At 56.8% G+C, this 216,054-nt stretch overlaps 7 protein-coding genes across 9 annotated transcripts in view; 5 read left to right on the top strand and 2 right to left on the bottom strand.

The window, feature by feature from the left end:
- SREBF1 (sterol regulatory element binding transcription factor 1) overlaps window positions 1-3,677 on the bottom strand; it is a gene marked incomplete at its 5' end in the record, with an annotated part of 6,758 nt that extends 3,081 nt beyond the window's left edge. Inside the window, 2 exon segments of the mRNA NM_001285755.1 lie at window positions 3,653-3,672; window positions 3,675-3,677. Coding sequence (NP_001272684.1) covers window positions 3,653-3,672; window positions 3,675-3,677 — 23 coding nt within the window.
- Window positions 78,296-94,345, top strand: DRC3 (dynein regulatory complex subunit 3). Its single transcript, XM_005693622.3, has 12 exons — window positions 78,296-78,452; window positions 79,223-79,339; window positions 80,791-80,957; window positions 83,870-84,016; window positions 85,451-85,570; window positions 86,096-86,208; window positions 87,283-87,457; window positions 89,546-89,677; window positions 91,767-91,837; window positions 92,984-93,107; window positions 93,957-94,088; window positions 94,193-94,345. The coding sequence occupies exons 1-12, from the start codon at window positions 78,296-78,298 to the stop codon at window positions 94,304-94,306; spliced, it is 1,569 nt and encodes a 522-aa protein (XP_005693679.1). The 3' UTR covers window positions 94,307-94,345.
- ATPAF2 (ATP synthase mitochondrial F1 complex assembly factor 2) lies at window positions 94,796-107,480 on the bottom strand. Of its 2 annotated transcripts, XM_018064784.1 has the most exons (8): window positions 107,182-107,480; window positions 100,882-100,926; window positions 100,497-100,642; window positions 99,685-99,782; window positions 98,286-98,366; window positions 96,479-96,591; window positions 95,984-96,099; window positions 94,796-95,265 (listed from the first exon to the last, which is right to left on the bottom strand). In XM_018064784.1, the coding sequence occupies exons 1-8, from the start codon at window positions 107,312-107,314 to the stop codon at window positions 95,128-95,130; spliced, it is 870 nt and encodes a 289-aa protein (XP_017920273.1). In that variant the 5' UTR covers window positions 107,315-107,480; the 3' UTR covers window positions 94,796-95,127. The 2 variants fall into 2 exon arrangements, with proteins under 2 accessions (XP_017920273.1, XP_017920274.1); XM_018064785.1 differs by lacking the exon at window positions 95,984-96,099 and having other exon boundaries at window positions 94,858-95,265.
- Window positions 107,665-121,968, top strand: GID4 (GID complex subunit 4 homolog). Its single transcript, XM_018064783.1, has 6 exons — window positions 107,665-108,096; window positions 112,556-112,615; window positions 116,246-116,353; window positions 116,429-116,530; window positions 117,179-117,309; window positions 119,226-121,968. Exons 1-6 carry the CDS (start codon window positions 107,908-107,910, stop codon window positions 119,287-119,289), a joined length of 654 nt encoding a protein of 217 aa, XP_017920272.1. The 5' UTR covers window positions 107,665-107,907; the 3' UTR covers window positions 119,290-121,968.
- Window positions 125,244-134,078, top strand: DRG2 (developmentally regulated GTP binding protein 2). The gene is made up of 13 exons (XM_018064782.1): window positions 125,244-125,423; window positions 126,141-126,301; window positions 127,860-127,949; window positions 128,452-128,512; window positions 128,782-128,872; window positions 129,386-129,458; window positions 129,575-129,665; window positions 129,797-129,894; window positions 130,145-130,221; window positions 131,192-131,280; window positions 131,864-131,922; window positions 132,981-133,034; window positions 133,319-134,078. Exons 1-13 carry the CDS (start codon window positions 125,360-125,362, stop codon window positions 133,403-133,405), a joined length of 1,095 nt encoding a protein of 364 aa, XP_017920271.1. The 5' UTR covers window positions 125,244-125,359; the 3' UTR covers window positions 133,406-134,078.
- Window positions 139,806-186,271, top strand: MYO15A (myosin XVA). The gene is made up of 65 exons (XM_018064781.1): window positions 139,806-143,505; window positions 145,441-145,523; window positions 146,063-146,126; window positions 146,717-146,826; window positions 147,151-147,225; window positions 147,353-147,443; window positions 149,309-149,314; window positions 149,485-149,588; window positions 149,674-149,737; window positions 150,642-150,755; window positions 151,260-151,421; window positions 152,414-152,527; window positions 153,056-153,114; window positions 153,188-153,311; window positions 154,170-154,265; window positions 154,689-154,820; window positions 155,330-155,455; window positions 156,152-156,229; window positions 156,694-156,842; window positions 156,935-156,980; window positions 157,135-157,259; window positions 157,738-157,855; window positions 158,155-158,330; window positions 158,781-158,865; window positions 159,693-159,746; window positions 159,844-159,925; window positions 160,001-160,131; window positions 160,530-160,625; window positions 162,005-162,240; window positions 163,513-163,676; window positions 163,915-163,987; window positions 164,142-164,330; window positions 164,500-164,612; window positions 164,762-164,856; window positions 165,038-165,152; window positions 165,344-165,411; window positions 165,498-165,575; window positions 165,731-165,911; window positions 165,996-166,128; window positions 166,429-166,534; window positions 166,637-166,709; window positions 167,737-167,858; window positions 167,967-168,026; window positions 168,449-168,524; window positions 168,805-168,920; window positions 169,021-169,139; window positions 170,473-170,614; window positions 171,077-171,188; window positions 171,277-171,351; window positions 171,753-171,931; window positions 172,461-172,576; window positions 172,811-172,883; window positions 173,185-173,257; window positions 173,478-173,551; window positions 173,772-173,854; window positions 175,491-175,621; window positions 176,618-176,712; window positions 176,854-176,931; window positions 177,242-177,338; window positions 178,926-179,086; window positions 180,057-180,190; window positions 181,899-182,032; window positions 182,316-182,449; window positions 183,589-183,729; window positions 185,701-186,271. Exons 1-65 carry the CDS (start codon window positions 139,978-139,980, stop codon window positions 185,800-185,802), a joined length of 10,443 nt encoding a protein of 3,480 aa, XP_017920270.1. The 5' UTR covers window positions 139,806-139,977; the 3' UTR covers window positions 185,803-186,271.
- ALKBH5 (alkB homolog 5, RNA demethylase) lies at window positions 190,539-209,060 on the top strand. 2 transcript variants are annotated; one of them, XM_018064780.1, is made up of 5 exons: window positions 190,539-192,584; window positions 199,995-200,075; window positions 206,541-206,696; window positions 206,842-206,920; window positions 207,439-209,060. In XM_018064780.1, exons 1-5 carry the CDS (start codon window positions 191,815-191,817, stop codon window positions 207,733-207,735), a joined length of 1,383 nt encoding a protein of 460 aa, XP_017920269.1. In that variant the 5' UTR covers window positions 190,539-191,814; the 3' UTR covers window positions 207,736-209,060. The 2 variants fall into 2 exon arrangements, with proteins under 2 accessions (XP_017920269.1, XP_013827586.2); XM_013972132.2 differs by lacking the exon at window positions 206,842-206,920.

The raw sequence follows: 216,054 nt of genomic DNA, 5'->3' as shown, positions 1-216,054 counted from the left end.
CTACTCTGAGACTGACTTGGGAGGTAGCACTGGGGCCAGGGAAGAGCCTCAGGAGCTCAGTGAGGGCTGGGGCTTACAGGAAGAGTGAGGCATCAACTGACACCACGTCCAAGTACACGCGGGTTCTGATTCTGAGTTCATTGTCAAGTGTACATTTCACTGAAGGCTGCATCCCTGGCTTTTCTTGAAAAATGGGAGTTGAGCAACAGCAGGCTACAGTGGCCTGTGAGCTTTTCTGGTCCCCTCTGTCCCTGGAATCCACCCAGGCAGGGCCCTGGAGGCATCGGGTTAACTGTGTTTGACCCTATTTCTCACATCACGGGACACCCTGCCTGCAGCTCCGAGCAGGGGTGGGGAGGGAATGGCTGGTCCCTAACCCTAACCCTGGTGCTGAGGGCCTGGAGCCCCTGCACAGACCCTCTGAAGCCACCCAGCAAGAGCTGGCAGGGGTTCCACTACAGCAAACGGCACTTCTGGGTGAGTCCTGCATGTTCAAGGCCTCTTATCTGCCCATGCCCAGCTCCTCAGGGCCCCAGAGACCTTTTCCTTGGAAAAGAGGGGGGCTGTAGAAGGATTTCTCCTCAGCTGTCTCAGTGGGGGACTAGTGGGCAGTGGGCCATGGGCCATGACCCATGAGCTGACCCACAGGGCTCCCCACACTGCCCCCTCTTCTGGCTGCTCCCCAAGACTTCCCCGCCCGCAGGCCCTGGAAGAAGGCTCCAGGGCTTCCTGGCTGCAGAGTGTCCTTAATTCTGAGAACTGGACTGGAGCTGCCCCTCCCCTCCTGGCCAATCTGGCATCCCACAGGCTCACCATGGGATCCTGGCACATCCACGGTGATGTCTCAGGGTCACCCCACTTTGCACCCCACTCAGGGACACAGGACAGTAACCTCTGATACGCAGATGACACCACCCTTATGGCAGAAAGCAAAGAACTAAAGACCTTCTTGATGAAAGTGAGAGTGAAAAAGTTGGCTTAAAACTCAACATTCAGAAAACTAAGATCATCGCATCCAGTCCCATCACTTTATGGGAAATAGATGGGGAAACAGTGGAAACAGTGACAGACTTTATTTTTGGGGCTCCAAAATCACTGCAGATGGTGACTGCAGCCATGAAATTAAAAGATGCTTGCTCCTTGGAAGAAAAGCTATGACCAACCTAGACAGCATATTAAAAAGCACAGACATTACTTTCCCAACAAAGGTCTGTCTAGTCAAAACTATAGCTTTTCCAGTAGTCATGTATGGATGTGAGAGTTGGACTATAAGGAAAGCTGAGTGCCAAAGAATTGCTGCTTTTGAACTGTGGTGTTGAAGATGCTTGAGAATTCCTTGGACTGTAAGGAGATCAAACCAGTCAATCCTAAAGGAAATCAGTCCTGAATATTCATTGGAAGGACTGATCCTGAAGCTGAAACTCCAACACTTTGGCCACCGGATGTGAAGAACTGACTCATTGGAAAAGACCCTGATGCTGGGAAAGACTGAAGGCAGGAGAAGGGGACGACAGAGGATGAGATGGTTGGATGGCATCACTGACTCGATGAACATGAGTTTGAGTAAGCTCCGGGAGTTGGTGATGGACAGGAAGGCCTGGTGTCCTGCAGTCCATGGGGTCACAAAGAGTCAGACACAACTGAGTGACTGAACTGAACCGAACAGAGACACAGAGCAGGCCTCTTTCAGGGCCCACAGCACCTTTCACAGGGGGACACGCCTTCCAGCCACAGAGCTTGGGGCCCCCACACTCTGGAAGCTGCTCCCAGACTCCCCTGGCATGGGGCCTTGGTCTCATTCCGACTGCCACCCCCGGGTAGAGTGAGCAGGGCAAGCTTTCCCGGCAGCACGGAGGCCCACGCTGCCTCTGCTTAGACAAAGCCGGAGGTCAGCTCTGGCAGGCCCGACAGAACAGAGATCGCACAGCAGCAGTCTGTTGGTTTGTTTATTGTGGAGTATTTTACATGCAAGATCCCAAACTAGACAGACGTATCTAGGAGAGCTCGTGGGTAGACAGACGCTCTGGTGTCACTGACTCACCCTCCAGTCCTGCTCTGCCGGCAGAGACAGACAGTGACAGACCGCTAGGCTGGGGGATGCCGACAACAAACCTGAGAACCCTCACAAATCAAGTGCAAACTCGAGGGAATAAATATTCACCCCCTTTCCTCCAGGAGCACCTGGAGAGATGCCATGAGCCTTCTGAGTTGACAGCTATTCTCAGGGCGCCCCAGGGACAGGAAGGGCTGAAGTTGGGCATGGGAGAGGCGAGAGGCGAGGGCCTTGGGCGTCTTCTGGGTGGTGAAGCTGGCTATGCCCACAATGGGGACAGGGAAGGGGGCCCGGGCCTGGGGACTGCCAATACAAAAGGCTCCACTGTCCTCCACAGGGTTTCTTCCTCACTGGTCCACAGCCCCTGATCCCTCCGGAAGGCTGGGTTGGACTGAGTTAGAAGCGTGCAGAGGTCAAGCGGGGCTGTGGTGGCAGGAAGGAACAGGAGGAGCTGGAGTCTGGGCACCTGCTGTCCCGGGTCCTCACTCGCCCCACCTCCCCAGGCTCCCTTCTCTGGACCTCAGTAAGGAGGGGAAGGGCAGGGCGCCGAGGTGGGATCCAGGGCCGACAGCACGGTTGATCACACTGAGGGGCTGACAGACAGATGGGAGGACAGATAGCAGACGGCCACCTTGCCCTCTGGCCTGGCCAAGTGAAGAGCCACTGCAGCTCTGAGGCCCTTGTCCTTATGCACACAGATAAGCCAGTCGGTCACATTCCCCCAGGGGTACCGGGCAGGGGCCGCTCTGGAGCAGGCTGGCCAAAGGCCCACCACTGCCTGGTCACATGAACTCAGTGCTGTTTGCTGCTGCCCACTGATCAGAGAGGCAGGAGGAAGGGGTTAGTTTTCACATCTCAGCACACAACACAGAAAAGGTTAAACACATCCCCAAGAAAATATTTTGACAAAATAAATATTTTAACCTATAATCAGGTATAATTAGTGCTTATAAGGAATCCCAGCAATAATTTAGTATAATTACATACTGGATCTGCGGTCTCTAACACTGGCGGAGGCTGGTGGCTCGGAGGGTCTCACTCTGCTGGGCAGAAGGCTCTGGCCAGGGTTCCCTCCTGGGAGAGCGGCCCGAGGGCTGAGCCTCCCAGACAGAAGGGAACCAGTGAGATGGGCCCGGGCACCTGGGGCCTCAGGACGGGAAGGGCGAGCAGCACCCGTCCTGGGCACCTGCTTCCTGGGCGTGGTGGGGGCAGGTGGGGCAGGCTGCTGTGACCTGATGGGCGAGCGGAGGGGTAGCTCCAGCCAGGACAGCTGATGAGGCCACCATCACTCACCACCCTAGTGGCTTGGCCTCTCTAGACAGGGCCTGGCTGAGCAGCTGGAGCTGGGGACGGCTTTGTGGGGTCTCCCCGGGACAGGCACGTGCTCCTGCCACACCATCCGCCCAGGGACCCCCGGTAGGCCGGCCCCTCCCTCAGCTGATGCTAGGCCCGGCTGCTGTGACTCCTGAAGGACTGACTGACCACCGGAGGCCCACTGTCCACCCTGGGCTGGCAAGGCAGGCTCCTCCCCACAGAGACACACCCCCAGGCTACACTAGAGGCCTGGGGATACCAGCTGGAGTGGCCAGGCACAAGCAGGCCACCTGCCCTGCAGCTCATCAGCTGGCTTCGGACGGTTCAGCATCCAAGGCTAACTGAAGGCGGGAATGGGCAGCGGGGAGGCGCAGTGTGGAGGCCCAGCCGGGCAGGGTGCAGCAGGCTGACCCAGATACACGAAGGGGCATCCTCTGAAGAGCTGGGGTGTGAGGTGCCAGCAGGACCCCAGGCCTCCCCTGTGGAGGGAGCTGGGAGGGGGCCAGGCCAGGTGTTCCCCCAAAGGCGCCTTGGTCTCCACCACACCTGCTCCTGCTGGAGCCCCACACAGCCCCCAACCCTGCCCTGAACGCTCCCAGAAGACCCCAGCTTTGCCCTAATGCTGGGGAGTGCCTGCTAGAGCTCTGGGCGGGACTAGGGCTCCCGGGCCAGTGAAAAGCTGCCTGTGTGCTCTTCTGGGCACCGGGCAGCTCAGGCTAGACCAGGCTGGGGCCAAGTGAGGACCCAGGATGGAGTGGGGCTCGCCACTGCCCGCCCCCCCTCGCTGAGGTAGCCTGCGGGGTCAGGCTTCAGGACAGTCTGTGGGGGAGGCTGAGGCCTCGCCCAGGAGCCTTGGTGCTGCGCTGGCCGCTGGGTCACTGGGATCTCACTCGGGGTCAAAACCGCTTGCTGCTGTGGGCCCTGAAGGTGGAGGCAGAGGCTACCCTGGGCCGGGCTGAAAAAAGCACATTCTGAAAGGCGCCTAGCTTTTCCAGGCCGGCCAGAGCCAGCCCTCACCGTGCAGGCCCCTCCACAGACAGGGTGGCATACAGAGTGGTGCATGGGGGCAGCGAGGCCACCGCCATGTTACCTCTGCAGGCTCTGCCCACACCGGAGCCATGGGCCCATGGCAGACCCCTTGGTCCCAGCTCGGCAGTGCGCCTGGGCTAGCAGTGGAAAGTGAAGAGGGTCAAGCAGGTGGTAGATGAGAGACGCCACCCGCGGGCACCACAGAGCCTACTGAAGTGCCAATGCTCGTCAGGGAGCAACAGTGGGGAGCGAGACCAAGCCCACGGCTGCAGACCTGCCCTTTCTGGGACCAAGGAGGGCACAGGAGGGCAGGAGAGGCCTGCTGAGCTGGGCATGGGGTTGGGGTCCGAGCCCCTTCTCTGTGGGTAAGTGACCAGAGGAACCCCAAAGGGCTGGCCTTGCCTGGGGCTGGGCCAGCCACCAGCTTTTCCTGGAGGAAATAGGCAGAGGGAGCAGGAGGGCAGAGGCTGAGGGTCTGCAGCTGCAGCGACATTGTCCCACCTCCCAAAGAAAAGGTGGCTAAAGCTGGGCCCAACGAGTGGGAGGCCTGGGAGCAAACACAGTGGTGTTTCCATGGAGACACAGCAGCGCAGGACCAAGTAGGGGCGGGGGATGGGAGAAGTGGCCAGAGCCTGGTGTGGACCGGGGGTGAGAGGTGACCTGCCATGGGGGGAGCCCAACCACAGGACAGCTCACAGGGCAAAGAGGGCATCCTCTGACCGCTCTGGCTTCTTCCGGCCTGAGGGATTCGAGGCTGGGGCTGGAGTGTCCGCTGGGGGAGAGGGGAGGCTGGGAACCATTTCAGCAGCTTTGGCCCTTTCTTCAAGGAATTTATCGAACTCTGCAACACAGAACAAGGCCCAGCAGGGATGGGTAGGGGCTCAGCTGCCACGCCTGATCCCACAGGGGAGGGCCCCTTTCTTCCTCTGACACAACCAGGGCAGGCGGGAAGCCCAGCCACAACCCAGGGGGCGTGAGGGAAGCGGGCAGCTATGACTCCTGCCCCACCACTGACTTGGTGCTTTTCCATCGTCCAGATCGGCATTGGTGGCAAGGCAGGAAGAGCTGGAGGGGCAATTTCCTCCTTGACCTTGGCAGGGACCCCAACCCTGGCAGGGCTCAGGGCCTACAGAGGGCCCCAGACCGGCACCCGCTGTGCTGACTGCATGGTGTGTGTTTTGTCTTGGCTGCAATGACCATCCGGAGGTAGGGGGCAAACCAGTCAGCAGTGCCACCGGTCTGGGGTCCCATGGACCTGGGATGGCCGATTGTGCCTGCTGGCACCTCCCACGTCAGCAGGTGACCTGGATAGAGCCCAGGAGCGGGGAGGTGCCAGGGCAGCAAGGAGGCTCTCAGAGCCTAGGAAGGGCACAGCCACAGTGGGTCGGAGGCAGGCCTACCTTCGCTCGTGACGCCCTCCTCCAAGTCATCACCCTTCTGTGGGAGAGCGGAGAGAGGGTGTTAGTGCTGTCCATGGCCGCTCTCGCCCGCAGCCCACCCCCCAGGGCAACACCTAGTGACACTTCCTACTTCCCATCCTGAGTTCTGCAAGAGCATAATACTGCTCTCATCTTATTGGAGAAACAGAAACTTTTGTTTTTAAAAAGTAAAAAAAAGCTGAGGAGGCTCTAGATCCTCCAGAAAGGTCAGAAAGAAAAAACTGAACTGTGCAGCTCCTTCCCTGCTAAAACTCAGGGCAGGACCACAAAAGAGCCGGGAGAGGCCGGGCTCCGGGTGCCCCTCCACTCCGCGGACACTCACGGGCAGCTGCATGGCACTGGGTGGTCAAGGCCACGCCAGCAGCTGGAACCGTGTGAGGCCTGGAGACATGGGGGCTTGACCCCAAGGCACCCCGGCAGGGGGTTGGCTGAGCCCCAGCCTCTTAGGAGCAGCGCCAGTCTCTTCCCGTGCCCTGATTCAGACACTGAGGACGCTCTGGGCGGTCAGTTCTGTTTGGGGGATGTGGGGGTCACTGGGCCCTGCACAGACAGTGATGGGTGGTGGACATGGCCCCAGCCTCCTTCCTGCTTCCACCCCTGATCTGCCCTCAAGTGCAGGTCCCCCTTGTGAGGTAGGGGGCCAGGTGTGCCCGCCTGCCCTGTGACAGCAGCTATTTCTCTTCAGGCGTTCTCTTGGGAAGGACCTAATGGGTGCCTCTTCCCTCCTGGCACGGCCCCCAGGCAGCAGCTCGCGGGGTAGAGAGTGCCTCTGGAAAGCCTGTCTTTGGGGTTGGGTGGGTGGTGTGCTGGCCCGGAGCGGCAGGAGATCCTCCTAAGGTCTACCGTCCTAGTTGGGGGCCTGACAGGAGGCGACAAGAAACAGGAGATGAGGTGTACCCAGTTCCGTCAGCCATGACGTGGGCAAGCACCCCTTTCCATGGTGCATTTCTCCAACAGCCCCCCAGGGGATAACAGTGCTTGGCAGGGGGCCAGCACAGGGGCGGGGCGGGGGGCGGGCCAAGGCAGCCTCCCCTCTCGGAACCTGCTGCCATGGGGAGATGCATGACGTCCTAACCTCCCTGCCCATCTCTGGAGGCAAAGACAGTGGCCTCTGGGGCCAGTAAAGCCAAGATGCCAGGCTACGCTGGGGAAGGGTGATGACAATGATGGAAAAATAAACACCCACTCACAACTGTGAAAATTTCACAATTAAAAGAAAAAAATGAAAACCAAAAAAATTAAAATTAAAAAACGCACAAAAACCAGAGGAATCCAAGAGCACACACCTGGAATCACAGAGTGACTGGGAAAAGTCAGGGTGCATCCTGGAGGCGCCTGCCCAGCCTCCCTCCTCCACTCCCCAGGGAGCAGCCCCTTGGGCCCCCAGGCCAGTCCCAAGGGGCCCCGGCCTGGGCCTCGCCACTCCCCATCAAGACAGAAACGTGGAGTCTCACCAGGTCGGTCCTGAGCCACACCTCAATGTCGTCCATGACCGAGGGCTGCACCACGGGGATCTGCGGAGGCAGCAGGCAGCGGCCAGGCAGCCCCCAGCCAGGCAGGGAGACAGAACAGCGGACACGTCAGTGCAGGCAGCCCAAGGCAACCAAAGGCGCACAGAGCGGGACACGCGGGGCAGGCGGGCAGCAGCCGAGGGAGGCGGCGGGGAGGAAAGCAGCGGCTCTAAGAAGCGGGGCAGCGGCCGGGTGGGAGCGGGGAGGAGGTGCAGTACGCGTTCTTCAGTGGATAACTTTTTGACTAGTGTGTCCACCCTTGGTCCAGGGGCCCCGGCAGGACAGGGAGGCTGCACAGCGGCCCATTGCCCAGGGTGGCGCAGGGCGCGGGGTTGGCACGGGTCTGGGCTCTGCTCACTGAAAGGATCCTAAAATTCGTCCCGGGGCATTTCCAAGTGGAGAGGGCACCCAGGCCTAGGGGTGGCCTGGCCCACAGCAGCCCAGCACATTCCTCCACCAGCAGACACAGGCAAAAGCAAGCACTCTGATGATCAGAGAGACTGTAGGCTGTGGTCATCTGTGTGTCTCTTTAGTGGGAAAACTGCGAAGCAGCCTGAATGCAGCAGCCTCCTCTCACTCCACCCTCCCCTCCCAGCCTTCAGCACTGCCTGTGGCCCCCTCCTCCCCCATCAAAGGGCACCTGAGAGCAGGGGAGGGGTGCGGGAGCAGGGGAGGGGGCCGGGGTCCTGAGAGAAGGAAGGCGTCCAACCATCGCCTAGGCCTTGCCCACGCCAGGGCTGCCTGTGCCAAGGGCCCGAAAATCTATTTGGCTGGAAACAGTGAAGCTGCTGGCAGATGTCATAAGATAGTAATGTGATAAGAAGTAAGAGTAACCTTTAGTCCCCCTGAAGTCACGCGAATGAAATGTTGGCTCCCTGCCTAGAGAAACGAGTGGACGGCCCTTGACTGAAGTGACCTGTGTCCTCACCTAGGCTGGCCCATGAAGTACCTCTTGGGACCCACTCGCAAGCCCACTGTTTCTAGAAAACTCTCCAGCACTGTGTCTGCAGCTGGGTTCACACCAGGGCCACACAGCCAGGCTGGCAGACCCCATATCTGGCCTCCACAGGCGTTTCAGAGACGTGCAGGCCAACCTCCACCAGATTATTTGTATTTATTTGACCTACTGGGACCTTATGAATGCTGGAATGAAAAACCACCCTGAAATGACGATGGGGCTGAGGGACACGTGGTCCTTGCTCTGCAGGGCAGGCCGCCATGGGCACTGGCAGCACCCAAGGCCCCTTCCCTCCCGAGCGAGCAGGAGCAGGGGCACCCTGGGCACGACCTGCCAGGTTCACGTTTGCCAGCAGGGTTTCCACCCAACACATTCTCATGACAGGAGATGCAAGTTTCATTACTGTGATTCTTCTAAGCCGGGATGCCGGCCTCAGGGAGGTCTCCTGCCACCTGCCACATTGCCAGAACCCAGCACGGAGAGTCAGCACGTCTCCAGGGAGAAACTGGCAACTCCAGCTGCTGGAGCAGGGGGTCCCTGACGCCCACCAGCCTCAGCCTGCCCAGGACGAGCAGAGAGACTCCTCAGGTTGCAAAGCTTGAAAAAAAGCCGCTAAAGGGGTCATTGGCTTTAAGCCCTCTTTACTGTTCAGAATTGATCCCCTGGGCTCAGGGATCATGCCCCGTTTTCCCCTCTGGACCGATCTTGAGAGCCAGCACGCTCAGAAGATAAACACTGACCTGTGAGAAGCTCCTCACCCCTCGAGCTGGCGGAAGCAGATCTCCCCTCCCCGGGGTGGACTTGCCCCTCTCCAGGAGCTCCCTGCCTGTGGGCCCCGGCCTCATCTGTGACATGGGGCGACGGCTTCCACCACTCACCACCCTGGAGCCCTTCACTTCTGGGCTGCTCGTTCTGTATCTAATTCAGAAACCCAGGGCTCGGAGCCCTGGGCCTGACCCCTGACTGAGAGGTGCGGAGTAGGTCGGGTGGGTGACAGGACAGCTCACATGACCTTGGCATGGGCCGCGCTGCCTGGCTGGACGCAGCGCCTGGGCTCACGAGCCACCTGCCACGTGGTCGATGTGGGAGCACTGCGCCAGGGCAAAGTTTCTGTGAAAACCAGGCGTGTCAGACACGCTGGATACTTGGCTGCCCTGTGAACAGTCCTGGCCGCGGGCGCATCCCCAGGCCCGAGGACTCTCAGTGTTCTCACCCTGAGCGACCTGGGCTCTGGCGTAGTCTGCGGGGAGCACCTCCTGGGCAAGGGGTCTGCGGAGTGTGAGGTGGAGGAAGGAGATGGAAAGGAGAGAGAAACAAAGGCGCCTCTCATGTGGGGACTCTAATGAGGATCTGCACCCAGACTCCCTCACCCAGGAGAGCTAGATGAGCTGTGTCCTCAGCCCTGATCTGCACTGGCTGCTGGCTGGCGGGCGGCTCGCTCACCGGCCCAGGAGGGAGGGGGCTGCCACCAGCTCAGCCACTGCCAGGCACCCTCGGCTGCATCTGGGGGCTGCGGGTTAGCACAGGGAGCCCCGCCCCGGCCCCAAACCTGGAGCAGACTCTCTGCTGACCTACTGCGGTTCCCGCTGTGCTTCCCTGGCTCCCCCCGCCCCTCCCTACCCCGTGTGCCCTCTGACCGGAGCCAGGAGAGGCAGGAAGACCCTGAAACCAGATGGGGCACCTACACTGCCCCCCTCCCCCCCAGGCAAGCTGCACCAGAAGGTTCTCAGGGCCTCTCCTCCCCACAGGGAAACCTACGCTGTTTCCAATGAGGCTGGAGCCAGTGGTGCGCTCAAGGGTGATATCCAGGGGCTGTGGACCCTCCTGACAGCCCGCCCTCCACCTCCTCACCACCATCTACAAACCCTTGGTCTCACTCAATAGTACAAAAAGTTTCCAAGCAAAGAATTTGTACTCAGGCAGTTTGGAAAGACTTGGGTTTCTACTCTATGGGAAATAAGGCAAAGCAATTAATATACATTGTTTTAAAAAAAAGAACAAACACACTGCAGTCAGACAGGTGAGATGCAAGGTTAGTTGTTAGCCTGGCTTATTTCTGAAGTCGGAGCCTGGAGCTCTAGGTGGGGCCAGGCAGGGGCGGCGCCACCACCGGCTGCCAAGCCACACCGCGCATTGTGGGCAGTATCCTTTTTTTGCAGGATTAACAGGTCCAAGGACACACGATGGATCCTCCCAATTTGGACAATGGAGGGAACATGCTCTAAGGAGTCCTGCTCTAAGGCCACTCACACGTATGGGTGGAGCCCCAGCCTGCCCCAAAGAAGCAGACGAGGGCCTGGCTGGCCTGTCTCTAAGGTTGGCCCTAGGCCTGGGGCAGCAAGCAGGGCTGTGGAGGAGTGGGCAATGACCCCGAATGTGGCTGGGCCCAGTCACCGGCTCCAAGCTGGACGGGCAGACACCCTGGTCTGGGCTGTAGTGGTCCTGCCACACCTGGCTCTGCCAGGAGACCTTGTGCCACTCACAGGCCCAGGCGTGCTGGCCCAGCCTGAACAGCCCTCCACTGGCCCATCCTGGCCCGGGCCCCAGGAGTCAGTCCCACTTCCTCCTGGAGTGTCCAGCGTTTTCTGCTCTGGCCCCATTGACACAAAGACCTCTGGTTTCCGCGGCAGAGACAGGTAGCCAGGTGGTGGCTCCGTGAGAGGTGAGCTGCTCTCTGCCTGGCAGGCAGGCTGGAGTGGGCAGCCTCTCTGTGCACAGACTCGGGCCACTTGATCACGAGGCAGGAGGGACCCTCCCAGGCTTTGGCTGCAGATGCCCTACTTCCCAGGGCTGACTGCCTGTGTGATCCCAGTGCCCCAGCCCCGGACTCCTCTCGTTCTGTTCCTGTTGTGTCTGTGTTTCTTCGGGGCTGCAGACCCTTCTGGGGGACACGGCGGGCACAGACCCCACTGGCTGAAGATGGCCACGTTCACAGCAGGGGGCCCCCCGCCCCCAGGCAGAGGCCACAGGACTCATGCTCATCCTGCAAAGTGAATACTGCCCAGAGCTCCAGGGACAGTGAAGGGGGAAGGGCCCTCCCCTCACTCCTGCAAACACCCAAGCTCAGCAGAAAACCAGAGCTGTGTTTCTGGGGCGGGAAGTCTGTGGCTTAAGGAGACAGACAGGAGGGGGAGACTGGGCACCCGCCGGGGTGGGGGGTGGCCCTGGACTGTCCGACTCACAGGGGCTCAGCAGGCGACAGAGGGAAGTGCTGGGGGGACAGGGGGTCAGCGCGGTTGATGACCGCTCACCATTCCTTGGGCTATGAGCCAGCTGTCTATGGGCTCCAGGGCAGAGTCCCCACCTTTACCTCTCTTCTGGGTCGAGGACAGAAACGTCCCAGAAAGGAAAGTCACAGCGAGACCCATGGTAAAGAAGGCAAGAGCCGGTGCCATAGAAACAGAGAAGCTAAGTCACCGAGGAGCTGGACCCAGCACCCCACCCCCTCCCAAACACCCCTTGACTCCTGCATAAAAGAAGGAGTTAAGTACAGGGCATCCCAACAGGGCAGGGCATGCTCAAGCCTTGTCCCCACCCCGGGAAACCTCTTGAGGCCAGCGGGGATGCCCTCCTGCCTGGGACTCTTGGGGTCACCAAGGGGTGACGTCACAGAAGCAGCTGTGACATAATCATTTCTATTTCTTCTCATTTCTGCTTTTTTCCTTCTTTTTCCCCTTTCAGTTACCTGTGTGCTCCTTTTCCAACTCTTGATGTGAATGCTGAATTTGGGGATATTGCCTTTTTACATAGTAAAAGTATTTAAAGTTAAGACTTCTGATTTGGATGTACTGTGGAGGTGCGGTTACACAATTTTTCCCCTTTTGTTGTGTTCTTAATTTTACCCTTGGCCCAGTTTTCATTTTCAGGTCAGCACTGTTTAGAATATGAACAACAAAACCTGAAGTACAGGCCTGAAGACGCATGTAAGTGTGTGTGTGCACGGACACACCCATGGACACAGACATACAGACACACACAGAGACAGGGATACCCACACACAGACACACAAACTCACAGACAGACATGGACATGCACAGACAGGCATATGCCCCCCCACAGCCGCGCGCACACACACGCACACACACTGCCCACGGGAACCCTGCTCCCATGCCCTCCATGGAGCAGCACACATGGGGAGCAGCCTGTCTCCCGCAGGTGAAGATGCTGACAAGACAGAGGCGGCCAAGCCAGGCACCCGCCTGCCTAGGGTGAAGGGTGAGAAGCTGGCCACGTTCCTGAGCTTGAACCTCGGGCACTGGCGTTGGGACACACCTGGGCTGGGGGGGCAGGGCTGAAGGCAGAAAGGGAAGCTGACCAGGCCAGCTTGGCTGGGGGGCCAGGGGAGGGGCCTCACCGGCTCCCTGGGCCCCTGAGTTAGGGGGAGGCGCCCTCAGCAACAGGAGACGCTGGACGGTGACCACTAGAGCACGCAGCAGAGCTAGCCTCAGGGGTCTGAGGGGGCAGGGCATTGAGAGCCACAGCTGAGCTGGCACTCTGGTGCCCCCTAGGGGCCAGTGAGTAGAGATGCATGACTCTCACCAAGCTGCCTAAACCAGAAGGGACCAGGGGAGCAGCTTTCCTGCAGACAGCAGGCCACAACACTGCTGCCTGCTCGGGCCACCTGGACAGGGGCTGCTGGAGGCCAGGGGCTGGCGCTGAGGAAGCGCTGCCCCTTGCCAGCCCAGGACAGGCGTGGGCAGCTGTTCTGGGGCTACGGTTCGCCCCACATGCATTCATTCACTCACAGCCACACGTTTCTCAGTTAGGCAGAAAGAGCCATCGCGTCATCTGGGGCCCCAACAACCCGACTTCCACCCTCAGCGCTGCCCATCCCCCTACAGCCCAGCTCCCCAGCCAGCCCAGAACTCCAACCCCCTTCTGATGGAACAGGTGGGTGGGCCTACGGGACCTCCTATCCCTTCCGTGAGGGTCTCACCTATCAGGGTGCTGTCCAGCCCAGGGCACTACAACCTCTGGGGACAGATCTTCCCTGACCACAGGAACCCTGAGAGCCCAGAGCCACCTCAGGGGGCACAGCGGGGCTCCCAGTCAGACCTCTTGGGGTGCAGCCTTGCCCACTGCCTGCTCTCAGGCTGCCCTCGAAGTCTCCCCGTCTCAGGGCCTGTCTCCTACTGGAAAACTGACACTGGGGTCTCCCACAAGGTGGAGGGACTCCATGAGCTGATGTGGCTCACCCAGGTCTGCCCCTCTGGCATGCTCCCACTGCCATCAGCTCTGGCTAACTCTCTAGCCACCTTCACCACCCACCCTACCCCCCGGCCTTCCCTCCAGGCAGAAAAGCAGGGTTCCACACCTACCACTTCGGAGCTCTGTTTCCGACCATCAGCTGCCACAGCAGGTATTCCAATAGCCTGGGGGTCCTCGTAGGTGGGCCTGGGACAAAGGAGCACAAACAGGGAAGTCATGGGGATGGATGGGGTGGACTGGTCATCCCCTCTGGCCACAGGACCTTCCTCACGAGTGCTCGGCAGCCTCGGCATTTAGGCCGGGGTCAGAAGGCAGCTGAAGCCAGGAGGTCCAGCTGCTCACTCCCTCTGCATCTCAGTGTCCCCCTTTCAAGTAACAATATGAGGCATCTCTAAGGCTCAAGGACAGGGTGCTGCAAGGGAGCAGCCATATGAAGCAGAGCAGCGACCTTGGGGGCATCTGACAAGTGAGGCGGTCTCCTGGTCTAGGGTCAGGGTCTATCACTCATTGTGAGGCTATCTCTTCTACTCCCCAACTACTTGTGCTGAAGCAGGGCCTGGGGCCCTGCTCAACCTGCTGAGCCCTGAGCACAGACACAGAGATCTGGATGCATCAAGATGCTGGGCCCTAGGAGGTGGGTCAAGGCTGAACAGAAGGGTCCCAGAAGCAGATGCAGAGGGCTGTGTGTTTTGGAATCAACTCCCACAATTCCACCTGGCTCACTGTGGTCAGAGTCGCTGTCAGGGAGGCTGCTCCCCACACCCCTGGAGCGAGAAACCAACTCTTTGCCTGCCTTGCCACATCCTCTTGCCCCCCTCGCACCCCCACCCCCACACACAGGCGGTTCCTGCAACCACAGTGCTGAGCAGGGGGAACAGAAGAGCCCAGACTTGGACAGACTGACATGGCCAGGATGCCGGCCTCACGCGGCATCAGTCTCTCCAGCCAGGTTCCAGTAGCCAGAGTGTGAAGTCCTGGCCCCGGCGAATTAAAGGCCCCGCTGTGCTGGCCATGAGGCCAGGCCAAGGTCAGCCCCCCAGTGTCCCCAGAGCCATCAGAAGGGCCCCCGCGTACGGGTTGCGCTGCTCAGCCGAGGCACTCCCTCTGGTCTGGGCGAACACATCGAAGCTATCCTGGGGCTGGCACTGCTGCAGCGAGCTCAGGGTGCCGCTGACACTCTCCGTACCCAGGTCTGCACACAGAACACAGCACAGGTGACCACACATGTGGGCCTGACCTCGGGAAGGACCCCCCCCCGCAGTGGGCTGCCCCTGGTGGGTGGAAGTCCTGGGGGGCAGAAGGGTAGAGAATAGCCACAGCCCCACAAGCTGCTCCCAGACAAGGGCAAGCAGTGAGTAGGCGGGCCCTGCAGGGCATGCCGGGAGCCAGTCACAGTGGCCATGGACCAGGGTCCTTTATGTGACAAATATTACATAGGTGCCCACATGCCACCAGTCAGCTGCCGACCCTTCCAGGCCTGGTGTGGCCTTAGCAGCCTTCGGGGCCACAGGTCCAGCACTTGAGGAGCTGACACCAGTCTGCCACCGTGGCCCGGCTGACACTGAGAAGGAGATCGCTCGGGCCACACAGGATGTCTGTGTGCGACACAGCAGCCACCTATCCTCAGGACCAAACAGCCTCTAGTTCCTTGGACTGCCACCCCCCAACTCCAGGTTTCCAACAGGTTCAAACTCTAAGCTTAGGGAGAAGCCTTGAGCTGAAGCTGGCACAGCAGGACCCAGCCCACACTGCCCCATGGACCCCCGCTCCCCAAGGCCAGGAGGTGGGGGGAGGCCAGGGACACTCACCCAAGCCGGCGAGCTGGGAGGAGAGGGAAGATGGGGGTGCTGTGCTCCCCACAGTCGGGCTCACCACGGCTGGAGACCCCGGGCCCAGGTCTATGAGGTTGTCCTCTGTCACTTCGCTCAGCACCTGCCAGGCAGGAGACGTGCTGACCCAGAAGGGAAAGCCCACAAGGTCCCGGGGTTTCCCTGCACCTACCCACCAGGGATGTTCCTCCAGCCTCCCCCTCAGAGTTTGCTCTCCCATCACCCTAATATTTCAACCACAGTTAGGAAAACAAGAGGTAAGTTCAAATCCAGGCCAGTCTCCTAGCCTGCAGGCAGGGGAGAAGGAACACTCACCCCATTAGTGGCATTTTGAGCAGATCGGCCTGACCTGTATCGTTCAAACCTAAGGGGGAAGGGAAAGCGGAGTAAGGAGGGTATGGGGAGGTGGAGCCATGGTGCTCGCGGGCCCGGAGGCCAGTAGAGACCCAGGCTCATTCGTGAGCCTGAGAGCAGACACCCCGTACACACACAACTTTGTCCTGCCTGCCTCTGTGTGGCGACTGGGGTGGGGGTCAGCCTTCCCATGGGCACTGCAGGAGAGGGAGGAGGTGCTGGCTGGCACGTCCAGGAGGCATCAAAGCACACCCTGGGTTCCTCTGGCTCAACTCTCATTCACTGAGCTCCTGTGGCCCCCCCAGACCTCAGGTGCCTCTGGGCCCTGAAGGGGCGCTGGGTCAGCCATCTTCCCTGGGGGCATCCCAGATCCAGATGAGAGCTGTCACCCTCCCTGTCGGGCAGCTCTGCTGGGGAGTGAGGAGCCGAGGTGATGGAGGAAAGGGTGGGGCCCATGGGCTGGCACTTGAAGGAGGAAGGCAGGCTCAGGCCCTAGCAGCTGCGTGGGGGTCAGTCACCAGTCACCAGAGAGAGGACCTAGCCTGACCAAGGACAGACTCTCCTCTCCTGCACTCAAAGCATTCTGTCCCAGGCAGGGACCAGCATGGCAGCCCAGACACTGTAGGCTAAGACCTCTTACAGCTGGGGCTCTGCTGGGGCTCCTGCCCCTCAGTGGTCCCCAACACATGCTGCAGTCACGCCTGGTGAGCAGGGATTCTGAGGACAAGCTGGGATGCAGTTTGTACCCAGTCTACACAGACAGGAATTTGAACCCGCCTGTAGCTTGTGTGCTAGAGCACCTCCCCCGTGCCCTCACTGACAGTCAGTCCTGTCAGAGACTCTCTGGCCAGGTCTGCCAGCTCTGTGTATTAGTGTTACCCTATTCCTGAGATACGTTTACCGGGTGAGACGCTCAGCCCATCGAGACTGAAGACACGGGAGACGCAGGGCAGGGCCCAGGGCTCTGCGGCTGGGAGTTGAGCTTCCCCCGACCCAGCTCTACTCCTGTGCCCGCTGGCACTTGGGGCCCCGGATGGCCCCACATTCCTACCCTGGTCAGCCTGTCACCCAACTGGAGGACACAGGGCCACTCCACTGCTGCCACCAGAGTCGAAGCAGAAACAAGGCCCAGAGTTGTGGCACCCACAGCAAAACCAGCCTGAGGCCCAGATGCCCATTGGTCACATGGACCTTCTGTGATGCCATGTCGTCCAGCCAGGGTCTGCAACCCGGAGGCCATCTCATCCTGACGGCAAAACACTGGCCTGGCCAAGGTGCTTCCTAGGGCTGTTGCTGCTGCTGCTAAGGCACTTCAGTCGTGTCCAACTCTGTGCAACCCCATAGACGGCAGGCCCACCAGGCTCCCCCGTCTCTGGGATTCTCCAGGCATGAACACTGGAGTGGGTTGCCATTTCCTTCTCCAACGCATGAGAGTGAAAAGTGAAAGTGAAGTCGCTCAGTCATGTCCAACTCTGCGACCCCATGGACTGCAGCCTACCAGGCTCCTCCATCCATGGGATTTTCCAGGCAAGAGTACTGGAGTGGGGTGCCATCGCTTTCTCCAGCTTCCTAGGGCAGCCCCCTCCAAATCTAGGATGGGAACACACTCACCATCACCTGCCTGCTTAACACTGCCTGGATCCCACACTTCTTCCAGAGGGAAGGCTCAGGGAAGGGAGAGAATATGCAGGTTTGCTACCTTGAACCCCAAACTGACTTGTCTGCAGGAGGAGAGAGACAGTGCCTGTGGCAGCAGTGACCGGTGGCATTCACACCCCTTGCCTCAGAGCCTCTAGACACTGACGTTGCAAAGGAGAGGACAGTCTCTCTTTCTAAATATGGGAAAGAGAAAATCTTCCCTGGTAGAGATTTCCCCCCTTAATTCTTTGCAGATTCACGGGCTCCTTGTCTTCCCTGGTAGAGATTTCCCCCCTTAATTCTTTGCAGATTCACGGGCTCCTCCAAGGAGCAGGTGCAGGAGCCAGGGGTTCCCGGCCTTTCTCCTTCCTGGGCCGGAGACACGGGACCAGCTTGAGGCTCACGGAGGGCAGCGCCTGCCTCCGCGCCCCCACCCCGCCCCCTGCCCTGGACTGCCCCGCCCCGGGCTCCGCCCCCGCCAACCCCCACCCCCCTCACCTCTCGTAACGCAGGAAGACGTTGTTGAGGTCGTCGTTGACGTGCAGCAGCTCCTCCGTGACCTCCTCGTTGCACACGCGGGAGATGAGCTCCACCACGCGCTGCTGCATGGCGCGGCAGGTCCGGTGCAGCTCCTGAGGACATACGGCCCGGCTACCACGGGCTCGCTTCAGAGCGGCTCGTGCCGACTCTAGAAGCCACTCCAGGGCCAGTGCTCTAGACGCCACCACAAGGCCGGGCCTGTGCCCGAGACCGGGAGGACCTCCCCCTCCACCCACGCCCCGGCCCCCGAGTAGATAAACAAGCGTCCTAATGTGCGCTCTGCTGTGCGCGGAGAACAACTTTACACAGACCGCTTGCAAAACCTGAGAACATGATTCCCTGCAGTTGCTTCCTCTCTTCAACAGAACATGCCAGACGTCACCCCATCACTTGGGACATGCTACCCCATCCTCTATCCCCACGCATCTCAACGCTTTCTGGGCACCCGCCAAGACTGCTTGTGCGCTGTGAACACGCCCCAACTCAGCGCCTCCAGCATGCCCCCAGCTCCTCCTCACCTCTAGTTAGCAAAGCCGGGCTCCCACCCACCCCAGCGGAGGCGCCACAAGCTCAAGGAGAACAAGCCCCTCCAAGGACTGCAGGCAGTGGCTCCAGCACCGGGCACAACTGCCTGAAGAAGGGACAGCACCTGCCTGAAGAAGGGACAGCACCTGCCTGGAGAAGGCAGGACTGCAGTCAGTCTCCCCTGGAGCCCAGCCCCTGCGGGGTGTCAGGGCTACAGCAAGCAGTCCTGACCCTCAGCTGTCTGGGACGGAAGGGGGTGGAAGAAGAGGTGAAGCTCTGCCCAGAGCCCTCCCACGCCCAAGGCGCTGCCCCCCACCCCCCACCCAGGGTTCTGGCCCCAGCCACAACAGCCAGGGTGCCTCATCTGCTTCCACCTGTTTAATATGCTAGGGGTCTCTGTAGAGTTTTACTCCTGGAGGAAGGGTTCCCTGACCCTACAGAGTATTTGGGAAGCACTAGATGATTTCTGAAGGAGGAGACCCAAAACTGTGCATTAGTGCCTGGCTCCTGTGGCCTTCAGCTGAAGCGGAGGGGGCGAGACAGCCCCCAACCCACTGGCAGGGCCTTGGATGCGCCACACCTGGGCCAGCACCCAGGGGCCCCTCATGGAGCTTCACCTACACATGGACCCAGATCAGGGGCCTCCTGGGGTCTCTGCAGAGAGAAAGTTTTACCTTCTCCTTGCTTCAAACTTTTAAGTTATTATCTTAAAAAATTACAAAGGAAAAGAAAGAGAGAGATTATATAAGTGAGAAAGACCAGAGCATAAAGATTTGTGCCACCACGGACACCTGCCGGCCACCCTCAGGGCCTCCAAGCGATCATCCACAGCCAGACGCAGCGGCTCCAGGCAGACCTTCCTGCCTCCCTCCAGCTCCATGCCACCCAGACAGGCACCTTCTGGTCCTGAGCTGAAACAAGGCGACCAGAGCCTGTCACCGGCCCCAGCTTAGACAGGAACATCCTCACCGCGGACAGTCTCTGTCTGGCCTCCTGGGTCTGGTTCGCAACAGTGGGGTGAGCAGCTGGTCACCGCTCTTGGTGCAAATGCCCTCCATCCATCAGAGCACCTGGCAAAATATCCTTTTCCTGTCTAATTAATCCCCACACCTTCATCTTTTCTTCAAGGGACACTCTCATTCCCACCTTGCAGAACAACCTTTTAATCATCTTGCTAGGTTCCCAGGAGCAGGGAATGGGGTCCTGCAGATCGGTGCTCTGCAGCTGCAGAGGAGACGGAGGGAGAGGAAGTCTTTGTTGATGACAAGAGGGGAATAATGAAGCTGAACACATAGTCAACTAGGTTTCTCTGGAGAAAACGGTCCCAGCCATCTTGGTTTCTATTGAAACAAGATGCAAGAAGCAAGGGGATAAACCATCTGCTATTTGAAGAGACAACGTTGGGCAGGGAGCCTTCCAGGAGCTGGGGGACAGCTGTGAAGGAGTGCTTGTTCTGGGTGCCACTGGATTAATTAAATGTTATCGCTAACTGCAGACAAAGCTGCAGAGGCTGGTGCGGGGGCAGCAGGGGCGTGGCTGTTGGCACCAGGATCCCAAGGATTCCAAAGGCTGGACTACCACGTGCGACTGAGGGCCGAGCTCCAGCAGACAGAGGCAGAGCCTCAGGTTTCAGGCCCAGCCCTGGAGCCCATAGGCAGCCAGGAGACATGGCTGGAGAGCTCTCAAGGGAGATGGAGGTTCCCCAGCACTGCCTCCTGCTGTGAAACACCAGCGAGGGAGGGCGGCCGACCACAGCAGTGAAGGACTTGCCCCACAGGAGATGAACTCATGATGCTAAGCTGGTGGGGCCGCAGGCAGGGGGTGGACGTGGATGAACAAGCGTGCACAGCCCCACTGGCTCTGACAAGCTGTGCCTGGCCCTATGCTGGTGACTTCTCAGCTGCCTCCCAGTCCTTTGCCAGGGCAGCGATTACTCCAGGCTCCAAGTCACCAGCTCCTGGAAAGGCACCCGGGAACCCCTCAGCTGCGGCTCTTCTGCTCTGTCGAGCTGCTTCCCAAAGGCTATACGAATCCTGTGTTTGGAGGAGGAGGTGCTTCCCAGGCCTGTCATTGAGGATGTTCAGGAATGAGGGTGCTAGGCAAGCTGCCATTGGGGGGCCAGCATAGGGAAGGGCTGGACCAGCTGCCAGCAGGTCTCTCCAGCCCAGAGAGAGGCCTCTGTGCTACTCCAGGCCCTGGCCTCACCATCCCGGGGGGAATCGGCCTCACCTCGCCCACGTTGCTCCAGTCCCTGCCACTCCACAGGTCCTTCGTGAAATGCAGGAAGCCACTGGTCTCCCTCCCAGATGCTGGTCGCTGCCGTGGTGTGCCTCGCTAACACCTTCTGCCTCCCTCTTCCCATGTCCTCCACCTCCTACCCAGCAATTTACACTCAAATCCGCAGCAGCTTCTGCTGGCGTGAACATTTGGGCTGATGACAAGCACATTTATTCCCATTGTGAGCTCTGGACAGCTCTGCCCTGAGCAGTCTGGCTGCCCTCCAGCCCGACCCTTTGCCAGCAGACTGTGGCACTTTCCCACGTGGAGCCTTGCTGTCCGGAGCAGCCTTGACCCCCGGGAGACCCCGCCTGGCTGGCTCCCAGCTGTGGGGGAGGAAAGGAGGGGGGCATCAGGGACAGCTTGAAAGGCACAGCCAGCAGCCAGCAGACCCGCTCATAGCGCTGCCAGCTTGTGAGTCTTTCGTGCCAAGAGGACAGCCTCCCACTGGCACCCAGGCCCATCCTTACTGTTTGGTTCATAAGACAGCAGCGAGTGGGCAGGCTTGGAGTCAGAGAACAGAGGGGAAGGAAACGTCATGGGAAGCAACCTATTTTTGAAAACTGTGAGCTGACGCCAAGAGATCAGGTTCTGTGTGTCTTGGCTGACAGGCTTGTTTGAACACACACACATACATGCACACACACACGCAGAGTGCATGCTGTCTGGTCGGCCCTGGCTCTCGTTTGAACACACACACATACACACTCACGCGCAGAGTGCATGCTGCCTACTCAGCCTTAGCCGTCTTGTCTGAACACACACACACACACGCAGCGTGCGTGCTCTCTACTTGGGGTTGGCTTTGTTCCACGGTGCCTGCTGCCAGGACCTCCGTTCTGCCCACTGCAGACCGGTCAGCAGGAACTTGTTCTGACCACAGAACAACGCTGCCTCAGGAGGCCCCTCAGTCCTGGAGCCTCGGTAACACCTGAAGGATCCCCTCAGGCCGCCGTGTGGCTGGCACGTGGGCGAGCTGGGAGGCCCTCCACTCCATGTCCAGAGCAGCCGGTGGGCCTAGGCCCAGAGAGATGGGTTGCCCACGGTTGAGTGCCTCCAGGGCAGGGACCACAGCCCAAACACCTCTAGGCTGGCTTCCCCACCCCCTCCTCGGGTGCTGGAAGGGGCACGACCTGCACCACTCAGGCCCAAACAACTGGTGCAAGCTGTGTGCCCTCCTGAAAGAGCAGCAGCGTGCCCACAGCAGGTGCAGTGTGGCCCTCAGGCACCAAGACCGGCCACCCTGAGTGGGAGGTGTGGGAGGTGCTCCCACGGGCCACGCTGTCAGCTCTGCCCTGTTGCCCAGGCATCTGCTCCTGCAGGAGACACTGCCTCACACCACGTTCTCCCCACCCCCAGAGGGGCTGCCCCTACGGGCTGAGCTGCCGCGACTTCCCAGACACCAGAGCCTCTGAGAGGTGTGGGGAGGGCCAGGTCCCAGCTCTGGGCTCGGTGGACATGGGAAAGGAGCACTGTGGGCTAGCCATACTCCTAGACCCCTTTCTGCCAGGCTCCTGGACCTGCAGGTGGCCAGTGGGCAAGGATATGAGCCACCCTGGCCCAAGGACCTCAGTATCACCCCAGATGTCTCACAAGGAGCCCCTAGGAACAGGAAGAGTTGATGGTCCCTGCACATTTGTGACAAAATTGAGTGAACAAAACAAAATGTAAAATTATACACGTACTATCACCTCATATGAAATAAACACAGAAAAATGTCTGAAAGAAAATTCACCAAAACCAACAGTGCTTATATGTGGATGCTGGGATTAAAGGAAATCATTTTCTCCTTTGTACTTCCTTTCTTTTTCGATGGGTATATAGCCTACAACTGGCATTTTGTAACCAGGAAAACAGGTTTTTAAGAAAGAAAAAAGCACCAGGGACTGGCCTCTGATGGCCCCAGGATGCATGGGGCCGATAACGGGCTTCCCCAACTCAGTCCCTCTCAAGGATGGGCCCAAACCCTGAGCCACCTCCTGTGACCCCGGCCCGAATGTCCTCACCTGCAGCAACTCCAGATCCGATGAGTCCTCCTGCCCAGGGACCATCTCAGTTAGCATCTCAGACATGACTTTTGTGTTTCCTCGAACAACATCCAGTTCACTCCGCAGCCTGGCAATCTGTGGGGCCGGGGAATGGTGGGGGAGCAGGGAGTGGTCAGCGAGCTGGATATGGCCTCTTTCGTCTGCCTGTGTGGGGGTGCCAGCAGCTGGGGTCCCCGGGGGCAGCACCTGGATGGGGCAAGGGGGCCAAGCAGGGCCTGCAGGGGACACGAGCCTCTCAGGCCTGTTTCTATTCCTTCACATGCTAGTGAACATGGCACCCAAGGTCCCTGCAGGGCTAGGGGCCTTGTCCAGGAACCTCACAGCTGCAGACTCTGGCCAGGGAATCAAGGTCTAACCACAGCAGCCAGCATGAGCCACACCTTCCCCACCAGCCCCCACCCAGGGAGGGGGCAGATCCCAGCTGCCAGCTCCCCAGCACAGCCAGCCAGTCAGGAGAGGGTCTCGGTGGCCATCCGCCTGCAAATGTGTCCACCTTCCCTTTTCCCAGGGCAGGGAGGCCATGTGCTGGCCATGGTCGGGTCCCTCCCACCTCTGCCTCCACAGCGGGCAGCCTTCTCACCGGGTAGATCTGAGCCTCTGCAGGCCACACAGGATCATGACTGTTCACAGCTCAGCTCCTGCCTGATTCCTGCCCACCCTGCCCTGGCCATGTGCTTCCACTCCCATCCCCCCTACCCCCTCCCACTTCCCCACCCCTGCCTCCAGCTCCATCCAGAGAGGCCTGGTCTGTTTCCTGGGAGGGAACCGCAGACAGCTGGCAGGTCACGCATGGCCCCAAGTGAGCAAATACCTGCTCAGAATTGGCAGTGATGGGGCCCGCAGTGCTCAGAGCCGGGGCCTGCGGGACCGAGTAGGAGCCACTGCTCGTCCTTGGCTGCGACTGGGACTTGGGTGTGGTCGTGGCGGGGTCCACCTCTGGGACGCTCTGGCAGGGCAACCACAAAGCCTTCTGTCAACCCAGGTCACCCATGCGCTGGCCTGGCACCGACCCCCAACACTGCCCCCACCCTGGGACTGCATGTCAGCCTGACCCCTTTGCCCCCCATCTCTCCTTCCCCCACTAACCTCTCAGGCACCCCACGCAACTCAGAGAGGCAGACCCCGCAGCCTGGGGGCTCTGGCTGCCCTCCCTTTGTCAGGACCACCACTGGGTCTGAGCAGAGGGCCCGCTGCTATGGAGGAGCCCCTCAGGAGCCCTTACATGGTACCAGAAGATGACTTTTTGGCCTTTGCAAGTAGACTAATGTAAACAGTAATCATGCAATTTACTGACTGTCCTCTGTAATTATATGAACAATACCGTTCTGTTATTACTCGAAAAATAAAACACGTCTGTGTACCCCACAAAGCACAGCCAGGGGCCTGGTGGATCCACGCGAGAAACGCTGGAAAGTCCAGGTCCCTGTGCTCCCTCCGAGCCCCTGATGGCCTCTTAACCTGGCCTGAAAAGCCTAAAAGCTCTTCTTTGCCCTGTGACCAGTGAGGCCATCAGCTCCTTGCCACCTGCAATGTGGAAGTGGAGCCAGAGGGGCTCGGGCCCCCAAGGAGATGCAGTCCCCACACCGGACACCCTGCTTGGAGAGCAGGCACCTGACCCTCCCAGGATGGAGCAGCCACCTCCTGACAGCATCCTCACTGAGGTCCCTGGGGTCACAGCCCTCATAATGGGGTGAAAACTGGGGGACACTGCTGCCACTGAGCCCCCACAGCCAGCTGTCTCCCTCTGGCGCTGCTTTACTGTCAACAAGAGATGCCCTGAAGCTCTAAGGAAGCTGCTGACAAGCTGAACAACCCAGAGAGTATCTGCAATGGGCTCCTGGGAAGCTCACCCGCTGCGGTGTGTGGATGGGAGACAGTGCATCCAGGTCGGCCATGGGGAACTCCACACCCTTCCTCTTCAGCTCCTCATAGGCGTGCACAACCCCCGTGAGGTCAGGGCTGCTCCGGAAGGCATCGGCCCACGCCTGGAGGGGAGGACGGACCTGTTAGTGGTACCGGACACTCAGGGCTGCAGCCCAGCCACTCTGCTCCTACTGCCAGCACTGCCAGGCTAAATGCAGAAACAAAGCACAAAACCGAGTCCAGCATGGGGCGCCTCTTAGAGCAGAGACAAGAAACCACTCCCCCCACCAGCCAAGTCCCGGGGCTGAGCCCAGGACCTGACCATGACCGGCTGCAAGCCATGGGGGACAGGAGTGTGGCCTCCTCACTCTGCACGGGGAGGTCCAGGCTGACCCCCGGCTTCCTCAGTAGGTCAGGGAGCCCAGAGCCCATGCTGTCCGCCACCCGTCTGATGGGCAGGTGCCTGCAGCCAGGGCAGGAAAGCAGGAGCTGCCCACAGCATCAGGGGACGTGTGCCCTCATGGGACAGTCCACAGGGAGGCTTAGCCACCAGGTTCTGTTAGATCAGACACAACCCAGAGAGGAAAGGACACACACGTCAATAGACTGCCACTCATCACTGGTTCATGGAACTGTTAAATTTTTTTTAAAAATTCTGTTCTTCAGAAGTTACAGAATATATCAAAAAGAGAGGTACCTCCAGAGGACACCTCCAAGAAACAAGCCCAGAGGAGGAGGCAGAGCCGCTCCGTTGCCAACTCTGTCACTGGCACAGGGCACAGCTGCCTCCCTGACTCCAGAAGGATTCCAGCCAACCCAAGGTCAGAGATCTGTCCCTCAACAGCTGACCACCAGAAGCAGCAAGGTCAGTTTCCAAAGAGACTCGCTCAACTTCAGCTACTACATCTCACGAACCACAGACCCTGCCAAGAGCCCGGCCTCCGAGGTCTGCTTGTCCTGTCTGCACCTGCAGGGACTTCATGCCCACGTCAGGACGGCCTGCAGTGGCCACTGGACGCTGGTGGGCGGCAGGGCCACAGAGGCAGCACCGGCAGGAGAGCAGGAGCACCTGGAGCCCCTGTCTCCACCAGCTGCCCCGGTTGCACCACCTGATTCAAACCCAGCTCAGTCCTGCGACTCCACCTTCAAAACGGGCCAGCTTTTGGTCTCAGACCTAAATTTTAGGATCTCAAAACATCCCACAGCCTCAATGGAGGTCGGGGAGAAACATGGGTGCGGTGGCTACTTCCGGCATGGCCTCCGCCGTTACTTCTGCAGGAGGGCTCCCCCCACAGAAGTGATGTTGAAGACCTCGACTATCCCTTCCAGTCGGTGACACTCCTCAGGGCACCTGCCCAACAGCCATCAACAGGCCCCTGAAGGCACTGGAGGGCAATGTGTGCCCAGCTGCTGGGTCAGGTCCTCTCTCCACAGAGCCTGGCCAGGCCCAGGGTGGGGCTGGGCTGCTCTCTGGGGAGACACAGGCCTTGGGAGATGGCCACGAGTCAGCGGGACCAGGAAGGAAGGCTAAGGACCCCATTAATTCTCTGTCTGCCACCTGCTCTCCTCCATGCGGGGTGGCTGTGAGCACAGGACAAAAGTTGTTCAGGGGAAACTGAGTCTGGAGGGAATCAGACTTCCCAAACAAGCCACTAGGACCACCTGCAAGTGCCCACACCTAAGGACCAGCTTACGGCTGAGCGGGTCACCCAACCAGCAGGGGTTTTCCAGAACTTGGTGGGGGTCTCAGACTGGCAGTAGGGAGGCAGGGACCAGGCGCCTTTACAGAGGGAGGTGGGAGAGGCCCAGGGCCACCGACCCACCTGGATGAGAGCAAGCACCTTGTCCTGCACAATGGTGGGGGGGCTGTTCTTGGGAGAGATGACCTTGACCAGGACGCTGTCAATGAAGTCCCGGTTGGCCACGAGCACGTGGAAGCGGTGGCCGCAGTTCTTCACACACGTCTCCAGCACCTGATGCAGGCAGGAAGAGAGATCACCACCAGGACTGAGGGGCAGCAGACAGCCACCTCCTGCCTGGACTGTCCTGCCAACCGGTTCCTCCAGAGGCAAACTCGAGGCACAGGTGCCCCTTGCTGGCCAGGGTCCCTGGGCTGCAGAGCAGTCAGAAGGCACCAGCTCTTGCACAAGAAGGATGCTGGGGTTTCAGTGGGGTCAATGACTGAGCATCCCCAGAAACGAGCCTCTGAGTGGACAGCAATGGCCGGTGAACACGAGCCCTCCTGGGAGAAGGCCGCTGGGACGGCCTGCAGCCTCCTCTGAGCTCCCATCTCCGCCTGCCCTGAGGCATGGGCCACCCTCCTCCAAGATCAGCGAGCTCCTCAGATGACAGGCAACCTCTGCCAGGGTCTTGTCCCCTCATCTGGTCCTTAAAGTGCCCTGGACAGAGGCAGTGGGGCCCCAGAGCCTAGCAGAGCAGGAGCTGCAGAAGGAAGGGGCCCTGGCTGGCACAGCCCACCGCAGGCTGCTCTGCCAAAGAAGTGAACCCCTCCCCCATGGCCTGAGGGCCCGAATCACATGGGAAGTTTCCAGAATGCGGCCAAGGCCCACGAGCAGGAAAAAAAAAAAAAAAAATTCAGCAAAGTAAAATCTGATAAGATGTTAATATCCAAAAGTATATAAGGAATTCACGCCACTCAACAGCAAAGAAACAAACCATCCTATTTAAAAACAGGCAAAGGACTTAAGTATTTCTCCAAAGAAGCGTACAGATGACCAACAGGCACCTGAAAAGAAGCTCCACATCACTGCTCATTAGGAAAACACAACGCAGAACCACAATGATGGAGAAGAAAATGACAACCCACTCCAGTATTCCTGCCTGGGACATGCCATGGACAGAGGAGCCGGGAGGGCCACAGTCCATGGGGTTGCAGAGTCGGACGTGACTTAGTGACTGAACAACAACAAATACACAGACAGATGGTGATCTGGGGAAATATCTCTTCATGAAAAGGTGGCATAAAATGGAGAGTGAAGTGATGGAGCAAGATGCAATGTAGAGTTTTGTAAGAAACTTGGGTACAGAATAAAAGCTGCAAATATTCAATAATAAAGTCCATGGCTAAAGAGGAAAAAAACACAATGAGCTATCACCTCACACCTCATCTGTTGCCTAATTAAAAATATATTTATTTATTTGACTGCACCGGGTCTTAGTTGTGGCAAGAGGGATCTACTTCCTCGACCAGGGATCGAACCCAGGGCCACCTGCACTGGGAGCGTGGAGTCTTAGCCACTGGACCACCAGCGAAGTCCCTATCTAATTTTTCAGGTTGTGAGTTAATTAAGTGGTTCTTAACATTGCATTTTTTGTTGTTGTTTGTTTTATTTGAAAAGAGTTTAAGAAAAATCTATATCCTATTGAAACATCTGAGGAATGTTGAGGACAAAAGAGGTACATGTTGGTGAGGGTGTGGAGAGAAGGGAACCCTTGCGCACTGCTAGCGGGAATGTAAACTGGCACCACCACTACAGGGAGCAGACAGGAGGTTCCTAGGAAACTAAAAACAGAGCTACCGTGATCAGCAATCCCGCTCCTGGGTGGACATCCAAAGGAAATGCTTTCAGGTTATCTGAGAGACACACGCACCCCGACGCTCACAGCTGCCTTGCTCACAACAGCCAAGACATGGAGACAACCTAAGTGTCCACTGATGGGTGAATGCACGAAGAAAATCAAACAGGATACAGACACACACACACACACACACACACACACACACAGGGAGATTATTCAGCCATAAACGGAAGGGAATCCTGCCCTTTGCAACAACAGGGATGATTCTCAAGGGTATCAGGCTAAGTGAAATAAATCAGACACAAATAATGTACAATATGACTTACAGGTGGAATCTAAAAACTCCAAACTCAGAGACAAAGAGTTAGGACAGTGGATGCCAGGGGCTGGGGGTGGAGGAGATGGGGTAAGGCTGGTGAAGGGTACATCTCAGTGGTAAGGTTGGGTGAGTCCTTGGGTCCACAGAACATGGTGACTATAACCTACAGTACTGCGGTACACACTCGGAAGCTATGCATGTATTTATTTTGGCTGCTCTGGGTCTCCATTGCTGTGCACAGGCTCTTTCTAGTTGCAGGGAGCAGGCTTCTCTTGCTGCAGAGCACCGGTTCTCGGTGCTCAGGCTTCAGCAGTTGCGGCTCATAGGCTCAGGAGTGGTGGCGCACGGGCTTAGCTGCCCCGTGGCATGTGGGATCTTCCAGGACCGGGGATCGAACCCATGTTCCCTGCATTGCTGCTGCTGCTGCTAAGGTGCTTCAGTCATGTCCGACCGTGCGACCCCATAGACAGCAGCCCACCAGGCTCCCCCATCCCTGGGATTCTCCAGGCAATAACACTGGAGTGGGTTGCCATTTCCTTCTCCAATGCATGACAGTGAAAAATGAAAGTGAAGTCGGTCAGTCGTGTCCGACTCTTCGCGACCCCGTGGACTGCAGCCTACCAGGCTCCTCCGTCCATGGGATTTTCCAAGCAAGAGTACTGGAGTGGGTTGCCATTGCCTTCTTCAATTCCCTGCATTGGCAGGCAGGTTTTTAACCACATTTGATAAAATGTTAGGTTTCAAGACAGAGATAACACCCAAAGCCATCCCTTTTAATTTTCTGACATCTTGTGTGCATGGCTAAGTTGCTTCAGTGGTATCTGACTCATTGCGACCCTATGGACTATAGCCCACCAGGCTCCTCTGTGCTTGGGATTCTCCAGGCACGAATACTGGAGTGGGTTGCCTTTTCCTTCTCCAGGGGATCTTCTTGATCCAGGAATCAAACCTGTGTCTCTTATGTCTCCTGCATTGGCAGTGGGGTTCTTTACCACTAGTGCCACCTGGGAAGCCCTCTGACATCTCAAAGACAGGCAAAAATCTGGTCTGTTCTTTCCTGAAAGGAGTGACTTGCTGATTTTCCCAAGACCCTCTGCAGTAATGTTCAGTTTTTACCCCTTAATTCAGTCGGCACCTCACTAGCTGTGACATCTGGGCAAACCTTGGGCCTCTCCGAGCCCGTTTCTTCACCCTTAAAAGCAGATGAGGAAACCTACTTGGGAAGGTTTCTGGAAGCAAGTGTATAACATCTGGGCAGGTGCTCAGGGGAGTCGGCACTCTCACAGGGAGGGAGCTGACCCCAGAGGAGCAGCTGGCCTCAGTGTCCCATGGCAGACTGGTGAACAACAGGGACCCATGCCCAGGCCTGGGGCTTCTCTGCTGGGGGCTTCTACTGGACAGCAATGTCCACGCCTCATCCCTGCTAGCACGTCATCAGACTTGGGCTCACGCATCTCAGAGGGCAAGACACTGGGGCAGCAGCAGGAGGTACTGCTGTCTGGGCCAAGGCTCCTGGCCATGCTCCCACCCTGGGAGAGGGACGGGGGCACTCACAGTTAGAGCCAGCATCACCTCCCGGTAGTTCCGGTTCCCGTTGAGCCGCTTCTTCAGGGCCCGAATGGCGTCCTTTGGCCTAGAGAAGAGACAAGTGCAGACCCTGCCAATCCTGCCTGGGCACCGCCCTGCAGAGTCAGGGCCATAGTGTCAACAGCATTTACATGACCTTATTTGCCAATGCCCATTTGTAAACGAGAAAGATTGTAGACAAATGAAATGCCCATCAGCGCGAATCAGGTTAAATTAAACCATGCTTCTCTACACAATGGAGTACCATGCAGCTGCACTGAAGAACACAGAAGCTCCTTACACCGGTCCAAAGATAAGGACCAGCATCGTTTGCAGAGCCGGGCAGAGGGGACGCTGCCACATGAGCTCGGAAGGACAAAGAGCACCCGGCACACATGTCCGACATCCACAGGGAGGGGACCCTGGAGGGATCTGCCCCTGGGAAGGGCATGGGGCTGAGGAGCAGGGACTGTTCCTAGGGTCACATGCAGGCTCCAGCCCCCTCAAATTCTGCATCACGTGCAAGCGTGGTCCTCCCAGAAGAATGACCAGCCGGCTGGCACATGGGCTCAAGAAGGGAACCTGGCCAAGTCCCTGTACAGGCCTGGATGTCGAGCCTCTGGCTCCGGGGAGCACCTTTCTCCCTGAGAAAACTGAAGTAAGTCTCCTCAAAAGTTCAGAAGTTGTGGGTTTGAGGCTCCAGATCTGACCAGGCTTCCTGGGGCAGAACTGCACGGCCTCCAGCTGACACGGCTGCATCACATGCTGACCGTCCAGGACACACTCTTCCTGACACCTTGGACATGGCCAGGAGAAGGGTCCCCAGCCTGCCCAGGAGGGCAAGTACTGGGTGCAGCCCTGTGTCTAACACATTGTGTCATTTACTCTCAGCCAGGATTCAGCAAAGCCGTGGTGCCAGGAGTGACCTGGGCACGAAATCCCCACCCCCAGCACAACATCACCTTCTCTCAGGAGCCCCTGCCCTCTGCTGTCAGAACTGGGCTTCCACCTGCAGGTCAGCATAATCTAGGTCTAAACTGGGGCCCTCCTATCTTGATAGTTCAGAAATATTTGTTACCTACTTGCCAAACAAAAATGTCCTTTTAAAGTGCGTGAGAAAGCTGGGGGAGGGGAGGGAGCAGCTCTGCCAATTAGCCCAGTTAGACAGAAAGCAGAGGCTTCCAGAAGGAACAACACATGCCAGCCTGGAATCAAGCTGCCCACAGGAGTCCACTGCTCCCAGGGAGGGGCCCTGTCGGAGGTGTGTGTGTGTTCTGTGTGTGCTCTTGTGTGCAGTGTCTGCACACAGTGCATGTGCCCTGTGTGTGTCCTTGTGTGTGTGTGTGCCCTTGTGTGTGTGTGTGCTGTGTGTGCCCTGTGTGTGCTCCCGTGTGTATGTGTTCCTGTGTGTGCAGTGTATGTGTATGTGTGTAGTGTGCACACACTGAGTGTGCGGTGTGTGCTCTTGTGTATGTGTGCCCTGTGCGGTGTGCTCTTGTGTGTGCTGTGTGTATGTGCTCTTGTGTGTATTGTGTGTGCATGTGTGGTCTTGTGTGTGTGTGTGCCCTGTGGGCGCTCTTGCACGTGTGTGCCCTTGTGTGTGCTGTGTGTGCTCTTGTGTGTGTGCAGTGTGTGTATGTGTGGTGTGTGCTCATGTGTGTGCTCTGTGTGCTACTGTGTGTGTGCCATGTGTGCTCCGTGTGTGCTCTGTGTGTGGTGTGTGCTCTTGTGTATGTGCAATGTGTGCCCTGTGTGTGCTCGTGTGTGTGTGTGTGTGCTGTGTATGTGTGTGCTGTGTGTGTGCTCCTGTGTGTGTGCAATGTGCCCTGTGTATGCTCGTATGTATGTGCTCTGTGTGCTGTGTATGTGCTCATGTGTGTGCAGTGTGTATGTGTGCAGTGTGTGTCTGTTTATTGTGTGTGTGTGCTCTGTCTGTGTGTGGCTGCAGCAGCACTGCCCTGGGGAGAGGCCCTGCTGGAGGTGTGTGCAATGTGGCAGCAGTTCCTACAAGGGGTGCTGATTTCTGCAAAAAGGGACTTGACAAGCTCTTGCTTTTGAGGACTTTGTGGACCTGAGCTGGTGGAGCTCCATGGCCACAGGCCAGGAGTGTGATTGATTTCTCCTGTCTCAAAGGCTCCATCAAGCAGTCTCATCCCCTCCCCTTGAACTTCCACGGAGCACTAAATGGGCAGAGCCACCCAGGGCTGTGCTCACGTGTGGCTCAGGGAGCACAGCACACAGGCTCCCAATGGGGGATGCATGGAGGGAAAGCAGAGATGATGTAGTTCCCAACTTAGAAAGAAGATGCTGCCTGAGAGGGAGCACAAAGGGAAGTATTATTTACCCTTCTCCCAGGGAGAAGCCTGGAGATAGGATCCAAGTCCTGTCGGGGGCCCCACACAGCTCCCTGCAGCAGCAGATCAGCCATGAGCCAGGAGCAGGGGAGCAGGGACCCAGAGGCTGAGAGCAGGAAGGGGATACCACACCTGGCAGCTTCTGGGGGAGAGATCGGGGCCACAGGAGCTGGCCTCCCCAGAGTCTCCGCAGACCTCAAACTCCTCTAGTCATTCTGAAGCCAAGCCATCTGGTCCTTCGGCACCAGGACTGCCACTTCTAAGCTGTTTCCTCCCTGTCTCCCAGGAGGACGAGGCTGCACCCCCTTCATACTCTGGATGCCCCCACTCCCTTCCTGCCACCCCTCCTAGCTGTTCCCTTGCTCCACTGCAGTTTTGGGGCTCCTCCAGCGTAGAGGCTGGGCACAAGGATTCTGTGAGCTGGGGAAGGTCCGAGATGGTCATAAAAACGACCATGATCCTCACCAGAGCCACCATTTGACTCTCCTGGGAGCGTTCATCAAACCCAGGTGCCTGCACCTGACTAGTAGTCCAGGGAGGCCTGGGAAACAGGATCTAAGACATCTGGTTGGGAGTTATGATTCTGCCAGGCACTGCTGCTTAGTGACCAAGGGCCCAGGGCACCAGAGGTGGCCACACAAGGCCCCAGGCTGGAGGTTACCTTAGGCTGGGCATCAGGGCAAGCCCAGCAAGGGACCTGTGGAAGAGCACATCTAACCTGTGCCCACCAGGACCCCAACCTGCCAGGTGAGCTCTGAATAAATGAAGGAAGCATATCCAGAGTTTCTGGGTTGGAACTGGTCAGCAGGGCTTGCGTCCTGCATCTGCCCTTCTGAACTGTGCTAACCTTGGGAGAGGGCCAACCAGGGCAAGCTTCAGCTTCCTCAACACTCAAAGGGGCTGGGCCCTGTCACACAGGCTGGCAGAACCAGGGCCAGACACAGGGTGGGGGCCCAGGGAAGGGGCAGCCCCTTGCCCCCATTGCCTCCCAGCCTCCTTGGTGACTGTGCAGAAGTGGTCATTGCCCTCTCCTCCCCAGCTCAGCTCTGCACAGTCGAGTCACCAGCTGACCAGGGTGTCTTGTTCACGGCCTGCCTCCCTGCTCTGGAATGTCAGTGCCGAGCGAGGGAGTCTGTTTGTCCCCTGGGGCTGAGTATGAGATGGTCACTCAGGAAATATTTGTTGAGTGAAATCAGGAGGCTGGTCCCCAGCCTCCACATGGCAAGGCCAGTAAGGACAGAGCTCAGGGCAAGGCTGGAGCTGCCCAGGTCTGGGGGTGGTTTATGAGAGTGCTACTAGCATAAATTCCTTTTTTATGGAGCAGGTAGAGAGTCAAAGACCGACAAATTTGGAAGATGTGCATGCAGAATGCAGCTGTGAAGATGATGCAGAAGAGGATGTAAACACAGCAGCAGACCAGACCAGGCGTTACAGGGGTGGAGGGTCCTGGGCCTCGCAAGTCTTCCCTGCTCCACCGCCCACTACACACCCTGAGGGCTCTCTCCTTCACGGGGCTCCGTCCAGTCCAGCAAAGCAGGGCAGAGAGCCCAGGGCTGCAGAGGGTTGGGGGAGGGAGGATCGGCTGCAGGGGACTCAGTAACCAGGCAACTTCATTTTCAATTGTGATTAAAAGCAGGTTATTAAAGAGGGGGTCACTGCTCTGACTCCAGCAGCGCCTTTGGGGGCACCGGCGGGAGGGTGGAGCATCCGAGCATTGCCAGGTCGGACACCATGGTCGATGGGCCACCTGCCCAGGGGGCAGAGGGGACACGCACCCTTCCTCCGTCTCATTGATGATGTCGCAGATCTCCATGTTCAATGTCCAGTCCTCACTCTGCAGGGAGCCATCTGTTGCCTTTTCTGCAAATTCAGAAAGAAAGCTGCTTTAACATTTCTCCTAGAATAAGGGGCCTGGCAGGAAAGAGTGGGACTGGATGCACCCCACTGCCCCCTCCCCAAGCAGATGGGCTGAGCTGACAGCAGCTCTAATGCTGTTCTTGAGAGAACACCTGGGACAGGGGGTCAAGGGGTGACCCCCAATACTGTCCTTCAGTCACTAAACTCCCAGGAGTTGGAATTCTTAGAAGAAAACGCAGGGGGAGGGCTTCACGATGTCGGTGTGTGGATGCTAAGCCACTTCAGTAATCTCTGACACTCTGCGATCCCATGGACTATATAGCCTGCCAGGCGCCCCTGTCCGTGGGATTCTCCAGGCAAGAATACTGGAATGGGTTGCCATGCCCTCTTCCAGGGGATCTTCCCGACCCAGGGATCAAACCCTCATCTCTTACATCACCTGAATTGGCAGGTGGGTTCTACACCACTTGGGAAGCCCTCATGATATTGTATGTGGCAATAATTCCATTCATGGATATGACACCAAAAGCACAGGCAACAGAAGAAAAAACAGACAAACTGGACTGCATAAAAACGTAAACATTTCTGTGCATTAAAGGACACAATCAACAGAGCAAAAACAGAGTAACCTATGTTCAGAATGCTAGAAAATATCTGCAAAGTTGATAAGGAGTTAATATTTTTTTAGGATAAACAAAGAACTCTTACAACTCAAACACAACAAAAACCCCAATTTAAAAATGGGCAAAGGCTCCCAGTCCCATCACTTCATGACAAATAGAAGGGGGAAAAGTGGAAGCAGTGACAGATTTTATTTTCTTAGGCTCCAAAATCACTGGGAATGGTGACTGCAGCCATGAAATTAAAAGATGCTTGCTCCTTGCAAGGAAAGCTATGACAAACCTAGACAATGTCTTAAAAAGCAGAGACATCACTTTGGTCTGTACAGTAAAAGCTACGGTTTTCCTGCTAGTCATGTATGAATGTGAGAGTTGGACCATAAAGAAGGCTGATGGCTGAAGAAGTGATGCTTTTGAACTGTGGTGTTGGAGAAGACTCCTCAGAGTCCCTTGGACAGCAAGGAGATCAAACCAGTCTATCCTAAAGGAAATCAGTCCCGAATATTCATTGGAAGGACTGATGCTGAAGCTCCAGTATTTTGGCCACCTGATGCGAAGAGCCGACTCACTGGAAAAGACTCTGATGTTGGGAAAGATTGAAGGCAAAAGGAGAAGAGGGCAGCAGACAGTGAGGTGGTTGGATGGCATCACCGACTCAATGGACATTAATTTGAACACACTCTGGGAGATAGTGAACAACAGAGAAGCCTGGTGGGCTGCAGTTCATAGGGTTGCAAGAATCGGACACAACTTAGTGACTGGACAACAACAACAACAAAAGGACCTGAATAGACATTTCTCAAAACAATAAAATAAAACAAAAACCTATATACGGGGACTTCCCTGGTGTTCCAGAGGTTAAGAATCTGCCTTGCAATTTAAGGGATGCAGATTGAATCCTTAGTCCAGGAACTAAGATTCCACATGCCTCAGAGCAACTAAGCCCACATGCCACAACAAAAGATTCCGAATGTCATGACTGAGTCCTGCCACAGCCAAGTTAATTAATTAATTTTTTAAAAAGATATACAAGTGGCCAACATGTCCCTGAAAAAAAAAAGCTATGTATCACTAATCATTGCTGCTGCTGCTGCTGCTGCTAAGTCGCTTCAGTCGTGCCCGACTCTGTGCAAATCGAACCCACAATGATGTATCACTTCACACTCTCTAGGATGACTGCTATCAAAAAAAAAAAAAGGAACATAAGCAATGCTGGTGAGAATGTGGAGAGACTGGAACCCTTGTGCACTGTTGGTGTGGATGGAAAATGACGAGCTGTCCCTGTGGGAAACACGGCAGGTTCTCAGAAAACTGAAAACAACTACCGTATGATCCAGCAACTCCACTTCAGGTCCACACCCAGCAGAGCTGAGAGCAGGACCTCAAAGAGATATGTCCGCACTTATGTTCACAACAGCTTTATTCCTAACAGCCAGGGAGTGACCCAGGTGTCCAGACACAGATGACAGCCAAACAGAATGTGCAGATTCACACAGAGGAATATTACTTAGCCTTAAAAACAAAGGAAATTCTGACACCGGCTCCAAGATAAGTGGACCTCCAGGGCATTATGCTGAGTGAAATAAGCCAGACACAAAAAGATAAATACTGCATGATTCCCCTTATGGGAGGTTCCTAAAGCAACCAAATTCATAGAGAGAAAGTAGAATGGTGGGTGCCAGGGGATAGGGGAGGGAGTGGGGAGTTACTACTGAACTGGGGACAGAGTTGATGATAAAGGTCCAGAGAGTGAGGTGCACGACCACGTGAATGCGTTCAATACTTAAGAGTGGTTAGAATGGCACATTTTGTTATACCTATTTTAATACTTTTTTAAAAATCCTAAGGCAGGCAGTATTCTCTCCCATATTTAGAGGAAGTGAGGCTCAGAGAGGTTGGGACGCTGGCCAGAATCACACAGCTGAATAGGCCCTGACATCTGGTCTTGGGTCTGTCTAATGCCTGGGCACTTGCTGATGTGGCCCCAGCTGTCAGCACCGTGAGTTTGGACCCAACACTGCCCTGTCCAAACTGTTTAGTTCTCCAGAGAGACAGTCAAGACAGTCACCGGCCTCTTTAACAAAAACTTCATACAACATGCATGTCCACTAACAGCGTGAACCCCACGACCTCTGTGCACACTGGAAGTGGCTGGTTCCACTAGACGCAGCTGCGGGGAAGGCACGCTTGTTCTGCACATGCAGCCCAGAGCTCACGCTCCATCGACAGCTGTCCTTCCTAGCGGTCACCACACTCCAGGAACCCGGCTGCGGCTCTGGACATCAGGGCGCCAGCCCGTGGTCTGTGTGGATGACCCTAACTGCTTCAGTCTTTACCAAAAAGCAAGTATCCTCAACCTCTTCACCCTCTTTACTCGTCAACCTTGACACCCAAAGACTCTCCACCCCACAAAAGGAGCAAGCCCACCCAGGGGTGAGAGTGGCTGGATGAGGCCCTGTGTGCGGGGCGCTGGGTGGGGGCCAGGGGCCCTTCAGTAGGGCCCATGGTGTCACCTGGCTGCAGCAGAGGCAGTATTTGATGAAACCCTCTCCTCTGGGGGGCTTTTCCTGGTGCCTCAGCAGTAAAGAACTTGCCTGCAATGCAGGAGAAACAGGAGACGTGGGTTCCAACCCTGGGTTGGGAAGATCCCCTCGAGGAAGGAAATGGCAACCCACCTCAGTATTCTTGCCTGGGAAATCCCACGGACAGAGGAGACTGATGGGCTACAGTTTGTGGGGTCACAGAGCGTCAGACACGACTGAGCACGCACACAGGCACCTCACTGGGGGAGGAAAGCATGGGGAGAGAGGAAGGGAGGAGGAGCCAGGGGCCTGTGAAGAGAGGCAAAGGTCAGGACGGAGGAGAGGCCATGCCACCCAGCCGCAGGCAGCACCGCTGGGCCCTCAGGGGACATCTTCATGGGGGTGGGGCTGGGGCAGGCACCCAGATGGAACGGTCAAAGCACCGTCCAGCCCAGAGCCGGGAAGACTGGACACAGAGGCTGTGTGAGGCAAGGGCAGCGTGAGGCAGCATCTGGAGGGTCCGCGACGAGACCCTTGCCCCCTGCTCACTCTGCCACTTGGATCTCTGAAGGGCCCACCCCCAGAGGAGGAGACCCCCCGACACCTGGGGTCACACACAGCAGGGCCTCTGCAGCCTCCTAGTAAAGCCGCTCACCTGCTACCCTTCGGAACCAGTGAGGGGACAGGTCAGCTGGCCAAAGGGCCACCGTCCGCCTGTGGTCTGTCCCGTCTCAGCATGGGTCACACACAGACTCAGGAAGACAGAACGGGGGACGCCAGCAGGGCCCAGGGGACACTGTCTTGGAGGCTTGACGGAGGAAACTTCCATCAGTGAACCTCCCCATCCCTCCTCCCACCACCAGGAAGGTGGTCAGAGGCGTGAGAACCTCTCCTCGGGGTTAGCACCCTCTATTCAATCACTGGGCTCTGAGTTCCAGCAAAAGATAGAGGCTCCTTTTGATTATAAAGAACTGACCCCATAAGAATGCCTCTTTATTTTCATTTTGCTAGAAATGCCACAGACATACAACTGTGGGTATTTGGCTCGGCTGAGACAGAAGAAGGAGGGAAGGCTGACAAAGGAGCTCAAATCGCTTCTCAGTTTCCTTTCCTCATAAAAGAATTCCCGCCATGGGACCAAGCTGGGTCTGATTGCCCTCCAACTGTGGCCACTCCCATTGGCTCCCTCCCCAGGCCAGAGGACGCCAAGTTCAGGCTCATTTCTGTTATCACGTAAATTGTCAAAACCGAAGATAAATAAATCCTGGTGCAACAGCAAAAACACAATGCTCCAGAGGTCAGGGAGCAAGTCATTCCCGCCAGCCAGCCCTCAGGATGGAGACAGATCAAAGAGCCAGTGACCCGGGCAGCAAAGGGCTGATCTTCCAGAGGTCTCCAGTGATATGCTAACGGCCAGGGGCAAGGCAGAGCTGGACAGGGTTGTGCAGGGCTGGGTGGAGCAGGGGCAGACACAGCGCCCATTAAAGCTTCAGAGCCTGTCATCCTGATGCTGTTGCCATGGCGTTTTCTCCATTCAGAAAAGGCTGCCCCCTGCCTGGTGTGAGCTGGGGGCCAGGGTGCCTTGAATGTCAACCCTGGGACTTCCCTGGTGGTGCAGTGGCTAAGGCTCTGAGCTTCCATCCTGGTCGGGGTGTACAGACCCTGATGGCAAGGTTCTTTTCCAGCAGCAGCCCATGCCCCACCACAATGTCCCTCCCACACGCTCTGAAGTTCAGGGCCGTGATGCTGGGAGGACACTCCAGTCCAGGGGCTTGGTTTCTTGGCTACTGATTTCTACACTTTGATGTGAAATACAGCAACGTCAGAAGCAGCCAAGAGGGCTGGGTTAGCATTTTTGCATTCAGCAGCAGCCTCTTGGTGAGCCTGGATGAGAAACAGCAGAATCTTCCACCTCCTCCACAATCAAGAGAATGAGAAGGAGCCCAGAGGGACTGGGCTGCTTCCTGTGGAGGGTGGAGAGGAGAAAAGGAGTCTGCAAGGGCGGGACTCATTCGACAACATGCCCCATCAACTTGAGATCAGCTTTCTGGGCTCTGGATGGGTTCAGGCCAGTGAGGCAGGTGAGGTGGACCAGACAGGTGGAAAGGAACTCAGTCCCAACACTGCACTCAGAGCTGTGGACGCCTCTGCTCTGGGTCCCTGACCTGGTGGATGTTAACTGCAGCTGCTCCCCTTTCATTAGAGACTCCCTCCGTTTCATGGGGTGTCCCCCTGTTTCATGGGGTGTCCCCCCATTTCATAGGTGTCCCCTGTTTCAAGGGTGTCCCCCGTTTCATGGGGTGTCCCCCATTTCAGGGGTGTCCCCCGTTTCATGGGGTGTTCCCCGTTTCAGGGGTATCCCCCATTTCATGGGGTGTCCCTCTGTTTCATGGGTGTCCCCCGTTTCATGGGGTGTTCCCCGTTTCAGGGGTGTCCCCCGTTTCGTGGGGTGTCCCTCTGTTTCGGGGTGTCCACCCATTTCATGGGGTGTCCTTTTCTACAACAGGGGGTCCCACTCCTCCCTCACCCTCTTAAAAGGCAGAGGAGGGGCCAGAAGAAGGTGCACAAAGTATAATTTGACCAGCCCACAGACTCCAGAGGCAGCTTCCTCTGTAACTTGGAGGCAAAATAAAACACGGTGGTCCCCAGGCCATGGATACAGATTGGCAGCCTGGGGACCCAATCTCCAGGAGCGCTGGTGCCATGGAGCCGGGCGGAAGTGAAAAAGACCTCCCTGGCCACACACACACACACACACACACACACAATGACAGACCACAGCAGGCCCCTGCAAGCAGGGCACACAGGACCAGACAAGCCAGGAAGAACCAGCCAGGGCTAATGTGAAGTCGTCAGGGACTGGGGCAGCCCCTGTCCCCACCCCACAGCTGGAGAGGGCAAGGGCAGGGGCCTGATGGAGATCGTGCTCTGGACCTTGGCTGCAGGTGAGGCAGCCCTGCCTGGTCCCACCCTGAGCCTTCCCATCAGAGCCTGGGAGCAGAAGGCAGGTGCAGACGTGCTCCCAGGGGTGGGGGTGGGGGGCCCTGGACAGGGCCATCCAGCTGATGACTGCCGAGGGTCGGGCACTGGGAGGCAGCGGGAGGCAGGCAGACCGCGTCCCTGCCCCACCACCCGCAGACTGGGCTCAGTCCCGCTTTGCCATGTCACCCCTGGGCCCTGGACCCAGCCTACTCTGCTTCTTCCTCTGAGCACTGTTTCTGTCAAATGAGGTAGGGGGTCTGGTGATCTCTGACCCCCTCAGTCCCCCACTCTGCTCTGACAGCACACTGGCCTATGGACACTTTTTCTTCCTTTCTTGGTGACTTTTTTTTTTTACTGTGGTAAAATATACATGGGCTTCTCTTATAACTCAGTTGGTAAAGAATCCGCCTGCAACACAGGAGATCCTTCTTCGATTCCTGGGTCAGGAAGACCCAGTGGAGAAGGGAAAGGCTACCCACTCCAGTCTTCTGGCCTGGAGAATTCCATGGGCTGTATAGTCCATGGGGTCGCAACGAGTCGGACAGAACTGAGCGACTTTCACTTTCACAATATATGCAACATAAAATGTACCACCATAACTGCTTCTCAGTGTACAGCTCAAGGCCACCAAGTGCAAGTACACGTACCCGTCCCCACCACCACCTCCAGAAATGATGCCTCTTCCCAAACTGAAGCTCAGCCCCCTGAAACCCTCACTCCTCACCCCTCCCCCAGCTGCTGACACCCACCCTTCTACTTTTTGTATCTCAACTTGATCCTCTAGGAACCTCACAGAAGTGGGTATTAATCCTTTATCAGATACGTGCTTTGCAAGTATCTTCTCCCACTCTGCACTGCTAAATCCAGGGTCATGAAGCTTTCTCTCTGTTTTCTCCTAAAACATTTATAGTTTTATTAATAGATCGTTGAGTTTTCTAGATGGTAGAAGGTGAGGTTCCAACTCCACTCTTGTGCGTGTGGACACCCAGTTTTCCCGGCTCCATCTGTTGGGAAGACTGTCTTTCTCCCACCGGCTGATCTTGGCCCGTGTGTCAGACATCAGCTGAGCATCCACGGTAAGATTTGCCTGCGGGCTCCCTGTTTCGTCCCGTGGTCTCCATCTCTCCCTGTGCCAGGGCCACGCTGCTCTGATGATGGTGAGTTCTGAAATCCGGAAGTGTCAGTCCTTCTACGCTATCCCTCTTTCTTTTAGTATGTTTATTTTTATTTTTGAAAGAAATATTTATTTGGCTGTATGCAGATCTTCAGTCTTTCAGTTGCGGCATGAGGGATCTAGTTACCTGACCAGAAATGGATCCCAGGCCCCCAGCATTGGGACTTGGAGTCTAAGCCGCTGGACCACCAGAGAAATCCCAACTTTGTCCTTCTTTGTCAAGGCTATTTGGAGTCCCTAGAGATGCCATTCTGGTTCCATCACTTCATGGGAAGTAGATGGGGAAACAGTGGAAACAGTGTCAGACTTTATTTTGGGGGGCTCCAAAATCACTGCAGATGGTGACTGCAGCCATGAAATTAAAAGACGCTTACTCCTTGGAAGGAAAGTTATGACCAACCTAGATAGCATATTCAAAAACAGAGACATTACTTTGCCGACTAAGGTCTGTCTAGTCAAGGCTATGGTTTTTCCAGTGGTCATGTATGGATGTGAGAGTCAGACTGTGAAGAAGGCTGAGCGCCGAAGAATTGATGCGTTTGAACTGTGGTGTTGGAGAAGACTCTTGAGAGTCCCTTGGACTGCGAGGAGATCCAACCAATCCATTCTGAAGGAGATCAGCCCTGGGATTTCTTTGGAAGGAATGATGCTAAAGCTGAAACTCCAGTACTTTGCCACCTCATGCAAAGAGTTGACTCATTGGAAAAGACTCTGATGCTGGGAGGGATTAGGGGCAGGAGGAGAAGGGGATGACAGAGGATGAGATGGCTGGATGGCATCACTGACTCAATGGACGTGAGTCTGAGTGAACTCCTGGAGTTGGTGATGGACAGGGAGGCCTGCCATGCTGCGATTCATGGGGTCGCCTAGAGTCGGACATGACTGAGCGACTGAACTGAACTGAGAGATGCCATATGAATTTTAGGATGGAGTTTTCTATTTCTGCAAAAAAAAAAAAAAAAACATGCTGATGGGATTTTGAGTGAGATTGCATTGAATCTGCAGACCACTTTGGGTTAGTACCGTCAGCTTCAAAGTATGAAGTCTTCAGTCCATGAATATGGGATGTCCTTCCATTCATCTATCTTCTCTCATTTCTTTTGGGCTTCCCAGGTGGCTTAGTCAGCCTGCCAATGCAGGAGATGCAAGAAATGCAGGTTCAATCCCTGGTTCGGGAAGATCCCCTGGAGGAGGACATGGCAACCCACTCCGGCATTCTTGCCTGGAAAATTCTGTGGACAGAGGAGCCTGGTGGGTTACAGTCCGTGAAGCCAGGAAGAGTCAGATACGATCGAGTGACTGAGCAACAACAAAAACATTTCTCCCAGCGATGCTTTGCAGTTCTCAGTGTACAAGTCTTTCACCTCCTGGCTAATTCCTAGGGATTTTATTCTTTTGGATGCTATTAATTTCCTTTTCGGATTGTTCGCTCTGTAGAGAAACAGCTGAGTGTTGACTCATATCCTGCAGCTTTGCTGAATCTATTTATTCATTCTAACAGGTTTTTTTTTTTTTCATGAAACCTTTAGGGTTTCCTACATACAAGGTCACATCATCTGTGAATAGAGATGGTTTTACTTCTTTCGTTCCCACTTGGATGCCCTTCCTTTCTTTTGTCCTATAACTACTCTGGTTAGGACTCCCAAGACTACGTTGAACAGAAGTGGTGAAGTCAGTGTCCCGGGCCTGATGTATGGCTTTACCAAACCTGACCATCGCCGGAGAGGAAACCCAGGGATAAGAGGACCTAGTGGAGCTGAGTTCTCACCTGAGGGGAAGGTAGATCACCTGCCTGAGGGTGAGCGCGGGAACCCCAGCAGGGGCTTGAGGACTCTGCCTGCCAAGGGGTCTCATATCTGCATCCAGCTCTGAGGAGGTCACTGGGACTTCTCTAGCCTGGAAAGCCATGCTCCACAAGCCTGCCCAAGGACAGAGTCACCCCATGGCTTCCCCGTGCCTCCTGCCATAGGATCTCGAGGGGCGCTTCTGACGGGCACCCGTACTTGATGGTATGGTCTACAGTCCACATGAGAGCCAAGTTCTCAAGGCCTTCCGATGCTGTTCTGGGAGCTTCTTCCCTTCTTACGGCCATTGGGGGGACCCTGGCTCTCCATCTAAACTTGTGGGTGAGCAAAGGGCCTGTGCTACTGAGCAGTGGTGACTGCACATCCTCTGGGGCCCTAGGCGGCCTGGGGAGAGGTGGAGCCAGGCTCCACCTCTCCCCAGCGTCTCCCTCTGGGCTCAGAAGCCAGAGAATCGGGTGTCACAGTGGAGTCTGAGCAGGGAGTTGAAACCCCGGCTTTGGCAGGTTCAAACTTCAGCCAATTACTGTGTGACCCCAGGAATGTGACCTCTTCGAGGCTTTCTATTGTCTATAAGATGTGATAATCACAGCAGTCTTCTCACAGGGCTGCTGGGAGGTGAACTCAACACGAAACAGGAAGCCCTGCGGAGCCCCCGACACAGCCACACAGAGGCTGGAACCCCCACCCCCACCCCCGCCTCCCCAGGGCGTCCCTCGCTTTCCCGTGTCACCACTGCCACCTACAGGTAAACAGAAGTCCACAAGCCACCCTGGTCACTCGATGCCCTGGGAACCTGCAAACACCCAGCTGTCTGATTCGAGGCTTCTGCACCACAAGGGTCTCCCTCAGAGGTAAGCCCCACAACAGCCTGGCCCACGTGCAGGGCAGAGGCACCGCTTCCTCAGGGATCCAAACGCTGAAGCTCCCAGGTCTCAGAGCCCAGCTGTAAGGTTCCCCACGAGTCACTCACAGTGGACGTCATGTTTCCCAACTCTGGACGTGGGCCCTGGGGTAGGGGGCCCAGAGCACTGCCTGCGCCCCACCGGCCACACCGCTGACCCCAAATCCCCCAGCCACTGAAGTCACTCCTCTCACACGAGGTCGAGAGAGCACACCGTGGCCTCTTCACAGACACCCTCTTATGCGCCACCCTGCTCCGAGGCAGCCCTTGTCAGAGGGGAGAAAAGGGAAGCGGAGGGGTGAACCGCCCAACTGCACACGGCCGGCAGGGAGCACCAACCAAGGTCATCCTGGCGCATGAGGTCTCGGACTCTGACACCCCGGGCAAGGCTGGGCCTTGAGCACACCTGGGCCCCCAGCCCCCGGACACAGCCGCGTCCCCCCAACCCCTGATCTCTCAGGTGAGCTCAGAAGGGCTGGCTGAGAAGCATGAGAGAACAGGGTGAGGGGTCAAGTGCAGTCAGCTGCTCCCCTTGTTTTTTTTTAATTCGTAAACTGTCAATACTGGAATAATTTCAGACTTACTGAGAAGCTGCCAAGATAGTACAAGGATCCCCAAGGGCTTGTCTCCCAGTTTCTGCTCATGTTAACATCCTTCAGGGCCACCGTTCATGTGTCAAAACTGAGATGCTAACAGCAGCTCAGGACTACTAACTCCTATTCAGAGTTTTCCATTTTTTCCACAGAGATGCCCTCTTCTGTCCAGGATCCAGTTCAGACCAGCATGCTGCATTTAGGTTTCTCCTCACTTTAAACGTCTACTTTCTTTAAAGACTGGCACATTCATAAAATCCTGAGCTCGCTCTCCCACCCGCACAGCTCAGTTCCGAAGGGCAGTGCCCTGCCAGCCGATCCCACACCCCATCCAGGCCGAATGAGGACACCTCGTCCTCCCAGGCCCTGACAAAAGAGCCCTTCAGGGCGGCCCAGCAGCAGAGAACAGAGGCTGGTCATCCATGCGGGCCTGGGCTGCTGGTCCAAGTTCTTTCTAACTGGAATTCTCCTGGAAGATGGGGCGGTTTTGGCGGGGGGGAGTCCATAGCTTTAAAAACATGTTCTCTAGAGGCAGAGCCTGGAAAATCCCATGGAGAGAGTAGCCTGGCAGGCTACAGTCCATGGGGTTGCAGAGAGGTGTACATGACTGAGCGACTTCACCTTTTTTCTTTTTTAGAGGCAGAGCTACCGGGGTCTGGATGGGGGATTTCCCCAGGTCTTATAAACAAAGGTGTGGAGGGGAGCTGGGGGAAACATGGGCCTAGGGCTGGGGGGCGGCAGAGGGCATGGGAGGAGACTGGGCGGGGGAGGGGGTCTCCGGCTGTTATCCGCTGGGCCAGTTGACAGGAAGAGGTCTCTCAGGGGCCAGGGCTCAGATAAGGGCTGTGCACCCTGAGGGCAGGGGCCAGGGGAGAGCGCCGGGCATCCAGTTCAACCCCAACCTGACTGCGAGGCGTCCTCCCACTGCGCACTGACACCAGCCAGACACAGACACAGACACACACAGACACAGACACACACAGACACACACAGACAGACAGACACACACGCAGGGGAAAGGCACAGACTGCTCCTCCCTGTGACCCAGCCAGACAAGCCCTGAGGAAATGCTGAGCGGGAGGGGAGCTGATTCGGCAAAGGTGCCTAACTGAGGAAACCTCTGCTGTTCCCGCAGACGAGAGGATGCTATTTGACGAGGTCTATCCACAAGGCCTTTTAAAAATGATAAATACCTCAGCCTCGCCACCAAGTGAAATCAGTGTAGGAATGCTAAGTGAACATCCAGAGCCAAAGTGTCCCATGCAGACTGATCTCCACCAGGCAGAGACACAAGCTCGTGGGTGAGAACACACAGCCGGTCCTCTCTGTGCTGAACTGACCCTGCTTCCCTCCCTCTCTGGTCCCCCCACAGCCCCGGGGCCATGTGGGGGCCCCTCTTGGAGCCCAGGGACTCCATGGCACAGATGTTCCCCAAGCAAAACAATCTAAACGGCCATAGTCCAGTCCAAGGTTCAGTCTGGTTTGTTCTGTGGAGCCATTCCCACCTGCAGGGACCATTTGGGAAAGGCGTCCAGCTTGGGAGGAGTGTGGACAGAACCAAACCACACTGGGCCAGGCGAAGCCGCGCTGCGCCCCTGCCAGCCGGCCCTGGGTCTCCGTGCCCATTTCCCAACGCCCATGCCCCAGGCACAGCCACCCGAGGACAAAGACCACCCTCCATGCCATGCCCCAGTGCTGACTCCGTGTCCCCCAAGGCCTGGGTGGCCCCTGCTGAGCAGCAGGCTTTGGGGGACATGCTTTGATACGGATATTCAAGAGAGAAGAGACTCAGAAAGAAACCCAGAGAAGGCCACTTTTCAGGGCAGTGGTTCTTGGCTCTTTCTGGATGGAATGTTAAAGAGTAATTCCCTGTGAGCATCTGGGAAGATCTTCCAGAAAAGTGCGCAGGTACTTAACTCAGCACACACTCTAGACGGGCTCCCCAAGAGCACCACCCGGGTTGGAAAGCACCCTGACCGGGAGCATCTCAAGCGCCTCGCTGCCCTGTTCATAAGAACACCTGCAAAGCTAAGCAGAACATGAATGTCCAGGGCAGCCAGGCAGCTGCAGCGCTCCCAGGAGGGCCCCTCTGGGCAGGCGGGCGGACTCTCCACTGGGGGTCTCAGCCGCTGGACCAGGCGCAGTGGGTCTATGGGACTGGGATGCTGACCTCACTGTGCTGTGGTCTCCCTGAGGGCTTCCTTAAGTGCCCCGGGAGCCAGGAGCTGCCCCCACACAGCCTTAGTCTGTTCTCCCAGGAAGAGCTGGTCCCAGGGTTCCAGGGAACGAGTGAGTCACCAATGACTGTGACGATGCCTCCCCCACACCCCTACATACTTGGAGACTCCAGGATTCCCAGAGACCTGCTCATCCACTCCTGGGACAGGACTCGCGGTCCTGGCAGCCTGTGGCCCCCAGTCCATCAATGCCCTGTCCTCCTGGCCCTTTGCGGCCACTCCCTGTGACTGTGCGAGGAAGTCAGTCCCAGTTTCTTCTCACTGAGTGTTGGAACGCACGTAAAGGCCTGCTTCCAAAAGGAACTTGGGGTCATTTTTATAATAATTTATACTCGAGGAAAATGAAATGAAGACTGGAAACCACGTGGAATAGAAGAGGAAACGAGTTATGACGACTCCTGGCACCCTAGGTAAAAGGGACAGACAAGGAGCCTTGGTCCTCACTGTCTGACTGAGGGCAGAGCAAGCCACACTCCACCAGGAGGGTGGCCATCTTTTCCTAATGTTGAGGACTTGGAGGTGAACGTACTGCCATCACTCCTGTACTGTGCAATAATGAGCAGGGTCATATGAAATGTCTTGAAGACAGCATCACATAAAACGCAAAACATTCTCCCTCCGCCTTCCTGGTATCCGTGCCCTCCCCGACTCACCCTCACCATCTCCCCAGCTCCTCCAGGCCCCCTCGTGATGGCACGGCTCCCCTCGGCCGGGCTCCTCCAAGTTCCCAGAACCACTTCGACCTTCCCCAGCTCCCCTGCACTTACTCTAGATCCTGCCTCTTCAAAGATCTCCCTGACTCCCAGTCCAGAGGCTTCCCCCAGCATACCCCCGCACCCCCACCTCTGCCCGTACCACGGAGGCAGGTCACACGGCCTCACGATGCCTGTGCTCAGGCCAAACTGAGCCCCAGTCTGACTCTTGTGGTTATTGGCTGTGTGACCTTCAGCAAGTAACTAAATTTCTCTGAGCCTCGGTGTCTACATCTATGGACTGGGAACAGCAACATCCACACCGTGCGAAGCTTCTGTGAGAACTAAGGCTGGCCCAGAGCAGCATGTGGAAGTAGGGCAGGCATGGCTGCGCCCGTGGTTGGCCTGTACTCCAGTTACTCAGTCGTGTCTGACTCTTTGTGACCTTGTGGACTGTAGCCCACCAGGCTCCTCTGTCCGTGGGATTCTCCGGCCAAGCATACTGGAGTGGGTTGCCATGCCTTCCTCCAGGGGATCTTCCCAACTCAGGGATAGAACCCAGGTCTCTTGCATTGCAGGCATATTCTTTACCATTGCCCACCTGGGAAGCCTAATACTGTGGAGACCCCCAGCAAAGGTGGTCCCTGAGGGCAACTAGAGGAGCATCTCCAGGATGCCCTGCACCATGGAGCTCAGGAACAGGGCTGCCTGAAAGTCTGACTGTGTAGAAGCAGAGACCTGACACACGGTGGACTCATGCAGGGCCTAGGTCTGGAACATGGAGCTCCTGACCCCAAGCCACGCTTGGTCCATGGGACACTATCAGAACTGCCCCAACCCCAGGGGCTCAAGGGCACTGACCTCCTGCTTCTCAAGGCAAAGACCCTCGTCCCCGCGAAAAGATCACTCTCATCACGCAGATCACACTATTACAACCTGGGCAACCACCTCGCCCGGAGAGCCCCTCTAGGGGACCGGGTGTGCACTTAATTGTTACGAATGTGCACTGCTGACCAGAGCCTCAGTGAACTGCAGATACAATCTATCAGCTCTCGATGGCTAATTTGGTAGAACATGAATCCTGTGAGTTCTAATAACTCACAGGAGACTCCTGGAGCACTTACACGCTATATGTCTTCCACACTCATAAAACAACCGTAATTACCTTTCATGGGTGAGATGGTCTAGTAATTCTTAGGTGATTTAACCCTGAGAAAGTCTACAGAAAAAACTAATTTCAAAGAATTTTGTCTCAAAAGAAGAGGACGAGACCAAGAACTGACGAGTCTGTTTTTTAACCCACCTGGCCTCATCCCCTGGGGACACATGCATTGCAGGGACTCAGCCCCGGACAGCCGTGCAAAATTGTGTCCAAAACAGTTCTGAATTTTCTGTTTTGGAAGTTCCTTTCAGAAGTCCTGTGACTGTGAGGGGAAGCCAGGACTTCCAGGGGCAGGCTGGGGCAGGGGGTGGGTGCTCTTTGGAACCAGACAGTCATGGATGCAAGTCTCACTTAAAAACACTGTGGAAATAACCTAAACGGGAGAATTTGAAAAAGAATCGATACACGTATATGCATAACTGAATCTCTTTGCTGTATACGTGAAAGTAACACAACATTGTTAATCAATTATGTGTGCTTAGTCGCTTAGTCGTGTCTGATGCTTTCTGACCCCGTGGACTGTAGCTTGGCAGGCTCCTCTGTTCATGGAACCCTCCAGGCATCAAAAGTGGGGAAAACAAACAAACAAACAGGAGGGACTATCCCTGATGGTCCAGTGGCTAAGACTCCACGCCTGCAATGCAGGGGGTCTGGGTTCAATCCCTAGCCAGGGAACTCGATCCACATGTTGCGACGAAGATCCTCTGTGCTACAACTAAGACCTGGTGCAGTCAAATTAAAAGAAAACACGGGTGAAACCGACTGGTATCATTTCCAGGGCTCAGAAGACCTCTGGGACCACAGTCCTTTATGTCTCAGTGCAGAGAATTCAGCAAGAGCTGAACGGAGGTAGATAAGAAGGGATATAATACTGGACTTCCCTGGTGCTCCAGTGGCTAAGACTCCATGCTCTCAGTGCAGGAGGCTGGAGTTTGATCCCTGGTCAGGTAACTAGATTCCACATGCTGCAACCAAGAAGCTGCATGCCACAACTAAAAAACCTGCATGCCACAATGAAGACCTGTTGTAGCCAAATATATAAATAAAAAAATTTTTAAGTAATCTATTAGAACAGGACGCTTGTGAGGTTTACTAGCAGGCAGGCAAGAAAGGCCATACCCTGAGAACTTAGAGAGCTACAATGTTCCAATCAAAGGCAAAGTGGGAAAGGGAGAAGAACCTCTTTGTTTTTCTTGAGTAGATATCATATTTCCATCACCAGTTCCTCCCCCAGTTAGGACAAGGAAGCTTACTTGTTGGTCAGGCCAGGACTGTTATTAACACTTTGGAAGAGTATTTTTCAGGTCTCAGTACAAAATGAGGGTCTTTCATTTTGAAAAGTCACCTTCCTGTAAATGATTGCTTTTTGTGTGCACAGAGCCTGTTTTGGGGGTCATTAACTTGATGACACCATGGGGCATTTCTCACCTGCCCTTATTTTCTACTACTGTTTTATTGTTTGGGGGGTGTTGTGCAAAGAACATGTCTTAGGGGCCAGAGAACATGTTTTGGGGGTGACTAACTCCCTGAGCTCACCGGGCAGGATATGGGCCTCATGCCTCAATTCTTTTGTTGTTGGGGGCATGCCGCCTGCTTCTGTTCTATTGTTTTGTTGCTAAGCAAACCTGCTTTCTTGAGTTATCATTAACTTACAAGGGTCTCCCATATTTTTCTATTTACAATCCCCTAGGGGGATTAACTACTTAATCACCTATTTTGTCCCTTCATTCTATCCCTACGACTGGGATGTTTTTTAACCTCCTTTCTCAGTGTTCTCCTATATAAAATGGGGACAATATTAATGAATATGGAAATGATTTACTGTACATCAGATCATTTGGGGAGTTTGTTAAAAATACAGATATGTGAGTCTCATCCCTAAAGATTCTGTTTCAGTGAGTCTGATGTGGGCCCGGAAATCTGTGGGGATTTAAATTATTTTTCATTTTTAATTACACAATATGTAAATACATTTCCCCCTTGTAAAATATTAAAACATTACCTTATCAGTTATGATTGCATTCAGCTGCAAGCAATTAAAAAAACTTAACAGTTGCTTAAGCAGATGGGGGTTACTTTTCTCATGGAGTAAGAACCTTGGAAGCAGGCAGTGCAGGCAGGAGCAGCACCACCAGGCCCCCAGGCAGGATGGGATCCATTTGTCTTCCTGCTCCACCAGCACTTCTGTCCCTGAACCCATGAGGTGGCCAATGCCCAAGCAGACAGAGTCCTTGAAACAGGCAGGAAGAAGGCACATGGGCCAGAGGGCTTTGCCATTTACTGCTGAAGAGGTGCTGTTCCTCTCAGAGGCCAGAATTGTGCCCTACGCCACGCGTAGCCATAAGGGAAACCAGGTGAGAGAATGTTCCAGCCGGGCCCAGAGTCCCGCCCCAGTCAGGAGGAAACGAGGAGTGTCCAGCACAGCCAAAGCGATGGCTGCATCCTCTGGCCCTTGTGCCCAGGCTTCGTCTGTCCCAGCCTCATGGGCATGTTTTTGCCAAGTCCCCTGGGGTCTGAGCATGGCCGCCGCGCTCACGAAGCTCTCGCCAGCTCAGAGCTGGGTGGCCGAACGCCCCAGGGGCCTAGGGACTGCGTCCTCACCTCTCCCCTCACCTGCAGGTCAGCCAGGAAGCCTGCTCTCCTCCACTGCAGCCACATCTCAGGTTCAGTAATATGAAGCATCTGAAGAATGTGACGGGGGCTCCAAACCTGGCTGAAGCCATGAGGCCCTGAGATGACGGAGTGTCCCCTGAGGGGACTGAGGCCTGAGGAGGCCAGGCTGCATTCCTGGACCCACGTGGCTGCTGGGCAGGTGGTGACCGTGCCCAGTGGGAGAAGGTCAAGGTAAAAATTGTACACACAGTTTTATGTTAACCACTGTGCCCACATGGAAGGAGAAAGGCCTGGAGTGTCAGCCCAGGTTGTAACCAGGTGGACACCACAGGGTGAGAGCAGCCACGTCCAAGACTGCTTTGATATTAAAAAAAGAAATTATTGGGTTTTGGCTGTGCTGGGTCTTTGGTGCTGTGCGGGCTCTTCTCTGGTTGTGGTGATCCAGGGCTACTCCCTAGCTCAGCGCACAGGCTTCTCTTATTGTGGAGCACGGGCTCTAGGGAGCACAAGCCCAGGCGCTCTGCAGCTTGTGGGATCTTCCCGGGTCAGGGATTGAACTGTGTCTTCGGCGCCGGCAGGCGCCTTCTTCATCACTGAGCCACCAGGGAGGCCCCTGCTTTGTTGCTCAGGGAAGAATTTTTCTATAAAAATGTGCACTTCCCTTGTAACCAGGTTTAGGTCATCAGGAATCATCAGGAATCTGAACAGTTTGGGGAGGGCTCTGGTGGGTCAGGCTTCCCGGGTCGCTCAGTGGTAAAGAATCCGTCTGCCAATGCAGCAGACACAAGAGACTGGGCTTCGGTCCCTGGGTCGGGAAGATCCCCTGAAGTAGGAAATGGCAACCCACTCCAGTATTCTTGCCTGGGAAATCCCACAGACAGAGGACCTGGTGGGCTATGGTCCATGGAGCTGCAAGGAGTGTGACACGACTGAGTGGCTGAGCACTGGTGGGTCAGCTCACCCAGTTCTGTTCTTCATGTAAAATTAAATGTCAAAGAGTGGGGACTCCGGCCTCGGCAAAGGCACAACCTAGACAGGGCCCGGCCATGATGGTGGCCTTGCAATCCCCTGACACTGTTCAGATTTCACAGGGAAAGGGCTCAAGGCCCCTGTGGTTCCCAGCCAGAAGCTGCAAAGACAGTGGGGGTCATTACTCTGCCACCACGCTGCCTGTACCCCAACTCAGCAACCCAGCTGCACATGGCCAGCCAGCTCCCTCAGGGGGCCAGGCAGTGCAGAAGACTTCGTGCCCAGAGGCAGCCAGCTAGGAAGTGGCGTTTTCCAAGAAGGGTATGTTCTTGACCAGCAGCCCCCATTTCCTCAGGAGGCTTCCAGGGCATCAGAAAAGCCTGCAATAAACCCATTCATAGACGAGGTCTATGGGCTGGATGCTGCTCACCTGCAGAGGCAGGCGGACGGTGAGCAGGGCTGAGAAGAAACCTTGTCCCCAAGGCCTGTTCTCACTCAGCTTCTCTGCTCCAGCCAGTGCACATGGCCTGCAGGCAAGACCAGCCTGGACGGGCTTTTCCTCAACAAAGCTGCCCCCGGCCACTGGGGACCCCTGACCCAGCTGAGTCTGGTGCATCCTGAACCCCTTCCTCAAATGTGATGGCAGAGAAGCGACCTCCATGGCCACTCATCCTGCTCTCTCGGTCAGCAGACCCTGAGTGTGCCCTGGTTATAGGGCAGCTCAAGAAGCGCCTGGGCCCCACCTCCCTCGCTGGGTCTCTCAGCTCCTATGCAAGGCTGAGCCATGAGTCTGGCCTCGCCACCCGCAATGTCCACAGTGACAAGCCTTTGGGACCCACTGAATCAAGTCACAAAATGATGAAACACAGTTGGAAAAATCAACATAAAAATATCCAACCTCAGCAGGAATTAAAGAAATGTGAATTCAAGTGAAAGGCACTATCTCCTGCCAACTTAGCCAAGTCTGTGAGGAACCCTCTAGTATAAGGGGCTTAACTGGCTCTGTCCTGTCCACCCTCCGCCTGGTGGCCAGGTGACCCAGCACACAGGCTCCTCAGTCACTGCCCTGCTTGGAGCCACTCCCTGGTTTCCCCTTCCATTTCAGCAAAGTCTAGGCTCTGTCCCCAGGCCTTAGTTGCTCCCCTCACCCCTGCCCCGTCCCCTCCCATCCCTTCACCCACCTCCTCTGGCCTCAGCTCCCCCAGGTCCACACCCAGCAGCAGCTCTGGTCTCCCCCACCCCCCATATGCCTCCACCCTCGGTCACTATCAGAGTGTGCCTTGTGAGCCCTGTCCCAGGAAGTCTTCCCAGCCCCATGCACACCTGAACCCACACTAGGTCCCCAAAATGCTGAAAAAAGAAAAGACAGTGAAGCTTTCAGGGAGCAAGACCCTCAGAAAGGAGCCACCTGTCTCACAGGGTGATTCCGGGGAACAGGGGTTCCCTATCACAACCGGAAATGCAGACAAAGACTGAAGCTCTCCCAGGGTTTGTTGCTGCATTAATTGTTACAGCCAGGAAAAAAAGGCAACAACCTGAATGCCCAGCACTAAGGTACAGTAAATCACAATACAGCCACATGACGGAACATGGCATCATCATTTAACGCCTGGCCAGGACCCCAAGGGAGATCCCCTGCGCCCCCGTCTGCACGCCTGGGGTGAGGCTCTGACCTGCAGGGCAGCAGGGATCAGCTCTGGCTTCTGAGCCCAAGAGGAGGTGGCACAATGCAGCTCCCAGGGTGGGGTGACAGCGATGCTGTGAAGGACCGAGACAGGCAGACTTCCTCTGAAGGACTTGTTTTCCCCAATAATCGTGGCTCTTCCAGCTGGTCTGACCTCTTCCGGGCTGCAGAGCGAGGCCAGCCTCTCCTGCCACACACTGCCCACAGTGGGCTCTCAGAGCTGAGAGGAGCTGGAGCTCTCACCCGGGGCCACCCGGCCACCCCAGCGCTCTTCCTGCCTGCCGCCTACCACCCTCCCATGCAGGGGTCTGAAGAAAAGCACACAAGGGCCAAGCCCAGGCCAGGGCCTCCAAGTCAAAGGGACCATGTCACCCTTCTCCTGGGGAGACCAGTGAGCAAGGACGTCAAGGAGAGGCCGGAGGGACATAGACTGGCACCAAGTCTTATGAAGCCTTTGGTGTGCCCTGCCCTGGGACAGGCCCTTGAGGGAATAGAACCCAGTTTGGAAACCATCTACAACCCATAAAGAAGCAGAGGATCCAGGCCCTGATCAGTAGTGGTTGTGAAAGTCACAGAGAGACAGCAGAGGCCCCTGCCTCCTTGGGAAATTCAACCTGAACTTGGTCAGTCGGAGGTTTACAGGAAACATGGGAACACGTGGCCACATTAGACGACACCATGAGATGCAATCAGCACAATCCAGGCCGTGGGAAACTCAATAGGGCCAGTGACCTGGTTTCTTCGACATACAAACTGCAGTGAAGTAAACAGGGAGGAGGAGCCTACAGACTAAGAGACAAAAGAGACACACCACCCCCCTGCAAGGCGGAGCTTATCAGAGCCTGTTCAAACAGACTTTAACACGTGTGACACGACCTCAGGAGACAACTAAAAACACGACCTGCCTGGTGGCTCAGATGGTAAAGAGTCCACCTGTAATGCAGGAGACCTGGGTTCAATCCCTGGATTGGGAAGATCCCCCAGAGGAGGGCATGGCCAGTATTCTTGCCTGGAGGATCCCCATGGACAGGGGAGCCTGGTGGGATACAATCCACAGGCTTGCAAAGTCAGACACAACTGAGCGACTAAGCACAGCACAGAAACGTGAATGCTGACTGAATAAGCAATATCGGGGAATTATTATTAATTCCTGAAGTACAACAATGGTATCATGGTTGTTTTTAAGAGTTCATTTTCTTTTAGAGATACACATTGAAATATATGGCCGAAATAATATGATTTGGGGGATTTACTTCAAAATAATACAGACCAGGAGAGTGAGGAGATGGGCATGTTGACAAAACAGGCCATGAGTTGATCACTGCTGAAGTTATAGAAAGGGTTGAATGGAGTTTCATTATACTATTCTCTCTTTTAAAAAATGTTTAAAACTCTGCGTAAGTCAAAGTTAAAAAGTAAACCCAGGTTTGAAGAAAAGATTACCATATTCAATGTTATCAGAGAAAAGTCAAAGTGAAAACTAGAGGGCAGGGGGAATTCTCTAGCAGTCCAGTGCTTAGGGCTCTGGGCCTCCACTGCAGGGGGCACGGGTTCAGTCCCTGGTTGGGGAGCTTAAGATTCTGCAAGCTGGGCAGTGTGGCCAAAAAACCAAAAACAACTAGAGGGCAGAAGATGGCAAATGTAACAGATGTTTCGGTGTGAGAGAGACTCAGACTCCATGAACATCCACTGAGTGCCTGCCTTGTGCCAGCCTCTACAGTAGGTGCCTTATTAACTAGCCGTGTGATCCCGGCCCCTCAGCCTCCTCACCTGTGAAGTGGGACGTTAAGGACTCCGCCTCACCTGCCAGTTACTAAGATGAGATGGAAATGTGCTTGCAGATATCAAACACTTAAGAGTAGTGCGTGGCCTGCAGCAACGGCGCTCAAGACCAGCTGTACCTAACTTCACGCGACAAACACTCAGGGCCTCATTTGGAGCCCAGGCTCCAGAAGCAGCCCCCAGCTCGCGAGGGTGGGGGACCAGGGCTGCTAGGAGCATGCGGAATGGTCGTCTGGGAAGAAGCTAGCTCTGACCCTGGATGGAGCCCGGGACTGAGACGAGGCTGGAAGAAGCCAGGAAGAAAAACACCGGAGGCCTCAGAATGCCACTCTGATGACGTTCAGGGCAAATTCTTCTCCTAATTGAAGACTGGCCTCCACAGCTGTCACTGGAGCGACCTCGCTAATTCAAATAAACAACCACAGGGTTTCAGAGGAACAGTTTTAACCCCACTTTCCCATAATAAGCATTCTGGATTTCAGCCCAAAGCTTTAGCTGGTTACGTGTGGGGGTCATTCTAACAAATTGTTTTTCTGGCTGGGTCCCAAGAGAGCCAGTCTGTCATTCCAGCAACGAGGTGACCGGTTTTGCTTTCCTATCCAAAGTGGGGGCTTCTCCATGGGGCTTTTGAGTCTTACCTGTAAGGTTTATAACCGCTTGGGCTCTCCACCTTCCCCTAAAACCTGTTCTGGGGCCTGGTTTGGGGAAACTACACTGGTGAAGGCGGCTATCCAGACGTGACACACCAGGACACATACCCCCAAAGAAGAGAACACTTCTCCAGGGAAAAGCCATCCTTGCCTATCCCCCCCAGGGTGGCCGAGCACCTGGGGAGGAACCCCCAGGCCTGGCGGTCCTGCTGCTCAGTGACGGAGGTCCAGAGGCCTTGGTGGGCATGCAGGAAGAGGACTGGATGTGGCCTAAATATGCCCTTCAAGTCCCTGCCTTGCCCTCCAAGGGTCTGCTCAGCTTCCTCATTTGGTAATGGAGAACCTTTCTGAACAGGTACACAGTCAGACAGGAAGCTGGGTCCTGGTCTGGCGATGCTGGCTCCCATTAAGCCAGACCCTCCAGAAAAGGGTTCCAGGTCAGTGGGTCCCCTTGCCTAATCTGGGGTGTTTGCGGGTCCAGACTAAGGCACCGGGGAGCAGTGGGACTGGACGAGCCTGGGTCTTATGTCCAGTTCGGCAACATCAACCTCACACGTTCCATTCCCAGCAACTTTACAGTTGGAACGTCCACCCCTCACTATTCTGACTGGAGAACAAGCCTCCACAGGTGACCAGTGACCCTCCTGAGCCTCAGAGCTTGCCTCTTCCCACTAAAACTGAGCAGGAAAGGGCTGCTACACCTGTGTTTGACCTGCCCGCCCAGTTTCTCTCCACAGCAGGGCTGAGTAGCACTACCCGCAGGAGGAGTGGGAAGCAGGTGGGGGATGCAGGCAGGGGTCTGCGGAGACCCCTATGTGGCTGTCAGCTTCCAGGAATCAGCACTGGCTGGAATGCCAGACAGAGGCAGGACCACGTGAACTTAGTCTGCTGACCCATAACCAGCCCCTTCTCTTCTCAAGGTCGCAAAGCTCGGTTCACTGATTAGCCACCATGAAGGAGGGGGCCGGGGGGTAGTCACACCTGGGCTCAGACCCCTGGCTCTGTAATTCATTTGCCCCAGGAGCTCAGGCATGCTACCTAACCTCGGTTTTAAACCTCTGTCATTTGATTTGTAAAATGGGGATAGTAGCTAATACCCTGCAGGATTCATTATTGAAAGGATGTTCATGATAAAAGCTACCGAGTGCTGAATGACTTACATACAGACACACATTGTCTAATCTAAATCTTAAAACCAGCCTATGAAGGAGATCTGCCCCCGTTTCTATTTTTGCTATTATTTAAAAAAATACTTATTTGGCTGTGCTGGGTTCTAGTTGTGGCCCATGTGGGATCTAGTTCCCTGACCAGGGATGGAACCTAGGGCACTTGCTTTGAGAGCTCAGAGTCATAACCATTAGACTACCAGAGAAGTCCCTGCCCCTGGTTTTATTTTTTCTGAGATAGGAAGAGATTTAAAGTTTAAATCTCTTTTTAAAGTTTAGGGCTGGGTGTGCGGCAGGTTGCAGAGGAGAGGGAGCTATGAGGTTCTGGTAAAGGCGTCTCTAAGAGGCCTGCTCGCAGCAGCCCTGGGCAGAGACCATCCTCACCCACCGGACTGGTGAGAGGGCTGGGGCTCATGGAACCCAACCGGAAGCCCTAACCTTCAGAGACGCGCACGTCACAGTCACGTGAGGCCTGGAACCAGCTTCCAAACCGTGAGGTGGGAAGCATCCAGGAGACAGGGTGGGACTGGCCAGCTGTTGAGAACTGCTGAAGCCCAGTCATGGAGCATAGAAGCTCTTTACACTGGTTCCCCTATTTATGTTTGAAATTCTCCACAGGAAAAACTAAAAACACTGCCTCCTCTCCTGGAGAATGTGTTAGGTAGAGGAGGGGCTGCCTGGCGAGCAGAAAGGTGAGGATGGTGGACATGGAGCAGAAGGCTCCCTGGGATCTGCTGGATGATGGCTATGAAGACTGGCCCCTCTCCTGCCCCGTACAGGGCCTAGCCCCCGGGGACTCGCATGAAGTCTGGAGCAAAGTCTCCACCGAGGGCCCTTGGTGCCAGGCAGCCCAGCCTGCTGTGGCCCCTGCCCCGGGGTGCCAGGAGGTGTCAGAAGGGAAGCAGACTGGGTTGGGTGCAGAGGCTCTGGGCAGCGGCGGGGATGAAGGAATGGGGTGGGGTGCTGAGAGCTGGAACGGGGCGGAGGCCCCCCTTGCCCCTCAGGATGGGATGCTGCTGCCCCTCTCTGGCAGGCCCCCCAACACACTCCTTCCCCTGAGATGCATAAGCACCACCCACACACACACATTTAAGACCGCCCAAGCTTCCCCCACCTTTTTAAAAATTTTATTGGATTTACAATGTTGTGTTAGTTTCAGGTGTACTGCAAAATGAATGAGTTATACACACGCATATACCTGCTCTTTTTTAGCTTCTTTTCCCATATAGGTCACTACAGAGCATTGAGTAGCGTTCTCTGTGCTATCCAGTAGGTCCTTGGCAGTTACCTAGCTTGTATATAGTAGTGTGTTCATGTCAGTCCAAATCTCTCAGTTTAACCCTCTCCTAACTTACCCCTGGTAACCATAAGTTTGCTTTCTACATCTGTGACTCTGCTTCTGCTTTGTACATAAGTTCATTTGCCAAGCTTCCCCCTTGACTCCAGACAAGGTTCAAGCCTGACTCCCAGGGTGACTATCCTCGCTGCCCTCCGCTCCAGGTCCCCACAAGACACCCAGAACTGTGTCCTCGCCCAGCCTGCCTTCTCCCTGTAAACCTCTGAGGGGTCCAGCTCCGAGCACCTCCTCACTGGGCCCACACAGCCTGCGCTGCTCTTGTTTCCAGCCGGGGCAGGGAGAGGCCCCCATCAGTACAATGAGCGATGGAGACCAGGTGACCATCATGACCTTTAGTGACTTTTAAGAATGCAGCCCCTGGGGAGGAGGTGGGGGTGGGCAGTGGGGCTGAGTCATGTGCCCAGCTGCTGGGAGGGGCTGCCTGGCGAGCAGAAAGGTGAGGACGGTGGGACATGGAGCAGAAGGCTCCCTGACCTCGGCTGAGGCTGCCAGGCTGCGGTGCCCTTCACGCATCCGTAAAGCCTGGGGCCGCAGCAGGCATGAGCAGCGCCTCAACTGCTGTAATGGTTTCCTTCCAAGGGTTCCAACAAATGGAAAATGATAGCGACAGCTTGCCGCTCTCATTACCTCCGTGCCTGCAAACCTAAAGAATATTTATGATCCGTGGGATCAGAGATTTGGTGTCTTAGCAGCAAAGAAAGGTCACGAAATGAACTGACGCAGGCCATCTGCTCTGAGTGGGGACAGAGACACACCTAGTGCACAGCACCTGCTTCTCCCACACCAGGCACCAACCAAAGGATGCTCTTTATTTAACTGAGAATAAAGCCGACGACCCCCACGAGGGGCAAACACTGAACAAAAACAAGCTGGTGCAAGGGCAGGGCAAGGCCCCGCAGGACGTGGCCCTGGTGCTCCTGCCCCCAGCCCCTGTACTAGATGCCCAGTGACAAGGCTTAACAGAGGAGAACAAACGCTCTCGGAGATGTCCCCGTGGCTGCGAGGCAGAGGCACTTCCTGCCTCCTGCATTTTTCATACGCCTGCTGCCCCTGCGTCCCAGCGCCCGCTCCTGACATTACAGCAGATGCCGTGGCCGCCGCAGTCATCCTTCATCCTCAGGGGCCAATGGGAACGTACACTTCCCCGTCCATCAGGGCCGCGAACGCCAGAACAGCTCATCTGACCTTTGCAAATACCAAAGGGTGGGTTTAAGGCAGAAAAAGTAACGCAAGAGTCTTTGGCTTTCCTTTTGAAAATGATTTTATGTCATTAGCCAAGAAATGGGGCCTACAGCAGGAACGCGGTTAAAAATTGGGTAGAAAAGAGTCAAATGGGAAGTGAGGTGACCGCCGACATTTTGGCACACACACGTTCCTTGATGAATTATTTAACATATATTAAAAATATATATGGCTCAGAAATCTCTGGGCGGGATTGAAAACAGCGTCAAGCTGGGAATGAACAGTTCTCAGAAAGGACATATGCACACGTGTGCGTGTGCGCGCGCGCGCACACACACACACACAAACACACACACACACACAAAAAAAAAAAAAAAAAAAAAAAAAAAAAAAACAAAAAAAAAAAAAAAAACACACACACACACACACACACACACACACAGAAACAAATGTGGATTCTGATGCCCAGCACCAGCTGGACTCCATCAGACAACAACAAGCTAATCCTGCTGCAAACCACGGATCTGTGTGGAGGTGGGACCAGGAGACAGCCCACGTCACAGTGGGGCAAGTTCATTATCAAGCTGCAGCACATATACACCCAGTTTCCTCTCTATTTTTAGCCTGCAAATCTTAGTCAATGTTGATATTTTAGGAGCGAAAGTGACCCCTTAATATTCCAGGGAGATTTTCTTTGCTTGGCTGTGACTCAGCACCGCACAAAACTAGATTCCAAGTAATCTGCATGACTCTGGGTTTTTCCACTTGAAAAAAAAAAAAAAGTAATTACAGAGGACAGAGAAGGAAAGCCACTCACACTGGCATGCCACCACCCCAGTTCAATGTTTTTATAATGGTTTTACGGAGACAGAACTCAGGTGCCATAAAGTTCACTCTTTGGAAGTTCAGAGGACTTCAGTACATTCCCAGACCACTGTAGCCACCACCACCAAACTCCAGGATACTTCCTCCACCCCAAAAGGACCCCTGGCCCCTGGCCCCCACACTCACTAACCTGCCCTCTCTGCGCACATGGTCTCTCCTGGACATGCATGGAAATGGAATCACACCACACGTGGCTTTCGGTGTCTGGCTTGTTTGTCACAGCATCATGTCTTCACCTAACTCAAGATTTTAAAATATTTTTAAAATTTTATTTTTATTATTTATTTGGCCACCCTGGGTCTTAGTTGCGACATGCAGGATCTTTTATCCTTGTTGCGGCAAACTCCTGGTGCAGCCTGTGGGATCTAGTTCCCCAACCAGGGATCGAACCTGGGTCCCCTGCAGTGGGAGTGCAGAGTCTTGGCCATTGGACCACCAGGAAAGTCCCTACCTAATTCAGTTTTCATTAGGGCTTTGCTAGTCTCCCTTCCCATCTGAATTCCTACATATTCAAAGTGTAATCCTTTGTTAACTTGGTAAGTTGAGTAACAATGCATTACTGACCTTCAGTTGGGACCAGGCTGAAGGGTTCGGTCTGGTCCTCTGAGTGTGAGCCTATCATGCTGGTTTAATTGTAACAGAAGGAACCTGGGGGTTAGAAGACTGCACAGCTTGCCAGCCACAGGACAACCAGCACCACATGCAGTCTGCCCAAGAACAGAACCCAGATACCCAAGCTGAACAGGGGGGTGAGCGGCCACCCATGGAGCACTGTGCAAATGTCAGGGGTCAACTGAATGCCCCTAAATTCATATACTGAGTGTGGCTGCACCTGGAGGAGGGCTCTTTGCAGAAGCAAAGAAGGTACAAGGAGGCCCTGAGGGAGCAGGTCCTGGTGCAACTGGCCCGGTGTCCTCCTAAGAGGAAGCTGGACACACAGGGAAACACCAGGGAAACCTGCACACAGACGAGATCAGGAGAGGGCACAGCAAGAAGGCGGCCTTCTGCATGTCAAGAGGAGGCCTCAAGAGAGACCAACCCTGCTGACACCTGGACCTTGGACATTCAGCCTCCAGTTTTTCCACACCCTAGCCTGCACTTGTTTTGCCCGCACTTGTTTTGCCCTGGGGTTTTGTCCATGGGGTCACTAAGAGTCTGACACAGCTGAGCGACTTCACTTTCACTTTTCACATTCATGCATTGGAGAAGGAAATGGCAACCCACTCCAGTGTTCTTGCCTGGAGAATGCCAGGGATGGTGGAGCCTGGTGGGCTGCCATCTCTGGGGTCGCACAGAGTCGGACACGACTGAAGCGACTTAGCAGCAGCAGCAGCATCCTTGAGGGTGTGAGGAGGCTGCACACTTTTGGGTGTGCCACTGAGTGCCACAGAGATTCAGGGCAGGACACGCACAGGGAGAAAGGCAGAGCTCCAGGAAGGGTCCCAGGCAGCGTGTGCATCTCTCAGTGGCTCCTGTTTGCTGACTGATGCCACATGGTTGGAGCTGTCACAGAATTGCTTTCTGGGACCCTCCCAGAAAGGATGGCCACTGTCTTTAGGGATTTCGGGGCAGTAATGAAACACAGGGACTTGGGGTGGCTTGCAGCTGAGTGACAGAGCAGCAACCACAGCCCTCAGTTGGGCAGGTGGGCAGCAGCATCCTAGGCCTTCACGAGCAGATATCCTCCTGGGTCGGAGGGCTCCCGACAGGTACCGGGGCCTGGCTGAGGAGGATAGGTAGGAGCTGGCCAGAAAGAGAGAAGGGAGTTGGCAGAAGGAGCCTTTCAGCTTGAACTTCATCAAATGCCCACATGAGGGACCATCCTGAGGGGTCTTCAGTTTCACACCTTCAGAAGCTTAGGGAGAAGGCGTGAATGGTACCCACCTCAAAGCCCCCGAGGATGGGACAGGGCAGGTCAAAGGGGGGCAGACTCTGGGGTCTGGCCTCCACGACGCCCTGGCAGCCCCACCTTGGTGGTCAGGGGTTTCCTCTGAGGGAGCAGCAGGGTCCTCCTGGTGCCCCATGTGTGGGGTTAGGGTCTACCCACAGCAGAGCTGCATCCACAGCCCTGCTCATGAGACAAGAGGTCGGTATAAAGTGAAATGACATGTATGCATCCTTGTTTAAAAATCAGACAGCATGGACACGACACAAGTCACCTTGTGTAAAGTGCGAGGTCCCCTGCCCCATGACCCCATCAGCTGCTGAGTGTGGGTCTTGCTCTGTGAAGCTCATGGTATAATGGGATCCAACCCCGGGACTCACTTTACACCCGCTTATGCACCTGGCTGTGTGCCCACCCCTGGGGGGCACACACTGTCCTCCTTGGGGAGATGGGGTTCCGTCCTCAGAAAACTGCTGTGGCTGCACATGCATCCACCTGACATTTCTGTGGATCAGGTCCCTAGAGGGCAAGCTTGGGTCAGGTTGTAGAGCATCTGAAACTTTGACAGTGATGTCAGTTCCCCTCCAGAAAGATGTTGTACTGGACGCCCTCTCCGGCTACTCTCCCATGAGCCGGCCCCGCAGGACCAGGATGGAGGGCCGGATGTGGGTGAGGGGAATGGCCCGGCCTTCAGGGCTCCCAGTGGAGTCTGGATGAAGAGCCCCTTCCCTCAGCTCAGAGGCCCCCTCCACACTCAGATCTGTGCCAGGACAGACACATGAAGACAGTCCCCGGGGAGTGACTGGGGCACCTGAGTGGCTTTGTGAGACGTGCACACACCATCTGGGATCCTGGTGCTCCACCTTCCTCCAGACACATGTCCTGCACTGAGTTCTGAACAGCACTGAGTCTCTGGGTCACACCCCAGAAGTGTGCACCCTCTCACACCCTTGAGGATGGCTCCATCAGAACACCAGGACATAAGAAATGCAGGCGAGGATGAGGAGAGACTGGAGCCCCTTGTGCACTGCTGGTGGGGGTGGAAAATGGCACAGCTACTCTGGAGACAGTATGGAGGCTCCTAAAAAAACACAGAAACAGAACTGCCACATGGCCACGCTACACAGCAAGGCTACTGCCGAGTATGCACTCCAAAGAACTGAAAGCACGGTCTCCAAGAGAAACCTGCACACCATGCTCACAGCAGCAGACAGTGCAGGCAAGCCATGTTCAAAAACGGATGGATGGATACACAACACGGCCTACACATTCAGTGGAGCGCTGTGCGTATTCAGTCGCTCCGTCGTGTCTCACCCTTTGTGACCCCATGGACTGTGGCCTGCCAGGCTCCTCTGTCCACGGGATTCTCCAAGCAAGAATACTGGAGTGGGGAGCCATTCCCAGTCACCAAAAGACATACTGTTTGATTCCACTGATATGAGGTCCCTGGAGTCGTCACATTCATAGAGACAAAATGTAGAAGGGTGGGTGTCAAGGGCTTGAGCAGGGGTGGGGGGGATAAGAGTTACTGTTTAATGGGACAGAGTTTCAGTTTTGCAAGAAGAAGGGTTCTAGATGTGGGTGTTCTTAATGCCCCTGAGATGTTCACTGAAAAATGATACAGATGGTGAGTTTTGTGTCATTTAATTTTTGCCCAATTTTTAAATTTTTTATTTAATTTTATTTATTTATTTGGCTGTGATGGGTCTTCGTTGTAGCACACGAGATCTTCAATCTTCATTGCGGCACATGTGGGATCCAGCTCCCTGAATAGAACCTGAACTACTGCATTGGGCACATAGAGTCTTAGTCACTGGACCACCAGGGGCAGTCCCAGCACTTTTTTTTTTTTTTTTTAAGTTCGCAGAGCATTGTTCAGTGCCCATGAAAGTGAATCATGGAGGCTAAAGTCTAAAGAAAAACTAAAAGCTCCTTTGATTCAGGTCTTAAGCTTCAGATGTAGAAATGAACTTGTTCAATTTGCCCTCGTTACAGGAGTAAACGGGCTGGGCATAGCCTTTCCAGAGTCACATGGCAAATCAGTGCAGGACTCCGGCCAGCCCCGGACTACCTGCGTCCTGCCTGGGGGCAGCCCCTCTGTTCTGGACAGAAGCCAGATAAAGCAGGTAAAACAGAATAGTAAAGGGGAGTTTATGAACTAACTTTTTCAACCAAACCTGGAACTAACCAGTCCCATGTGATTAGACTAAACATGATTCAAACAAAGCAAAAGTTAGCTTCTTTTTTTTTGGCCACGTCGATAAGAATGCAGAATCTTAGCTTCCTGACCAGGGATCAAACCCATTCACCCTGTAGTGGTGGAAGTAAGGAGCTTTAACCACTGGACCACCAGGAAAGGCCCAGAAAGTTCACCTTCATGAGTCAGAGTCCTTGATGACGTGATGGATGATGAACTCCCAACCTCCCTCACCCCACTGTGGACACAAACACCCAGGTGACTGGCAGGGCCCAAGGTCAGGAGAAGCCACCAGGCCCTTCCCCAGTGGCCCCAGGCCTCACTGGTCAAGGCCTCTCCTGGGACACAAGGAGACACACACATTTGACCTTTGGCCCGGTTCCCAGCCCATGGCTCCTGACACCCTCAGACTCTCCAGAGCAGACAGTACCCACTGGTGGCCAGCCCTGGGCAGCTGCATGGTGGAGCTGGATGCCAGAGAGACTGCCAGCAAAGGAAGGTGTTTCCTGTGTCTTGTGAGCCATGCTGGCAAATCCTCAAACCTGGGCAGGGGCTCACAGGAACCCCCATCTACAGCCAGTTGGTCAGAAGTGGTGGAATCAAGCGGGAGTGGTCAGTGAGGCCGAGCCCCTACGTGGTGGCCTATGACAACCAGGGGCAGGCAGGTCAGAGTACACTGAACTGGACTGGATTGAGGATACCAGCTGGTGTCAGAACTGACCGGTGTCCAGAAAAACCCACAGGTCTGGAGTCAGAAGTGTTGTCTGTGTAAGAATAGCACAGACCTGCCTCTTTGGGCTTCCGTTTCCTCCCCTATAAGGGCCAGGTGTTTGAGCTAAAGGCCACGAAGGCCTTTCCAGAGTTCGGTGACCCTCAGAACTGCTGGTTAAAGGGTTTCCAGAGTTAGCAGGAAGGAAACTCCCTCTCTGGAGGCTGACACCATGCTCTTCCCTCCCCAGGCTGCATCTCCTGCCTCAAGCTGGAGCTCATGCATGTCTCTCTTGGGAGTAGCAGAGACCTCCATGGTGTCGACCCCAGGCCCAGGTGTGTCCCAGCTCCCAGAGGCGTGAGCCCCAATCCCCTGAGATGAGGAACCAGCCTCCCTCCTTACTCTCCACTCTAAACCAAATCCTCAGACAGAATTCTGAATGCACCTCCCAGAAGACAAGGCCTGTGCTTCATTCCCAATTAAAGCAACAGCTGGTGAGCCTGGAAAGAAAGCTGGCTACATGGAGAACTTGTGTGTGTCCGCCTTTCTTCCTCCTCCCGACACTGCGGATCCAAAGCACATCCGAGGAGAATGGAACCCCAGGAAGACTTGGGTGTGTGGTGAGAAAGCACTGCTTCTCAACAAACTCCCCAGAAACTGGGAGGATGAGGACAAGCTGCCTAGACTCACCCTGGGACCAGGTGAACAGCAAGGGACACCCAGGTGGGTCTGAACTTGAGACGACCAGTTGCACACTTTGAGCTGCAAGCACATTCACTCAACTCCACAGACAACCCTGGTTTAGGGGTAGGGACTCACAGACTGGGCGCAAGTCCCTGCTCTGCCACTGGCCGTCACAGACCCCCTGGGAAGGAACTACCTGCTGAGCCATGGCCTCCTCTTCCATCACACGTGAGCAACAGTGCCACCTCCGGGGTTGCAGCCTGGGGGCTCTCAATCAGCACCTGGTAAGGAGTCAGGCTGACCAGCCCCACCAGCATCACCCTGCCTGTCCTCAGGGCATATGCCAGACCCTCTGAGAACACGGGCAGGAAACCAAAGGCACAGGCAGCCACAGAGAAACAGACACACCACGCTTCACCGAGAGACCTGAACAGCAGAGTAAAAAGGCAAATCTAGTATCCAGTAAGGGACTACTATCCAAAATATGGAGAGAATGCCTAAAACTCCTCAACGACAGAAGTAACCTGCTTTTTAAAATGTGCAAAGGTTCCGAATAGACATTTCTCCAAAGATTTACAAATGGACAATCACCACGTGAAAAGGTGCTTAATATCAACTGAAAACTATGGTGAGGGACTTCCCTGGTGGTCCAGTGGCTTAGACTCCATGCTCCTACTGCAAGGGGCCCGGTGTGATCCCTGGCCACAGGGAGAGATCCTGCATACCACCCGGCATAGTGAAAAAAAACAAATAAAAACAAAAAACTGCAGTGAGATACCACTTCACGCCCACTTGGATGGCTTCTATAAAAAAATAAATGACAACTGTTGGTGAGACAGTGGGGCAACTGGAACGCTACACATAGCTAGCAGAAGGGTAGAAACGTGCAGCCACAGTGAAGGGGCACCGGACAATCACCCCACCTCCGGGTTTGTATCCAGAACAACTGAAAGCAGGGACACAAACACAAACACGGGACATCTGCTCACCCGTATTCGCAGCAGCACTATTCACAACGGCCCAGAAGTGGAAGCAACCCAAGTGTCCACGGATGGACAAGTGAACACACAAAATGAGTTCTACACACACACCAGAGGAGTATTTGGTCTTAAAAAGGAAGGAGATTCTGAGACAGGCTCCTCCAACATGAGTGAAACTTGAAGTCACCCTGCGGAGTGAACAAGCCAGTTACAAGAGGACAGACCCTGCTGGATTCCTTCACAGGAGGTGCCTGGAGTGGTCAGGTTCAGAGAGAAAGTAGAAGGGTGGGAGCCAGGGCCTGGGGGGGAGCAGCGAGTTAGGGGTGGGGGACAGAGTGCAGTCTGGGAAGACCAGAAAGTTCTGAGGATGATGGTGGGGACAGCCGCCCAACAAGGTGCATGTACTTAATGCCACTGAACATCATAAAATAGAACAGTAAACGTGTGCCATGCATGTTTTTCTACAACTTTAAGAAGTAAATAAAAAACGAGTGCCATCATGGAGCATGCGTCTGAATGATGCCTGGCAAGAACGGTAAGGTGATGGCATATTTCACGAAGAAGTGGCAGGGCAGCCTGCTTGTCACACACATCCCTCCCCTGGATCCACTCAGTGGATCCACACACGGGCAGTCGCACACAGAGCTGAGACAGGACTGACTCTGACCCCAAACGCAAGGTGCCTGTGTCAGAAGAGAACAAGCAGGAGGCTCAAGAACACACAACGGGTCAGCGGAGGCCCCTTCTCGTCTACAGGGACTGGCCAGACTCACGGGCCACAGAGTGGCAGCACAGAGCTCTGGAGCCCTGCCCCGCCCGGGCAAGGCCCTCAGCCCCCCTAGGCCTCCAGACGCTGGACAGGACAGCACTGACTGACGGGAGCTCCTGAGGAAAAGCGTCGCGCGCGACACCGTGCGGATGGCACTTCGCAGGGCGTCCTACTTTCCCGTGCAGGGCCGGAAAACGATGGCCACTATTTTCAGCTTTGACAGATGCTGAAAACAAGCCTGAGAGAGAGGAACCTTTGGAGTGAGCAATGTACAGAGCAGACTCTACTGCGTGCTGTGAAGATCATGGGGAAACAGAAGGTATTCATCCTGCCCTGAGGAAGACAAGGCCATAAACAGGACGGGACTCGCAGCAAACAACAGGAAACAGCACGGCAGGAGGAAGCGGCAGCGTGCAAACTCTGCTGGGCACCCACTCACATTCCCTCCGCTGATCTTCAGGAACCCTGGAGGGCGAGGCCAAGTGCATGAGCCAGACAGCACACGCGGGCATTCAGAGGAGACACGGCACCACAGGCAGGGTGGTCTCAGAAGGCTGCTTGGAGGAGGTGGTGAGTGCTGACAAGCCAGAGGCTTAAGGGCTAAATGGAGGAGATCAGAGACTCTTCTAGGTCAGGGGCGTTCGGGGAAGCACTGAAATAGGCACTAAGGCCAAGGCTGGTTTTTAACAGGCCTCTCCTCAGGCCACAACGAGCAGGTCAGCACGCTATTTTCTATCCTTGCAGACTAGTAGGTTAACCTGAAAATTCTGAGTGAGTCCTAGGTCAAGAGCAACAATGCTTAACTGATGCCCCTCTGGGCATTTATATCCCCTCCCTTACTTGACACCCACTCGCCCCCAAAGCAGGCATATTACACAGAAATGACTTTCCTGGTGGCTCAGATGGTAAAGAGTTCACCTGCAATGTGGGAGACCTGGGCTCAATCCCTGGGTTGGGAAGATCCCCTGGAGGAGGAAATGGCAACCCACTCCAGTATTCTTGCCAACAGAATCCCATGGATAGAGGAGCCTGGCGGGCTACAGTCCACGGGTTGCAAGAGTCAGACATGACGGAACGACTGAGCACAGCACAGCATGTCATACAGAAATAGGCTAAGGGCACTCGCACAACGCTGCCTCTCCAGGGCCTGAGAAAACAGACTATGAAGTGCACGGCACTCTGCTTACTCCATTCACTCTGTGAGATGAGAATCGCAAAGGGTTTGTAAGAAAGCACATTATGGTGACTTTCTCCCCCCTTTCCATAAGTGTATGTTTTCAAGCTTTCTGCAGAGGTCAGCACTGTGTCTTTAAAGCACATTTCCATGGAACTGCTCATAGCCCCACCACAGCCTCTAAGCAGGGCAGCGACCTGGCCAAATCCTGGGAGCCTCTCAGCTCAGGTCTGAGTGTCCGAGCGTGGAAAGCAGGGGGGCGTGAGCAGGCTGGTTACCCTTACAACCATCCCAGCAGTTAAGGATGGGTGCTCTCAGAACCCCAGACTTCCACCCATGCTCTGCCCACCCACCTCAGCAGGTACCCTCTTATCTCTCTGGGGGCTCCCCGGAAGGGCCCTACCCCAGACCTCGGGGAACTAGCACTGCGTGCGCTGACTCCCTCGTCAGACCCCTGCTCTGCACAGTGGAGGTGTTCACAGTAAGACAGAGGTGGCCTTTCGGCAGCTGCCAAGGGGACCCTCCCTGCCTCTGTAATGACAGCCGGGCCGCTACCCTCCATAGAAATCATCCATGGCTCCTCAGTGCCGCCAACAGAAGGGTCTAAACCATGCGGCTGACACTGGAAGCCTCGTCAATCAGGCCCGACACTGTCTGCCTGGCCTCTCCCTGCTCTCCCAGCTGGTCTTACCCCCACCCCTCCACAACCAGCCTTTGCTCAGAGCGCCCTCCAAGCCTCCTTCTCCTCTCCAATAGGAGCCAAATCCCACCCCCTGAGCGCCAGGTTCCTCCAGCCCCTGGGATGCCCCTTCTCACCACTGCCATCCCCCAGGACAGCAGCTGCAGAGTCAGGTCGCGTCTGCAAAGCAGAGAGAGTAGCACACTCCCTGCAGTGTTGTAAGAACGAAAGCAGCACGAGACCCAGAGCGCACCCACTGTGGCCTCTGGCACACGGTAAGCCGGCCCCATCTCTAAAACAGCAAAACCGCTAACCATTACTACTGCTGCTGCAGAGGATCCCTCCTGTCCTCCATTTCCTTCGTTTCTCTCTCCAATATGCTGCCAACACTTGCCGTCTTATCTGATTTAGGTCCCTGTCTCAGCTCCCTTACTAGACCAAACATCCTAGCAAGTGTTTAGCGTGGTGCATACTGAGAGGTGACAGAACCACCAAATGCATGAATGATTCTAAATAATCAACCCTATAGTCTGTCCACAAGAAAACTCACATTTACTGTTTGAAGCAAGATTAAGAAGCGTTTACAGGAGCAGAACTTTTCGTCAAAAGCAACAGTTCTCAAAGTGTGGTCTCCAGACCCAGAGTGTCAGCATCCTCAGACCTTGACAGCCCACCCCAACGGACCCCGCCACCAGCTTCGACCAGCTCTCCAGGGATTCTGATGACCCTGACTCGTGGGGTCCACAGGGCAAGAAGCAACATGGCAGCCCAGAACGAAGCCCAGATCAGGACGGGATTCTCCGCCGGACTCTGGCCTTGACCTGGCAGGAGTCTCTTAACCTCCAGGAGCTCCAGTTTCTTAGAAGCGATACAGGGATGATCATCACACTCAGGATTCAGGGAGATCCCATGTGCAGTTCACACCAAGTAGGTGCTTAAAAACTGTAAGTTCCTTCCCGTTCCCATCCTGTCTATCTCACAGGGTTGGGAAGACTAAATAAAACCCTGAAGCCGCCCCCTCGCACTGGTAACTAACTCCTCTCAGAACAAACACTTTGGCTCGTCAAGCTCACAGCCATCTCAGGAGACGGGGAGGCTCCCGCAGCAGTCAAGACCCCACACCACCCAGGCCCCAGACACTGATCCTGCAGCGAGTAGAAGGGAGCTGGTCCTCCAACACTCGGGTCAGGATTAACTAACTCCTCACTGATCTCATCTAAATGAATCCAAACTTTACTCCTGGAAAAGGATGATCTGAAAACATTTTCCAGTCAACACAGGAGAGCTGTGAACCTGCCGAGCACCCTGGACCTGGCTTGTGGTTCCCGGACACAACAGCTGTTAACACAGGACCCCCTGAAACCCATTTCAGAAGAGAGCATCAGGCAGCACAAGGAAGCACTCAGTCTTCCTGGGTACTCCTCAGCCGTTTACACCACGGCGCATCCGGGCTCAAAGCCGTGGCCTCTACTCGGGAACCACCTCCCAGGACAACGGGCAGCATGGAGACCAGGAAGCCCCAGAAACCACGTCAGATGTCAGCTGGGGCATGGCTGCCAGCTCTCCATGTGTCTGACCCAACAGTGCCCGGGAAGCATGCGGCAGGCCAGCCCCAAGGCAGCGCAAACGGCCAATCCACCCACCCCCAGACAGTGAGCCCAAGGCTCTGCGGTTCAGGACACCTGGGCGGGTGCCTTACTGCTACAGAGGGCCCCTCGGAGCAGTGTTTTGACATCTCTATCCTGGGGCCTGGCACCCAGCACCCTCTCAACATGCCTGCTGAATTAGACGGATGGGGTGAGTTAGTTACAAGCCCCACAGTTGTTGAGGGAGGAAAACGAGGTCCAGAGAGACCGAGAGTTGAGCTCAATAAGGAATGTAGCCTTGATGTCACCCACCCAGGACAGGGCTCCATCCTGGGCCTAAACCCAACTTGCCCCCGTCCCCCGTAGCCACCCCTGCTCCGCTTGGACAGGGGACCACAGAGGGGGCCACACTGCCACTCGCCTCCTCCACCCATCCCCGGCACAAGGGTCTCTTCTCTGCGAGTGCGGTTCCTTCCCCTTCCTCACCATCGGCCCAGGCCCTGCACTCCACAGTGTGCCAGCCTCCTGACAGCTCTCCCGTCCCCACGGGGCGACTCGGCACTGGCTATGGCGGCCTTCCATTGGTCACCACTGTCCCCCAAGTCTCTGTTCCCGGTGGTGACCCCATCAACCCTTTGAGCGCTGGGACAGCTCTGTAGGCTGTCCTTCCACCCCACTAAGCCTCAGTTTCCTCATCTTAAGGTGAGAAGGATAATAAAACTCACCATGCAGAACAGCCTCAGGAGAAAGTCACGGTGGTCAAATTGCTTCGTGTGGGGTAAACCTGCTGCTCCTACTAGCCATCTTTGTTGCTGGGGCTTCATTCCTGCGTCTCCCTCCCTTCTACCAACCCCTGGCACATATACCTCTCAAGAACATGAACAGCACTAAACGTCGTGAGGGTCACTTTTACACTTTGTCCCAACAGCACAGAACACATGTCAGAACCTATTCTGACCTCTAATCACTTATCTGAACTGAGCTGTGAAATTCTCAAGGCCTCACCTGCAGGCTCATTGGCTGGCAATGAAGGGGCCCCATTCTCTTCATGGTCAAGCGTCCTAAGGGATGGTGGACTTGGGGCCTGGTCACAGATGGGCCTGCGGTCCCCCATCTCCTCTCCAAAGTGGAACTGAGCCAATCTCCCCACCCCAACCAGAGCACAAACTAAAAAGCTCAGGAGGGCTGCACCATTTTTCAGGGCCCCACAGCTGAAATGGGCAAAGCGACATTTACCCCAGGTCCTCCTGAGAGAAGTGTCATGCTCTTTTCATTGCTACCCACCCATACGTCCCTTATGTTTGCATATTTTAAAATAAATCTCCTTTTAACTTATACCCCTCATCAGCTACCTTGGTGTTTCAAAGGTAGTAACAGAGCCTCCTATTATAAAGGAGACAGAAAAGGGAAAAAAAAATCCCCCCAAGTTTACTGGCTCCCTCCCACAACTGCCTGGAATTCAATACCAGAAATGAGTTTCTGGAATACGGATGCGGTGAAAGAGCACCTGAGGAAGAAGAAAGGGAGGTGGGAACCTCCAGAAAGGCAGGAAAAGACCCTCCAGGGCCTAGTGTCCATCACCCCTTATCAGAGACCCTATACCAGGGAGCAAAGGCAGGCTCCCAGGTGCCAGTCAGCCAACGGGAGAGGCGTCAATAATTTCACAGGCCCACTAAAGGCTGAAAAGTAAGCTGGAAATTTACAAAGCAGGAAATAGGCAAATCACTCCAGCCTAATCCCGCCAGGCCCATAAGGACGCCAAAGGTCCCTGCTCATAGAAGGCGTTTTACCAGTCCTTCCACCAACAAGGAGGAACCCAGTTTTAAAAGAAACCAATTCACATTCTTGACGGATCACGCCTGGCGTGAGCTCCCGCCTTGGGTGAAAAGGCACGTTGCTCATCAGTCAGGAAATTCCACGGGGCGGGTCTCTGGTGGTCCTTCACCTTCACCTCGGGCTTCCTCACCGGGATGCTGGTCATCCCGGTGCCCGGAGCCCCCAGAGGGTTTGCACTGCCGAGTAACGCCCTCTCCACCTGCCCCCAGAAGGCCGGCGTTGGCAGACTTGAGGACGCTGGGAAGTGACAGCCACCAGGCAGACAGTGGCTCCAGGGACATGAGGACCGCCTCTGACAGACGGAACTTCAGACCTGACAGGGCAGCGACTCGCACAAGGTCACGGGGAGAGTCGGCAGCAAGGCTCCCCGGTCCGGGCTCCGGTCGTCAGCCGGCACGGCCGTCCTCCCCACCCCCCCGCCAGCCTTCCCAGGGCGCGCCGGCCTCCCCGCTCCCCGCCGCGGAGAGTGGCTCAGCCCGCCGGGCCCGGGGCAGGGAGCCCGCTGGGACCGCGGCGGCCGGGCTGGGGCACGGGGCTGGGCCCCGCCGCGCAGCAACGCGCGGAGCACCGCCCAGGCCTCGGGACGCCGCGGTGGGGGCCTTACCGAGGCACTGCCCCACCGGCGTGCTGAACGGGTTCCCCAGGAGGAACTCCATCTTGGGCGGACGGCTCGGCAGCAGCCCGCGCTCGTCAGCCGCCGAGTCTCCGCGTCCCCTGACGTGCTCCCGGCCTGACTGACACTTGCCCCCGCCCCACCCTCTGGAACGCCGGTGCCCGCCGCTGGCCCCGCCCCACCTGTCCCTATTGGGTGAGAACTGCCTTGCCCTCTTCCCATTGGTAACCACACCACCCTACGCGAGGTCCCGCCCACCCCGCGGCGTCCGATTGGGCGGGGTGGCTAGCTAAGTCATAGGAATTTCCGTCACCTCCCCTGGCCCGCCTCCCGACGAGAGACTGTGTATTTTGATTCATTTATGTACTGGTCAATCGAGTGAATCCTTACTGTTACTGGACAAAAATCAAATCATTCACTCAAAAAGCGGTCAGGGGAGGGCGGGGCTAGTAAGTTCCCCGCCCAGGGAGAGTGCTGATTGGACAAGCATTTGTTTTCTCTAAGGCTGGTTGGTGCTGGGTGACATTCCCCGCCCAGAAATATGATCACGTGGCCGTCAACTTTCACCCAGGATGTCTACTCCCTGACTTCCCCCTAGCAACGGAGTGCGGCGCTTGGTTCTCCTAGCAACCCAGCTCAGCTACCAGAAACAGGTGGCAGACTGTCCCAGAGAAGCTGAGAGCCCAGAGCCGAGAGGCTGCTGAAGGACTTGACCTTTTCACGAAGGAGCCTGCTGGCCGCCCCACGCCCGTCAGGGCCTTCAGGCCTCGTGGGGAGAGAAGCTCGGGAAGGGTTTCCTATGCGCGCAGGCCCCAACGAGACCTTTAAGGTCCCACCCCCGGCCTCCGGGCCAGAGAGAGGTACCCGGCCCACTGATCCCTCTTCAGGAGGACATCACTGACCGTCTGCCCGACCTCTCAACTGCCGCTACCTTGTTCCTCTTCCTTAGAGCTACCCTTAGTGAAGGGTTTTGGCCTGGAACGTGGATGCCCTGTCAGCAGCTCCCTTCCCGGGCCTCAGTTTCCCCGTCTGGACAGTCAGGGCAATAGGGCTCCCTTCTCTGCTGGCTCCCAGACCAGACCTGTAATTTGATCATGAACGTTACTCCAGAGCATGGTGAGCATTCAGAAGAGGGTGGTTTTCTCTTATCAATTCACGGCCAATAGGGGCTCCATTTTTCAGGTCCAGGTGATGCCAAGTCCTTGTTTTGCTGGATGATTCAGGATCTGGTTCTCTGTGAGGAGGTGTAAGGCTGTTGGCTGTTCTCCCCGCCCGCAACAACACTACTGTCAGGCAAGTCAACAGCAGCCCCAGCTGGGTGGGGAAGTACTGATAAACCCCCCGGGGGAGGACTGTCCTGGTTTGGGGCCAAACCTGGAACAGTTAGGAGAAACAGTGTGAACTGTGACAATGACCCACAGCATGCGGGTGCAGTTGAGTCTGATTAAGAGCCTGAGCTCTGCATGTCTGACCTCCTGCCTCTGCATGCACGGGATGTGTCTCTCAGCATAAGTGTCACTTGACTTGCTTAACCAGCTTCCATTTTCTTACCTGAAAACTGCAGAGTCAGTCCCTCACATAAACTACGTTTCTAGAGGTCTCTCAAACCCACTTCTTACCTGCACCCCAATCACCTCTCGACTCTTGACATTCTCAGTGCAACAAGCCAGAATGAGCTTCTTCAAATTAAACTCTGATCACGTCACGTCCTCATCACGCCTTGGAGCTTCCTAGGGATCCTGGGATGATCACAACACCCCTGGAGGCCTTGCCACTCTGGGCATCCCGGTGGAACCTGCCTCCTCCTCTCCCAGCTCAGGACCCTCACCCCAAAGACCCCTCCTCCTTCTCTCCAGGTCTCAGCCCAGGTCCCCACAAGTATGTTGTCATAGTTCCCTACACCCACAGACTTGTCACCATTTATAATTAAAGGTTTGTATGATCATCTGAGTTGGGTCTGAAACAGGGGTAAGGAGGTCTATGAATCACAATACTCCTAAACCCACTAACCAAGTCTTATCCACGCATGTAGTAGCTATTCATTGCACATTTGTGGACTAAATAAATGATCTTAAACAAATATTGGAGGGAGGAGTTACCTGTCTTTTACAGATAGGCGGTCGAAGGCTTGGAAAGCAAAGTCAGTTGCCCAAGGGTGTGAATCCAACTCTGGTATGTGTAACAAACACAGATGTTCCACACTGCCTGATGACTGTTGGGCCTGTCTGGAAGCAGGCTCGACCTGGCTCAGGGACCAGGCCCTTGTGTGACAGGAGTGATGAGAAGTCAGCCAAAGTTTTGAAATCAGAGTATGAATCATTTCCCAAAGCACAGCACTTGTCTGTAAAGGAAAAAAAGGGTGGGGGGAAAAGCACCAACACTTTCAAGTAGCATCTGCCAAATATGGCACATTAAAATTTCCCCAGAGAGAAGCTGGTGTCGAGTTATGGGAAATTTTAGAAAAATTGTCTCCAAAGAATGGGGAGATAGAGAGAGGTAGAGGACTAGAAATGTCTTTCAGGGGTTGAGTCAATCAGCTGAAGGACATGAGAGAATGTGGAGGGACCCAGGAAGAGGGGAGACTCAGAGAAGTGGGTGCAGGAAGAAGGAAGCTGTGCCTGCTCTGGGGCCACTGGGATGCACAGCTGCACAAGCTGCATGGCTGGGTAGGGTAGAGGCAGCCAGGCAGGGGGTCTCTGAGACCAGGTGCAGGATTGCCAGGCCCACCCCACTTTGCCCAACACCAGGAGTCTCCCCAGCAGCGCTCGCTGGAATAAAAAGGCAATTGCTGGGCTGCATCATCAGGGACCAGTGGGGCAGGGAGGCCGGGCGTGGGCATGCAAGGGCCAAGGTAGGAGGTGAAGCCAGCAGGCAGGTGAGAACAGAGTGGAGAGTAGGGGGAAGACTGAACGTCCAGAGCATTCTGAGGCAGAATCAGGGCGTTTCCAGTAGCATGTGCCCTCCCATGGGGTCCAGCCCTTCTGGGTGTGCTAGGACAGCTGGTAATGATGGACTGCGGTCAAACTGCCCAGGACCGAGGCTCTGTCCAACCAAGAACAGCAGTGTAGGTTCGTCTGTGACCCACCCCGCTGTGCCTCAGCCAAATCCCTTTGGACCAGTAGCAGCAGATACCTCCTGGGTTAGTTTAGGGAAATGAGGATTTAACTGGTGAACTCAGTGCCCTGTCTAGGGGCCTGGGGTCAGAGGTCCAGGGGCCTGAGGTTGGAGCAGGAGGAGCCAGGAAGCCAGCGAGGGGAAGGCAGCCTCTGTCTGTCCTTTTGTCTTTTTTCCTGGATCAAGTTCCCATCTTGCTTCTGTCTGTCCGTCTTCCGCAGGTCCTGTTACTCTCTCACTCACCATGTCCCTGACCAGCCCTTAGCTCCCAGTGCCTTCCCAGCTCAAGTAGCCAGCACTGACGGGTGCTTTGTCCTGAGGCTGCAGTTCACGTCTCTCTGGGGAGGGTCACAAACAGCCAGCTTGAGTCCGTGGCTACCAGTGGCTACACCCTGGGCACCTGTGGTTGAGGGTGCTTACAGATATGGCCACCTTCAGAGGGTGAGGTTCTCAGGGAAGGGGGGCCAGGCCTGGCGGGCCTGGCTGGGGCCACCAAGGACTGTGATCAGTGGTGGGTGCCGAGAAACCCAACAAGGGTGGGCACAGAAAGCCAGAGGCCCAAGATGGTGATCGATGGCTTTGCAGGCAGCTGAGCTCCAGAGGCTAAAGGGACCAGTATGGATATCGGGGTCACGGTTAGGGTCACAGCCTGGTTGTGGAGACAAGGGGTGCACCATTGTTGGTGGCACCAGGCCAGCGGGGGTCTGGGGAGGCCCAGGTTTAGTGGCCAAGAGTGGGAGGGGCCTGCCTTCAGAGCGTCATGGCTGCCACGCTCCCCCACGATGCAGTGACAGGATACTGGCCAGGCCCCGCCCTCAAAGGGAGGCAGGAGAGGCGGCCTCAGCCAGGGTGTTGGTGTTTTCCAGGAAGGATGAACCGGCTGTATGACATGGAGCCCAGAGTGATGGACGATGAGATGCTCAAGTTGGCCGTGGGGGAGCAGGGCCCACGGGAGGAGGCCGGGCAGCTGGCCAAGCAGGAGGGCATTCTCTTCAAGGACGTCCTGTCCCTGCAGTTGGACTTCCAGAGTACGTGTCCCGGGCGGGGCCGGGCAGGGTGGGCGCAGGCAGCCCCCAGTTCCACGCACGGTCCACAGTCTATGGTCCTTGGTCGCATTCGGGCCACCTGGGTTGAAAGGCACAAGACCAGCATGCGTGGTTTTTAGACTTGGTATCAGCTGAGGGTGGCACTCTTGGTGGCTGTGACAGAGGGTCTGCCTGCCTCAGGAGCAAGGGGGCAGTCAGCCGCATGACAGGGAGCTGGTCTTCAGAGGACTCGGGATCAGTAATGCGAGGAGCCCGCCTCTGTGTGGGCAGTTCTTCCCCTCATAGTATATGGACATTCGGGGGCCATTTCTCTGCCTCTTATGGGCCCCCATCTTTGGGCAGACACACAGCATGCAATTCTAGGTAGAGACATGCAGGGTCCTTGTGGCCAGAGCACCCCACAAAATGCTCAACTGGCCATCCCTGTAGCCTTGATTCCCTTTGTCACCCCGGGGGGCCCTGCTGCACCCTCTGACTGAGCCCAGGCATTTCAAGGGGGAGCCATGTGAGTCCCTGCCCTGGAGGGCCCACCTACCTTCACCTTGCAGTGTAGCCCGTGGTAGTCCCGGCACCAGCACTAACAGGGACTCTGAGTTCCGCGGAGCTGGGCGCACACCTCCAGGGTCCCCAGCACTCCAGGGAAGGAAACAGGGCTTCTGGGGCCCCTCCCACAGTCAGCATCCATCATGCAGCTCCCATGACACTGGTACTAAACCCTGACACCCACCTGGGTGCACCCTCCATTGTTTCAGACATCCTCCGCATCGACAACCTCTGGCAGTTTGAGAGCCTTCAGAAGCTGCAGCTGGACAACAACATCATTGAGAAGATCGAGGGCCTGGAGAACCTCACTCACCTGGTCTGGCTGGGTAGGGCCCCGCGCGGCCCCGCTTCCCTGCTGGCTCCCTCCAGCAGGTGCTCCATCTGCTGGAAGCAGGAAAGCCTCTGTCTAGTGATGGTCACCCAGGGATGCAGCCAGAGCTGGGAGGAGCTGGGCCCTGGGATGCAGGGGTGTGGGGTGAGGAGAGGGTGTTTGATGGTTCAGTGCACCCACAGCACTCCCTGAACCCATAGCCGCCCCCTACCTGCACCCATAGCCCCCTGCCTGCACCCATGGCCCCCTACCTACAACCACTGCCCCCCCCCGTACCCACGGCCACCCTGTACCCACTGCCCCTCTGTACCCATATCCCCCTATTGCACCCATGGCCCACCCCCGCCTGTACCCACGGCCCCCTGCCTGCACCCATGGCTCCTGCTTGTACCCACAGTGCCCCCTGCACCCACAGCCCTGCCCTGCACCCACAGCACCCCCCTCGCCTGTACCCACGGCCCCCTCCTGTACCCACAGCCCGCCCTGTACCCACAGCCCACCCTGTACCCACAGCCCAACCCCCCTCCACATGCATAGGCCCTGCTGGTGGCCAGTCAGCTGTCGCAGTGCTGAGGGTAAGCTGGGGCCGGCTAGTCCTGCTGCCCACGTCTTGTCCCAACTCTACACTCAGGGATGCCCTGTTGGTAGCCTGACATTGGCAGTAGGAGTATTTACACCACAGCAATCTGCAGCTGCTCAAATCCTAGCTGCCTCCCCCCAACCCCTTTGTTGAACATCTACCAGCTCAGTCTGCAAAGAACAGAGCCTGGCAGGAAAGGAAGTGGGGGAACCCAGTCAGGCCCCGCTCTGCAGAACTGCTAACGAATTCTGGATATGTGAGCTCAGCTCCCGCACCTCACTTTCCTTATGTGTTGTTGACCTTGGGCACCTGGCACCCTTGAATCTCGGCTCCCTCATCCCTAAGACATGGCGATGACAGCTCTGCTTGTGAGGGTGAAACAAGGGAAAGGCACGGGACGGTCCTGGCGTAGGGAAAGTGTCCCAGGACAGCCTCCTCTGAGGGGCCGGGGAGGCTAAATGACTTCTGGAGCCCCTTAAACATCAGGGCTTTAGCTGAAAGCTCATGAAAAGTTCCCACTTTGGGTCTTGGGGCCATCCGTGTTCCAGGACAATGTTGCAGCCCCGATCCCCTCAAACCCAATCCTGCAGTGGGAAAAAGCAGTTTGATTCCCAAAGATAAGAAACCTGGAGTAGAGGGGGTCCTCAGGTCAGCTGGGGTTGGGCCTGGAGTGTGGGGCAGCCTGGCCTCAAGGGTGTCCCCCTCCCCAAGATGTGCTGACCCCACCCCCCAGTGAGTTTCCATCCTGTATCTCCGGTCGCACAGATGGGAGCCTTTGCCCACCTCTGCTACCGGGAAGGAGACAGTAGAACCGAGGTGGGGGTTCAGCTCCAGGACGGTGCCCCTAAGCCAGGCCTGTCCTCCAGACCTGTCTTTCAACAACATCGAGGCCATCGAGGGGCTGGACACGCTGGTCAACCTAGAGGACCTGAGCCTGTTCAACAACCGCATCAGCAAGATTGACTCGCTGGACGCGCTGGTCAAGCTGCAGGTGTTGTCGCTGGGCAACAACCATATCGGGAACTTGATGAACGTGAGTGTGGGCACCAGCAGGGGCCAGGGGGACCATGGGGGTAGCTCCCCGCCACCCCCCACCCCATCCTAGAAAAGCCGGAAATCCGGATTCAAGGACATTTAGATACCAGCTTAGCCCGTGGGGGCCTGCATGTGGGTGCGTCTGTGCCCCACCCCCACCACTCAGCAGACATTGCTGAGGGGGGCCCTCTTGCCTGTGGGGCGTATGGCCTGTGCCCAGTGGGGACAGAGACCAACAGCAGCCCCAGGTCACTGGCAGGGTGGGCAGAGGGTACAGGGCAGTGCCCCAGGCAGAGCAGCTAGAGCAACGGACTGGTGAGGGGTGAGGCCCTGGGCCAGGAACTCAGCATCCAGGGCACAGTGCCCATCTGTTCCTGAGGACAAATAGCAGTCCACCCCACAGGCCGTCGTGAGGGTCAAGTCTGTCCATGTAGAGCAGCTGCGGCAGGACAGGGTGCAGAAGGGCTATGGAGGAAATGGTGCTTATTCAGGAATTTTCAGTTAAGGGTAAACCCCAAATAGCCCCAAATCATGCCTGTGGGAAACTTTCTGAGTGTTTAGAGCTGCTGCTGCATGGGTAGGTCCAGCACCTGGGAGCCTGTATGTGAGTGGACTGCCTCTGACTTGTCATCCTCAGACACTAGCCCTGGCCCTGAGCAGATCCAGGCCTGGGCAGGGAGGGGAAACCGACTCAGGCCATGCCCCACCCTGCTGTGAACACCCACTTCCCTCCCTGGCCTGGGCTGTTCTTTTGTCCCCATTTCCCCAGGGCGTGCTGGGTGCCAGGCACGCACCCCCCACCCCATGAAGACAGGAGAAGCAGGTGCAGCTGGTCCCCAGAGAGACAGGCAGGGGGCGCTGGCTTCATGGCCGACAAGCCCAGAGCATCTCTGGTTTCAGTCCTTACCTGCCCTGAGTTTCTTACATCTCATTATAGACTTTCCTGTTATATATTTATTAGGCTTGTTTTCATTTTGTTCATTGAATTAAAAGCAAGTGGCTGACTCAGCAGAACTCAGGGCACGCAGAGCAGAGCCCCTCGCCCTTGACCTCTGCCCCTGTGTCCCCTGCCAGAGGCCACAACTGCTCCTAAATCGCACATGTATCTTTCCGGGCATCTTACTGTCTAAATGTTTCACACGATTGTCACACCTGTCTGGCTACTCTCCAGAGCCTGTCTTGGGTCGTCGCCGCCCCCCCACCCCCCGCAAGTCATCGATGCCCTCTACACACCACAGGACATTCCATTGCCTAGATCCTGCAGGATGGAGTTCTCCAGCCCCCATGGGTGGACACTGAGGTGTCCTCCGACCTCATGCCGTCATACACAGGCTGTTGGGGATGTCTTTGATAGGGGCTGACTGTGCACCTGGATGAGCCCCTGTGGGAGATGAATTCCTCCAGGTGGAGTTGCTGGGTCCGAGGGCATTTTCTCATTGTGATGGGTCTTGCTGCGTGGCCATCTACAGAAGTGGAACCACCTACAGACCCAGCAGCAATGACAAGAAGTCCTGTCCCTCTAACCACCCACAGCACACTTTGCTCCCAGACCTTTCTTGCTTTGATGATCCCAAAGACAAAAACTGGAATCCCACTGGGAGAGCTCTTAAAATGAAATCAGGTCCTGACCCCCCGCCCCACCCCACATACCCTGAAAACTCCAACAGCTCCCATTTCCCTAAGACAGCTTTCAAACTCCTGACCGCCGCCCACCAGGTCTTAGATGAATCAGGGCTGGCCTTGTTCTCAGTATCTTCTCAGACCTCCTGGCCCCTCCCTGCTTCCTGGCACTGGTCATGCCGTTTCCCATGGCGTGGCCTTCATTTGTGCTGGCTTTGCTCCTGGGGGTACACTTGCCACTGCTCTTCCTGCTGCTTCCTCAGAGTTCAGAGGCTCAAATCCTAACGGAACCCCACCCCTATCATTGTCCCTAAGGCTCCCTCCCTACCTACCCCCTTGAGTTCTTCGAGCGCTTATGACCAACAGCAATGTCTCTGACTTTTAAAAAGCATTTATTTTTGGCTGTTCTGGGTCTTTACTGCTTTCCTCAGGCTTCCTCCAGTTGCGCAGATGGAGGAGGCGGGCCCGCTCTCCAGATGCGGCGTGCTGGCTTACTGTTGTGGCTTCTTTTGTTGCAGAGCACGGGATCTAGGCATGTGGGCCCAGTGACCTTGGTGCACGGGGGCTCCGCTGCTTGGTGGGATCTTCTGGGGCCAGGGATGGAACCTGTGTCCCCTGCATCGACAGGCGGATTCTTATCTGCGGTGCCCCTAGGGAAGTCCCTCTGCTGACTTTTGAAGCATTCCTGTCCCCTGCCCTTAGAGTGTCAGCTCCTGCTCTGAGGGCTCAGTTCCCACTGTGTCCCCAGGCTGGCAGATGCTCAGTGATGTTTGCTGAACGAATAAACAACTGACAAGGGAATTCCTTCAGGAAGGAAGAGAAGCAGGTTTCTCTTCTGTCTTTCGCACAGGGGAGGAGATGCAACAAATGAGGGGCTGGTGGTCTTGCTGAATGTCCCTCGTTACTAACAACAGGAAAAGTAAATGGTTGTTAGTGGTGGTCCCACCAGCTGCCGCCCAGTAGATCCAGGTTTTGCTGAATTTCAGGGCACAGGGCCTTTCAGAGCACTGACGGGTGGAAAGGGTGCCTGTGCTGAGAGTGGAGGGTGGAGGGACAGTGGGCGCTTGGGGAGCAGGTGCCAGCCCTCTTCTTGGCGCTCCTCGTGGCGTTGGGTCCTCTCAACACCTGCGTGTGACACCCCTGCGGCCCCTTCACAGATGGGGAGACTGGGTCCCCAGTGAGCGTGGGACCCCATCCACTGGCCCTGGCAAAGACCACGGCTCCTCATCCTTGTGGCTTCCCGATGTGGGCAGAGGGCAGAGAAAGGACACAGGCCCGCCTTCCCCTCAGGTCATCTACCTGCGGCGGTTCAAGGCCCTGCGCACGCTCAGCCTGTCCGGGAACCCGGTGGCCGAGGACGAGGACTACAAGATGTTCATCTGCGCCTACCTCCCCGACCTCGTGTACCTGGACTTCCGGCGCCTCGACGACCACATGGTAGTGTCTCCCTTCAACATGGGCTCTGCGGGTCAGCGTCCAGGCCCTGGGCATCTGGGGAGGGCCACGTCCACGGGTGGAGAGGAAAGCAGCCCCTCCTGGAGGCTCCTGACCCTAACGGCCCCTGTCACTGTGGTGCACGTTCTTGGCTGGGCCCTGTCCTGGGCCTCCTCCCACCTCCTTGCTGCCGTCCTGCTCTGTCTGCTTCTCTGTGAACAAGTCTGGGAGACTGAGTGAGAGTTGGCCCTCAGTGGGCTCAGCAGCTCAGGGAAGAGTCAGGACTCACCCCCACAACAGGCAACCCCAGGAGTGACACTGACAGGTCATGGTAGCACCCCAAAGTGCCAACCTCGCTGACCCCAGAGGGATGCCCCCAGGACCCCATGGCCAAGGTGGCCAGCGGAGAGCTGGGCTCAACTGCAGCAGAGCCAGGGTCTCTGGCCTGAGGGAGCCTCACCCCAGGAGGAAGGCCCTGCCCCTGTCCACTGCCTGGCCAGGCCACCCCCGCCTCTGTCCTACACCCCTGCCTCTGTCCTACACCCCTGCTGGGAGCTTTTTACCCTTTACCCTGTGACCAGTTTGTGGGTGCTTTGCCCCCGGGGAAAAAACCCCACCCGACAGGGAAGGCCTCTGGCAGCAGGACGGGATGAAAGCAGGGTATGAGGAGGTGGGGGACTTGCCACCCGCCAGTCAGAAGCTGCTGCCTTTCCTGGGAGGAAGGAGCCTGTGTCTGGGGTGGAGGGAGGCCCTAAGGTGACGTGGGGGCACCGGGAGAGCTGGCTGGTCCCCAGGTCTCCATGCTGACCCTGCTGGCCTGGCTGCTGCACCACCTTCCAAGTGTGGAGCCCTCTGCTCGCAGGAACCTTTCTGGGGGTGTCCACAGAGACCAGTGGGGATCCACAAAGATCCAGGGGGTCCACAGAGACTGGGGGTCCACAGATACCAAGGGGGTCAGAGAGTTGCCCCTCCTTCCCCAACCATGCCCTTCTCTTGTCCAGAAACAGGACAGGACTGTGAAATTTTGAATTTCAAGACTCTCAAGTCTTATTTTTTGCATTTAGGCAATACTTTGAAGGGCAACGGGGGCTCAAATGCTGAGAATAAGCCAAGAGCGTTGTGCCCAGGCCTGTGGCTCGCACCCCCCACTGCAGCTCTTCCTTGTGCACCCCTTAAAGAGGGCCAGAGCCCAGCCAGGGAAGGTGTGGGAACCAGCGGGACTGCGAGGGGGCCTCCACCCCAGGGACGGCCCACATCCTCACTCAGCCTGCCCTTGAGGCTCCCACGCTGATTTACCCGAGGCTCAGAATACTTGGGAAGGGTGGGGGAGGGAAGACAAGCCACTCCTGTCCAGGCCCTGCCCATGCTGGGGAGGCCAGCGTCTGTGAGGGACCCCTGGTCCCAGAGTAACGATGCCCCTTCCTGCTTCTCCGACAGAAAGAGCTGGCGGAGATGAAGCACCAGTACAGCATCGATGAGCTGAAGCACCGGGAGAACCTGGTGCAGGCACGGCTAGAAGACGAGCAGGCCCGGCGGGAGGAGCTGGAGGAGCACAAGGTTCAGGGCTGCCCGCGGGAGACCGCTGCCCCACCCACCATGCCCGCCCAGTCCCGCACCAGTCTCAGGCTGGTTTGTGAAGGTCGGCAGAGCCCAGGCCTCAGAAACCTGTCATTTGATTGAGAACAGCTGGTACCCAGGGTCTCTGGGCCGCTGGAGCCTCAGTCAGGACAGTCATGCTGACCTGTCACCCCCACCCCCGACTCTGTCCCACAGCCCCCAGCCCCGCTCTGGCCCCAGGGCCAGGGACTCTGTGCCCAGCCATTTTTCAGAGCAGTCCCTGGTCCTTAGGCCTGGTCCTGAGTCCCTGGTCTCAGTTCCCCGGGAATGCTCATTTCTCCCAGGGTGCCCCCACTCAACAGGACCAAGCTGAGGGCACCCTTCAGTTTTCTGCCTCTGTAGCTCTGGCCTCACCCAGCCCATCGCCTGCCCATCCCTGCCTGCCTTCCCAGGGGCTGGGCAAGCATGGCCCCAGTGCCCAGCACAGGGTCCTGCCCAGTGAGCCCACTGTGTCTCTGACCACAGGCAGCCTTCGTGGAGCAGCTAAACGGCACCTTCCTGTTCGACAGCATGTACACTGAGGACGTAGAGGGCAGCAAGCTCTCCCACCTGCCTGGCGTGGGCGAGCTCCTGGAGGCATATCCTTCCGGGTCATGGCCACCCCACAGGGCCTGGGCATGGGAGCCCAGGGGGAGTCCCCTTCCCCTCTGGGCCCCAGGACGGTGCACCCAGGGCAGCAAGGAACACATGGGGTGTTCCTCAGCACAGGGGAGGAACACATGGGGTGTCTGGTTAGCAGGGCCCAGGTTGCTGGGGATGCAGCCTAGCTGTTCACAGGTTCCTGCTGTGTGCTTTGCACTCAGTGTTTAAAACTGTGTCACCACCCACGGGGTCTCAGACCCCGGCTTGCATTTGGAGAGGTCGAGCTTGCAGAGGGAGACGTGTTGCACGGTTAGGGGCTACGGCCTGGGCCTGATCCCTTCCCCTAGAGGATGTGACTGATGGGCACTTGTCACCATAGTCACTTACCCAGGACCCTCCCTGAATTCTCAGGCTGAGGGTGGAGACACCCGATCATCACCTTATACTCCCCAGGCAGCCCACCCCCAGGCCGCCTACCCCCAGGCAGTCCAGCCCCCAGGCACCCAGGCAGCCCACCCCCAGGCCGCCTACCCCCAGGCAGTCCAGCCCCAGGCAGTCCAGCCCCAAGCAGTCTACCCCCAGGCAGTCCAGCCCCCAGGCACCCAGGCAGCCCACCCCCAGGCCGCCTACCCCCAGGCAGTCCAGCCCCCAGGCAGTCCAGCCCCAAGCAGTCTAGCCCCAGGCAGCCCACCCCCCAGGCAGCCCACCCCCCGGGCAGTCCACCCCCAGGCAGTCTAGCCCCAGGCAGTCCACCCCCCAGACAGTCCAGCCCCAGGCAGTCCAGCCCCAGGTAGCCCACCCCCAGGCAGCCCACCCCCAGGCAGCGCAGCCCACCCCCCAGGCAGTCCACCCCCAGGCAGTCTAGCCCCAGGCAGTCCACCCCCCAGGCAGTCCAGCCCCAGGCAGCCCACCCCCAGGCCGCCTACCCCCAGACAGTCCAGCCCCAGGTAGCCCACCCCCAGGCAGCCCACCCCCAGGCAGCCCACCCCAGGCAGCCCACCCCCCAGACAGTCCACCCCCAGGCAGTCCACCCTCCAGGGCAGCTGCAGGCTTCCTTAACAGTCGTTCACCTACAAGGATAAGTTTGTCATCATCTGTCTGAACATCTTTGAGTACGGCTTGAAGCAGCAGGAGAAGCGAAAGGCAGAGCTAGACAACTTCATGGAGTGTGTGCAGGAGGCCATCCAGGAAAACCAGGAGCAGGGCAAGCTCAAGATTGCCAAGTTTGAGGAGAAGCATTTGGTGGTGGGTCCCGTCCCCATCTCCCGCTGCAGGTGCCCACCTGCCAGAGGCCCAGCCCCTCCCCTCTGACGACCCAAGCCCCTCAATCATTGTCCCTGTTCACCAGTTCACCAACTCAGGCTGCCCCACCCACTCTGGCTCCTCCACTATCCCAGGCTCATGGTGGGGTCGCCACAACTTTTTGCCTTGGTGGTGCCATTACCCCGGTGGTCACAACAAAGAGGGTGACCACTGCACGTGAGTGCCAGCCTGGGAAGCCACCCCCAGCCAGGCCCCCTCCTCTCCTAGGGGTCAGCGCTGCTCCGGGCACCTCTCCTGGGGCTGCATACAGCAGGGTGAGCCGCAGGCTGTGCAGAGGGGCCGCACTGCAAGCAGGGCCGTGTATACTCGGCAGAGCGGTTTCAGTTAACCTTGCTTTTGCAGACAGGATTACTGACCTGCTCCAAAGCTATGGACTTTCCTTTCGTCCAGAAACCACTGGCACAGCAAGCCCGTGAGTGCACACGGCATCCAGGTTAGAGGAGCGAGAAGCTGGTTGAGGACTTAGTTTAAAGAGGAGGAACCCCCCGACCCCCACCGGTGACATGGGTCAGGCTGACAGGGCTCCCAGGGTTCCCATTAACGAGAGCCACCTTCAGCCAGAGCTTCAGACCTCAGCGCAGGAGCTTGTTTGTTCACACATGTGTTGCGTGTGGCCTGAAGAAGGTTTTAAACTGTTTGAGCATTCTTCTGACATTGAAAACGGGAGGATTTCACAGAACTGTGGTTGCCAACGTCCCTGGCAGCAGCTGCCCCTGGGCCAGCCGAGTCTCCCAGTCCCCGTCCCCATCACGTTGGTCCCTGTAGCCACTGGGCTTGGGGTGTCTGGATGTCCTCCAGCAGGTGCTCCTGGAGCCCCAGGCAGACTGGTTGACCTAGCTCTCAGGTCTGGGGTGTGTCTTCGGGGAGAGCTGATGCCCCCCCACCATGGTGATGCTCAAATGTTGCCTCAGACTAGGCAGCTGACCCAAGCCTTCTCTTCCGGGGTTCTTATAATATGCCCTCACCCATTTGGTTTTTGATCTCTGTGTTTCTGTCTCTTTTTTTTGTTTGTTTTGTTTAAAGATTACTTTGTAGCAACTCTTTATAGATTGGGAAATTAGCCCCATGTCAGTGAAATGAGTTGCAAATATTTTCCTGTTTCCTATTTGTCTTGGCATTATGTCTATGGCACTTCTGACATTCAGAATTTTTAAAAAATTAATGTAGTAGAAATTATCAATCTTTTCTTCCAGTCACACCTAGGAAGGATTTCTCCACTCTGAGATTATTTATTAAAGGCCCCCCTTTCTTTCTTGAGGTACTTTTATGGCTTTATTTCTTACATGTTAATCTTCCCTCTGTCGGGATTTGCTTTCACATCAGGCTTGAGCTAGGGAAGAAGCCTGACCTTCCTCCAGATGGGGTGGCCATGACCACAAGCACCCTTCACCCCCAGTCTTGCTGGGTTACTTGCTGGTCTCTGACATTGCATCCAGCAGCCGAACCCCCAGGCCCTTCATTAGTGAACGGCTGGTACTGGGTGCGGCTCTGACTACCCATGCTGTCCAGTCCACTAGCACTTCTCTTCACAGATGGACCTGTGTCTGCTTACCGCTGGCAGCTACATGCTCACGGGGCACTGTGGGGGTCCAACCTTGTGTTATAACCCTCTTCACTGCCCCGCTGGTCCTGGACCCCTCCCTGATCAGAGCCCCACTGAGCCAAGACCTCAGAGATGCCACCCCATCCCCTGGTTTTGTGATGCTCAGGCTCTCTGCCCTTGCACCCAAGGAGATGGGAGTCATTTGAGGTCACACAGTGACCCAACCTGGTCCTGATTCAGGTCCAGGTGACTCTGAAGCCATTGTCCCCTCCACCTCCAATAACTCCCCAGCTGGTGGAGCCTCTGCTCTGACCACCTCCATCCTGCATGGAGGGGGCAGGGCTGACACTTGAGTGTGGGCCGACCCCAGAATCCAGGTTCCGACCCACAAAACCAAACCACTGCCTGTCATTTCAGGAATTACATTTCCTCATAGATTTCTGCCTAAAGCACAGTTTTGTCTGCAGAGTTTAAACGCGATCCGAGAGGAGAGTGAACTGAGTAACATCGAGGCAAAGATAGTGCAGTATAGCGAGGACATCACAGAGCTGTTCAACGTGCTTATGACGCTGGAGATGCAGCTGATGGAGCAGCTGGAGGTGAGGCGGGCCTGGGTGCAGCTCCAATGCAGGAATCGGATGAGGGGCCTGGCGTGGCTGTGAGCATGAGCCACAGCTGCAGTGAAGGAACCCACCAAGGCCACACCTGGGGGCCAGAACCCTCCGGTGCGAATCGGCGGCCCACATGAGAGCTTTCTGTGCCTCCAGCACTTTGCAGTCACTGAGATGCCCAGTGGTCCTTGTGCAGCACCAGAATTGAGCTCGTCTCTCTGGAGTGAGCGCCCGACCCAGGAAGAGCCCGGAGCCCTGGCAGGGAGAGTCTATGCTTAGATCCACGGAGCTGTCAAAAAACAAAGTGGGCCCCCACTTTCCACCCACCCCACACTCAATCTGGAGTTGTGGGATGGAGCCAAGGCTGCTGGCACTGCCACTTGTAGCTACCGTATCTCAGGGCAGAGCAAGGAGCCTAACAGCGCTGCTGCCTGATCTGGGGCAGCCAGACCGACCTGTGCATTCAGCAGGCAGCCAGCAGCCAAGGCTGGGCCCTGAGCACAGTGATGAACAGAACAGGCTGGGCAGAGACAGTGACCCACAGACTGGGAGAGGTTCCTGCTGTGTCTCTGAGAAGAGCTTGCTCCCCACGGGGGCTCTGGCACCGCTGAAAACGGCCCACCGGCGTCAGGGCTCAGGCAGTAGCTCCCAACCTTCCCAAGCAGGGAGCCCCCTTTCTATCACCCACCCCAGTCCTCCAGAACTTGTGCTTGTCTTACTAATGGCCAAAAAGCTATCAAGTAGAGCCCTTGCTTTTCAGTGTTGTTGTTCAGTTGCTAAGTTGTGTCCAAATCTTTGCAACCCCAGACTGCAGCCTGCCAGGCTCCTCTTTCCTCCACTATCTCCCGGAGCTTGCTCAAACTCATGTGCACTGAGTCAGTGATGCCATCCAACCATCTCATCCTCTTCTTGCCCACTTTTCCTCCTGACCTCAATCTGTCCCAGCAAAAAGGTCTTTTCCAAAGAGTCGGCTCTTCACATCAGGTGGCCAAAGATTCAGCTTCAGCATCAGTCCTTCCTAAGAATATTCAGGGTTGGTTTCCTTTAGGTCTCATCAATGACTCTATTTTCATTTATTACAAGTGTTAACACACGTTTGAAAGATGTATATTTAGCTCGGCTTCCGCAGTCCTCAGACTCAACCTGCACTCCCTGTGCTCTCAGCCCACCCTGCGGCCCCTGGAGTCTAGGGCAGGTCAGGGGCGTGACCACCCTGCGACTCAGGGGCAGCAGCCCTCCCCGTGGCACCTGGGTGAGGCTGGATGCCTTGACGAGCACTGGATGCAGCTGTGCAGGGCCACCCTCACAGAGAAAGGTGGGAGCCTTGAAAGCAAGAGGCCTGGGGAGCAGCCGGCACTCCCAAGGGTCTCCTCTTGCCAGGTGCCTCCCAAAGCATTTTGTGTAAAGAAGTCCATTCCTGCTTCACCACAACCTATGTGGAAGAAATCCATTTCACAGAAGAGGAAGCTGAGGCCAAGGAAGTTAATGACTTCCCCTGAGTTGCAGACAGTGGTGGAGCTGGCAGGCAGCCTAGCTCCTAGCAACTTCTTCCTTTTGTTTCTGTGGAGGTGATGGAGGCAGGGGGCTTCCCTGATGGCTCAGACAGTAAAGAATTTGCCTACAATGCAGGAAACTCAGGTTTGATCCCTGGGTGGGGAAGATTTCCCTGGAGAAGGAAATGACAACCCATTCTAGTATTCTTGCCTGGAGAATTTCATGAACAGAGGGGCCTGATGGCCTACAGTCCACAGGGCCAGATGCCACTGGGAAGCCCCAGAAAGGGCAGAGCTCTGTGTGTGCATACTTGCGGGGGGTTGGGGGGGTGAGCAGAGAGACAGCACAGGCTAAGGCCTGGAGAAGGCACCCACTAAAGCCCTGAGGTTGAGGGGTAAGCAAGAGAACAGGCTGGAGGGTGACAGCTGAGAGAAGGTGGTCACCACCCCCTGTGAGGCCAGGTGGTTGGTCTTCACCCTCAAGGTCTTGGGTCACCACCCGGTAAGCAGTAAGCAGCACTGTGGCTCTGGCGTGAAGTCAGTGGAGTTCACGTCTAAACACACATGTTCTTTATCATTTTCAGGAGACTATAAACATGTTTGAAAGGAACATTATCGACCTGGTGGGACTCTTTGTGGAGAACGTCCAGAGCCTATATCCTTTCCTTGAGGACCCTCCGGGGAGGCACTGTGGGCCAGGGGCTCCTGCCCACAACATGGTGCCCGCCACCAGACCCATGGGGAGGTGCCCACATTCTAAACCAAAGACACAGAGGGTAGAGCTTCTGCACTGCTTACAAAAGATGAAAATAAGTGGGGTCTCTTCCAGGTGGCTCCCTGTGGGTTCCCATGCCTGCTCCCTCCCACTGCCACCAGAGCCCGAGACACACTGGCAAAGAGTAAAAATCCAGCGCTTTATAATCAGACTTCACATTTTACCAGAACTGCCTATGCCCCTTTTGACTTACAGGAAGATCTGTTATCTCCACCAAGGTGAGATTAAACAGGACCCTGTTTAATGGGCATCTCCACCTTTGAAACTGGGGTTGTAAGACCTCCCATTCTCACCAAGGAAGGAAGCCCACCTTCAAGAGGTGGAGGTTTGCCAACTCTCTGGAGCGTTTAAGGAATGTTTCCTGACCCCCAGCACAAAGGCGCCTTGTTAGAGCAGAAGTCCAGATAGCGGGTTGCTCCACAGGCTGCCGCCTGCAGCACGAGTGACCTCACCTGGAGACCACACCCCAGAATCCTCCCCCGGACCAGCCCATGCTGCAGGTGCTGGGCCCAGGGGTAGGCAACCTCTATGCTGATGCCACTGACAAGTCATCCGTAAGCAGATCAGCGTCAGGTTAGGGGCTGACATGTGGGGCATGCCCAGCCTTTTGTCACCTGAACTCAGGGCCCTGAAGTTCACCCCTGTCCTCCTGGGCCCAATCCTGCTGTCAGAGCGATGGCAGCAGCCGAGCGGAGGTCGGGACTCTCCCTGAGGGAGAGTCCACTAAGTGAGGATCAGAGGGTGAGCCAGAGGGATCAGCTGGAGAGGTGGGGAGGACGTTTCCGGCTCAGGGGGCAGCAGAGGATGGGGAGAAGTGATTCCGAGAGGAGGCCTTCAGGATACAACGGAGAGTGAGAGCTGCAAGCAGCAGGGACAAAGGGCTGTGGGGGAGGGGACCAGAAGGGACCCCAAGGGGTGTGGAGGGAGCCGGAGGACTCAGAGGGCCCGTAGGGGGACAAGCTGGGCCAGCGCAGGGGAGGGTGCCCCAGCCTGCTTGGCCCGGCCTTGGCTTAACTCTGGCTGCACGATGGCGCAGTGCCGGGACCTGGAGAACCACCACCACGAGAAGCTCCTGGAGATCGCTATCAACATCCTGGAGAAGATAGTCAAGGGCGAGATGGACGAGGACCTGCCAGACGACGTGCGCTCGGTGATTGCGGGGGGCGGGGCTGGAGTCCAGTGGGCGGGACCCCTTGTGGGCGGTGGCGTCATGGGGCCCGCCCCCCGGAAAGCTTGAACCCCTCTGGGAGCGTTAATTTCGCACCTGCGGAAGGGGAGATAGGCAGGTGACAGGCTAACAAGTAAAGCACCCAGAGCGGCCCCACTAAAGAGGAGCTCCTGACCACTATGTGGTTTCAACTGACAGGTTGGTTGAAACCTTTTGGGTTTGGGACAGCCTGCTTTCCCAAAGTGGGGGTTCTGGCACTTTGTAAGACGCAGTGACTACAAGGGAAGTTAAGATCTGAGATTCCCTCTAGCTACTGGAAGAGCACTGCGGAGGTCTATCTGCCCGCTCCGGGGACCTCCAGCCAGGCCTGGGGGGAGCACCGACCCACAGTGTCATCCACAGTGGGGAACCGGGTGGGAACATGACGGCAGGAGCCCCAGTAGGAGCTCAGGTCCACTGGGTTGACATGAGAGCGGCAGAGACCCATTGGCAGGCGTATGGCGCCTTCTGTCCTCAGAGCAGCCCCAAGACCCCCGGCTGGCCTCACATTTCCCACCTGATGGCAGGTTTCAGGCAGGTTGGACTTGAGAACCTTGGTGAAGTCACAGGGCTGGTCCTGTCTTTGGGGGAAGGGCACACTCCCCACGGGGACTGCTTTGCTGCCCGGGGGCCCTTGCCCCATCACTGGCACTGCTGGGCCAACAGCAAGGACGTGGGGACACAGAGCAGGCTCTGCCTCCGCCCCCAGGGACCTCAGCCCCTCTCCCCACCGGCTCAGCAGCTCTGCACTGAGGGTGGATCTAGGCCCCTCACCCACTCTTTCCTTCCCAGCTCTTCGTTGACAAAGACACGATAGTTAACGCAGTTGGGGCCTCGCATGACATCCACCTCCTGAAGATTGACAATCGCGAGGACGAGCTGGTGACCAGGGTCAACTCCTGGTGCACACACCTGCTGGACAAGGTGAGCAGATGTATGGCAAGGGCAGGTGGCAGGGGGTGGAGCCACACGTGGGTGGGGGTGGGGCAGACTCAGGCAGACAGTCTCAAGATCCACCTTGCCCTCAGATTCACAAGGATGAGATCATGAGGAACCGCAAACGTGTGAAGGAGATCAACCAGTACGTCGACCACGTGCAGAGCGAGTTGGACAGCCTGGAGTGTGGGGACCTCCTGGACTAGGGCTGACCCCCACTGGACAGGTAGAGAAATAAAACACTTCTGTCAGCTTTCTCCATCCTCTTTGTGTCTGCATCTCAGCAGCTGGTGACTGCTTAGAGTGACTCCTAGGCTCTTGGCTGCCCCTTCTTGTCCAGGGGAGGCCCTTCCTCAGGGGCCCAGCTGGCTTCCCAAGGTGGAGGCTGTGAGGACCCAAGGACCCTCCGGAGCTGAGAGCGCAGCTGGTGTTATCTGTGAGGTGGGGAGGTGACAAGCACCTCCTCCTAGCACACTCAGGGTGTGGGGACAGTGCTGGGGAGGGGAGGCGGGTGAGCAAGGCTGGGTGGCTCTGGAGCCTTTGTGCCCGAATCTTGCAGACTCCTCCCGCCCCCTCACTTGGGCCCAGGCATCCGAGACCCCTCTGTGCCAGGGCCCTGCAGTGGCTCCTTGAACAGGATGTGTGCGTGTCAGGTGACCTTGCCCAGGCTTTTAACCCAGGAACAACAAAGATTGTTTTCTGTTTTCACAAGTAAATCACTTTGCTAAAACAGTAGGAACAAACAGAAACAGACAGCTTCACTTTAAAAGTTTGATTAAAAACCAGGGGAAAAAAAAGGTTGAGGGCCACCAGACAAGAAAGTCCTGGTGGGCAGCGAGTGTCCTGCAGGTCAGCGGGGTGGCCTCCGGGACCCAGACATGACAGTAGGAACAAGATGAGTGGCAGCTCCTCTCACTTCCAGGCGGAGAAATGTTCAGTATAACCAGTCACTGGTACCCACGCCCTGGCTCAGCCCAAACCAGCCTCCACTGGCCACAGCATCTCCATCTCAGGCTGAGGGCCGGCGTCACCCCTGCAGCAGCTTGTGCTTGATGGCTGTGCTCTCGGAGCAGAGATGCACGAAGAGGGTGCCGGCGGCCGTGCGCGCCCGCAGCTCCTGCAGCTCGTAGTCGTGGGCCCACTCGATGTTGCCCCACTTCTGGATCTGAGGAGAGGACGGGACAGGCTGCAGGGTGACTGCCAAAGCCATGACCCCCCATGGCTGAGGGGAGGAGGCATGCAGGGGAGCAGCAGGTGAGAATGGAGGCCTGGCCTGCCCACCCTGACACTTGGGACCTGCCTGCATTCTGGGTGTCCAGAACATCTGAAGAGCATTTTATACTCAGAACTGTTTGTCAGAGAGAAAGTGAGGTTCAAGGAACAATGGCCCTGCTTGGGTCCTACAGCCAAGGACAGAGCCCAGACCAGAAGCCAGGCTTCCTGCTCCTGCTGCCCGCCCCTGCTCCCACCCAGCTGGCTCTGACACCAGAGTTGCCAGCTCTCTTGTGACACAAACCAGCTTTTCCCCTTGGCATTTTTCCAAGCAGATAACTAGACCAACTTGGGAAAAACTGTCATTACAAAAGGCTTTTCATCATGCTAGGAGTCAATTTGTAATAGCAATTAACCTTCTGAGGCTGGAGAAGTAACAAGGGAACTGCAGAGAACATGGTGATTCTGAGTTAAAAAAATGCCAACGGCAGAGCAGCCAAGCCTTGTTCATTCTGAGCCACTACATCAGACATGGACTCGAAGCAGCCTCGGTGACCCAGGGTGCCTGTCTGCGTGTCCAGGCTTAGCCTCCGTGAGCACACAGGCGGCCCCAGGGCACCTGGGGGGCCACCCGGAGCCTCCACCACAGTGGGGCTCCAGCTCCACCTCACCTGGTACTCCTCCTCCAGGCGCGACAGTAGGACAGCCTGCTCCACCGTCAGGTGCAGGTCCATCAGCCCCAAGGTCAGCACCAGGGACTTGAGCTGGGTCACCACAAACTCAATCCCTATGGGGACACAGCCAGGTTGGCCCCGGGGTCCTGCTGTGTGCAGGGAGCCGCCAGGTGGGGTGCCAGCCCTTCTACATTCTCAGGAGCCTCTGCTCTCCTCAGGAGTCCCTCCTCTGCCCCTGCCTGTGAAGGCACCAGACCTGGCTCTGCCCGTCAGAGCGAGCACTCCACCCCCGTGACTATAGCCGGGACAGGGGGACTGGAATGGAGGCTCCTGAAGAGGAGACAGCCACGTCATCCTGGGAGGGGTGAGACTGCCAGTCCATGAACCAGGTGACAGCGTCTCCCCCGCCAACCCAGTGCTCCGGTAACCCTGGGCTCTGCACACCATGCCCATCATGCCCACCCTCCATGGCCCACAGGAAACACCACGCACCCTGCAGGGCCCACATGTTGTAAGAGGCCAAGTGGCTGACCATCACCTCCCGAGTCCGGGCAGGGATGCTGGGCCCCGTGATGCTGGTGGAAGAGCCGATCTCCACGCCGTACCTAGAAGGAAGAGGCCCCGCGTGAGTCTGTCCAGCTGCACAGCCCCGCTTCTGCCCAGAAGCAAAGCCCCAGCCTGCCCAGCACACACAGGCCCCATTGGGGGTTTTGGGAGCCACTGCCATCAGGCCTCCTGACCTATAACCTTCTGTTCCTTAGGAGCAGAGGACAGATCAACTATGCATGAAGCTAGGGCTGGCAAGTTAGGAAGGAGGGGCCACAGGCAGCTCCTGAAACTTGAACTCATTGGCATGAAGGTCCATCAGAGCTGTGGGCTGCCTGCTTTTCAGAAGGAAGTCTTCACATGTGAACCATAAAAGGCTTCTTTCAAATATTGTTTTCCTTACAATGGTACTTGTGTACATCCTGTGGTTAGTCACTAAGTCGTGTCTGATTCTTATAACCCCATGGACTGTACCCTGACAGATTTCTCTGTCCATGTCCATGGGATTCTCCAGGCAAGAATACTGGAGTGGGTTGCCATTTCCTCCCCCGGGGGATCTTCCCCACCCAGGGATCGAACCTGCGTCTCTTGCATTGTAGGCAGATCCTTTACCGACTAAGCCACAATCCTGTATCAGTCAATCACTTTTTCACACGTTTATTAATAAGCCTCCATCACACACACAAGGCACTGTCCCAGCGGGCATGAGCTGGCTTCAAAAACAAAACATTTTCAAGAACAATCATAGCTATGTAAAATGCAGGAAAAATGTAATGAAATGAAAGCAATTTTTGTAATTTTCTTTCATATATCGCTGATCTTTCTCATCGGTTTAGAAACATTCTTCCTGAAGTTTCTAGTACAAATGAAACACAGGAAGGGGCCACTTTTTCCTATAATCTATTAATATTATAGGTGAGAAATCTTAACTGCCACCAAAAGTGGACAACTTCGTGCCACAGCAAAAACCTGCAGGCACCGAGCTCATGTCTCACGTCACCGAGCTCCCCAGTGAAATGGCATCGCATCCTCAGTTCTCTCGTGGCATCCAGTTGTCAGGTTTTACCTGATCCTTCAGTGCGCTGGCTCCGCCTCTTACTACAAAACCAGAGGATGCCAACACATCATGGGTGCTCAGGAAATGTGTACGGATGAAAAATGCTATGTCCAAACCACTCCAAGTGTGCAAGCTTACGGAACACCAAGGTCAGAGAGCCCAGGCTAGGAGCCCTTCCCAACAACCTGGGATGAAATAAACCTGACCGAACCCTGCTCACATCACTGGTCTGTCCACTCTGCACAAGTGTCTTCCTGGGAAGGAAGCCACTGGGCCTCACCAGTCCCTGGACTATCCCTCCACAAGGCCCTGCCCAGACTGTCCTCCATGTGTGTCCAGGTCACACACCTGGCTCTGATTCAGCCACAGAGCAACTGTGACAACAAGCAGGATGGTAGCGGCCAGTGTAGGCACCACTGTGTGCCCAGCAGTGTGCAGCACTCTGTGTACTCCTTATGACACCCAAGGAGACAGGGGTCACAAGCCCCACACACAGAAAGGGAAGCTCAGAGGAATCAGGTCACCACCCCAAAGTCGCACAACCAATGGGGCAGAAGCACTTTAGCTGCATCTACCCTCAAGGGGGCCTGTACTGTCCAAGTCCCCTGGTGCCCTGAACTCCGAACGTCAACCAGCTCAGGGCCCTGGCTGTCCAGTGTGGCCCGGACCCCAGCTGCCGGGTGTGGGGCATCTCACCTCCTCTCGGCCCAGCTGATGACTGGGTCCCACTCATTCCTCTGCAGCTCCACCAGCGTCTCTGGTTCTTCCACCCTGTAGCTAATTCAGTGCAAAAGTGCCTCCATTAATAAAAAAGTACAATTCTCTCATCCAGTGACAGATACAGAAACATGAAAGGCAACAGCAGAAAACCTCTCCACCACCACCCCTCCACCCCTGCCTTCCCCCTATATTAGCAGGGCTCTCAAAGAGTGGCCCAGGGCTTATCCAGGACCTGTTGGAAACCCACACCCTCACAGGACGGAGACCAGGAGCCTGCAGCTTCATAAGCCCTCCAAGGGTTCCCTGGACCCTTGACTTTGAGTCCCACTGTCCCAAACGTCCCTGGTTATTGACCAGTCAGGGCCCACAGCGCTGCCCAGTGCTGCTCGTCACACTACACTGTCCTGACTCACACCCCGGGTCCTAGGATTCTGTGCCAGCTCATCATTGCATCCTGCCGTCCCCTCCTCTCCCAAGAGGCGGCGAGACCCAGCTGCCTGTACACCCCTTGCAAGCCTGCCTCCCTCCCAATTACAGATGCGGCCGCTGGTGGCCCTGCCTGACGCCCCAAGAGACAGAGCTAGGGTCAGCTGAGTTCAAGGGTGTCGCAGACAGGAACCCAATGGGTGAGCTCAGGGAGGCCAGGCTGGTGTGAGCACAAGTGGCAGAGAGGCAGTGGGGGTGCAGAGGGATGGAGGGGGCGCTGCCCAGTGGGGAAGAGCGGGCCTAGGGCAGAGGGAGGCTCCCATGGCTCTGCTCTCTGAGTCGGGATGCTCCCAAGAAGACCCCCTCCCTGAGCTGGACTGGAAGGGCTCCCTCCCTGTCACCAAATTGTCCCCAACACAGACGGCATAGATATTCCAACAGCAGCACCACGGCCTCTGCAGGGGCCTGCTCTGCCCCTTGCCCCAGAGCAGACCTTAAGTGCCACCTGGGTGGTAACCCCAGAGCATCTGGGGGGCTCAACTGTTCCTTCCACATCCAGTCAACACCCTAAGAACCTGGCTGCGAAAACGAGCCAAGGAGGAGACCAGCTTCTGGACGCCAAGGACAGACCATCTGCAGCCCAGGTGAGGAGTGATGACCATGCCTGTGAGAACCTGCTAATGGTCAGAAGTGACCCCTGGGCCGTGGAGCCTGCGACAGCCACAGAGGCCAACAGCCCCTGCGTCCCAGGCCGGGGGACAGCTGCTGGGCTACAGGAGGGCTGGTCCCGACACTGGTGCAGCCGTCACGTCCTCTCTCCCAGAGTCTGCGGAGCAGTAGAGTGCTGAGGAGTCAGAGGGTCCACTGCTTCCTCCATGGAGACCACTCTGAGCAAAAGGCCCGAGGGACTTGCTGGGGCCCTGGGAAAGGCTGCCCACACGTCCATTACCAGACGGTGTCGGTGTCCAAGAACTTCACGGCCGCCCGGATGAGCTGGTCCTTGTCCCGCTGGGTGGGGTTGTCCAGAGACGTGTTGCACAGTGTGGTCTGGATCAAAGGCACAGAGAGAAAGCCCGTCAGCATCCTGAGAGCCTTGCCCAGGCCCCGGGAGGAATGAACTCCCTCAAGGTCTCAGGCTCTGTACCACCAGGCCCTGTGGTATTTTCCAGGAGGTGCTACCACTGTGACAGCAGTGATAGCTCAGAGCCGTGGACACCCAGGCCCAAGGAGACCAGAGTCAGGAGACATGAATGCACTGCTGGATCCAGGCAAGTCGCTCACCACCCGGCCCCCTAAGCCTCAGATGGCGGGGGACAGAGCTGCCAGGCCAGGACAGCTTCTCTGGATCCTCCCTGTGGACTGCAGGCTGCAGAGCCCCTCTAAGGCTCCGTCTGCAGCAGTCACCCCTGCTCCCCCACAGTCCAGGGGAGGCTGGCTCACAGGCCTGAGGCCAAGGAGCCTGCCTAGGGCCTGGGTCCACGTGCCAGGAAACATGGGCTCTCCCCACTTTGTCTCTTCCTGACCCAGAACACCACAGAGCACAAGAGCCAACCAAACAAAGCGTGGCTGCTGCAGCGGAAAAGTGACCAGGGAAGGACGTGTGCCCCAAGAATCTGGAAGAACCAAGCCTGGGCTGGGAGTGGGGTGGGCTGTCTACTGGGGGCCTCCCAGAGCCTTACTGGAATCAGGACAGGACCCGTACCCCTGCCCAGGGCCCCAGGAAGCCTGTGGTGGCCACAGGGGCGGGCTGTGACCTGTTACCAGGTGCATGGTGTACATCTTGATGGTGTCCTGCTGGGAGTCCCACTCAGTGGCCACGGCAATGGCCAGGGCCTCGCTGGGGACAGTGAAGAGCTTGCCCTGGGGCGTCCTCAGCTTCCTGTGGTCCAGGTTGATCTCGAAGCCACCTTGAAAGATCGAATGGAAACCTCTCAGGTTGATAGGCAAAGTGGAATGATCACCTCTATATTTGGCTACTTGATTTGATGCAAGACGCCACAAGTCCCTTTGTGGGGAATGGCTTATAGAAATATACCCAACAAGAGCGCTAGGACAAGCTCACTAAGGAGCTGGCTGTAGGTGAAAAGTGTCCCTCACCTCCCATTCACAGAAATAAAAAGAGGCAGAGAAAATTCCAGACACTCACCTTCACCCTGTGAGATGCTGACATTCTGATAGAACCTCTTCCTTTCTGTGGGAAAGATTTTTTAAAAAGGGCAGTTAAAGGAGGAGTGGAGGCGCTCATGACCTCACTGCTGACACCGACTGACCACCCAGACTTCCATGGCAGCGCCCGGTCTCCTCACTCCACATGGTCAATAGCTACTGGGTAAAGCAGGGGAGGAGGAGCCACAGCCCCACCAGCTCCCAAGGACAGTGGCTGTGTCATGAAGCTGCAGCTTGCCTGACTCCAAGACTTCTCCAACACCCCTCCACCCCCCGGCATAACACAATCGAATCTACAGTTGGTGTGACCACCAACATGATGAAGTATTACGATGGCAAAATTTACCACCTTTGTCTGAAATCACAACAGTAATTCTCTCATACCTTTGACCCAAGTAGGAAGTTCCCACTGCCCAATGCTTTATGTGCCAGCCTGGTCTCACTCAGACAGCGGGTAAGACCGAGTCCAGAGGCCCCTGCATCTGTTGGGAGACTTGGGTCGAGGCGTCCAGACTACGTCCAGCATGTTTTCCAGTGCCTAATAGGGCAGCAAGTCCAAGGCCAGATCCAGCAGGAAGCAGAGGGCTGGGGTGGGGGGATCTGAAGACTCTGATCCATCTCTGGGGGAGGGGCCCACCCACCAGCAAGAAGTGCCAGCAGAGCATTCTACACATGCCAACAGCTGGAGATGGGTTGAGAGACCTGGGGGTTGAGGGGCAGCTGGGGGTGGGGGTGGGGGTGGTTGGAGGCAGAGATGGACGACAGAGCCTGAACCACACAAAGCTGCCGGGATAGCGAGGTCTCCCTCGAGGGGGTCGTCGTCCTCTGCCTACCTCCTCTGCCCTGGCCAGGCCACTTCTGCACCTGATCGGAGATGTCAGCCAGTGGGCTCAGGGCTCTGCTGGGGGGAGGAACAAACTTGCTGAGGAGCAGCCCCCTCCCAGGGCAGGACTCAAAAGCCACCCCTGAGGTGCATCCTGTCTCATGGGACAACGGACACTAATCCAGGCGAACAATAAAGCAACCGTGGATGCCAGAAGACCAGACAAGCTGCAAACATGCACTGGGAAGGCTCGTCTCATCTGGGCTAGAGGAAGACCTCCTCACAGCCAGATGGCACCCAAGAGCCGCAGGAGAGTGGGCAGGCCCACCTGCACTGGTGGCTTTCCAGGGCGTGGGGGTGGGGAGTTTCCAGGAGAAGGAATAGTTCACAGGAAGGTGCTGGGCCTCAGAGAGCAGGTTTCAGAGCTAGGAAGGTGGTGCGCAGGGTAAGCCTGCAGTCACAGGGCAGAGGATGGCTAGAGAGGCCCAGATCTGGGGAGGAGCCTGGCAGGTCACCGCAAGGAGGGCTGACGAAGTAGAGAGTCACGTTAGGGGTTCACACAGGTGCTAAGAACAGGATCCGGAAAACTCAATTGGTGGAATCCACACTCCCCAATTTCAAAAGACGGAGGTTTTCTGCCTGGACCCTCCCAGGTCCTGGGTCTCATGAGACAAATCATGAGACCAGGAGCAAGTGAAGCACCCACATGTTCAGTGATGAGGTGAGCTGACAGCAATGGAAACCCCATCCTTGGAGATGGGAGAGACAGGCTAGTCACAATGAACCCTTATTTTGAGCATAAATCACTCCCTTTACAGAATATCTGTTTCTATGACAAAACCACACTTCAGTTCAGTTCAGTTCAGTCACTCAGTCGTGTCCGACTCTTTGCGACCCCATGAATCGCAGCACGCCTGGCCTCCCTGTCCATCACCAACTCCAGGAGTTCACTCAGAGTTGCGTCCATCGAGTCAGTGATGCCATCCAGCCATCTCATCCTCGGTCGTCCCCTTCTCCTCCTGCCTTCAATCCCTCCCAGCATCAGAGTCTTTTCCAATGAGTCAACTCTTCGCATGTGGTGGCCAAAGTACTGGAATTTCAGCTTTAGCATCATTCCTTCCAAAGAAATCCCAGCGCTGATCTCCTTCAGAATGGATTGGTTGGATCTCCTTGCAGTCCAAGGGACTCTCAAGAGTCTTCTCCAACACCACAGTTCAAATGCATCAATTCTTCGGCGCTCTGCCTTCTTCACAGTCCGACTCTCACATCCATACATGACCACAGGAAAAACCATAGCCTTGACTAGATGGACCTTAGTCGGCTAAGTAATGTCTCTGCTTTTGAATATACTATCTAGGTTGGTCATAATTTTTTCTTCCAAGGAGTAAGCGTCTTTTAATTTCATGGCTGCAATCACCATCTGCAGTGATTTTGGAGCCAAAAAAAATAAAGTCTGACACTGTTTCCACTGTTTCCCCATCTATTTCCCATGAAGTGATGGGACTGGATGCCATGATCTTTGTTTTCTGAATGTTGAGCTTTAAGCCAACTTTTTCACTCTCCACTTTCACTTTCATCAAGAGGCTTTTTAGTTCCTCTTCACTTTCTGCCATAAGGGTGGTGTCATCCTGGCAATTTTAAGGACTACAGATACAAAGAAATGCGAATGTGGAGAAACACTGAATTTTGAAAGCTGGGCAACAGAAAACTGGCTGTAGAGGCAGAGCGCGCTAACAAGCTGCTGTGAAGAGAGCCTAAGTGGAAATTGATGTCCACGGGGCTCCTTTTCCCTGCAAGGTTGCTCCAATCCATATAAAGAAACAAGCGATTTTCTGTATCACCTCCCCGGACACTCCTCGTCCTGTCTCAGGCTCCCCGGGCCAGCTGGTGCTCTTTTCATTAACCTCAATCTTCCGGCAGGCCTTTGCTAGGGACAGAACTGCAACCCCCACAATGCACCGCGAGCGGAGGCCGCGCCTCCTCCGAGCGGCGTGACAGCGGTCTCTTTCTAAACAGCGGCACCTGGCGGGCCTTACGCCTCACAGCAAGATTTTGACTGCCCACAATCCTGGGGCGGCTCGGGGCTAACTGGGGGGGGCCCAGTATATAAAAACCCCTCTCAACTCAATAATAAACAGACAAGTAACCCAATTTAGAAATGGTCAAAGCATCTGAATGGACACTTCTCCAAAGAAAATCCACAAGTGTCCAAAATGCACCTAAAAAGATTTTCTTTGACATCATTCATCTTCAGTTCAGTTCAGTTCAGTCGCTCAGTTGCGTCAGACTCTTTGAGACCCCATGAATTGCAGCACGCCAGGCCTCCGTCCATCACCAACTCCCAGAGTTCACCCAAACTCACGTCCATCAAGTTGGTGATGCCATCCAGCCATCTTATCCTCTGTCATCCCCTTCTCCTCCTGCCCCCAATCCCTCCCAGCATCAGAGTCTTTTCCAATGAGTCAACTCTTTGCAAGAGGTGGCCAAAGTACTGGAGTTTCAGCTTTAGCATCATTCCTTCCAAAGAACACCCAGGACTGATCTCTTTTAGAATGGACTGGTTGGATCTCCTAGCAATCCAAGGGACTCTCAAGAGTCTTCTCCAACACCACAGTTCAAAAGCATCAATTCTTTGGCACTCAGCTTTCTTCACAGTCCAACTCTCACATCCATACACGACTACTGGAAAAACCATAGCCTTGACTACACAGACCTTTGTTTGCAAAGTAATGTCTCTGCTTTTGAATATGCTATCTAGGTTGGTCATAACTTTCCTTCCAAGGTCATTCATCCTCAGGGAAATTCAAATGACAGTCCTTCACACCAGCTAGGAAGGCCATAGTCAGACAGACATGTCGGTAAGGGGGCAGAGAAACTGGGACCCTCACACACTGCTGGGGAAATATAAAATGGCGCAATCACCTTGGAAAGTGGGGTGGCCAATCCTCAGAAAGTTAGTTAGCTACCGTTTGATCCAGCAAGTCTGCTCTTGCGTGCGTGCTAAATTGCTTTAGTTGTGTCCAACTCTTTGTGACCCTATGGACTGCAGTCCACCAGGCTTTTCTGTCCATGGAATTCTCTAGCCAAGAATACTGGGGTGGGTTGCCATTCCCTTCTCCAGGGGCTCTTCCTGACCCACGAATCAAAGCCGGGTCTCCTGCCGTGCAGTTGTATTCTTTAACCCTGAGCCACTGGGGATGTCCTATTTATTTTTAGGTACCTCCTATGAGAAACGAAAACACATTCTCACACAAAAACCTGTATTCAAGTGTTTACAAAGGCATTCAAAACAGTCAAATGATGAAAACCACCCAAATGTTCATCAATGACTGACTGGGTAAATAAGACATGGTGTGTCCCCAAAACTGAATATTACCAGTTATGAAAAAGAATGAAGTACTGACATGCGCTAACTCTAGGACAAACCTTGTGAAAGTGAAAGTGAAGTTGCTCAGTCGTGTCCGACTCTTTGTGACCCCGTAGACTGTAGCCTACCAGGCTCCTCCGTCCATGGGATTTTCCAGGCAAGAGTACTGGAGTGGGTTGCCATTTCCTTCTCCAGAGGATCTTCCGGACCCAGAGATCGAACCAGGGTCTCCTGCATTGTAGGCAGATGCTTTACCGTCTGAGCCACCAGGGAAGCCAGGACGAACCTTGGATATACGCTAAATGGAGAAAAAGACCACATCCCATTTATATGAAATGTCCAAAATAGGGAAATCTATAGATACAGATCTCCGGTGGCTCACAGGTTAAAGCATCTGCCTGCAATGCGGGAGACCCCGGTTCAATCCCTGGGTCAGGAAGACCCCCTGGAGAAGGAAATGGCAACCCACTCCAGTACTCTTGCCTGGAGAATCCCATGGAGGGAGGAGCCTGGTAGGCGACCGTCCACAGGGTCACAAAGAGTCGGACACGACTGAGCGACTTGACTTCATAGAGTGAAGTAGTGGTTGTCTAGGGCTGGAGGGATGGGGTGGGGCAGGGGGATACTCAGAGTGGCAGCTAAAGGGTACAGGGATCCTTTGGTGTCATAAGAAGGTTCCAGAACTGATGGCAGCAGAACTCTTGAGTATACTGTGCTTAGTCGCTCAGTATGTCCGACTCTGCAACCCCATGGACTGTAACCCGCCAGGCTCCTCTGTCCACAGGGATTCTCCAGGCAAGGATACTGGAGTGGGTAGCCATGCCCTTCCTCCAGGGGATCTTCCCAACCCAGGGATTGAACCCAGGTCTCCCGCAACAAGGGCGGATTCTTTACCATCTGAGCCATTAGGGACCATTAAACTGTACAATCTAAGTGAGTGAATTCTAAGTGCATCATCTCAGTAAGGCTGTTTTAAAATTCTTCAGGGCAAGTGTATCTACCACAGCAATTACTATAAACGGGCCAGATGACTAAACACTTTTCCCCAAAACCGCTCTAGCATCCACAGCACTGTTGGCAAACTTTTTCTGTAAAAAGCCAAAGTGTTTTAAGCTTCGCAGGCCATCCGGTGTCTGGCACAACCAGCCAACTCTGCACTGTAGTGAAAACAGCCTTAGGTGTGTGTCAGTGAATGAGGGGGCCTGGGTTCCAGGAAAACTATTTACAAAAACAGGTGGCAGGCTGGCCTCCCTATCTACAGCATCTCCCTCAATCCAGCACAAGCTGTCTCTTTAGACGAGGCAGACACTGAGAAGCTAAACCACTTGTGCAGACAAGACAACTTGTAAGCAGAGACCCCCAGCTTTGACTTCACCGGTGTACTCCTCAGCTGGACAGGCAGGCTCTCTGAAGACCTTTCTTCTCAATGCAGCTGATGGCTGGGACAGCTGGTAGGGGGCTGGAGGCCACACGGGCGTCCTCGGAACAGCTCCAACACCGCAGTGACCTTCTCCTCACCCCCACCTTCAGCACAGTACTAACTGGCAGGAAAGAAACCATTACTGTCTTCACTCACTTAAAGTCAGTCCCACTCTTATCCCCAAATCTCTGCCTAGGAGTAACAAAGATCCGCTACAGAAAGCCTCATCAGAGTAGGAAGTGCAGGAAGGGGGCACAGGGTGTCAACTCCTTAGAAGAGGTGGCAGGTGTTCTGGGAGGGCAGCAGGAAGCAGGGCCAGGACAGCTGTGGAGCAAGCGGCCGGGATGGAAGACTTAAAGCCCGAGCTTCAGGCCCCTTCAGTGCCGGTCGCGGGGACACAGAAAGCAGCCTAGCAGACTGGCCTTTGCCCCGCAAACCTCTGAGTCTGCTTCGCGCCTCTAGCGCAATCCCGACCCAGAAGTCGAATTTCCCCGCCTGAAAACAAGGATGACCTCTGCTTCCCCAGTGAAAGAGAGAAAAACCGCACCTGCCAAAAGGAAACGACGCGCGTGTGCCCTGGAGCGATCCCTGCCCTCGCGGGGCACTTCCCTCCCGACGTGTGACCCTGCATGGCCGACCCCTCAGCCTGCTCCGCCCTGGCCTCTCTCACCTGCCGGAGGCACGTAGGCCCGGAAGGGGATAGGGGGCTTTCGCCCCAGCCCCTCGGAGGCGGTGAGGCCACTTCGGGGCCGGTTCAGGAGGCGACGCCCCCCATCCCGCAGCCGAAGGCAGCTCCTCCACATCGCGCGGGGGCCTCAGAGAACGACCGCTCGAGACCAGAGCTCGGGGAACAAGGAGCGGAGGGACCACACGCCGTGTGCTCGAACTCCACAAACCTCCTCACCAGTCGCCGGCACCCTCTCCCTTTTTGGGCGCCGCCATGTTGCGCACGACACTCGTAGCGCGCCGCCGCCGCGCGCCTCAGCGCACGCCGCAGCCAATCAGCATCACAAACGCCCCGGCCCCGCCCCCGCGCCGCGCCTCGGGAAAAAGACTACAAATCCCAGAGGGCCTCGGCTCCCGCCACGTGCTGTCCCCGCCCGCCAATGGGCGGAATCGCCGAGCCAGCCTGCTCCCGCCCCTCAGCGCGCCCGAGCCAATCGGAAGGGGTGTGTGTGCGAGCGCAGGCGGGGAGGGGGTTCGCTCAGGACCCGGAGGCCCTGCTCGCAGGTCCCGGGGTCCCGGTGGTGGCCGGAGCGCTCGATCCGCTTGCGGCCGGCGGGTGGACCCCGCCCGCCCTACGCGCGCGCCGGCTTCTCCTCCGTCTGCCCTCGGCTTCCGCGCGGCGGCGGCGGTTCCTCCCCCTCCCCCAGCCCTGGCTCCGGGGGACCCCGCGATGCCGGTCCGCACCGAGTGTCCCCCGCCGGCCGGTGCCTCGGCCGCCTCCGCCGCCTCGCTCATCCCGCCGCCGCCTATCAACACGCAGCAGCCCGGCGTGGCCACCAGCCTGCTCTACAGCGGCTCCAAGTTCCGCGGCCACCAGAAGAGCAAGGGGAACTCGTACGACGTGGAGGTAGTGCTGCAGGTGAGCCGGCGGCCCGGCCTCTCGAGACGGCCACGGACCGGGCTGCGCCGCCGCCCCCTCGGGCCCGCGGCCACGGACGGGCCTGCTGTCCGGGCCTGCCGGGGGCCCTCCGGCGCACCCCAACCCTGCGGGCCCGAGCCGGGGACCGGCCGCCTCAGATCCGGCCCTGCCTCCCCGTGGCCTGTCGCCCCGGCAACAGTCTTTCTTTCAGTCCCTCTCGGACCCCGTCCGGGAAACTCTCCAGGGATTCCCTCTGACTCTGGACGCTCCCAGGCCCTAGACGTGCCTGCTGCCTCCCACGTTTTCCTCGGTCCCATGAACCCCAGGCCCTGGGACCCGCCTCCTTCTCCGGGGGTTTCCTCCTCGGCAGAGCTTCATCCGCCTCCTCTCTCCATCAGCCCCGGGACCTGAGGGCCCCCATCCCACCTCGACTGCTGCCCCATTCCTTAGCCTGGGCACTCACATCCTAAGTGGGCTCCTCACAGTCTGTTAGAAGCTGATCTCCTAGCCCCCAACCCATAGTCTCTTCCTGGCTCAGACTCCTGACACTCCCTACTCCCCACCCTCTAGCCACTTTCAGTCCACTCCTGTTCTGTCCATCTGTCTGCCCAGACCTCCCCATCTCTCTGTTCTCCTCCTTCCTGGCTCTAGGGGACCCTCTTACTGTATTTTTAACTTTGATCCACATGTCAGGGCTTCCTTCGTAGTCTCTGATACTCATGCTAGGAAATGTAACTCACCCACTTTTATTTCTCATATGGTATTTCCTCCCCCCATCTGACCTGGATTTCTGAGAACCTGCTGCCAGCTCCTAATGGCTTTGGAACTTTAGCTTTACCTGTCCCAGCTCCTTCCTGCACTTCACTCCTCTCATGTCGATGGGAGCACACTTGACATTTCCTCCCGGCCCAAGGAGATCGGCAGTGGTTAATCCTCTTTCTTCTCTGCCTTCCTGGAAAACTGTTCCTCCTGTCTGTCTGCCCAGGCCTGCAGCAGGACCCACTTCCTCCTCCCTTCGCCCTATTGTCTTCAGTCTGATACCTCACCTCCTAAGCTGTGCCTAAAAGCTGCTCCAAACACTGTCCCCTCAAAGGTCTTGCAGAAGCTTTGATGTTCTGTCTGAGGACAGAATGTAGGATGTAGATGTAGAATGTAGGTTCTGTGTGAGGACAGAATTTTTCTCCTGTCCTTTGCTCTTTACTGATTTTAAATCTCAAACAGCCTCTCTTCTCAGCCTCTCTTCTCCCACCTTAAAGACAACGGGGATATGTTTTGTCTCCACCAACTGCCGATTCATCTGCCTCTTTTTATCTTACTGCTTTGTGGGAGTAAGTCTTTTACTTTAGATCAAGAGAACTCCATCTCTGTTAATTGTGTCTCTGGTCTACAAACTGAAGTTTCTAATATGAGCTATGATGTTTATCGTAATTAAAAAGATGGGCATTACCTGGTGGTCTCATGGTTAGGATTTGGCGCTTTCACTGGACTGTGGCCCAAGTCCAGTCCTTATTCGGGGAACTGAGATCCTTCGAGCTGTGAGACAAGGCCAGGAAAAGAAAAGGGTCATGGCTGAGTTATTTCAGCTCTCACCATTAGACGACCACTGTGGCAGTCTCCCTTCTCTTCTGCTCCAAATGTGAGAATTGAGTAGGAAGATACAGACTCTTTTACATTTTGCAGTTCATCATAAAATTCTAGAAGTGAGGTGCCTGGTGTGGGTCATGTTTGGGATGATCTTGACTTGGGCCCCTTGTTGAGTTTGATGGTGTCTAATGGGGTTGGGGACCAGTGGCGGAGCAGCCTGGTATCACAGACAAATCTTGGTTCCTGCGGCAGCTCCCCTCCCTGTCCTCAGTGTGTTGTTTCTGAATTCCTGCTGGTGCCAATTCCCTTGTGAACCGGTGGGAGTAGGGATTGGGTTGGTGCACAACTGACAGGTCCCAGGGTGGCCAGAGTGACCTGGCCAGTGGCTGGAGGCCACTTGGAGTCGGCCATCTGCTGGTGGGGGCGGCAGTCACACCCAGGAATGCCGCCCTGCACCTGGATGGGTAGTGTCTTACTGTCGCAGAGAGTCTGGCCTGTGAGTTGCCCAATCAGCTGGTTTTTCAGCCACAACTGGGTTCTTGGGCTCTGTCATCTTAGAAACTTCTGACTTTTGTAACTCCACCTCTCTCCTGCTTTCTATTTTTCATAGGAGCTTTATTGAGGTATGATTCGCCTGTCACACAAGTCACACATGTAAGGTGTACAGTTCAGTAGTTTTTAGTGTGGTCCCAAAGCTGTGTAACTGCCACTGCAGTCTAATTTTAGAACATCTTCATTACCCCCAGAAAGAATCCTTAGGTGCCACACCCCTCCAACACTATTCAGTTGCTAAGTCATATTCGACTCTGTGACCTCATGGACTGCAGCACACCAGGCTCCTCTGTCCTTCACTAACTCCTGGAGGTTGCTCAAACTCATGTCCATTGAGTCAGTGATGTTATCTAACCATCTCATCCTCTGCCGCCCCTTCCTCCTCCTGCCCTCAATCTTTCACAGCAACAGGGTCTTTTCCAACGAGTCAGCTCTTCGCATCAGGTGGCCAAAGTATTGGAGCTTCAGCTTTAGCATCAGTCCTTCCAATGAAGAGTTAGGGTTGATTTCCTTTAGGATTGGCTGATTTGATCTCCATGCAGTCCAAGGACTCCAGCCCTACACAACCCCTAATTTTTCTTCCCCTAAGATTTGCTTATTGTGGCCTTTTCACGTAAAGGGAATCATACGGTAACTTTCTGTGTCTAGCTTGTCACACTGAGCACTGTGTTTTGAGGTTCGTCCACATCACAGCAGGAGCCAGTGCCCCCTCCCTTTGTGTCGTTGTGTCATCGTCCCCTAGTGGCTCTGCAGCATTCTGTTCCTCTGCTGATGCGTAGATGGCTGTTTGTGGGTGTTTCCTCTCTGGGGCTGTCATGAACACGCCACTGCACATTCACGCGCGAGTTGTTATGTGTACATTGTCCGCATTTCTCCTGGGTGTCTCCCTACCAGTGGAATAGTGGGTTGTATGGTGACTGTTTGTTTAACATTTGGGAGCTGCCAGGCTGATTTCCAAAGTGGTAGCACCATTTTCCATCTCCACCAGCAGTGTCAGAGGCTCAGTTTCTCCACGTCCCTGTCACACTTGTCACGGTCCCTCTTTTTGATTATAGCCTCACCCCATAGTGGGGGTGAGGTGGCATCTCTTGTGGTTCTGATTGAACTTCTTTGATTACTAAAGATGGGCCTCTCTTCATGTGCTTCTGGAGTGCTTTCTTTTCCCCTAAAATTGCAATTTGAAGAGTTCTTCAAATCTTTGTAAGGTTCCGACCTGGTGGTGGTGTCGTTTTTTATGTTACTGTGACTACTCTCTTTCTCCTCTGCCATCCAAGAAGCCAAGAGTGAAGTGAGGGCCGGGTCACTGTAGGAGAAATATTAGGAAGAGCAGCTGTTGGACACAGCTGTGCTTCGAGCACCTTCTTGCTGAGGCCTTTGCCTTGTTCTCTCTCACTGAGATGCTGGCTGGTTGCTGGGTCGACACCCTTGGTTCAAAAAGATCAATTTGGGCAGAGAGGGAGAGACACATGGTTGGATGGAGGCCAAACTGAAATTCTGATTCTCAAGCATGTGATAATCCATGCAAAATGTTAGCCAATTTAGTTGAGTTTTTAATCTTATTAGCGAGTATCCTTGCCACCTGATACCCTTTCTGGCAGCTGTGAAACCCAAACTGTATTGAATTTGGTGAGAATCACACCCTTGAAACAAGGCTTCGGGTTCAAGCCACGGGTCCTTGAACACAGCTTCCTTGCTGACCCCTGTAAGTTCAGGTTGGCTGCTCCATTTTGTCGGATGCCCACGTTGGCAGGTGAGGACGTTTGCAGAGCTGCGGTGCTTTTGGGGTGCAGACCTTTGTCCACTGCACCAGACAGTGGGACTGCTCCAGCTTCGTGAAGCTGCATGCTTCAGGCTGGCCGAGCTCACTGCAGCTTTGAAGCACCACTTTGGTGTTTGACTCATGGTGCACTGGAAGGTATAGGGTCCTCAGATCTGAGGAATGCAACAAACGTTCCTAGTTTTTTTCTTTTTTTAATATGTATCTATTTATGTGGCTACACCTGGTCTTCCTTGCTAGCATGCAGATCTTTAGTTGCAGCATGTGGGATCTAGTTCCCTGATCAGGGATTGAACCTGGGCCCCCTGCATGGGGAGCGTGGAGCCTTGGTCACTGGACCACCAGGAGAGTCCCCCTAGTTTCTTAACAGGAGGCTTTACTCAGCATTAAACACTCAGCTTGCTGCTGGACCCGGGAGACCCAGCTGTACCAGCCTCCAGGCTCCCTCACTCCTCGGCCTCCAAGGGGCCTCTGCATGCTGGACGTGCTTCTGCTGTCCCTGGTGGACCCTGCGTTTGTAACAAGGCTTGTGTCCTATCTTTTCAGCACGTGGACACGGGGAACTCCTACCTTTGCGGGTATCTGAAGATCAAAGGCCTTACTGAGGTAAGTGCTCTTCCCGCAGGCGGGGGCCTGGTGGGGACAGCATGTTGGGACCCCGGGTGTGAAGGGCCAGTGAGCTCGACTCTGCAGGCCTGATTCAGGAGCCCCATATCTTGAGTGCAGTTATTGTAAGGGAGCAGGAGCAGGCAGTGTGGATGTGTGCATTCACAGATGTTTAAGTTTATCAAAAGGTCACCATGTGACCAACACTACTGATTTTACTTTGAGCCTTTTTGAGGAAAACAAAAATATAATCAGAGCATCGCTGCTGCCATCATGGTTAGTTTCACTTTCTGGAGTGAGCAGCACCCCTCCGAGACCATGGCCCTGGAGGTTTCTCCGGCATAAGGAGCTGCTCCCTCCCTCAAGGCCAGCTTTTCAATCTTCAGAACTCAGGAATATCACAGGCGAGAGATAGCACCCTCTGTCTTCCCACTGGCGAGCAGGAAGGGGGCCTGGCCACACTGCTCAGAGTAGTGAGGGGCTGGCAGACACCCTCGCCTCCTCCTGTCCCACAACCTTCACCTGTTTGTGTCAGTTGGCTTACCTGTGAGGTGAGGGCTCCAGGTGCCCATTTCAGGGCCCGAGGGGATGCGGCGTCAGTGAGCGGGCAGCTGACCCCCAGGCTGGGCCCCCCACAGTCAGAAAGCACTGGTTTCCGTCCTCCTGTGCCTCTGGTTCTCCTGCTTTCCTGTCAGATGTCTGAGAGTCTCCTGAGAATTCAGTTGTTGAGACAGACCTCTGGAAACATATCACATCAAGTCGGGGCAGCAAGTGACAGCACGAGGAAGGACTCTCACCTGGGTCTGTGCTGTAGAAGACCGAGCAACAGAACACGCTCAACTCGCAGGTGGCCATACGTGTGTGTTGAGTGTAGGACAAAAGTGTTGAACTTCATATGGAAGCCAGCAGAGTCTGTAGTGTGGAATGGGGACCTGATTCCAAATGGTCACAGCAAGCTGCACACAGATGGTGGGCAGGACTAAAAACCCACAGACGGAAAGGCTGCAGTGGCCGTGTGGGGGCAGGTGGCCCGAATGCAGGGTAGCACCCCAAGCCACCCAAAAGCTGCTTTCCCAAGGAGGAGAGTGTCGCTGCCGGCTCTTCCCACTCGGAGCCACCTTCGTCAGAGGGGGCTGTGCTTCCTGAGGGTCTGTCATCCTGCTGGAGTCTTCCAAGTCTTTTAATTCACCTTTTTTTAAACTCTTTTTAACTGAAATATAGTTCCCATAGCACAGAATTCACCCATTTAAGATGTACAACCTGAGACTTCCCTGGCAGTCCAGTGGTTAGGACATCACGCTTCCACTACTGGGGCTTGGGTTCCGTCCCTGATCAGGGAACTGAGATCCCATGTGCCGCATGGTGTGGCAAAAAAAAAAAACAAAGCGCTGTTTTTGTTTGCTTTTCCATTTATAGTTGTGGAAATAGCAGATATCTGACTTATTTTAACGTGACTAATCAGCCATAGTCTTCCTCATGTATACGGAAATAGGGAAAACTAACTACATAATTGGAGATAACTGGCCTCCTACCTGCCTTGAGTCACAAACACAGTTTGGGAAGTTTTGTTTGCCTTGTGGAGACTGAATCCCAAAATTGTGAAGAATGGGTGTCAAGTGATACTCTCTTTGCATTCGCAGCCAGCCACCTGTAGGGAGAGGGGCATCTCTGGGGAGCCCAACATAGGTGGCTGGGAGCCCACCGGGAGGGTGTCAGGCCCACCACACATTCCCCAGACAATGCTGGGCACTCTGAGGCTGTGCTGGGTTTACTTGGAACACAGGTGGTCACGCCACCAGATGCAGAGACTGCCTTACTGGTCAATCAAATGTTGATATTCCAGAAGGTGGGTCTTCACGGAATGCTGGACTCACCTCCAGGCAGGCAGATGCTAGCCGTGCCCGCCCTCCCTTTGTGAGCCCCCTACCCCTGGCTGTAGTCAGAGCTTGAATGTCCTTGCTTGCCCTGCGAGGGGTTTTGTCTTTTGGGTTCCTTCTGTTCCTTCCTTCATTCATTCATTAGATATTTATTTTATTTAATTCTCAGTGTTTGTGGGTACCTAGTGGTCACCCTGGTAGACTGCCTGGAACATTTTAGAGAGGTCGGTGCAGAATCACTTGTTAGGAAAACTCGTGACTTGACCGTAAGCTTGTTCTTTGTTATTACATAGTAGGACCACTTGATCATTCATCCTTCTCTCTCTTTATGGACATCTTGATAAAATACGAAGATTCAAAACTCAGGAAGTCAGTATACTGTCTAGCCGTTAATTTAACGTCTCAAGTCAGCTGCCAGCTTACAAAGCAATTTTTCCCTTGGCAGGTCTTTCTCAAATGATTGCTATAATTTGGTTTATACCTTTAAAAATCAGGTTTCCGCTTAGGCAGTTTTGGTCTCTACAATTTTTTGGCTCTGTCTGTGTCGGTATGTGTTTGAGGAACACAGTGCCACCATTGGGGTGAAGATTTCAGTTTTAGGGGGATGGCAGATCTGCCGTGTTTCAAGTTCACTGCTACAAGGGCAGGCTACTTTGGCATGTGCAGTAAAGTGGTCGTGGCCTTCCTGGAAGCCCCAGGCCAGTGAGGCTGCAGTACCCTGCGGGGGTGCCGAGCCACCTGGCAGGCAAACCGGCAGAAGTGGCAAAGCCTTGGGAATGGATTTAAACCGGTAGATGTTTAATACTGAGCAAGAGGGGCTGACGTAGGGTGTGAGGAAGAGAGCAGGTCCTCCGTGGTCTCGGGACATCAGGATGGTGACCTGTGCTCTGCTGGGTGGGGGTCGTCACAGCACCCCCAGGAATGACCCAGGCTGGCGGGCAGCTCTGAGGGGCTGCCTGGTGACACTGAAGGGTGGCCTGGTGGGTGGGTTTTTACAAATGCAGAGAAATGGTAAACTTTTTACAGTGGTTACTTGTTCTTCCGTTAACTTTTTGCAAATCTTTTGTATGAGCAGAGGGACAAACAGCAGGGTTATTGGGAGTATTAACATTTCAGGCACCCGGTCAGGATGACCACTCGTTTGCTCTTCTGGTGGTTGTGGTTTCCCGGGGCAGACATGGTCATCAGTGTTTCCCGTCATGTAAGTTGTCTTAGCTCACATGATAGAATTACACGAGTGCCTCTCACATCGGGCTATTCGACAGCCCCTTCCCTGCCCCTCAAACCTGAGAGCTGGCGCACCAGGGACAGACTGAGCCAGTCTGAGAAGCGATGACCAGGCTGAGCCATGAAGACGAGGCTGTGATTCCGCAGTCTCTCTGGGTGTTTTCCTTGGAAAGTACAACCTATCAAGTTACCATCTGCTCTGTATGCTAGAATATTCAGAAGTAACTTGTCCAAGTTCTTTTCTGAGCCATCAACACATCACAAGCGCGCCAAAGAAGGGTTCTCTGCTTCTGACAAAGTCCCCAGAATCCAGGAGACATCCCACCCCCACCCCGGGCCCCTCAAGTCAGGCTCCCTCCTCGGCCGTGGGTGTTGCTGCACCTGCCTCTGGTCTGGGTGGTCGCCCAGCACTGTGGTCCTCTTTTCAAAGTTCTGGAGAGAAATTAAAGCGAACTTGGTTTGTTCCTTTGTGAAAAGTTAGAACTCCTGTTGGACATCTTGTTTGATATTTGGGTTTTTGCCACAGGAGTACCCAACCCTCACGACCTTCTTTGAAGGAGAAATAATCAGCAGGAAGCACCCTTTCTTAACCCGAAAGTGGGACGCTGACGAGGACGTGGACCGGAAGCACTGGGTGAGTGCCTCGGCCCCGCCCCCAGGCCCACGGCCCCGCCCAGCCCTCATCCTTTGCTCTGCTTTTGGCTTTCAGGGCAAGTTTCTGGCTTTTTATCAGTATGCAAAATCGTTTAACTCAGACGACTTTGATTACGAAGAGCTGAAGAGTGGGGACTATGTCTTCATGAGGTGGAAGGTAAGGGGGCCCGGCCTCACCCTCTCTGCTCTGTGACCCCTCTCCCTCTGGCTTCACCTTCCACCCTGCAGACTGGGTCATCCTAAGGGTCCCATGGACTTGGGAGACCCCTCTTCTTAGCCCCTAAGTGAAGTGACCTCCCCGGCCAGCCTCTCACCCGGGCTGCGGGCCATCACAGTGCCCCTGGTCCCTCCAGCTCAGGGAATGGGGGTGGGTTTCCCTTCTAGCTCCTGAAGAGTCTGTCAGGTGGGCTTCCTCTGGTACTTCCTGAGCTAGAGCCACGGGTACCAAGTTCAGGAGGTGAGTTTGTGAGCCTCCACCCACCTCCAACCCCAGGCCCCCAGCCTGTGGGAAAAAGCTGTTTTATTTTGAAATCTCGCCAGTGTTTCTACAGACCAAAGCCTGTAGCATCCTCCTTCCCAGGCTCTGTGCTGAGAACCGGGGCCGGGGCTTGGCCCAGACCTGAGTCCCACCCCACAGCCTGCTCCCGGCTCTGACCCTAGCAACCTTGAGATATGGGGGCCATGCTTGGTCTAGAACACACAGGTGGCACATGGTTCACGGTCACCCAGTGAGGCTGAGAGTCAGCTGCAAGGGGCAGGGAGGCCTGGGGGCCGGAGCTGCGACACTGACCCTCTGTGCATGCAGGAGCAGTTCCTAGTCCCGGACCACACGATCAAGGACATCAGCGGTGCTTCCTTTGCTGGCTTCTACTACATCTGCTTCCAGAAGTCAGCGGCCTCCATAGAGGGCTACTACTACCACAGGAGCTCGGAGTGGTAAGGACTGAGAGCTTGGCCACACTTCCCGAAGTGCTCACATGGGGGCTTGTTTGCCTCCCCAGAGCAGTGTAAATGGGTGCAAAGGTGAAGTTCTGGGTACAGGCATTCACTGCTGAATGCTTTCAAGCAGCCCTATTTTCAGCTACGTTTATCTCAGGCTTGTGGGTCTTGTCTTCATTCCTCCCAGACTCAGTAGTTAAGAGTGTGAGATCCCATGTGAACTCTGCTGTCGGCGGCCTTTCTGATTTTGTGCTCACCTTCCTGCTCAAAGTCGGTTGGTAACCAGGGCCCGTGGGCCTTACGGGCCTGCCTTCTGCCAAGGTGACAGCCATGTGCTCCTGGGTGTGGCCTTTGCCACTGTTGTGGGGCCTCTCATGGCTTTTTGAGCTTCTGTAGGTGCCCTATCCACCTGAAGGGTGGCTGTGCCCTCAAACACCTGATTTCTTCTGGATGTTGAAGCTCTTTATTTCCTGTCAACTCTTGCATGCTTTAAAGGTTCATGAAGAACGCTGCCCAGGGCTGACCAGCAGTGGCCAAGGGGCCCAGGGGTTCCGTGCTACCCTGGTTTCTCTGAGAACAGACGTTGGGATTTCAGCACCTGTTCAGTTTTCAAATGAGTGTTTAAAACTTTTGGTCTTCTTTTAAAATCACCAGGTTTATTGAGAAGCAGCTCACGTGCCATCTAATCCCCTCATTGAAAGTGTAGAGTCCAGGGGCCCTTCATGTCAGCACGGTTTTGTCACTCGATTTCAGAATGTTTCCACTGGCAGAGAGGAAGCCCTGTCCCCCTAGGAGCCGTCACCCAGCTCCCCGCCCCTACCAGCTGCAGGCACCACTCATTTGCTCTGAGTATAGGTTTGCCTGTTCTGAGCGCTTCACGAATGTGGGCCCGTGCACTGTTTGCCCTCTGGGTCTTGTCATTGTGTTTTGAAGACCCCATATTGCATGTTGAGTGCACGTCAGTCCTTCGTCTTTATTGCTGAGCAATTTCCTGTCATGTGGATGGGGGCCACATTATCTTTATCTGTTGATCAGTGGATGGACCTGTGGCTCATCCCCACCTTCTGGCTGCTGTGGACGTGGGTGTGCCCAAGCCTGTCTGGGGCCTGCTTTCAGTTCCTCGGCGTATGCAGCTGGGGCAGGTTGCTGGGTCATGGGTGAGTCTGCGGTCACTTCTTAGGGAACCGTTTCCCTCAGCAGTTGCAGCTTCCCGCTCCTGCCAGGGATGCACACGGTTCTGCTTCTCCTGCATCTCCACATGCCCCCAGCACTCAGATGTCTTTGTGATGCCGGCCAGCCCGCCGGGAGGGGAGAGCTCTGTTCTGACGGCTAACACGATGTCCTTCCTTGAGGTGTTTGGCAGAGAGATGAGCTACTTTTCCTGTGCTGCACCTCACTCCTCTGTGGACAAGTGAGGGAGCTGACACACCATCCATGCTGGGTGTCCCCAAATGGGAGCTGTCCCTGCCTGTTTCTCTGTCCCCTGTTTCACTCCTGAGAGCACCCATCACGGGGTCATACTCCCTGCAGAGCCCCTGATGCTCTGGAGTCTCACAGCCATGTCCAGGGAGGAGGAAGATGGAGTCGCTGAGGTTGGGGGTGTGGCTGTGATGTCATCATTGCAAGCCCTCCAGATTCTGGGCGGATCAGCACGTGCCCGGGTCCCCTGGGAGCTCTGAGGGTCACACGACTTCAGAGGGAAGCAGGGTGGTGGAGCAGGCAGAGGGCCTGGTCTGCATCCTCCCCGAGAGGACCAGCCTCTCCTTGCCTAAGATAGGCTGTCGCTGGTTCAGTTCCCCTGAGGAAGCTGAGATAAGCATACATTTCATCTGGGCTTGGGGTCTCCTGGGGTTGGGTTCCATACTCTGTGTGGTTTTCAGGATGCTCTAACTCCTCCGCCTCTCCTCCCACAGGTATCAGTCGCTAAATCTCACTCATGTTCCAGAACACAGCGCCCCCATCTACGAATTCCGGTGACAGCGGCTCAGAACAGTAACCAAACAAACTGAACTTGGCAAAAAAGAACTTTGCCGGGAAAACCGGGTACCTGCCAGAACCGGGAGAACATGTGTTCCTGTTTCTTCACGAGCAGACTTGCATCGAAAGCATGAATGTCAGCCCGCAGCATCCGAGGAGCGGCCAGCCCGTGGGGCAGGTGGAGGGTGACCTCGGCTCTTCCTCCCTCCCTGTGAGGTTTGGTCGTGAGCTGTTTCTAGGCTGCCGTCAATGCACTTTTCCTTCCTGCACAGCTAACTTCTGTATCCCTGAGACGCACAGCCCTTGCTCCACCCCTGCCTCCAGCTGCATAGGTCAGCCCCAGCCCCCCCCGGGCCACGGTGCTCAGTGGTCCCCACCCAGGGCCCCTGCCCCCAGCTGCTTAGTCTGGTAAGTCAAGAGAAGGCAGAGCCCAGCTCCCACGTGCCCCTGGAGTTCCGTGCGGGGCGCAGGCCAAGTGCTTAGCGAGGGCGATCTAGCCAAGCTAGCCTGTGGTCAGTGGGTCCCTTGGGCCTGCTGTTGGGACCATAGGGTTTGAGGCTTCCAGGTCCCTGGCAGGAACAGACTCCAGTCCTGCCCACTCAGCACGTTTGCTCCAAACTTTTGAACTTGAGGGCAATACTAAACTTTAAAAAAAAGAAAAGTTTTTTTATTACAAAATTATTTTTATGGTTCCTTTAGCAAGGACCCTATGGCAAATGCACAATTATTCAGAATTACATTTTATCGTTTTCACATTGAAAACAGCAAATGTTGACTTAGTAATTTTTATATCTATATGTAAATGTATATTTAATCAGCCAGCAGTTTGAAACTGGTCACCTGGTGAGACGTTCTGCAGCATTGCATCCATTCTAGTGCTAAACGTGAGGACCATTCTGGGGGCCAGTTTAGCACTTGTTCCTCCTCCTCTCGCTACTCAAAACAGCAGCGCTTCCAGCAACCTCTCCCATCAGGCAGAAGGGGCCGCTGCAGCCCTAGACCCGCAGCTCAGCGGTGTCGGGGCATAGGAGGGGCTGAGCTTGAACACGCTCAAGTAACCCGAGGCTCATGTGCCAAAGTATGTGTGTGTGCGCACACAGGCGTGCGCTGCTGTTTTGTTTTGTTTAAATGTTTAGAGAGCTTCATGTGGCATCCGCTACAGCCCCCATATGCGGCAAGGCCTAGGAGGTTTGGTGACTTCTGGTGATTTATAGACTCACTCGGAACATGGGAGGGAAAGCTTTAACCGAGGGGTAGTGTTGCCATAACCCACAGGAGCAGAACTGGCGCAGGGGACAGGTCCAGGGCGGAGGGAGAAGGCGTGAAGCCCTCCGGTCTAGGTGAGTGGTGGGGCGGGTCTCTTAGTCTCAGAATCCTTTATCGAAGTACGTGTTGTATGTTGCTGAGATTGCATGTCAGGAGAAGCCTTAAGGAGAAGTGTTGGGAAGGTGGCTGCAGCAGAAGGATGGCTCACGTCTGTCTGGAGAGATGAGTCAGAAACATCCTCTTGATTTTAGAGCCGGCTGGCAACATGGGGGCCAGGTGGCGTGGGCTCCCTTTCCCTGCCCCCAATTTCTCAGCGAGTAACCAGCGCCTGCATTTTGCCAGCTCCTTGAAGGGTTCAGGTACCCCTGAGGGAAAGGCGCCCCCCCACCCCCCGCCCCCAGCCTCCCGGAGCTGGTCGGGGCCCACGTGTGTGGCCGTGAGTGGGCAGCCGGTGGGCTGGACAGGGTGTCGGCATGTTGCTGCTGCTTGGCGGCCCAGGTGGGCAGGGCTCTGCTGTGGGCTGACTTCCTTGCTGAGCCAGGGGTCAGATGCAGTAGTGTTTGGGGATGAAGATGTGGTACATTTGTCAGCTCTTTGGGACACACCTGTGATAAAGGTTGGTTCTCGTAAAATCCTGACTCTCAGGGGTGCAGAAGCAGGGGTTTCTCTATCCCCCGAGGAACCCCCAGACCCTCCACCCTGACTTAGTTCCCGGGGGAGCTTGGACCGTCACCCCCAGCTGTGGTCACTCCCGAGCCTCCTCAGTAATCCATGCACCTCTGGTTCTACGTGCAATGCTTCTGGTGGACACTCTTGTTCATCACTGAGAAACCAGTGCGGGTGCAGGCTCCCCACACCTCCCTTCCCCACTCAGGACCCAGCTCCTGCTCCTCTGCTCCGCTCTGCACGCCCAGCCTGCCTCTGCCCGGAGCCCCCTCTTCCCACCCATTGCCCTCTCCAACTCCACATGTCTCACCTGTGGACGGACAGACTGGCGCCACCTGTGCAGCGCTGGTTCCATGGGTGACATGCACAGCAGACTCCAGGGGGCAGAGGGGCTTTTCAATGTCTTTTGCTTTCAGAAACAGGGAATTTATATTCTAAGGCCTTGAAATGATTTTGTTTTTCCTCATAAAATAGTCAGATAAGCTAATTTTTAAAAAGGAAATGCCATTGAGTATGTGCATTGTGGTTTAAAATTACTAACGAGTTCTGGGAAAGAAAAGTAATATTTGATTTTGAATCTTACATGTTTTTAAAAATTAGATTTGAATGGGCAAAAGGATGAGTATTTTGTTTCTTTGGGGAGGATATGTGGAAAGGGTATGAGAGTTTGGGATGGAAGAAGTATTTTGCAGAGCTATCAATGTCCAAATAATTTTTAAAAAGTAATAAAGGTATTTAAGCTTCAAATCTGCCCTATTTCTAAATCAAGACAGTTCTGGTGGATTTTAAACCTTCCAGTTCAGGAAAGTGCAGGTTCCATCTGTGGTCAGGAACCAAGATCCCACCCACTTCGGGGCAACTAAGCCTGTGTGCCACATCTACTGAGCCACCACAAGGGGCCTGGGTGCTGAAGCTAAGACTCGAAACAGCCACAAATAAAATTTTCAAAATAAAAATGGTCCACATCAAAAAATCCTTTAAAAATTTACCATTTTAGCCAATTTGAAGTGTACAATTCAGTAATGTTAAGCACATTCATAGTGTACAAGCTTCACCACTGTCATCTCCAGAACCTTCCCTGCTTCCCATAGTAGAGCTCAGTCCCCGTTAAACACCAGCTCCTCACCCCCAGCCACTGACATCCACCACTCTACTTTCTGTCTCTATGGATCTGACCACTCCAGGGACTTTGTGTACGTGAGTCACCAGTATTTGCCCTTTTGTGACTGGCCTGTTTCACTTAACGTGTCTGAGAACTTCCTTTTTAAGGCTGAAGAACAGACCACTGTATAGACCACTTTCGTTTATCTGTTCATCCATCAACGAACGCTTGCGTTACTCCACTTCCAGGGCATTGCAAATAATGAACATGGGTGTACCAATTCCTCTTCAAGTCTCTGCTTTCACTTTTGGATGTATACTCAGAAGTGGAATTGCTAGATCAGATGGCAGGTCTATTTTTAACTTTTGAGGAACCTCCATACTGTTTTCCACAGTTGGCTGCACCATTTTACATTCCTACCAACAGTGCTGGAGAAGGCAATGGCAACCTGCTCTGGTATTCCTGCCTGGAGAATCCCATGCACAGAAGAGCCTGGTGTGCTACAATCCATGGGGTTGCAAAGAGTCAGACATGACTGAGTGACTAACACACCAACAGTGCCCGAGAGTTTCAATTTCTCCACGTTCTCACCACCACCTGTTACATGTACATACATTACACACATCCTAACGGATGTGCGGTGTTATCTTACTGGTTTTGACTTGCATTTCCCTAATGGCTAGTGGTGTGGAGCACCTTTTAACATGTTGGCTGTATTAATACGTCTTCTTTGGAGAAATGTCTACTCAAGTCTTTTCTATGTTTTAAAAATCAGGTGGTTGTGTTCCTGTTGGTCAGTGACTTCTTTATATATTCTGCTTATTAACCCCTTATCAGGTACCCGGCTGGCAGATATTTCCCCCCACATCTTGGGTTTACTTTTCACTCTGTTGATATGGTATCCTTTGATGCACACGTTGAATATTTTCGGAGATCCAGCAGCAGCCTGTCTAGAAGTTTGTCAACTCTCAAAGATTACTCAGGCGAGGGCCTCCCCTGGTGGTTCAGTGGTTAAGAACTCACCGCAATGCAGAGGATGCAGGTTTGCTCCCTGGGTGGGAACTAAGATTCCCACATGCTGCACAGCAACTAAGTCCAAAGATTCCTCGGGTGATGTGAACATAAGAGGTTCCTAGTTGGCTTCCCAGGCTTGGGTCTGGAGGACCCAGACATTCCAAGCAGGAAAGGCTGGTTTGATCTTGAGGTTATTTCCTGGGAGTGGCCTGATTCCACATTATTTATGAAGAAAGAGACCCTTTGGAGCCTGCGAGTGAAGCAGACACAACAGCAGAGGTCCCAGGGTTCTTGGAAGATGAGTCACATTTCAGGACATTTCTGTGTCCCTGAGTATAAACCGATAGCACACCTCCTTGGGCACAAGTGTGGCGGTGGGAGCCAGGAACTGCCTCTGGGGCAGAGACCCCCTCTCCATGGGCCAGGGCTCCATACCTGCCTGTACCTCTCAGTTCCCAAAGGCTCTCCCCTCCCATCCCCTGTGAATCTCACGGAGCCAAACATGTAGGTGTTCTCCGCACAGTCTACCTGTTACCCTGCAGTCACTGGACTTCACATCTCAGCCCCGCTGTTAATAGCTTGAGCTGCTGGGTCAGGCACTTTACAGGGCTCGTATCGTGGCTTTGTCAGCAGTGGAGGAGAAGAGCAAGCTGGACTTACAACACCCCTCTTCAGCCCAGAGCCTTGTGCATAATGGTGTTGGCAAACATGGGCTGAATCTGGGGAAGATGTAACACCACCAAGGAGACTCGACTGACAGTGGCTCTGGCATTCAAGGAGGACTTTCGAGCAAGCAGATTATTTCACTTTTACAACAACCGTGTTATCCCTGTTTTTAGAGTGTAGAAGAGGTTAAGAAATTTAACCAATTCTCACAGTTAACCTTGAATTTGAACACAGCATGATTTCCAATATACTGCTCCCCACTCCCAACCTTGTATTAAAAACATACAGAAGGGAATTTCCTGGAGGTTCAGTGGTTAAGACTCTGCACTTCCACTGCATAGAGCCCAAGTTCAGTCCCTGGCTGGAGAACTAAGATCCTGCATGCCTTAAGGCCTGGCAAAAAAAAAAAAAGCATCCTCAGAGAGTTGTGTCTCTGTCTCCCCTCTTTGTCCCTGTGCAGACTCCCGGAAGAAAGGCCATGTAAGGACAGGGCAAGAAGGCAGCAGTCTGTAAGGCAGGAAAAGGGCCCTCACTAGAACCCAGCCATGTTGGCACCCTGACCTTGGACTTCCAACCATGGGGTCACAAACAGCCAGACACAACTGAACGACTGAACAACAACTGTAATATCTAACAGTCTATCCAAAGTCAAAATTTCCCCAATTGTCCTCAGAATGTCTTCTCATAACTGCTTTTAAAAATTTCAACCAGAATCCAGGCAAAGTTCACATGTTATATTTAACATCTTTTAATCTGGTACAATCTTTCCCCCATCCCGTCCACCTATATCACTGACAATTTTGAAGACAGCCCACTTGTCCTATAAAACGTACCACTTTCTAGTTTGTCTGATGTTTCCTCAAGTCTAAACTCAGATACAGCATTTTCAGGTAAGGATCGCACTTAGGAGACTGCATCCTATGAGGAGGTATCTGATTGGCAGGTAAGAAGGCGAAGTTGGGGACAGACGTTTAACCTCAACGCAAAAGAAGCCACTAGGCTTTCAGCTCGGCGCCTTTTCCTTACACCAGCAAAGCCGGCTGAGCTGGGGACCCGCAATGCGGAGTCCATCAGCTGAGGGTCCCTCTCTACCTCCCACGCCCCATTCCTGCCCTCCTTCCCCTGGCCCCGCCCCGCCGGCCGGGCTCCGCCCCGGTCCGGCCCATCGCGCTTCCCCAGCCCCCGCCAACCCAGGGGCCGGAACCAATATCGCTCCCCTCGACGTCTCCCGCCCGGACTCTGAATACCCGAGCTCCGTGGGCTTCCGGCGCAGGCTGGTCGGCCGCAGCTGACGGTGCCACAGTTCACGGGTCCGCTGCTGTGTCTCTGGCTGGTGCGCCCGGTTCAGCTGCCGCCATGGGAATCTTGGAGAAGATCTCCGAGATCGAGAAAGAGATCGCCCGCACGCAGAAGAATAAGGGTGAGGGCCGGCCCCGCGGGGCCTCTCCCGCCAGGGCTGCGGGCGGCGGGCAGGAGCCATCGGGGCCGGGCGGGATCAGGGCCGGACCACAGGGCCGAATGGAGAACCTCAGCTCCCGGAGCAGCGTCCGACTTGGATAGGCTGGGTCGACATTCGAACTCGGGTCTCCTGGCGGCTGGGCCTGGGGAGTTAGCGCTCTGCCCTTTAGTGGGGGGCCGTCCAGGAGGAGACCCAACAGGTACATCCTTGCCGGCAGCCTGGAGCCGTTAGGTGGATGGAAGCGGTCCTGACTTGAGTCTGGTGGACCTGGGTTTGGGCCCGGTCTCCAAGCTTGGGAAGTCACCTCACAGTTCTTGGCTCTGCTGCACTGAGTCACACCTTGCAGGGCAGCTGGCTTCCTTGGCCGCTGCCTGGTGAATACTGAAGGACTTCATCTTCCCAGCAACAGCAGAAAAGAGCCCCAGAATGTCCCCAGGAGTGGTACCGCTAGGGCTGAGAACCCCTGACAGTGGGTCTCCAGGTCTCAGTAAGGAGCTTTTGTCCTAAGTGAAGTGAAAAGCCAAGGGCATTTTAACTGAGCGTGGTTTTCTTCTCCTCTGATCTCCTTGACATCGATTGCTACCTGGCTCTGGGGCCTCCAGGCCAGCATTCAGAGCATATGGGTCCCTCCCAGCCCACCCTGGACACTTACCTCCCGTCTTGTGCTGTGTCTTTTAGCCACCGAGTACCACCTTGGTCTGCTGAAGGCAAAACTTGCCAAGTATCGGGCCCAGCTCCTGGAGCCGTCCAAATCGTCCTCATCCAAAGGAGAGGGCTTTGATGTCATGAAGTCGGGTGATGCCCGTGTGGCACTGATCGGATTTCCCTCTGTGGGTAAGGTCAGTGATGGGCAGCGTGGGCCCCAGGAGGAAGGCAGCTTGTCTCCGCTCCCACCCGGATGCACCTCTTCCCTGCCTCTGAGTCGACTCCACAGATGGAGGAGAGTCAGCCTTTCCAGGGTCAGGCTGCACCCCTTTGTCAGCCCCGCGGGGGTGTTGTCACCTCCCAGTCAGAGAGGCTCTGCTGGCCTTGGCCTCGTTTACTGAGTGTGCACCACGTGCCAGGCACACTCTGTCCCTGCTCCCTCAGAGCCCCCTAGCTGGGAGGTGGGGGCCAGGAAAGCGGGAAGGGCAGGTTTGGGAGCCGGGGCAGCTGCTCTATGAGCAGGTGTTTGAGCCCTGAGGAGCAGACCTTGAGGTGGAAGGCAGAGTAGGCTCACGGGCCCAGGTGGGGCCTGGGGCGCAGCAGCAGTGGCAGGAGGGGAGGGGGGTGACAGTGAGGCCTTGAACTGGCCGGGTGCGACCTCGGTGCCCAGCTGCCCCCAGGCAGGCGGCCAGTGAGCACAGCCAGGCTCCGACTCCTTGAACATTGCTGGGGACTCATTCATCTTACCCTTTTCCTTCAATCTCACTTTCCAATCTGTAAGGCATTCTCTCCTGGATGAGAAGCCCAGGCTGGAAGGAGCCACTCTAGTGACCAGGGGCTATGCTATTGGGGTCTGGGCCCTACTGGGAATCAGGGCCCTGAGCACAGGAGGGCCCAGACCACCCACTGCAGGGGTCAGACGGGTTCAGGGATGTCCCCCAGGTTGACCTCTGGCAACCGTGACTCTCAGGGCTGCCTGTCTGCCCACACCTGTCTGCACCACCAGGTTTTTATCTTTCCTGAAGTTTCTAAGAGGCACCCTGTGTGGAGAATGTGTGACTGTAATTCTTTCACAAACCTCATTCTGGGGGCCTGAGGGTGTGTAAGTGAGCTGTGCCCGGCTTCCTGCTGACTAGGATGGGGCTGCCAGGCCAGGTTGCCCTCTTGGCACGGCCCACTGCTTTGCTGGCCTCTGGGCCATAGCATCCATCACTAGGGTCACCGTGCTCCCTGTTTTATTGCCTCCTTCATGAGGTTGGTATCAGGAGAAGGTCCAGAGTCCTCCAGCAGAGACTGAAGGTCAGGTCTCTCAGTCCACAGAATGGACTGGCTGCAGGGTCCATCCAGACCCTTTCCCGCTCACCCTCCCCCACAGTCAGCTGTCTCAGGCTGGAGGATCCCTATCTCCTTACCTTCACTGGAGTAGCAGCTTTGTGCCATGGGGCTGTCACCCAGTTCAAGTCTGCCAGGCGCAGGAGGGTCTGAGGGTTCCGTGGAGCTGGGGACGGGCCCTGATACAGAGCGGGAACCCTCTTAGGAACCAGGTCCCTGTGTCCCTCACTCCAAACAGGCTTGAGGCCTTGAGCACAAAAGGGCTCTCTGATGTCCAACCCCCACTGGTCAGGGCCCAAGGTGACTTTTCCAGCTACTGTCATCACACCCCAGCCAGGGTGATTGAGGGGGGCGCCCAGTGTGTGGGCTTCTCGAGGAGGCAGGGCACGACTCCCGCTGCAATGGCCTTCTCTCTCCTAGTCCACCTTCTTAAGTCTGATGACCTCCACCGCCAGCGAGGCTGCATCCTATGAATTCACAACCCTGACCTGCATCCCTGGGGTCATTGAAGTAAGTTGGGGTTTGCTGGGTCCCAGGAGGGAGGGTGAGCTTGTGTGGGGGAGGGGGTTGGTGGGGGGAGACTTTTGGCTAAGCTGCCCTGGCCTCAAGCATGGACACCTCTGGGGACTGGGGCTGCTGGGACCCTAGAGACGCCTGGCCCATCCTGCAGTCCAGGCTGGTTCCAAGGATCTGCCAGTGTGAAGCCCTCCCTGGTTCCCTGAGGCTGGCCAGCCAGGTCCTGTTCTCCGTGAAGCTTTGGAGCTCTGGGCAGCCGGGGTCCTGTAGCCTTGGACCTCCCACCTACCCCGTGAGGTGGTTTCTTTGAAGCGCTGTCACCACCAGCAGTGACTACTGTGGTTCCCTCCCAGGAGGCTTCCCCACTCTCAGGACATGGTCTGCGCTGGGCTGGCTGGGGTGGGACGAGGCTCAGACCTGGCCCTGGGGCCTAGCCGGGTTCGGCCAGGCCCTTCCCAGCCTGCCGGCTCCACCTCACTCCTCTCCTGCTTCCTAGTACAAAGGCGCCAACATCCAGCTCCTGGATCTCCCTGGAATCATCGAAGGCGCAGCACAAGGTGGGGGCAGGAATGGGCAGTGGGGGTGGAGGCTCAGGCCTTGGTGGGGGCACAGTGGGGAACACTACTCCTCCCCAGGTGCTGATGTCGGCTTCCTCCTAAAACTCACATCTCTATGAGTAGGACAGGGTTTAAGAGACATGCCTGCTCCAGGATGACAGGTGGCAGAGTCCATGTGGGTCTGTAAGGGGAGGAGTCTGGGCTCTCTGGGCTAGGGGTCCCACAGCCCTGCACTTGTCACTGTAACCAGTACCCCCCCTTCTGACCAGGGAAAGGCCGTGGCCGGCAGGTGATTGCTGTGGCCCGCACAGCTGATGTTGTCATCATGATGCTGGACGCCACCAAGGGCGAGGTTCAAAGGTCTGTGGTGGGGCAGGGCAGGCTGGCATGCCCAGGGAAGCCCTGGGGTGAGTGGTGGGACACTGGCTGCAGCTCTTGTGTCCCTGAACTCCTGGTGGGTGGTCCAGGGGCACTTGGCCCTGTTACACATGAGAGCAGGGGCAGGGTGGTCCACAGCTGCACCCAGTGTGAGTGGCCTCCTCAAGAGGCTTCTGTGTGGAGGCTGGGGCTATGCCATGCCGGCCTGGGTGTGCCGAGTGCTGCCCAGAACCCACCAGGAGCCCAGCCCCAAGCAGCAGAGCCTTGCTCACGCCCTGACCTGCGGCTGAGGGCACACCAGCCCGTCTCCCCTTGGGTTGGCCAGAGTGTCCGGGGCTCTTCCTTGTTGTCTCTGGTGGCTAGAAGCGATGTTCGGGAGCTGGTGGTGTGGGGGAGAGGGCTTTCTTTGTCCAGGTATGGGGTTGGGGGCTGACTGTGATATGGAGGCAGTGCAGCCTGCCTGGGACCCTTGTGAAGGCTGTGGGGCTCCACCAGGTCTCTGTTGGAAAAGGAGCTGGAGTCGGTGGGCATCCGCCTCAACAAGCACAAGCCCAACATCTACTTCAAGGTGAGGCCCATCACCTGTCACCTGGGTGCGAGCTGGGGGCTAGGCTGCCAGCACGTGGGGTAGGGCGGGGCTGCAGCTGCCCCTCCATCAGTGGTGCCTCCTTCTCTCTCCTCCAGCCCAAGAAAGGAGGCGGCATCTCCTTCAACTCCACGGTTACACTGACTCAGTGCTCAGAGAAGCTGGTGCAGTTGATCCTGCATGAGTACAGCATCCTCACCAGAAGGGCAGGAGGAGGGGGCGGGGGTAGGTGATGCAGACTACCTGTATGGGGCCTCCTGGTGGGGGTGGGTGGCGAGGGGCTGCTGATGCACAGGTCATCCTTAACCTGAGCCCCTCAGAGATCTTCAACGCTGAGGTGCTCTTCCGAGAAGACTGCTCCCCAGACGAGTTCATAGACGTGATTGTGGGCAACCGCGTGTACATGCCATGCTTGTATGTAAGTGGCACCAGGCCCTCTGGGAGGAGGAACCCCCACCCCAGCTGACCCGGCAAGAGCCTCACCCCAGGGGCTGCTGAGTCATGCAGGCACATCCAGCCAGACCCCTGAGTGCAGCCTGGTCTCTGGGAGCTGGACTTCAGGCCCCTTCTGCTGTACCCCCCTCCCCCTCCCCGAGGCAGCAAGGGGGTCTGGTCCTGCACAGCGTTGCTCCTCCCCTCCCCAGCCCCCTCTGCCTTTCCAACCCTAGGTCTATAACAAGATTGACCAGATCTCGATGGAAGAAGTGGACCGCCTGGCCCGGAAACCCGACAGCGTGGTCATCAGGTGAGGCTGAGCAGAGCCAATCTGTCTGGCCTCTGCGCAGCCCGAGGCAGAAGGCCGTCCTGGGGCTGCTCATGACCTGGGCCAGGTCCCAGGCTGACCAGGTTGGGATAGGAGGAGATGTGGGGTGCGCTCTGGTTCAGGAAACAGAAGGACTTCGCCCACCGAGGTCCATGGTGAGAGTGGTTAGGGCTTCGTGGCTTAGCAGTTAACCAGGGAGCCCCAGGCTGCCGCTGAGGCCCTGGGAGACGTGGCTTCTGTCATCTCCACCAGAAGGGAAAGGTCCCAACATCCTCAGGTGGGGCTTCTCTGAGGGGTGAGTCCCGGGGGCCACCTACGCCCCGGCCTACCATGGCTGCAGAGGCCTTGCAGGGGCAGCCTGGCCTCGTGCCCCGCCCCCTGCCGCACACTGGCTCCACCCACATGCTCTGTAGCACCACAGTGAGGCTTGGCTCCTGAGGAGTTAAGACCTTGGGGACCAAGAAGGTGGTCTGGGCCCATGAGAGGACCGCTTCCTGGGTGTCCCCAGCATCCAGAGAGCAGCAGGCACGAGGGTCACTCCTCAGGACACCTACTCCCCTCCTGCTGCCACACCTGGGCCGCCGGCCATCCTGATGTGCTCACTCTTACCTTGGGGGAGGGCGGGACTCCACTCAGGACGGTGCAGCCGCAGAGGACCAAGCCAAGGCCCACTCAGCCGCTGAAACCCCTGCTGGGCTGCCGTGGGGGAGGGCTCTGTGCAGTCATCCTCTGCCCCCAGCTGCCCTGGCCGTCACAGGTGCCCTGGGCCCTCCAAGAGTGCCAGAGAGATGGCCGGGCTCTGTGGGCAGGAGCGTGATGGTGACGGGAGGCATGGCAGCTGAAGAGCCATCGGGCCCACCAATGTGCTGCCCTTGAGCACCATCAGGGCCGTACTAACCTGGTGCCAGGATCCCCAGGGCTGCTCTGACCAACCCCTCCTTCCTCCCGGCAGCTGCGGCATGAAGCTGAACCTGGACTATCTGCTGGAGATGCTGTGGGAGTACCTGGCCCTGACCTGCATCTACACCAAGAAGAGAGGCCGTGAGTCTGGCGCAGCCGCCCTCCCCTTTTTGCTGACCCTGGCCTAGCAGGCTCTATGTGAGAGCCTCTCCTGTTTCCAAGCCAGCATCACCCTCTACCTGGGCCCTAGTGGCACAGGAAGCCAAGTTCCAGGGGCCGCTGACGGGGAGACAGCCCAGCAGTGGCTTCCCCAGTGGTAACAGGCCCCACGTCCAAGCTTTAGGGAACCAGTAGCACAGGAGCCTCCCCCAACTCCCAACCCTGAGCACATGCCTTGCAGCTGAGTCTGGGCAGTTAGCATCGGCAGAGGGAGACGAGCTGCCCAGCTGGAGCTGGTCCAGTCCAGGTTCTCCTGCAGGTCCCCTTGGCCAGGGCTCTCACGGCTGACAGTCTTGCAGGGGTCTGCACCTGGACGGGGGTGTGTTTTGATTTTCTGTGTCGAGTCAAGGCTGTAGAGCCTGCCTGATCAGGACTCTTGGTGAGGGTATGCTAGAGAGTAGGGGGGCAGTTGGAGAGTGGAAGGGCCCTTGTTCCCTGTAAAGAGAAGCCCTGTGGTATCGCACCCTGGCTCTGCTGACTCTCACCCACCCCCCAACCCATGCAGAGAGGCCAGACTTCACGGATGCCATCATTCTCCGGAAAGGGGCTTCTGTGGAGCACGTGGTGAGTGAACCTGCCAGGGGTGGGGAGCCCCTCCCGTCCCCTCGGGGTCCTGTCTGATGTCCTCCGGGCACTCGGCCGACCCTCAGCCACATGCAGTCAGGCACTGGACATGCATCCCACCACCCAGCTGCAGTCAGGCATGGAGCAGCGCCCACGGGTTGGGCACGGGCTCGCTGCCTGGCGCAGGGACACCCGAGAAGCAGTGGTTGTCACCATCTTGTCACACCAGAGCTGCCAGGTCCTCGGGGCCCTCCAGATGTTCAGTCAGGAAAGCTGCCAGCCTGGGCAATTCCGGGTGGTTCATTCCAAGTCATGTACCCCGAATGCTGGCCCTTCCACATGCCCCCTACCCCAGGGGGCTGAGTGGTTCCTGCACCCCATCACCAGGGAGAGTCTGTGCTGAACAAAGGAGCCCTGCTGCCTGCCAGAATTGGGTCCTTTGTGGTCTGCAAACTCCAGTCCCCCGATCCTGGAGATAAACAATCCCACACGGGGTGGGGACTGCAATGACCAGGGGCTGGGGCCGCAGCCTGTTAGGTGCCCTCGGGAGCTGGCCCTCCTTGTTGCTGCCCCCTGCATCTTTGCAGGGGGCACAAACCCCAGCCCTTTCAGGCCCCTGGCCACCAGCTCTAGAGGTTATGGGGCTTCAGCCATGCCAGGAAGGAAAGTGGAGAAGCTGGGAGCAGAAGGGTATTCCAGGCAGTGGGTGGCAGGTGCAGAGGCCCAGAGGCAGGAGTGACCACAGGGTGTGGGCTATGTGCTGCCAGCTGGCACGGAAAGTGCAGGGGCGAGGCTTGCTGCAGAGGGGCCTGGGTCTCAGCCCAGGGAGGCCTGCCCTGCAGGGCCTCCCTTCCTCCTGGGACACTTGCCCATCTGAGGGAGCAGCTGTCAGGGCTGCTGCTCTGGCACAGGGGGCAGAGGGCCCCTTCCGCTAGGACCCAGGTCCTCCTGTGGCTGTGGCCCCACAGCCTGCAGGTGCCCTGGAGGCAGGAAGCGGGAACATCCAAGTTGCTGTGAGCTGAGGCTTCATGAGGCTCACTGTCCCACTCTCCCTCTAGTGCCACCGCATCCACCGGTCACTCGCCAGCCAGTTCAAGTACGCACTTGTGTGGGTAAGTTTCAGGGAGGGCGGCCCCATCCTCCCATGTAGGGACCAGGGTGTCCGTCAGCCCTGCTGTCCAGATGTACAGCACACATGCTGACCCAGACAGGACACGGGCCTCCTGCTTTGGGGTCCAGGGCGGTCTGACTCCTGGGAGTCCTGCTGTCGAAGCTGCACGGTTTGCCTGTGCTAGGACCCCCACTTGAGACCCCAGCACCGCCCCGCCCTCCCCCTGCAGCTCCGGCAGCCTCAGCTGGGTGCTTCAGAGGCTGACGAGCCCCTCCCCACCCCCAGGGCACCAGCACCAAGTACAGCCCACAGCGGGTGGGCCTGACACACACCATGGAGCACGAGGATGTCATCCAGATTGTCAAGAAGTAGTGCCCCCACCCCCACCCGTGGGATTCACTGGAGCCCAAACCAGCAAAATACACACCCACCCTGGGAAGGGGGCTCATGTCTGCTCTTTCCACATTTCTTCAGTGGGCAGATGATAAGGAACTCGCTGGGCGGAAGATGAGGTTGGGTGGACTTGGCCGGGGTATTTCCTGTGAGACGGGCCCCGGAGGGGTCCTGAATGTGGGTCCCTGGGCCTGTGCCCACTCCACTCCTTCTGGAGCAGAGGGAGGTGGTTTCCCACCTCCCTGTGCTGGGGCCCGTGCAGAAGCTGGCTCAGTGCTGGGCGGGGACGCAGGTCTGCCTGTGTCCTGGGGGCCTCTCAGCTCCTGCCTGCTTCTCTGGTTCTCAGGGAGGGTGCCACCCCAGACAAACACCCATCCCTACCCCAGACCTGCCCAGGACTGCCCTGTGATGAAAACCAGAGATCTGGGGCTTTAAAAGCACAGTTCATGCCCCCCCATGGCCTGACCAGTCCAGAAGGGTCACCCCTTCTCAGGGCAGCCCCTGCCCAGCACAAAACCCAGGACCCAGCCTGGTTCATACCCCTAGGGTAGGGAGTTCGGAGTCCGGACACTGTTTTCTCTCCGAACCCCATTCCCTCCCCAAATCTTGGCTCTCCTTTCTGAAATAAAAAGGTAACCATGACTCCTGTTTACTAAGGACAATGTGTTAAGTTTTCAGAACTCAGGTGCCAGCTCTAGTTAAGGGCAGCAGTGAGCGGGTGGAGCCTGGGCTTGGGAGGAGCAGGGTAGAGGGGGAGTGGGGGCTTCTGCAGGGCTCTGCCCCAGGAGAGTGGCCAACACCCTGGGAGGCTCTGCAGTGAGAGCGGTTTGGCTCCTGCTGCTTCTGCAGGCAGGGTGGAGGGGCCCCTCCCTGGGATGGGGGGATGGTAACAGACTTGGGGGGATAGCCCGGTGCTGGCTGGCAGATAGGGGCAGAGCCACAGGGGGTCTGGGGAGGGGCTGGGGTGTGGAGCACGCCCACAGCTCTGCTCTCCCTGCTGTTCTTGGCTCCTCTGAGCTGCTCAGTCTCCTTTCCAGTGACAAACCAGGAATAATGGACATTATTAAATATGCATGGGGCCCAGGCGGGCAGTGGGGTGGGCTGGGCTTCTCTCCCAGGCCAGCTTTTCCACCGGCAGCTGCACTCCTGGGGCTTGGCCACAGGAACCCCATCAGGCGGCATGCGGGCAGGGAGTGCACCACAGGACCCAGGTAAAGTGACTTGGCCTGGGCCCTTGGGGGTCTACCCCCAGCCCTGGGTGCAGGGGTAGGGGGTGCAGTGGCTGAGCTGGGGCCTTGTCCTGACCCACTGTGAGGTCCATCTTGGCCTTGGCTTTCTTCATCTGTGAGACGTGCGTGATGCTCAAGGCCTAGTACAGTTCTCTTGGTGATGGTAGGCTGCCCACCTCAGCCATGAGGTCCAAAGGGAGGGGTTCTGCCTTGGTGATGGTTGCCTCATATGTGGGGAAGGGCCCTAGGCTCACAGGGGTCACCTCTAGGCCTGTCTGTTCCCCAGCTGGGCTGGGGAAGGATGAGGATGAGGCCAGAGGTCTGGGTATCCCTGGACAGTGTCTGGTTGGGAGGCATGACTGGGGCTGTGGGCAGTGGCCCCCCACATCCCTTCCCATGGGTGGGCTTGTTTCCGGGGCAGTCTGGGTGTCTGTGTTGGGTCCTGGGCCTTCTGGATCTGTGGTCAGCAGAGTTACGCTGTCTAGTCTGTGCGAGGCTAGGTCAGCATGACCTGGCCCTTCACAGATCCTTATGCTGGGGAGGTGTCCCTGGGGCTGGAGGAGCCTCAACACCCACCTAATCCTCCTCCATGACTCTCCACCTGGACCCACGGTCACCCCACACCTTCTGCTTCCCAGACCAGACTTGTCATCTCCCCACACCTCCCATTTCGCCTCGGGCCCCAGGCCAGCCCACACAGCCATCTCTAGGGCTGCCACTTGACCTGAGCATGTCCCCTACCACAGCCAACCCAGGCCCAGCCACTGTCCCTGTGCCCTGTCTCCACACAGTGACCCAGAAGCTTTTGTCCAGGACAACTGCATAAGGAGCAGCTGCTGAGAGCACTACACTCTGCAGCCAGGGGTCCAAAGCTCCGAGACCAAACCTCCCTGAGACCTGTTACAAACCCGAGTCTGTGGGGGAGGTGTGAGATCTGGGGCTCAGCACATAGCACAGCTCAGCACACTTGGTCACTTCCACTTTCAGAACACAGATAGGCTTGCAGCACCCAGAGAGCTCAGAGCCTGGCCGTGTCCCCCGCTGCTGGAGGGCTCACAGTTCCACCCCAGCCCCCGGCCTCACTTGGCTCCTCCACCTGCCATCCTGGCTACTTCTCACTTGCACTCCCACCTCACTCCATCCCTCCTGCCACCTGGTCTCTGCACATGCTATTCCATCTGCCTGAAAACTGTTCCCTCTTCCATCTGAACTGCTCAGATCTTGGTGAGCCCTCCAGGCTTCCCCTGCAGCATCCACCCCACCCCCACCCCCGCCACATCACAGCCTGGCCTCCACAGCTCTTCCCATGGCCGCAGTCCCCCCTTATTGGTGTGGCTTTCTGCTTAATGTCCGTATATCCCTGACGTTGGGAGTTGTGGGAGGGTGGAGGCTGTGCCTGGTTCTGCTCCACTTTGTGGCCTCTAGCCCTCACGGTGCCTGGTAGGTGGCAGGTGACACGTAAACGAATGAGACTTGTTCCCTGACGGCCACTCTTTGACTGTGGCTGAGGCTGGGGACCCTGAGAAAGAGGTGGGACCCTCAACAGCTAGAAAGGGGCCCCCCTTTAGAGACTACAGGGTGCCACCCCGCCCCCAGCTCCACATGAAATTTGAGGAAACTGAGGTGGGGAAAGGGGCCCAGGGATCCCTCCTGGAGCCACACCTCTGCCTGCCCACGCTGGGTGTCCTTGGCAGCTTGGTGTGTGTTTGGGAGGCCCGCACTGGAGTACAGCCATTGACTTGCCAGGCAGCAGGGAATCTCAGGTCCTTGGGCTCCAAAATCCACTGTCCAGATGAAGAGACTGACATTCAGAGAGGCAAGCCCAGCCATAGCAGAGCCCATGTTCTCAGAGAGGGACCCCCGGGATTCTGGGGGTGGCTCAGAGCTCTTGGTCGGTCCCATTCCCGTCTTGGGTCTGACACAGCGAGTCACGTGGACTCTTCCCTGGACTCCTCGACTGTATGCAAGCATGGGCACTGGGGCACTCTCCACTTCCGGGGCTGGGGGGAGCCTCCGTGTGATGAACACAGAGCCAGGCAGCCTACCATTAGTATCACAAATGCAGTTTCTCCAGGCCACGGCTCCCATCTGCTCTGGGGAGGTGGCCTGGGTGACGCTGACGCAGGGTCTCCCCACACCTCCCTCTGGTCTCTGCCACTGCTTCGGTCCCCAGCAGTGCAGCCCCAGGCTAGTGCCATCTTGCTAAGCTGCGACCTCAGCGCCACCCAGGCGCCACTGACTGATGGCTGCTGTCAGCTCTGATCCGTGCAGTTCCTGCCAGCTCCCTGGACAGGGGATGGCCCAGACCTCCATGCACAGGGCTAACGTCCAGTCTCTCCCTGCTCTGCCCATAGGCTTCCTTGTCTGCTGGCAGCCTCCACTCTCCTGCCCAGTTCAGTGAGGAACCCTGGCAGGCACTCTCATCTCCACCTGCAAACACATCGGCATCCCCCGCCTGTCCTCGGCACTGCCCCAGCCTTCCTCATGCGGTGGCTCCCACAGCAGCCTCTGCAGTGGCTGTAGGGACTCTGTGAAGACCACGGAGGTCTGATTCCACTCTTTCTCTGCTACAGCTCTGGCCAAGTGGTCACCCGTGACCTCCGAACCCACCCCCACCTCTGCCCCTCACTGTGCTCTGTTACCCTGGCTCTACTGCTCCTCCAACACGTCAGGACCACTGTGCTCCCCCCAGGCCTCCCTCCCTCCCCTCCTGCAGCTCTTAGCCCGGGTATCATTTCTGAGGCACCTCGCCCAGGCCCCTTTTGGTGCTGCCTCCCTGCGTTATTTCAACACCAATACTCACACCATCCAACTGCCTGTATCTTTCACTCACTCACCTTATTTGTTGCCAGTCCCCCTGCCCAGAATGTCAGCTCCACGAGGGCAGGTTTCTGTTTTCTTAGCTGCATCCCCAGTGCTTAAACAGCACCTGGTGCAGGACAGGCTTCTAGCAAACACTTTTCAACCAGTGAATGAACAAGTCAGTGTTCGCTGTCCTGAGGGACTGGTGCCAGGCTGGGGAGGGGTCCAGGGGGTCCCTGAGCAGGGACAGGGCCTAGGCAACTCCCACCGGCACTGGGCCCTCGGCCCCAGAACTGGAAGGCCAGCTGAGTCCCTGCTTGCACCCAGTGTCTGGAGCTTCCCCCTGCCACATGCTACCCCAAGCACCCAGGAACCCTGAGGCAAGGGTGACCTAGTAAGAAGGGTGACTCTGGACCACCAGACCTGGGTCGGAGCCCAATTCCGCCATCCCTAGCTGGTTGACCTTGAACAAGTCACTTCACCTCTCTGTTTCCTCATCTGGAGAGTGGAGTGGATGGTCCCCACCTACAGCCTGTCGTAAGACCCTCATGGGAAAACAGTGGCCTGGGTCTCAGTTGGAAACCACCTCCGGGAGAAGCAGTGAGGGGTGGGGTATTGGCCCCTCTGGGTTTAGAGTGAACCCCTGCTCCATGTCCCCTCCAGTGGGCAGTAGCCACAGCCCAAAATGAGGTCAGGGGAGACAGTACCAGAGGAGGTGATGGGGGTGGATGCCCCCTTGAGATCCCACCCTGTGGGGGCCCAGTTCCTGCATGCCACACCCCCCGCCAGAAGCTGCCTGGCTGCTCTGGTTCCCACTCCCTGGGGGCACCAGCAGCCACTGGCCTAGCCCTCCACACCATCCCCTGAACTGCTGGGCACCAAAGGGCTCTTGGTGAGTCTTGAGGGAGGAAAAGCAGAGGCAGAGAAGGAAGCGAGGGGGCAGAGGGAGTTAGAGGAGGGGAGGATGGGGGTGCATCTGCTCACACACCCACCTCTTGGCTCCTCTCCTCTGAGAAGGGCCTCTCTGTCCCCATTTCATAGCTGAGCAAACTGAGGCTCCAAAGGGTCGGCAAGTGGTAGGCCCAGGACTAGAGCGCCTCTGCCCCAGGGTCTTCTAAGGAAAACCTTTAGATAATCACAGAGTTGGCTGTGGGGCGCGAGGACTAAATGGAAGTCCAATGAGTGGAGAGCCTGACATTAGCTGGAGACCTGTCCTCCTGGGCAGAGGTGGGCGAGGGGAGAGACAATACCCAGGCCTTGGGTCCCAAAGGTGCAGCCCCTAAATTCTCCCCTGGCCCCCTTCATCTAACAAGCTTTAGCCCCTGCCTCTCATACTGCAGGTTTTTTAAGTGGACTGGTCACCAGCCAGACAGTGGGCACATGGCTTTGAGTTAAGCAGCCACCCTGGAGGAATCAGCTGTACCTGGAGAGGGCAGGGACCTCAGGGCTGTCTCAGCAGCGGCAGAAACCAGGAGGAGCAGCAGGGCCAGGAAGGGGCCTGGGACATGGGCCACACGCATGGTGTCCCTGGTCAGGGATCCTGCCCAGCAGCTCCATCACATCTTGTTTCCTCCGTGTGAAGGAGACAGTGGGGTCATCACTCATTCCAGAGGAGGAAACAGGCCCAGAGAAGACAGAGGGCTCTCCCGAGACCACACAGCCCATTGGGGGCAGAGCTGGGGCCAGAGCCAGGCCCCACCCACCCTCTGCTTTTGCTCCTCTGCACCCCTTGCCCTGGCCAGGCAAGTGGCCTCATCAAGCCCCACTGGAACTGAGATACCCCCTTCTTGCCCTGCCTTCTGAGCCAGCAGCCTGGTTCTCCCCAATAAATTATTCACACTACTGAGAGCTGGCCAGCTCTGGTTACACTGACAGCAGTCCTGGGCACCTGCCTTGCCCACCCTCCCCGTCCCTTACACAGGACCTGGAGGGTCCCAGCTTCCCCTTCAGGATTACTTGCTGGCCTTTAAATGTCTGGCTCTGGCTCAGGAGATGGGGCTCCATTTGTAGCCCGGAACAGACTTGCTGTGTGGTTTAGGGCAGGAGGCTCCCCATCTCTGGGGCCCAGTTGACCCAAGCACTCACTTCTGTGAGTGGGTCGGCAGAGGCTTGGGGAGGGCTCAACTGGGGTCAGCAAGGTTGTCCCTGTGGAGACTGTAAGGCCAAGTTGTCGCCCCAGCACGGGTCTCCCAGGCCTCCCTAACTTCCAGTAAGCAAGCACGGGTCTCCCAGGCCTCCCTAACTTCCAGTAAACAACACCCAGGCACTTTCCACCAGCCTGGAGGGTGAAACTCTAGGCGGAGCCTGGAGGAAATGAATTATGAATGTGCCCCCTTGAAATCCTGGTCCTGGCCAGAAGGAGCTTGGCTGAACCTTCCCAGGCCACAGGGCTGGTCCCAGCTGCTCTGAGTCAAAGGAGGCTGCATGTCCAGCCACAGGCAGGACACTCGGCAAATCCCCGTGTCCCCAAGGTCCTGAGCTTGTGACACCAGACGATCTGGGAGGGAGCAGGTGACCACCATGGCAAAGGAAGATGAGGATGAGAAGAAAGCCAAGAAAGGGAAGAAGGGGAAGAAGGCTCCGGAGCCGGAGAAGCCCAAGCGGAGCCTGAAGGGGACGTCACGGCTGTTCATGGGATTTCGAGACCGCACGCCCAAGATCTCCAAGAAGGGCCAGTTCCGGAGCGCGTCAGCCTTCTTCTGGGGCCTCCACAAAGGCCCCCAGAAGACCAAACGCAAGAAGAAGGCGCGCACGGTGCTCAAATCCACGTCGAAGCTCATGACGCAGATGCGCGTCGGCAAGAAGAAGCGCGCCATGAAGGGCAAGAAGCCGTCTTTCATGGTGATCCGCTTCCCCGGACGGCGGGGCTACGGCCGCCTGCGCCCGCGTGCCCAGTCGCTCAGCAAAGCGTCCACGGCCATCAACTGGCTCACTAAGAAGTTCCTCATCAAGAAGGCCGAGGAATCGGGCAGCACGCAGGCCTCGCTAGATGCCTGGCTGGACCGCTCGGGCTCCCGCGTGGGCTCGCGCAAGCTGCCCTTCCCATCGGGTGCTGAGATCTTGCGGCCAGGGGGCCGCCTGCGCCGGTTCCCGCGCGCCCACAGCATCTACGCGTCGGGCGAGCCCGTGGGCTTCCTGCCCTTTGAGGACGAGGCCCCGTTCCGGCACTCGGGCTCCCGCAGGTCGCTGTACGGGCTTGAGGGCTTCCAGGACCTGGGCGAATACTACGACTACCACCGCGAGGGCGATGACTACTACGACCAGCAATCGCTATACCGGTACGAGGAGGAGCAGGAGCCCCTTCAGGGCGCCTATGGCCCCCATGGCCCAGCCTGGCCGCCCTACGACTACGCGCACCGGTACGTGCCTGAGGACCCCTACGACTACTACGGCCCTGACTACTACAGCGGCTCCTTCTACCCCGACTACACCTTCGGCTACGGCTACGGCTACGACGACTACGAGCCCCCCTACGCGCCCCCGTCGGCGTCCGCGTCTCCCTACAGCTACTACGACGCCTACGCGGGGGAGGTGCACCCGCACAGCTACTACCCGGAGACCTACGCCCCGCCCGAGGCGCTCTACCCGCCATACCCACCCTACGACCTGGCCTACGAGCTCCCGTATGCTGCGCCCCACCTGGATCCCTACGCGCAGCCCTACGGTGTCCCCTTCGCGGAAGGCACCTACGGTGGGGCCCAGGCAGTCTACCCCCCCGAAGGGCCCTATCTTCCGCCCCAGCAGTCGGCCTTCGCATACCCGTGGGTGCCTCCGCCCATTCTGTCACCCCACAACCCATACGCCCACCCGATGGATGACATAGCGGAGCTGGAGGAGCCCGAGGAGGCGGGCAGCGAACAGCCGGCCACCTCCTTTCGCCTGCCCAGTGCCGCCTTCTTCGAGCAGCAGGGCATGGACAAGCCTGCTAGGTCCAAGCTGTCCCTCATCCGCAGGTTCCGCCTCTTCCCGCGGCCCCAAGTGAAGCTGTTCGGGAAGGAGAAGTTGGAGGTGCCCCTGCCGCCCTCCCTGGACATCCCTCTGCCCCTGGGGGATGCAAATGAAGACGAGGAAGAGGACGAAATGCCGCCGCTGCCCCCGGGCCCTTATGGCCACCCCTTCTGGGGCTTCCTCACGTCGCGCCAGCGCCACCTCCAGCGCGCCCTCTCGGCCTTCGGCGGCCCCCGGGGCCTGGGCTTCAGCCCTGACTTCAGCCGCCACGCACCACGCCCGGCTACCTCGCTAGCGCGGTTCCTCAAAAACACCCTGTCGGAAAAGGAGCCCATCCCGCGGCTCAGGGGCAGCCGGAAGGCCCAGGCGCGAGGCCCGGCGGTCAGGGAGGCAGCTTACAAGCGCTTCGGCTACAAACTGGCGGGCATGGACTCCGAGCGGCCCAGCACGCCCATCGTGCTGCGCAGGGCGCAAGCACGCGCGCGCAACAACAACAACTCCCACCGCCCTGCGACCCCGCCGCGCACCTCACGTCTGCGCCCCAGCCCCATCCCCGGCCCAGCGCCCACCCCAACCCTCGCCCCGCCCCTCGGCCTGGCCGCAGGCCTGCCCCCGGCCATCTCGCCCTACAGCTCCCTCCGTCTGCACCCGCCACCCTGGGCTGCCCCAGCTCACGTGCCCCTCGCACCCCAGGCCAGCTGGCGGGCCTTGGCAGAGGCCCCACCCCTGATCCCTGAGGGGCTCCCAGACCCACTGGCCTTCCCCGGACCCCGGCCATCCTTCAGGGGCTCTCGCCACCGGGGGGCTGCCTTCGGCTTCCCTGGACCCTCACCCCAACCCTCACTGAGGAGCCGGCCCGGTTTGGGCTACTGCTCGCCACAGGGGCCCCTGTCCCCCCAGCCCTCCATCCGCGCCATCCCCTTCCGGCCGCCCTTCTCGCCACCACCCCGCCGTCCCCACTCGCTGCGGGAGCCACCATCTCCATGCCGAGCCTCACCACGCCCTGGCGCACTCCACTCACCTTTGCTGGCCCCCCCGCGGCCGCCTTCACCGCCCCCTCTGCTGGGTTCCGGCCCACGGCACCGCTCGCTCAACCTGCCCTCGCGCCTCCCGCGCACGTGGCGCCGCCTCAGTGAGCCGCCCACCAGGGCCGTAAAGCCCCGGCCCCGCCAGCCCTTCCTGCTACCGCAGGGGCCTGGGTCTTGGCATGCGGCTGCTGCTGCTCCTGAGTGCCCAGAGAGCCAAGGCGAGCCCGAGGACTCAGAAACACCCTGGACAGTGCCCCCGCTGGCCCCAAGCTGGGATGTGGACATGCCTGCCACCCAGCGCCCACCCTCACCCTGGCCTGGAGGCCCTGGCAGCCTCCGTGGCTTCTCCAGGCCACCCCCTGTGCCCTCGAGCTCCTTCCTCCAGCACGGGGGCCCAGTGCCCTCCCCTGCTTTCCAGGCTGAAGACCTAGCCTCTGACTCAACCCGCGTTTTCCTGGGGAGACACCAGGACCCAGGACCCGGACAGCTGACCGAATCAGCCAGCCCCAGCCCCAAGAAGCCTGAAGAAGAGGCCTGCCCAGGGGATGCCCAGACACCAACAGAGCCTGAGCCCCCAGCCCCAACACCCTCCAGGGATGTCCCCTCAGATCAGAAAGCACTGAGGCTCAGTCTCTCCAACCCGCTGGCTGCTTCTGACCAGATGAGAGCCACATGGCCACCATGGCGCCGGTGGGGGACACTGCCCAGTGCCCCAGCCCCCTTGACGCCCAAGGAGGCCCCAGGACCCCTGCCCAAGGCAGGTGAACGGTTCCAGGCAAGTCCTGGGCGTTTTGCAGTGGTCATGCCTCGTATACAGAAGCTGAGCTCCTTCCAGCGAGCTGGTCCTGCCCCTCTGCAGCCCCCTGTCCGGCTGACCCAGGAGCCAGAGCCCATCCCCAGGCCAAGAGCCTGGAGTCTGCTCTGGTCCCGCCTCTGGCTGCCTGTGGAGGCCCACCAACCCCAGCTGCAAGTACCCACCCGCCCCCTGTCCTGTCGCCTGGGCCCTGGAGCTGCTGGCCTGCCCCATGGGGGCCCCTTGGAAGAGGTTGGCACCAAAGGCTTGTGGAGCAAGGTATGGGGGCACAGGTCAGAGGGAGGGCTTGGGGTTCCTTCCTGGAAAACAGGGCAGGAGACATTCTCAGGACCTTGGAGAGCGGCTGCCTGCTTGGGCCTCGGTCTTCCCATCTGTAAGATGGAAAGAACAGCTTGGAAAGAACAGCCTCTTGGAGCTTCTGGAGGATTAAATGAGGGGCTGGATGCCCGGCACAGGCAAGCAGAGGACAGAGATGCCAGAAACTCCTTGCAGGTCATGTGGAGAAAGGGATCTTGTCCATCCTGGGCTTCAAGCAGCCCCGTCCTTGTCTGACCTGGATGGCACATCCACCCCCAGCTCCCTGCAGAGATCTTGGCTGAGCACAAAACTACAGACCCTGCCTACCACCCTGTTCCACTCCCATTCACATACATGCTCTTCCTCTTGCTAAACTGGGGTCTTTGCTCTCTTGGGGGCTCCTGCTTAAGGACAGTCTCCTAGGCTGCAGGGCATTGGACTATCTGAAAGTGAGGGCTTAGGACCCAGGCTTCCAGCCTCTTTACTGCACAGGGCAGGCAGGTACCAAGACCCAGGGGTCACACAGTGTTTCACGCTGAGCCAGGAGTCTCTCTGGGCCCCTGTAGGGTGTGGGGCAGGCAGTTTGTCTGAGGGGGTGCCAAGTCCGTGCTTGGCTGCCACGCTTGAGGCAGAAAGCGAGCTCCGTGCTGGCAGCCTTCAGTGGAGGAGGGTAGTCACTGGAGCCTCCCCCGGGAACACCTGGGGTGGGCGGGGCATGCAGTGGCCCCGTGTGTTTCTCAGCTTCCGCAGACGGGGCCTGGTGGAGTGGGCGGCCAGTGGCCCAGCCATGGCGACTGGGGCGGCCTGGCTGCTGGGGGGACCCTGGCCCCGGCGGCGGGTGCCTCGTGCCGTGTGGGCCGCAGCATTGCGGGAGCGGGGAACGAGGCGCCCAGGGGTGAGGGGCAAGGATGCCTGGGCCCTCCTCACCCTGGAATATGTGAGTGGCTGGCGCACCTGGGCAGGTGGGTGGGCGGGAGGCCAGGGTCTCTGGGGTGATACATGCTGTGCCCTACTTAGCACGAGGGCTGCCTCCCGGTGTCCCCTTTTCTCACCTCTGAGGGGTGGAGGGGTGCGGGCTGGTTTCAAGAGGCAGGAAAGGCGGGTGCCCAGGTGTGCTCTCAGTTACGCGGGTCACGTGCAGCCCTGGGACAAGTGCTCAGGCACAGCACAGCCAAACACGGAGAGCGCGTGAGTGCATGTGCCATGGCCCAGGCAGACATGGCATCCTCAGGTCCAGTGTGCACACTAGATGTGCACAGAGGAGGCCCTGCCGCCCAGAGGGGGCATTGGGACTTTTGTTTTGAGACCCCCAGATGCGGGGACACGGGACACAGGAGAAACTGTCAAATGGAAGTTGAGAGTGTATGCTGCATGTGTGTGCCCCCATCCATGGATCACAGGCCGGCGTGCATGTCCACAGGCACCCTGCAAGACTGCGGAGGCTGGGAGAGAGCGTGAGTGGCAGGCAGTACTGAGCCTGGGTCTGTGTGCGTGGCTCTGAGTTTGCTCAGCGCTGATCATGGGATGTGGTGTCAAATGGGAAAGTCCTCGTCCTTCGAAGGGCCCCAGGCAGCAGACATGGATGCTAGTCATCACATAAGCTGACTTGGGCATCAACATGGAGAAGAGGGTCAGCCCCAGGAGCATGTGAGGCAGGAGGCCTTGCTTCTACAGGCATGTGCTCACCTCCTGGGCAGGACCCTTGGGAACGTGTGGGAGCACTGAGGCCGGATGTGGGTCCCTGGACTAAGGGTTGCGTTCCGAGGCGGGGGTCCCGCAGGACCCACCCAACCTGGCCTCAGGGTTCCCTCTCCTGAAACGCGAGTGGGTCCTGGTCGTGTCCAGGCCATGGGGGCCGGGGGCGCACGCACGGTTGACCGCTGGTGTCTCCTCCAGATGCACTCCATCCGCAACCTGCCATCCACGCAGCTCCGCGAGCAGCAGCAAGAGGACGGCGTGGAGGACATGACGCAGCTCGAGTGAGTGCTTGCCATGGTCACTGTGCTCCCAGCCAGAGCACCACCTCTTGCCCAGGGCCCCCTCACCTCCCGGAACATTTCCTCCTCTGCAAAGCGAGGGTCAGGCAGTGTCACAAAAGCCTGACAATTTGGAGAGGCTGTGTCCAGACCCCAGCCCTGGCCTTTACCGGCTGGGCCCAGGTGGTTACTCAGCCTCTCTACTGTGGTTTCTCACCTGCAGGATGTGGGGGGGCTGTTGTGGGGTGCCGGCACAGCGGAGGTATCCCAGATATGAAGGCTGTGCTGGTCAATATCATTATCCAACCATGGGGACAGCCCTTACGTCTGCTACCTGAGAGTATCCCCACCTCGGAGACATGGGGACAGTGATTGTTATGCCCATTGAACAGATGGAAAAACTGAGGCACAGAGAGGTTAAGTAACTTGCCCAAGGCATCACTGTTGGTGTCAGAGATGGGACTTGAACTCTAACCTCTCTGATGAAGGCCCTGCCCCGAGGGGAAGGTGGCCCCTGACTGCCCCTCTCCATGCCTTCGCAGAGACCTCCAGGAGACCACCGTGCTGGCCAACCTCAAGACCAGATTTGAACGGAACCTCATCTATGTAAGGCCTGGGGCCGGCCCCTCCCTGGGCTGGGATCTGAGGGCTGTGGCTCCCCTGACTCCTGGGGCTGCAGTGGACAGCATGGATTTCTCCTGCCCCACCCCAGACTGGAGTTTTTTACTATTCAGGCATAGCATGCAAGAGCTGGGAGCACTAGCACCTAAAGTCCTAGATACAGAGTCTGAAAATAGTGGGTGCCAGGAGCAGAGACCTGGAGACAGGGAACCCAGAGGTATGTGACCCCCCACCAGGGGTCCAGTGGATTAAAGCTTCCAGAGACCCAGGTTCCAGAAGAGGCAGTCGGGGGCGGCCCCACCTCTGAATGAATGAAGCAGGCAGCAGCTGTTATGGCCATCCTTGCAGCATCATGGCTGTGGGGCTTTGCTCACTCCAGCCTTCTCTGGCCTCAGCCTGGTCAGTGCCCAACACTCCACCACCAGAGCAGATGACCCATCAGACTGTCAGGGGCCAAGGTGTAGGCACCAGGGCCAGGCAGCCAGGCATCTGTCCCCACAAAACAGGGATCCCGACTCCAGGAGTAGGGGAGGGAGGGATGTGGACAGGCACTGAGGCCGCTCTCTGCCCAGCAGACGTATATCGGCAGCATCCTGGTGTCGGTGAACCCGTACCAGATGTTTGGAATTTATGGGCCAGAGCGGGTGCAGCAGTACAGCGGGCGGGCCCTGGCCGACAACCCCCCGTGAGTGTCTCTGGGGCTGGGAGGGGCGAGAGCCTGGGGTCTCCTGGGGCCCTGTCTGAGGCTGAGGGTCGGGGCAGGTGGTGGTGGGCGGCCCAACAGCCTCTACCCACGCCTGTCCATAGCCCCCTCTGGGCTGCAGGCCACTGTTCTGCAGAACTGCAAGCTCAGTTCTGGACAGGGAGCCTTGCAGGAACATTCTCCTAGGAGTGGGTGTGGAGCAGGACTGGCCACTTGGCTGGGCAGAGGTGCCCCCTGCCCGCCCACTGGGTAGTTTGGGGGCATGGGGCAAGGCCTGCCCAGGAACCCTGTGGCCTGTCTCTCCAGCCACCTCTTTGCAATCGCAAATCTCGCCTTCGCCAAAATGCTCGATGCCAAACAGAACCAGTGCATAATTATCAGGTGAGCAGGGGCGGGGCTGGGGACCAGCCTCCTACCTGTGTCCTCCTGTGTCATGGCGGGGTCAGAGGAGCCTGGGGGAGGGCACTGTGAGCAGATGGCAGCTCACTCTGCTCCTTTGCCTGGGCAGCGGAGAGAGCGGCTCGGGAAAAACCGAGGCCACGAAGCTGATTCTGCGCTACCTGGCTGCCATGAGTCAGAAGCGGGGCGTCACGCGGCAGGTGCATCCATCTCTCACCTGCGTGGTCTGTCCATCTCCCCCAGCCCAGCACCCAGGGATGCACAGGGAGGGCTCGTAGGACTGGGGGCTCTTTCTGCCTGCCCTCCCTGGGATTTCCTTCCTGCTCTTGCCCCCCTGCGTGAGCTCTATGTTCCAGCTTCCTGGAGCGGCCCAAATAGAGGCTGTGTGGGCCAGGGGTGCCATCCACACTTCCCACCTGGCCTCAGCTTCATGGTCGTGAAGGAGGCAGGACTGGCCCGAATGTGCGGGCTGCAGGCAGGAGGTGCTGGGACACTGAGAAGGGCTGCGTGCCTGCCTCATGCCAGGCACCAGGAGGAGGACTCACTCTAGATGCCCTCAAGGGGCACCCAGACTAAGGGATAGTACAAGCCCAACCCCAGGTGGATCCTGACTCCTGGATCACCCCCTGGGTGCGTGCCTGGAACATCAGCCCCACAGGCAGGAATCTGTCTGCATGTGCCTGGTGCCCAGCGTCCACACAAGATCTGGCACTTAGGAGGCCCTCTACAAACATCTGCAGGGGGGCCCAGGGCTGCATGCCTGCCTCATGCCAGGCACCAGGAAGAGGACTCACTCCAGATGCCCTGAAGGGGCACCCAGACTAAGGGATAGTACAGGCCCAAGCCCAGGTGGATCCTGACTCCTGGAGCACCCCCAGGCTGGCCCCCAGACCTCTCTGGGCCTCAGTCCACTCCTCTGTGCAATGGACAATATTTCTAGGACCAAACTATACTGTGAGTGCAGGGAACTGGCCCGGTTGCCAGGATAACAGGTGTCACTTCTGTGTACCCCGGGCCCTCCTGCTTCACCTGAGAGTTCATCCCAAGGAAACAGTGCAGCCAGAGAAAACGCTGCCTACACCACCAAGCTCCGGCTGTGGGTCCTCGCTCTTCTGACCCTGGCGTACCGGGCACGCGGCACACCTCTCCCAGCCTCAGCTCCCTGATCTGTAAATGGCTGATACTAGCATCTACCTCGTAGGATCATTAACGATGCTGTAATTGGGACGAAGGGTCTGGCATGCAGTAGCTGCTTACTGAGTGGGCGCTGTAATTCACTACGCCCTGGTGGCTCTGCTCTTTAACCCCTATTTCATCCATTCAGCAGATTCTTTTTTTTTTTTTTCGGCTGCAATGTGTGGCACACGGGAATCTTAGTTCCCCAACCAGGGATTGAATCCGTGCCCCTTTCAGTAGAAGCATAGAGTCCTAACCACTGGACCTCCAGGGAAGCCCCCTTGCAGATGTTTGTAGAGGGCCTCCTAAGTGCCAGGTCTTGTGTGGACGCTGGGCACCAGGCACGTGCACACAGATTTCTGCCTGTGGGGCTGATGTTCCAGCAGGAGACAGGGGCGCAGGGAAGGGCTGAGGGCTCCAGGCGAACAGAACTCTAACACCCAGCGGCTGACGCAGGCACAGTCAAGGGGACTGTAGTGTTGGGCAGATCGAGGGAGGGGACAGGAGACGAGGCTGGGCTCTGCCAGGGCTTCCAGCCCAAGGGGTGGGAGCTATGAGGGGCAGGACCTCACTCAGGATGCAGAGAACCCCAGGTGGGAGCTAGGCAGGGCAGGAAGGAGGCCCTTTCAGGACGCTGGGGCACAAAGACATCCTCAGGGCCCCCAGCCTGGGACCACACCTTGGTCCCTGAGCCCAGACACCTGAGTCTCCGAGGCTCAGGGGTCTGCTCTCACCTGGCGACTCTCCTGCCCGCCAAGGAGTTGGAGGGCTTGGCCAGTCCCTCTATGATTCGAGACACCCCACATCCTGGGGGAGCCAGTCAGCCCTGTAGGTGACCCACTTCTGTTCTTGTCCCTCTCCTCCTCCTCGGTCCTGGTGGCTCCTGAAGATAAAGGTACTGGGTGTGTGTGCACATGCATGTGTGGGGCAGTGGGGCAGCAGGAGGCAGGGCAGGGGGGCCTGGGCGGCCTCGGGGGCCTTCAGGAACCCACCGCCCTCACGAAGGGGAACCTGGGCTGGTTCCGCACGCTCCCCACAATGCCCACGCTGTCCTCTGGCACTCAGATCCTGGAGGCCACACCCCTCCTGGAGTCCTTTGGTAATGCCAAAACCGTCAGGAACGACAACTCCAGCCGCTTCGGGAAGTTTGTGGAGATCTTTCTGGAAGGGTGAGTGGGCTAGTGAAGGAACCCACAGAGTCTGTGTGCACTGTGCCGGGCGCAGCCTGACCCCTGACTGTGCCCACCCACCCAGGGGCGTGATCTCTGGTGCCATAACCTCCCAGTACCTGCTCGAGAAATCCAGGATCGTGTTTCAGGTGGGCTGGCTCTCCAGGCCTGTGTGTCCAGGTGGGGGGCATGCAGACCCTCAGAGCCTGGCACCTGGCTGAGCAGTGTATCTGTGTGTCTGTGTGTATGTGAGCCTGTGGCCCATCTCCTTGTGTGTGTGTATGTATGTGTGTAGGTATATGTGTGTGTCTATGTGTATATGTATGTGCATGTATGTATCTCTGTGTATGTGCGTGTGCATTTGTGCATGTGTGTATATGTGTGCATGTATGTGTGTATCTCTGTGTGTGTATCTGCGTGTGTATATCTCTGTGTATCTGTGTATGTATCTGTATGTATGTTGTGTGTGTGTGTGTGTGTGTGTGTGTGTGTGTGTGTGTGTGTGAGCCTGTGGCCCATCTTCTTGTCATGGAAGCACACCAGGCACCATCCTGCTGCAGGGCCTTTGCACAACTGTTCTTTGTAACTGGAGCACTCGCCCCCAGAAACCTGCCAGGCCAAGCCCCTCTCCTCCGAATCTTCCCCAGCATGCCACCTGCTCAGGGAAGATCCCCCAGTAAAAATGCAGCCCCTCCACCCACCAGGCCTGCCCACCCACTGGTGCAGCATTTCCTTGCAGAGCACTTCCCCCCACTCCTGGTGGTCTGCCAGGAGTCTGTCTCCCCACCAGCAGGTGGGCTCCACAAGGCTCCGGGGCTCCTTCCACCTTGTGCTTATTTCTCCAAAGTTAAACCCTGCTCAGAGCTGCTTCCCACCAGCATGCCAGATCCCCCCAGCCCTGCCAGTGCCAGGCTGGGGTCACTCGACACAGAGGCGCCAGTCTCACCTGAGGCCCGTGTGTATGTATTTGTGGGTACACCTGGGCTTGTATGTGTGTCTGGGGGTCACCCGGGTGGGTGGCTCCCCTCTGTGCACCCACCCACCACTCTGTAGGCCAGAAACGAGAGGAACTACCACATCTTCTATGAGCTTCTGGCTGGGCTGCCTGCCCAGCTTCGGCAGGCCTTCAGCCTTCAGGAGGCCGAGACCTACTACTACCTGAACCAGGTGAGTGCCAGCAGGTGTCTGAGGGCCCCTGGCCAGGTGCCCCCACCTCATCATGCTGTATGGGCCCAGAGAGCCATCTCCTGATGGACAGTGAAGGTGTTGGGGTCTTGGGTGGTGAGTTCCTTTGCAGTGTCTCATTGTGGCAAGGGTGACAGGTGTCACTGGGATCCAAAACCAAGGTGGGGGCAGCCTACTTGATTGTTTTTCTGGAGCCTGGAACAGAACTCAGCGGCCTGTAGTAACCATACTTCCTTCCAGAGCCTCACTTTCCTGTCTGTAAGATGGGGACAGAATAGTTTTGCATTGCAGGGCATGTGAGGGTTAGTTGAAGGGAATGTACTCAGAGTCTTCAGCACAGGGCTTGGCATGCAGGGCCACTCGAAGCCCCTCGCCCCTGGGAGTGGATTGAGAGCTGAGAGCTCAGGCCAGGCTGCAGGCCAGGGCAGAGCAGGGACCCCGAGGCCCCCACCCAGGGTCCTAGACCCCCACTCTGACCTTGCCCAGGGTGGAAACTGTGAGATCTCAGGGAAGAGCGATGCGGACGACTTCCGCCGGCTGCTGGCCGCCATGGAGGTGCTGGGCTTCAGCGCGGAGGACCAGGACAGCATCTTCCGCATCCTGGCCTCCATCCTGCACCTGGGCAACGTCTACTTTGAGAAGGACGAGGTGAGGGCGCCGCGCCACAGGGCAGCTTTCTCAGGACATGGCCACACACACCCCCAACCCCCGCTCCCCAAGGCTGAAAGCTGCCAGCTCACAGCTGGAAGCGCTTGGTCCACAATTTGGGGTTATTCATCCTTTTCTCATTGGTATATAGAGCTCTTTATATATGTTAAGGAAATCTGTAGGAATTGCAGATACATTTTCTGATTTATCATTTATGTGTTGACTTTATTTACAGGTGTTTTGGTGTTTTGGATTTTTTTTTTTTGCTACAGAGATTTTAAGGATTATTTTCAGAAATTTCATTTATCAAGTTTTTTCTTATACAAATTTTAGACTTTTCATCATTTTTAGAGAATAATCTCTCTAAAATTATAAAAGCCTTTTTCTGTAATTTTTTTCGAGATCTCTTAGGGTTTCTGTTTGATTTTTTAAAAACATTTAAATCTCTGGTTCATCAGTAACTTAACCTTAGGAAGGTATAAGGTAGGGATCCCAGGTGGTTGTTTTTTTTAATGGTCATTCAGTCTCCCAACTTGAGAAATACATATTTATCATATGCTCAATGCCTGTGTCCTTTTGTGTCCGATTCCACACTTTTTATTGTGCTTCATTGATTTGTTTATGAACTATGTGTCTGACCCCACAGTGTTTTAATTATTCTAACTCTATGTTTTACTATCTCATAGAGTCCCTGGAATTCCTACTTCAGAATTTTCCTGGCTGTTTTCACTTGTTTCCGTATTTGTACGTTGTTGTTCAATCGCTTGTGTCTGACTCTTTGCGACCCTGTGGACTGCAGCATGCCAGGCTCCTCTGTCCTCCACTATCTCCTGGAGTTTGTACAAACTCATGTCCATTGAGTCGGTGATGCCATCCAACCATCTCGTCCTCTGTCATCCCTTTCTTCTGCTTTCAATCTTTCCCTTTTTGGGTATGAATTTTACATAAAGAGCTCATCTAGCTCAACAGGCACTCCTGTGGGTGTTTTGCAGACGGACGCACAGGAGGTGGCCTCAGTGGTGAGCGCCCGGGAGATCCAGGCCGTGGCCGAGCTGCTGCAGGTCTCCCCCGAGGGCCTGCAGAAGGCCATCACCTTCAAAGTGACCGTGAGTCCCTGGTGGCTGGGGCCGCTTCATGCCCCATGCTGTGTGGGCCCCCTGCCCCTCTCCCCTGCCTCCCACTCCTGTCCATCTCTGGGTTGGGCCCAGAATTGGGTACCTCAGACCCCAAAGGCGTTACAGCCTCCAGGCCTTTGCATAGCTGTTCCCGTTTTCACACCCACTCAACCTTCCAGACCCAGCACAGACATAGCCTGCTCCACGGAGCCACCCCTGACCCCTGGCTGGGCCTGTCCCTCCCGAAGCCCTGCCCATTCTCCCTTCCCGAGGTTGACGTCACTATGTGTCTGCTTATACAAGCTCCTGTCTCCCTGACGGTAGGGGCAGCCCCCACCCCACCAGCAAGCCAGGCAGCAGAGAGATGAGGGTATGCGTCCTGCCCCCTGGTTGTGCCTGAGACTGGTCACACCAGCTCCGCGATCCCCACTCCATGCCCCCCCCCCAGTTCTCTGGGGACTTCCCAGAGGTGGTGGCCAGCGCACTGTCACTCAGAGCCCACCTCCCCCCACACCCCAGGAGACCATGAGAGAGAAGATCTTCACCCCCCTGACGGTGGAGAGCGCCGTGGATGCCAGGTGAGGCCGCAGCCCTACCTGAGGCCCTCCGCCTCCTCACTGTACCTGCCCCCTCAACACCTCTCTGCTCCAGGGATGCCATCGCCAAGGTGCTGTATGCATTGCTCTTCAGCTGGCTCATCGCCAGGGTCAATGCACTGGTGTCCCCACAGAAGGGCGCGCTGTCCATCGCTGTCCTGGACATCTATGGCTTCGAGGTGGGGCTTCAGGGGAGGCTCTACTGCCATCAGCTGTTCAGGGCCCTCCCCCATTATTATCTCCCTCCATTCACCCACAGCACTTCCTGGGGCTTCTGGGTGCCAGGCTCTGTGGGTGACCCCAGGGACCCCAGAAAGGACCAGACCTGGGCACTACCTTTAGGGTGCTTCCAGGAGGTGGGGTTCCAGTGGACAGACGTGGACAAACACCTGTGGTCAGAGCCATACCAGAGGCATCCCGGTACTGGGGGAGCCTGGAGAAAATCCCTAGCTGGTTCCTTAAGAGCCAGTCAAGGCATCTGAGGTGGAGAGAATAGTCATGCAAAGCCTCAGGGGTGTGGGGAGCTGGAAGTCATTTGGGGGGTTAGAGTGGGGGACGTGGAAAAAGACAGGCAAGATCAGAACAGCAGAAGTGGCCGCTGAGCTTCCCATGGCACCTGTTACGTGCTGGCTGCTGTTTTGAGCTCTTGGCTTGTTACTCACTTAATCCTGATAGTCGCCTGGGAGATGGGGACTGTCATCCCCATTTTACAGATGGGGAAGCTGAGGCACTTGGGGTAGAAAGTGGCAGACCCAGGGTCGGAACCTAGGTAGAAGGTTCCAGGGCCTGGGCTTCAGCCACTACCTGGGCCACCTCCCATGGTTCCTGAACCACTAGGCTCTCACCTGTGCCCAGAGGGAGCCCCCAAGGGGTCTGAGCAGAGTGTCTGTGCGCAGGGTTTCAGCTTGCTGAAGTTGTGGTTGTGGAAGGCGGGGATAAGCCTGCATGGGGAAGGCGGGGTGGGCAGGCCCTGGGTGGGGACAGATGGGCTGCTGGCCACAGAAGTGCAGGGCCCAGCCTCTCTACCCATCTGGCAGGACCTGAGCTTCAACAGCTTTGAGCAGCTGTGCATAAACTATGCGAACGAGAGCCTCCAGTACCTCTTCAACAAGATCATCTTCCAGGAAGAGCAGGTGAGAAGCCTCTGTCCGCTCTCCTTCCTGTCCTGCCAGCCGCTGGGCCTCCTCAGAGACAGAAAGGCTGTGCTGGCTCTTTAAGGACAAATGAGAGGTTGTCCATAGGCCCAGTGGAGGGCGAGGCGCTCTGAGCTAGGGACCAGCATATGCATAGGCCCTGCTCTGGAGGGGCAGGTGCAAGGGTGCTGAGCCCAGAGAAGCCCTCCTGTGGTCTTCCTCACCCTCGCAGGGCCATCCAGGCTGGGGACAAGCAGGGCCCAGAGGTGGTTCGTGTTGTGCTGCCCTTCTGGGAGTGAGCTCCCTGTGCTGGGAGGGGTGCAGGTGGAGGTGCCCCGGTTGGGCCCCTCTGGATGGTGTCCACCTGGGGGACAGGGCAGGAGGCACTGGGCAGGGCTGGAGGCCGAGGACCACTGTCCACAGGAGGAGTACATGCGTGAACAGATCGACTGGCGGGAGGTCACCTTCGCCGACAACCAGCCCTGCATCAACCTCCTCTCGCTGAAACCCTACGGCATCCTACGCATCCTCGATGACCAGTGCTGCTTCCCCCAGGTGTGCGCTGAGTACGCTGCTTGGGGCACGCGGCACTCTGAGCCCACGTCCCCACTGGGCCCGAGTCCTGCACTCCACTCTGCTCTGGACTCAGGTCGGGGGCTCAGGACACCCAACCTGGGGTTTCAAACCTGGGGTGATTGAGGCTGGATGGGGGCTCTGGAGGAGGGGCTGTGCCAGCCCGTGAAGTCACAGAAGGCTTCCTGGAGGAGGTGGCCTTGGGGTTGGGCCTGATTCTGATTGGAAAACACAAGCATGGTATGGGTGCTCTGGTCAGTGGGACTAGAGAGAGCAGAGACAGAGGGGCTGAAGGGAGGGCAGCTGGGAGTCCACCCTTCCGCAGGGTCCATTCAGGTTGTCCATACTGAGCAGCAGGCAGCCAGGGGAGCAGGGACTTGCTCCTCCTCCCTGCGGCTTGCGGGGCACCAGTCAGGGCTGAAGAATTCGCCACCAGGCCAGCTACTGCATGCCCGGGCCTTGCCCACCTGCTGACTCCTGCCTGCCCCCAGGCCACAGACCACACATTTCTGCAGAAGTGCCATTACCACCATGGCGCCAACCCACTCTACTCCAAGCCCAAGATGCCGCTGCCCGAGTTCACCATCAAGCACTATGCGGGCAAAGTCACCTACCAGGTGAGATCCTGAATGGCCCACACGGCCTCCAGTCCCAGTCCCTGTGCCAGAGACACCTGGACCTGTTGGCAGTCTGGCCCTGCTGATCCTCAGCTGTGTGATCTCGGCCAAGTCCCTCTACCTCTCTGAGCCTCAACCTTCTCGTCAGAAGAGTGGGAACAATAGTGCCCATCTCCCGGGGTGAGTGAAGAAGTCCAGGGCTCAGCAGATGGTGAAGAGGAGCGCCTACCAGTAGTGATCGCTGTTACTACTGTCATCTTGGCTCTTTCCTGCCCTGAGGTGTCTCAGACCAGGATTCGAAGCCTCTGTCCCCACTGGGCCTCATTTTCCTCATCTCTAGAATGGGCACAGGACAGAGTCCTCACTGAGGACAGGCCACGACGTGGACTGGGCATATGGCTACTGCCCCCTCTCGCCCTCGCCAGGGATTGGAGAGGACAGTGGGACAGGAAGGGGGGAACCATAGCAGGTGGAGGGGCGCATCCCTCTCAGGACAGATAGGGAGACCGAGGCCTAGGGGGGAAGGGCCAGGGTCCCCTGGGGCCGTGAGTCCCTAACCCACTGTAAGGAGGAGGGGAGAGGAGTGGAGCGGGCAGTGCACACCCCCTGCGAAGGGTCAGCCTTCCACCCTGTCTCCCAAGCCGGTGGGGTAGGGTGGGGGCCACACCGAACTGCCCCTCCCCTCCCCTTCTCCAGGTGCACAAGTTCCTGGACAAGAACCACGACCAGGTGCGCCAGGACGTGCTGGACCTGTTTGTGCGGAGCCGGACTCGGGTGAGTGAGCCTCGCCGCCCCGGCCCCCCGAGCACCCAGCCCACTGTCAGACCCCTTCCCCAGCTTGGTCCAGCCTCTGGCTCACCCCAGCCTATCCCTCCCTGAGGGGTTCTCCTACCCTCCATCCTCTCGGCCTCCACATCCCCCCAGGTCGTTGCCAGAGTTCATGGCCAGGTGTGCCACAGGCCCCCTCGGGGCCAGGCGTGGAGACAGTGCCCCATGTTCCCCCACAGGCAGGCCACTTGGAAGGTGTGAGCACCCTGACTTGAGGAGAATGCCAGCCGAGAGGGCGTGGCCTTCAGTCAGGGTAGGGGTCCAGCGGTCACTTTCTGATCCCTGGGTCCAGAGACTGATGCCTTTTGTTCTTCCCCTTTCTCTTTCTCTCTGTCCATTTCCCTCCTTGTTTCTGCCTCTGGGCCCTTCCCTTCCGTCTCCTGGCACCTTGACCTTGACTGCTGGCCCAGGTGGTAGCACACCTCTTCTCCAGCCATGCCCCGCAGGCTGCCCCTCAGCGCCTGGGCAAGAGCAGCTCCGTCTCCCGGCTCTACAAGGCGCACACGGTGGCTGCCAAGTTCCAGCAGTCACTTCTGGACCTGGTGGAAAAGATGGAGAGGTGGGTGTGGCAGGTGTCCCCACCCTGTGACCCTGAGGGCAAGCACCCTCCATCCCCAGGGCCTCACCTGCCCTCCTCTCGACTCTGCCCAGGTGTAACCCCTTGTTCGTCCGGTGTCTGAAGCCCAACCACAAGAAGGTATGTAATGGCAGGAGCCCCTGGGGGAGCCATGCTGTGTGACCTTGGGCGAGTGGCTTTGCCTCTCTGGACCTCCCATCTGCCCAGCCCACCGCAGAGACCATTGCATATGTTTGGGCCAATATGCAGGCTTCCTCTCTGGGCCTTCCCCTAGGAGCCAGGCCTCTTTGAGTGTGATGTGGTGACGGCCCAGTTACGCTATTCAGGGCTGCTGGAGACTGTGCGGATTCGGAAGGAGGGCTTTCCAGTGCGACTGCCCTTCCAGGTGTTCATCGACAGGTACCTTGGTCTGGTGCTTCCTGAGCTCTGCAGACCCCTACCAGCCCCCCATGGCCCCAGGAATTCACAACCCAGGCAGAATAGGGCTGGCCATGCACAGTTGCTCAGATTGTACACTACACAATACCACCACATACTAGCTGTTACGTGGCAGATATATTTACTACTTTGCATTTTTCATAGTTCTATTATGTATGTGTTGATCCCAAAGAGAAGTGATTTTCATAGCTATTACTAATATGACAAGTTTCCAGAAGATGGCGCTAAAGCATTTTCTTCTACTGAAACCATTTATTATCGTTTAATGCTCTTTTCAAGTAGCCTTGGCACAGAAAGCCCTTTTCTGGTTAGAAGAGACTATGAGTAAAGGCTCTGCTGGGACCTAGGCCTCCCGGAGACAGGGGTTGGGTGGTGACCCTGAGGTCTAGCAGGCAGCTGGATGGGTCCAATAGCCCCACGCTGGGTTTGGGGTCTGCAGGTACCGCTGTCTAGTGGCCCTCCAGCACAACCTGCCAGCCAGTGGGGACATGTGTGTGTCGGTGCTGAGCCGCCTATGCACGGTCACACCAAACATGTATTGTGTTGGTGTCAGCAAGGTGAGTCCTACCCACACTCAGCCCCTGGGTGCCCTGTGGCTGGAGACTGTGGGCTCAGAGGTGCCCAGGCGAGAGGCCACCCAGCCAAGCTGGGGCATGGATGCTGATCCCACCTCCAGACTCTGCCTGGCCACTCTCACTGTCCGATTCACCATCCTGCCTTCCCCACCTCTCCAGACTTGGCCGTCCTCCGCCCGATCCAGGGCTGACCTGTCCTCTGTCTCCAGGGACTCCTGGGGAGGGCGGGCCCAGGCAGTGCCCAGGGGCTCTCAGCCTCAGCGCTCACCTGCTGCCCCCAGCTCTTCCTGAAGGAGCACTTGCACCAGCTGCTGGAGGGCATGCGGGACCACGTCCTAAGCCTGGCGGCTGTCACGCTACAGCGCTGCCTCCGTGGCTTCTTTGTCCAGCGCCGTTTCCGCTCCCTACGCCGCAAGATCATCCTGCTGCAGAGCCGGGCCCGCGGCTACCTGGCCAGGTGCAGGCCCAGAGTGGGCAAGGCTCCCTGGGTTTCTGTGCCAGGCCCCAGGAAGGCCGAGCCTGAACTTGGGTAGTGAGTTCCCCATTCCCAGAGGCGTGCACCCTTCCTTTGTGGGAAGGGTGATCAGATTCTGTGTGTCCTTCCCTCCTACCCCCTGGTCCTTGTGACTGGTAGATAGAAATCCATCCAACCAAGAGGGGCCCCACCCTGCATCTCCCATACTTTGGGACAGCCAATAGGCCCTGCCACTCCGTTTGCTGTGTGGCCTTGGCCAAGTCGCTGCCCCTCTCTGAGTTTGTTTCCCTTTTTGCATTGGGTCCCAGAGTGAAGTGTGGACACTGACACCCCAACAAGGCAGGTGTAGGCATCTCTTCCCCATGGTCACCCATGACCCTTGCCCCCCGGCCCTCCTACTCAAAACCCCTTCTCCTCTTCTCCATGCCCCAGGCAGCGGTATCAGCAGATGAGGAGGCGTCTGGTGAAGTTCCGGGCCCTGGTGCACACATATACGAGCCACCGGCGTTACCTCAAGGTGCTGTAGGCTGGGCTCTCGTCCCTCCCCCTGGAACCAGGCCTGCCCTGTCAGGGTCCGTGGGGCGGCAGGGACGGGGAGGAGGCATTTGGCCTGGACAGGCTTGGGTTTGATCCCCGCTTGTCCCTCTCGAACCCTACTCTCCTCACCCACCTCTTGGGGTGTGCAGGGGTTGAATGAGAGGCTGCGGGGAGGGTGTGGCCCGGCACAGGGCTCACAGCAGGGCCTAGTAACCGGGCACGATTCGAATTTGGCGACCCGAGCAGCACTCGCTCTAGTTTTGCCCTTGTCTTGGTGCTGGTCTTGGCCTGTTGTCACATTTCCACAGCCAGACAAACATAGCCCCGAGGAGCTGCGTGCCTTTCCTGGAGTTTTGTGGGGCAGCAGGGAGGTGCTTCTCTGGTAGCTCCAGGACGGTAGAGAATCCACCTGCAATGTGGGAAACCTGGGTTCAATCCCTGAGTTGGGAAGATCCCCTGGAGAAGGAATTGGCAACCCACTCCAGTATTCTTGCCTGGGGAATCCCTGGAGAAAGGAACCTGGCGGTCTACAGTCCATGGGGTGTCGCAAAGGGTTGGACACGACTGAAGGACTAACACTTTCCAGGGAGGGGCCCCAGAACGCGCCTCTCTGCTGCTGTCCGACATCCTGTGCGTCTCTCCTTCCCCAAAGCATCACTGCTCTGCCCTCTGCCTGAGTCTCTTGCTGTCTTCCTCCCACACCCATTTCTCTGGCCACACCACTGCCTCCCCCGTCTGTGAGGTGGGCCTGGGGCAGCCGTCCCCTCTGCCCGCCGCTGCCCGCCTTGACTGTCTGCTCTCCTGCAGCTGAGGGCGGAGCGGAGGCTCCGGGTGGAGGAGGCATGGCTGCGGGAGCAGGAGGTGGGTGTGGGGTCCAGGCGGCTGCGGGGAACAGGAAGGGAGGCCGGCAGGTGGGGGTGTGGCAGGCCTGTCCCCTCACCCTGTGCTGACCCCCCAGGAGCTGAGCAAGCGGCAGGTGGTGGCCGTGGGGCACCTGGAGGTCCCGGTGGAGCTGGCTGGGCTCTTGCGAGCCGTAGCGGGTACGTCAGTGCTGGGCGCTGTTAGGGGGCGGGCTGGCCAGGGGGCCAGGCTCCTCAGGCCTCCTCTGTCCACAGGCCTCAGGACAGCCCAGGGGCCCCGGGTGGCCCTTGTGCGGACTCCCCGGCTTCGGGCCGAGCCCCGGGTCACGCTGCCCCTGGACATCAACAACTACCCCATGGCCAAGTTTGTCCGGTGCCACTTCAAGGTAAGACCTGGAGGAGACACAGTGATGGCTGGCATTGCCCTCTGATACGGCCGACTCCTGGCCACGCCCTTTGAGAGCAGGCCCGAGCCCTCCAGTTGCTGGGTCATGAGGAGTCTGGGGACTCCAGGGGCCTGAATGGTGGTGGTGGCTGTTTGGAAACATTTCAGAAACCTGACAAGCAGTGAGTGGACCCACAGCATATCACCCCTGCTGCTCATCTCCTGCCCTCCGGGTGTGTCTTGAGAGGGCTCTGCCCTGATGCGCTGAGTCTCCGTCTGCATGCTGGGGACCAGAGCCTGGGCGCCTCAGGCTCATGTGCCCCTACCCGGCCTAGAGCAGCAGGTCTGGAGGTGCCCCTGCCTCCTAGCTCTGTGCCAAGGTGCCTGCTCTGTGCCCAGGAGCCTGCCTTCGGGATGCTGACCGTGCCCCTGAGGACGCCCCTCACGCGGTTGCCGGCGGAGTACCACGTGGAGGCTGTGGGCATCTTCAAGCTGGTACGACTCTGGACAGTTCAGTTCAGTTCAGTTCAGTCGCTCAGTCGTGTCCGACTCTTTGCGACCCCATGAATCACAGCACGCCAGGCCTCCCTGTCCATCACCAACTCCCGGAGTTCACTCAGACTTGCGTCCATCGAGTCAGTGATGCCATCCAGCCATCTCATCCTCTGTCATCCCCTTCTTCTCCTGCCCCCAATCCCTCCCAGCATCAGAGTCTTTTCCAATGAGTCAACTCTCCGCATGAGGTGGCCAAAGTACTGGAGTTTCAGCTTTAGCGTCATTCCTTCCAAAGACCACCTTCTAAATCACAGCCCCAGCCCTGAGGCCAGACAGGAGATACCCGTGCTGCTCCCTTGGACCCTCCACCAGCACAGGCCCTGAGCCTTTGGAAGAGGGACTTCTGGGAGGGACTTCTGGGAGTCACTGTCTGTCCTCCTCTCTGGGGTGGGGTCTGGGGATGGGTGCCTGTCTTCTCACATTCGTCCCAGCAACATGGCTGCCTCCCAGCCTCTCTGGAGCTTCCAGAATAGAGCTTCGTCTGAAAGGGGAGGCAGAGAAGACCTAACGAGTAACCCACTCCTGTGGACAGAGCGGGGGATGGGGGTCGGGGAGCCCAGTCAAGGTCCCTCATGCAGCCCTGGGCAGAGTCAGGGAAGGCTTCCTGGAGGAGGGGGCATTTGAGCTGGAGAGGAAGGTGGCGGCAGAGTCTCCCAGCCAGGGCAAGTGGAGGGGTAGAGAGGAGAGAAATTGCCATGGTCAGAACAGAGACTCAGGAGAGTAAGGCCAGAGGGGCAGGAGGTCTTGACCAACGAGCCCAGAGCTGAGGTTGAGCTCCCAGGGGCCCAAGGGAGCCACAGATGGTGCTACCATGGGAGGGTGTGGTTGGGTATGCATGCTCGAAAGTGCCTTCTGGGGCCTGGATAGAGCCAGAGGTGAAGGAAGGCTGTAGAACATTCGTGAGCAGGAGAATCTTGACTTTCCCCAAGCCCTGGTCACTTGGACCAGGGTAAGCCAGGCTGGCTTCCCAGGTGGCACTAATGGTAAAGAACTCGCCTACCAATGCAGGAGATGTAAGAGACGCGGGTTCAATCTCTGGGTTGGGAAGATCCCTTAGAGGAGGGCATGGAGGGCACTTAAGTATTTTTGCCTGGAGAATCCCATGGACAGAGGAGTCTGGCAGGCTACAGCCCATAGGGTCACAAGAATCAGAAACCATTAAAGCGACTTAGCACGCACAAGCCTGTTACAGTTTTACTGTGGGGGAATTTTATATGGGCAGGGGGACTGGGAAAGGACATGTGAGGGATGCATATGAAGGGGTGGGGACCAGTGGGAACAGCCCTCTGAGAGGCTCAGGAGAATCTGCTTGTGGCCAGATCCTACGTTTCATGGGCGACCCCCAGCTGCACGGCGCCCGGGACTACGTCTTTGGGAGCTACATCGTGCAGAAGGGACTGGCAGTGCCCGAGCTGCGGGACGAGATCCTGGCGCAACTGGCCAACCAGGTGTGGCGCAACCCCAGCTCCCACAACGCCGAGCGGGGCTGGCTCCTGCTGGCCGCCTGCCTCAGCGGCTTCGCACCATCCCCGCGCCTGGACAAATACCTGCTCAAGTGAGTGGAGCTGGGGGGCCAGGGCCCAGGGCAGATGCCAGGCCAGGCAGGAGGGAGGCTCTGTGCCTGGAAGCTCAGGCTCGGGGGCTGGCCCAGGGCTTCACGTCAGAGGGCGTGGGTCAGACAAGACTGGATACAGGACTTCCAGAACTCAGTGGTGGCCGGACCAGGGTGTGGGGAATCTGGAAGAGAGGTGCTGACCTCTCGCGTGGTGAGCAGTGGGTTGCAGCCGGGTTGTTAGGCGTGTAGATTCCAACAGTCTGTGTTCAAATCCCAGCTCAGCCATAAGCTGTGTGACCTTGGGCAATTTAAATAACTTCCCTGAGTCTGTTTCCTCACCTATAAAATGAGCATGGTAAGAGTACCTGCATCAGGCTGTGTGAGGATTAACTATGCAAACACGTGTGAAATGCCAAGAGGACAGGATGGTGGTAAGCGCTGTGTAAGCATGGCTGTCGTCAGCATCCTGATCACGTTAAGGTGATGGTGATGTCCCCCTCCTTGGTAACGAGGTTGATTTGCATGGGAAAGAGCTCAAGCAGGCCCTCAGTGCGAAACCTAGCTCTGACTTACCTGCTGTGTGACCTGCCGCGACTCACTGCCTCTCTCTGAGCCTCTTTCCTGACCTGGGAATTGGGAATGGTAACAGGACCCACCAGTGGCTGTGAGCTGCAGAGCGTGCAGAGCCTTCCTGAGCTCAGCGCAGTAGGGGCAGCTCCCTGGGACTCTGCTGGCGGCAGGGCCACTACCTGCCTGCTGGGCTTCCCGTGGGCATGGCTCTAGCTTCCCTGTGGTAGCCACAGGACACCAGCAGCGGGGAGGGGCAGGGAGCTGGGTATGAGGAATGCGGCCCCTGGCAGGGAGCAGGCTGGTTGACCCTGGGTCAGCTGGAACCCCGATAGCCATCTGTGAACTCGGTGTCAGGCTCAGAGAGGACTGATGACCACCCAGGTGGCCTGGTAAAATGGAGCAAATCCCCGGAGGCCAGGTCTTTGCTCACACCTCCTGCAGGCCCCATCCTGGCAATGACATTTTGTTCTGTTGAGCTTAGTTGGGCCTGCCTGGAACCTTTTTGGCATCCTTGAACTCCTGCTGGCTTGAGATACCCCTGGCTGGCCTGGATGCTTTCAGCTTAGCCTGGGAGCTCCAAGCTGCCCTAATCATTGGCAGTCCAACCTCGGAGCTCTGGGCTGGCCTGGGCATCCCTGACCAGTCTCAGGGTTTCCCCCACATCTGGCTAGCCTCATCCTTGCTCCAATTCCTACCCGCCAGGTTTGTGTCTGATCACGGGCAGGGTGGCTTCCAGGCCGTGTGTCAGCATCGACTCATGCAGGCCATGGTCTCTGGGGCTGCCCGCACCTTCCCTCCGACTCAGCTTGAGTGGACAGCCACCCAGGAGAAGGCTGGCATGGCACTGGATGTAGGCTGCTTCAACGGTGAGCTGCCCTCCCCTGCCTCCCATGGCAGGGCAGCAGAGCCTGGGGTTAGGAGAAGCTGGGTGGCCCTGCTGTGAGCAGCCTGGAGAGAGGTCAGTGTGGGGGCAGGGGCAGGACCTGGACTGGGGCTGGGAGCAGGGCCGTGAGGATGCGCAGTCAGGGCCGAGGACGAGAGCGGGGAGGTGGCAGGACAGGCCGCAGAGGCTTGGAGCCAAGCCCCGCCCCCGCTGCTGCCCAGGTGACTTGTTCTCCTGTCCGGTGCAGTCCTGGAGTACGGGGGAGGAGGTGGCCGGAGACATTCTGAGGCACAGGTTGGCTCCTGGGATGCCCCGCCCAGCACACCCCTGCACACCCGGGAAGGAGGAAGTGGGGGCGGGAGGCCAGGTCTGGTTCCATTCAGGGTCTCCCCGGGCGGTACCTCCGGGCACCATCCCTCATTCCCATCCCTCCACGTGCTATCACCAGGGGGCTGGTTGATGGCTGGCGAGGCTGGACAGTGGCCATGAAGAACGGGGTCCAGTGGGCAGAGCTGGCCGGCCATGACTACGTATTGGACCTGGTGTCGGACCTCGAACTGCTCAGGGAGTTCCCTCGACGGAAAGCCTACTTCCTCGTGGGTGTGGAGGGGCCCCTAGCCTGCAGGGGAGGCCTCAGGTAGAGGTGGCCTCTCCCAGCCCAAGGTCCCCCTCCTGCATGCTCATGGCTGTGAGCTGAACTTGAACTTCAAGTTCTCCAGGAAGGGAGCCTACCTTCAAAGGGAGAACTCCAGGGTACAGAGGCGGGTCTGCTGGGGGGCTCAGCTGCTGTGTTCCCTATCCCCCAGGGTGTTTGGAAACAGCTGGGACTCGGACGATGACGCACCTACCAAGCCCCAGCCCCAGGGGCTCGTGCCTGTAGTGGCCGACTCGGATGGGTACTGCAGCCACAATGAGAACGGTACAAATAGGGAGACTGAGTCTTAGAGAGGGACAGTGACCCTCCAAGATCCACCAGCAGTGGCCACTGTCTCTGGTGGGGAGGGAGCCTGGGGACGAGAGGGGTGATCAGCAGGAGGAAAGAATTTGAATTTCCCCCAACCCAACCAGACTCAGACAGCCTTGGAGAGCCCGCTGTGCCCCACAAGGGGTTGGACTGCTACCTGGACAGCCTCTTCGACCCCGTGCTGTCCTGCGGGGATGCGGTAGGGACGCAGGCCTTTGAAGGCCAGAGCAGGGTGCATGCACAGGAGCCTCTTGCAGCCGGGCCCTGGGGTGGCCGGAGGGGGGCCCCTGGAAGGAGGCGGGGGTGGTGTCAGGTGCCTGTTGCCTTGGAGTCTGGGGAGCGTGGCATTGGGGCAGTCACTTGAGCCATCTGCCCACCAGGACCTGGAGAAGCCAACAGCCATTGCCTACCGCATGAAAGGGGGAGGCCAGCCTGGTGGAGATGGCAGCAGCAGCACTGAAGGCCCCCCCAGGAGACCCCCAGAGCCAAAGCCAAGTCAGTGCATCCTCCAGGTCGGGTTCAGGGATGGGCTCGGCGGGGCCCCGCCATGCTCCGGGCAGCTTCAGCCCTAGAACAGAGGCAGCCTCAGGCTTGGGGGGGTGAGCCAACAGGGTGGGCAGGATAGGGAGTTCCCACCTCTACCTCTCTCATCTCTGGATCTGTGCCCCCTGACCCGGTCACCCCAGTTCCAGGCCTGGACGCCTCCACATTGGCCCTGCAGCAAGCCTTCATCCACAAGCAGGCCGTACTTCTGGTGAGTGCCAGGGAACTGGGGTGTCCTGCTGGGGGGCCCTGTGGGGCCCAAGCCTGGGCCTACCCGCTCACCCCGACTCTCTGCAGGCCCGGGAGATGACCCTGCAGGCCATGGCACTCCAGCAGCAGCCCCTGAGTCCTACCCCGAGACCCTTCCCCCCAGAGGTGAGCCTGGCCCTCCATGAGTGCTGTGTTGCCCCAGGGCATTGCTGCACCTCTCTGAACCAGGAGCCCCCTCCGCCTCTCCTGGGCCAACGTGGGGTTCCTGAGAGCAGACTGACGTGACCCAGGAAGCCCTCCTCACACTCTGCTCTCCACAGAAACCCTTAGCGTCAGAGGCCCGGCCGAAGTTCGTAGGCACTGGACTCCCAGCCAAGCCCGTGCTCCTGCGCTCTGCTCCGAAGCCTGTGGCCCCCGCCCCTCTGGCCAAGGCCCCAAGGCCCCCCACCAAGCCCGTGGCTGCCCCCATTCTGCCTCAGGGCTGGGCTTCTCCAGAAAGCAGTGAGTGTCCTGTTGCAGCAGGGGCTTCCCAAGATGGGACGGGAGGGTGGACTCACCTGCCCCCTATACCATGCCCCACCACAGCCTCGCCCTGCCTGGAGCCGGTCCGGTCCTCAACCCTCAACTCGGAGCACTTCCCACAACCCACACAGCAGATCAAGGACATTGTCAGGCAGCACCAGCAGCTGCCCCGGGGGGGCCAGCCGGAGGCCTTCAGGTCAGCCCACCCACCCAGCCCTCTGGCCCTCTTGCGTGACCGCCTCCCTGTGTGCCTGTCTGCTGGGCTCACAGCACCCTGCCCAGCAGCCTTTAGGGAGCGTCTGTTCACCCAGGTGGTCCAGATGAGATGCCCCTGCCAAGGGCAGAGGGAGGCCAGGACTGCTCTCTAGGGGTTGTGTGTGACCCCATGCCTGTCTCTGGTCCTCTTGGGGTTATCGTGTACAGTGATGGGGGGAGAGGAAGTTCCTGGGTGGGACTGTGTGGCTGTGAAGAGGAGGCTCAGCATCCCGCTTCCCAGGAAGGACGGCGGGAGGGTGTTCGTAAAGCAGCCTGATCCCCATGAGGAGGCCCTGACGATCCTGAGGGGGCAGATGAGCCCCCCAGTGGCAGCACCCGGCACCCAGGTGAGGGGCTGGGGCTGGTGGGGCCCAGGTGAAACAGAAGACAAAGAGGGGGCCTCTGGGGGAGCCTCTGTGTACTGTGGTGGGCCGTCTTTGTGGGGACAGGTCCCCAGAGAGGCCGTGGCCTTGGTGAAGCCAGTGACCAGCACACAGCGGCCATCCATGGGGCCCGCTCCAGGTGAGGGCCAGGAGGGAGGGAGGGGCCGGAGGGCAGGTGTCTGAGTGCAGGAGTTAGTTGGTGTGAGCACAGGTGGCGTGTGTGTCCATGTCCCTGGGCCTGTGTGGACATACTATGTGGATGTTTGTGCAATTGTATCAGCATTTGCATGGCACTGATTTCAGGCCAGGCCCACTCTAAATCCTCACTCAGACTCTTCAACACAGTACTGTCTGTGCCCATAGATGTTACAGATGAGAAGACAGACACAGAGAGGTTAAGTGACTCACTCAAGATCACACAGCTCTTAAGTGTCAGACCAGGGACAAAATCCCAGGCCTCCTGACATCACAGCTGGAGTCCTAACCTCTGCATCTCCTGCCTTATAGTAGCCACGGTGATCAGTGATCGTAATAGATCAGTCAGTTCCCATCCACCTGCCAATGACATTCTAGCGGCCCCTGGGATGAACCCCAGGCTCCTCACTGTGGTCCACCCCTAGCCTCACCTCCTCCTGCTCACTGCCCCGGGGCTCTCTGCTCCTCACTGTTTCTGGGCCTACCAGAATTCAGTCCTGCCGTAGGGCCTTCATCCTTGCTGTTCCCCCTGCTGAGAATGCTCTTCGCAGAAAATCCTTGCATGCCTGGCCCCTTTTCATCAAGAAGTCTCAAACCTCACCTCCTCAGGGAGGTCTGCCCGACCGCCAAGACCACAGGCCCCTCGCAGACCAGCCCCCAGATTTTCCCAGGTCACCATTTGATTTCTGCCCCAGCTCCCAGCACCGAGAGCTCTGTCCTTTCTGAATTGTTTCACGCACCTTACCAGGGCCTCCCTCCGGGCAGCGCCTGGTCTCTGCTGCTCCAGGTACCCCCGGCCCCTACCCCCACCCCCACCACATTAGGACTGTAGGGCTGGGTCTCTATGTGCGGGAGGAAGGCAGGGCTGAGAGAGTGTGCCCACGTGCCCGCGTGATCACGTGTGTCTACCCTCGAGGCAGGAGGAGGCCCCTCTGCTCCAACCTCACCCTCCCTGGGCCCTGCCTCCCCAGCGCTGCCCTCGCGGTCTCTGGAGCCTCCTGAGGATCCCGTGCAGACACAGCTGCACCGCCTCCCAAACCCCGACTTCTATGGCTACCGGGACACCCCCTGGCAGATCTTCTTGCGCAAAGAGGTGCTGGGGCCCTACCAGGGCTGGAGGGGGCACAAGGCCTGACAGGGGCAGGGGGTCACAGCACAGCTGGTGAGGAGCGTGGGGCCTCATGGTAGCCCTACACCGCAGGTGTTCTACCCCAAGGACGACCACAGCCACCCTGTGCAGCTGGACCTCCTGTTCCGCCAGGTGAGGGCCTGTCCCGCCTCCCGGCCTCGAGTGGCAGCAGGGCAGCAGGCGTGTGGATCAGCTGTCTGTCAAGCCTCCTGCTCGGGTTTGGGGTCTTCGCCCACAGTGAAGACAGGGAGCTGGTCTGCTGTGCCCCCTGCCGTGGATGGTCTTGGGGAGCCCACATCCCATCTAAGCAGACTCACCGCTGGTCTGAGCTCATGGGGCCCAGGGTCCACCCCAAGATCCCCTGTGTGGATCAGGAGACTAGGGCCTGGGGAGGGTGGAGATGAGAAGGGTGAGGGTCCTCAGAAGTGGGGTCTGATTTACAAGGTGCCCTCACTGCGTGGAAAGCGCCCCATCCCCACTCGTCCTGACACAGTCCAGCTTGGGCTCCAGGTTTGGGGAGCCGTGCAGCCGCCCGCCTCATGCCCCTCCCACAGGTCCTGCATGACACACTCTCCGAGGCCTGCCTGCGCATCTCTGCGGAGGAGCGGCTCCAGATGAAAGCCCTGTTTGGTACTGCGGGGTGTGGGGAGGGAGGGGCAGCCTGCTAGAGCCCCTGCCACCCTCTCTGCTCTGCTCCTGGCCTCTCCCTGGGGCCTGGCTGCAGGTCTGGGTTGGGCTATACTGGCCCGGCTGCAGTCCCCACTGTCCTGTCTGTGGATATCAGTTTCCCAGTATGGACGCTGAGGACGCAGTGGTCTGACACCTCCTTGCTGAGGGTCAGTCTCCCCTCCATGCACTGCGGGTCAGCAGGGGAGGGGGCCCCAGTCCTGACCCGACCCGTGTCCCTTAGCTCAGAACCAGCTGGACACGCAGCGGCCTTTGGTGACAGAGAGCGTGAAGCGGGCCGTGGTCAGCACTGCCCGGGACAGTTGGGAGGTCTACTTCTCCCGCCTGTTTCCTGCCACGGTAGGAGCCCCCTGCCCGTCCCCCTGCCCACTCTCTGCCTGCCCAGGGGCTCCGGGAATGAGCCTGGAAGACCCTCACGTGCCCCTTGTCCCCTCCCCAGGGCAGCGTGGGCACTGGGGTGCAGATGCTGGCTGTGTCCCACACAGGCATCAAGCTCCTGCGTGTGGTCAAGGGCAGCCACGAGGCGAGTGGGCAGCTGCGGGTACTGCGCACCTACAGGTGAGCAGCAGGCGGGGGGAGGGTTCACACAGGGCGTGGGCGGGGTGCGGGTTGGCAGGATTCGGGGCATGGGCTGACACCAGCGCTTCCTCCACGCACCAACTAGTTGGATGGCTGGCGGCTGAGTACAGTCAGCTCTCTGTGTTCACAGGCTTCACATCCGCAGATTCAACCAATGGTGGATGGGAAATACTCAGAAAAAAAAAAAAAATTCCAGAAAATTCCAAAAAGCAGAACAAAATTTTCACTCACTGGCAACTATTCCCATAACATCTATCTTGCTTTTATAACTACCTATACAGCGTTTACGTTGAATTCCCTGATAGCTCAGTTGGTAAAGAACCCGCCTGCAATGCAGGAAATTGATTTCTGGGTTGGGGAGATCCCCTGGAGAAGGGATAGACTACCCACTCCAGTATTCTTGGGCTTCCCTTGTGGCTCAGCTGGTAAAGAATCCGCCTGCAGTGTGGGAGACCTGGGTTTGATCCCTGAGTTGGGAAGATCCCCAGAGTATTCTGGCCTGGAGAATTCCATGGACTGTATAGTACATGGGGTCACACAGAGTTGGACACGACTGAGCGACTTTCACTTCACTTCAAGTGTTAAGAGTAATCTAGAGATGATTTAAAGTAAACGGGATGTGCGTAGGTTATATGCAAATACCAGGTCATCTTATGGGAGGGACTTGAGCATCCATGGATTTGGTTGCCCTCCAAGTGCCCTGGAGCCAGTCCTCCATAGATACTGAGGGATGACTATACCTACCATGTGCCCGGCTCTATGCCAAACCCTTTAATCAAGGAAACAGGCTCAAAGAGAGATGTTGCTTGTCTCGGGTCACACAGCCAGGCAGTGGTGAGCTGGGAGCCAGTATCCCATCCCCAGCTTGGACACCTCTGAAGTCCCACCCCAGAGCCTACTGAGGGCAGGGCTACCGTATGTGAATAACCAAGTGCAGATGCTTGAGTGTGAAACCTTCCTGCATCCTCCGACCCCTCCCTCCCAGTAGCCCATGGTCCTTTATGCCACAGCACGGGGAGTCTCAGGCATCAGTGAGGTGCAGGCTCCTTCCTTCCAGAGTCTGAGCATTTGCTTAGTGAAGGAAACAGATTTGTGGGCAAAATCTGGGGGGTTGGATCAAGAGGCAGAAAAATAAATAAAAGACAAAGCGTGGGGGTGCTGGGAGGTTGTGGGTTCACAGAGTGATGGGCAGGGTGCTGGAGCCATGGGCAGGAGGGGAGGGGAGGCAGGCAGGGGCCAGAGGTGCAGACAGTGGTGGGGGGCGTCCCTCTGGCCGTGGTGTTCTGCCTCATGCCACCTTCCCCTCCTTCAGCTTTGCGGACATCCTCTTTGTGACCATCCCCTCCCAGAACATGCTGGAGTTCAACTTGGCCAGTGAGAAGGTTATTCTGTTCTCAGCCCGAGCTCACCAGGTCAAGACCCTGGTGGATGACTTCATCCTGGAGCTGAAGAAGGTCAGGGCCCTCCTGCAGATGCCCGCAGCAGGCTGAGGGCCTGAATGTACCAGCCACGCCCGCCTGAGAGGCGTGGATACACCTGTGTGTCTGCGACTGTGTCTGCAGGCTCTTGCTCGAGCTGTACCTTCCAACCTGGGGCCTATGCCCCTGCTGCCGGCCTCTCCAGGGTCTTTCACTTAGGCCTCTGGGCTCCACAGCAGCCTCATTCCTCCCCTCCTGCAGGGGCTGCACTGCCCGTCACTGACCACCCTGTGACCACATCCAGCCCCATGCTTCCTCCAAACCGGGCAGTCCCCAGGCCTGGCACCTGGCCTCAGCACTGAGGCTGTGGGAGGGGTAGGGGTGGGTCAGGTCTGTGGCTGTGCTCTCATGGCCTGTATGTGGGGCAGGGGAGTGGGCCCTGGCCTCTGGGAGGAGGGCATGGGCCCACAGCCCTCACCCGGCCCCTCACTGACGCAGGACTCGGACTACGTGGTCGCTGTGAGGAACTTCCTGCCTGAGGACCCTGCGCTGCTGGCCTTCCACAAGGGCGACATCATCCACCTGCAGCCCCTGGAGCCGCCTCGACTGGGTCAGTGCCGGGGGGTACGGGGTGTGAGTGCGGGGGCAGCAGGGCGGGGGGCCTCCCTGGCGGGTGCTGACGTGGGCCCGGCCCGCAGGCTACAGCGCGGGCTGTGTGGTCGGCAAGAAGGTGGTGTACCTGGAGGAGCTGCGGCACCGGGGCCCTGACTTCGGTGTGTACCCTGGGGCCCCCGTTCAGCTGCCCGAGCTGCCAGACCTGGAAACCCCAAACAGAGCAGATGCGCAATGCAGGTCCTGCGGTCCCCAAGGGTCTCGCCGGGCTGTAGCTGCTAAGATGGCCATGCAACCCAGCCCCTGTCCACACATCGGGCTGACGGGTCTCCGTGGACATTAGTGCCTCTGTGTTGTGGCCCAAAGGTCCACAGGCTCTGTGTTCTCCATTCTGCAGACCCCCACTCCAGCCCGCCACTGAGGGGCTGCCTCCCCTTCCCTGAGCCAGTGTCCTTCTGTTCGCCTCCATAACTGGCCCCATGGCATACCTCCCTCACTGGCTCTGAACCCCACTGTTCCCTAGATGACACCCTCTCACTGCTCAGACCCTTTCCTTTCCTAGGCTGGCGGTTTGGGACCATCCACGGGCGCGTGGGCCGCTTCCCTTCTGACCTGGTGCAGCCTGCAGCTGCCCCTGACTTCCTACAGCTGCCTGCCGAGCCGGGCCGAGGCCGCGCTGCCGCTGTGGCCGCCGCTGTGGCCTCCACTGCCGCTGCACGGGAGGTGGGCCGCAGGAGGGAGGTGAGAACGCAGGGCTGGTCAGAGGAGCGGACACAGCAGCGGGGTCGGCCTGACTATGGAGGTGGAGCGGAGCGGGGTCAGTCAAGGGCAGGCCATCCTGGGACCGAGCAGCCTGGTAGGGACAGCCAGACATATGACCTGAGGGATGTGAGCCGCCAGATGTGACCAGAAGCGGCTGGAGGTGTGGCCAGTCAGGTAGGGTGGGTGCAGTCAGTGGAAGAGTAAGTGACCAGGCCAATGGGGCAGGACCAGCCTGGGGCGGCCAGATGGTGAATCCACCTTCGACGGGGCAGGGCCTGGTGAGTGGGCCAGGTTGGGTCCTGTGGTGGCATGGAGCTCGCTAGGGTGGAGGAAGATAAAGGGGTGAGGGATAAGGTCAGCTGGACCAGGCCATCGGAGAGGCAGTAGGGCCACATGGAGCAAGGAGTGGCCCATGGGGAGGTAAGGCGGAGAGGGTCTGTGCACAGTCAGGCTGGGCTGGCATTGGGCAGGCTCTGACTAGCAGGAGTAGCAGATGCCCCTCTTGCAGGGGCCCCCAGTCAGAGCTGGCTCCATGGACCATGGGGAGGACAGCCTGGCTCTTCCACCGTACACAATGCTTGAGTTTGCCCAGAAGTACTTCCGAGACCCTCAGAGGAGACCCCAGTGAGTGGTGGCCCGCCCTGAGAAGGGTCTTTCTGGGGTGGGGCTTTTCCCAGCCACCCAAGCAGGAGGCCTCAGGTCTGGGAGGGAATGAGAAACCCTGGGAGGGGGCTGGTCTGCAGCCTCTGCCTCAGGGACCTTGCTGCCAGGTGGGCTGACACTGGGTCCAGCACACTTCTTGTGGGAAAGGCTGTCTCGGAGGCAAGACTGATCAGTAGCGTCCACTTCCCCTTGCAGGGATGGCCTCAGGCTGAAATCCAAGGAGGGTCGGGAGTCCAGAACCTTGGAGGACATGCTTTGCTTTACGAAGGTGCCCAGCCCCAGGTCCCTCTGAAATGGCCATACAAGAGTGCATCCCAGGCCCATGGGCCAAACAGCCTTGTGCCCAGTGGGACCCCCACCACTGGGTACCCCGAAGGCCTGGATTCCTCCAAAAGGAAGTGTCTCATCTTCTCAAGGTTCCACCCACCGCCTTCTGTGGTGTGGACTCTTCTGTTGTTAAGATAGGACCCTCCCCCTCCCCTCCCCTCCCCTCCCCCTCCCCTCCCCTCCCCTCCCCCTCCCCTCCCCTCCCTTTTCCTCCTGCCATGACCCAATTTCTCTCCCCACAGACCCCGCTCCAGGACTCCCTCATTGAGTTCAGTGACAGCAGCCTCAACAAGATGGCTACAGACATGTTTCTAGGTGTGGGGGTGGGACAGTGGCCAGGGCCCCAGGCCAGGAGGGACGCCGCACTGTGACCCTTGGTGACCACCACCCCTTCCCTCAGATGTGGGAGGAGAGGAGGAGGCCCCTTTCCCCTACCGGCCCTGGCCATAGCCTCTGGGGGAGGGGTCCAACCCAGGGTTCCTGGTGGGCGGGCAGCTGGGAGACCGGTGGCTGAATGGGACAGTGTTTCCTCCAGCTGTGATGCGATTCATGGGGGATGCCCCGCTGAAGGGCCAGAGTGAACTGGATGTGCTGTGCACCCTCCTGAAGGTCAGTCCAGCTCCTCCAGGAGCTCCCTTGCCTGCCCTGTGGCTCGGGTTCGCCATCTGTCAGCGGGGGCTGCAGCCTTTGGGGTGGGAACCGTGTGGCCCAATGAGGAGTGCATCCCGCTGGTGAGGAGGGTTCTGGAGAAGGGACGCCAGGCCTGTTTTCAGGAGCCCACTGTGTTCCTGTGGGCATGTGACCTGTGACCTGGCCCGCCCTCCCACAGCTGTGCAGGGACCATGAGGTCATGCGGGACGAGTGTTACTGCCAGGTCGTGAAGCAGATCACAGACAACACCAGCACCAAGCAGTGAGTGTCCTCCACTCCCCACCATTTCCTGCTCCGGAGGGGCCAGATCAGCCTCCCATCTCCCAGCGCTCTCCCCGCCTCATCCTCTTCCTCACGCCAGAGACAGAGCACATATGTTCGAAATTGCTTGGTTTGGGACAAGCCCTTTCTGGTCTCTGAGCTTCAGTCTCATCTGTCAAATGCACTGATAATGGGTGAGTCCAGGTTCTTGGTTGCAAGTGACAGAAACCCAGTTCAGTCGGGTTTAAGCAAAAAAGGGGTCAGGTAACTGAAAAGTTTGACAGAGGACTTTAGGCATAGCTGGATCTAGGTGTCATCAGGAAGCAGTCTTTCTCTGTACCCTGGACCTGATTTTCTATGTGTTGTTATTACTCCCAAACAATATATCTCATAGACTGGCAAGATGATAGCTCTGGGGGGACATTCCCCAGCTCAGCAATCCCAGGCAAAGCAAGACTGATTGAATATTTGCAGCAAAAATTCCCAAATCCAGCCTTATTGGCCTGTCTTGGTCCCATGGGCATCTCTGAGCCAACCACAGAGCTCTGATTGGCTAGACCTGGATCATGTACCTGTTCCCAGACCAATCACCATAGCCAGAGGGAGGATGAACTCTAACTTGCCAAGCCTGGCTCCCATTTTTTATTGTTGTTCAGTCGCCAAGTAATGTCTGACTCTTTGCAACCCCATAGACTGTGGCACGCCAGGCTTCCCTGTCCTTCACCATCTCCCAGGGTTTGCCCAAGTTCATGTCCACTGACATGAACCAGTCACTTTAGCCAGAGGCTTCAGGGTTCTAACTGGCCAGTCCTGGCTCTCATGGGTACATATGTGCATGCTAAAGTAACTTCAGTCCTGTCTGACTCTTTGTGACCCCATGGACTGTAGCCCGCCAGGCTCCTCTGTGGGATTTTCCAGGCAAGAATACTGGAGTGGGTTGCCATGCCCTCCCCCAGGGGATCTTCCAACTCAGGGACTGAACCCGTGACTCATGTCTATTGTGCTGGCAGGCGGGTTCTTTACCACTAGAGCCACTTGGGAAGTCCCCTGGCTCTCATACGCACAGGGACCTGGGGAGGGGTGGGTGGCTTCCCAAAGGAAGCCCAAGTGCTGCGCCCAGACACCAGAGGTTCCCACAAGTGAAACCCGGATCCAGGGCAGCACAAAGGTAAGCGTCCGTGTCTCGCACGTGACTAGCACATGGCAGGGCCCAAAGCCTGTGCTGCTCTTGTTAACATTGGGCCACCCTCCTGTCCACCTGCTCACGTCTCCCAGGAATTTCAGAACCACTCAGTGCATCCTCCTGCCCCTCCCACCCAGTCTTACTTGCCACCAGCTCTGCACAGGGTCCCTGGCCCCCCTTCAGGGACCATCACCCAGAGAGATGCCCCTCCACCCCAGGAAGACTAATTCTATGTGCACAATGGGTATGTCAGGGGCTTCACCCCCTCCCTTCCCTCCCACCCACTCAGAATTCCCAACAGAATGCACCTTTGGTCTGACTCTGTGCCTAGCGGCCCTGCTTTCACTGGGCAGGGGCAGGGGCATCCTCAGGAGAAGAGCCTGGTGGGCAGGGAGACTCCTGGTGTGGCTGCAGAGCAGTGGCCACTGTGATGGAGCCCGTGTGTGCTTGCAGGGACAGCTGCCAGCGAGGTTGGAGGCTGCTGTACATCGTGGCCGCCTACCACAGCTGCTCTGAGGTCCTCCAGCCGCACCTCACCCACTTCCTCCATGACGTGAGCCGGACCGCAGGCCTGCCCTTCCAGGGTGAGGGGCAAGCGAGTGGGGACCCAGGGCCAGGGGCTTGTCTGCACCATACGAGGGCTGGCTGGGCAGCCAGCAGGAGGGCCTAGCCCTTCTTGCCCAGGCAGTGCTTATTAATATCAATCCTGTCCCCAAACGTTGGCAGAGGTACCACAGGGGCTGATGCCATAGGTTGTCTGATATGACAGGGAGGATGACATATCAGGGATGGCTTCCCGGAGGAAGTGTTGCTCTGGGTACTGAGCAGAGAGGAGGGATTTCTAGATGAACTCAGTAGCAGGCATGAAGACCAGAGATGATGTGTGGCATGTGGGAGAGGAGGAGGAGGCGGCATGGCCCTTTCTCTGGTCTTTGGGAATCAACAAGGGTCTTGAGAGGGCGCCATGGCTGGTGGCAGGGTCTTGGCCTTTTCCCTGTGGAATTTAGAGGAAAGGGGCTGCTCCTCAGCCTCACCCAAAGTCTAGCTTCCAGAGGAACCCCTGGGTCCCCCTAGGAGAGAGGTCAGGGCACCTGTGGTTACCATGGCAGCCATGGAGGAGATAGGAGACTTCATCCTCTCTGCCTCTGAAGCCTCCTCTTCAAGTCAATCAACAAACACCCCTGCATCAGCTCCAGGGAAGGGGGTTGAATGTGCCCCCAAACTCTCTAACTTGGCCCCTCCCCAGAGTGGGGCGAGGGCACCGCTTAGCCAGAGAAATGGAGAAGCAGACGATGCGGTCTCTTGCATGGAGACTCTGGACACAGCCCCCAGGGACGAGCCCCCGGCACCAGCTGTCTCCGGGGACTCATGGATAACCGAGGCGTGCGGGCCTCCAAAAGGATGTGGGTTCAAACCCAGCCCTTGTACTCTGGCTCTTAACCTTGGGTCAGTCACTGCCCTCTGAATGGTCTCTGCGGCCACTGGAGGGAGAGCAGCCCCCACCAAGGGGGCTTGGGGCTGGGGCCAGAGGAGCTCTTCTGCTGGGCCTGCCCCAGCCCCGCTAACCCCAGTCTCTGCAGGGATTGCCAAGGCCTGTGAGCAGAACCTGAAGAAGACGCTGCGCTTTGGCGGCCGCCTGGAGCTCCCAGGCAGCATGGAGCTGCGGGCCATGTTGGTGAGCGTAGGCGGGGCTTGGGGAGGGGGACGGCCTACCGAGAGACCCCTGTGCCGGCCTGGGCACGCAGGCGGAGGGGACCAGGGCTGGGTGAGACCCTGGTGAGATCCCAGCCTCTCCTCTCTCCGCACCTTCCCCTAGGCCGGCCGCAGTTCCAAGAGGCAGCTCTTTCTTCTCCCTGGGGGCCTGGAGCGCCATCTTAAGATAAAGACATGCACTGTGAGTGAAGGAGTGTCTGGGGAGTGGGACCCCAAGGGTGCTGAGCCACCCCCTACCTCCCCCATGAGTCAGCACTTAGCTCTCTGTTGCAGCCCAATCCCGAGCCTAGGGGAGGTGGGTGGCCTTCAGCTCAGAGTCAGGCTGCAAATGAGAGATGGGCAGACTTGGGACCCACAACTCCGGAAGCTGCGTCCTTCCCTGTGTGGGGCTGACCCAGGGCCCTGGGAGCCTAGCCTCTGCAGGGGGACCAGGGAGGGCTCAGGGCAGAGGTCACCTGCCTGGCCCAGCCTCTCACTTCCCCCATCCACAGGTGGCCCTGGACGTAGTGGAAGAGCTTTGTGCTGAGATGGCTCTGACCCGCCCCGAGGCCTTTGATGAGTACGTCATCTTTGTTGTAACCAACAGAGGTGAGCAGCCAGAGGATGAGGCAAACTGGGCCCATGGCCCCCATCCCGACTGTGAGGCCCCGATTAGATGCCGCTTACTCCAAAAAGCACCCCGCCCGGGTGCAGGAGCCTCTGCACCAAGAACCCCCAGCCCCCCATCTGACCCCCACCACCCCACTTCGATCTGTGTGAGCTCATCTGGTCTGTCAGGCCGCGAGATGGTGGAAGACAGGGCTCCCCTACGCCGCCATCTGCCCCCAAGAGTGCTCAGTAGGCCCTGCCCTCTGGGAGGGCAGGACTTAACAGAATGTGGCTCCTGTAACCCACACATGCAAGTACTCTTTCCTGCCTCCTCTGTCCTCATAGCGGCTGAGAGGAGCCCAACCCTCGGCCTCACCTGGCCCTTCTCCATGAGGCCAAACCCTTTCCCCCTGCAGCCCACCTGCTCTAGAACATGGCTGAGCTTCTGCCACCGGCTGGTCAGTCTCACCCAACTCCAGCTGGCTCTGGGGCTACTCAGCTCTGAAACACAGGTCCTCAGCCCTGCCTGAGTCCAGCATGACACGGGGGTGGAGACGGCAGTAACAAAATAACCTTAGTAAGGGAGCTCACGGAGCAGAGGCGACAGCTGACAGCACTTAATCCCATCAACTATCCCATCAGGACCCCATGAAATGAGATGTGTTGTCCTTCCCATTTACAGGTGGGAGAACCAAGACCCAGGGAGCCTGTATTAGTCTCTTGTTGCTGCCATAACAAATCACTTGGTGACTTCAAACAGCACACGTGTATGATCTTATGGTTCTGAAAGTTGGAACGTCCCCAGGGCTGAGTCCTTCTGAGGCTCTAGGAGTCTGTTTCTCGCCTTTTCCAGCTTCCACAGGCACCCAAGTCCCTTGGCTCATGGCCCTTTCCTCCATCTTCAAAGCCCGCAGCGTAGCCTCTTCCAGTCTCTTTTTGTGACCCTCCTGCCTCCTTCTCATAGGCCCCTCGAGACTGTGGTGGGTCCACTTGGGTCCCTGTGATTATCTCCCCTCTCAAGACCCTTAATCACACTCCACGTCTCCTCTCCATGAAGGTGTGCGTTCATGGCAGGTGGGGATTAGGACGGGAGCATTTTGAGGTCAGGCTGTTTCTCAGCCTGCCACGGAGCCCAAGGGACTTGCCCAGGGTCAGAGCCAGGACTTTATCATCATGCCACATCCCTGTTTTCAGTAAAAATTTTCAAAGGTGTGGGACAGGGAGCAGAAATGTCACTTCAGGAAATAAAAACTTATGGCCGAGACCCACTCAGTGCCAGACTCGCATCCTCCCCTCACCCCCGGAGAGCCCAGCAGGGGTCTCCCCATAGGAGTCCTACAGAAGAGGTCCTAAGGCCTCTTGTGCTTCTCTGGGTACAGCCTCCTCTAGAGAGGGAAGAGAGGCTGGGTGTTCTCTGAGCAGCACCTGGGTGGGACAACTCCCTAGGCCCAGGCGAGCTGAGCTTTGAGCGTTATTCCCACCTGGGGGCACAATTTCCACAAATCAGGGCCCCCTGTCCTGTTCACCAAGGAAGCCGTGCCCCAGAGCAGGGAGGGGGCTCGCCATGTTTGCCCGCGCTCCCCGCAGGCCAGCACGTGTGTCCGCTCAGCCGGCGCGCCTACATCCTGGATGTGGCCTCGGAGATGGCGCAGGTGGACGGTGGCTACGCACTGTGGTTCCGACGTGTGCTCTGGGACCAGCCGCTCAAGTTCGACAACGAGCTCTACGTGACCATGCACTACAACCAGGTCCGGGCTTGTGGCCGGCTCTGGAGTCTCCGGGCTCCCCCGGGCTTGGCATCCGAGGCCTTCGTGATTCCAGCCCCGAGGCCTCTGGTCCCCATGTGGGCATGTCATTGTCACCCTCACTTCCTAATTCACAGGCCTCTGTCACCCGGGCCAGCCTGCTTTTCCTGTGTCGCTGCTGGTCCGGGCCCCTCCAGCCAGGCTGCCCAGGTGACACGTTTTCAGGCCGTTCTGACCTCCTTCCTCCTGCTCCCCTCCAGCGCTGAGCACCTCGCCTGTCCCGTGTTCAGTAGCATTGTCTTTTGTTTTTTAATTTTTATTTATTTGACTATGTTCGGTCTTGGTTTCAGCCTGCAGGCTTAGTTCTCACGAGGCATGTGGGATCTTAACTCTCCGATCAGGGATTGAACCCGTGTCCCCTGACTTGGAAGGCAGATTCTTAAACACTAGACCAGCAGGGAAGTCCCCCGCTCTGAGACTTTGCCAGGCCTTTTCACAGTGGGGCGCTGTCACTCCCCTTTTGGACTAGGTCATCTCAGTCAGGGCAGTGGTCCTGACAAAGTCAGGGTCTCCCTCGTGTGCGGACCCTCGCAGACATGCTGGGTAGAGACAGCATGCTTCTCAGAAGCTGGCGCCCGAAGCTGCGGCCATTCTGTGTCCAAGGCCCGTCACTGGGCTCTTGTGCCTGTGGGCCAGCCAGCAGCACCCCTGGGACTTGTGGAAACATGACCCCTGTGTCCTGTACTCTGTAGAGCAGGGGCCAGCGCTTCCCCAGTTCCTGTGGCTTCCAAGCCACGGCCCTCCCCGCTCACCATCCAGGTGCTTCTGTCACTGCTCCCCGAAGCCCAGGAAAGTGACCACCCCCCTCCCCAGAAGCATGACCCTGGCACAGCCCAGCATCTGTATCTGGACCTCCCCGGTAGTGTGCCTGGCCTTCTGCAGCCCCTCACCTACATTCTTCCCACCCCTGTAGGTGCTGCCCGACTACCTGAAGGGCCTTTTCAGCAGCGTGCCGGCTGGCCGGCCCAGCGAGCAGCAGCTTCAGCAGGTGTCCAAGCTGGCTGCGCTGCAGCACCGGGCCAAGGACCACTTCTACCTGCCCAGCGCGTGAGCGCCCTCCCACTCCTGCCCCACCCCTGAGCTTCCCACCCCCCCTCAGCCCAGCCTGTCCAGCTAGGACCCTGCCTCCCAGCAGGACAGGTCACTTCCAACTAGTATTAATAGCTCAGAGCAAACAAGTGATAAAATGCGTTCAGGACACATACACTGTGGCCCAGGAAGTACACTCGGCCCTGCAGAGAGCGTTGGCCACAGGAATGTCCACTGTGATGGCGTCGACAATCTCCAACAGCAGAGGATGCCTTAAATTGTGGGGTGTCAGGTGGCCTTTAAACTGATGTTCTCAAAGCGATGGGACCTCGGTCGTCCCCACACTCTCCATCTTTTTCCTCTTGAAACTTGGGCTCCAAAGAGCTGCTGTGTCTGTGGGTCGTATCTATTGATATATTTACACTATTCAAAATGAAAACAGAAACAACTTAAAATACTGATTTATTAATGAAAAACAAGGATACTACATATTAATGTTAAGATAAATGTGGACATATGATAATTATAATACAAATAGTGTAAGGTAACATTACGTGTTAATATAAATAAGTCATGAAAACACAAGTGTATTTTGCCAGGAGTTCCAGTGAGAGCTGCTGCACTGGTTTACCCTTTGCAAATCTGTACCATCTGGCTTAATAGCTGACAGCTGGATACCCGTCCCTGCTTTTCGGTCAGTCTGTTGTGACTGCACAGGTCATGTGGCCTCTGCACCTGCACTTGTGAGAGAACGAGGGGGAGGCAGATAACCGCTCAGACTGTTACGGAAGTGACTTTGCCAGGCCCTCGACCACACTTTGAGAGCCCCTGCTGTGAATAACTGTAAGAAAGGCAGTGTGTGGACGGTATGTCCCGCTGTAAGGGTGCAACACTCACACCCTTCTGATGCTATGATGGAAGGAAAGTGGAGGAAGCACATACAGGTGTCACCAGGCCTGGATGGAGACAGTTGTGGCGCCCTTACTCTGTGTGGCATCTGCACGCATCGCTCTGGCAGATGCCCCAAACTGCACTCTAATGTCCCCTCTTGCAGATGAGGAAACTCAGCCCCAGAGAGGGGATGTGGCTTCCCCAGAGTGGGGCGACCAGGATTCAGACCTGGGGAGGGTCCGGAGGCCAGGCTCTTACCTAGCAGTGCAGAGAAGGAAAGATGTAGCCTGGAGAGTCTTTTAGGGGTTCCCCTGACATCCCTCCCTACCCCAGTGTTCAGCCCAGACTGGTACTTGTTGGCATTTTTCAGATGTCCTGAGGCCAGAGCTGCCTTAGGGCCGCCAGCATGTGGTCAGGGGAGGCCTAGACAGGTAGGAGTTGAGGGTCCTGGGGGTCATCTGGAGCCCACTGCTCTGTTCTGCTGACCACTGCTGGGGTTTGCTTTGCTGCCCTGATGTTTCCTCCACCCTGTGCTTCCTTCTTACCCCTCTGGCCTGGGCTACTCCCCAGGGGCCAGGGACTACAAAGGACGAACCCATGTGGGGTCACTGTATGACCCTGGGTGAGCTGGTGAACTCCTCAGAGCCTGCGTTCCCTTGTCAGCAAGCAAGGAGCCCAGTGGTGTTGGCCAGCGGTTACTGAGCACGTGCTGTGTGCCCAGCCCCACTTGTACCACCGCCTGTCCCCACCCTGTCGTCCGCGCTCCCCCAGCGTTCAGCCGTCAGGAGGTTTGGTGGAAGCCCTGATGGTCAGCTGGCTTTTCCCTGCCCGCCAGGCGGGAGGCCCAGGGGTACATCCCAGCCCAGCTGTACCGCACCGAGGCCAACTCGACGTGGCTCCACCTGCTTGGTCAGCACCGGCAGCAGATGCAGGCGCTCAGCCCCCACCAGGCTCGCGCCCAGTTTCTGGGTGAGAAGGAGTTGGGCTGGTGAGGGAGTCGTGGGGACCTGGCTGAGGAGGGTGGCGAGGAGGCCTTTTCCTTTGCACAGAAGCATCTTTGGTGTCAGGTTTCTAAAGGCCTTCCAAGGCCCCACCTAGGCTGGGGGGCCCAGCGGGGATGGAGGAAGGTGCAGGGTGAGCGGCAGCACTGGCAGGAGGGGCACCAGGCTGGGGGCTCCTGTGCTGGATGGGCTGTGGGGGAGGGGTGGGCTTATGCACTGATGAGCCCTTGTCGCCTGACCACCACCCCCAGGCCTCCTCAGCGCTTCACCCATGTTCGGCTCCTCCTTCTTCCTGGTCCAAAGCTGCAGCACCGCGGCTGTGCCAGCCCCCTGCATCCTCGCTGTCAACCAGAATGGCCTCAACTTTCTCAGCACTGAGACCCATGTGAGTGGCTCAGCCCGGCCCCGCCCCACCCCTGCCCCCAGGGACGTCCAGCTCCACTGCTCACACCTGCGTGACCTTGGGTGAGGCTCCGCCCCCATCTTCCTCACCTGGGAAGATGACGCAGGCTGTTGTCCAGGCAAACGGGAAGTACGCTGACCTGCAGAGCCTGTGTGGCTCTGCCAGAGCCTCAGCCAAGAAACCGTTTCTGTGAGTCTGGAGGCCGGATGGCCAAGATCAAGGTGCCGGCAGGGTCAGCTTCCTCTGAGGCCTCCCTCCTTGCTTGTAGATGGCCATCCTGGCTGAGTCCTCATATGGCCCTTTATCTGGGGTCCATGAATCCCAAGGTCCTCTTCTCATAAGGACCCGTGGGATGGGAGCCCACCCTAGCCTGACTCCCCTCTTCAAAGACCTGTCTCCAGGTTCTGAGGGGGTGGGTCAGGATTTGGGGACACAATGCAATCCAGAACAAAAGGAACCTGCTGCCCCCATTCTTAGTTCTTCCTCGGGAAGTGGACCTTGACATGAGGGCTCCAGGGCAAGTGGCTTGTGTGGAAACAATGGAGCGAGGAAGAGAGACCAGGAGGAGGTCACAGCCAGGGGGACACAGCCAGGGCAGGGCCTGTGAGCATCCAGGTTCCCACTGTGGGCACGGGGACTCAGTCCAGTGGGGAGCACCAGCCTCAGAGGACGCCCCGTTCTGCGGGTGGGAAAGCTGGGGTATCCGTCTGCTCTATCCATCTGTCACAAGGGGCCGCTGGCTCTCATCACTCTGGCTTCTCCTGAGGCGAGCCGGGGAAGCTCTGCGTTAGCTCCTGGGGCCAGAAAGAACGCTCCCAGCCAGAGGGGTGGGTGTGAAGAGGCAGGAAGGTCAGGGCACACTGGCATTACCTGGAGCTCCAGCACTTAGAGCGGTGCCTGGCACGCTGCACGCACGTGCATCATTGTTGAAGTAATGTTACAGGTGAGAAGCTGAGGTCCAGAGAGGTAAAGCTGGTTGCTCCGGGTCACACAGCCGGTCACTGGGGGACGAGTGCTCGAACCGGGGTGTCTTGCCCCCTGCGTATCTGTCCTTTAGGACAGGGGTACCAGTAGGTGAGACTGTCCCATCCCCAAGCCTGTCTGTTCCCCATCCCCCCCAGGAGCTGATGGTGAAGTTCCCCCTGAAGGAGATCCAGTCGACGCGGACCCAGCGGCCCACAGCCGGCTCTAGCTGCCCCTATGTGGAGGTCGCGCTCGGCGATGTCACTGCCCAGCACACCGTGCAGCTGCAGCTGGAGCAGGTGGGCCCCCAGGGGAGTTGCCCAGCCCCCCACTCCCAAATCCTGCGTACTAGGCTCTCCTCGGCCTGGCCAAGTTCTGGGGAGTGTCCAGTCCAGCGCAGGGGACAGAGCTAAGCCCACACTACACAGACCTGTGGGTCTCGGGGTGGTCTTGGAGAGGTATCTTGATGGTGGGATCCTGGAAATGAGGGTCCAGGTTGTTTGCAGAAGAATGAGGTATTCGATGGGAAACTGGGGAGGTCCTAAGGGTCCTTGAATATAAAACTATGAACCTGGGCCTCCTCCAGAGGGCACTTGGGAGCCATAGAAGGTTGCTAGAAGGGCAGGGACATGGGCAGTTCACCTGGGCAAAAGCTTGGAGGCTGGACTGTGGGGCCAGGGCTTGACAGATGGAGAGGGTTCTTCTCAAAAGCCAAGTCCTCTAGGTCAGCCAGGTCCACGTCTCGCAGCCCCCGGGGCAGGGCCAGACCAGAGTTCTCACCTGCCGGAGAGGGGGCTGAGGTCCAGAGAAGGGGATGAATGGGGCTGGGCCCACCTGTCTGTCCTTGCCAGCCCACTGCGCCCCTCAAGATGTGGGCCCAGAACTCCCCCACCCCAAGGCAGGGCCTATATTAGTTGGGCTGCTTTCCAGGGCACGAGACAGGGGCTCCCACCACCCTAGCCCTGCCCCTGAGGGTCAAGGCTGGAGCACGGCCCCTTGTCATGCTCCTTGGGGAGTCTGCGACTGGGGATCAGTCTGCTTTCCACTGCCCCCCAGTCCTGTTCCTGCTGAGGTCACACTGATCCTGGCCTCACCTGGACTCAGCCTGTTTCCTGGACTCCGCCAGAGACCCCACCTCTTCAGACCTGCCCGTCTGTTGCTTCCTGGGCCCCTTCTGGAGCCCCCTTCCCTGGACGACCTCTAACTGGTGCAAGGCTGGGCCCTCCCCCCTAGGGGAGGCTTTCACAGCTGCTCTGCGAGACAGCCTCCTATTTCTCTCCCTTGGTGTCACCCTTGGAGGCCAGTAGGCCTCTGCCCTCAACCTCCAATGCTCGCAGGCTTGGGCCCCAACCCAGCAGTCTTTCTTGTCCCTGCCCTCTCCTCTTTTTACCTCTGTGACCTCAGCTCCCCCACCCCGCCTTGCCCGCTCCCTGCCCCAGAACACCCTCCTATTGCACTCGCTGTCCCCTCTGCCTGGGACACACTCCCCCTGCATCACAGGGCTTCTTCCCTCCCTTTATTCCAGTTTCAGCACAAACATCACCTCCTTCTTAAAGCGTCCCCTGATCCTCCTGATAATTCACTCTCTCTGCCTCAGTAGGTCTCATATGGCTTGGAAGTCACTTCGTTATTAGTTCTGAGGTTGTCCTTCTCCCCATTAGAACGGGAGCCGCAAGAGGGCAGGGCGGTGTCCACACGGTGTTCATAGCACAGTGCCCAGTGTGTAGTGGATGCTTAGGAGGTAGCTGGATGGAGGAGGAGGAGGAAGAGGCAGCCTTTCTGGCTTCTCTACTTGGTTGCAGCACTCCCTTCCCCCCACCCATGGGAGCCCTGAGGCTGGGGCCCAGTTCATTCTAGGCCGTGGGTACCAGGTGGTAACTGTGGCAGCTCATTTATTGACAGGGCTAATAGGTTTTAAATGTGAAGGATTTACATGTCTTGAAGTCTCATGTCATCCTCGCCACGGCCCTGTGAGGCAGGCCCTGGGAAACCGAGACCCCAGGGACAAGGCCGCTGTGGGTGACGGAGGTGTGGTAACTGACCCAGGTTACATGCAGCAGAGCTGGTGAATGTGTGGGTCTCCACCTGGCTCACCGCTTCCCGCCTGCAGCGCAGAATTCCTTTCCAGCTGCCAGAGCTTCTCCTGGGGCCCTGAGGAGGTGGGGACGAGGGTGGGACCCCAGTCGAGGGAGAGTCTGGCCTCCACCTCTCTCCCAGCCATGTCTCTCCCCGGGAGAGCTGCGCAGTGTGGACTCATGTCTCTCCTGCAGGGCCTGGAGCTGTGTCGGGTGGTGGCCGTGCATGTGGAGAACCTCCTCAGTGCTCGCGAGAAGCGGCTCACGCTGCCCCCCAGCGAGATCACACTACTCTGACCCAGCCCCCAGGCCCCCGCTGGCAGGAGGCTGGCTGTATGGTCCCAGAGGAGCTACTGGGCCAGAACCTTTGGAGAGACCAAGAGGCAGTAGGGGGAGAAGCCCAAGTCCCCAGGAACCTGAGAAGACCAACTGAGAGTTGGGATGGAGTTACAGCATGCAAACCTGGGGTCAGATAGCAGGAGGAACTTCCAGGGACTGACCAATGGGCCCTCCTGCCACCTACCACTGTGGCCCTGCCCTGACCCCTGCTGCGGCATGGTAGCCCCACACCAGAAGCCTAGGCAAACTGAATCTGCTTTCACTTCTCCTGGGGTCTGATGTTCAAATCTGCTCCATCTCCCTGTCCTAGCCCCTCATTTGTCCCCCCCTATTCCAGATGCCCTCTGTACTGCTGCTGAGCTTGGATTCATGGCTCTTGGTCATTTCAGTGCAAATAAAAGGTTCATCTGGCAGCCTTTTCTCCATATAGTTGCTGTTCAGTTGCTCAGTTGTGATCAACTCTGTGACCCCATGGACTGCAGCATGCCAGGCTTCCCTGTCCATCACCAACTCCCGGAGCTTGCTCAAACTCATGTCCATCGAGTCAGTGATACCATCCAACCATCTTATCCTCTGTCATCCCCTTCACCTCCCGCCTTCAGTCTTTCTCAGCATCAGGGTCTTTTCCAGTGAGTTAGTTTTTTGCATCAGGTGGCCAAAAGATTAGAGTTTCAGCTTCAGCATCACTCCTTCCAATGAATATTCAGGACTGATTTCCTTTACAATTGATTGGTTGGATCTCCCTGCAGTCCAAGGGACTCTCAAGAGTCTTCTCCAATACCACAGTTCAAAAGCATCAATTCTTCGGTGCTCAGCTTTCTTCCTAGTCCAACTCTCACATCTACACATGACTACTGGAAAAACCATACCTTTGACTAGACTGATCTTTGTTGGCGAAGTAATGTCTGCTTTTTAATATGCTGTCTAGGTAGGGCTTCCCTTGTGGCTCAGCTGGTAAAGAATCCGCCTGCAATGCGGGAGACCTGGGTTCAATCTCTGGATTGGGAAGATCCCCTGGAGAAGGGAAAGGTTACCCACTCCAGTATTCTGTCCTGGAGAATCCCATGGACTATACAGTTCATGTGGTCACAAAGAGTCAGACACGACTGAGTGACTTTCACTTCACTTCACTTTCTAGGTTGGTCATAGCTTTTCTTCCAAGGAGCAAGCATCTTTTAATTTCATGGCTGCAGTCACCATTTGCAGTGATGTTGGAGCCCCCCAAAATAAAGTCTGTCACTGTTTCCATTATTTCCCCATTTATTTGCCGTGAAGTGATGGGACTGGATACCATGATCTTAGTTTTCTGAATGTTGAGTTTTAAGCCAGCTTTTTCACTCTCCTCTTTCACTTTTATCAAGAGGCTCTTTAGTTCTTCACTTTCTGCCATAACGTTGGTGTCAACTGCGTATCTGATGTTATTGATATTTCTCCTGGCAATCTTGATTCCAGCTTGTGTTTCATCCAGCCCGGCATTTCACATGATGTACTCTGCATATAAGTTAAATAAGCAGAGTGACAATATACAGCCTTGACCTACTCCCTTCCCAATTTGGAACCAGTCTATTTTACCATGTCTGGTTCTAACTGTTGCTTCTTGACCTGCATACAGATTTCTCAGGAAGCAGGTAAGATGGTCTGGTATTCCCATCTCTTGAAGAATTTTCCAGTTTGTTGTGATCCACACAGTCAGAGTCTTTGGCGTAGTCAATAAAGCAGAAGTAGTTGTTTTTCTGGAACTCTCTGGCTTTCTCGATGATCCAACAGATGTTGGCAATTTGACCTCTAGTTCCTTTGCCTTTTCTAAATCCAGCTTGAACGTCTGGAAGTTCTCTGTTCAAGTACTGTTGAAGCATAGCTTGGAGAATTTTGACATTACTTTGACATTACTTTGAGATGAGTGTTTCCCCATCTATTTGCCATGAAGTGATGGGACTGATGCCATGATCTTAGTTTTCTGACTGTTGAGTTTTAAGCCAGCTTTTTCACTCTCCTCTTTCACTTTCATCAAGAGGCCCTTTGGTTCCTCTTTGCTTTCTGCCATAAGGGTGGTGTCATCTGCATATCTGAGGTTATTGATATTTTTCTCGGCAATCTTGATTCCAGCTTGTGCTTCATCCAGCCCAGCATTTTGCACGATGTATTCTGCATGTAAGTTAAATAAACAGGGTGACAATATACAACCTTGACATACTCCTTTCCCAATGTGGAACCAGTTCGTTGTTCCATGTCCAGTTCTGACTGTTGGTTCTTGACTTACATACAGATTTCTCAGGAGGCAGGTAAGGTGTTCTGGTATTGCCATCTCTTGAAGAATTTTCTACGGTTTGTTGTGATCCACACAGTCAAAGGCTTTAGTGTAGTCAATGAAGCAAATGTTTTTCTGGAATTCTCTGTATTCTTTTCTGGAATACAGTTGTTGAGTGACTCGAAAATGAGCCTGAGGGAGGCGGCAGGAGTTGGAAGCCCCATTATGCTTCTGAACAGAGCTGTCAGCAGAGACATCCATCCTTACCTCTCCCTGCAGGCCCCTGTCTCCCAACCTTCCCCCACTTTGGGTAGTCCCAACCCCAGGTCCTTGTCACGGGATGGGCCACACAACACTTGAGAGTGGTAGAGAGAGAGGAATGTCCCACATGTCAGTGGCTGCGGAGGCAGAAGTCTGGGAAAAGGCTTCCCAGAGAATGGGATGTTGTGGTTGGGTTTTGAAGGATAAGTAGGAGTTTGCTAGGAATAGATGGAGGAGAGGAAAATGAACATTCTAAACAGAGAAAACAGTGTTTATTCCCTACTGTATCCTTCAAAGCCTAAGACAAAGCCTAACACAGAGTAGGTGCTTACAAAATATTTGTCATGTGAATGAAAGAATAATTGAATGAATGTTGATGGAGAGTGCTAGTGCTTTGAGGAACTTGTTGGGGAGTGGAGCACTAGGCTTGGGAGAGGAAGACTGGAGGGGTGTGTGGGGTCATAATCGGCTGGAGCCATAGTGTCAGAGGAAGGATTTATATATTCATTCAGTACCTATTAAGCACCCACTGTGTACCAGGCAAATGCCAGGCACTGGGAGTTGCTCAGAGTCGCTCAGTTAGTGGCTCTGCCCAGGTGAGAGGCCTCTTGGGTTGTAGCATAAAAGCAGGCCATGTGAGTGAGGCCCCAGCTGAAGTGCATGGGACAGGGAGGAGCCTCCGGGCCCAACCCTGGGCACTGCAGATTCATGTGCTGGGTGGTGACAGGTCTGAGTTTTGAGAGGTTTGTTGCATAGAATCAGACAACCAGAACACTGGAGCTTTGGAATTTCAGGATCTGGGCCTTAAGGGTGAGGCTCCTGTTTTTACAGCTCTTCTGGTGCTTCTGTGGCAGCAGCAGCAGGTCGACCCCTTGTCAGAGCTAACGACCCGAAGAGGTACAGTGGGAAAACTCAGGGGTGGCAGGAGAGTCAGATCACTCTGTATTCCCCAGACCCAGGAAGACAGGAACTCCAGGTGGTCGTGGGGACAGCACGAACCGAAGGAACCCAGCCCCAGGTGCCTGGCCTGGTGTTGGGTGATAACAGGAGACATGGAAGCCTGACACACTCTTGTCCTGTCTTCCTGGGGTAACTGAGACCCCAGAGATGAAAGGGGCAACTAACTGGTCTGGCCTAGAAGCAAACACAGGCAGTCTTGTTCCAGAGCTTCTCCCTTCCCATTGAGGCTCAGATGGGAGAGAGAAGGGCCCTGACTGCAGAGGATGGGAAAGCCACCCAGAAGGGGTACCTGGGAGCCCTGGAAGAGGAGGTGACTCCCACATTTGCCCAGAGTGAAGCACTGGGGGGCTCTGGCAGGACTTTCTGACAACTGAGGTAGTGAACTCCCTGCCACCAGGTGTGTGAGCAGAGTCCAATTCCCCCTCTTGGAGGGTGGTTGAGAGGTGGGTGCTGGGCTGCTGAAGGGCCTGAGCCCTTGCAGCCACACTGCCAGTATGCAGGTAAAGGGGCCCTACCCAAGCCTTCACCTAGAATGGCTCAGACATGACTGGAGCCCAAGCCTAGCTCCCTGGCTCTCGCCTTGCCCACTGGCCACCTTCACACCACGTGCATCTGCCTTCCTGCCACTACTACAAGTGATGCCCACCAGCTTGAGTCAGAATAGGGCCAGAAGCCATTCCCTACAGGCTCCGTGCCTGTCCTGTCTCCCTTACACCTGCTGCTGCTCGCAAGGGGGTTAGGGCCAGAGTCCCAGGTGTCCAGGCCTTCCCATCCCACTGGCCCTGCTGTCCTGGCCTTGCCAAGTTACCCCACTACAGGCCCCACTTCACAGCAGAGACCGTTAGGCCCTCAGTTTAGGACGTGGAAACAGGCCCCAAATGGAGGTGAGTGGTCCTCTCTGCTTAATGGACAGGATATGGGACTGCATCTCAGCCGCGCCCCCACCGCACGTGTGGGCATTGATGTCATTCCCGCCTCCAGAGCTTGTCGGGGTCCTAAGCCGGAGGTAAAAGTCCAAAAACACGACTGCCGGGTCGCAGGGTCCGGAGCTCAGGCCCTGACAAGCGGAGACGGTGGGTGGAGAGGGCGCAGGGACAATGGGGCGGGCGCACAACGGTCAGAAAGGAGAGACTACGAAACCCAAGATGCATTTCATTCCAGAGAAAATCTGGGGATGTTGCTAGAGGGGTGAACCGAGCCTCCGAAAACCACAATGAAGGCGCGGGTGGGAGGGACTGGGCCCAAGAGCGTGGCCAAGCGAGCAGGCCTGCGGGTCAGGCGGGGCCTGGAGGGTCTGAACAAAGGGCTAGGCGCCCGGTAGAGCGGCGACTCCCGGGTCCAAGGTGCGTGCTCCAGTCCCGGCTCCCCGCCATCCCCGGGGCACCCTGCCCAGGAGGGCCGCGCAAGCGCCGCCGCCTGGACGTGACTCGGGCAACGTCCACGCGGGGCGGCGGAGGGCGGGGGGTGGCATCTGCGGCGGCGGCCGTCGGACAGGGGGCTCGGCCGGGGCTCTCGACCCAGCAATCCGAGTGTTCCCTTGCGCGCAAAGGGATTCACTTCGGTCACGTCTCCACTCAGGCACTCTTTTAGCCACCCGGTCATCCTTCAGGGGTCCTTGTATCCCGCTCGCGGCTAATTAGGGGGACGGACGCAGTAGCCAAGGCGACCGTCGGATGGACAGGCACGCGCGCCAACTGGCTTCCGGAAGCTGCCGTCTGGTCCCGCCCGGCCCGTGGCGGGTGGCCCAATGACAGACTCAGAAGCGCCAAAGGGGCGGTGCCCGGCCAGCCTTGCTTGTGGCGGTTCCCCGGTGATTGCGCGCTGGGGGCTGAGGCGATTTTGGTCGTTCGGACGATGCCGTGACGCAGCGTGGCGACAGCGTTGGTGGCGTGAGCGCATTCCTGTGGAGGGAGCCCTTCGGCCGCGTGGGTGGCGCGGCGAGGAGGCAGGCTGCTGTTTGGGGCGTTCGCGGACCCCTTCAGTGGGTGGGGGAGGGGCGGCGGGCGGCGAGCGGCTTTCGTCTGCGCGTGCGCCTACCTCTGCTGACCCGGCCGCACGCACGCGCATGCTCTGTGCGCCCGGAGCCGCGGTGGCCGGCTGTACTGCGCGTGCGCTCGGAGCAGCCCGCTGAGGAGCGGCGCTGGCGGACGTCGGGCGGGCGGCCGTGACGTCGTGAGGAGCGCTTTAAAGTGCGGGCCGGGCCGGGCGTCTGAGGGTCCGGCCGGGAGTCGGGCCGAGCCTCCGTGGCCGCCTTGCGCGGCATGAGGCCCTGCCGGCGCTCCTGCCCCCCCGGACGCGGAGGAGGAGGGAGTCCCGTCGCCCCCGCCGCCGCATGACCCGCAGCCCCTGAGGCCGCCCCTCGACGCCCCAGCCGGGCCGCGCGGCCTCGCTCGCGGGCTTGGCGCTGAGGGCCCCTGCGGCCAGGGGCCCGGGCGCGTCCCCCAGAGCCATGCCCGGCCGCCCCGCCCGCAGCGGAGGGCCTTAGAGCAGCGGCGCGGGCCATGGCGGCCGCCAGCGGCTACACGGACCTGCGGGAGAAGCTCAAGTCCATGACGTCCCGGGACAACTACAAGGCGGGCAGTCGGGAGGCCGCGGCGGCGGCCGCCGCCGCCGTGGCTGCCGCCGCCGCCGCCGCCGCCGCGGCCGAGCCCTACGCGGCGTCCGGAGCCAAGCGCAAGTACCCGGAGGACTCGGACCCCGAGCGCAGCGACTTCGAGGAGCAGCAGCTGCAGAAGGAGGAGGAGGCACGCAAGGTGAAGAGCGGCATCCGTCAGATGCGCCTGTTTAGCCAGGACGAGTGCGCCAAGATCGAGGCCCGCATCGATGAGGTGGTGTCCCGCGCCGAGAAGGGCCTGTACAACGAGCACACGGTGGACCGGGCCCCGCTGCGCAACAAGTACTTTTTCGGCGAGGGCTACACGTACGGCGCGCAGCTGCAGAAGCGCGGGCCCGGCCAGGAGCGCCTCTACCCGCCCGGCGACGTGGACGAGATCCCCGAGTGGGTGCACCAGCTGGTCATCCAGAAGCTGGTAGAGCACCGCGTCATCCCCGAGGGCTTCGTCAACAGCGCCGTCATCAACGACTACCAGCCCGGCGGTTGCATCGTGTCCCACGTGGACCCCATCCACATCTTCGAGCGCCCCATCGTGTCCGTGTCCTTCTTCAGCGACTCTGCGCTCTGCTTTGGCTGCAAGTTCCAGTTCAAGCCTATCCGGGTGTCGGAGCCCGTGCTTTCCCTGCCGGTGCGCAGGGGGAGCGTGACTGTGCTCAGGTAACCGCCTGGGAGGAGGGGGCGGCCACGGGAGCCTCCGCTTTCAAGCTCTGACCCGGGCTTTTGTGTGCGGGGCGGGGGTGGGGATGGAGAAATGGGGTCTGCGTATGAAACGCGGGCAGTAAGAGCGGCGGAGCTAAAAAACTATCCCAGGGCACCTTTGTTGAGATCGATGATTTGAGCCGAGAACTAGTCTAAAGGCATTTTTCCAGAAGGCTAATTTTAAGAGTCTCATAATGTTCCTCATTTGAACAAGTCACTTTTCCATTTGAGGTCTCCAGCTCCAAGTGTGTGTGTTTTTAAGAGAATTTGTTGGAATTACTGCCCAACAGTCACCCCAAGTCTGCCGTATCTGGTCTGTCAGAGAACGGGTTCGTGGATTCCTTAACAGAGGAGATCCTCACAGAGGAAGGCCCCTAGAGGATTTAACTGATGGCGCTCTCCATTCCCAGGAGGGGGAGTGGCTGCCCTGGAGCTGAACACATCAGTGGTTGGGCCAGGAGAACAGACTTAAAACGCAGCCCCCCTTGGCTGCAGAAGAGCCCACTGCTGCTTTGTAAGATGTGGTGCCTGTAATCAGGACCAGATGAAACACAGTAAAGCTTGTCTTTTTACGTGGTGTTGGGCTGTGTAGTTGTGTCAGCACAACTTGGGCTCTTGGCCTGTTTTCATTCCGGGATCCTGCTGAGAATTACCTCAGTTCCCTGGTCCCCAGGAGGAGATGGCCTGCTGGAACACCTTTGCTGTTTCTATGAAGCAGAAAATGTATTTGAAAGCTGCCTCTTTCCCATACTGAAACAGGCACATCTAGCGATGAACTTAAGTAATCCCCAAAACCTCTTAGGAGATCTAGATTGCGGCTATTCAGAGCAGCTTGGTTGACCACCAGATTCTAGTACAGGATCAGGACACACTGTGGTTTTGTTGTGAGCCACTTTATCTCTGAAGTTCACTCAGTGCCATAGGCCACGGTTATGGGTAGAAACAGGGTCGCTGGAGTTCTCTTAACATCATGAGGCAAGTCTTCTGTATTCATTGAGGGGAGCAGCAGAGGCTGCTTTCCATTCTAGGAATGTCAGCAGAGCTGAGTGATACCAAGGTCTCCCCAAGGGAAACTTGGGAAAGTTAGCAGCAGAAGCAGCGCTTCGGCTTCATTGTGCATCAAAAGACAGAGGGCCAGCCACTTACCTCTCGGGTGCCCACTTGTCACCTGGACCCCGAGCTTCTCAGGTCTGTGTGGTGCTTCCAGATTGAAGTCTTAGTGGAGCCCTGTAGGATGGGATTTCCAGGGCAGACTCTCTCAGGTGGCCTGCTGTGTGAGGCAGTTTGGTGCCTGACTTCACTGAAGGGCTCTCTGTCCTAAAAGGGTTTCACTCAAGGGCCATTTGGTATCTTCATGGGATACTAGTGTCTCACATAATCACGGAATCTCTGGGTTGTCAGCTCAAGGTCTCACAGTGATCTGATGTGTAAAGGGTAGGGGCACAAGAGGCAGTTTGTGACTTTGAGAGTCCCCTTTCCTCCCACACACGCACTCCCTGTACTGAAGAGAAGTTTCAAGTTCTTAAAGTGCAGGTCTGTTAATGATCAGCAGCAGGATTGCATCACCAGGAAAATTTTCTTCATCTTTTCCTTAGAAGAGTATACAGTCCTGAGGTTTTCCCAGTCCCTTCCTCCTGGGTTCTGACTTGGCTGAGGAGTCAGCATGGGAGGCTCAGCCCAGTCCTGAAAAGTGCTGCCCCAGGGCTTTGAACCCAGCTGTCCTCTCATTTGCTTTGACATCTTGTGGGTGTTCTCCGAGCTGGCTTTTACGCCTGTAAGTGGGGTTGATGTCAACTTCCAAGGCCTGTTAGAACTAAATCTCGTGATTTAGTGTCTCCTAGAGGGCCCAGCACTGGGTGGGCCCTTACCTGGGTGCTTTCATACACAGGATGACAAGTGTTCCCCTGCTTCTTGTGGGAGAGCCTTTAACAGGGTTCTTCCCCTCATGGAGCTCTTGGCCCGGGGGAGGCCACAGGCAGTTAGTGACCACCCAGGAAGGTAACTATCCACTCTGGAGGGTGAAAGCTTTCAGGAGGAAGTAAGCGGCAGCTTGAAGGGTGACTTGGAGATGACTGGGAGTAAGCCAAGCAGAGAAAGTGTGAGTGGAGTGAGTGCTTGGGAAGTGGCTGTAGGTGAGGAGCTATGGCTCGAGGCTGACTAGGGGCAGATGGCGCTCATTATAGTCCTCAGAGCCAACCTGAACCTGAGGACGGGGGCTCTGGTGCGGCTGCCTCGATGAAGCTCTAGGTCCAAGCTTCTCGGCAGCAGTGCTGTTGGCATCTGGGCTGGTTCATTACTTGTTGCTGGGGGCTGTCCTGTGTGGTGTGGAATGTCTAGCAGGATCCCCGCCTTCTGTCCACTAGGGCTGGAAGCACCTTCTGTGACAGCGAAGAACATCTCTAGATGTTGCCGTATGTCTCCTGCGGGTAAAATGTTCCCCAGTGAAAAGCCACTACTCTTGGGCTCTGGACACCCCCACTAATTTAAGCCCTCCAGCACCTGCTCTCTTAGCTTTCTCAGCTTGCTTGCTGTGCAGGTGGGTGAACACCTGCCTGTTGGTGGTGCCTCTTCAAGTCCTGCTTGGGCTCTTCCCCCAGGTTGGTGGGAGAGGAGCTTGCATTCACTTCCCAGTGTGTATCCCAGCCCAGAGCTGTGAGCTGCCCATAGGAAGGGGCTGGTGAAGACAGTGGTTCTCTACAGATGGGGAGAGTTCTAGTCACTCTCATCTGACTCAGACTTGTGTTGTTCATGGCAGTGGGGGGGTGTACCCGTCCAAGGCAAAGTGGCAGGAGTACAGTTTTGTATTTAACAGTTGTCGGCATGGATTTCAGTGTGTGGCAAACATTGATTCAGCAGTGTCCAAACGTGGGCATTTAGAGCAACGCTTCACAGACCCTTCTGGAAGTGCTTTTGTAACCTTTCCATGTTGGGCCTCAATAAGTCCTCTCTTAACATGGTTTTCTAAGGAAATAAATATCTTTTATCTCTTCTTTTTATATATCAGTTAATCCCATATTCCTTCTCCTGTTCTCTGTATAGTAAATGGCAGATTAAAACAGATTTCAGTTGGATTAACTGGAATAATTACAAGGCTAATTGCTTACTTGCGCTATTTTTAATCACTGCCTCTTGGATTGTGGTTGTGGTGGCCACATGCCCGAAGACCCAGGCCTGTCTGAGGTGGCAGGGTTGCCCGGCCACAAGACATGCTGCGGTGAGCCCAGCCTGTGACCTCTAGATAACAGTTGATGTTGGGTGGAGTGGGCACCCTGTCAGTTCTGGGCAGAGGACTGATTTTGTTAAGCCGGTTGAAAGCAAAATTTAGCTTTCTGGCTTAAAATAGTCGGGAATGTAGGGCAGATAGGTCTGGGCCACATCTCTTGTGTGGAGTCTTCTGATTCCATGAGATGGGGAGGGACCTCAGGAGGAAGTCAGGGCTGTTTATTCTCAGGAGGAGTTCTGGGCCAGGGCTGTTGGCTGGCCTTGGTTCTCCCAGGCCTGACTAGAAGGCAGAGGGCAGCAAAGGGAAGGAAGCAGGTGGGCTGGTGACAGTCTCAGTCATGAAGCCCAGCAGAAGCTCTAGAGAGCCGTTTTCAGCTGGGCAGTTGGTGTGTAGCTGATGCTAGCTACTCAGAGGCAGGGGTTCACCTTTGCGCACTTCTTCTCTGAGAGTGGTGGGAACACCTGTACTCTTTGCTGAGGTCAGTGAGGCCCCCCCAGACAGACTGGACCTTGTCACTGGGAAACACAGATGGGCTTTTCTTCCTCTCCCTCCCCACCACGCTCCCACCCAAAAAGCAAAAACCAGCGTAGTGGTGACACTGAAACCAAGAGTTTGATTAGAGTTTCAGTGCCACCACTTTAGCTGTTTGCCTTTGGGCAGATTACTTAATCTCTCTGGCCCTTAGTTTGCCTCTGCATTGTAGGGCTATTGACATCCTAGAGCTGTTATGAAAGATTGACTCTCTTTCACAGTACTGAAGCTTGAGGTTTTGGTGGAGCCTCTGGAGATGAGCTGCTTCTGTGCTCAGCTGTGTTCTATTTATACCTTGATGTGTATAGAATTGGGACTTGGAGCGGGTTGACTGCCTTCATTCTGGGTTCAGAAAGCCCCAGGACTGCTTCATCGTACTGGCTATGTGTCTTCTAGGGGGTTCAGGTGTGGTCATAACTTGAGCCTGAGTTCACAGTTCTGCTCCTGTGCCCAGGAGGCTGGCCTGCTGCCCCGCCCCTCCCCACTCCCTAAGCCTCAGGGAGGTCTTTGTAGGCCTCTCACAGGTGAGGCAGGTTCATGAGGGCTGCCAAAGCAGCTAGCCCCTGTTGGAGGGAGGCTGTCATCAGGCAGTACCTCCATCTCTGGTTCTGTCTGCCCTGAGCAAAACTAGTAGATGGGCAATGGCAGCCACCTTGGAACTGTGCCTTAATAAATGTGTGTGCAAGACTGTCCCCTTGAGGAGAGGCGTGCAGTCCTGCACAGTCCCTTATAAAGAGTCTTCCAGACTCCTCCTTTGACCTGCACCTAATCCTCTGAGGAAGGACTAACTTAGCGCAATCTCTGAGTCTTCAGAGCAGCAGAAACATTGAGCTCAACACAGATGTCATTTAGCATGTAGAGATGTGGAAGGCCTTTGCAGAGCTTTGTCTTGTAGGGAAGACAATTGCCACAAGCCCGAACAGTAGTAGTCAAGAGACTTGGGTGAGCAGTTTGGGGAAACCCAGCCTAGAGGGTTGAGCAAAGCTTCCCAAGGGAGAAGAGACTCCTGAAGAATCACTCTAAGGTGCAGCGTGGTGGGTGGCAGCCAGGCTCTGGCTCTGTGTGCTGGTGGTGCACTGGTTAATGCTGTGTAGAGAGGGCTGTGAGGGGCCCTGTCCAGGCACATACCATCCCAAGGTGCTTCCTCCTCTCCCTTCCCTGTGAAAACAAAAGGGCGGGAGGCGCCAGCACTTTTCTTCACGCCAAGGGTAGGACTGGACCCAGGGCATATTAAATTTCAGGTTGGTGGAATGAGACTTCCAGTTTCTCTTGTAGCCAGTAGGTTCCTTGGCAGTAAATAACCTCCTTTGGTCTCTGCTGAACCATTTCTGCTGAAATTCAGACTAAAGAGCTTCCATTGATCAGGACTTTGAGCCTCCCACTTCCAGTGGAGCCTGATACTGAGGAGGGGTCAGTAGGTTGTGTCACAGCTGCTAGAAGTTCAGGAAAACCAATGCTAGTGAGCAGTTGAGGTGGAGTCCGTGCAGTACTGCCTCTGTCCTCGTTCTGAGGTTGGGCTGGGTGGCAGGAACCTGGCCTGGCTTGCTCTTCTTTCTGAAGCCTTTGGGAGGTGGGGACAGGTAAAATTTGATCAGCATCTGGATTTGCAGCTTCTGTGTTATGGGATGCAATTCCTTGTTGAAGATGGGAAGTCAGGGCCCTTGGCAGCTCCTGTAGCCAAGTCAGATGGGTTAGTACCACTAACCTGTTAGCACAAGTTAGGTCCTTCCTGTTAGCACAAGGAAGGTTGCCTGCAGCCAGTACTGCAGATCTTGGCCATAGAGATGTGCCTTGGATTGCTTTTTGGAAAGTCCTGGATTTACATGGGACTGTCTCACAGCCCGTACCTGTGCTTCCCCAAAGTGGAGTGACAAGAAAGCACAGGACGAGGTCTAGAACTCCCAGCTCTGGGAGGGGGCCCAGGAGGCCCCTGCTGCAGGCAGAGCCTGGATCTAGGTGGTCCAGGGCCTCTGGCTGGTGTCAGCTGCTTGGTAAATGTGGGGCCCCAGGCACCCCACATTGTCAAACTGAATTCTCACAGTCGTCCTGCAAGTGGGCCTCCCACTACTCCTCTCCAGGGTGCCAACCAGGAAGACCTAGGACATAATTCTGCTGGACAAGAGGAGGCACTGACCTCTTTTTAAAATCTTACCGTAAGTCACCTCTAAGGAGTCATAAGTCATAGAACACAACCACACCAGCACCTGAGAACCTACTACTGTCCCTGCACATGGAGGCACTGAGGGTTCAACCCAACGTGCAACTCGGCTGAGGTGACAGAGCTCAGGTTCTTCCCAGGTCCCTTCAGCTACGCCATCCTGTATGGCATTTCTCTCTGGGCCTCCAGATATTAATAGGTGTTATTTGAGAGAACGTTCTTTGGTCAGTGCTCAGTTAAATGAAGTCAGCAGATTCTTTTGCGGTAGTAATTCTCAGATCCTTTAACGTAACCAATGCTTTTTTAAACTCATCAGTGTTTTCAGATTAATTTGACTGTGGATATTTGTCTGTAATTTCTCGTGGGACTGTTATTTACAGAGAAAGTTGAAAAACTGGTTGAGGAACAGCTCAGAGGGGAAAATTCCTAACATAAGGGTCCTTTCCTCCACCTTCAACATGGCTTCAAATTAGATCTTCGTATCAGGCGTGGTTCTTTCTTGGACTTCATTTGCTCTTGCATCCAGTTCTTGCCCAAGTTGGGGCAGCCTGGCCATTTTGAGAAGTCCTTCAGAGGCCTGCCCTGTATCTTGACAGCTGAGAAGGAGCTGACTGGCTGCTGAACACAGGATTGGTCGGGGGGCAGGCCAGGGGACCCTGAGCAGGAGGAGGAGGCCTGTGGCTGAGAGTCTTTCTGACTGTGGCACTCCCTGTGCCGAGTTGGGTAACTCCGGGTGGGGGTGCCTTTTGGCTGCCAGGCCCCCAGTGAGGGCATGTGCTCAGGGAGCTGAGTTTGCTTCCAGAGTTCCAAGTTGGAGAGACATTAGCTGTGAGGAGGACAGTCATCTACCCACACTCACTGGTCTGAGCAGTTTTAAAAATCATGTAGCTTGATGAAAATAAATAGATACTTGAATGTGATGGGAATTCTTAAAACATTCCAAATACAGCTGTCATCAAGATTTTGGATCCCCTAAAAAGAAGGCTATGGAAAGCTTTTTTTCCCAAGTAGACAAATTCTCTTTTTGCCGTAGTTCTCTCTGGTGACTCAGTGCTGTCAGCGTCTGCTTTGGTCTCCTCTGCCAGCCCAGGGGTGGGGTGGGGGGAGGGGATGCGGTTCTTCTCCCTATGGTCTGGCCTGAGTCACTCTGCCTGCCTCCAAAGCCACTCAAGGTGTGCCCTCTTGGGGGCCCTTTGAAAGGGCTTCTTGCTTGTGCAAGGAGATTTCCTTCTGGGCTTCTGCTTCACGACCCACCTTTACCTCATCCCAGGTTTTCCCTTAATGATTTCTGGGCAGAAATATCATGAATCTTAACACATTATTTCCTTCCGTGTAGATCCTTGGACCTCTTAAGTAAGAGGGCAGAGTGTGGCCATAAGACCAGGCCCCTATTTCTGCTCCCTCACCCCTGGGATCTTTGGTTGTCCATCCATGCTCACATGCTATTTCTTTTCAGTGGATACGCTGCTGATGAAATCACCCACTGCATCCGGCCTCAGGACATCAAGGAGCGCAGAGCGGTCATCATCCTCAGGAAGTGAGTGCCCTGGTGTCTGGCTCCCTCTGTCAGTGGTCTCAGTGTGAGAGCTGAGCAAAAGCACACACTCCCAGGGTTTGTGGCCTGGGTCTTAAGACAGGGTTTGGGGAGTATTCCTCCAGACCCTGCCTCTCCCACCTCTTCCTTTCCCTTCCTCTTTGGTTCCGATCTGTTGGGTGTGCGTCTCACTGAATATTTTTAGGTGTGCCTCAGCAGCTTGCTGTAAAGTTGCCTGAGTTTTCACTTCTGTGAGGAGAGGGGATGAAGGTAAGTGGCTGGCCGTGTGTTCAGCAGGCGCGTGCCTTGTGGCTGTCCCTCCTCTTTGGCCGGGGGTCAGGGAAGCAATGATCAACATGGCCAGTCCTGGCATCTCCAGCACTTTTGTGTATGTGTGCTCAAGTGGTGCTTGGACTGAGCTGTGCAGACATTGGGTCAAGACAGTTCTCCCTGGATGGAGGCTGGCATCTTGAGAGGCTGGCTGATTGCTCAGGTTGTGTGGAAATCAGTGAGCAGGGCGGGGCCAGTGCCTAGACCCAAGCTGGAACAGAATGTCCTATAACTTGCCTAATTTTTTTTAAATTAACCTTATTTTTTTAGAACAGATTTAGATTACAGAGGCATGCAAACAGCAGAGCGCACTCGGTCCCCTCCTGGTGACGTCTCACGTCAGTGTGGCACGTTCATCACAGTCGGGAAGCCAGTAATGACCTGGATGATTAACTCAAGTCCATCCTTCATTCACACGTCCCGGTTCCTCCTCACGTCCTCTTCTGTCCCAGAAGGACATATGGTGGTCATGTCACTTCTGTGTCACGCCTGCTGTGATACCTTTTCAGACTTGCCTAACTCATAATAACACTGACCTTATTCGTGGTAACACTGACCAGCCAGGTATATGGCAGAAGGCCCTCAGCTGGGGAGTATGCGGTGTTGCCTCACGGTCACACTGGTTGTGGGTTTGGCAAGGAGGCTGCAGAGGGGCAGTGCCCTTCTCGTCACATCACATCCCAGGCACAGGGCCTTCCATTGTCCACACTGACCTCAGGCGCCTGGCTAAGGTGATGTTGGGTTTCTAACTCTACATTCACTGCTGCCCCCTGTCCACGGTGTCCTCTCAGCGAGGATGTCGCTATAGGTGGCCCACACGTGAGGAGTTGGGGGTGAGTGCCACCTCCTTGAAGCCCACTTGGGATCTTCTGCAGGAGATTGTTCTGTCCCCCTTGTTTACTTCTTCGTTCTCTTGTTTCCTGATGGCAGCATGGACTCGTGGTATCTATTCTATGCTCAGCTTGTTTCCCCTTTGGCCACTGTACATCCTCACTTTCTGGCCTACCATCTTTCTTTCTAACTTCAGTTTATAACTTCACCATCTTGGCCCTTTGGGTCCAGAACTCCAGAGTATTGTGATGGTGATGTCTTTTTGGCATGGCTCTGCCACTTTGCCAAATCAGAACATTGAGTCTGTCATCTGTAGAATGGAGCTGTGGACGGTCCTGCGGTGCAGGCAAAGCCCTGGGCACCAAGGGGAGCACCAGACAGCAGTCAGCCTGGCAGCCTCTCTCCTCTGGCCTAAGGATATTCCCAGAATCCATCGGAAGAAGGTTTTTCATCTGTCTTATGCTTGGGTTTCCTGTGGTTCCAAGTATATTCCAGAATCCATGACCTGAAAATGAGGCAGCTGAGTGTCGCTCCTTTCTGGCCTCCCTCCCCAGTGATTTCTTGTCAGATGTGCTTGGGACCTCCAAGAGTTCCGGAGATAGGATTGGTCTGGGAACCGGGCATGGTGGGGAATGGAACCAACACGATGCTTCCCATTGTCCCTCCCAGCCCATCATGATAGCCTGTCCAGGGAGCTCTTCACTGGAGGTGCGGGGGAAAGTGGCTAGAGTCCAAGTCATCCTTCCTCGCGCGGTGGCTCCTGTACCTGGCTGCCTGAGCTGTGTGCTTGGGCTTGGTGGGCTAGGAGTCTGCACTCTTTGGCCAGCTGAGCCCTTGCCAGTGTTCTGACCTTGGAGAGTGGCCATTGTGGATGACTGGGGCTCTTTGACCTTCTGACCTGAGTGGGCCCAAGAGCCAGCCAGGGACTGGGTTGGAGGACAGAAGCACAGACCTTGGAAAAGGGGCAGAAAGGGGTGGGTGGATGTGCAGGGCTTCTGAGGCGTGCAGTGCCCAACTGTAAGCAGCCAACTTGGGGAGCAGAGAAGAGGCAGGGCCGTGCTGTCACCTGCTGAGTGAGAGTCAGGTTCTCTTTTAGTGTCTTAGCTGTTGTCTGCTCCCTTGCTGCCATTAAAGGACCTGCAGCTCCAAGGATGGCCTGTGAGCTGATGTCCCAGGCTCTTGAAGCAGTGGCCTCTGTTGGGATTACTCTCCCTTTGAACACATTCACCTTCTGATCCACAGCCACCCCACTCCCCACCCAAATGACCCACGTCTACACACTGAAAGTTGGTTAATCTAGCTGTCCTTCAAGACTCAAAGGTCAGCCATTTTGACACTCGGAAAGCAAAGGAGCCTGGGAGAGCCCTGTTCATCTGGGCCCTGGCACTGAGGTGGTCCAGAGGACAGCTCTGGCCAGTGAGGAGCAGCACCAAGTGGAAAAGGACAAGCTGGCGACCTGATGGAGAGGGGAGCATGCTGGCTTAGGTGCTGCCAGGGGTCACAGATGTGGCCTTGGTGAGTGTCCTTCAGTAAGGCCCCTTCGGGTGGGCTATGGGCACTGATCCCCGCCCTGTTCCCTGTAGGTAGGTAGAGGAGCCAGCCCTGCCTTCTCTTGGGTTTGGATAAAGATCACACAGGCTGCTGAGTGGGCCTGGGGCTCTGTCACCACTTCAGGCTGGTCAGCACTAGGGTAGGCTTTCTTAAGGCCTCATGGGAGAGATGGGCAGGCAGTGACCAGGTGCTTTCTGATTCAGCAAAACACGGCTCCTTTGCAGGTGGGTGATGCTGAATCTTCACTTAGGACATAGTGTCGTAGTTTCTTGCCTGGAGGCTGGGAGTGACCTTAAGAGAGCCTCCCTGAGTGCGTTCCTCAGGCTGCAGCTCAGTGTTACAGTGTGTTGGGGTCACAACCAGTAAATGGCTGAGTGCGGCCTTGGACCCTGGTTTCCTGGTGCTGGCTCTTGTGGCCGGCGATGGTTTGCACAGTGGAGCACCCTGAGCCCCACCCTGGGGTGGGTGCTGTGAGTTGAGAGCCTGGAGCCTTATACAGAAGGGCTTTCTTGCCTTTGCTGTACTAGTAGAGAACTGGGGGCTGAGGGTATTTTAAGTGGCAAGGGGGCTACCCTCCAGGATGTGGGGTGAGGTCGCAGCTGCAGGTCGGTCAGCCCCTCAGTGCCCCCAGCCTCCTGGCATGTTGCTGTTCCCTAGTCTGCCCAGTGCAGGTTTCCCAACTGACGGGTTGGGGTCATGGCAAGGATGCTGTGCTCAGGTGCAGGGAGGCCTGTGTCTTGAGGGAGGGGGGCAGGAAGCCCTTACCAGAGCTTCAACTGGGGGATCACTGTGCGCCCGTCATCTGGGCCCTGTGGTGTGGCTGGGCTCTGTGGAGCCTTGCCTCCTGGGGCTCTGCTTAGGCTCGTGTGGTGTGGCGTGGTGGTAGCCAGGCTGCACGACTGGAGGAAGCTGCCCTCAGGGCCTGGATGTTCTATACGCCTGGGTCTGGGGGCCAGTCTGCTGGAAGCCCAGGACAACATGTGCTTGGGCTGCTTCTCTTTTTGGGGAACTGCTCAGGTATCCTTGTGGCCCCCTGACCACAGCAGGCTGCTGCAGCACCTGTCTGAGGACTGCTGGGGGAGGGACAGGGCGTGGACTAAGTCTGATGCTTAGAGTGGCCAGGGCACTCAAAGATGAGGAACACTCAGACGCACCTGCCTCGGTACCCCAGTCTCCTTGCCCCCTTGGAAAGGCCAGGCTTTGTGGCACAGGTCGGGTTGGGGCCAGAAGTTGCAGGTGGTTGGCAGCGGGGCCTGAAGAACAGACTGTTTCCCCATCTCTAAGAAGCCGTGGTCCGCCTCCAGGAACTGCTCTCAGCTCTGCCCCAGTGAGGAGGGCCCACCTGGGCCTCAGGGCCACCCGGGATAGCAGCTGTGGACTGAGTCCACTGACTGGGTCTCTGATTTTGCGTTCTTCCCCAATCTGAGGGCGGTGCCTGGGACAATCAGCCCTCTCACTTCCCCTCAGGTCACATGTTAACATGTTCCATTAATGTTTGGCCATGCTCCGTTGGTTCTGGCTTCCCCTGTACATACATCCAATCTATGCTTTGTCCCGGGAACTCCTGACATACCTGGGGTGTCCTGCTGTGACCCCTGGACGTTGACTCAGATCTATAAGGAGGGTCTTTGTTTCTGCTACCACTGGAGGAGGCCCAGGCCTCACTGCTAGAACTGGACTTTCTGCTTCCAAGCTTGTGGCTCTGTGCACTGAATCCTGGCCTGTGCCCTTTAAGAGGGGTGGGTTCTGAAGGTGCACTGCTGGTGGGCTCTGGGCTGGGGGTCTGGCTCTAGCCTGGCTTCCTGCAGCTTGGTGGCTGTTGGAAGTAGAGCTCCTCCATCGGTTGTGAGATGTACTTGTCATAACCTCTAGGGAGTGTCAGGAGCCTTCAGGGCCCCAATCTCATAGATCCCCAGAGAGGGTTGGGAGACTGGCTCCTGGTAGAGCCACCTCTGATCACCCCCTCCCTGTGGGCTGATGTGACAGTGGTGGAGTGCGGGTGTGGGAAGCTGCCCTTTCCTCTTCTCCTTCTTTCAGGCAGCTAGAGAGAGACCTGGCCCGTGGCCCTGATTGGTGTCCACTCTCAGCTGGTCCCACCTGTCTCCCCACAGCCCCAGTGGTCATGGGCCCACGGTGAGGGCCCCCCACTGTTCAGGCCGGCCGTGGTAGTCCCAGCAGCTCAGGAAGGGTGGGGCCCACAGGCTCAGTGACTGCCAGCCCTGCCTGCCTGGCGGGGTGTGCCTTCTAGCCCCAGAGGTGTGGGCCAGACTCTCCCCTGGCCGTCCGCGCTCACCTGACAAAACTACCTGGCGGTCCTGGGCCCTCAGTTCTGCCCACACGGGCTTTCCTGCCCGGGGGTGTGCTCCCAGCGCCACTTCTTCCCTGTGCCCCTGGCCTTGAAGGAGGAAGCTTGGCTTGGGTCTCTGGACCCTGAGAACTGAGAGAAGCCTTTGCTCAGAAGGGGAGGGATGTGACTAGCTTGATTCTGAGGGTAGCCTCAGGGCTGCATCTTCCTCTTGTTACCAGATCCTGTTGCCCGGGGTCCCCAGAGGGGAGGCTGAGACTGGTGGGCCAGTCAGTGCAGCCAGGTTCTTCTGGCTTCTCCATATAAGAGACCAAAGCAAAGGGACAGGGACACTGGCCCTGCCTGCCTGTCCACCAGTTTGGGTCTGATGACATCAGAATACTGGTTCCCTGCTGCAGAGGCATCCCCTGCTGACCTCTAGAGAGTTACCCCAGCCCAGGTTTGGAGCCCTGTGGCTCCTGCTTGCCAGGCCTGGAGTCACACCTAGACTAGCGCTCTCTCTCAAGACTTCTGGGACACGTGACCTCCCTCCTCACTGACCCAGTTTTCCTGTCTATTGTGAGGACTGGATGCAGTTGTTCCCAAGAACCCAAGGCAGCTCTCATGTTTCCCTCTGCTCTCTTCCCCCAGTGTTCTCGGGAGGCTGTCCTTTGAGCCCTGCCTGGCCACAGCACCTTCTTCAGGACCCAGTTGTCCTTTGTGCCCAGCAGCCCATGGCAAAGGTGCCTTCAGGGCCTCCTGCCAGCTGCGCCCCCAGCTTCTCTCGCCACCTGACTTGCTGGCTGTCTCTGATCACGCAAAAGACCTCGGGCTTCTCGGAGGCTTCCCACACCAACTTCCCCCGGCCTGACATCATAAAGGACTTGGATCGCTGCCCTGGGCTGCCCCCCACCCACCTTCTCCATCCTTTCTTCCTGCGTCCTTGACTAGGCACTGTGTTCCAGTGCTCGGTGGGGGCTTTGCCTTCAGAAGCCCTCTGGCCTTGGGTTGGTCGGTGTTCAGGAACCAGCAAAGGCTACCAGGTAGCTGTGGTGGGACCAGAGCCATGCGTGAATGTGGAACTGGGCCTAGGCCTCCTTGGGCTCTGCCTCTGTTCACTTCCACACGCTGGACCTGGGGACCTGCCTGTTGGGTCTCCAGGCAGGGGTGGGCATGTCTGGGAGTGTGGGACCCCAGTCCTCTGGCAGGTGCAGCACACGTCCCCGGAGGGTCTCTAGGCCTGAGAGGGGTGAGGTGGGGCTGCCCCATCTGGCTGAGAGAGCCCTGGGGTCCTTTTCCCTGGGGCAGCAGGGTCTTTGCAAGTCAGCTGGATCAGTCCCTAGTTGACCCACGACGAGACCGGAGCATAGAACAGAGAGTGCTGGCCTCACCTAGCCTGGCCAGAGTTGGTCTGATGGGGCCATGTCCTCCCTAGAGCCCCGCGGGTGACCCCACATGCGTTTCCTTTGCAGGACGAGATTAGATGCACCCCGATTGGAAACCAAGTCCCTGAGCAGCTCTGTGCTGCCACCCAGCTATGCCTCAGATCGTCTGTCGGGAAACAACAGGGACCCTGCTCTGAAACCCAAGCGGTCCCACCGCAAGGCAGACCCCGATGCTGCCCACAGGTACTCAGCTGTGGTCCCTCAATGCAGGCCAGCAGAGCGGTGCCACTACCTGACTGCAGAGTGAGATGGGTGGGTGGTCTGGGGTAGGTGGTTTGGAGCCTGCCATCGCCCACTTTTTCAGAGCCTTCTGTCTGCTTTGCTGCAGTTGGTGGTGTTCCCAGCTAAGCCCTGACTACCTTCCTGTGGGGATGCTGCAGGCCTCCCCTTGCTCAGGACATGCTAAGGTGCTCCTGTGGGTTCTGTGGGAGTTGGAGGGGAAGTGAGGGACTTGGAAGTTTGCGGAGCAGGGTTTCCTCCCAGTAGAGTTCTGAGGAAGCTGTTTACACCAAGACTGGAGGATGGGTTGGTATGTAGGAAGGGCAGTACGGTCAGAAGGTGCCATGTAGGCTGAAACCCCAAGCCAGGAAGAGCTTGGTAGTTCCTCGGGTAGTGGGGCTGGTGAGCAGAGAGGGAGAGTGGGCGTTGAGGAGGACTGAGAAGCCAGGGAGGCAGCAGGACCAGGCAGGGTCTCAAGGCTGTGGTGGGAAGGCCACCTTGTGTCCGGCAACCTTGGCAGTGTCCTGGGGTGCAGAGTCAGAGCCCAGCAGACCCACGGGTGACTGGGGCGTGTCTCAGAAACTGGGTTTGGGGCACTGGCATCTCGTGGGGCCAGGGCACGGGGCAGTGCTTCTGCCAGGGCCGCCCCACAGGGAGCCAGCCAGCGGGGGTGGCTGGGTAATGCCTCCCTGATGCCTCCCCACAGGCCTCGCATTCTGGAGATGGACAAGGAGGAGAACCGGCGGTCTGTGCTGTTGCCCGCACACCGGCGGGCGGGCCGCTTCAGCTCCGAGAACTACCGGCGCAAGTCCTACGAGCCCGGGGAGGACTGCTCGGAGGCGGCGGGCAGCCCCGCCCGCAAGGTGAAGATGCGGCGGCACTAAGGCAGCGCCTCCGGACTCGCGTGATCCTCACTAGCTGCCCCTTCTTTTGTTCTGTTTTGAGGGTTCCCCCCCTTTATTTTTTGATTCTATTTTTTTCCCCTTGGTTTGTTGCCTGTTAAGGCTGAAGAACGGGATTGGCCAGGACCTGGTTCTCTTGTTCTGGGTTTCCTCCTGGATGGAAAGGCTGTTGGCATCTGTAGGCACAGAAGCGCACACTGGAGGGGCCAGTAGAGGCGTGGAGGGCTGTGTCAGGCTGGGTTATTTAAAAACAGCGAAATGTTTTGGTTAAGAAAATTCTTGTTTTGCTTTAAATGTAAATCTTCTCAGTGTTGTAAATGAAGTTCTGTCTCCTCCCTCTCCTCCCACCTATGTCTGCACTGGGGTGAGGTCCTGCTGGCTTTGCAGGGGGCCTGCTGCCTTCCTACCGCTCACCTGCTCTCCAGGCCCAGCAGCTCAAGTGGATACCCCTCCTGCCGCTGTTGGGGAGATGACGAGCAGAAGCCTGGATGGTGTCAGCCCCTGCTGCCGTAGAGCTGTTACTGGCTGACACCTCGGGCTTCTTGCACGCCCTCTGGCCTGCTCTGCCCACGGGTCCCCGGCTGCCAAGGAACCGGCTGCAGTGGTCCTGACCTCTTGCTGGGAGCCCGCCTCTTTGCTGGTCGCTCCTTTCAAGCATATGCGTGCGATTGTACGGAATAGTTTTAGACTTGCCATGTTGGGCAGTTTTAGGAGTTGTTTCTAGCTGGAGGGACTGGTGTCCTTCCAGGTCTAGCGTTTGGGGTATGGAAAATTGTGGTGGTGTGTGGTAGGGTTTTGTTTTCTTTTGTTCTGAGTTTTCATTTTTTTCCTTTGGCCTTCTGGCTTTTTCCTTTCCTTTTCTTTTCTTGTCCATCGACCAGCATGGGCCTTCTCCCTGTGTCATCCCCCTAGGAAGGGCCCTCCTGCAGCATGCGTCCAGGGCCAGAGGTTGGGCCTACAGATGGGGTGGGAACCTCCTCCACCTCGGGCATCAGACCTGGGAAAGGGGCTTTTAAAAAATAACAAAAGGGGAAAAAAGTGAAGTTTTTGGCAGTTTCCACCCACTCATCCTTGAGGGCTGCAAGGTTTTGCTGATCGCGGTTCCTTAGGAATGTCTCCTCGCCAGCAGGCCTAAGACCCAGGCCCACTGAGAGCAGAGCCCCTCCCAGTCCCCAGGCTGCCCTGTGCAGGGGCTGGTCCAAGAGGAGGCTGCAGAGAGCTGGGCAGCCACCATCAAGAAGCCCCTTTTGGGGCCAGAACTCCTTTGCCAGCATGGATTCCTCAAGTTGGGACTTCGTAACTAAAGCAGTTGCAGTTGTATTTTTTTTACAGCTTTTTTCCCAAAAATGATTTGTAGTTGTGTGTGCAGCACTTTGCCCTGATATGTGTGCTCTACAATAAAAACCAAATCTAATATATTTTGAAACAGTTGTCTGATGCTGTTGTAAGAGAGGATTTGCCTTTCTTCCTTAATCCCTTTGTTTTGCCCTGAAACCCTGAAGAGGGTGGGAGGGCAGAGTCCATTGCCCACCAGGGCTCCAGAGGAGGTGAGCAATTGCTAACCCAGGGCTGAGGACTGGCTCGCCCACTGTCTTTTCTCAAACTGCAGTGAGGATGGACTTTGTAACCCATGTGTCCAGATGCCCGTTGTGGGCACCATGGACCAACAGGAGCCGGGATCCTGCTCTGCTGAGTTGCAGATGCCTGTCTTTTGGAGTGATCAGAGAGGCTGCAGGCCAGTGGAGGAGGAATAGCATGAGCAAAGGCAGGGAGAGCCTCGCCTTTGTAGCAAATGCACTAGAAGTTTTGTTCATTGAACAAACTGTCAAATTCCTGCTGTGTGCTGGCCAAGCCCTCACTGTGGCCCTGTGGTGAGCACAGCCCTTTGAGCCCCTGCTTTCGGGGTGAGTGTGTAGAGCTGAGGGTGCAGTTGCTGGGGCCCAGGGGCTTCTAGTCCCTTCAGATCCTGGACCAAGCAGAGTCACTCTGCTTGGCCAAATTCTTGCTGTGAATACCTGGCAAGCCACACAGTTCCTCATGTAACAGGGAGAGGAGAGTCTATAGGGAGCAAGCAAGTGAGGGGCCAGGGCTCAGGCCTGCTGGTTGGTGACAGGATGTGAAGTGGAGATGAGGTAAGCAGAGCTTCCCTGTGGTCTGTGGCCAGTTGAGCCTGCAGGGGTAGCTACTGGGCTGGGCACATGGGCCCTGGCCGAGCTCTGGAGCTGAGAGGACGGTCATCCAGAGCACATGGGAGGGGCAGCTCCCTGACTCGGGGGTCACAGGATGGGCACTTCTGTGGAGGACTGCGAGAGACTCCTCACTGCCACTGCGACGAAGCCAGACCTGGGTCCTTCCCAGTCCCTGAGTACTGAGGCCCTTTGCCTTGCAGGACTGAGGGATGAGGCCGGAGGACGGGGTGTCCAGCCCTTGGAGGTCCTGCTATGTCTCTGGCTCTGGTTTCTGTCCCTGTACAGTGGTTCCGTGGCATGCCATCTCTGAGACTGTCCCCAGGCAGGTGGGGGGCCCTATATCCAATTCCCTGAATCAGACTGTCAGTGTCTGGGCCATGGGCCGAGTCCCATCTCTGCCCCTGCCCTACCCTGCATACAGTAGGTGCTCTAACATCTGACTCCAGCCCCTCCCATCTGGGCAGCCCATCCCATTTCCACAATCCTGTTCTGTGGTGAGGGAAACTGAGGCCTGATGTCACATCCATTCATTCAGAAAACATCTGCGTGTCTGCCTGCTGAGGGTATGAGACCATCTGGTGTGTGTCACACACACGTGAGGTTTCTGTAGGTCGTGCTGATAGGTGAGCAGCACCTACATTACCAATAATGGAGCACACAGCACTTGTAAGCTCTGTTCAGTCAGTTGTTGCTCACAGGATGCTTGTATTTGTTGTAGAATTCTTATATCTGGAGCGCGACCGTGGTAACTCAGCCACGGTATGGTGAATGGAGTTGTACTCCATCTGCCTGCATTGCTTTCCTGTGGCTGCAGCAACAAACAGCCACAAACCTGGTAGCTTAAAACAACAGACATCGATTTCCTCACAGTTTGGAGGTCAGAAACCCAAAATCACTACCCCTGGGCTAGAATCTGCCTATTCAGATTCAGCTGTCTTCAACAGTGCCTCATGGCTGTCTACATTGCTTAACTTGTGGGCACGCAACTCCAATCTCTGCCTCTGTGGCAACATGGCCACCTCCTCTTCTGTGTCCCACACTTCCTCTGCCTCTCCCTCATTAGAGCCCATCTGAATAACCAAAAATAATCTCCCCATGTAAAGAGCTATAGTCACATCTGCAAGGTTAAAAGAAATGTAAAACAATTTACATTCTGGAGATTAAGGTCTAATAACCTATGGGGGCCATTGTTCAGCCTGCTACACCTCTCTTCCCAATAAATGTGTCACTAAATTTGATACATGACCTATGACCTCTCATCATTGAACAAACTTACTTGGGTTGAAATATTTCAGTCACCACTACTTTCCAATTTAATCTGCATCATCAATACCTTCTTCATTGAGTCTTAAGTTTAAACCTGTGCTGTCTAACATGGCAGCTGTTTGGCAGCCACTGGACAGCCTGGCTGAAATGTGGCTGGTTTGAACTGAGAGGAACTTGAAATGTCAAATATACACCAGAATCTGAAGAGTTGGTGCAAAAAAAGGATGTAAGAAAATATTATTTAGTTACTTTCTACTGATTACATTGAAATGATAGTGTTTTGGACCTACCTGGGTTAAATAAAAATATGCTATTTAATTTTAACCTGTTACTGTTTTAAGTCTGGCTACTAGGGAATTTAAAATTACATATGTGGCTTGCATTGTGTTTCTATTGGGTGGCACTGGTGTAGAAAATGAAAACCAGCCTGGCTGTGGTGGTGGCCTGTTTCCGTGGTGTGAAAGTCGCTCAGCCATGTCCTACTCCTTGCAACCCCATGGACTATACAGTCCACGGAATCCTCCAGGCCAGAATACTGGAGTGGGTAGCCTATCCCTTCTGCAGGAGATCTTCCCAACCCAGGAAAGGAACCGGGGTCTCCTGCATGGCAGGGGTAGTCTTTACCAGCTCAGCCACCAGTACTCCCTTCGGGTAGACTTCAGCTGTCAACGGGGTGGCTGTGAGCATTACTACGGTGTTCCCATCACACAGATGCTGTTAGTGAAGGAAGGGCAGCAGACGAGAAAAATTAAGAAAGGAAGTGCTTAGTTCTGAACTTTACCTTTGTTTTTAACTTTTAAGTAACAGCTGTGTCTGACAACTGACTCACAAAAATTCGTGAAAGGTAATAATTGGCTGTTGGGAGCGGCTTCACGTGGAGGGTTTTGAGCAGTGGAGCACTTGGGCAGATCTAGAGTCCCGCGGGCTGCAGGGCTGAGTGGTAAGTAGCAGGTGCGGATTTAGAGATCTCAGAGGCTAGGGCCCTCCAACTGGGTGCTCCCTGGTGCACTTCCACTGGTGCCCACAGAGTGGCAGCAGAGCCCCAGTGTTGGTGCCTCGAGTGGGTGGGGGTGGGGGGGCAGCCCTCCTTCAGTGTAGAAGGGGAGCTGAGGCCCCAGGGGAACAACGAGGGCTCCCTGCTGCTGCTGCCTGGCTCAGCCAAGGCCCCAGGGGTGGGTATGCAGGGTGGCCCAAGGGCTTGTGGGTCAGGGTTACCCCGGCTCCATGGACCTCCAGAGAGTTCTCTGTGACCCAGTGCTGCCACTCTAGGCTGGGACCCAGAACCTAACTCCCTAATTTCCACCCTCTCTGGACTCTGTGAGTGAGGCCCTTTATGATCTGCCTGATTTAATTCTCATCTCAAACTCTGATATATCTTACTTGGGGCCCAGGCTCAAATCCTGACATTGCCATGTAAACGCTCTGGGTGGATTACTTAACTTCTCTGATCTTGGTTCCTTCCTATGTAAAACAGGCATAGGATGAAAGGAATGACTATGGTGCCTGGCACAGATAAGTGTTCAGTGGTAATAAATGGTAGGAATTAACATTCGCCCCCATCTTGCAGATGAGTAAACTGAGGCCCAGAAAGATGAAGTGGCAGAGCAGGATTAGAACTTGGAGCCACAGAGACAGACAAAGCACAGAACTCCACCTTCCAACAGGTCTGTGACAGTCCCCTGGAACCTCAAACCTGACACCCCTACAGGGAGAGGACAGGTACACCCAATCCCCCAGGTCCTTCCTATGAGCCAGCTGAGCCGACAAAAGCACAATGCAGACCTGGCTCAGGACCAGTGTCAGGGCTGGAGAGGGAGCCCTGGGCTGGAGGTCCGAAGACCCTTGGTGTGGTCCCCTACATGACCTTGGGGGGTCACTCCCCTGTAAAAGGAGGACAGGCTGGGTCTGCCCCCACCTCCCCTGCCAGGCCTTCCTTCTCTGGGGCCCCGCACACTGCTCACTCTCTGTGGGCTGATGGACCCAGAGCTGCTGCTCCTCCCCTATCTGGGCTGAAACCCACCATAAAGGATGAGGGCTACCCCAGCTTGGGCTCCCAGTACTCTCAGTCAGCCCCCCAACCCCGCTAGAACCCTCATCATCATCTACCTCCGGCCCTGCCCGCCCTCCCCACCCCCAGCCCAGATTCCACTCCTGGAATCCTGGGGCCTGCCAGGCCCCTGGGGGAGCCGCCAGGAAGAAGCTGCTTGTGTGGTTTGGGCAGCGGAGGAGGGTCGCGGCCTTAGCCGGGATCTGGGCCAGCTCCTGGAAGGCGGTCCCGCCTCCTGCAGCCAGGCTCTCCAGACCGTCCTCCCATCCTGGGCTCCCCCTGTTCGGCCTCCCTGGGGGGCTTTCCTACCACCCCTTATCCCTGCCGTCTCAGCAGGTGGCCTTGGACCTTAGCTTCCATTTCCTGTCTATAAAGAGGGTTGTCCTTGTGACTACCTCCAGTGTCACCGCAAAGATCCGAGCAGATAAAGCACAAATGCAGAATCTAATGCGGTGCCTGCCTCTGAGGACACCCTGGATGCACGTCAGCCTGGCTCTGGGACACCCCTACTCTCCCCACATCCATCAACCACCAAGTCCTATGACCTTTGACTCCCAGTGTGGGTTATTTGCATTTTATATTTTTAATGCAACATTTCAACCACACTGAAAAATACTTAAGCCACATTACCACCCACATACTTTTTAAGATTAATTAATTCATGTATTTTATAAATGTGTTGAGTATCTGCTGTGTGCCAGGCACTGTTCTAGGCACTGGGGACACAGCTGTGAACAACAGCATTCAAAACCAAGCCCTCAGGGAGCTCATTCTTAAACTGGGAGACAAATAGTATATATAGACGGTGGGTAAGAAGAGGCAGGCAGAGAGGAACAGGCTGAGGAGGCGTCAGAAATCTAAAGGCCCTGGTGGCATGAGGTGGGGAATGGGTTCCTTGAACAAGTGTCATCAAGTCAGGACTAAAAGGAGGAGAAAAGTAAAGTGAAAGTTGCTCAGCTGTGTCCAGCTGTTTGCAGCCCCATGGACTGTAGTCTGCTGGGTTTCTCGGTCTGTGGAATTCTCCAGGCAAGAACACTGGAGTGAGTTGCCATTCCCTTCTGGGGATCTTCCGAACTCAGGACTAGAACCCATCTTACACTGTAGGCAGATTCTTTACCATCTGAGCCACCAGAAAAGACTAAAAGGAGGGGAGGGATTTGGCAAAGCATCTCAGGCAAGGAAACAGCAAGTGCAGGTCTTCTGAGGAAGAAGCCCGCCTGGTACCTGTGAAGACTGGAGAGGTGGCCAGTTCTGAGCCGGCTCACCAGGGACAGATTCTGCCCAGCCTTGAGTTCCACTCCTGCTTAAATCATCTCACTGAGTCCTTACTGCGTTTTACAGATGGGGAAACTGATGGCCAGGTAAGATGGCTTACCAGAGGGTACCCAGCTAGCAAGAGGATGTCTTGGGATCTGAAGCCAGATCTAGGTCCCACCTCAGAGCTGAGCAGGGCCCTGGGATGGCCGAGGAGGAGGAGGAGGAGGAGGAGGGTGTAGGGAGAGGCCACCCCACCCAGGAAATGCTGAGAAGTCCCAGCCCGTCCCTGGCCCGAGGCTGACCTGAGGCTGGGAGGCTGCAGGACGGACCAGCTTTCCCTTCCGGTGCTGACTCAGGTGCCCTCCTGCTCCCCCACCTCCAGGACAGGTACGGGGGTCACCCGAGGTCAAGAAGACCCTGTGTGCATGCCCTTACCTCAGCTCCCCTGAGTCTGCTTCCTGCTCTCAGCAGGCTTGGCCCTGCTGCCCCGGGGCAACCGTGGTGATCACAGGCTGGGCCCAGGCTCTCGGGGTAGGGGAGGCACAAGCAGTCCTTGGTACCCCAGACCTGCCCTGTGTCTCTCCTAACCCTGCCCCATGTCTCAGTTTACCCATTTAACTCCTTTATAACCAGATCGGATGGGGCCAAGCTGGGGCCTCAGAGTCACCTGGTAAAGGGCTGTTTTAAAAGTCCAGACTCAGGCCCCACTCCATGGGCATTCACACAGGTGTCGGGGAGCTCTGGCATTCTGGGAACCCCTGCTTGCCTGGGGCCCTTCTCTCTCTCCCTCCTGCCTTCTCTACTGTTGAACTGCCCCTCTCCATAACACCTACTCCGGGTCAGATGCCTCTTCTGGACTCCCAACACCCCCGGCATTCCCAGTATAGCACAGCAAACTCCGGGTTGCTGTGATCTTCACTCAGTTCTGTGTCCCTCTAGACTGGAGACTGAGAAAGGGCAAGGACCAGGGTGACCGAGGGGCGGAGCTCAAACAGCAATTACCAAGAACTCTAATGACAGCTGACTCCCACATGACACTTCCTGTCTGCCTGGCACAGTCTGGTCTCAGGGCTTTACAAATACTAATTCACCTCTTGTTCATAATGACCCTCTAAGGCAGGTAGAGGCTGAGCACCACAGAATTGATGCTTTTGAACTGTGGTGTTGGAGAACACTCGAGAGTCCCTTGGACTGCAAGGGGATCAAACCAGTCAATCCTAAAGGAAATCAACCCTGAATATTCATTGGGAGGACTGATGCTGAAGCTCCAGTCCTTTGGCCACCTGATGTGAAAAGCTGTCTCATTAGAAAGGACCCTGATGCTGGGAAAGATTGAACGCAGGAGGAGAAGGGGACGACAGAGGACGAGATGGATGATATCACCAACTCAATGGACATGAGTTTGAGCAGGCTCCAGGAGATGGTGAAGAACAGGGCAGCCTGGCATGCTGCAGTCCATGGGGTCACAGAGTCGGACATGACTGAGCCACTGAACAACAAAAACAAAGGCAGGTACTAGGATTACCCACATTTTTTACAGATGAGGAAACCTGAGACACAGCTTAAATGTCTTGCTCTAGGTCGCACAGCTTCTAAAGGCGACTAAGGCTGTGAATTAACACCTTCCTAACACTTCTCTGTGTGAGGCCTTCACTTTGCAG

This window comes from Capra hircus, chromosome 19 (genome assembly GCF_001704415.2).
Source record: "Capra hircus breed San Clemente chromosome 19, ASM170441v1, whole genome shotgun sequence".
Taxonomy (NCBI): domain Eukaryota; kingdom Metazoa; phylum Chordata; class Mammalia; order Artiodactyla; family Bovidae; genus Capra; species Capra hircus.
The sequence above is the reverse complement of the archived record's forward strand: the minus strand, read 5'-3'. Positions and strand labels throughout refer to the sequence as shown.

Bases quoted from the DNA above. Each gene is read 5' to 3' on its own strand.
- GID4 (XM_018064783.1), top strand. From the start codon at position 107,908: ATGCCGGTCCGCACCGAGTGTCCCCCGCCGGCCGGTGCCTCGGCCGCC. The intron at 116,531-117,178 runs GTAAGGGGGCCC...CTGTGCATGCAG, and splicing joins ATGTCTTCATGAGGTGGAAG to GAGCAGTTCCTAGTCCCGGA. The intron at 117,310-119,225 runs GTAAGGACTGAG...CTCCTCCCACAG, and splicing joins TACCACAGGAGCTCGGAGTG to GTATCAGTCGCTAAATCTCA.
- MYO15A (XM_018064781.1), top strand. From the start codon at position 139,978: ATGGCAAAGGAAGATGAGGATGAGAAGAAAGCCAAGAAAGGGAAGAAG. The intron at 145,524-146,062 runs GTGAGTGCTTGC...ATGCCTTCGCAG, and splicing joins GAGGACATGACGCAGCTCGA to AGACCTCCAGGAGACCACCG. The intron at 175,622-176,617 runs GTGAGGGGCAAG...CAGTCTCTGCAG, and splicing joins CGCAGGCCTGCCCTTCCAGG to GGATTGCCAAGGCCTGTGAG.
- ALKBH5 (XM_018064780.1), top strand. From the start codon at position 191,815: ATGGCGGCCGCCAGCGGCTACACGGACCTGCGGGAGAAGCTCAAGTCC. The intron at 200,076-206,540 runs GTGAGTGCCCTG...TTTCCTTTGCAG, and splicing joins GCGGTCATCATCCTCAGGAA to GACGAGATTAGATGCACCCC. The intron at 206,697-206,841 runs GTACTCAGCTGT...GCTTTGCTGCAG, and splicing joins GACCCCGATGCTGCCCACAG to TTGGTGGTGTTCCCAGCTAA.
- ATPAF2 (XM_018064784.1), bottom strand. From the start codon at position 107,314: ATGTGGAGGAGCTGCCTTCGGCTGCGGGATGGGGGGCGTCGCCTCCTG. The intron at 99,783-100,496 runs GTAACAGGTCAC...CCTTTGATCCAG, and splicing joins AGATGTACACCATGCACCTG to ACCACACTGTGCAACACGTC. The intron at 96,100-96,478 runs GTGCGTGGTGTT...GTGTCCCCATAG, and splicing joins CAACATGTGGGCCCTGCAGG to GGATTGAGTTTGTGGTGACC.
- DRC3 (XM_005693622.3), top strand. From the start codon at position 78,296: ATGAACCGGCTGTATGACATGGAGCCCAGAGTGATGGACGATGAGATG. The intron at 79,340-80,790 runs GTAGGGCCCCGC...CCTGTCCTCCAG, and splicing joins CACTCACCTGGTCTGGCTGG to ACCTGTCTTTCAACAACATC. The intron at 94,089-94,192 runs GTGAGCAGATGT...CCTTGCCCTCAG, and splicing joins GCACACACCTGCTGGACAAG to ATTCACAAGGATGAGATCAT.
- DRG2 (XM_018064782.1), top strand. From the start codon at position 125,360: ATGGGAATCTTGGAGAAGATCTCCGAGATCGAGAAAGAGATCGCCCGC. The intron at 129,895-130,144 runs GTAAGTGGCACC...TTCCAACCCTAG, and splicing joins TGTACATGCCATGCTTGTAT to GTCTATAACAAGATTGACCA. The intron at 131,923-132,980 runs GTGAGTGAACCT...CTCTCCCTCTAG, and splicing joins GGGCTTCTGTGGAGCACGTG to TGCCACCGCATCCACCGGTC.